The sequence below is a fragment of the Excalfactoria chinensis genome, chromosome 5 (genome assembly GCF_039878825.1).
Source record: "Excalfactoria chinensis isolate bCotChi1 chromosome 5, bCotChi1.hap2, whole genome shotgun sequence".
Classification (NCBI taxonomy): domain Eukaryota; kingdom Metazoa; phylum Chordata; class Aves; order Galliformes; family Phasianidae; genus Excalfactoria; species Excalfactoria chinensis.
The window spans coordinates 54,387,485-54,628,956 of record NC_092829.1 but is presented as its reverse complement, the minus strand read 5'-3'; the positions used below and the strand labels follow the sequence as shown (position 1 = coordinate 54,628,956).

The 241,472-nt window shown below is 55.2% G+C and overlaps 32 protein-coding genes across 59 annotated transcripts; 18 read left to right on the top strand and 14 right to left on the bottom strand.

Annotated features, from left to right (window-relative positions):
- Positions 1–2,569: 2,569 nt before the first annotated feature.
- Positions 2,570–3,559, bottom strand: LOC140252882 (olfactory receptor 5B21-like). The gene has a single exon (XM_072338095.1). It carries the CDS (start codon positions 3,557–3,559, stop codon positions 2,570–2,572), a length of 990 nt encoding a protein of 329 aa, XP_072194196.1.
- A 2,476-nt stretch (positions 3,560–6,035) lies between these two features.
- LOC140253335 (olfactory receptor 5J3-like) lies at positions 6,036–7,043 on the bottom strand. The gene has a single exon (XM_072338851.1). It carries the CDS (start codon positions 7,041–7,043, stop codon positions 6,036–6,038), a length of 1,008 nt encoding a protein of 335 aa, XP_072194952.1.
- A 4,393-nt stretch (positions 7,044–11,436) lies between these two features.
- Positions 11,437–12,396, top strand: LOC140253334 (olfactory receptor 5J3-like). Its single transcript, XM_072338850.1, has one exon. The coding sequence runs from the start codon at positions 11,437–11,439 to the stop codon at positions 12,394–12,396; it is 960 nt and encodes a 319-aa protein (XP_072194951.1).
- Positions 12,397–18,407: 6,011 nt separating this feature from the next.
- On the top strand, positions 18,408–23,736 carry TBX10 (T-box transcription factor 10). Its single transcript, XM_072338849.1, has 6 exons — positions 18,408–18,642; positions 22,737–22,920; positions 22,992–23,093; positions 23,163–23,334; positions 23,415–23,570; positions 23,665–23,736. The coding sequence occupies exons 1-6, from the start codon at positions 18,408–18,410 to the stop codon at positions 23,734–23,736; spliced, it is 921 nt and encodes a 306-aa protein (XP_072194950.1).
- A 383-nt stretch (positions 23,737–24,119) lies between these two features.
- Positions 24,120–30,263, bottom strand: TCIRG1 (T cell immune regulator 1, ATPase H+ transporting V0 subunit a3). Of its 2 annotated transcripts, none has more exons than XM_072338020.1 (20): positions 30,231–30,263; positions 29,377–29,520; positions 28,786–28,864; positions 28,470–28,699; positions 28,283–28,377; positions 27,749–27,875; positions 27,590–27,672; positions 27,384–27,477; positions 27,092–27,304; positions 26,662–26,812; positions 26,445–26,584; positions 26,061–26,218; positions 25,906–25,996; positions 25,707–25,825; positions 25,372–25,585; positions 25,115–25,231; positions 24,918–25,028; positions 24,705–24,825; positions 24,448–24,619; positions 24,120–24,365 (listed from the first exon to the last, which is right to left on the bottom strand). In XM_072338020.1, exons 2-20 carry the CDS (start codon positions 29,491–29,493, stop codon positions 24,284–24,286), a joined length of 2,514 nt encoding a protein of 837 aa, XP_072194121.1. In that variant the 5' UTR covers positions 29,494–29,520; positions 30,231–30,263; the 3' UTR covers positions 24,120–24,283. The 2 variants fall into 2 exon arrangements, with proteins under 2 accessions (XP_072194121.1, XP_072194122.1); XM_072338021.1 differs by lacking the exon at positions 30,231–30,263 and adding an exon at positions 29,896–30,019.
- Positions 30,264–30,483: 220 nt separating this feature from the next.
- Positions 30,484–31,846, bottom strand: NDUFS8 (NADH:ubiquinone oxidoreductase core subunit S8). Of its 2 annotated transcripts, none has more exons than XM_072338119.1 (7): positions 31,790–31,846; positions 31,551–31,601; positions 31,405–31,470; positions 31,215–31,304; positions 30,961–31,133; positions 30,757–30,885; positions 30,484–30,683 (listed from the first exon to the last, which is right to left on the bottom strand). In XM_072338119.1, exons 2-7 carry the CDS (start codon positions 31,588–31,590, stop codon positions 30,552–30,554), a joined length of 630 nt encoding a protein of 209 aa, XP_072194220.1. In that variant the 5' UTR covers positions 31,591–31,601; positions 31,790–31,846; the 3' UTR covers positions 30,484–30,551. The 2 variants fall into 2 exon arrangements, with proteins under 2 accessions (XP_072194220.1, XP_072194221.1); XM_072338120.1 differs by having other exon boundaries at positions 31,551–31,598; positions 31,790–31,843.
- A 455-nt stretch (positions 31,847–32,301) lies between these two features.
- Positions 32,302–39,087, bottom strand: LOC140252867 (aldehyde dehydrogenase family 3 member B1-like). 2 transcript variants are annotated; one of them, XM_072338051.1, is made up of 10 exons: positions 38,787–39,087; positions 38,440–38,602; positions 37,136–37,246; positions 36,913–37,033; positions 36,740–36,825; positions 36,378–36,459; positions 35,817–36,203; positions 35,438–35,604; positions 35,199–35,298; positions 32,302–33,218 (listed from the first exon to the last, which is right to left on the bottom strand). In XM_072338051.1, exons 1-10 carry the CDS (start codon positions 38,843–38,845, stop codon positions 33,025–33,027), a joined length of 1,470 nt encoding a protein of 489 aa, XP_072194152.1. In that variant the 5' UTR covers positions 38,846–39,087; the 3' UTR covers positions 32,302–33,024. The 2 variants fall into 2 exon arrangements, with proteins under 2 accessions (XP_072194152.1, XP_072194153.1); XM_072338052.1 differs by having other exon boundaries at positions 32,317–33,218; positions 38,827–39,087.
- Positions 39,088–39,365: 278 nt separating this feature from the next.
- ALDH3B1 (aldehyde dehydrogenase 3 family member B1) lies at positions 39,366–48,772 on the bottom strand. Of its 3 annotated transcripts, XM_072338040.1 has the most exons (12): positions 48,634–48,772; positions 46,306–46,526; positions 45,495–45,657; positions 45,045–45,207; positions 43,235–43,345; positions 43,020–43,140; positions 42,813–42,898; positions 42,493–42,574; positions 41,937–42,323; positions 41,479–41,645; positions 41,286–41,385; positions 39,366–39,872 (listed from the first exon to the last, which is right to left on the bottom strand). In XM_072338040.1, exons 3-12 carry the CDS (start codon positions 45,641–45,643, stop codon positions 39,679–39,681), a joined length of 1,560 nt encoding a protein of 519 aa, XP_072194141.1. In that variant the 5' UTR covers positions 45,644–45,657; positions 46,306–46,526; positions 48,634–48,772; the 3' UTR covers positions 39,366–39,678. The 3 variants fall into 3 exon arrangements, with proteins under 3 accessions (XP_072194141.1, XP_072194143.1, XP_072194144.1); XM_072338042.1 differs by lacking the exon at positions 46,306–46,526; XM_072338043.1 differs by lacking the exons at positions 43,020–43,140; positions 45,045–45,207; positions 45,495–45,657; positions 46,306–46,526; positions 48,634–48,772 and having other exon boundaries at positions 43,141–43,345.
- UNC93B1 (unc-93 homolog B1, TLR signaling regulator) lies at positions 47,652–51,302 on the top strand. Of its 2 annotated transcripts, none has more exons than XM_072338037.1 (11): positions 47,652–47,700; positions 48,196–48,293; positions 48,371–48,512; positions 48,590–48,905; positions 48,970–49,099; positions 49,176–49,269; positions 49,347–49,471; positions 49,608–49,790; positions 49,868–50,141; positions 50,638–50,756; positions 50,830–51,302. In XM_072338037.1, exons 2-11 carry the CDS (start codon positions 48,219–48,221, stop codon positions 51,088–51,090), a joined length of 1,719 nt encoding a protein of 572 aa, XP_072194138.1. In that variant the 5' UTR covers positions 47,652–47,700; positions 48,196–48,218; the 3' UTR covers positions 51,091–51,302. The 2 variants fall into 2 exon arrangements, with proteins under 2 accessions (XP_072194138.1, XP_072194139.1); XM_072338038.1 differs by having other exon boundaries at positions 47,660–47,693.
- Positions 51,303–51,466: 164 nt separating this feature from the next.
- MAX (MYC associated factor X) lies at positions 51,467–54,649 on the top strand. Its single transcript, XM_072338128.1, has 5 exons — positions 51,467–51,584; positions 51,721–51,747; positions 53,187–53,294; positions 53,543–53,666; positions 53,770–54,649. Exons 1-5 carry the CDS (start codon positions 51,549–51,551, stop codon positions 53,955–53,957), a joined length of 483 nt encoding a protein of 160 aa, XP_072194229.1. The 5' UTR covers positions 51,467–51,548; the 3' UTR covers positions 53,958–54,649.
- Positions 54,650–54,782: 133 nt separating this feature from the next.
- On the bottom strand, positions 54,783–58,979 carry FNTB (farnesyltransferase, CAAX box, subunit beta). 2 transcript variants are annotated; one of them, XM_072338081.1, is made up of 12 exons: positions 58,848–58,979; positions 57,325–57,389; positions 57,178–57,250; positions 56,920–57,011; positions 56,293–56,439; positions 56,121–56,204; positions 55,952–56,038; positions 55,749–55,878; positions 55,523–55,655; positions 55,219–55,330; positions 55,026–55,140; positions 54,783–54,941 (listed from the first exon to the last, which is right to left on the bottom strand). In XM_072338081.1, exons 1-12 carry the CDS (start codon positions 58,926–58,928, stop codon positions 54,840–54,842), a joined length of 1,221 nt encoding a protein of 406 aa, XP_072194182.1. In that variant the 5' UTR covers positions 58,929–58,979; the 3' UTR covers positions 54,783–54,839. The 2 variants fall into 2 exon arrangements, with proteins under 2 accessions (XP_072194182.1, XP_072194181.1); XM_072338080.1 differs by lacking the exon at positions 58,848–58,979 and adding an exon at positions 57,944–58,105.
- RAB15 (RAB15, member RAS oncogene family) lies at positions 58,917–61,196 on the top strand. Of its 2 annotated transcripts, none has more exons than XM_072338116.1 (7): positions 58,917–59,050; positions 59,743–59,803; positions 59,911–59,971; positions 60,072–60,149; positions 60,248–60,337; positions 60,655–60,720; positions 60,785–61,196. In XM_072338116.1, the coding sequence occupies exons 1-7, from the start codon at positions 58,927–58,929 to the stop codon at positions 60,938–60,940; spliced, it is 636 nt and encodes a 211-aa protein (XP_072194217.1). In that variant the 5' UTR covers positions 58,917–58,926; the 3' UTR covers positions 60,941–61,196. The 2 variants fall into 2 exon arrangements, with proteins under 2 accessions (XP_072194217.1, XP_072194219.1); XM_072338118.1 differs by lacking the exon at positions 58,917–59,050 and adding an exon at positions 59,182–59,337 and having other exon boundaries at positions 60,785–61,169.
- An 879-nt stretch (positions 61,197–62,075) lies between these two features.
- Positions 62,076–62,800, top strand: GPX2 (glutathione peroxidase 2). The gene is made up of 2 exons (XM_072338123.1): positions 62,076–62,346; positions 62,418–62,800. The coding sequence occupies exons 1-2, from the start codon at positions 62,122–62,124 to the stop codon at positions 62,766–62,768; spliced, it is 576 nt and encodes a 191-aa protein (XP_072194224.1). The 5' UTR covers positions 62,076–62,121; the 3' UTR covers positions 62,769–62,800.
- Positions 62,801–63,303: 503 nt separating this feature from the next.
- Positions 63,304–65,063, bottom strand: CHURC1 (churchill domain containing 1). Its single transcript, XM_072338137.1, has 4 exons — positions 64,991–65,063; positions 64,759–64,894; positions 64,010–64,080; positions 63,304–63,566 (listed from the first exon to the last, which is right to left on the bottom strand). The coding sequence occupies exons 1-4, from the start codon at positions 65,027–65,029 to the stop codon at positions 63,474–63,476; spliced, it is 339 nt and encodes a 112-aa protein (XP_072194238.1). The 5' UTR covers positions 65,030–65,063; the 3' UTR covers positions 63,304–63,473.
- A 902-nt stretch (positions 65,064–65,965) lies between these two features.
- SPTB (spectrin beta, erythrocytic) lies at positions 65,966–86,309 on the top strand. The gene is made up of 35 exons (XM_072337983.1): positions 65,966–66,146; positions 67,999–68,167; positions 68,248–68,399; positions 69,189–69,362; positions 69,448–69,539; positions 69,624–69,704; positions 69,786–69,901; positions 70,061–70,173; positions 70,254–70,441; positions 70,518–70,635; positions 71,439–71,597; positions 71,672–71,974; positions 72,270–72,420; positions 73,075–73,942; positions 74,768–74,905; positions 74,975–75,734; positions 76,189–76,391; positions 76,469–76,559; positions 76,634–76,780; positions 76,860–77,123; positions 77,201–77,407; positions 77,481–77,570; positions 77,656–77,925; positions 78,799–78,929; positions 79,153–79,357; positions 79,726–80,345; positions 80,870–81,008; positions 81,078–81,162; positions 81,243–81,439; positions 81,516–81,613; positions 81,886–81,964; positions 83,688–83,827; positions 83,894–84,067; positions 84,250–84,292; positions 85,155–86,309. Exons 2-35 carry the CDS (start codon positions 68,032–68,034, stop codon positions 85,308–85,310), a joined length of 6,888 nt encoding a protein of 2,295 aa, XP_072194084.1. The 5' UTR covers positions 65,966–66,146; positions 67,999–68,031; the 3' UTR covers positions 85,311–86,309.
- A 22-nt stretch (positions 86,310–86,331) lies between these two features.
- PLEKHG3 (pleckstrin homology and RhoGEF domain containing G3) lies at positions 86,332–93,878 on the bottom strand. 4 transcript variants are annotated; one of them, XM_072337999.1, is made up of 16 exons: positions 93,814–93,878; positions 92,070–92,297; positions 91,901–92,001; positions 91,744–91,813; positions 91,615–91,661; positions 91,383–91,533; positions 90,453–90,770; positions 89,460–89,552; positions 89,296–89,382; positions 89,152–89,185; positions 88,662–88,757; positions 88,495–88,569; positions 88,372–88,412; positions 88,113–88,289; positions 87,007–88,015; positions 86,332–86,931 (listed from the first exon to the last, which is right to left on the bottom strand). In XM_072337999.1, the coding sequence occupies exons 2-16, from the start codon at positions 92,286–92,288 to the stop codon at positions 86,336–86,338; spliced, it is 3,114 nt and encodes a 1,037-aa protein (XP_072194100.1). In that variant the 5' UTR covers positions 92,289–92,297; positions 93,814–93,878; the 3' UTR covers positions 86,332–86,335. The 4 variants fall into 4 exon arrangements, with proteins under 4 accessions (XP_072194100.1, XP_072194098.1, XP_072194099.1 ...); XM_072337997.1 differs by having other exon boundaries at positions 86,332–88,015; XM_072337998.1 differs by having other exon boundaries at positions 86,332–88,015; positions 93,818–93,874.
- A 149-nt stretch (positions 93,879–94,027) lies between these two features.
- Positions 94,028–114,700, top strand: NUP160 (nucleoporin 160). Its single transcript, XM_072337984.1, has 35 exons — positions 94,028–94,251; positions 94,753–94,963; positions 95,265–95,487; positions 95,696–95,774; positions 96,412–96,526; positions 96,995–97,153; positions 98,039–98,116; positions 98,301–98,398; positions 99,010–99,094; positions 99,564–99,632; positions 99,934–100,017; positions 100,421–100,591; positions 100,700–100,799; positions 102,459–102,624; positions 103,185–103,300; positions 103,401–103,561; positions 104,620–104,753; positions 105,068–105,138; positions 106,512–106,671; positions 107,216–107,285; positions 109,376–109,474; positions 109,736–109,855; positions 110,578–110,673; positions 110,782–110,876; positions 111,578–111,674; positions 111,774–111,879; positions 111,959–112,119; positions 112,619–112,679; positions 112,971–113,081; positions 113,203–113,326; positions 113,405–113,506; positions 113,726–113,867; positions 114,031–114,156; positions 114,249–114,353; positions 114,428–114,700. The coding sequence occupies exons 1-35, from the start codon at positions 94,049–94,051 to the stop codon at positions 114,512–114,514; spliced, it is 4,185 nt and encodes a 1,394-aa protein (XP_072194085.1). The 5' UTR covers positions 94,028–94,048; the 3' UTR covers positions 114,515–114,700.
- A 94-nt stretch (positions 114,701–114,794) lies between these two features.
- On the top strand, positions 114,795–124,398 carry FNBP4 (formin binding protein 4). Of its 4 annotated transcripts, none has more exons than XM_072337993.1 (17): positions 114,795–115,024; positions 115,185–115,265; positions 115,350–115,486; positions 115,575–115,764; positions 115,842–115,995; positions 116,084–116,195; positions 116,298–116,636; positions 116,942–117,152; positions 118,756–118,874; positions 121,001–121,105; positions 121,378–121,511; positions 121,828–121,925; positions 122,477–122,655; positions 122,954–123,181; positions 123,287–123,808; positions 123,897–124,054; positions 124,221–124,398. In XM_072337993.1, exons 1-17 carry the CDS (start codon positions 114,895–114,897, stop codon positions 124,309–124,311), a joined length of 2,988 nt encoding a protein of 995 aa, XP_072194094.1. In that variant the 5' UTR covers positions 114,795–114,894; the 3' UTR covers positions 124,312–124,398. The 4 variants fall into 4 exon arrangements, with proteins under 4 accessions (XP_072194094.1, XP_072194093.1, XP_072194097.1 ...); XM_072337992.1 differs by having other exon boundaries at positions 116,081–116,195; XM_072337996.1 differs by lacking the exon at positions 121,828–121,925 and having other exon boundaries at positions 114,797–115,024; positions 122,871–123,181.
- Positions 124,399–124,532: 134 nt separating this feature from the next.
- Positions 124,533–128,244, top strand: AGBL2 (AGBL carboxypeptidase 2). 2 transcript variants are annotated; one of them, XM_072338019.1, is made up of 13 exons: positions 124,533–124,719; positions 124,807–124,870; positions 124,950–125,054; positions 125,132–125,350; positions 125,437–125,538; positions 125,614–125,764; positions 125,846–126,613; positions 126,680–126,842; positions 126,919–127,045; positions 127,155–127,252; positions 127,326–127,423; positions 127,497–127,919; positions 128,127–128,244. In XM_072338019.1, exons 1-13 carry the CDS (start codon positions 124,690–124,692, stop codon positions 128,134–128,136), a joined length of 2,358 nt encoding a protein of 785 aa, XP_072194120.1. In that variant the 5' UTR covers positions 124,533–124,689; the 3' UTR covers positions 128,137–128,244. The 2 variants fall into 2 exon arrangements, with proteins under 2 accessions (XP_072194120.1, XP_072194119.1); XM_072338018.1 differs by having other exon boundaries at positions 127,497–128,136.
- An 18-nt stretch (positions 128,245–128,262) lies between these two features.
- MTCH2 (mitochondrial carrier 2) lies at positions 128,263–131,006 on the top strand. 3 transcript variants are annotated; one of them, XM_072338085.1, is made up of 13 exons: positions 128,349–128,507; positions 128,603–128,687; positions 128,765–128,871; positions 128,946–128,972; positions 129,042–129,095; positions 129,171–129,228; positions 129,330–129,381; positions 129,465–129,524; positions 130,039–130,132; positions 130,229–130,273; positions 130,348–130,415; positions 130,686–130,761; positions 130,847–131,006. In XM_072338085.1, exons 1-13 carry the CDS (start codon positions 128,421–128,423, stop codon positions 130,931–130,933), a joined length of 900 nt encoding a protein of 299 aa, XP_072194186.1. In that variant the 5' UTR covers positions 128,349–128,420; the 3' UTR covers positions 130,934–131,006. The 3 variants fall into 3 exon arrangements, with proteins under 3 accessions (XP_072194185.1, XP_072194187.1, XP_072194186.1); XM_072338084.1 differs by having other exon boundaries at positions 128,263–128,507; positions 128,946–129,095; XM_072338086.1 differs by lacking the exon at positions 130,348–130,415 and having other exon boundaries at positions 128,272–128,507.
- Positions 131,007–131,503: 497 nt separating this feature from the next.
- Positions 131,504–133,435, top strand: NUDT8 (nudix hydrolase 8). Its single transcript, XM_072338112.1, has 4 exons — positions 131,504–131,724; positions 131,834–131,969; positions 132,896–132,973; positions 133,054–133,435. Exons 1-4 carry the CDS (start codon positions 131,504–131,506, stop codon positions 133,297–133,299), a joined length of 681 nt encoding a protein of 226 aa, XP_072194213.1. The 3' UTR covers positions 133,300–133,435.
- A 7-nt stretch (positions 133,436–133,442) lies between these two features.
- NDUFV1 (NADH:ubiquinone oxidoreductase core subunit V1) lies at positions 133,443–136,198 on the bottom strand. Its single transcript, XM_072338079.1, has 10 exons — positions 136,074–136,198; positions 135,920–136,002; positions 135,672–135,842; positions 134,903–135,086; positions 134,639–134,828; positions 134,347–134,559; positions 134,107–134,273; positions 133,950–134,031; positions 133,712–133,857; positions 133,443–133,626 (listed from the first exon to the last, which is right to left on the bottom strand). Exons 1-10 carry the CDS (start codon positions 136,131–136,133, stop codon positions 133,543–133,545), a joined length of 1,380 nt encoding a protein of 459 aa, XP_072194180.1. The 5' UTR covers positions 136,134–136,198; the 3' UTR covers positions 133,443–133,542.
- Positions 136,199–136,227: 29 nt separating this feature from the next.
- CABP2 (calcium binding protein 2) lies at positions 136,228–139,690 on the top strand. Of its 3 annotated transcripts, XM_072338105.1 has the most exons (8): positions 136,566–136,705; positions 136,954–137,112; positions 137,185–137,340; positions 137,468–137,498; positions 138,806–138,940; positions 139,028–139,137; positions 139,220–139,367; positions 139,515–139,690. In XM_072338105.1, exons 2-8 carry the CDS (start codon positions 137,050–137,052, stop codon positions 139,538–139,540), a joined length of 669 nt encoding a protein of 222 aa, XP_072194206.1. In that variant the 5' UTR covers positions 136,566–136,705; positions 136,954–137,049; the 3' UTR covers positions 139,541–139,690. The 3 variants fall into 3 exon arrangements, with proteins under 3 accessions (XP_072194205.1, XP_072194204.1, XP_072194206.1); XM_072338104.1 differs by lacking the exon at positions 136,954–137,112 and having other exon boundaries at positions 136,228–136,705; positions 139,031–139,137; XM_072338103.1 differs by lacking the exon at positions 136,954–137,112 and having other exon boundaries at positions 136,230–136,705.
- A 251-nt stretch (positions 139,691–139,941) lies between these two features.
- CDK2AP2 (cyclin dependent kinase 2 associated protein 2) lies at positions 139,942–140,909 on the top strand. The gene is made up of 4 exons (XM_072338136.1): positions 139,942–140,117; positions 140,427–140,503; positions 140,600–140,732; positions 140,823–140,909. The coding sequence occupies exons 1-4, from the start codon at positions 140,048–140,050 to the stop codon at positions 140,888–140,890; spliced, it is 348 nt and encodes a 115-aa protein (XP_072194237.1). The 5' UTR covers positions 139,942–140,047; the 3' UTR covers positions 140,891–140,909.
- Positions 140,910–141,174: 265 nt separating this feature from the next.
- Positions 141,175–149,842, top strand: PITPNM1 (phosphatidylinositol transfer protein membrane associated 1). Its single transcript, XM_072337985.1, has 23 exons — positions 141,175–141,509; positions 142,422–142,636; positions 142,707–142,828; positions 143,681–143,902; positions 143,999–144,313; positions 144,516–144,611; positions 144,721–144,828; positions 144,905–144,966; positions 145,051–145,295; positions 145,447–145,636; positions 145,726–145,833; positions 145,913–146,037; positions 146,254–146,432; positions 146,741–146,911; positions 146,983–147,135; positions 147,253–147,401; positions 147,475–147,585; positions 147,745–147,861; positions 148,035–148,183; positions 148,272–148,421; positions 148,645–148,828; positions 148,902–149,030; positions 149,108–149,842. The coding sequence occupies exons 1-23, from the start codon at positions 141,432–141,434 to the stop codon at positions 149,357–149,359; spliced, it is 3,630 nt and encodes a 1,209-aa protein (XP_072194086.1). The 5' UTR covers positions 141,175–141,431; the 3' UTR covers positions 149,360–149,842.
- A 152-nt stretch (positions 149,843–149,994) lies between these two features.
- AIP (AHR interacting HSP90 co-chaperone) lies at positions 149,995–152,186 on the bottom strand. 2 transcript variants are annotated; one of them, XM_072338045.1, is made up of 7 exons: positions 151,972–152,186; positions 151,692–151,871; positions 151,310–151,498; positions 151,065–151,241; positions 150,847–150,988; positions 150,540–150,769; positions 149,995–150,467 (listed from the first exon to the last, which is right to left on the bottom strand). In XM_072338045.1, exons 1-6 carry the CDS (start codon positions 152,059–152,061, stop codon positions 150,564–150,566), a joined length of 984 nt encoding a protein of 327 aa, XP_072194146.1. In that variant the 5' UTR covers positions 152,062–152,186; the 3' UTR covers positions 149,995–150,467; positions 150,540–150,563. The 2 variants fall into 2 exon arrangements, with proteins under 2 accessions (XP_072194146.1, XP_072194145.1); XM_072338044.1 differs by having other exon boundaries at positions 149,995–150,769.
- A 195-nt stretch (positions 152,187–152,381) lies between these two features.
- LOC140252849 (scavenger receptor cysteine-rich type 1 protein M130-like) lies at positions 152,382–156,117 on the top strand. Of its 4 annotated transcripts, none has more exons than XM_072338012.1 (9): positions 152,382–153,213; positions 153,286–153,600; positions 153,674–153,976; positions 154,058–154,672; positions 154,745–155,050; positions 155,125–155,505; positions 155,583–155,702; positions 155,774–155,863; positions 155,938–156,117. In XM_072338012.1, the coding sequence occupies exons 1-9, from the start codon at positions 152,790–152,792 to the stop codon at positions 156,111–156,113; spliced, it is 2,730 nt and encodes a 909-aa protein (XP_072194113.1). In that variant the 5' UTR covers positions 152,382–152,789; the 3' UTR covers positions 156,114–156,117. The 4 variants fall into 4 exon arrangements, with proteins under 4 accessions (XP_072194113.1, XP_072194112.1, XP_072194111.1 ...); XM_072338011.1 differs by having other exon boundaries at positions 155,771–155,863; XM_072338010.1 differs by having other exon boundaries at positions 152,382–153,600.
- Positions 156,118–156,283: 166 nt separating this feature from the next.
- Positions 156,284–180,197, bottom strand: LOC140252848 (NACHT, LRR and PYD domains-containing protein 3-like). Of its 3 annotated transcripts, XM_072338008.1 has the most exons (9): positions 180,064–180,188; positions 175,100–175,290; positions 159,937–160,233; positions 157,831–159,493; positions 157,530–157,619; positions 157,265–157,435; positions 156,956–157,129; positions 156,701–156,868; positions 156,284–156,624 (listed from the first exon to the last, which is right to left on the bottom strand). In XM_072338008.1, the coding sequence occupies exons 3-9, from the start codon at positions 160,211–160,213 to the stop codon at positions 156,390–156,392; spliced, it is 2,778 nt and encodes a 925-aa protein (XP_072194109.1). In that variant the 5' UTR covers positions 160,214–160,233; positions 175,100–175,290; positions 180,064–180,188; the 3' UTR covers positions 156,284–156,389. The 3 variants fall into 3 exon arrangements, with proteins under 3 accessions (XP_072194109.1, XP_072194108.1, XP_072194107.1); XM_072338007.1 differs by lacking the exon at positions 175,100–175,290 and having other exon boundaries at positions 180,064–180,197; XM_072338006.1 differs by lacking the exons at positions 175,100–175,290; positions 180,064–180,188 and adding an exon at positions 163,203–163,394 and having other exon boundaries at positions 156,308–156,624.
- CEND1 (cell cycle exit and neuronal differentiation 1) lies at positions 163,273–174,865 on the top strand. The gene is made up of 2 exons (XM_072338134.1): positions 163,273–163,406; positions 170,913–174,865. The coding sequence occupies exon 2, from the start codon at positions 171,097–171,099 to the stop codon at positions 171,487–171,489; it is 393 nt and encodes a 130-aa protein (XP_072194235.1). The 5' UTR covers positions 163,273–163,406; positions 170,913–171,096; the 3' UTR covers positions 171,490–174,865.
- Positions 179,483–191,259, top strand: GATD1 (glutamine amidotransferase class 1 domain containing 1). Of its 3 annotated transcripts, none has more exons than XM_072338109.1 (8): positions 179,483–180,095; positions 180,382–180,458; positions 183,542–183,647; positions 184,078–184,185; positions 186,063–186,157; positions 187,393–187,486; positions 188,726–188,837; positions 189,343–190,141. In XM_072338109.1, exons 1-8 carry the CDS (start codon positions 179,987–179,989, stop codon positions 189,347–189,349), a joined length of 708 nt encoding a protein of 235 aa, XP_072194210.1. In that variant the 5' UTR covers positions 179,483–179,986; the 3' UTR covers positions 189,350–190,141. The 3 variants fall into 3 exon arrangements, with proteins under 3 accessions (XP_072194210.1, XP_072194208.1, XP_072194211.1); XM_072338107.1 differs by having other exon boundaries at positions 179,485–180,095; positions 189,340–191,259; XM_072338110.1 differs by having other exon boundaries at positions 179,496–180,095; positions 189,266–190,452.
- Positions 191,260–197,461: 6,202 nt separating this feature from the next.
- On the bottom strand, positions 197,462–202,544 carry TALDO1 (transaldolase 1). Its single transcript, XM_072338579.1, has 8 exons — positions 202,310–202,544; positions 201,292–201,415; positions 200,905–201,012; positions 200,501–200,632; positions 199,852–200,027; positions 199,496–199,693; positions 198,369–198,514; positions 197,462–197,699 (listed from the first exon to the last, which is right to left on the bottom strand). The coding sequence occupies exons 1-8, from the start codon at positions 202,404–202,406 to the stop codon at positions 197,667–197,669; spliced, it is 1,014 nt and encodes a 337-aa protein (XP_072194680.1). The 5' UTR covers positions 202,407–202,544; the 3' UTR covers positions 197,462–197,666.
- Positions 202,545–202,817: 273 nt separating this feature from the next.
- On the bottom strand, positions 202,818–240,788 carry EPS8L2 (EPS8 signaling adaptor L2). The gene is made up of 21 exons (XM_072338578.1): positions 240,472–240,788; positions 226,830–226,894; positions 226,114–226,169; positions 218,140–218,204; positions 215,528–215,689; positions 214,569–214,718; positions 214,005–214,084; positions 213,712–213,851; positions 212,583–212,662; positions 212,005–212,131; positions 211,636–211,724; positions 210,617–210,691; positions 209,670–209,818; positions 209,375–209,501; positions 209,148–209,263; positions 206,988–207,099; positions 206,588–206,695; positions 206,163–206,304; positions 204,552–204,735; positions 204,167–204,299; positions 202,818–203,925 (listed from the first exon to the last, which is right to left on the bottom strand). Exons 2-21 carry the CDS (start codon positions 226,871–226,873, stop codon positions 203,854–203,856), a joined length of 2,211 nt encoding a protein of 736 aa, XP_072194679.1. The 5' UTR covers positions 226,874–226,894; positions 240,472–240,788; the 3' UTR covers positions 202,818–203,853.
- Positions 240,789–241,472: the final 684 nt, after the last annotated feature.

Below are 241,472 nucleotides of genomic sequence, written 5' to 3'. Positions count from 1 at the left end.
ATGCTGGTGGACAGGGCTACAGAGAAGCATAGGGCTAATGTCTGTCTGAAAAAGCCAAGAGGGAATAAAAAAGTCAAGTGCAATAAAATACAGAAGGTAAATTAGACTGTCCACAATCTCTACTGACAAGCACAAGCTTGAGTAGAAATAGAGCAAGACTCCCCTAATCTCAAACTCTTGATCATTCCAGACCACTCAGAGCAGGGGATACCCCGGACCATGTCCTGGTGGCCTTTTCAGATCTCCACAGAACAGACCCCACATAGTCTCTGGGCAAACAATTCCATGCAAATGTTTCCAAGCCAAATATTGGAAGTCAAAAGAATGAGATGAGGAAAGAAAAAATCTTGGCAATGTGTGAACTCATGGAGACCTCTGTCATTGCTTTCTATAACTTCCTGAAGGGAGCTTGTAGTGAGCTGGGGGTCAGCTTCTTCTCTCGTGTCATTAGTGATAGGACCAGAGGGAATGGTTTCAAGCTGTGGCAGGGGAGATTCAGGCTGGACATTAAGAAATATTACTTCTTAGAAAGAGTGGTCAGGCACTGGAATGGACGGCCCAGGGAGGTGGTGGAGTCACTGACCCTGAGGGTGTTCAAGGAATGACTGGATGTTGTGTTGAGGGACATGGTTTAGTGGGAGCTGTTGGTAATAGGTAAACAGTTGGACTGGATAATCTTCTAGGTCTTTTCCAACCTTGGTGATTCCATGATTAAACAAGCTGGATAAGATACCATGTTGTTGAACTTCATGAGGTTCACAAGGCCCAACTTTAGAGTTTATCAAGGTCTTGCTGGATGACATCCCTACATTCTGCCATATCAGCCGCACCACTCAGCTTTGTGTCATCCACAAACTTGCTGAGGGTGCACTCTATTCATAATCTATGTCACTGATCAAGATGTTAAAGATTACTGGACCCAAGACAGACCCCTGGGGGACATGGCTCATTATCAGGCACCACCTGGGCATAGAGCCATTTACTTCTACCAACTGGCTGCAGCCTCTCAATCAATTCATTACCCACTGAATAGTTCACTGTTTGAATCCTTATCTCTCCAATTTAGAGATAAGGATGTGGTGGAGGAACTATGCCGAAGATCCCCCAGCTTCCAGGCTGTAGTGACTGCTGGACCTATGCTTTCCTGAGCAGAACCAACTCCAGTTTTCAACATATTGAAGAGTTTGGAAATCAGTACTTTGTTTAGGTGTTCTATTTATTCCATGGGTCAAAAGCAGACAGGAACAAGTTGTCTGAGTAGTGAGAACCAACAGAAGTGTGGTGTTGGCATGACTTACAGGCCTCTTCCAGCAGGCCTGAGCTCCAGGCTCTTGCCATCCAGCTGGTTAAGGCTATTGCCATCACAAGTGATGACGCTCCCCTTCTCAGAGCTGAAAGTGTTCTTTGGAGACCAACCAGCCTTCAAGGAGTCATTGCCTTAACAAGCCCTTCTGGGCCTTACCAAGAAAGTGTCCTCCTCGTCCTGAGAGCTTCTCAGCAGGCCTGGAGTCAACTGAACTCATCCTCCTTAACAAGCCCTGAGAGACTCATTAGTGGGGACTAACAAGAAAGAAACTTTCTTCCTTGTTAACAGCGAGGAGCTCCTCTGCAGCAACTTTGTTTGTCAGAGTTGGTCCAAAGACCAAGAGGGTCACTGTGTTGCTACGTGACACGCTCAGGGCAATCATTTGGGCATGGCTGACAGGAGTGCGATGCTTTCCTGGGTTCCCCCGATTAAAGCACTGACACCCCATCCCTCCGGTTGAATCTCAAGCTCCAGGACAAGGTGTTTTGCAGGACCCTCCCACTCTGCTCTTGACTCTGCTCGGGTCACTTCTCTGTGTTTCTACCCAATGTTACACCCTATTCAAGACACTTTCCTGTCCCACTGCTCGTGTCAGTTAGCTGAATTAGAACTGCCAGAGCTTGCTGGTCACTGTCAGGTATCTCATGACTTCTTTTAGAGGAAAAACCGCACAATTCAACAGCACTGAGATAGAGCAGTAAGTGTGCATGCAACAAAAACAAACTCCAAGTGCTAGGGTGGGAAGAAGGCACGCAGGTTACAGTCCAGGTAAAATGAATTCTTGTTATGTACTGCAGCTAATTGTTACAAAGCTCAGTGTTTATTGCCATGTCAAGGCTGACAGAAGATGGGAAATGGGGATTTGGAGAATGTTCTTGCAGCAGTGTTGCCTTACTCATCAACAGCATCCAAGTTCCTCCTGCAACCCAAGGCAGGAGGTGGGCTGTAGATGCCTCAGTCCCATCACTCAGGGTCAGAAGGGCTTCAGTTCCTGAAATTACACATACCAGGCTGTAAATACACAGAAAAGTAACTGCAGCAATGCTGACTGAGTCAGGTCAGGAAAAGGCCTGATCCCAGGGAAGCCCATGACTCAGCATTCAGGAACACAGTAGAGATTTCCCATTGCTTTTTCCCTCCATTCATTCACAGGGCACTGGAGGGTGTTCTTTCTTTCCATGCCACAGCTCAGCAGCAATGCCGGGGTATAAACATTTCTGAGAAGACCTCTCCATCCCCCAAGTCACTCAGGACAGCTATTTATCAGACACACTTCCTCTCCATCACTTTCCCTAGAGCATCCTTTACCTCCTGGTTCCTCAGGCTGTAAATGAGGGGGTTCAGCATGGGGGTCACCATGGTGTAGAACACAGAGGCCACCTTGTCCAGGTCCTGGGAGTGCCTGGAACTGGGCCGTGAGTACATGGAAGCAGCAGAAGCATAGAAGAGGATGACGGCAGCCAGGTGGGACGCACACGTAGAGAAGGCTTTGCGTTTGCTTGCAGCTGTGTGCATCCTGAGGACAGCGAGCAGGATGTAGGTGTAGGAGATGAGGATGGTCACACAGGTGATGAGCATGTTGAAGCCAACCACAAGAAACATCACAATCTCATTGGTGGTGGGGTCTGTGCACGAGATGGCGTAGAGCGGGGGACCATCACAGTAGAAGTTATTGATGAGGTTGGGACCACAGAAGGACAGCCGCAGTGCAAGCCCTGTGTGGATGGTGGCATTCACAAACCCGGCAAGGTATGAGCCAGCAACCAGCAGGGCACAAACTCTGCTGGACATGGAGGAGGCATAGAGCAGAGGGCTGCAGATGGCCACGTAGCGGTCATACGCCATGGCAGCCAAAAGGTAGCACTCTGTGGTGGCAAAGACGGCGTAGAAATAAAACTGTGCCAGGCATGCAGAGTGGGAAATGACTTTCTGTGATGCTGGGAGGTCTGAGAGCACTCGGGGAGTAATTGAGGAGGAATAGCAGATGTCAAGGAAGGACAAGCTGCACAGGAAAAAGTACATGGGGGTGTGAAGATGGGAGTCCAGCCTGATCAGCATGATCATGCCTGCATTGCCTAGCAGAGTTACCACGTAGATCAACAAGAAGGCCATAAAGAGGACAGCCTGGATGCCCCTCTTCTCAGAGAATCCCAAGAGCACAAATTCAGTGATGGAGCTGCGATTTCCCTCAGCCACCATCACAACACAGTTGCAGCTGGAAGGCAGAGGTGTGGAGAAATACAAAACCAGCATGTTTCCTTTTTGCCCCACAGTCTAAGACCAAAGGAATTGTCTTTTTATCGGGGAACATAAAGCATACAGGCTGCAACCAAAGGAAAACAGATTCAGTGTCTCAAAACATACTCTAAAGTAAGCACTGTGAATGGTGCAATATGCTTGTTTTATTCTGGTCTTATTTTGGTTTGGTAATGTCACTCTGCAAACTGGAAGCTGTGTCCTGCTCGTTAAAGCTGGCCATTCTTTAGATCCAAAGAAATAAGCAAAGCAATTAAATCCGTCTCAGAAGACAAAAAGCACCAGTGAGACAAAGAGACATTTTGAGAGGCTTTCATTTAGGAATGTCAGAAGAAAACTCTCCTTTCTTCCCTTCTTTCCCATGGAGAAGGTGGGAACAACTCCAAAGCTCTTTGAAATGAGAAGTATAGAGTAAAAATTAACACCCTCTCCCCTTTTCTGCCTTGTGTTGATAACATTCCTGTGAAAATACTGAATTGAGAAAGGCGAAGGAAAGGTTTATAAAGACCAGAACCCCTGGAAGCCTCAGCAATGGAATGTGAATGCAGAGAGCAAGCTACTGAGAATGCAGCTTACAAAAAAATATCACAGTACCAAGCCTATGTCTTCCCAAAAGAGAAGTTAGTTAGGTGGTTGCAGGCATTGCTCTCTGAGGAATCCATTGCACACAATGTCAAGCTCTGCCCTAGGAAAGGAGTGTTCTGCATGTGGGAAATTCAGAGCATAAGCCCTTGTCTGACTGATATGTGAGTCTCTTCAGTCCGGATTTAGAGAAACTGGGGCTTCACAGACCTTTGTATTCCCTTCCAGGATTTGAAACTGCCCTTCCCAGACAGTTTTCCTCACATGCAGCAGAGCCTCTGGCCATATGGCCAGGAGTGCTGTAGGTGCTTGCTGCCCTGCAGCCTGCCAAAGTGAAGCTCTGACCACCTGATGCCCACTGTTGGCTCTCTCACACGTCTCTGACATGCGTGGCTCTGGACAGCCAATGCCTCGGCTTCTCCAAGCCTCCTGCCTTTTGCTCACTGTGTGATTACAGCAAAGCCAGGCACTGTAATTAGCTGAGACTGTGGGTTTTTCCTTAGTGCTAGCAGCTGCCTTCAGCTTAGAAAACCTGCTTCTGGATCCCTGGGCTGCATTAGAGAGACCCTGACCTTGGGCAAGTGATTGCTGTGCAAAGAGGCTCCTGCCAAAGTGCTCCCTTCCTGACACCTCTGGCTGCCACTGGGCAATGCTCCCCAACTCACCTGTTGGCTCGTATCTCAGGACTCTTCCCAGTTTATGGAGGCACAAAGCTGAGACTTGTTCTCACCTACACCTACGGGTGAGGTGAGAAATAAGCCTGTGTCTCCCCTCATTAGTGTGAAGGGCAAGAACGGCTTTGTGAGCCATAAAGGGCATCAGTCCTAGACTGAGAGAAGCCGTTGTTTATATGATGTGTTCCTTCAAAAGCGTGGCCGATTCCTCCCCCTGGTTTGATCGTGGAGGAGATTTCTCTGGGGAGCAGATAACTTTGGAGACGGCACCTTAAGGGGGGAGAAGTGTACTGAGAAGTAAACATGATCTAATTCAGCACATTAAGTGAAAGCCTGAGTGTTCTTCCTCCTTTTCAGGTGCGATTTGTGTCATGAGCACAAATGTAATGTAATGTAAATGCGTTGCGGGGAGCCGCGGCTGTCCTTGGTGCTGAAAGCAACCCTTCAGAACTGCCCCAGGGGGTGATGGCTCCGGACAAACTCCACCTTTGCCACGGCTCCACGTCTGCCCATCTGCCCCGGATGCCAAGCAGCAAGTGGAGAACGCTGTAAATACTTTCCAGAAAAATTCTGTTCGCCATGGTGAGGATGTTTGGCATAGGGCAGATGAATCAAAGCCTCCAAACACATGGTTGTCTCCATGAGGGGAACTAGTGGTGACTAACCCAGACAGGAAAGCCTACAATTAGAACTGGTGACTTCTGCTCTGAGGTGACTCAAGCCTCGTTACACGAACATGCAAGCAGAAGTTATTATTTAGCTGCAGCTGGGATGGAAATGACACTCTGCATGGGCTGTTGTTGGACAGGACAGGCAAAATAACACATCAGGTTTATTGAAGAAAAGCATAGCCTTAGTCAACAAATTTAGAACATTTTCAATCAGACCATGAGAATCACCATTTTATCCTGAAATATATATTTAATTAATATAGAGGATCTATCATTATTGTGTTGGTATTTATTATAAGTTCATCCCTCTGTGCAGGTATGTTCAGTATACATAATATCTTTTCCTTTGAAAGATTCACCAGCAATGGAATCGTTTCTATTACTGCTGTTCTTTCTATACTTCAACCTACCAAAAATCAAAATTACAGGTCATTCATTCTTCCATGAACAAAGTCCTTGGAAAAACATCATCCACACAATGCCCAGACCAAGGTGAAATGTCTTCTTCTCAAGGGGTGTACAGGAGCATGCAATGCCCTCATTACATCAGGCATCTAAGGTTCTGCTCCATCTGCTGTGATGTGTGGCACCTGTTAGAATTTGGTTGGCAGAAGAATGCTGACAGTGGCCGCAGGAGGGGACCTTCCTCACAGCTCTGCTCAGGGCACTCCTCACCTCCACATTCCTGAGGCTGTAGATGAAGGGGTTGAGCATGGGGGTCACCATGGTGTAGAAGACAGAGGCTGTTTTCTTTTCCTCTTCCGCATGACTGGAAAGGGGGTGGAGGTACAAGAAAGCTGCAGAGCCACAGAAGAGGGTGACGGCAGTGAGGTGGGAGGTGCAGGTGAAGAAGGCTTTGTTCCGGCCCTCCGCAGAGCGGATGCTGCAGACAGTGAGCAGGATGAAAGTATAGGAGATAAGGATGGCCAAGACTAAGCAGGTGATGATGAAGCCAGCACACAAGAGCATCAAGACCTGGTTGAGCCAGGTGTCAGAGCACGAGAGCTGCAGGAGTGGTGGGATTTCACAGTAAAAATGTTTCAACACATTTGGGCCACAGAAGGACAGTTGCAGGAGAGCTGTGGTGTGCACCAAGGCGTTCAGGCTGCCGGCCACATAGGAGCTCACCACCAGCTGAACACAGACCCTGTGGGACATGACAGCCAAGTAGTGCAGAGGCCAGTGGATGGCCATGCAGCGGTCGTATGCCATGATGATCAAAAAAAGGGCTTCCGTGGTGATGAACAATGAATAGAAGAAGAGCTGCGTGAGGCAACCATGGAAAGAAATTACTTTCTGCCCAGTGAGGAGGCCCAGCAGCAACTTTGGAGTTATGGTTGAGGAGTAGCAGATGTCCAGGAAGGAGAGGTGGCTGAGGAAGAAGTACATGGGTGTGTGAAGATGAGGGTAGGTCCTGATGAGGATGATCATCCCGAGGTTCCCCACCAGAGTGGTGATGTAGATAAGGAAGAAAACCACAAAGAGCAGCTCCTTCATGGTGGTGAAGCCTAGGAGGACAAACTCTGTCACAGCAGAGTGGTTTCCCCCTGCCATGCTCCTGCTTCCGTGCTTACTGGGAAAAAAATCAGAGCTCTTCTCCATGGGGAGAAGTCAATACAATAGTATTGTACCTACTTGTTTGCCACTTGCTTTAAGAGTAGCATTCAACAGAGAAGACACCCTGCCAAAGTGGTTTTCTGACTCTCTAGTGATACAATTGGATACATTAAGGTGAGACAAGCATACTTTGCCCTTCCATGAACTTGCAGTTTCAAAAGAAAACCTCCCCATCTAAGCTGAATTATTAACCACTTTCATAAAGATGGCTATCTGTGAGAAGGTGTGTCTCTCAAAATCTCAGTGAATAGAAATAAATCGCAGCCTTCCCCTGATTCCAGCTTCAGATTATGTAGCCAACGGGGAAAGAGATCCCCTATTGCATATATACACACATGTATTCATAAAATGATCCATAGCTTTTCAAAAGGGTGGAGAATCCTTCCTTTCCCTTGCTTGGCTGACTGCATTCTTGCACGTCCTCTTTTTCCAACCAAAATATATCCATGATTCTATGGTTCCTGTGCCTCTTGGATCTACCCCCAGAAGGAACTTTGATCCAACATTTGGATTCAGAATTAGGATTAGAATTCAGATGCACTGTGATGCAGGCTTGTTCCTTCAAGAGGGACCTTAATTCCCAGTCCTGCTTGGTGGCAGGACTCCTGCTTCTGCAAGGAAATAGACATTCCGTTAAGAAAACCCTTCCCCAGCCCGTTGGCTCATGGATTCCCTTATTTTCTTTGCAACTTCTCTGTCAACACATGCACAGTTCTTCTCCTCACTCCTTCTCAGAGATGCCCTTCAGAGCTCACGTCTGGGTTTCACTGCTCTGCATGAGGAATCAGAGTTTGCCGTTATCTAAATTCCTTCTGTGCTCTGCTCTTTTTGAGCCCAGCCAGATGGCATTCACATAAGGTTACACCAGCACCAGACTTAGACGTGTTCTTGAATGTCCACTGTCCTCTTCCTTCTCTTTTTTCAAATGTGTTACACTCTTTTTATAGCACTGCTTAGCCTCAATGAAGTGGAACTTCTCCACTTCTCCTTCCTACTGCCACGAACCCAGGCATAGACAAAAACTCATTGGCTGGGTGCTGACTGAGGATCCTGCAGGGGATGTGCTCGGCTTTCCCGCTGCCAGCAAAGACATTCAGCCTCACATCATCCAGCACACATCTGCCCCAAACACCCCCAGAAAATCACCCTTTCTGGTCCGTTGCATTCTGCCTCCTTCTCAGAAACTCACTCCCTGCTCCTCGGGCTGAAACTGCTGTAAAGGCTCCGCTGCTCTGTCTGCCACCAGAACAGAATCCTGTTGCGTCCCCTAGTGTGGCAGGCAGATTTAAGTTTTATTCCACACCCACGGCACAAATTACCAAAGGTGCACTGGGGCACCTCAAAAGCCAGCAGCTCTCCCCAAAGACCCTGCTTACCTGAAATTTCCATTTCTTCTTTCATATGTTTTTGCACCATTGCTTCCCAGCCCCTGAGCTGCTCCTTCCAACAGCACTCCTGTGGTCACAGAACTCATGGTGTCGCAGGCTCATCCAAGGGCAGGATGCATCACCACTACACCACATGGTGTTGGGTAGTGGGCATGAACTCAAGTAACTCTGTTGTGAATGTATGCAACAAGGTGCATTAATTCCAGATGGCATATAAGCTTTCCTTCCTTCCTTCCTTCCTTCCTTCCTTCCTTCCTTCCTTCCTTCCTTCCTTCCTTCCTTCCTTCCTTCCTTCCTTCCTTCCTTCCTTCCTTCCTTCCTTCCTTCCTTCCTTCCTTCCTTCCTTCCTTCCTTCCTTCCTTCCTTCCTTCCTTCCTTCCTTCCTTCCTTCCTTCCTTCCTTCCATTTTCCTTCCATTTTCCTTCCATTTTCCTTCCATTTTCCTTCTTTTTCTTTTTTACTGCTGGGCACATAACTTGTGAGTCAGTGTCAATGAAATTTTACCACATGTACCTTATTTCTGCTCTTCTGACAAAAATAAATGAAGAAAATGCTTATAAAAAAAAAAAATCAAACTGAAAAGATGACATCTTCTTGTGTTATCCACTGGAGAAGATCTTCAGATACTCTACTCCATTATGTTCTACTCCATTCATTCCATTCCATGCCACTCCATTCCATTCCAATCAATTTCTTTGTACTCCATTCCATTCAATTTCTTTTTACTCCACTCCATTCCATTCCATTCCATTCCATTCCATTCCATTCCATTCCATTCCATTCCATTCCATTCCATTCCATTCCATTCCATTGCATTTCTTCTTGCTCCATTCAATTTCATTCCATTCTGTTTCACTCCACACCACTCCATTCCACTCCATTCCATTCTATTCCTTTTCTTTCTACTCCGTTCCATTCCTTGCCATGCCTTTACATTTTATTCCATTCCATTTGTTCTCACTCAACTCCATTTCATTCCATTCCAAGCCGTGCCATGCCATGCCATGCCAATTCCATTCCATTCCACTCCATGCCATGCCCTTCCAGTTCCAATCCATTCCACTCCACTCCATTCTATTCCATTCCATGCCATGCTTTGCCAATTCCATTCCATGCCATGCCATGCTATGTCAATTCCATTTGATTCCACTCCACTTCATTCCATTCCATGCCATGCCAATTCCATTCCATTCCATTCCATTCCATTCCATTCCATTCCATTCCATTCCATTCCATTCCATTCCATTTGTTTTCACTCAACTCCATTCTATCCATTCCGCTGCTTTCTACTCCATTCATTCTATTCAGTTCAATTCCATTCCTTTCCATTCTGTTCCATTCTGTGCTGCTCTGTTCTATTCCATTCTATTTCTCTTACTCCATTCATCCCATTCCACTACATTCCATTCTGTTTCATTCCATCCATTCCATTCCATCCCAGCACATTTCACCCCATTTCATTCCAATTAGTTCTATCCCACTCTATTCTATTCTAGGGAAATCCACATGTATTCGAATGAAATCCTTCTGGCCGAGAAACGGATATCAGTATTTCTTCCCTTCTTTCATCCTCTTTTCTACAATTCTCCACCAGACCATCAGTTCTCTCCACTTTAAAACATAATTGTATGATTGTTTCTTGAGGAAGATTCCATCTCTCCCCATCAACCCTCTTGAAGCAGCTTTCCTTATGACCAAGGCTGCAGATGTGGTGTGGAGAGTCCTTCAACCCACTGGCCCTAGTGGCCATCTTTGCCATAAGGACACTGTGATGGCTCATCTTCAGCTGTATGCTCACCACAGCCCTCATGTCCTCTGACAAGCTTCTCTACAGCCCACTCTGGAGTCAGGGAAGTCCCCCATAGTTGCCATGGCCTGGCATTGCCCATTGTAGAGGTTCAGGTATTCCCACCTGCCCATTTGAGTTGCCATCTTGGACAACGAAGAGCAAAACCAGCTGTAATGGTAGAGGAGTTAGGAGGGAAAGTGCCGCCTCAATGTGCTGCTTGTTACCTCCTGCTTTTGTTTCATTGCACTTCGTTTCTCAACATTCCAGATGTCTTCTGAAACCTGAGGAGAACCCAAAGGATAGAGGTCTGACTTATCATTGAGCTGCTTCCCACTCAAAGCTTTGCCTCCAGCAGCAGCAGCTGCATCAGCCAGGCACTGCCAAGTATCTTGAATGTACAAAGAGAAAGATGGAAAGATCTCTAATGCCCTGGAGGATTTTCCTCTCCGAGGAGCTGAGAAAGGTGATGTCAGCCCCAGTAAGAGGGGCCATTGCACACATCCACAGGAGGAGATTAAAACCTGGAGCTCCACCAGCAAGGCTTTGGGTGCCCTGAGAGCAAGCACAGAGATGCTCCGTTGCTGGAGCCCAGATATAGACACAGGAGTGACTGCATTTATCAGGGAGGTCAGAGAAGTCCTGAACAGCGTGACAAGAGGTGGGTGATGACATATTATTAGAAGATAAGGATTTCCCTTTTGTTTTGTGCATCCTGTGGGCTTTCCAGCTAGCTTCTAGGAAACATTTCATTTTTCATAGTAAGGGGCTTCCATGAAAGCACAGAAATGGCAGAAGTGGAACTTCCATCCTAGTATTTATTTCCAGTGGTGCTGATTTTGTACAGGTAGATTCTTTGCAAATGCTGAAAGCTCAGGGTCGTGTCCAAATTTTGGCCGGACTGAGAGTTGATTGGCTGGATGGGGCAGCAGGGAAGAGCAGAAAAGAAGACTTCCTTTCTATTTGCATGTGATATCCAATCTGTGTAGGGGCAACTCTACAACCATTCTCCTAAGAATAATGCAGATGTCCTTATTTGTTACTCAGGAAAGACATCAGCCAATGCAGGTTTCCCACATGCAAGAGGGACCTCCACTACAGCCACACCAGTTTCCAGTATTTCCAGCATTTCCAGCCCTTGTTACCTCCACTGACCATGGTATGGACAAACCACTCCGTGGTGACAGAGTTCACTCTTGCGGGGTTCGGTGATCGCCCTGAGCTGCAGAAAGTGCTCCTTGTGGTGTTCCTCATCATGTACCTCATCAACCTAATGGGAAATGTGGGGATGATCCTCTTAATCAACTGCGAACCCAGGCTGCACACCCCCATGTATTTCTTCCTAAGCCACCTGTCCTTCCTGGACATCAGCTTCTCCTCCAGCATCACCCCAAAGTTCCTCCTCAGCCTCCTGACAGGGAGCAGAACCATTTCCTACAGGGGATGTCTCACTCAGTTTTACTTCTATGTCATGTTTGGCACATCAGAAGCCTTCCTCCTAGCCGCCATGGCATATGACCGTTACATGGCCATCTGCAACCCACTCAGGTACACACTGGTGATGACCCAGGGATTGTGCCTGCGCCTGGTTGCCAGCTGCTATGCTGCAGGAGCCTTCAACTCCACCGTGCATACAGTAGTCATGCTTCACCTCTCCTTCTGTGCCTCCCGCCGCCTGGACCACTTTTACTGTGACGGGGCACTGCTCTTTGCTCTCTCATGCTCTGACACCAGCATCAATGATGTCTTGATGCTTGTCTTTGTCAGCTGCATAGTGGGCACCACCAGCATGGCCACCCTGCTATCCTATGGCTGCATCCTGGCTTCCGTGCTGCAGACCCGCTCCCCCAGGGCCAGGCGTAAGGCTTTCTCCACCTGCACCTCCCACCTCTCGGTCACTCTCCTATTCTACGGGGCAGTTGCCTTCATGTACATGCGGCCTGCAGCCAGGAGGTCAGTTAAGCTGGACAAAGTGGCTTCCATCTTCTACACTGCCGTCACCCCCATGCTCAACCCCATAGTCTACAGCCTGAGGAACAAAGAGGTGAGGGCTGCCCTGAGCAGGGTGAGGAGGAAGGCATTGCTCATGTGCCACAGACATCGGGACAGCTTGTAGCTGGGCATGGACAGGTTGTGCTTTCCATGGAGAAGGCCTGGAGGAAAGGGAAGATGCTTGAGGGGTCTGTTCTAGAGAAGGTGGGATGCAGCCAGTGGTGGGAGAGCCTCACAACAGAGCTATACTAATCGTTTTTAGGGTTACAGGGCAAAGCTGAAGTGACTGGCTGCAGGTTGGAATCAAAGAAGAAAAGAATCTCTATTCCCTCATCTCTCATTGACAAATACCAGCCAATGTGTAGGGAAATTCCTTCTCTTTCTAAGGGATTGTTTTTCTGTTCTGGTAGACAGAAGCAGACCACCAAGAATGGAACCTCTGGGAAGCCTGAGCACTGCCATGTGGAATGCTTAAGAGAAGTTCAGTCTGAAGCTGTCACTATTTGATAACAAGAGCTCATTCCGATGTTACACCTCACACACGCTTGTCAGTTCTGTTGGGGTATCTCCTTGTTATGTTTCTCTGAGTGTCCCTCTGAGAGGTCAGCTTGGAGGACAGCCCAGTGCAGAACTCTGGAACAGCACTGCTCCAAGTGGGGATTTCATTATTAAAGCTCAAAGGAGGAGGATGTCCACCACAAAGGAAGCATGGGCTTTGGGGACTTTGGGATTACCCCCTTTGAATGAGACCCCAAAGAAGCCAGGCAAACTGTAATGCTAAGAGATGAGCACAGCCAGGCACTCAGAGATAAGGCAGAATGAAGTTCTCACCAATTTCAGAGACTTGGACCTTTCACACAACTAAACTGAGAACAGCCAGAGAACTGACCACTCCAGGAGGAGAATTTTAGCACCCTTTATTCCATATAGAATAAATTGGCCATGTGGTGCAATTAGACGCTCTGTGGCTTTTAATAAACATCATATGAGAGGCATTCTGGTGGTCTGTGTGCTCTGCATGGTGTTAATGTCCCTGCTGAACCCCTTCAACTGCAGCCTGAGGAGCTGTGAAGTGAAGGATGAGGGGATGAACTGAGGAGGCTGGGAAATAGATTACATGCTTCTTAAAAGAGGAAAATGGGGGACTGCACATCCCCAAAGGTGTGTCTACAAGAAGAGCACTTATCTTTTCCTGTTCATGTTCATATCTGTTGCTTTTCACAGCCCCTACAGGAGGGTACAACAAAGGAGAATAAGCTCATCAGATCCTGAAATACTTTGCATGTTAGAGGTGTATTGATTTGCTCTTATTTGGACAATGAGTTTTCAGACTCAAGAGACAGGTGAGCACAATCCCACACACATTCTCCAATCCCATATTCTAAATGGGAGAATACATGTTTATGAATCCCAGCCAAGTGTGGAGGATGTGCTCAGGGTACTTCAGTTTGCCACACAGTCTACAAAATACATATGAACACCTATGCTCCTTGGGGAGCAAGGCTGTGGTGATCTCTTGACCTATGCTTTCCTGAGCAGAACCAACTCCAGTTTTCAACATATTGAAGAGAGTTTGGAAATCAGTACGTTGTTTAGGTGTTCTATTTATTCCACGGGTCAAAAGCAGATAGGAACAAGTTGTCTGAGTAGTGAGAACCAACAGAAGTGTGGTGTTGGCATGACTTACAGGCCTCTTCCAGCAGGCCTGAGCTCCAGGCTCTTGCCATCCAGCTGGTTAAGGCTATTGCCATCACAAGTGATGACGCTCCCCTTCTCAGAGCTGAAAGTGTTCTTTGGAGACCAACCAGCCTTCAAGGAGTCATTGCCTTAACAAGCCCTTCTGGGCCTTACCAAGAAAGTGTCCTCCTCGTCCTGAGAGCTTCTCAGCAGGCCTGGAGTCAACTGAACTCATCCTCCCTAACAAGCCCTGAGAGACTCATTAGTGGGGACTAACAAGAAAGAAACTTTCTTCCTTGTTAACAGCGAGGAGCTCCTCTGCAGCAACTTTCTTTGTCAGAGTTGGTCCAAAGACCAAGAGGGTCACTGTGTTGCTACGTGACACGCTCAGGGCAATCATTTGGGCATGGCTGACAGGAGTGCGATGCTTTCCTGGGTTCCCCTGATTAAAGCACTGACACCCCATCCCTCCGGTTGAATCTCAAGCTCCAGGACAAGGTGTTTTGCAGGACCCTCCCACTCTGCTCTTGGCTCTGCTCGGGTCACTTCTCTGTGTTTCTACCCAATGTTTCACCCTATTCAAGACACTTTCCTGTCCCACTGCTCGTGTCAGTTAGCTGAATTAGAACTGCCAGAGCTTGCTGGTCACTGTCAGGTATCTCATGACTTCTTTTAGAGGAAAAACCGCACAATTCAACAGCACTGAGATAGAGCAGTAAGTGTGCATGCAACAAAAACAAACTCCAAGTGCTAGGGTGGGAAGAAGGCACACAGGTTACAGTCCAGGTAAAATGAATTCTTGTTATGTACTGCAGCTAATTGTTACAAAGCTCAGTGTTTATTGCCATGTCAAGGCTGACAGAAGATGGGAAATGGGGATTTGGAGAATGTTCTTGCAGCGGTGTTGCCTAACTCATCAACAGCATCCAAGTTCCTCCTGCAACCCAAGGCAGGAGGTGGGCTGTAGATGCCTTGCTGGCTGGAACACTTCTTGATATTCTTTTAATCCTGCTTTTGGTCGGAAGGGCAACCAGGAAGCAGTTCATGAGATGGTACAATTTCAGACTGAAGCAGTTCTCCACGTGTTACACAGAGTCAGTGAGTCCTGTTCTTTCAGTGGGTGAGAAACAGACTCAAGGGAGACTTTTTTGCTCCTTCAGCTACCTCAGAGTATGTAGTAGCCAGGTTGAGGTTGGTTGTTCCTCACAGGGAACAAGAAAGAAGACAAGAGAACTCTCCTCAAATTGTGCTGCTGTTGATTTTTAACCTCCCAAAACGTGTTCAGGAATACACGAGTTTAGGAGGAGACATTAATCTATGCTTTGCAGGGCACAAGATGTGATTTTTCCCCAAACAAACACCCAAATCTTTCCAATTGCTTCTAATTATAATGAAATTTTTCACTATATTCCTACTTATTACATAAGTCACACCCAGCTATTAGCTTTTCATAGTGTTATCTAAGTATGAGGTATCATATTTGAATCATTTGTCCAATTACACCTCACTACTCACACAATCTCTTTATGTGTAATGGTCTCTTTCTCTGGAACTAGTAATTATTCCTTTGTATGTTGGATTTGGACCCCATTCTGGACCTCGGGACTTTCCCAACGTGTGTCCATCAGTCTCTTAAGGGCCCATTCTATGAGGTGAAGTGCCTTATTGTTAACCTAATAACACTCAATTCAGTGGTCTTGTTGCTTAAAATTCCCCACTGAAATGGATCTTTACTTAACTTTGGTATTTCTAGGCAAGTGGTGGTACTGGTAATATTCTGTAGCTTCCCAAATCCATGCATTCGGTGTAAGACCGGGTTGTTTTCCAACCCACTGACCTATAACATGTAGCACAATGTAATTAAAGCTCTAGCCTCTGCATCATTATCAATAGAAAAGTTAAAACCGCATTAAAGAGAAAAATAATCAGTAAGCCTCAGGATCACTCCTGTTCAGCAGAGACCAATGAGTGGTCCTAGATATACAGTTCACTAAACCTCTCCTGTTAGTTTAAACTTCAAAGAACGCCCCTCAAATCCTTTTATTTTCTACTTATCCTTTGGAGGTTCTTTCTTGATTCAGGCATAATGGACCCAGGGTCCAAATCCTTCCTATTTCACTGCAGTATTTGTGATAAGAAGAGTCTGATAAGATCGTTCCCATCATTCCTTTAAACGTTCATCCTTCCAGGTCGGCGGATAAATCCAGCCTCCTGGTTTAAAAACAAGTACTGAAACATCCAGTTCAGTGATTGATTCATTCTTTCCACCTTACCACTGGACCATGGAAATCAAGAAGTATGCAGGTTCCACATAATTCCTAAAGCTCTAGCTATCACCTCAGCCACAAAGCATGGTCCTCTGTCTGATGACATTCCCAATGGGATCACACAACAAGGGATAATTCCCATTGCTAAAACTTCACTAACTTCTTGTGTTTATTTAGTTCACAAGGGAAATGCTTCCAGCCATCCAGAAAAAGCACCACCCAACACCAATAAATACTGATACCCATTTTGTTTGGATGTTTAGAAAGGTCCACTTGCATACAATCACCCCAATTATCTTCCCTTCTAATTTGCCACAGCATGGGTCCTGATTGTACACAGGGAGTATTCTTTTGACAGATTTCACACTTTGATATATTACTTTTATTTATTTTTCCCATTCTTGTTCCTAGCATGTGGGGTTTATATGCATGTGCTTCTCCTCCCCAGTGAGTGCCCTGGTGCTTTGCATTACACTTTTTCATCACACCTATTTGGTATTACCACTTGACGATTTTCAGTGATCCACCACCAGCTCTCACTCTTCCTTGTCTTCAATTCCCCTGCCGAGTGCCCTTCTTTCTTACTACACCTTTCATGTTTTTCAGGCCATACTCCCATCGTCTGCTGTTCTTTTTGCAGCTTGGTCCACTTGGCAGTTACCTGAAACTTCAGAAGTATCCCCTAAGCAATGGGCTTTATTTTAGCGTTGGTAAATTTATAGTTGGTAACAGTTTCTGTATTAACTCCCTATATTTAATTGGATTCTCTTGGGAGCTTAGGCCTCCTTCTGCATTGCTCCGCTTGTACTTACCATGCTCACTCTGGAATCAGTCCTGGTGTTGGCTGTGTTTCCTTCAGCCATTTCCAAAGCTCTAATGAGAACTCTGGGCTCTGCTTTTTGTGTAGGATTACCTCCAGGGAGTGGCTGGGCTTCTGTCTCTCCCCCATGTGTCACTATTGCATAGGCAGCTTGATGGCTACCACTGAAGGCAATCACTCCATGATTTGGTATCCACAATCTATGGCATCCTGACATCACCTAAGAGAGCTTACAGCTCCCATTTTGACTCCAGCTCTGGTATTTGACATACCGCCTCCTTTCATTCAACCTCCAGACTGTGGTATCCTTGAGTGATGGTAAAACTGGTTCAGATGCTTTGGGTTGCCTTGGGATTTCAGCAGCCACACCAACAGATTCACAGCACCCAATAGTTCAATAGGGGTCTCCAACTTCTGCTCCTCTTCCTGTAGCAGAAAAAAACCCTCGAGCTTCTAAGAACTTATTTTCCATTATCTGTCTCCTTATTATTCCTTTATCAAAAGTTATCTGTGTGTTCCATTTGTTCAGCAAATCTCTTCCTAATAAAGGTCTCAGACATACAGGAAAATACAAGAATTCATGGGTAAACACCCAGTTTCCAATTCCACATTGGACTGGCTAGAAAAAGGCCCTATCTCCTTTTCCCTGTGGCTCCAGATACAGACATTATGTGTTCACTAAGTTTTCCCTTAGGAGCATTTAATACTGTTTAAGTTGCTCCAGTGTCTATCAAAGTTTCACCTTTTCCTTCCCCAAGTCTACTATCTTTATCTTCCTATGTCTCTTCAATCTGCTTACATCTTCCACCCATCCTACGCACTGCATAGCAATGTTGTATCGTATTGTATTGACATCAGCAGGTCACCAAGGATGGACTCAGGGGAATTTTGAACACAACCACCAGGGAGGTGCAGTGATGGGAAATGAGCACAGAGAAAGGGGGAATTAAATTCTCACAAACTTCAGAGATGTGGCACTTTCACATTTCCAGATGATAGAAGTCAGAGAACAGAATACTCTAAATAGGAAATTTTAAAATGGCTTTATCAATATTGGATGAATTGGGAAGGTCATGGAACCCATCTTCCTGAAAGAGATGTTAAGGAACACGAGAGATGAGGAGGTGATCCGGGACAGCCAACAAGGCTTCACCAAGGGCAAATTGTTCCTGACCACTCTGGTGGCCTTCTATGGTGGATTGATGGCATTGGTGGACAAAGGAAAGGCAACTGATGTCACCTACCTGTACTTGTGCAAGACCTTTGACATGGTCCCACACACAGCACATCCTTAACTCTAAGTTGGAGAGATATGGAGTTGAAGGTTGGACTATCAAGTGGACAAGGAATTGTTTGGATGGTCCCAGCCAGATGGTTGTGGCTCAGGTAGAGGCCCCAAGGGTTCCCCTGGGGTCCATCTTTGGACCAGTGCTCTTCAATATCTTTATCAATGGCATGGAAAGTGGGATTGAGTGTAACCGCAGCAAGTTTGCAGGTGACATAGTTGATACAATAGAAGGGAGGGACATCATCCAGTGGGACTTGGACAGGCTTGAAAGGTGGGCAGTCCCAGCCCTGGAGAACTTGATTGAACAAAGACTTTGCTGTGAGTTGCAATACTAAAACACACTACTTTGCTAAAGCAAACAAGTTGGCTTGGTTTCCACCTAGCTCTGAAAGAAAAGGGTTGGTCTCCAGGTTCTTCAGCTCTCCAGGAGTCATCCACTCCCTTTTGTTCAAAAGACAAGTATGTCTTTCTGTGCCTTTGTTTACTCACCAGCACTAGTCAGGTCCTCCAGAATGGGACTCGCTTCTCTGTTTTAGATTCTGCTCACATTAAGAACCACAGCTCAGTGCCTGCTGCTACTTCTTTGTGAGCCAAGTTCTTATAGTTGACATGACTGACCAACCCAGTCCACAGAGCTGAACGAGCTTTTGGCTGATGAACTGTCAGTGTTTAACCCAGGCCCCACCAACACAATGCTCACACATTAGGTGGTATGCATAATAGCCACGGCTGCATGTAGGCTTGGGACACGTTTCAGGGACAGGGAACATGGGAAAAGATGAATAACCACTTGTTCTTTTGGAATTGATACCACCCACAAGTGGTCTGTGAGCTCCAGGTTGTAGCTGGATATGGATCTCAGGATGAGATTTCCCACAGTGAATCTGACACATAGGAAATTCCAGTGATGTCTTCCTTGGTAGAGTGATAGCTGTGCTCATAAGGCAGGAATAGAAGAGCAAACAGGGTGGGAGGGAAACAAACACCCAGTGCAGTCTGAGAGGGTTTGCTCCAATCTGATGAGAAAGACAAACACAAAATTGATTAAATATCAACCAGAGATATGGCAAGAAACTTGGGACACAAAGAGTACTCAGCTCTGCTGCTCTATAGTCTGACCTGGAACGCACAGGTCAGGGCTAGCCTGTCATTTATGTGTCAATAAATCAGCAGATCACCGTCACCCTGATTTGGTTTGATCGAGTTTCTTCCTTGCCTCACCACCAACCCAAATTACTGCATGGCTCTGGGGGTAGCACAGGGGTTCTAGGTTCATTACCATCCTCATGGGCCATAGAATCAATAAGGCTGGGAAACGTCATTTAGCATTTGCCTTTGGGGAGAATCATCACAGCTGCATCTCAGACTGCTTTGCAATGCCTTCATTCACAATAGAGGTTGCCCAACTGCCATCCATAATTTTTATCTGTTAATCATCCGGTATGGGATATTTAATGGTATTTATTGAAAAAACTAAGCACATCACCCACATCTTTATCATTTCGGTGAGTCTCCTCAAAGTCTCCTTCACCTCCTGGTTCCTCCAGCTGAAGATCAAGGGGTTCTGAATGAGGGTCACATGGTGTAGAGCACTGCTGTCCTTTTATCATCCCTGAAGCCGTTCTTTAAGTAGTGATGTACCACGGAGGAAGCTCACAACAATCAGGTGGGAGGCACAAGTGGAGCAGCAGGGACTGTGATGACTGAGTACAGTGGGGGATGGCAAATGGCTGCACATTGGTCTTAAGCCATCGTAGACAGCAGGAAGCCCCAAAAGTCAAAAATGAACACCTGAACACATCCAGTGTAGGCAATGCCCTTCTTCCTGACATACAGTCAACCAACAGCTTGAGGGTGATGATGGTAGAAGAGCAAAGGTTTACAAAAGCCAGATTGCCCAGGAAATAATACATGGAGGTGTGGAGTTGAGGGCTGGTACACAGTCACCACCAGGTTCCCCAGGACGGTGACAATTGAGATGAGCAGAAGCAGAAAGAAAAGGGGAGCCTGACTCATGAGGCCACCTGTGAACCCTGCTAAACCAAATGCAGTTCCCCTGGGTGTAATTGCTCTCTGCCATTGGCTTGGTGCATGCTTTCTACATGAAGCAGGACAGCGAGATCCTTGCAGTTCCTTCTGCTGCAGGCAGGTATCCCCCAGCTGTAAAGCCCTCTCTCCAGCAGGCCATAGAGATGAGATCTAAAGGAAGATTCAGTCACGACCTGATTAGAAACAGCTTGCCAAAAGGTGCAGCTCCACGTGGGTAACCTAAAATGGGATGCTGCAGTGCTTCTTTCCTGGAATTTCTTAACTATAAAACCTTAGGAGACAAAGGTTTCTCTTGGCTTCCTGAGACTCTCTTTCAGCTATAAAGCATTTCTTGGCTCTCTAACCTGTTTCTAGAGCCTTCAGAAGGAGATGGGCATCTCCAAAAGCTGAACAATATCTCCTTGAAAGTATTTTTGAAGGGGAAAAAAACCTTGCTCTCTGTATTAGAACTTGATAACAACTCACTTCCAGCAAATGCCCTGCTATTTCATGCAGTCTGGGGATTTGGGAACTGAGAATCTCTTCAAGCTTCAGGAGAGGAACAAATCCCAGAGCAGGTCATCCTCCTTTCTCTGCATGTCTTGTTTCGGATAAGAAGTGCACCTGAAGGAGACAGCCTCTGCTCAGAAGAACAAAGGGGCTTTGGGCTCCCCTCAGAGACAGTATCTGGCCATACACATCCACTTTGTGAACCCCTCAGCTTCACCAAACGCTTAGATGGGTCACTGGTGGGGCACAATCCCCCATCCACCATGGCTGATGAAACACCTTACTACCCATTTTAAGCCCCTTGTATGCAAACCATACCTCCCAAATTTGACTACAAGGGGACAACTGTATCAAACAGCCACCCACTGCTGCCCTTCTCACCCACATGGCCATCACCCTATATTGCACAATGCCCAAGGTATGATTTCCTGATATATTTTATGCTGGATGCTCTCTGCCACCTCCTTCCCCTTGCTCTGCCCAGAAAGGGCTTCCAAGGCAATTGAGATCTTGATCCCACTGAGGACTGCCCACAGTCCTCCCACACCCCTTGGAGCTTGTGATAACATCTACCTTCACGGAGAGGAGGAACTCTGCAAAGCAAGGTTGGGTTCCCCTTTCCCAAGGCAAGGTTGGGTTGGACAGACTCTTGGAACTCAGGTTTACAGACATGGCACATCTGGAGCATCATCTCTGGCCATCAGACGGTGATGCACTGAGAGGACAAGACCATCGTGCTCTGTCATGCCCCAACACCCCCCTCTTTCAGGTGTTCACTGGTGTGATAAAATGGGCTGATTTACTGCAGACCCAGATTTACCACCCTGAGACCCTCAGTCTGTAGGAACTCTGCTGAGGGACACCAGCAGGTTAGCATCATGGTGCCGGTGCAACCACTGCATTCACTGATTGAAAATGGGAAGTTGGCAGCCTTGGGAAGGAAGAAATGAAACAGCAAGTGATGCTGAGGTCCAGAAGCAGCCGTTTTCACATGGTGTCGTGGTTTTCAAGCCAGCCATCCCATTTGCAAACCTCTCTCCCAAAGAGCACCTGGCCCCAAACTGGGGGTCTCGCTCTCACCCATGTGGGAAAACACTTTGCTGATGGAGACCAGAGAGGGTCACTAATTGCTGGAAAACAGAAGAAAGCAGAAAAACCAACTACAAGGACTGCAGTGCTGAGTCCCACCCTGGCTGTCATATCACCTCACACCTCCTCATATCCTGCTCAATGCTGGCCCTGCAGCTGACAGCAGGAGATGGATGGGGCCATGCTGCTGCCGCAGGGGATGCAGGCAGCGAGGTGATGGATGTGGGGGCTTGAGGAGGTGGCAGCCCCCCTCTTTGTCTGCACACCAGTTCCATTCCCCAAAATCTAGAGCTGACTGCGGGACTTCACTCCCTCCCCCCCTGGTGTCCCCGTCACCCCAGCTGTGCTGCTGGCCCCATTGCTGTTTGGGAATTGCCCCCCATCCCCAGCATCATTTCCCCACCCCACAACACACCCAGACCCACCTAGGAGTCCCAAAGCCACTGCTGCGCCTCCCGTCCATCACTGGGGTGCCAAGGCGTGAAGGCAGAACAGGGAGTGGGGGTTGTGCTCCCATCAAGCTCCATCCCCCTTGTCTCCACCCCTAAGCAGGGAGATAAAACCCCTAACCCCTCAGTGTTCTGCAGGGGCTGCAGCCTGGAGCTGGCAGAGTTACAGTCTCTTCCTACACACCCATGGCAGGTAAAAGGCAATCGAGTGGGGATAACGCCGTGCCACACTGGGGACCCTCACCTGGAGGAGGACACGATGGGTGGCAGAGGGTGCACAGGGTGGCTTCCAAAAGCAGGGTGCAGGAACCTCAGCACCTGTTGCCCCCTCTGCAGCCTTCCTGGCCATTCCCAGTGACAGTTCCCCTGCAGGCAATGCTCCTGGGTGGGCGTGTGAGGGGCCAGGGACCAGTGGCAAGAACCGCCGCGTGTGTCACGCCATGGCACGGCTGGAGATGGGCAACCTCTGGGAGGAGTTCAACCGCCTGGGCACCGAGATGATCGTCACCAAGGCAGGCAGGTAGGCACGGTGGTGGGTGCCGGAGGGTGGTGGGGTGGGGAGCACCCCTGTGGCCTCCCCCCTCCCCGCAGGAGGATGTTCCCCACCTTCCAGGTGAAGCTGTCAGGACTGGACCCGTTGGCTGACTACGTCCTGCTGATGGATTTCGTGCCATTGGATGACAAGAGATACCGGTGGGGATGGAGAGGGACGGGGATGCGATGGGCGCATCTCAACGGTGCTGAGCCCCCTTGGCTCCCCAGGTACGCCTTCCACAGCTCGTCCTGGCTGGTGGCTGGCCGTGCCGACCCAGCAGCTCCTGGCCGCGTCCACTTCCACCCCGACTCACCAGCCAAGGGTGCGCAGTGGATGCGGCAGATCGTCTCCTTTGACAAGCTCAAGCTCACCAACAATCTCCTGGATGACAACGGCCACGTGAGGACACGGTGCTGGGGTAGGGATGGGGAGCATGTGTGGGGTGAGAGTCCCACCACCCACTCTCTGCCTTATCCCAGATCATCCTCAACTCCATGCACCGCTACCAGCCCCGCTTCCACGTGGTGCTGGTGGACCCCAGGCGCGACAGCGAACGCTTCGCCCACCAGAACTTCAAGTCCTTCAGCTTCCCAGAGACCCAGTTCATGGCAGTGACGGCATACCAGAACCACCGGGTGAGCTGGGGAAGGGAAGGGGAGGACAGTGGGGTGCCCCCCAGCCCCCTGATACCGCTTGCTCCCCCTGCAACTGATACTGCTTGCTCTGCAGATCACCCAGTTGAAGATTGCCAGCAACCCCTTCGCCAAAGGGTTTCGGGACGGCGAGCCTGAGACGTGGTAAGACACCTCCCCCACTACTGCCACAATGCCACGGTAGTGGCCACACGCTCAGCACCCCCTTGCCCTCCCTCTTGCAGGTGTGGGGCCACGCTGTCCCTCCCCCAGGCCACCACGCAGGACAAAGGTAGGGGGGCCAGAGGCCGAGCTGCCCCCCCGCTTCTCCCCCACAGCCATGGGGCGCTGGCTGCTGTGCCCCCCCCAGGTTTCTCTGCACCCCACTTCCAGCCCCTCCCCTACCCAGCCCACGGTGTCTACGTGGGGGCCAAGCCCCGTGCCAGCCCCTACCCCCTCCCTGCCCTGCAGCCAGATGGCTTCAGCTATGGGCAGCAGTGAGGGGTCTTCTCCATGCACCCCCCTCAAGGATCCCCACTCAAGCAGACAGGGGACACAGACAGGGAGCCGGGGGGCTTTATTCACTGCAGAAACCTCAAGGCTTAGAAAAGGAGAGGACGGGGCCAGGGAGCGTTCAGCCAACCCTCCCCCCCGCCACATGGCACTGGGGGATCCCAGCAACGTGGAGTCCCCCAGGTCCATGCGGCACAGTTCAGTTACTCCCAGGGATCAGGAGCGAAGGTGAAGGGGCACAACTTGTAGCCAGCACCCACATAAAACTTATTCTGAAACTCCACCCTGACAAGGAAGGAAAAGGGAACGGTGAGGGCTGGGTGGGGGGTGCACGGGGTTCTGTCCCCTCCATATTCACTAGGCTCACCAGTGCAGGCGAAGGGCGTGCAGGAAGGCAGAGAGCCCCTCCATCACCAGCAGGATGGCCACGGTCAGCACAGCGAAGGCAGCGAAGACGGGCACCAGTATGACACCACCAACATAGCTCAGCCCCACAAAGCCATTGTGCATCACCATGGTCCACAGCACCTCAGAGAGCTCTGCCCATGGGGTGGGGGACATAATGGGAACATGAGGCTCAGCCCAGCCACTGGGGTGGGTTTGGGGAGCACAGGGGGCACTCACGCGCGTGGGCAAGGCTGAGTGCCCAGAGCCGCAGGTAGGACGCGGTGTTGGAGATGCAGCCCAGGCAGTACTCAATGGTATGGATGGCTTGGTGCATGAAGACCTCGGAGAAGTCCATGTGCTGCAGGGACAGAGGTGGAATGCTGTGTGTTGGGCTGGTGGGGGCGGGGGATCAAAGACACCGGACCCCCTCACTTGCCCCCAGCCCCTCACCTCGGCGTCAGGGCCATGCCCCCCACTCTCCACATCTTCCTTGGTGGCATTGACAGAGTTGCCGGCCTCCTGCCCTTCCAGCAGTGGCTCCTGCTCCACCGTGGCCGCAGGCTGCATGGGGACATCAGTCCTGGTCAGGCCATGCTGTTGTGCCCTTCAGCTCCAGCCAAGACCCGCAAACTCATCGCCAGCCTCACCGGGATTGAGTTCGCCCTCCGCCTGTGCTGCTGGTTATACAAGTACAGGGGTGTCCCCAGGAGCAGGACGGGCACCGACACCAGTGCCAGCACCACCAGCACCATCTGCACTGGCACCTGCAGCAAACAGCAATTTGGGAACCCTTTCGGCACCGGGGCACCCAAAGCCCCACACATCATGAGCAAATGGAGCTGAGGATGCCCCTGCTCATGACACTGGGACATCCCGGTCTTGGTGGAGGTCCCAGAGGTGCTACCTGCCCCTGGTAGAGCGGGAGGTTGTCAGCGTTGGATGTGAAGAGAAACATGTCGATGAAGTGGATGAGGATGCTGGGAGCCACCTGGGAGTTGGTGGCGCTGAACTTGACCCACTTGTAGAAGATGAGGAAGACGAGGTAGCCAAAGAGCGCCAGCAAGAAGACTACCTCAGGCAGGAGCTCCAGCACCAGCCGGTGCCACTGTCGGAAGTGCCTGAGCAGGAGTCGATGATGAGGCTTGCACTCAGCTCACCTCGGATGCAGGTACAGGACCTCCCTCGCCCACCCCATTCCACCACCACAGCCCCCTTAGCGTGATCCAATGGGGGACTCACACGTGGTTGAAGACACCTAGCAGGACGCCAAAGCCCATGTGCACGATGCCCAGCACCACCGACATCTTCATCTTGAAGGAGTTGAGGAAGTTGAGGTGGTTGGTGGCTAAGCTCCAGATCTGCCAAGGACAACATGAGCGAGATGCCCAGCCGCCCCACCGAGGGTCCCATCCTGCCCTTGCCCCCATGAGATACTGACCGGGTCAATGCCAAAAGGATAGGGCCCTCGGAAGACACCAGTGACATTGGGGTCCAGGGTGAGGGATTGGTGGGTGGCAAGGTAGGCAGAGCTGTGGGCAGAGCGAGGGGTCAGCGTGGGCAGGACCAGGGCTGCACGGAAAAACGGGGACCCACCTCCAGGAGGAGTGGTTGGCCATGGTGGCCACGCTCCAGGCCGAGGGGAAGATGACAGTGGCTTTGCTGAAGCACTCATTGTAGATGAAGCCGGTGTAGATGGAAAAGGCCCCCATGAGCAGGATGAGGTAGCGTCCCTTGAAGAACATCTGCCAGATCTGTGGGGGACAAAACGTGGCTGCCACGTCCCATGCTACCACCCCAGCCCACACTGTTCCCATCCCACACCACCCTGCCCTGAACTTCAATTTGCCCCAAGCTGGCCCTGTGCCACAGCAAACTCCATCTCACGCCTCCAACCTCATCCTCTAACTCCAACCCTGACCAACACTTGCCCTCTACCTCCAACCCAACCAGCCTTGCCCCACGCCATGTCCCACTCACCTCGTTGCTGCCCTGCTGCAGGCTGGGGCTGTTCTCAAACAGCACCATCCAGAGAGCGAAGAGGAACATGAGCAGCCCATGCCCCACATCCCCAAACATGATGGCAAAGATGAAGGGGAACGTGATGATGGCATAGGGGGCTGCAAGGTACGGGGACCATGTCAACACGGGGCCCCCTCAGCACTGCGGTGCAGTAGGGGGACACAACGGTCCTCACCAGGGTTCACCTCCTGGTAGCTGGCCACTCCATAGGCATCCACAATGCTCTGGAAGCCAGCAGTGAACTTGTTGGTGCGGATGAGAGTTGGGGGGCTCTCCAAGGTGGGGATCCTCTGCACGAAGCACTCCACGCTTGAGCCACTCTTGTACTGTGGGGAGGGCAACCAAAGCCTGACACATGGCACCCAACCCACAGCCATTTTGGAGCAGGGTGGATGCAAAGTGGGGGTGGCACAGATGCGGGGCACCAGGGGATAAAAACTCTCCCCACGACATGTACCACCATATGGGGCACGTCATGGAGGTGGCACCTTTGGTGCTGATGAGAGCACACCAAGCAGCTCTTGGCACAAGGACATGGGTCAACCAAAGCAACCACGGCATGAGGACATAGAGCCAAACAAGCAACCCCACAAGAGGACACGCACCGATCCTTGGCGCAGGGCTTCCTGCACCTGGGTAAGGTCCTGCACAGGACACCAGACCTCAGCAATGAGGCACTTCTCTGTGACGTCCAAGCTGCACTGGTTGAGGACGAGGTAGATGGCCTTCATCTTCTGCACCTGCACCCGCCAGGAGGGCAGTGCCAGCACCACCTTGTCCAGCACCTGCGCCAGGTACTGCTCCGTCTCCTCTAGCACCTGAGGGCACCCAAATGGGGCTCAGGGATTTGGAGTCCCAGCATGGCCTCCCTGTCCCCCACCACGGTGCCCAGCTCACCACACTGAGGTCCTGGATCTGGCTGAGCAGCCCGTTCAGTGTGTCTGCCCGGCTGGCCTCGCTCTCTGGGTAGGGGTACACGTGGCAGTGGAAGCTGGGACAGATGGACATGGATGTGTTGAAGGCTGGTGCTCCCTGGTACTGCAGCGGGTCTCACTAAATAAACCTTTTTTGTGTGTCCAAATGATGTGGGGCTGCTCACTCACCAGTCCGAGATCTTGTGGATCTTCTGCCCGATTTGCTCTCCCCAGTAGGAGATGAGGAAGATGACCCAGGTGACACTTTCACCCTGGGGACACGTAAGTCACGTTAGCACTAGCTTGTCCCATCTCCCTTTCCCACCGGGCCCCTGGTGCCCCAGTCACCGTATTTGGGTCCTCCAGGGGCTCAGGCATCTCCACAAAACTGGCCACCAGGTAGCCACGGCAGGCTCGCCACAGCAGCCGTTCAAAGGCACTCACTCTCCACGGGTGGATGACACCAGTCACAAAGCTGTGGGGATGCAGTGTGGGCACTGGGATGGGCACGGCTCTGCTGTCACCCTGACCCATGGCTACGCCCCCACCCCGTGGCCTATTTCCAACCCTTATCCTACAGCTTTGCTTACTGTCCCTGATGCTCACCTCCAGCTCCTGTCCTAGAACCACACCACTGTCCCACGGGCCCATCCCCAACTCATCTCCTACAGTCCCATCACCCTTCTCCAGCCCTCACCCTACAGCCATACCATTGTCCCATCACCCTTCTCCATCCCCATCCTACAGCCCCACCACTGCTCCATGACCCATCCCCAACCCCCATCCTACAGCCATTCCACTGCCCCACGACCCAACTCCAACCCTTACCCTACAACCAGGCCTCTGCCCCACAGTTGCCCCGCACCCCCCAGCCCCACTCACTTGATCTTGCGGTCCAGGTGGTGGTGCACAGAGGGGTCAAGCAGCGGCTCACGCTCAGAGAACGCCCGGCTTGACGGCGGAGATCCAGGAGGACCCTGCAGCGTTGGGGAGCAGAGAGAGGAAGCCGTGGGTGATGGATGGAGTGTGGGACAGATGTCCCCTGGGTCTGGTGTGTCCCGGCACCCACCGGCATGCTTGTGAGGCGCTGGCCTTCACGCAGGACATGCAGGTATTGGCGCAGGTCCTGCAGGCGCCCTCGCAGGGCAGCTCGGTTGCGGCTGACCTCGCGCAGCTCCCTCGCCAGCTGCTCTGATTGCTCCTGCACTCGTAGAGCCTCACGGGCCACCGGTGCCGGAGGGTTTTCAGTGCACGGCCCCAGCACCCGGCCGGCCCCGTGCAGCTCCTGCTGCAGGAAGGCTGCAAGAGGAGAGGTGGGAGAGGGGATGGAGGGGAAGGACCACCCTCTCCCCCCCAACCCAGCTTGCCCCAGGTTCAGCACTCACTGAAGGTCTTCTCCATCTCCTCGCAGCGCCGTACCTCGCCCACAAAGCGCCGCTGGAAGGCGCTCACATGGGGGTTCAGCTGGGGAGGGAGGGGACACAGTCATGGCTGTCAGCATTGGGGTGTGCAGCACCTCCGTCAGCACACACCCATCCCCAGAGGACCCCATGGCTCCACAGCTCCCCAAACCAGCCAAATGTGTGTACCCAGAGTGACCCACCTGCTGCGCCTGCAGCACCCGCAGCACCCACACCCATCCATCCCGATTCCCCTTCACTCAGAACACCCCAAACCACCCCAAACCCCTGTGCCCACTGCACCCTCACCCATCCATCCCAATTCCCCTGCACCCAGAGCACACCAAAGCACTCATGCCCAATATCTATCTATCTATCTATCCCATTCACCCTACACCTACTGCACCCCAAACCACCTATGCCCCATTTCCTGCACCTAAACCCAATTCCCCACACCCAAACCCCACAGTCCCCCCTGCACCCATGCTAGCCAAAGCCCCAGCCCACCCTGCCCATCCCAACATATCCCACCGCCCCAGGGCCATACAGATGGGGGTCCTTGCACCCCCTACGTACATCCCTGAACTCCAGCAGCCCCCGCTCGCCCAGCTCACTGACACAGCTGTACGCCGAAGCCGAGTGCAGGAAGAGCTGCGCCAGGCAGACCTCCTCACTGCGGAACAGGGACCCCATGGCAGCCTGGTTGGGGGCACCCTGTGACTATGGGGGGGAAGGGAAGAAGTCAGCAGGGGACTGAAGTAAGGGTAGGATAGAATGGAGATGGGATGGAGGATGGGTTGGGATGGAGATGGGACGGGTTGGGGTGGTGGGTTGGGGTGGTGGGATGGAGATGGGATGGGTTGGGGTGGTGGGATGGAGATGGGATGGGTTGGGGTGGTGGGCTGGGGTGGTGGGATGGAGATGGGATGGGTTGGGGTGGTGGGATGGAGATGGGATGGGTTGGGGTGGTGGGATGGAGAAAAGGGACGGAGATGGAGATGGGATTGAGGAACGCGATGTAGAAGGATTGAGGTGGTGGGATGGGGATGGGACGGGTTGGGGTAGGGATGGGCTGGGATGGGGAGATCCTGCTGCCTCTCCTCAGCCGCGCTGTCCCCACTGCAGGGCTGCGGCCAGGGGAAGTCACACGGCACTTCCCGGCTGAGTCGGCGGCGGTCACGCTGTTCCCAGCACTTCGCTTGCACAACGCTGTCCCACCCCCAACTCCCTTCCCCCCGCCCCAACTCCTTCCCCCACCCCTCCACGCGGAGCTCAGCTGCATCTGAATCACAGCCGGGGCGCTCCCGGGCCGGGGGAACCGAGACCCCCCCCCCCATCCCCGCCCCTCGGCCCCGGCGCCCGCCCCACTCTGTCCCCTCCCTCCTCCGGGATTCGCAGCCGGGGGGCAGCCCGGCACCTCTCGCTCCTACCCGGTGCTCGGTGGGGAGGGCCGAGCTCCGCACTTCCTCTTCCCCCCAGGAAGAGCCCGGCCCTCCGCTGCCCGCAGGAACAGCCCGGCGCTTCGAGGGCGGCACTCCAGCAACCGAACCCGCCCCCCAAACCTCCCCAGCGCTGGAAACCCGTCCACGCGGTGTCCCCCACCCCAACGGGCTGCAGCCCCCAGGATCAACGCATCCCCCCCACCGGGTACAGAACCGGACAAGGCAGGCACGAGCTTGGGCTTAGGAAAGGGCTGCTGTACCCCCGCTTTATTAATGGGATGTGGAGGGGCAGGTGGTGCGGTCCCACCATCACCGGTACAGGTAATCAGCCTGAATGTTGGCTGCAATCTCAGCCTCCCACTTGTCGCCGTTGTTGAGCAGCTTCTCCTTGTTGTAGAGCAACTCCTCGTGCGTCTCCGTCGAGAACTCAAAGTTGGGGCCCTGCAGGGTGGGAGACGTTCAACGAAGGACCCTCGTGGACCCCGTGTCAGGAGGGGTCCCACCCCCACCTCACCTCCACGATGGCGTCCACAGGACAGGCCTCCTGGCAGAAGCCGCAGTAGATGCACTTGGTCATGTCGATGTCGTAGCGCGTGGTGCGGCGGCTGCCGTCCGCCCTGGGCTCGGCCTCGATGGTGATGGCCTGTCCCCAAAGGCAACGTCAGAGGAAGGGGAGCCCCGGGAACAGAGGATGGGACGTGGGGGGGGGGGTGCTGACCTGTGCAGGGCAGATGGCCTCGCAGAGCTTGCAGGCGATGCAGCGCTCCTCACCCGACGGGTAGCGGCGCAGCGCGTGCTCCCCACGGAAGCGTGGGCTCAGCGGCCCTTTCTCAAAGGGGTAATTGATGGTGGCCGGCTCCCGGAACAGGTAGCTCAGTGTCATGGCCAGCCCTGCGTGGGAGCACAGCGTCAGCCCCCAACCACGTCACCTCCAGGTGCCACCGCAGGGGTGGGATGCTGCGCAGGGCTGACCTCGGAAGAGCTCTGTCCACAGCAGGGTCTGAGCAGCGCGGTCGGTGATGGACTTCATGTCCATGGCTGGCTCCTGGATGTTGACGTACTCTGCGGGGGGCACAATGCCAGCCTCGCCCTGCACGGCGCCATCCCCCCCTTGAGGGGGCAGAGCGGGGTTGGGAAGGGTCGGGCTGGGGGCAGTACTCACTGTAGCACTGCAACGGGGTGGCGGTGCTGAGCGCCCGCAGGTAGCACCAGGGGGGAACAGCTGGACCTGGGAAGGGCAGAGTGGTGGGGAGGATGCAGCACGGAGCTGCCGACAGGGCGCAGGGTGGGCCCGCTTTGGCCACTTACCTGCCCGGGCAGCCCGGTGCAACAAGCGTAGCGCCGCCATGTGCCGTCCTGCTGCAAGGGGAGCTCAGCGCTAAGGGCTGCCGGGCAGCCCCCAGGGGAAGCCCAGTGTCCCCGTCCCCCCCACAGCGCCATCCCAGTAGCTGGGTAAGGGACCCGGGGGGTCATCCCCACACACAGGGGGCTCCTACCGCCCGCCCCCCCCCCCCCGCCCTCACCCCCATTCCGCCCCCAGGCCTCACCTCCCCCAACGACCCAGCCGTCCTGACCCCCCTGGCCCGCCCCCAAAGCGCAGTGCGCAGGCGCGGGGGGTAGCGGCTCATGCGCGCAGCTGCGCCGGCTTCAATGGGCGGGACTACAGCGGTAGAATTCCCGTTTGCAACACCAGGGGGCCCGGGTTCGAATCCCCCCTGTGGAGCAGGGGGTAGAAGTGCCGCTCTGCTACACAGAGGGCTCGAATCCCGGGAGTTGGACTCGATGATCTCTAAGGTCCCTTCCAACTCGCATAATACTATGATACTATGATACTATGACTACAGCGGCGTCTCGGCACGCTATTGGTCTCTGCCAGTTGATTGGCGGCAGGAAGAACCGGGGAGAGGGGGCTGTATGCAGCTCTTGTCCTTCATCCTGGGGCTCCGGAGGTGGGAAGGGGCCGAAGGGACTGAATTGCTCTCAGTGGGAGCAGCCGCAGAGAGCTGCGGATGAGCAAAGTGATGGAGGATAGATAGAAAGGGGCCGACTGGACAAGAATAGCACCAGGCGGGTATATTGGAGTCACGCTCCTTTGCAAGCGCTGAGCAGCCTGCGTACAATGATCAGCACAAAGGTGGCAGGCAGCACTGCACTTATCTCTGCTGCAGTTTAATGCGAGTGCAATGGCACGGCAAGAACAGGAGGCAGCAAGGCGCCTGAGGGCGGTGATAAAGAAAGACGTGTCACCAGCTGCCCTCGGACTTTACCTTCATCCATATCTGCGGCTGCGGGGAGCCCCAGTTGCAGCAAGGAGCTGGAGTGCCTTTCCCTGCAATGGGGAGGGCCTGTGAAGGGCAGCAGCCCATAGGGGAGGGCTCCAGCTTCACGACACGAGGGTCCAGCCGGGCACAGCACAGGGAGACATGAGGGGCAATGGGAGATGTGTGGGATGTACCATGAGACGGGGGGGAAGAGGGAGATGGGGGGCACGAGGGAGATGGGGGGCACCGAGGGCAAAGCGGGGCAGCAAGAACTGGAGAGCACCGTGAGACGTTGGAGATGGGGGGCTGCCATCTATAGTTGGCTCCAGCCCTTCGCCCCAACTCTTTTCTCCTGTCCCACTGGCTACCAGCTCTACCCCATGCTGATAGGTGGGCCATGGGTGGCACCAAGCCGGTGATGGGTATAGCAAGGCACTTGGAGTCCACAGCAGCAGGTGACGTTGACTGGGCCGGAGGACCCCCCTCGGCTGCGGTGGCACCACGGTGGCCCCGGTGGTCCCTCAGAGGAGGCAGCATTCCCCCCGGCGCTTGATTGAGGTGGCCGTGCGGACCAGCCCCATCTTGTGGGCGCTGTAGGGGGGGTAGCGCAGGGTGTTGATGGGCTCCAGGCCGGTGCCGCGCTGCAGGCAGCCCCGGTGGTGGGTGAAGGTGTCAAAGGTGAACTGGCCGTGGTACATCCCCAGACCGCTGGAGCCTGCAATGCACAGCACACAGTCATCTCAGTGCTGGGGTTGGTCAGCTGAAGAGAAAGAAGGGATGGAGAGCAACGGGTGGAGGGCATCCCAACGAGGCTGCTGGGCTGCTGGCTGGAGGAAAGGCTCCCGGCCACCCTCACAGCCTCAGCGTCACCGTCTGAATTCTTTAGCCCCAGTGCAAAGCTCCGGGCACCAAATGAGGCTCAGCAAACGAGGACGGAAAAACACGTTTGCAGGGCATCACCTCCTCGCTAGGAGGAGCTGTGCCCTCGAAAGCTTCCCAGCCAAGGAGAACAGGCTGAAGCCTTTCTCCTCATCCTCATCCTGCTGCCCTCCGGAGAGGACCCCGAGTGCCACCCCCTTGCTGCCTTCCTGCCTCGGTCATGTGGTTCTTCATTACCTAAAGCCTTTGATAAGCAGGTTTCATTTCTTTGTCTTTCTTTCTCCTAGTGCTGCAGCTTCCCCCTTCCCCTCTCAAGTTTCTGTTCTCTTTTCGGCCCTAAATACAGCAGAGGAAGTTCCTGGTCCCAAAACCTCACCTGGTGCCAAAGTGGCTCAGAGCAGGCAGCAGCAAGCAAAAGCTTCCACCAGCCTCACCTCCCCACTGCAGCATCTTCTCTACCATGAGCACAGCCTCCCCCAAACACCTCCTCACTCTACGAGGTGGTGCTGATGTTTTGAAGTCCCTCTCAACCTTCCTGTGCTGTTGTATGGGCGGCAGGTTGTGCTCAGCCCCAAGAGGCAGGAAGGTTACTGAGCCAGCTGAAATCTCTGCTGGAGAGCAGGAGCTGGCAGTAAAGCTCAGCATCAAGCCTGTGTGTCTCCATCAGCTATACTCCTTCCTCTCCAAGGAAAAGCACTTCTTGCTAATATGGGTCAGAAGAATGACAGCCCCAAAGTGCTGTTTCTGTCCCCGAGCTGTGAAACCACACATCACGGGGGTGCTGAGGAGATCAGGAGTTTCCTGGGATTTAAGGAAAAACTGGGTAAGTGCAAAGAGAGCAGCAGAGTTTGCCCAACACGTGGGACCATTCCGGCATAGCAAATCCTCTGGTCTGGAAATAGATGGAGGCTGGGAGACCTTCTGGAGGTCCACACTTGCTCTGCTCCTACTCACACTTCCACATAGGGTTGTGATAGAAAAGGGTGCACAACTGGAGCCAGCTTTGCTCTGAAGCCTGTGCAAGACTTCAGAGGAAGAAAGGATGGGCAGCAAACATCTCTGTAGTGACTCAGAAGTCAGCCAGCACATGGGAGCTATAGAACTTATGGTGGATATTCACTTCCATTGTGTCAGGAGGGATTCCTTGCACAATGAGTTCATCAAATGCAAATCTAATACTGCTTCCTGTTGGCCAGCGTACATACAGAGAGGAGCACACTGTCACAGGAGATGGACCAACAGCCTCTTCACAGCTGCCTTTTCCCAGAGAAAAACCCCAGCAAAAAGGTCAGAAAAAGATTTTAGACCTTTTCGGGGTCTGCCAAAAGTCTCTGCAAAAAGCTTTACGTGAAGCCTCGAGAGGACCAGCAGGAGATGCACGTTCTTGAATGATTTCCCAGCTCTGAGATGGGATGACGGTAAATGCCTGTAATGTGATCTGCATTCAGCGCTGTCTATACCTCAGCTTTATGCAATGTGTGGCTTCAGGTGTTTACCTAAAGGGGACTTTGTAGGTTTAGGAATTCATAGGAAATTGTGCTGTATTCAGACCTGCAGCCCAAAATGAAGATCTGTGAGAAACTGATGGTCCAGAGGTATTCCTCTGCTGGCACTATCTCAGATTCCCTCCTTCTTAAATGAGACATCTCCCCACACACAAGGAATGCTGCTCGGGACAGCAACCACTGAGAGAAGAAAGCTTTCGGTGCTTTGCACGCACTCAGCAGAATCTGGGGCCACATGAGCTAAAAACAAGGGTACTGATGGGACCAGCTGGGGGCTCACATCTGCCTCAAGCTTGGGGGCTTGAACCTACCGACACCACCGAAGGGCAGCGAGGTCAGCGTCACGTGCATCAGGGTGTCGTTGCCACAGAAGCCCCCGCTGCTCGTCCTCTCCAGCACTTGGTTCACCTCCTGGGGAGAGCAGAGAAGGGGACGTGGTGCTGATGCAATGGCCCTGGTTGCCATCCATCCTGCAGAGCCAAGGCCAAAATCCTTCAGCCAAAATCTTTGGTGAGGAGTGCGGGCCGGACACACAGCCAGGGCACTCTACCTTGCTGTCGGAGGAGAAGGCGTACACAACAAGAGGCCGTTCGCGGCTGTTGATGAAGTCAATGGCTTCATCCACATTGGCCACCGTGACGATGAGCAGGATAGGGCCAAAGACCTCCTCCTGCATGGCAGGGTCAGAGGGCTTCACATCCACCAGCACCGTAGGGGCTGCAAAGAAAGAAACCTGAAGCTGTCAGCAATGCCTGGAGGTTGGGGACGACGCCTTGACCTATAGAGTAGACAGTGCCCTTCCATAAGGCTGGATGCCTCACCAAGCTGCCGTGCAAACTAAATGCCCCTTCTCTTCTGCAAGCCACTCTCCAAAACCCACACCACCTTATGCAAGGGTGAGCAGAATGACCTGAAATCCAAGCCCTCACCGATGTAGCGCTCCTCCTCGTCCGTCTGCCCCCCGATGGCCACACGCCCACTGCTCAGCAGCGCCCGCACGCGCTGGAACTGTTCGTCCCCAACGATGCGGGCGAAGTCAGGGGAATTGCGGGGCTCAGGGCCATAGAACTCAGTGATGGCCTCACGCAGAGCAGGCATCAGCTTCTCCTGCATCTCCACGCTGCACAGGACGTAGTCGGGTGCAATGCAGGTCTGCCCCGCGTTGAAGAAGCGTCCCCAGGCCACCCGCCGGGCCACGTTCTGCACATCGCAGGTGTCGGACACGTAGCAGGGGTTCTTGCCCCCCAGCTCCAGCGTCACCGGTGTCAGGTGCTTGGCGGCTGCCGTCATGATGATCTTGCCCACTGAGGGGCTGCCTGCAGGGCACAAAGGGATGTGTCACGGCAGGGACCCCCCAGCGCCGCAGCCCGGCTCGGGGACGTGGTGCTGCAGGGAGACAGGGCTGCAGGGAGCACAGCTGCCCCCATATCCCAGCACGAGGCCCTCAGGACTCAGCATATCCATCCTCAGCTCTGGCCCTCAGGACTCACCGGTGAAGAAGATGTAGTCAAACTTGTTCTCCAGCAGCCTGGTGGTCTCCTCCACGCCAGCAGTCACCACGGCAAAGCAGTCCTGCAGCAGAAGCGGAGGGGAGCCCCCGTGTCTCTCTGTCCCTGTCCCCACTATCAGCACCCCGGATGAAGTGCTGTGGTGGAGTGAGCAGTGGGGCTAGTTCTGGGCAGCACAGCCATTAGGAACCCCACGCTTTGGAGTGTCAGAATGGGTGAGAACAGGTGCAGTTCTGCATATGTCAGAGGACTCAGAGATGGGGAGTATAGAGACAGCTCGGCATACACAAGGGGTGGGAAGAACCTAGCCGTGAGGCAGGGACAAGGAAGAAAGGGCTTCTTACTTTGTCCAAGTATTTGGGCAGCACTTCCTCCATGAGTTTCTCGCTGTTCTTGGTCAGCTCTGAGGGTTTGATGATGGCGCAGTTACCTGGGGGGAGATCCAACCAACAACGTGTTCCCCAGCCCCAGAATGTGCTGCCCACAACCTGTAAGCAGGGGATGGGCTCAGCCTCACCAGCAGCGATGGCTCCGATGAGGGGCACCAGGAGGAGGTAGATGGGGTAGTTCCAGGGCCCAATGATGAGCACTACCCCATAGGGGTCCTTGCGGATGAAGGCCGAGTCCAGCTGCGTTGCCTACAGGAGCGCATTGGTGTGGGTCAGATTCCACCTGAACAGCCCTCTTCATGCTCTGGGCTTTCTCACAGCCCACACTGGCAAAGTCCTTTTCTCCCTTACCAGGTTCTTGTCCACGTGCTTGTCCTTCATCCACCGGGGCAGGTTGTTCAGGGCTTCATTGAGCTCGTTCTTGCACAGAAGGACCTCAGAGAACTCAGCCTCAAAGGGTGGCTGGGGATGCAGAGCACTGTGCCCATCACTGCTACCACCATCTCCTACATCTTTCACACCCACCCCAAGGGACTTTAACACAGCTATGGGTACCCCAATGAGCCTCAAGGGGAGCAGCAACAGTGAAGCAAAAGCTTTGAAATATCCTCAGAGGAGGCTGTGGAGGAGAAGGGCTGTCCAGAAGGAGCAGGGACTTGGAGAACCCCTAGACCCCAAAAGGTGCACAGCCACAGGACTTTCCCAGGACACTAAGTGGGAGGATATTTGCAAGCATCGGGTGGATTTGCCCATTTCTGAGCATTCCTTGGTGAGACAGAGCTGGGCAGATCTGTGGTCACCCTCCACACATCATACCTATGTCCTTATAGCTGTGTCCCTTTACCAAGCTGCTGCCATCAGTGGTGTTTTAGGGACAACCATCAGCAAGTTGCTGCTAACCCAATCTTGGGCTTCTCAGCAGCGCTTCCCCATTTCAAGCACTTCTCTTCTGTGCAAGACCCTCCCAAGTCCCTGGGGTCCCACAGCAGCCACGGGAAAAGGGTGAAATGCAGCTCCACTCTGCGTCTTCTTCCAGCACAAGAGCTGGTGTTTACAAGTGGGGAAAGGCTGCAAGGACGGGCAGTTGTCCAAGGGGAGGTTCTGAACTGAGGTGAAGACTACGAGCCCTACATGGTGCTCACGGTGCAGGTGAATGAGCTGTCCCAAAGTGGGGAGGTTCAGGCTGGGGGGTCTGGAGCACAAGCACTGGGTCTGCTCTGCCCCATTGCTCAGAGATCCTGCTGGAAGCACAAGAGAGGGAGCAGAGGCTGGGGAGGCAATGGTGCCAGCGATACAGTCAGGATGGGCTGGATTTGGGTGTGAGGACTTGGCCAAGCACCAAGCAAGATGGGGACTGGTTTCAGAGGGAGAAAGCAGGGAGCAAGTGATGGGAGCAAGGGATAGATAAATATGTCCAGGTGCTCCCCGTGATCCCACCCATCCTTTGCAGGCACAGGTTCTAGGAACAAGGGTTGGCATTGTCACCTCCATGTTCACTGGGCTCCTGCAGCCCCCATAGGCTGCTCCTGATAGAGATGGGGTACGGGCTTCTCCTTCACTGCCCCTGTGTGCCCCCATGGGCTCCGTGCCGACAGCAGAGCTCCCCAGACCTGCCAACCCCTGGACCCTCCAGTTTCCAACCCTGGGAGCCTCACCTTGCGCATGTCCGAGGCGGTGGCCTCCAGAATGTCCTGCTTCTTCTCCTCCAGGAAGCGGCCCAGGGCCTCCAGCTGTGCCATGCGGTACTCCAAGGGCCGTGTCCTCCCTGAGAGCCAGGCTGCCCGCAGGCGGCTCACCAGCCCCTTGTAAGGGTTCTCGCTGCAGGGATGGGAGCATCAGGGAGACCCCACCGCAGCCCCTTTGGGTGCCGAGTCGCAGGGGCTCCGCATTGCCCCAGCACAACCCAGCATCCCTGCAGCATCAAACTGGGGCAGCCAGGCTGCCTGGGAGCCTCCTGCCTCCCTTCCACCCCATCTGCTCATCATCATCCCTTTGCTCTCACCTCAAACCACCATCACCCCCACTGGCTGTACCAGCCTCACCATCCGTGGGCAGCTCCATGCCGAGCTGCGTTCAGGAGCCGACAGCCTCAGGGAGCAGCGAGGAGGAGCACGGGGCCGCACGGCACGCCTTCCGCAGCGGTTCAGCCTAACGGGAGCCTTAACCCAGAAGGGGCGGCTTTGCGGAGCCTGCTTAGCGCTCCGACACCGTAGCCCCGCTCCCCGCTGAGCGCAGGCTGCCTCTAGCCCTGCTAGTCGGGACACCCGTTGCCAGCTTCCTGCCCTTCCCCTCTGCTCCCTGCGTCACTGCTGGCTGCACTCCAGCCCGAGCAGCTCGAGATGCAGGAGAGCTTTAACCCTAAAGCCGTGCCACGGCAGCGAGCACAACAGCCCCGCTCTGCCTCTCGGCTCCGGCACAGCCCAATGGATCTGTAGCTCCTCTGGCTGCCCCCACGGCTGCGTCGCGAGTGAGGGTCCCCTGCCCGCGGTGGGACGGAATAACGGGGAGCGAGGGTGTCCGGGTGCGGCGCAGGGATGCAGGATTAAGCTGTGGAGGCAGCTGAGGCATGAGGCGAGGCTGCTGAGTTCAGTGCGAGTTCTTTACTGAGGGCAGAGTTATACACAGAGGAAAAAGCAACAGCCAGCAGGGGAGTATGGGAAGGCAGGGATCAGCTAATTGGAGACAAGATCATGAGCAAGCAGGGCACTACTGCTCTACCGGGAGGAGCCTGGGCTAAGAGCAAGAAACTGTTATCACTTGAGACGTGTCACAGCACACAGCCCTGAGCAGGACGGCTCTGTTCCCACTGCCCGGCACGCAGCAGGATGGCCATGTGACACAAGACGTGGCATGGGTTGGGTCCTGGTCAGTCCATAGGTGGCACGGTGCCGTGCTCAGAGCAGGGTGCACATGCCCTTGCGCTTGATCTCGAAGGTGGCGGTCATCAGCCCCAGCTTCTGCTGGGTGTAGGGTGGGTAGCGCGGGGAGTTGATAGCCTCCAGGCCCATGTTGCGGTGCAGGCAGCCTCGGTGATGACTGAAGGTGTCGAAGGTGAACTTGCCGTGGTATCTGCCCAGACCGCTGCTTCCTGCAACAAACAGCACACAACCAGGCTTGCTATGGGATTCCTGCCCAGCACAAGGGAAACAAACACACTCCAGGCTTTTCAGGTGCCAATGCAACAGCCAACATGGTGCAGCACTTCTTCCCCATTCCTCTTCCAGCCCCACCAGGGCTCAGTCACCCAGCACCAGCTGCTCCCTGCAGCTCACCACTGCCTGGTGCCCCAGCTGCATCCTTTAGACCAGTCTGCACCTACCCACATGGTCACATGCTTTTCAGAAAGCTTTGCTGGGTCGCATTTCCCCAGCTCCCCCTTTGATGTGAGGTTCTACCATATCGACCCGTGGTCAGGAGCCACTGATCCGTCTGGAATGAGGAGCTCCAGGAAGAAGCTCCTCGTAAAGATCAGAGGCCCATTGGCCACGTTGGTTCCCAATTCTTGTGGTTGATTTAAGCTCGAGATTTCACGTCACGGTTAATGGCTTTGGCAAATGTCACCTCAGCTCTGGTGACTTCAGGCCCTCCACCTGATCATTTGAGGCAGTTTCTCTGAATCATTCCCATAAGTTACGACACGGGAACCACCACCAATTGTTCCCTCATCTGCAATCAGGCAAGGAGTTAATTCTGCTTTGCTGCTGTGCTGTCTTATTATGGCTGAATCAGCTGGCAGCTCTGAAATGCTGGGCGGCATGTGGAATCTTTTAGCCAGAATAATCTTCAGGTAAGAGAAGTTCCAGGGAAGAGACAGCAGGATCGAGAAAGAACTCCGGGGGAGAAACACGACCATCATCCTGTGCTCAACCCTGGACATCTCACGTTAGTCAGTGCTACAACCACAGCTCAGCAGACCTCCCATCAGCTGAGAAAACAACTGCTGCGTTTATATAAGCCGCCTGAAGGGCAAAAACTCCTTCCCTTGGCTGAAGAGGATCTCCCTGTTACCACAAGCAAAGCTCCCAGACATTTATAGGTGTTTTGCTCCTGATATTGAGCCTTAAAATGCAGAATGAATGCACAAGCTTGTTCCTGAGTGACACCACGAGGTCCAATCCAGCACCACGCTCCCCTGCCCAAGAAGCACAATGCTATGGATCTGCTGCCAGACAATGAGCAGTGATGGGCTGAGCAAATTCAACAGCATTTGAGAAGTGCTCCAGTAAAGCTTATGCTGGGCAAAAGCCCAACCCTGGCACAATATTCACTCACGTTGCCCCACGCTGCTCAGAAATACCAAGGAAATACCCAAGTGGTGCAAACTTCCCTATATTTGATATGAGGCATTTTTGCTGACAACATTGGAGCACGGGGAGAAGAAAACCTGAGGTACTCCCACATACACTCAGCAGAGCTGCATATCCCCAGAGCTCAGCCTAAAGGTACTGATGGGACCAGCTGGGGGCTCACATCTGCCTCAAGCTTGGGGGCTTGGACCTACCGACACCACCGAAGGGCAGCGAGGTCAGCGTCACGTGCATCAGGGTGTCGTTGCCACAGAAGCCCCCGCTGCTCGTCCTCTCCAGCACTTGGTTCACCACCTGTGGGGGGGGAGCAGAGAAGGGGACGTGGTGCTGATGTCCTGCTGCCCCAGTTTCCCTCCTTCCCTTTTCTGCCCCGTTGACCACACGCACCTTGCTGTCGCAGGAGAAGGCATAGATGGCCAATGGCCGGGGCCGTGCATTGATGAAGTCAATGGCTTCGTCCATGTTGGCCACGACAACAATGGGCAGGATGGGCCCGAAGATCTCCTCCTGCATGGCAGGGTCAGAGGGCTGCACATCTGCCAGTACCGTGGGGGCTGTGGAGAAGGAGAATGGCAGCAAATAGGTCACTGCACAGGCACAGGCACTCATATCAGCCCAGGGCTCGCCGGGGACCTGCTGCTTCACAGGTTCCTTTCCCCAAACAACGATCATAGAACCACAGAAACACAGCCACAGAATCATCGAATATCCTGAGCTGGTTTTGAGCCCTCCACAATATCCCTGTGTCTCTGCCTGTGGTCCCTGTGGTCATGGCTCTGCTTCTGCATCTCAGATCCCCCTGCCAAGCACTTCCTTGCTCCCCACACGCCAAACCATCTCCTCACCGATGTAGCGCTCCTCCTCGTCCGTCTGCCCCCCGATGGCCACACGCCCGCTGTTCAGCAGCGCCCGCACGCGCTGGAACTGTTTGTCCCCAACGATGCGGGCGAAGTCAGGGGACTCCCGTGGGTTGGAACCAAAATATTCAGTGATGGCCTCACGCAGAGCAGGCATCAGCTTCTCCTGCATCTCCACGCTGCACAGGACGTAGTCGGGTGCAATGCAGGTCTGCCCCGCGTTGAAGAAGCGTCCCCAGGCCACCCGCCGGGCCACGTTCTGCACATCGCAGGTGTCGGACACGTAGCAGGGGTTCTTGCCCCCCAGCTCCAGCGTCACCGGTGTCAGGTGCTTGGCGGCCGCCGTCATGATGATCTTGCCCACTGAGGGGCTGCCTGCAGGGCACAAAGGGATGTGTCACGGCAGGGACCCCCCGGCGCCGCAGCCCGGCTCGGGGACGTGGTGCTGCAGGGAGACAGGGCTGCAGGGAGTTGCCCCCATATCCCAGCACGAGGCCCTCAGGACTCAGCATATCCATCCTCAGCTCTGGCCCTCAGGACTCACCGGTGAAGAAGATGTAGTCAAACTTGTTCTCCAGCAGCCTGGTGGTCTCCTCCACGCCAGCAGTCACCACGGCGAAGCAGTCCTGCAGTGTAAAAGGAAAGATCCCCGTGTCAGCATCTGCCTGGGCCAATCTGTCCCTATCCACATTAGCAGCACCCTGAGCTGCTCGGATCACAAACACTCGCTGAGCATGGAGCAGGCAGGGCAGCACCCCAGAGCAGGGCAGCCATGACGCTGGTGCGTGCAAAGAGGTGTAAGCAGGGCTTGGAATGTCCTGGCCACAGGCAGAGGTAATGACAGGGACAAGGAGAGCTTCTTACACTGTCCAGGTAGCAGGTCAGTATTTCAGCCACAAGCCTCTCAGTGTTCTTGGATATCTCGGAGGGTTTGATGACCACACAGTTTCCTGGGGGGAGACAAACAGAACATCAGAGCAGTCCAAATTAGGGACACAGACCCCATCCAGGTCCCCTCGCCTGCATCCTCCAGGCAGGGGATGTGCCTGACTCTGTGCAGCCTGGCCTCACCAGCAGCGATAGCACCGATGAGGGGTACAAGGAAGAGGTGGATGGGGTAGTTCCAGGGCGCAATGATGAGCACCACCCCATAGGGGTCCTTGCGGATGAAAGCTGAGTCCAGCTGCGTTACCTGCAAGAAAGGCACCTCAGTGCCGCTCCTGAAGCAGCTCTGCCCCTTCCCAGTTGGCCTCCTGCTTCCAGGGAGCCCGGAGCTTCTGCCCTACCAGGTTCTTGTCCACGTGCTCGTCCTTCATCCAGTGAGCCAGGTTGTTGAGGGTGTGATTGAGCTCATTCTTGCAGAGGAGAATCTCGGTGAAATAGGCCTCAAAGGATGGCTGGGGACAGATATCAGCGTCAGCATCACCCCAACACCTGCACCATCTCCTCCCACCTGCAGATGGCAGATGCCCACAAAGGCAAGAGCAGAAGAAGCTAATAAGGAGAAGCTATTGAGCAGAAAGAGCTATTAGTCCTGCAGCTACTTGGGAGTATCACAGCCACTTGGGAGCTGGAGGCAGAGCCCAGTGCCTCCTTCCACTGCCCCCACACAGCCAATAGGCTCAAAGCTCTGCATTGTTCCAGCTGGAACGTGATGAAGACCAAACACTTTGTGACCGCCCTGCAGGACAGAGCTCAGCTGTGCAGCAGCAGGCAGGAAGATCCCTGCAGCTGTGGGGCTCCTGTAGTGAGCCAGCATATGGCAGGGCCGGGCAGGTTGGGTGAGACACGGGGAAGAAACAAAGCCAGCAGGTTGCTCTCAGATACGCCATCTCAACACGTGGTGACATAAAATCACTGTGAATTGGGAGCGGCGCAATCCTGCCGAGGCATTTCCTGCCCACACAGCTCCTCTCCGTTGATAGAAGCATGGCAGAGTCAGTTTGTGATGGAGAAGCATGAGGACACGAGCAGTCAGCTCAGAAGGACTAACTGCCCTCCATCACTGCTCAGACACCAAGTTGTTTGCAGAGCCTCCACTGTGACAGCCTCCAGACCACAAAGCAGCTCTAGTGGGAGCTTTCCTTCATCACAGCAGGAAAATGGGGGAAAGTTGAGTTTGTGACCCATCTCCTCGGGGGCTCCACCACCAAGCCCAGCCCAGGAGACCTCTCTGGCTCCTCAGCATATCGGCTGCGTGGTGAAGCAACGGGGCTGCTCTCAGCCTAGGCAGCTGGTTGCATCACCAGGAAGATGAGGAAACTTGTGGTGAAGATTGATGGTGGCCATTAAGGGTTTTGATGGGACAGAAGTCTGGTGGATGGGACATTAAGTCTGAGGTCACTATTCGATCATCGGAAGAGAAACCAGCATGGCCACGGGTGAGGCAGCCACCTCAGGTACGTAAGAGCAGATGAATTGTCCATCCAGCTATGAAGACCTGACTGCATAACAAGCACATTAGTGGACAACCGGTTCTCATTATGTACAATTAGGAGAGATGAACAACACATGCTGAGTGTCAATGCTTATCAGCACCTGTCTGAAGCTGAAGTTTCTCACCTCAAACAAACAAGGCAATTAGGAGCCCGGGGAGATTTTGAGATGCTTGAGGCCATTTGTGGGCATGGCCACCACACGGATGCAGTTCCAACCCCTCAGAAGCCATTTCTAACACTCTGTGACCAAATTGTGTGGCTGCAGAGCACACCAGGAGGGGAAAAAGCGAATATAGACTGAATTTGTCCCCACTGGGGAGGCACCCTGCCACCCTGACAGATCACTCAGGAGCTCCTGGGGTCACAGTCCCCAGGGTTCCCGCTTGTACCATGACACCAAGCCAGCAAGATCAATCCCTGCATGGTCTGCACTTGGGAGGAATGAGCAAGATCAGCTTCTTGCACAACACCTGTAATCCCTGCTGTGAGCGGGCATGTGAGGGAGCACCCTCGGCCACGGCCTCTGCGAGCAGGGCACCATAGAAGTGACATGAACCTACCCAGGGATTCAGCACTCCGAGTGCCCCAACAGCAGCACAACGTAGGGATGCAAGACCCCAACACGCAGACCTCAGTGCCCATTCCTGACTCCACTCACCTTGCCCATGTCCGAGGCGGTGGCCTCCAGAATGTCCTGCTTCTTCTCCTCCAGGAAGCGGCCCAGGGCCTCCAGCTGTGCTATGCGGTACTCCAAGGGCCGTGTCTTCCCTGAGAGCCAGGCTGCCCGCAGGTGGCTCACCAGCCCGGCATAGGGGTTCCCACTGTGGGAGTGTGGATGTCAGGGGGATCCCAGCCCTCTCCCAGTCCTCAGTGCTGCAGATGCCAAGGAGAGGAGCTCCACATCCCACACCATCTGCGCCCTCCCTCAGAGTTGGAGCTCCCTGTGCTCACTCCGTCCCCAGCCTTGGCTCCCCGCGGTCCCATTGTGGCCTGGTGCCCGATGGCTCCTCACATTTGTTCCCTGCATCCCAGCACCTTGCAGCACCCACACCCACTTCCCTCCACGCCAGTGCCCCATCCCCTGCTGTCCCCAGCCCCTCTCTCTCACCTCACAGCGCTGCAGACCGCTGACCCTTTCGGGATGGCACCAGCTGCACTGGCACTGCTGCTCAGCAGGCTGCTCTTACCAGAGCCTGGAGGCTGATGCACGGGAAGCTGGAGAGGCTGCTGCACGGGAAGCTGGAGGGGCTGCTGCATGGTCTACAAGGGCCCTGAGGAGAGGCATGGGGATGGTTAATTTACCCAAGGGCTCTTCACTCCCCTAGTGGTGTGGGGTCTGCAGTCACCGCAAGGGAGCCCCAGAGATGCAGAGCAGCCACCCCGCAGCACAGCACCTTGCCCACAGTGGTGGCCCTTTGAAGGCAGCTGGGTGCTTGAGGCCCTCCGGACCGAAGTGTGAGTCACTTCAGTGCAGCTGCCCGAGGCCCCGGAGCACCCAGCTGGAGATGCCTGGAATTCCCATACCCTTCCCCACACCCCGGATGGACTTCAGCCATGGGATTGCCCCACAGATGTGGGGTCGATCTGGAGGATCCCAACACAGGGAGGTATCCCAGGATGCCCTGTCGGGTTCCCCACACACCCCACTACAGAGCAACACTGGTACTGCCCCAACCCACCACTGGGCATAGCATCACTCCCCCTATCAATGAAGATTTGCCCAAATATGGGTCGGGGGGAATGGGGGGTGGAGGGAGAGGGAAGAGAGAGAGAGGGGCAGGGGATACCCACAGCCCCACATCTGCTTCCCCGCCCTTCTCCATACCCAACACATCCACCCTTCCTCGAGGGAACCCACCAATGGCAAAGTCCAATCATGGGGCAGCTAAGTGCCACACTGGGGCCCATAGGTACCTTACCTGTGGGGCTGAGCGGTGGCTGGAGGAGCACAAAGCTGGGCTGATGCTACTGAGGCTCAGGGTGGCCCTCATAAATGCTGTGGGGCAGGTGGCTTGGCCCCATGTCCAGGGGTGGGCGGGATGATGCCCCGCCTCCATGGGGCTGGCAGTGGGGAGAGAGCACCCCGCCTCCATGGGGTTGATGTTGGGATGGGATGGGACCTCCCAATGGGACAGTGGTGCTGGGGAACAACCAAACCATCACTGTGAGCTCTGACCCACAGATACCCCACAGAAACCCCTCACTCTGCTCCCCAGAGCCAACCCTGATTCAGGGGACTCCACAGACCCCGTGGGGACACGATACCATCCTTATGCCCGCTCCCACCCCATCATTACTGGAACAAGCCCCAAGCTCACCCCACACCCACCTCCCCTCCACTCACTCTGGCTCCCTGCACACCCTAATTAATGACGCTGCTTTGTAAACAGGAAGGCAGCAGCCCTGCCCCATGCACTGTGCCAGGACAGTGGGGTGATGTTGCCCCCAGATCCCAAGGAGCACCCTCAAGTCTAGGGCGCATGGATTCACCCCAATGCGCTTCTGCACTTGGGGGTATGGCCATGCCCAGCCCTGAGCAGCCCCTGCCTGTGCATGATCCTCCTGGCCCATATCCATCCTCTGCAGGGGATGATTGGGGTTGATCTGGGTTTTTTGGCTGCTGTGTTGTCCTCTGGATGCTGTATGCCCACTGGGGATACCTGTAAGGGACATTGGATACCCACAGGGCACATGGCCAAGATGCTCCACGCGACCCATGGGGAAAGGGAAAGTGGAGACTGGCACTCCCAGACCCCAAATTAGTCTTTGGGGGCGCAATGTGGGGCTGTGCTCACCGCTCTCACACTGGCTTTAGGGTCACGGAGGGCACGGGAGTCATCCCGCACCCCTCCTGGGGCTGTCCCTGTCCCCATCCCGCTGTGTGACATTCCTTAATACCGGCTCAGCCAGATCTGTCCCTTGGCTGCGGGTGACCGATGACAGGGACGGAGCAAAGCCGCCGGACTCCCTCCTGGCTCCCCTTTCCGGGGTGTCGGGGGAGACACGGGCACACAGAGGGGGTGGGGAAGGGGGGGGGGACAGGGGACACGTGGGTGACAAGGGGACACAAGCAGACAGGTGACAAGGGACAGAGGACAAAAGGACAACGTGCCGCTTTCACGCGGGGATGGGACAGGGGCAGCATAAGTTGGATGCTGGTGGGAGTAAGGGGGGTCCCGGGGGTTCCAGGAGCGGTTCCTTTAAGCCCCCGTCCCGCCCGCCCCGTTCGAAAGAGGAAGCTGCGGCAGCTCCGCCCCGAGCTGGGCAGAGCGCGGCGGCAGGCAGCCCGGGGGTGTCGAGCTCGGGGGTGCGGGGTAGGGGTTGCTGGACTCGGGGGTGCGAGGGTGCCGGGTGCCAGGTTTGGGGCCGAACGGTGCGAGGATGGAGGACGCAGGGTGCAGGGGTGCAGAGCACACGGGTGCGGTGTCTAAGGGGTGCCGGGCAAAAGGTTTCGGGGTGCAGAGCACATGGGTGCAAGGTTTGGGGGTGGAGGAACGATGGGCGCAGAACACGTTGTGAGGGCTCATGAGTACAGGGTTTATGGATGCAGAACACACAGGCGTCAAGGTTTCGGGGTGCCAGGCACATAGTTGCAGAGTATGGGGATGCAGGGGGCTCAAGGGTGCTGAGTGCAGGGTTTGGGGGTGAGAGGGGGTTGGAATGATGGCTATCCAAAGAGGGGGTGTGGGCAGCAAGGGGTGCTGGACAGGGGCACAAAGCACACAGGTGCAAAGCTTGAGGGTGCAGAGCCCAAGGATGTAAGGTTTGGGGCCACAGGACACATTTTTTTCCCCCTCCAACACACTCAGAGCGCCCCTCAGACGCTGCAGCGATGGAGAAGGACCCCGGCTGCTGCCAGGATGTGGCCAAAACAGCAGCGGGTGAGATGCCGGGCCCTGAGACACAGGTGAGGCAGGGAGGTGAGGCAGGGTGGTGATGCAGCAGGGTGGTGGCACCCTGTGGCTGAGCAGGGGGCTCCTGCAGCTGGATGAAATGGTGGGAGCGCACACTGACTACAATGAGGAGGAAGAGGAACGGAAGTATTTCCGTCGCAAGCGCCTTGGTGTGGTGAAGAACGTGCTGGCTGCCAGCTTTGCCGCCATGCTCACCTACAGCGTCTACCTGGGTACGGCCCTGGCCCCAAAATGGGGGACCCCCTGATGTCAGTGGGGCCGTGACATGATGGCAATTGGGACCCCGCAGGCCTGCTGCAGATGCAACTAATCCTGCACTATGATGAGACCTACCGGGAGGTGAAGTACAGCAACATGGAGCTGGAGGACATCGACCGCAAGGTGCTGATGGGCATCAATGTCACCCCCGTGGCGGCACTGCTCTACACTCCTGTCCTCATCCGGTTCTTCGGCACCAAGTGGACCATGTTCCTGGCCGTGGGCATCTATGCCCTCTTTGTCTCCAGCAACTACTGGGAGCGCTACTTCACTCTCGTGCCCTCTGCTGTGGCCATCGGCGTGGCCATCGTGCCGCTCTGGGCCTCCCTGGGCAACTACATTACACGGTAGGTGGCAGGGGGAGAAGGGAGCAGTGGGACAGGGCAGAGGCTGACCCACACTCCACTGCAGGATGGCACAGAAGTACTATGAGTACGCCAACTACAAGGAGGAGCACGTGCAGGAGCAGCGGCAAGCACCACGTGGAGCCTGCAGCGCCTACATTGTCATCTTCCAGACCATCTTCTTCATCTGCTACCACGTGAGGGCCAGTGGGGACAGGGAGGGGATAAATGGGACAGCCCGGTGCTGAATGTCCACCACTCTGCATCCTACAGCTGAGCTTTGTCTGCGCGCAGATGCCCACGCTCTTCTTCCTCAATAATTACATCTGCCATCTCAACCACACACTCTGGGGGGTGAAGCGCTGTGGTGAGCACACAGGGTGGCACCGCGGGGTGTTGGCACGATCCTGGCCGGTGCTGAGCCCACAGTGTGTGCCCCTGCAGGTACCCTGAGCCACGGCACGCTGACAGGCTTCAACAAGACAGTGCTGAACAGTCTGCCCAGCAGCGTCAACCTCATCGTGGTGGAGAGCATCCTGATGGCAACTGCCTTCCTTGCCATGCTGGTGGTGAGCACGGGATTGTAGGACGGTTTGGGTTGGAAGGGACCTTAAAGATCTTCCAACTTCCTGCCATGGGCTGGTTGTAAGGTGGGACGGGATGGGGCAGGTGGCCATCAGTGTGTCACTTGCTACCACAACACAGGTCCTGCTGCTCTGCGGCTCGGCTTATCGGGCCACTGAGGAGATTGACCTGCGCAGCATTGGCTGGGGGAACATATTCCAGCTGCCCTTCAAGCACATGCGGGACTATCGCCTCCGCCACCTCCTTCCTGTCTTCATCTACAGTGGCTTTGAGGTGCTCTTCATCTGCAATGACTTCTCCCTGGTACGGCACTGAGCTGGGATGGGGTGGTGGCATGGGGACGGCACGACTGCACAATGCTGAGCCTGTCCTTGATGCAGAACTACGGCGTGTGCGCACTGGGGCTGGAGAAGCTGGCATACCTCCTCATCGCCTACGGCTTCTCTGCCTCCACCTGCTCCAGCCTTGCCCTCTGCATGCTGCGCCTGCGGCGTCAGTACCCACTGCTGGCCGGAGCCTTGATCCACGCTGCTATCCTGGTGACACTCTTCTGTTGGGCGCCGGAGCCCCGACAAGTGCAACAGGCACCTCTGCTTTACACCATAGCCGCACTCTGGGGAACGGGCAGTGCCCTCAACAAGACTGGCATTAGCAGTGAGTAGTGGGAATGTCCCAGCAGTCCCCAGGAGTGGGCAAGCTGTTTCCAGATCAGGAATCCAGATCCAGGCCTTGTGTTCCTCAGTGGTCCCCAGTTCCACGGGTAGGGCAGGTTGTCCCCAACTCCTCCTGTTCTTGTGTCTCCTGGTGTTCCTAGTTCGGTGGGTAGGGCGGGTTGTCCCCAGCTCATTCTGCACTCATGTCCCGCGATGGTCTCCACCTCCACGAACAGAGCGGGTTATCCCCAGCTCACTCTGTCCTCGTGTCCCCCAGTGGCCTCCAGCCCTTTGAGTAGGGCAGGTTGTTCCCAACTCATCCTGTTCTCACACATCCTGCTGGTCCCCAGCTCCGTGGGTAGGGCTTGTCGTCCCCAGTTCCTCCTGTCTTTGTGTGCCCCAGCGGTCCCCAGCTCTGTACGCTCACTAGCAATTATCAGAGGACAACACCATAGGCTGGGGACGCTGACGGCACGTGCCTGCCTCCTTCCACCCAGTCCTCCTGGGCATGCTGTATGAAGACAAAGGGCGCCAAGACTTTATCTTCACCATCTACCACTGGTGGCAGACGCTGGCCATCTTCGCCGTGTACCTTTGGTCAGGGCTGCCCATGAAGGTGAGCAGGGCTGGGGGGGGGGGCGGGCACAGCGAAGCCCGTCCCCAACGCTGAGCCCCGCCGCCCCCGTTAGGCCAAGCTGTCCCTCATGCTGCTGGCGCTGGGGCTGGCGGCGGGTTCTTACGGCTGGATGGAGCGCCGGCTGGCACAGCGCGTGGCCTTCCGCCTGCCCCGCATGCCGCGGCCGCGCCACAAAGCCAGCGGGTACCGCTACCTGGAGGAGGACGACTCGGACGAGCCCAACTCGGAGTGCGAGGGGACGAGCCGCGATAACAGCCCGCGGCCGGCGGGGCGGGACGAGCCGCCAAGGGACGAAGGGGAGCAGAGGGATTAGGCCGGCGGCCCCGCAGGCCTCGCCGCACGGCCCCGCGGCAGGCCGCGACCCCTCTGGCACCTGAGCCCCCCGGAGCCGGCCCCGAGCCGCGGTGCCGCGATGTGCGGCTCAATAAAGCGTTCGTCCCGCCGCCATCCCCGCCTCCGCTGCCGCCGTTCCGTCGCGCCGCTTTCGACGCCCCTCCGCCATGGCGAGGGCAGCGCCGCTTCCGGCCGCCGGTAGGACTTCCGGCCGCGTGACCGCGGGGGAACTACAGCTCCCGGTAGGCGACGCGCCGCGCGCTGTGCACGCCGGGAGCTGTAGTTCCTTCCGCTCCCCCGACCCGCGCCGCCTCGGCGGTGTCGGACTCGCCGCCCCGAAATGCACCGCGCTGAGGCAGTCGGCCTGGCAGGGCGGGCGCATGCGCGTTGCGCGCTGTTGTTGTGGCGGCGCGGCCCGCTGCTCCCTGGCCGGCAGCGATGAGCGACAACGATGACATCGAGGTGGAGAGCGACGTGAGTCCGCCCGCACCCCCACACACACCGCCCCCCGCCGCTCACATGTGGGCAGCGAGGGGGTAACGCTCCGTTTGTCCCCTCTTCCTCCTCCTCTCCTCCCCTCCATGCTTCCTCCTCCACCCGGGCCCCGCAGGAGGAGCAGCCCCGCTTCCAGTCCGCGGTAGGTGCGGGTAGAGGGGGTTATGGGGCTATGGGGGGCTATGGGGGGTTATGGGGCTATGGGGGGTTATGGGGCTATGGGGGGCTATGGGGGGTTATGGGGCTATGGGGGGCTATGGGGCCATGGGGGGCTATGGGGGGCTATGGGGGGTTATGGGGCTATGGGGGGTTATGGGGCTATGGGGGGCTATGGGGGGCTATGGGGTTACGGGGGGTTATGGGGGGTTGTGATAATCGGGGGGGGGCTGTGGGGTCTGTTCTTGTGGGGAGCACTGGTTGGGGGAGGGCTGTGTCATGAGAGGGTCCTATATGGGGGGGGGGCTTGTGTGGGGTTTTAAGGTGGAGGGGAGACAGCTGTAGGAGAAAGGGCTGTGGAAACCCTATTGGGGGGGGAGAGGGGGATCTGAGGGAGGCTGGTGTGATGATGGGGGCCTATTGGGTCCTTTTTGGGGGAGAGCAGCTGTTGGATTGGATGCATCTTTGGGATTTTAGGGGGGAGGAGGGTTGTGGGGGAGAGCGATAGGGTTTTGTTATGGGGGGGATTTGGAGGGGGCTGCGGCGATGGGAGGGCTCTGTCTGGCATCACGGGGGGGGTCAGCTGTGGGATGTGTAATTGGGAGGGCTGCATGGGGAACAAGGGGGCTCTGGATGGGGGGGATGAGGGATTGTGGTGATGGGAAGGCTATGCTTGGGGGGGAACACCTGTGGGGTTCTGTGCTGGGGGGACGTATCGTGATGGAGGCCCTATGGGATCGAGTTGAGGGGGTTGATACCTGTAGGATGCACTTGGGGGGCTTTCTGTGTAAGGGGGGATATCTGCGAGACTCTTTTAGGGCATGGGATGTGTCTTTGGGGGGTATCTGTGGGGTCTGTTAGGGTGAGCGTCTGTGTTCGGAGGGAAATAGGGGGGTTGTGGTGATGGGACTCTGGCAGGGATGCTTCTTTGGGGCTGAGGTTTTTGGGGGACAGCTGTGGGACTGTGTTTTTTTGGGGGGTGGGGTTGTGTTTGGGATGTGCCTGGGAAGCTGTGCTGATAGGAGGGTACTCTGTGTTGGGGGGGGTTACGGACAGATGGACACAGTTGGGTTTGGTTTGGGAGGTCAGAACAAGCACCTGCGGGGCCATCTTATGGAAGTGGTTTTAATTTGGGGGGTGATGACACTTGTGGTGCTACGTGTAGGGATTATCTGGGGGAGCTTTATCCTGAGAGATACCTTGAGGGGGGGGGGAAATGCACGTGGGACTGTGTCCTTTGAGTAGATGCAGCACTGTGTGCTTCCCCCCCGCCTCTTCTGGGCCCAGCCCCAGTTCAGCTGCAGCAGGAAGCTGTGCCACAGGGGAAACCGAAAGCACTGTGACCCCTTCCCCCCCACGCCCTGTGTGTATATGTGTGTGTGTATATGTGTGTGTGTGTGTGTGTGCACGTGCTCCCCCCTGCAGGCAGACAAGCGAGCCCACCACAACGCACTGGAGCGCAAACGGCGGGACCACATTAAGGACAGCTTCCACAGCCTGCGTGACTCCGTGCCCTCCCTGCAGGGCGAGAAGGTGAGGTTGTGGAGCGCGGCGGCACGCCCCACGGGGACCTTTTTGACTTCCCCCTCCCTCGGCTACGGGGCGAGTGGAGCAGCGCTTCTTCCTCCTCCTGCTAACGTCACCCAGCTTTGAGGTTTTGGTGGTGGAAAGCCGGCGGTGCATTCAGTGAGGGGCTGTGGGTCCCCCAAACGGTGCCACGCACACCCACGGCAGAGCTGAGGTCTTTATCTGGCCCGTGCCTTTTCCCACTATTGCCACAGGCATCCCGGGCCCAAATCCTGGACAAAGCCACAGAGTACATCCAGTACATGCGCCGGAAAAACCACACGCACCAGCAGGACATCGATGACCTCAAGAGGCAGAACGCGCTACTGGAGCAGCAAGGTGAGCTCTTTTCCTCCTCCTCCCCCACCACGAGGAAGGGGGTACAGAGGCCGTGCCCCCCCCCCACCCCAAACCCTGGGCTTTGACACCCCCTGCCTTGCAGTGCGAGCCCTGGAGAAGGCACGCTCGAGTGCCCAGCTGCAGGCCAACTACCCAGCAGCAGACAGCAGCCTCTACACCAACCCCAAGGGCAGCGCCATCTCTGCTTTTGACGGCGGCTCTGACTCCAGCTCCGACTCGGAGCCTGACGAGCCACAGAGCAGGAAGAAGCTGCGCATGGAGGCCAGCTAGGCCCCCCCACACCTGCCCCCTGGTCCCCTAAGGACTCGCCCTTCTCTCCTCAAGGCTCCAGGGCTGAACCCTTGCAGCCCCCTGTGCCGGAATCTGGCAGGAGGAGGAGGAGGGGGAGGCCGGGGGACCCCAACTGCGCAGAGATGCCCCCAACATCCCCCTCCCCCCTCCCCCCCCGCTGCTAGCGAGCCCCTCTCTGCGCCCCTTCCCCCCCTTCAATTTTATATGAGCATTTCTATTTATACCCAGGGACCACTGCAGCCCTGAGCTGAGCACGAGGCTGTGCAGGAGGCGGGCGTCCCCCCCCCCGGCCCCTGTTGTCCACCTGTGGGCACCCCCAGGGGGTGAACACAAGGGGGGTGGGGGAGGGTCTCGCTATTTATTTCCTGCGTGTGCAAGGCACCCCCCTGCCCTCCATAGCACAGAGCTGCAGGGCTCGGGCTGGGTGGTCTGCGTGTGCGTCCTGCCCTATGTCCCACCCCCTCCCCCCAACACAGACACCACAAGCCCCCTCCCCACGTTTGTGGCATTTCCCCACCTCTCCTCTCCCTGTAGTTGACCCCATTTTAACGCCGTTCATTCCATGGATCTAAAAGTATGTTGTACATACTGCTCAGAGTTGTCTTGCAAGTTAAGGCTTCCCTTTACTATAAGACTTATAAATAATAAAAAGGAAAAAAAACCAAAACTTATTTTATCCTTCCCCATGGTAACTGTGTTTTCTTGGGGTTGGGGAGGGGGGAGCAGGGCTGGGAACCTTCCCGTGCTCCTTACTCACCCTGAGGGCAGGTGGCAGCTCTGCTTTATGGCCCCCCGGCTCCTTTTTGGTATGGCTAGCACCCTGAGGGCCTCACACTGCCCAGATGGGTGGAGCGCAGACCCCTACCCTGTTGCCTCCAGGCTGGGCACGGGCTGCTGCAAGAAATGCATCACCGCCTTCACCACTTTTTCCGGCACAATGTTGTAGATGGGATGCGTGGGCCGCTGCCGGAGCGAAGGACAAAGCACTTTGAGCCTGAAGAAGCCCCAGAGTGGGAGTCCTGTATCCCCTTCCCCCCCTCCACCTACCAGGCGGTTTTCGGGGATGCCCAGGACCAACTCGTGGTGCAGATCTCCACTGCCAAAGTGCTGGGCGATGGCCAACCCGCTCAGGCAGTAGCAGGTGTGGTAGAAGTCCCGTGACCTGGGGCAGGGTGGGGGGCACACTAAGCAGGCAGGTCTGAGGGCTCATTACCCCCCAAACAACCTCCTCAGTACTCACTTTCCTGGCTTGTCCAGCAGCCCTCCAGCTGGGCACTGGCAGCAGAGCAGGATGTACTCCTGCAGCGCCGACTGGTCGAACATCCAGCGTGACATGCTGAGCGCCAAGTCACCTACACAGGGGAAGGGGGGGAAAAGAGGGGCTGTTAAAACACCCCACGACCACCCTGGGGCTGCCAGGGTGCAGGTCCTGCTGCACCCTCCAGGGCTATGCCACGCTTTGTTTCCTTGCTCAAGCTCATCCCACAAACAGAAGCTTCTTGGAGGAAGAGGAAGCCCCGGTTTACCCCATTTTGGCCACTCACCCTGTGCGTGAAGGGCGCGGTGCAGCAGGGGCAGCAGCCCTGCCTGCCAGAAGGAATAGCAGCCATCCACCAGCTTGTTGCAGCGGCCCTGGAAGCCACCCTCGAAGTGCATCTGCCGCCCGGTCACCCAGTGCTGTGTGGGACAGCAGGTTTCATCACCGGGACTGGGTTTCACCACCAGGACCGGGACCCCCCCCCAAGCACCGTGGCACCCCGTGACACCCACCAGCAAGCTGCGCAGGTTCAGCAGATGCTCCTTCTTCAGGATGACCAGCGCCGCCAGCCCGCAGAAGGTGTACCCACCGTGAGCCTCCATGCCCGGCACCCCGCCGATACCACCCTCCCAGTTCTGGCACCTGCTTGAGGACCACACTAAGGACGGTGACAGAAGGGCCACCAACCCCGTGTCCCCTCTGGGTCAGCACCCACCTCGCAATCCACTCGGCCGTCCCGGTGAACAGCGCAGGTGTGAGGACGTTGGTCAGCGATGCCACCGCAGCAGCACAGTAGGCGCTCCTGGGGGAGAGGAGGGCAATGTCCCTCTGTCCTCAGCCCCGGGGAGGGCTGCATGGGGTCACAGAGGGGACGGCTCACCTACCTGACATCCACCTCACCACCCACGTGCATCAGGAAGGAGCCATCGGGCTGCTTCAGTGTGTGTAGGTACTCCAGCAGCTTCTGCCTGCAGAAGGATGCGGGTGTGTGGGGCAGCATGCATCCTGAGCCCCCCACATACACCCCAACCACAGCCCCGCACCGCCCTCCCGTACCTATCAATGACGCTGTATGCTTCTTCTGTACCGATGATGCAGAGCGCGTTGACAGCAGCATAGGTGGGGGCGAGATGGGGGTGCTGGCCCGGGCCCCCCCCAAAGCCACCCTGGGGACTCTGGCAACAGCTCAGGAACTGGCAGACGCTGCAGGGATAAGGGGGACAGCTGGTGACAGGGACCAGGGAAGGATACTGGGGAGGGGTGGGCAAGGAGGACGAGGCTCCAAGAGTGGCACCAAGCCTTCCCTTAGCACATCCCATAGCAGCAAAAGGTTCCAGCCCCAGCTCAGCATCCCCAGGTGTTTCCAGGGGGATTCCCACCTCGGTGATGTGTCCCAACCAGCCCGGGGAGCCCCCTGCCCCAGGAGGTAGATACTGACTCCTTTATCTCCCCCACCTCCCTCCGTCACGAGATGCTGGCCGGCAAGAATAGGCAGCATTGAGGGCTCCACAGGACACAAAGCACCGTTGTGTCGGCGCCAGGGACACGGGGACGGCGGGAGGTGGCCCCAGAGGACAGGGCAGCGGGCACCTCTGTGAGCAGGCGCACCCACACTGCGCAGCCCTGACGTGGCTCATGGGGCGCAGACCCCTCAGTGCCCCCCAGGGCTGGGGGAGGACTCACTCAGAGGCGACCGACTGGGGAATGGGCTCCTCCAGCAGCTCCAGGCTGTGCAGGATCCAGTAGCAGAGCCAGGGGCGGCTGGCATCCAGACACTGCGGGGACAGGGGGGGACACGAGGGGCTACAGGCACTCTGGGAAGGGCAAATCACGAATCCACCGCCCTGGGACACCCCATGGCACAGGAGCGGCCTCCAGGGCAGGAAGAGCTTGGTGACAATTGAAGGGTTCACCAGGGAGCCCTGAGGCTGTGCTCAGTACCTCATACGCTTCGCCCAGCTGCCGGAGGCCTCTCTTCAGGTAGTGGAAGTGCTTCTCCCGCTGCAGGACAAACCTGCAAGGCAGCAGGTAGGGCTCAGCAGAGCCCCGGCCCAGAACGTGCTGTGGGAGAGCTGATGGGGGACTTACTGCACAGCGTGGTGGTTGGTCTTGTAGGCGTCGAACACTTCCTGCACGATGTCCTCCACTTTGCTCTGCGGCACAAGAAGGAGAGCAGGCAGTCAGTGCCAGGAGCTGCCACGCCACCTCACGTCCACTCGTTTTAGGTCTAAGGTTAACGCTTTCAGACCCCTCCCTGTCCCACCCCAGCACCCCAGGAGCAGAGGGAGCTTATGCAAGAAGCACAGCTGGGGCTTCCTGCCCAGCCCCACGGCACCCTCAGATCCCAGCCCCACAGCATCGTCCAGCCACCTCCCCTCAGACTCTTTCCCACTTTGGCCCTCTCAGACCCCACTCTCAGCCCCTCTGCCCCCAGCTCCGTGGTTCCCGCACATCCCCACGCTGCAAAGTCTCAATCTTAGGCCCCTTCGTATCTCAGCCCCCTCAGACACCAGCCCCGCAGCCCCCATCCCCCCCCACCCCCCCGCACTATCTCGGTCCCCATGCCCAAGGCCCCGTCCGATCCCACCCCCACACCCCAACCCTTCAGACCCCCGGCCCCCTCACATTACAGCACCTCAGTCCCGGCCGCACGACCTCTCAGCCCCCAGTCCCCCCCACCCCGGTCGCACGGCCCCTCTCCCCGCACCTGCTCGGCGGAGGTGTGTGTCCTCACGCCGTCGTCCCGCAGCCGCCGCCTCCCGCCGGGGCCGTGCGGAGCGGGGCCGTGCGGGCAGGCCCCCGCCATGCTGCTGCCGGCCGGGCCGACGGCGGCCGGGCGGGGACATAAGACCACACCCCTTTCGCTTTTGCCACGCCCCCTTTCTGCCACTGACCACGCCCATTCCACCATAAAGCCCCGCCCACTCCGGGGCAGAGGGCGCTACGCGGTGGCGTTGCGCGGTCACGTGACTCCGTGTCGCAGTGTGGCCGCGGTGTCACCTCGAGGCGCTGCGACGCTCGGCGAACCCCCCGCCATGGGGGTGCTCCCAGCCCATCACCCCCCCGGGGGGGCTTCCTTACCCCGTACCCCCTATGCTGCCTCCCGGTGACACAGGACATCTCCCGGCGGCCCCATCGGTGTCCCCCCGCGCCCCCCCAGCTATCTGCCGCTGTGTCACCCGCGTCCCTTGGGTCCAAACCCGTGCGTGTCCCCCCTCATGCACTGTGTTCCCCCCCCCCCAGCGCCTTGGCTGCATCTCCAGGTGCCCCGCCGTGTATCTCCACCCCGGCGCTGCCTCTCGGTGCCCCCATGACATCCCACATGGTCCCTATTGGTGTCCGTTGGTGTCTGTCCCTTGCTGCACCCCAATCTGTCACCCGCATCCCCTGCTCTAAACTCTTCATTGTCCCATACCCCCCCCTGTGTCCCCACGACGCCTCCCAAAGGCATCTCCGCACAGTCCCCTGCTCTGTCCCCTGCATCCCCCGTTCCAAAACCTCGCACCCCCACGGTGCGTCCCTCATTGCCTCCCCAAACACACACACACACACACACACACACACACACACACACACACATCCCCATCCCTCCCTCCTCTCCCTCCCGGTACCCGGCTCATCCCCGCGCCCCGCCCCGGTGCCATCCCGCAGAGATCCCCGCCTCCGGTCCGGCGGCGGCGCGAGGCCGCCATGGCCAAGCAGTACGACGTGCTGTTCCGTCTGCTGCTGCTCGGAGACTCGGGCGTGGGCAAGACGTGCCTGCTGTGCCGCTTCACCGACAGCGAGTTCCACCCGGCTCACATCTCCACCATCGGTACCCGCACCGGGGATGCGCGGCGCCGGGGGGTGGGAGCTACGGGAGACGGGAAAGCGGGCGGGTAGCGGGAGCTGGGAGCGGGTGGGGAAGCGGGGGGGAGAAGGGGGGGGCTGGGAGCAGAGCAAAAGCGAAGGCAACGGGAGCCGGGAATTGCGGGGAACCTGGGAACGGAGGGTGCCGTGGGCATCACGGAACCGGGGAACGGGGAGCACCGAGAGCCGGGAGTGATGGGAGAACGGGAAACGACGGGCAGTGGGAAAATGGGAAACTGGGAGCACCGGGAGGTGGGAGGACCAGGAAGAGGAGAAATTGGGGGCTGGGAGAACCGGGGAACCTGGAAAGCGGGAGCTGGGAGGATTGGGAAAACGGGGAGATGGAAGCTATGGGGAAACGGGAAACCGGGAGCATCGCGGCACCAGGAAACAGCGGGGAGAGCGGGAGCACCGGGAGCCACCACGCTGGGGATGGGGAGCAGCAGGGAGCTGCGGTGCTGGGAGCATCGGAGGGCAGGGGAAGGAGCTCCGCGGGGGCTCAGTGTGTGGCACAGCACATTGCTGTGGGCCAGGAGGGCTGAAAAGGGCTGCGGGGGGGCATTCCTGGTCCCGGCTGTATGTAGGGAGGGGGCACGGAACAGTCCCACCCCCACAGGAACAAAATAATGGTGATAAAGCTGCCCTCTTCCCATCCAGGGGTGGACTTCAAGATGAAGACGATTGAGGTGGATGGCATCAAGGTGCGCATCCAGATCTGGTGAGTCACTGGGGGGGGGGGGCTGCATCCCATGGTGCCCCCCACCCCGGGGTTCAGCTGAGGCATGGGGTGAGGAATAACCCCCCCACCCCCCTCCGTGCCCTCAGGGACACGGCAGGGCAGGAGCGGTACCAGACCATCACCAAGCAGTACTACCGGCGGGCACAGGTAATAGGAGCACAAGGGGGAGAAACTGAGGCACGGGGAGGTCAAAGTGCTGCCCCATCCCTCCCCCTCCACCCCCACTTCCCTGCTGCCTTTCCTGCAGGGCATCTTCCTGGTGTATGACATCAGCAGTGAGCGCTCCTACCAGCACATCGTCAAGTGGGCCAGCGACGTGGACGAGGTGGGGGCTCGGAGGGGGGGGTCACCCTCGCTTATAGGTGAGGTGAGAGGTGCTGATGTGCTCTTTTCCCCCTTCTCCCCCCCCCCTCTTTTTCTTAGTATGCACCCGATGGCGTCCAAAAGATCCTCATTGGGAACAAAGCGGACGAGGAACACAAGAGGCAAGTGGCCAAAGAGCAAGGGCTGCAGGTGAGCTGGGGGGGTGACACCCCCTGCGTGGCCAGGGTCCCTCCAGGGCACCAGGACCCCCCCCAGAACCTGCTGCACCCCTGTGCTCCCCCCAGCATCACCCAACATCTCCCTCCAAATGCAACCCCACCTCCAGCCTCCCCTAAACGCCCAGTGCCCCCCACCCCAATGCATGACCAGAATTTGCACCCCATGGGACCGTCCGTCTGCCCCAGTGCTGGGAGCAGAAGGGCTGTGGGGGGGGACGATGGTGAGAAATGGGGGCTGACCCCTCGCCCCAAAATCCCACGGGCACCGCCGAGCCCTTTGCCTCACAGCTTGCCCGGGAGTACGGAATGGACTTCTATGAGACCAGTGCCTGCAGCAACCTGAACATAAAGGAGGTGTGTGGGGCCAAAGGGGGGTGCCTCCCACCCCATCCCAAAGGCTGACCCCGTTTCCCCGCAGTCCTTCACTCGGCTGACGGAGCTGGTGCTGCAGGCGCACCGCAAGGAGCTGGAGGGGTTACGCACTGCCACGGCCCCCCCCGAGCTGGCCCAGCTGGAAGAAGATGAACAGCAGATCCCAGGGGGGAATGACAACCCCAAAAACTGCTGGTGTTGAAGCCCGGCCTCCCCCAGCCCTGCTACAGAGGGGGCATGGTGGGGGGACACAAGGAACAGGGACTTACCCCCACTCCGCCGCAGCCCCTTGGTGTTTTGGGGGGGGGGGTCCCAGGCACTGTTTGCACACCCTGCAACCCCTGTTTTGCACACTGTTTCCACAATAAAGGAGATACTGGAGCCCCCTCACCGGGAGCGGTGTCACCCGGCGGTGCCACCGTGGCGTCCCCAACACTGCGGCAACCCGAGCAGTGATGAATAATGGAGGGGACCTGCCAGTGTCCTCTTTCCCAGGGTGGGGACAAGGTTGTGGAGACGCAGCGGGAACAGGGGCCGTGGGCACCAAGCAGTGGGCACTGGGATGGGTGGGCAATGGGATGGTGGTGGGCATCGGGGGAGTGGAGGGCACTGGAAGACGTTGGTATCAGGGTGGCAGTGAGCACACGGTTGGGTGGGCAGTAGGTTGGTGGTGGGCATCAGGATGGTTGGGCATCGGGTTGCTTAATGGGATGGGCGGGTATTAGGATGGTGATAGGCTCTAGCACACGCAGACACTGGAATTGTGGGCACTGAATGACACTAGAAGGGTGGTGGGCAATGGGGCGTATGTGCATCAGAATGGTCATGGGATGGATGTGCAGCAGGATGGCGGCAGGGACCTGGATGGTTGGGCATTAGGATGCAGGTGCTTATTGAAACTGACAGACACCAGAATGGTGATGAGTGCTGAGATATGTGAACAGCGGTGGCCTTGGGCATTAGGATGGTCACGGGCAACGGGACAGCACTGGACATCGGGATGGATGGGTACCGGGATGTAGGCAGCAGGATTATGGCCGGCACCGGGATGGTGCTGGGCACTGGGACACGTGGGCATCAGTATGGCGGTGTGCACTGGGATGGGTGTGCAATAGGACAACGCGGGGGCACACACAGCCAGCACCCGCCACCCACCCACCCACCCACCCACCCTGCTGCTTCCAGCTCCACGCTGCAGCAGCCACATCAATAATTGAGGCTGGCGGCGCTGCCCTGGCCTTCCCCCACCCCATCCCTGGGCAGGTGCCAGCAGGTGGGCCGGCTCTGCTTTCCACCCAGCCGCAGGGTGGACGCCGTCACGTGGGAGCAGGGCAGCCTTTAAGGCGCGCAGGCGGGCGGCAGAGCACACCGTCACCCGCAGCCATGAGCGTCCCCATCGCCAAGTCCTTCTACGACCTCAGCGCCACCACCCTGCAGGGGGAGAAGGTGGACTTCAACGTCTTCCGAGGGCGGGTGGTCCTCATCGAGAACGTGGCGTCGCTCTGAGGCACCACGGTGAGGGATTACACCCAGCTCAACCAGCTGCAGGCACGCTACCCGCGGCGGCTGGTGGTGCTGGGCTTCCCCTGCAACCAGTTCGGCTACCAGGTAAACCCAGGGGAACCAGGGGATGCGGGGTGGAGGACGATGCGGCTCAGCCCCTCGTTACCCTTTGCCAGGAGAACGGCACCAACGAGGAGATCCTCAATTGCCTCAAGCACGTGCGGCCGGGGGGCGGCTTTGAGCCCAACTTCACCCTGTTCCAGAAGTGCCAGGTGAACGGGAAGGACACCCACCCCGTCTTCGCCTACCTGAAAGCCCACCTGCCTGCCCCCGTGGACGAGGCAGACCACCTGATGGCCGAACCCCGCTTCTTGGTGTGGAGCCCCGTGAGGCGCTCCGACATCTCCTGGAACTTTGAGAAGTTCCTGGTGGGGCCCGAGGGGGAACCTTTCCGTCGCTACAGCCCTCGCCTGCCCACCGCCCAGATAGAGCCTGACATCCAGCGCCTCCTCAAGTTGGCCAAGTAGTGCCGTACCCCCCCCCAGATAGCCCCTGCCCTCTGCCGAGTGATGGCCTCCTCCGAAACCCCCGTGGGGAGGGGGTCTGATGGGGTGGAGGGCTGGGACCGCTGGGATGGGGCCGGCAGCAATAAATGAGCTGGAGGCAGCACCCGAGCCCCCCGTTTGTGCCCCCCCCTTCCTGGTTTTTATTTGAGACATGGAGCACATGGGATGCAGGAAGTGGCTGCATGGGATGGAACGGTGCCGAGCACGGTGGCAGCCCCACGATAGGGGGGAGGGGGAGAGGTGGAAGCAATTTGTGCAGTCTCACGGTGTGGGTGTGCCACCCTGCCCTGCCCACAACAGGAATGAGTGCCCCCAAGCAGGGCGCAGCAGGCAGGTGAGGGGACAGCCCTAGAAAGGGGAATGCTTCGGGTGGGGGGGGGGTTGGGAGTGGAACAAGCACCGGGAGGTGGGGCACAGGGAGATGACATCACCCTCAGCCCCTGTTCCCATTGTGGGCGTGGAGGAGGGGGAAACAAACACAGAGTGCCCCCACATGCAGCTCTGAGCTGTACCAGATTCACCTTTATTGCTCACACTCCTCGGGCGCCTGTGCTGCACAGAACCGTTTTGGGGTGCCAACAGGCTGGGCCCCTCCTTTCCTTTCTTCAGTACTAAGGGGTCACAGATCAGGGACGAAGCCCCCTTCCCCAGAGTTACAAACTGCCTTCAGAAGAGCGGGGTCATCTGGCGCGGGTCATCAGGCAGGATGCTGACCGAGTCCTCGGCGCGGCCGCACAGCAGGCACAGCATGGTGTACTCCTGCAGCAGAGCACGGTGCAGGAAGGGGGCTCGGGCCACGCTATCCCCTCCCTCCACCACCGAGGAAACCGGAGCTGGAACCGACACCCGATCCCCGATTGCAATCAGATCCCAACGGATTGTGTTTCACCCCCCTCAGGACCCTGCCCCACTGGCTGCCCGGAGCCCATTTTCCAGCACTTTGCTGCTGAATGGGCAATGTGCCAGGGAAGAGGGATGGGGAGCACGGGGCGGCCGCTTTCATGTGTACCAGGGAGCTTCTGAGCCGCACACCTGTGATACCGGGACCAGAGCCAGCACTGCAGGCGGCCCCAACCTGCTGCTCACCTCCAGCTCCCTCTGGTGGCTGAGGGCAGGTGGGCATGAGCAAGGCTGGGGGCACCCCCGGAGCTGGGGAGAGGCCGTGAGACACGGCAGAACCCCCTGAGCCTTGGAAGATGTACCTGGTAGTCGTCCACCACGCTGAAGGTGTACTCGTGCCGTGCGATCAGGTGGTGGCAGTTCTTGCACAGGTCTGCAGAGGAGATCAGGTAAGGACCTTCAGGGATGGGGATGCACCCAACCCTGGCACGGCGCTCACTGGGGACACCTGGCTTCAGCCCTGAACCCACCTCAGCAGGCAATCACCTCCATAAGGCCCCAACCCCTCCAGGCTCCAGACTGCCCCCAGTTGTCCCCTTAAGGTACCAGACTCCCAGCGCCCCCCCAAGCCCAACACCCCCCGCACAGCCCCTAGCATCCCCCACCCCCAACGCCCCTCCCTCTATAGCACCAAACCCCAACTCCCCCCTGCAGACACCAGAACCGACCCCCACAGCCCCACAGCCCCCCCAGTCGCCTCCCTGCACACAAGGCAAACCCACCCTAAAGGACCAGACCCCCAAACAACCCCGGGACCCTCATTCCCCCCGTATAGACCCTCATTGCCCCTTATAGACCCTCATTGCCCCCGTATAGACCCTCATTGCCCCCGTATAGACCCTCATTGCCCCCGTATAGACCCTCATTCCCCCCGTATAGACCCTCATTGCCCCCGTATAGACCCTCATTCCCCCCGTATAGACCCTCATTCCCCCCGTATAGACCCTCATTCCCCCCGTATAGACCCTCATTGCCCCTTATAGACCCTCATTCCCCCCTTATAGACCCTCACAGCCCCCACACCATCCCATACTCGCCCCCCCCGGCTCACGGTCGTAGGTGATGATCTCATCGTCCCCGTGCAGGCCGGCGGCGCGGTTGCCCAGCAGCACGAAGTCCCGGCGGCCGCATCGCGCGCACCCCACGAAGTTGAGCAGGAAGGAGCCGCCCTCCAGGCAGGTGGTGCCCTACGAGAGGACACCGCACGGCTCGGCACCAGCCTACGAGCCTTACGGTGCCCCCCGGTACCCCCCGGTACCCCCAACCCGGCCCGGCCCACACACCCGCTCGGGGTACTCGGTGCTCACACAGCCCCCGCACATCTCGCCGCTTCTCGCGAGACTTCCGCCGCGCAAGGGGCGGGGCTTGCGGGGGGGGGAGGCGTGGCCAATCGTAACCACGCCCCCCTCGAGCGGGCAGGGCTGAGTGGGGGCAGCACGAGTGGGGGGGCGATGGGGGGCACTAGGAGCTCCGGGCTGCCATTAGGGGCAGCTGGCACTACGGGGCTCCTAGGACGGGTCGGGCTCACCCAGCACCCAACAGGACCAACTGGGGGCACCCAGGAATAATTTATGGAGCACCCGAGGCCATTGAGGGGGCATCCGGCTTTAAGAGTGGGCCCCTAGGGCTAATTAGGGGCCCCTAGGGCTAATTAGGGGCACCCAGCTCTAAATGGGGGCAGCCAGCGCTCACCTGGGGGAACCTAAGTCCAATGTGGGTCACCCAGCGCTAAGTGGGGAGTCCAGACGTGGTTAATTGGGGTCACCCAGGACGAAGTGGGGTCACCCAGCACCATCTGGGGCACCCAGCACTCCCAAGGCTATTGGGGAGCAGCCCTAACTGGGGGGTTCACCTAAGACTAATTAGGGGCACCCGGCACTACTTAGGAGCACCCAGTGCCAAGTGAGGGGGTAGCCAGGGCTATAGGGGGGGCACCCAGCGCCAACTGGGGGGAACCATAGGATTAGCTGGGACTCCCCAGAGATATCGGGCTGTGGGGAAATAGGGCCAACCGGGGGCAGCCAGCACTAACTGGGAGACACACAAAGCTATTGGGGGCTCACCCAGCCCTAACCGGGGTGCCCTAGGATCGGCTGGGGTCACCCATCACTAACTGGGAATGCTCTTCAACCCCCCCCTTCATCCCCTCCCTCCCCGCCCCGCTCCTCCCTCCCGGCGCTCCCGGTACCGGCGGCGCTGGCCGGGGGGGGCCGCTGTGCTGCATTGCGGGGCGGCACCGCGTCCCTGCCCGCCTCCGCCCGGCCCGGGGGGGAGCGGGGCTATCGGGGCGGGCAGCGCTGGGCCCCGGGCAGGAATGTCCCTGCGCGCTCCGATAATGGTATTTATAGCGCGGCGCCCGGCGGCTCCGCTCCCCCCGCCCCGCTCCGCTCCCGCACCCGCCGCCCTTCGCCCTCCCGCAACCGCCGCCGCCCCGCGCAGGTGAGTGCGGCACCGGGGGGCGGGGGGACGACCGAGGGGGCGGTGGGGATGGACGTCCCCGAGCGCCCTGGGGACACCCAACGGGGAGTGGGATCCCGCCCGGTGCCCTTGGGGGAGGATGCAGCCATGGGGTGTCCCGATGTGGGGCGTCCCGATGTGGGGTGCCTCAGTGTAGGGTGTTCCAGCGCGGTGTGCTGCCATTTGGGGTGCCCCTGATCGGGCTTGTCCCGATCCTCTGGGCTCGGTTTCGCTCAAAGTGGGGTGTTTTTCTCCATGCTCGCCACCGCTGCGCTGGGTTCGGTGCCACAGCGAACGGCCCCGCTGTGGGATGCTGCTGCGGAGTTTTGGGGCCCCATATGGCTCTTTTGGGTTGCGGGTGCCCCCCGCTCTAGAGACAGAGCGGGGCTGAGCCCAGGCCTATTTATAGCTGGCAACGCACGCAGCGTGGCAGCACGTGTGTGTGCCACCGGCGGGCGACTGCAGGGACAGCGGGACAGGGACAGACAGCGTGGGGCCCCGGGGAGCTGTGCCGCGCCGTGCCGTGTCGTGCCATCTTGTGCCGTGCCGTGCTGTGCCACCGAGGGACACAGTGCCATCCCTCCGCCCGCGGCAGCGCTCTGAGCCCACTTTGGGCATGGAGAGTTGGGGTAACGCTGAGCGTTGGCACCCCGTGGGCTCGCTCTTTTGGGGTGCGTGGGGATCCCACACGCCGCTCTTCTCCCATACCCATATCCGGGATACCCACGGAGTGGGGCAGGGGCTCGGGGCACGGAGCAGCGGGATCACCGGGCGCGGTACGGGCACTGTGGTGGTAGCTCAATGCCAGCCCCGGGCCGGGAAGTGCTGATTCACCGCACCGAGCGGCAGACGGGGAAGGCAGCAGGGGGCATTTGAGACGCCCCGCACCGCGATCCCACAGGGCTCTGTGTTTTCCTGGTGGCGGCAGAGGCAGATTTGAAGGGTCGGCGCTCCCGACGTTGCCAACGTGCGCTGTCGGCACGCTGGGGGCCCTGCCAGCACTGGGGAGGAGCGGGAGGATGCTGGCTGCCCGCTGGCTTTGCGGGCGCAGAGACACGGCAGGGCTCGGCAGCACGTGCAGGAGGGTTCCCACATTTGGGATTTCCCCGTGGCTGGAGTGTTTTTGGGGGGCCGTCCGGCACGGTGCTGCCATGCTGTGTGCTCTGCTCCTGCGCGCTCTGCCTGTACACCCCTCCCTAGCCCCACTCACACGTGTACCACTAAGATTAGGGCACAGCGCAGCACCCAACCCAGTCCGGCTGGCTCCGATAACCCCCCTTCTGTGCGCAGGAGTCTTCCCCCCAAAACCCTTACTGCCCCTGGGGTCGCTACGTGGGGGACACCTCAGTGTCCCATACATCCCCACAGGTGCTGGGTTCCAACTGGGCAAAGCCCATAATGCAAAGAAGGTATGAGGGTTTTGGTTGCTGGAGGTGGCGGCCCCCAAGCCTGGCTCCCCACACCCTCCAGGGGCCCCAGGGCAGCCGGCAGCTGCTGGCAGCATTTTTAGATACCGGCCGGTCCTATCTGCGGCTCAAATGTCCCCGAGGGCGGACGTCCCCTCCCCATCCCCCCCAAACCAGCAGCTGTTGCCTGCTGTCTGCCTAAAGCTCCTCCGGCGCAGGCGTGGGTCAGTGCCAGTCCCTTTGGGTGCCACCCATGGATGCTGTGGGACCCATATGGGGTGACAGCCGCGAGGAGTGCCCAAACACCTGGGAGAGACACTAAATCCCGCTGAGCCGATTAAGCGGCAGGTCTTAGCTGCAAATCCTACAGCACAGCGGGGTGGTCATGCCCGTGCCCACATTGCCCAATGAGGGTCCTTTGCCCATAGCTGCCAGCCGCACAGCCGCGGGACACCGGGACCATGACCTCTGAGAATGACTATGACCACCTGGAGCTGCAGCAGCCCTACAGCCACTGGGATGCCTCTGATGATGAGCTGGACAATGACAACAGCTCAGCGCGACTCTTCGAGCGCTCCCGCATCAAAGCGCTGGCAGGTGTGGGGCTGGGTTTGGGTCACTGTGGTCCCCGACACTATGGGTTGGAGATGGTGTCACTGTGGTTGCTGCTGTTGCAGATGAGAGGGAGGCGGTGCAGAAGAAGACCTTCACCAAGTGGGTGAACCTGCACTTGGCTTGCGTCACCTGCCGCATCTCCGACCTCTACCTGGACCTCCGGGACGGGCGGATGCTCATCAAGCTGCTGGAGGTGCTGTCCAAAGAGATGCTGGTATGAGTGCCCTCCAGATAGAAACCCTGGGGTCCATCCTGTGCCATCTCATGCCATGCTGTGCTGTGATAAGCCATGCTGTGCCACCGCATACCCGCTCCATGCCCTCTCAACCCATGCTGTTCCATCTCATGCCATCACATGCCATGACATTCCATGCTGTGTGTGTGATCTCATGCTGTTCTATGTCATGCTGTGCCATGCCATCCCATCCCATGCTATTCTATACTACACTGATCTGTTTCCTCCTGTGATATCTCATGCCATTCCACTGCATAACATCCTGTGCCTTCCCGTACCATCCCTTGCCATGCCGTGCTATGCTGTCTCATGCTGTCCCATCCCATGCCATCCCATCCTGTGCCATCTGGTGCCATCTCACTCTATGATGTGCCATTCTATTCCGTGCCAATCAATGTCATGCCATGCTGTCCCATACCCTGTGCTATTGCATGCCCTTCCGTGCCATCCTATGCCATGCCATATTCTTCCATGCTACAGCATGCTGTTCCATGCTGTATAATCCCCTGCCATGCTGTCCCTTGCTATCCCCTCCTATACCATACCATTCCATCCCATGCCATGCCGTCTCATGCCATGTCATTCCATACCACGATGTTTCTTTCCCCGCTGTGCCGCCATCGTGCCATCCTGTGCCACACCATGGCACCATGCCGAGCCATCCCTTGTGCTGCACCATGACTGCTGGGGACAGTGGTGGGGTGTCCCTGGGCAGGGCAGGGGATGCCAGGCAGTGAGGGCAGGACACTGAGTACTATCGTGCCCCAGCCCAAGCCCACCAAGGGCCGGATGCGCATCCACTGCCTGGAGAACGTGGACAAGGCGCTGCAGTTCCTGAAGGAGAAGCAGGTGCACCTGGAGAACATGGGCTCCCATGACATCGTGGATGGCAACCACCGCCTCATCCTTGGCCTCGTCTGGACCATCATCCTCCGCTTCCAGGTACCAAGGGCAGGTGGCACCCACAGACTCCGTGCCCCAGCAGGAGCCATTCTCCACCATCGTGGGTTGTCAATCTGTCCTGCAGGTGCAAGATGTCATCAAGGAGATGAAGGAGGGTCCAGAGACACGCTCACCCAGGGACGCGCTGCTGCTCTGGTGCCAAATGAAGACAGCAGGGTAGGTGGTGGTGGTGGAGTGAGTGGCCTTGGGGCTCAGGGATGCACAGAGGCTGATGGTGACACCGTGTTGTCCTCGCCGTAGCTACCCCCACGTGAATGTCACCAACTTCACCTCCAGCTGGAAGGATGGACTGGCCTTCAATGCCCTCATCCACAAGCACAGGTACATCGCACAGCCGCTGGCATAGGTGTGGTGTCAGTGGTGTCAGCTGTGTCAACGTGTCTCTGTGCTCTCTGTCCCCAGGCCTGAGCTGTTTGACTTCAAAACTCTGACCAAGTCCAATGCCCGGCACAACCTGGAGCATGCCTTCAGCGTGGCCGAGCGGCACCTGGGCATCACCCCACTCCTCGACCCTGAAGGTGAGTCCCCCTGCCTCATTTCCACCCATGGAGGGATAGAGGTGGAAAAACCCCAGAGGTAGCTCTGGGTGGGATGTGAATGTGGGAACCCATCAATACTGTGGGATGGTGGCACCCCACTGTGCTGGTTGGGGCTGACACCTCTCTGCCACTGCACAGATGTGTTCACGGAGAACCCCGATGAGAAGTCCATCATCACCTACGTGGTGGCCTTCTACCACTACTTCTCCGAGATGAAGAAACTGGAGGTGAAGGGCAGGCGTCTGGGCAAGGTCAGAATGGTGATGAGTTGGGATGGCACGGCACTGGTGAGTGCCAGGATGCCCCATGCTCACCACTGGCTGTGCCATAGGTCATTGAGCACGCCAAGGAGACCAAGCGGATGATTGAGGGCTACGGGGGCCTGGCCTCCAACCTGCTCACCTGGATCGAGCAGACCATCATCTCCCTCAACAGCCGCAGCTTCGCCAACTCGCTGGCTGGTGTGCAGCACCAGCTGCAGGCTTTCAGCACTTACCGCACGGTGGAGAAGCCCCCCAAGTAAGCATTTCTTCCCAGACCTCCTGCCCATGGTGAGCACCCATGGATGCCACAGGCTGAGCTCTCGCTGGGTCAGGTTTCAGGAGAAGGGCAACCTGGAGGTGCTGCTCTTCACCATCCAGTCTCGGATGCGAGCCAACAACCAGCGCGTCTACACACCACAAGAGGGACGTCTGGTCTGTGACATCAACCGGGTACGGAGACACACGGCATATTGGGTCCACTAGGGGGGTATTTTGGGTCCGCTGTGGGGTAATCTAGGCCTTTGGGTCAGGTTGTGTCCACCTTGAGGTAGATTGGGTCCATCTTGGCATTTGTGAACTTGGGTTGGTTTGGGTCCATCTGAGGGCATTTCAGATCTTGGGGCAGATTGGGTCTGTGTTGGAGCAGTTCAGGTCTTGGGGCATTTTGGCTTGGTCTTGGGGCATATCAGGTCCATCCTGGGGTGTTTTCAGTCCATCCTGTGCCATTTAGGCTCTTGGACCAGGCGAGGTCCACCTTAGTGCAGGCTGTGTCCATCCTGGGTGTTTGTGCACCTGGTTCAAGTTGGGTCCGTCCTGGGGCAGTTCAGGTCCTGGGGCATTTGGGGTCCATCTTGGGGCAGGTTGGTTCCGTATTGGAGTTGTTCAGGTACTGGGGAATTTGGGCTTCATCTTGAAACAGACTGGGCCCATCTTGGGGCAGGTTAGGTTCATCCTGGAGCAATTAAGAACTTGGATCATTTGGATTTCCTCCTGGAGCAGGTTGAGTTGATCATGGGTTGGGTCTACCTTGGGGCAGTTAAGGTCTTGGGGCATTTGGGCTTCATCCTAAAGTGGACCGGACCCATCTTGGGTTGGATTAAGTTCATCTTGGTGCATTGTGGATCCATCTAGGGGCAGACTGGGTTTCTAAAGTTCCCCCACCCCTGTGGCACAATGGGGCTCACCAGCAGAGCAAGGCATGGCCGGTGGGGTGCAGAATGTGTGTCCCACCACCCAACTCTGCCTTTTCCCAGGCATGGGAGCAGCTGGAGAAAGCGGAGCATGAGCGGGAGCTGGCGCTGCGCAACGAGCTCATCCGGCAGGAGAAGCTGGAGCAGCTGGCACGGCGCTTTGACCGCAAAGCAGCCATGCGGGAGGCCTGGCTGAGTGAGAACCAACGCCTGGTGGCACAGGTGGGGCCAGCAAGCACCACTGTGGGGGCCGGGGCACCCTGACATTGCCTCACTGCTGGCTTTGCTCCCTGCAGGATAACTTTGGCCATGACTTGACAGCAGTGGAGGCGGCCAAGAAGAAACACGAGGCCATTGAGACAGACACAGCTGCCTACAAGGAACGGGTGCAGGCCATCGATGCAGTGGCAAAGGAGCTGGAGAGGGAGGGCTACCATGACATCAAACGCATCAGGGGGCGCAAGGACAACATCCTGAGGCTCTGGGAGCAGCTCCAGGAGCTGCTGCGCAACCGGCGCCAGCGCCTTGAGATGAACCTCACCCTGCAGCACCTTTTCCAGGAGATGCTGCACAGCATCAACTGGATGGATGAGGTCAAGGTGAGCTGCAGGTGGATGCAAGAGATTCGGAGTCAGCATGGGTACGGCACCTTGGCTCCACCATACAGGGGATCAGTGGGGCTTCTTGGAGAGTCACAGGTGGTTATGGGGTGTTTGGGTGCTGGGTAAAGATGTGGTGCTTGGAGCATGCGGCTACCAGCACCATGTTATGCCAGGAAGTGATGGGTGCAGGAGATGCATCCCTCCTTGGGTGCGTGCATCGCACAGATAATGCTGGTGCTGGAGTGCTCACCACCTGCTCATAGCATGCAGGTGACCTCCAGGTCTCTCACAGGTGCAGCTGGCCTCGTCCGAATCTGGTAAGCACCTCCTTGAGGTGGAGGAGCTCCTGGAGACCCACCGGCTGCTGGAAGGTGACATGGCCCTGCAGGCAGAGAAGGTGCGGGCTGTCAGCGCTGCTGCCCTGCGATTTGCTGACGCTGAGGGTAGGTGTGCTTCAAGGGGCTGGGGGTTCCAAGGGTTGGATGCTCCAAGGGTTTGGGGGTTCCAAGGGTTGGGCACTCTGTGGTTGGGTGCTCCAAGGGTCTCCAGCGTCTGGGTACTCTTAAGTGTTGAATTTTCCAAGGGTGGGTGCTCCATGGTTGGGTGTTCCAAGGGCGAGGTTTCTCCCAGGGGTGATTGCTCCAAGTGTCTCCAGTTGTTAAGCACTGCAAGGGTTGGCTGCACCAGTGTTGGATTTTCCAAGGGCGGGTGCTCCAATGATTAGGCACTCCAAGAATCTCCAATTGGATGCTCCAATGGTTTGGCACTCAAAGGTTTGGGAGCTGCGAGGGAGGATACTCAGGAGTTTGGGTCCCCCAAAGGTAGGGTTGCTTCAGGGCTGGGTGCTCCAAGTGTCTCTGCTGACTGAGCACTCCAAGGGTTGGGCAGTCAAAGGGTTGAGTTCTCCAGGGGAGGGTACTCCAGTGTTTGAGTGCTCGGAGGTTCTTCGAGTTTTGAGTGTTCCAATAGTTGCGTCCTCCAAAGGCAGAGTTGCTCCAGAGGTACATGCACAAATGCCTTCAGGGTTGAGTGAACCAGGAAGCTGCAGCGCACCCTAGGAGCCCCACTAATGCATGTTCCTGCTGCTTTCTGGCCAGGCTACCGCCCCTGTGACCCCAGAGTGATTCGAGACCGCGTGAACCACCTGGAGATGTGCCGGCGGGAGCTGCAGGCGCTGGCGGCGAGGCGTAAAGCCCTGCTGGAGCAGTCCCGGGCCGTCTGGCAGTGTCTGCAGGAGCTGGACGAGGCAGAGAGCTGGATCAAGGAACAGGAGCAGATCTACTCAGCTCTGGACTACGGCAAAGACCTGGCAGGTGTGCTGCTGCTGCGACGCCGTCACACTGCGCTGGAGGCTGAACTGGAGGCACGGGGAGCCCGGCTGAAGCAGGCGCTGGTGATGGCTGAGCAGCTGGCGGCAGCGGGGCGTGAGGCTGGGAGGCTGCGGGACCGGGCAGCCGCCGTGCGGGTACTGTGGGACCAGCTGCAGGAGCTGGTGGCTTTCCGCCGCCGTGGGCTGCGGGAGGCCGAGGGCTTCTTCCAGTTCCAGGCAGAGGCTGAAGAGCTGGCGGAGGTGCTGGCGGAGGCTCGGCAGCGAGCGGCCAGCGAGGAGCTGGGTCACGATGAAGTCCACACGCAGGCGCTGCTGCGGGAGCACCAGGAGCTGCTGGAGGAGCTGGCGGCTGCCCGGCGGCTCCTGGAGCGCTTGGGGCAGCAGGCAGAGGGCTTCCCACCTGAGCTGCGGGCTGGCCCCGAGGCGCACAACCGGCTGGCGGCGCTGCAGGAGCTGCACCGCGAAGTGAGCGCGCTGGCCGAGACGCGAGGCCGGCGGCTACGGGATGCCCTCAACCTCTACACTGTTTTTGGAGAGAGTGAAGCCTGCCAGCTCTGGATGGGCGCCAAGGAGAGGTGGCTGGAGAAGCTGGAGGTGCCCAGCACGCTGGAGGACCTGGATGTGGTGAAGCACAGGTAGGGATGTGCTGCCACCTGCTGTCATGAGCTCTGGCCAGTTCTCAGCCTGGTGCCCCGAGTTCTCTCTGCTACTCAGCCCACTGTCAAGAGATGTGGCCAGTTCTCAGCATGATGTCATCCCATGCCATCCCATCCTGTGCCATCTGGTGCCATCTCACTCTATGAAGTGCCATTCTATACCGTGCCAATCAATGCCATGCCATGCTGTCCCATACCCTGTGCTATTGCATGCCCTTCCGTGCCATCTCACCATATACCATGCCATCCTATGCCATGCCATATTCTTCCATGCTACAGCAGCCAGTTCTCATCCCAGTGCCGTGAGCTCTGAATGATCCTTAGCCCAATGTCGTGAGATGTGGCCAGTTCTCAGCCCAGTTCTATGAGTTCTGGATGGTTCTCAGCCTACTGCCATGAGTTCTGCCCAGTTCTTAGCCCAATGTCAATAGATGTGACAAGTTCTCATCCCAGTGCCACGAGATCTAGCCAATTCTCAGCCTGGTGCCATGCATTCTAACTAATTCATAGCCTAGTGTCACAGTATGCGGCCAGTTCTCAGCCTGGTGTTGTGAGTGCTATCAGGTTCTCAGTTTGATGTCACGAGGTCTGACCAGTTCTCAGCCCAGTGCCATGAGCTCTGGCAGGTTCTCAGCCTGGTGCCATGGGATTTAGTCAGTTCATAGCTTGACGTCACAAGCTTTGAGCAGTCCTCAGCGCAGTGTCACAGCCTCCAGCCAGTTCTCAGCCCCATGCAGTGAGCTCTGGCTAGTTCTCAGCGCAGCGTCACAAGATGCAGCCCATTCTCAGCCTGACTTCCCGCAGGCTGGATGAGCTGGAGCAGAAGATGGCTGGCGTGGCTTCTCAAGTCGATGCTGTCAACCGCTCAGCTGACGGTCTGCTGGAGAGCGGCCACCCGCGCAGCCCACAGGTCCGGCAGTGCCAGCAGCAGCTCAATGAGAGGTAGGTGCGGGAGCAGCAAGGGCGCCTCACCCCGTCCTGCCCCCCACCTTGACCCCCTTGGCCGTGCAGGTGGGATCGTTTTCGGGAGCTGGTGTCCCAGCGGCGTGCAGCGGTGGGCTCGGCGCTCAACCTGCTCAGCTTCCAACTGGAGTGCGAGGAGACGCGCGCCTGGCTGCTGAGCAAGACGCGGGTGGTGGAGTCCACGAGGGAGCTCGGCCGTGACCTGGCTGGTGTCCTGGCCACCCAGCGCAAGCTGTATGGCATCGAACGTGAGCTGGCAGCGGCCGAGAGCCGCCTGGATGCCCTGCGTCCACAAGCCGCCCTCCTGGCCCAGGAACACCCTGAGCTGGCCGAGGACACGGCAAGGCGTCTGGGGGGGGCACAGGATGCCATGGATGGGCTGCAGGGTGCCCTGCAGGACCGAGCGGCTGCACTGGGAGAAGTGGGGCAGCTGCAGAGCTTCCTGCAGGACCTGGATGACTTCCAAGCGTGGCTCTTCAGGGCACAGAAAGCCGTGGCGGCCACTGAAGAGGTGCCAACTTCGGTGGGTGAGGCAGAAGAGCTGCTGCGGAAGCATGAGGCTGCCCGTGAGGATGCCGAGGGGCACACAGCTGCCTTCACGGCACTGCTGGAGGCAGGAGAGGTGGTGACAAGCAACCAGGAGGACCCTGAGTATGAGCAGCTGCGGGAGCGGCTGCGGGGTGTGGAGGCAGGCTGGGGTGCCCTGCACAAGATGTGGGATGCCCGGCAGCGCTTCCTGGTCCAGTGCTTGGGCTTCCAGGAGTTCCTGCGCGACGCCAGACAGGCTGAGATTCTCCTTGCCAACCAGGTGGGTGAGGGACGTGGGGATGTGTGGTAGAGAGCACCCAGGGCACAGCTGTGCAGTTAGGTTTGTGTACTTGAGGTTGGATCCACACAGCAGAGAGCACCCAGAGCATGGTTGTGCCATGCGCTTGGGGTTGGGTCCGTGCTTTTGGGTTTGGGTCCACGTGTTGGAGAGCACCAAGGACACAGTTGTGTCATACTCTTGTGTTTGGGCTCATGCCCTTGGGGTTGGGTCCATGCAGCAGAAAGCACCCAGAGCATGGTTGTGCCATGCCTTTGTGGTTGGGTTCATGTGTCAGAAATCCAGGGTGTGATCGTGCCACACTCTTGAGATTGGGTCCATGCTTCTGAGGTCGGGTCCATGCAGTGGAGAGCCCCGATGGGCATGTTGTCCTTCCCTATGACAGGGGAGGGCTGATGGCACCCTGATGGGATGCTGAGCCCCCTGTGCCCTCTAGGAGTACACGCTGGCCCACCTGGAGCTACCCCCCACACTGGAGGGTTCCACAGCTGCCCTGCGCCGCTTTGAGGATTTCCGTGCCTCCATGGAGAACAGCGCTGAGAAAGTCCCTAGCGTGGTGACCACTGGCTCCAAGCTCGTGGCAGAGGGCAACATCTTCTCTGAGAAGATCAGCGAGAAGATCCAGGCCCTGCAGGAGCGGTGAGTGGGCAAGGGGCCGATGGGCAGTGCCCTGGTGTGGCAGTGGGGTGATGTCTGTGCTTGTGTTCCCATGCCAGGCACCAGGTGAATGTGGCCAAGGCGCAGGAGGCAGCAGGCTTGCTTCAGGACAACCACAAGCTGCAGAGCTTCCTGCAGAACTGCCAGGAGGTGGGTGAGCAGCACGGCTGGTGGCACAGTGGGGTGCCAGTGGCCGAGCCATGACACACTCACCCTGCCTGCAGCTCGCTGCTTGGGTGGATGAGAAGATGCTGACAGTGCAGGATGCATCCTATGGAGGTGCACGTGGTCTGCATGGCAAGTGGCAGAAGCACCAAGCCTTTATGGCAGAGCTGGCAGCCAATGAGGCATGGCTGGAGAAGATCAAAGCGGTGAGTCCTGGTGAGGCAGGGTGGCCATGTGAACGGCTTGGGGATGTGGTGCTCACTGAGCTCACCACTGTGCTAATAGGAGGGCATGGAGCTGGCGAGCTGCAAACCGCAGTACGGTGCAGTGGTGGGCCGGAGGCTGGACGAGCTGCAGGCACTGTGGAATGGGCTGCACAGTGCTGCCAAGGAGAAGGGCCAGCAGCTCTTCGAGGCCAACCGCACTGAGCTGTACGCCCAGAGCTACAGTGACCTGGAGCGCTGGCTGGGACAGGCAGAGAGCGAGCTGCGCACCACTGAGCGTGCCAAGGACCTCACCGGGGCCAACCTGCTGCTCAAGAAGCTGACGGTGCGTGGCATGGGGATGGGATGTTCTGGCATGAGGAATGACCTCAGACATGGGATCTGATGGTGTTCCCCTCGCAGCGGCTGGAGGAGCAGGTGGCGGCACGACAGGAGGAACTGATGGAGCTGAAAGCACCGCTTGCTGGGGTCGCACCAGAGCCCGACGGGCAGGAGGAGAAGCTCCAGCAGCGATTCCTTGAGCTGCTGGAGCCACTGGGGAAAAAGAGGAACGAGCTGGAAACCTCCAAGGCAATGTACCAGCTGGGGAGGGACCTGGAGGATGAGATGGTGAGCACCATGGGGGCAGCGGGGGCTGCAGGGCTAGGGACGCAGAGTGCTGAGCAGGTGCTCTTGTCCTCAGTTATGGGTGCAGGAGAGGTTGCCATGGGCCAGGTCAACTGAGCACGGCACCAACCTCCAGAGTGTGCAGCGTTTGGCCAAGAGGAATGAGGTGAGTATGCCACCACGGCACCCACTGCCCTACCCAGGAGTGCGCGGTGGCACAGACAGCTCCTAAGCTCCCGTCCCCACTGCAGACCCTACAGAAGGAGCTGCAGGGCCATGCCCCCCGCCTGGCTGAGGTGCTGGAACGTGGGGAGGCAGCTGCTGAAGGACCCTGCCCGGAGCTGGCAGAGAGAGCACGGGTGCTGCGGGCGCAATGGGAAGTGCTGAGGGAAGAAGTGGCTGCACGGCAGAAGAGGCTGCAGGAGGCCAGTGAGGCCCAACAGTACTACCTGGATGCTGGCGAGGCTGAAGCGTGGGTCAGCGAGCAGGAGCTCTTCATGGGAGATGAGGAGAAGCCGAAGGTGAGAGTGGCTCTGTGTTGTTTGCTGGTGTCTTCTGTGGACACCATCCCATGGCACGTCCTACGTGCCATCCTGTGTTATTATACCCCATCCCACACCATATCATCCCACACTGTGCCAGGATATGCCAACTCATGGCATGTGTAATTGTGTGCCATCTGTCCATCCCATGTCAGTATATGCCATCCCATGCCGTACCATACCATCCACAGCTTGCTGTACCGTCCCACACCATGCCATTACACGCTAACCCCTACCATGAGATGACTCTAGTGTCGTGCCATGCTTTGCTGTGCCATTATTTGCAGTCTTATGGAATATCGTGCTCTGCTACTGCACGCCATCCGTGCTGTCCCATGCACTGCCATTATTGGCACGCTGTGTCATGCCGTTACACATCATCCCATGCCACACCATCACCATGTTATTACAAGGTCATTCTGTGCCATAAAAAGTTGTCCTGTGCCATGCCATGCTTTGCCATGTTGTTGCATCTAGTGCCATTATACGCCACCTCCTGCCATGCCATGGCATCCTATACCATGTAATTATACTATCCAACCCCATGCTGTGGTGTGCCTTTACCCACTAACATGTGTCATGTTATGCCATCCCATCCCAACACACACTACCCTATCGCATGCTTTTATGTGTCACTGCATGCCATAACGTAGCATTCCGTGCTATTATACACCGTTCTGTGCCATCCATTGCATACCACACCATGCCATGCTGAGCCTACAATTGCTCCCTGCTGCACTGGAGGGAGGTGGGACAGGGACAGCCCCACAGGGTGGCACTAGGTTTGAATCCCGATCGCCATCTCTTGGCCATGATATATATTGATTTTTTGTGGTGCCCTTCCTGATGCAGGATGAAGAAAGTGGTTTGGTGATGCTGAAGAGACACGTGAGGCAGCAGCGCTCCATCGAGGATTATGGGCAAACCATCAAGGAGCTGGCAGGGAGGGCTCAGCAGCTGCTCTCTGCTGGCCACCCTGAGGGGTAGGTGTAACCATGCATGTCCCCATCCTGGGGATAGCCCTATGGCTGCAGTGCCCGGGTGAGATGGCACTTCAGTGACAGCCGCTGCCCTGAGTGGTGGTGGTGGAGGGACGCGGGGAGCCCATCTATGGGGGGGGGTCCTCCTGAAAAAAAGCCCTGAGAGGTGGTGAGACCGGCAGGTTTGGGTGCAATCTGAGATGTCTGTGTGCCTGGGGCCACGCAGGGAGCAGATCATCCGGCTGCAGGGCCAGGTGGACAAGTATTACGCGGGGCTGAAGGAGGCGGCAGAGGAGCGCCGGCGGCGCTTGGAGAACATGTGCCACCTCTTCCAGCTGAAGCGCGAGGTGGAGGACCTGGAGCAGTGGATTGCTGAGCGTGATGTGGCAGCCTCCTCCCAGGAGCTGGGGCAGGACCTGGACCATGTCACGGTGAGCCCACTGGCATGTGCATGGTGGTGGAGGTGGTGATGAAGATGAAAATGGTTATGGTTGTGCTGGAGGTAGAGATAGCGATAGTGGTGGTGGTGATGGAGATGGTGGCGGAGGTGGTGATGAAAGTGATGGTGGTAGTGGAGATGGAGACAGCAAAGGAGATGGAGTTGAACACAGTGTTGGATTTGGAGATGGTGGTGGTGGTGGAGATGGTGATGGAGATGTTAGTGGTGATGGGGGTAGTGATGGAGATGATGGTGATGATCGTATTGGAGGCGGTAGTGATGGTGTTGATGTTGATGACGATGATGACAGTGGGTCACTTTTGGGTGGCGAACCCATCTTTTCTTCCCCACCTCACTCAGATGCTGAGGGATAAGTTTCGGGAGTTTGCACGGGAAACAGGCAGCGTAGGGCAGGAACGTGTGGACCAGGTCAACCTGACCATCGAGGACCTCATCGATGCGGGGCATGCCGAGGCTGCCACCATGGCTGAGTGGAAGGATGGACTGAATGAGAGCTGGGCGGACCTCCTGGAGCTGATTGACACACGCATGCAATTGCTGGCCGCCTCCTATGACCTGCACAAGTACTTCTATGATGGCTCTGAGCTGCTGGCTCTCATTGCTGCCCGCCACCAGGAGCTGCCCCAGGACCTGGGCGAAGACTCGGGTTCGGTGGAGACTTTCCACCGCATGCACAGCGCCTTCGAGCGTGGCCTCCAGATGCTGGAGGGGCAGGTGCAGCAGTTTCGAGAGGTGGCAGCTCGCCTGCAAACTGCCTACGCTGGGGAGAAGGCAGTCAGCATCCAGCAGCAGGAGCAGGAGGTGACACGGGCGCTGCAGGCACTGCTGGAAGCATGCAGCGGGCGCCGGGCACAGCTGGTGGACACAGCCGACAAGTTCCGCTTCTTCAGCATGGCCCATGACCTGCTCTCCTGGATGGAGAGCACTGTGCGGCAGATCCAGACGCAGGAGAAACCCAGGTAGGAGCAGATGGGTTTGGGGTCTCACTTCCCTGCTCACCTGTGTGAGCTCAACCTCAACGTCTCCATTTGCCCTGACACCTCCAGCTCTCAACACCATAATTCCCAGCATCTCCATCCTTCGTCTCTTCTCCCAAATCTCTTCCCCCTGCATATCTGTCCTCTGACATCTCCAACCCCCAACATCTCTATCCCTCACCTCCATCCCTTGCCATCTCCATCTCCTGACATCTCCATCCCCCAACATCTTCTTTCCCCACTGTCTCCCTCCAGCCAACTCCAACCTCCTGTACCTCCATCTCCAACATCTCCACTCTTCTTCTCTGTCCCCTCAAATCTTTGACCCACAAAGTCTGTGTTCCCCAATACTGTCACCCCCAACATCTCCATCCTCGACACTTCCATCCCTTTGATGATTCTGTATCCCCAGCATCACCACGCTTCATGTCTTTATGCCCCTGCCACCTCCACATCCCTGACATTTCCATATCCTCAACAACTCAGTTCTCAACCTCTCCCCCCAGGGATGTTTCCTCAGTGGAGCTGCTCATGGAGTACCACCAAGGCATCCGTGCCGAGATAGATGCCCGCGACAAGAGCTTTGCTGCCTGCATTGAACTAGGCAAGAAGCTGCTGCAACGCAAACACCGGGAGTCACCTGAGGTGGGTAGCAGCCCCTTGGGGTGGGGAGACAGTGGGAAAAAACTTCCTCCTGACAGCCACCCCTTGCAGATTAAGGCAAAGCTGATGGAGCTGCTGGACAAGAGGAAGGCCATGATGGAGATGTGGCAGCAGCGCTGGGACCGGCTGCGGCTGCGTGAGTGCGGTGATGGCGTTTGGATGGGCTGTGGGGTTTTTGGGGTTTTTGGGGTGCTGAACGCTGCCCTTTTCCTGCAGTGCTGGAGGTGTGCCAGTTCTCCCGGGATGCCTCAGTGGCCGAGTCGTGGCTGATAGCACAGGAGCCGTACCTGGCCAGCAGCGACTACGGGCAGACGGTGGATGCGGTGGAGAAGTTATTGAAACGGCACGAAGCCTTTGAGAAGTCCACAGCCACGTGGGAGGAGCGCATCGCCGCCCTGAGGAAGCTGACGACGGTGAGCTGGTGGCCCTTTGGGTGGTGAAAGGGTGCAGCTGGGTTCCCACTGATTTCTGTGTCCCCTTCCCTGGCAGCTGGAGCTCATGGGTGGCAGGACGCTGCGGGAGGAGGACGTGGTGCACGACACTGCTCCCGAACATCATCTGGATCTGGACGTGGAGATGGAGGCAGGGTAAGGGGTGTCGGTCCCATATCCCCAAATGGCAGCACCTTCCCTTGAAGCAGGGAATTTTTAGCAATATGCCTTTTCTGAGCCAAATCAATGCGAGCAAAACAGCTGACCCCCAGCCTTGCTCCTTTCTGGGGCTTTTAATTCTCGGAAGAAAACACAAAAGCCCTGCATTCATGCCCTTGACTCCCAAATCCATTGCTCACTGATTTTGGGGGGTCCCTCTATTCCCACCCCCATCCTTCGGGATGCTGAGCACCATCTCCATGTTGCAGGTCTGAGGAGGAGGAGGAGAAGAGGAAGGGGGTGATCCCTCAGGAAGCCTCTCCACCTGCTGTGGATGGACCCCAGCCGGTCAGTTCTGCCTTTTAGCTTTCTCCTTCCCCAGCACCAGGGACCCTATGGCCCCACTGCTCCAACTGCTGCCCCTGGACACGTCCCTGCAGATATCCCCTGGTTCCCATCCCTTTATTCTCTCCCTCCCATCCTGCAGCAGGAACAGACATGACTCACACCTGCAGCCCTTTGGCTGTCGCTTGCATTGAATTGAATAAATTTTGAATGACCCCAAGTCATCGGGCAGGCACAAGGGCAGCACCTTTGCCACAGTGCATCCCCATGGCTGGGAGCCCACGGTGGGGCTCAGGGTGGTGGGCAGAGGCTGGCACCCATGGGTGCACAGGGCAGAGACAGAGCCAAACACTCTGAGGAGCAGGCAGATCCCTGCTGGCATTTGTCTCAGGAAAAACCCACAAGTCACAGGGACTCTGCATGGCCACCACCACATGGCACCCAGCTGTTCAAGCTGGCTCTGTCCTGGCTTGGAAGGGACAGCTGGCTTCTTGGGGACAAGGGCACGTGGTGATGGTGATGGTGGTTGGATGTGCCTGCTGTATGCTCCCTCCTCTGCATCCTTGGAACATGGTCACCCCAAGGGGATATCCCCTCATGGGCATCGTCACCCCAAGGGACATCACTGATCTGCAAGGCATTGACTACCCTGCAAAGCATCGTCACCCTGTGAGGATGTCACCCGATGGGGCATCATCAACCCCTGGAGACATCACCAACCTCTGGGGATGTCACCTTGCAAGATGTCATCATCCTATGCTGCATCGTCACTCCATGGGAATGTCAACCTATGGGACATTGTAACCCCATGGGGACGTCACCCTGGAAGACATCACCCTATGGAACATCGTCACCCTAAGGGGCATCATCACCCCATGGAGACATCACCCTATGGGACATCATCACCCCACAGGCACTGTCACTCTCTGGCATTGTCACCCTCTGTGCTGCCACCTCATGCTCGCTGCCACTCTCTGCTCCTTGCTGCCTGCTTGGGGACAAGACTTGCTTTCTGGTTATTCTGCCTGCTTGGGGACACCAACCTCTTCTGCCTCTTCTGCCCGCCTGGGGACATCTTCTGGCTCTCTGGGGACATCTTCTGGCTCATTGGGAACAAGATCACTTTCCTGGGGACAGGGATCCCCAAGTTCCTGCTGGGGGACAAGATTAGTTCTGCTGCTTGGGGACAACTCCTGACTCCTTGGGAACAGGGTCTGCCTGGTTTGGGACAAGAACGCTTCCTGCAAGCTTGGGGACACCATCTTTCTCTGCCTGCTTCCTTGGGGACACAGTCATCTGGGGACAGCCTCCCGTCTCCTGTCCCTTTTGGTGGGACACGCCACAGGCACTCCACGTGGCTCACTGCTGCCATCTCCAGCAAAGGGCTGAAAACATCACTGTGTGGCGGATACGATGACCATGGCATTGCCATGCTCCGGATCCAACCATGCCTCTTCCCAAAGCCTCACCCTGAGTATTCCATCCACCACATGCCACTGTCCCCAAGCACAGGCATCATATTCAGGGGTCCCATGCCGTGGTGGCTCCCAATGGCTGCCAGCTCCTATGCATCATCAAGCATGGGGTGGCCATCCGCAACATTGGTACCTGTGTTCAGTGTGTCCCCACTGGGGATGGCGCGATGGGGAGGTCCCTGTGGGAGGTGGCTTTCTGGGAGGTGACAGCAGTGGGGATGGGCAGTGACGTGGCTGTTGCTTTGCAACAGCTGACAGTGCCCGAGGAGGAGCCCGTGGCACCGCGGGAGGAGGTGGCCACGTTGCCCGCCCAGCCTGCCCACGTTCAGCTGGAGGGCTACCTGGGCCGCAAGCACGACCTGGAGGCAGCCACCAAGCGTGCGTCCAACAGGTAGGCACAGCACAGTGGCCACCCATGGCCGTGGAGGTGGCCCAGTTGTGACGGGGCTGCCCACAGGTCGTGGAGCACGCGGTACTGCGTGCTGCGGGGTGAGGAGCTTGCCTTCTTCAAGGACGCCAAGAGCCGGGCACTGGGGGTGCCCTGCCAGGGTGAGGAGCCCCTGGGGCTGCGCAACGCACGCTGCCAGGTGGCTGCTGGCTACAAGAAGAAGAAGCACGTCTTTGTGCTCAGGTATGACACGGTGAGGTTATGGCATGGTATGATGTGGTTATGGCACGGTACAGCATGGTTATGGCGATATACAGCATGGTTGGGGCACTATATGGCATGGTTTTGTCGTGGCATGGCATGGCATTGGCGCGGTGTGCCACAGGGTGGCAGATGTCTCACCACCAGCTGTGCTCTGCCCCCAGGCTCAGCAATGGCAGCGAGTGGCTCTTCCATGGCAAGGATGAGGTGAGGGGTGCCCTGGGGACATGGGTGGCCAACAGAATGTTGGGGTGGCCAAGGGGACAAAGAATGGCAGATTGTGCCCAAGGGGTTGTTGGGGTGACCAAGGGGACAAAGAATGGCCAGTGGTGGCCAGGGGACATTGAGGTGGCCAGAAGTGCCCAAGCAAGTAAAGGATCTCCACAGTGGTGCATAGGGGGCTGGAGGGTGGCCAGAGGGACCTTGGCATGACCAGCAGCACCTAAGGGGACATTAGGGTGGCCAAAGGGGTGCGTGGACGTGACCTGTGATGCCCAAGGGGACATTAGGACAGTCATGATGTAGTTGGTGTAGCCAACAGCGCTCAAGGGGACGAAAGATGGTTATTACCATCCAGGGCCTAGTATGTAAGGCAGCCATGGGATGTGAGGGTGATGAGAGGTGTGTAGAGGAATATGCTGGGGCAATGGGTGACACAGGTAGGCCAAGGGACATTGGGGTGGCTGGAGGTGCCCAAAGGAATAAGGGTTAGCCAGTGGTGCCCAGGGGGACATTGGGGTGAGCAGAGGTGCCCAAGTGGGACTTGATGGTGGTCACTGATGCCTAGTGGATCATAAGGTGGCCATGGGACATTGGGGTGATTAGAAATACCCAAGAGGGACACGGTGGTGCCCAGGGGGACACGGCATGGCCATGGGACATTGGGGTGAGCAGAGGTACCCAGTGGGATGTAAGGTGGCCATGGGACACTGGGGTGAGCAAAGGTGCCCAAGAGGGATGCGGTGGTGGCTGGTGGTGCCCAGGGGGACACTGGGTGTCTTGGCACTCCTGGTTGCTGTGGGGCGACCACCAGGACCACAGGGGTGCCAACAGCCCCATGCCCCTCCAGGAGGAGATGCAGACGTGGCTGCAGGGGCTGCACGTGGCCATCACCTCCTGTCAGAACCTGCCGGCCAAGGCGCGCAGCTTGCCCCCGCCCCATGTGCCCCCTGAGCCTCGGCGGGACAAGGAGAAGCGCTTCAGCTTCTTCCCCAAGAAGAAATAACGTGGGGGGGGTGGGGGGGGCAGCCTGGCACGTACGCGAGTGCGCACGTGTATATATATATATATTTATAGATATTTATATTTATATATATACACACACACATCTCCATGCTTCAGGGCATGCACGCGCCTCAGTGGAGGCGCACGCACAGATACGCACACATGTGTGCTCACGTCCCCCACCCCCCCCTCCGGGGAACACACCTGCGTGCGTGTTTGCACTCGCGTGGCCCCGCATGCATGCACGTGCATCCACCCCACGTGGGCACATCCTGGCCCCCCACCCCCTTTTCTAAGCCATAAGCCCCCCCTCCCAGTTCCCCGTCCCCCCCCCCCCACCAGCGTGCCCTCAGCCCCATGGGCACCAACCAAAGAGCACGAAGAGCACGACCTCCCCAAACGCTTGGCCCCTTGCTGTGGGTGGGGGGCACCACTCGTCTCTGGGGGGAGCGCGCGGGCAGGGAGAACTTTGGGTTTGGTTTGGGTTTTCTTTTGTAATAAAGATGTCAAAGCAAGGTGGGCCTGGGGCTGTGCAATGCGGGGGCCCTTCTGGGAAGCAGGGTGGGGGACCACAGGCTCTTTCATGTCTTTGTGGTCTATGGGGCAATTCCTCTTCTGATGATCCATGAGGTCCTCCTTATCCTGGGGAACAAAAAGGTTCATGGAATCCTACTGCTGCTGGTGTTCAGTGGGGTGTCCCAGTTCCTGGTGGTCGAGGAACATCCCAATTCCAGGTGGCCCACAGGGTGTTCTATCTCCTGAGCAAGTTGGGTTCCATTGCATGCCCCTCCATGGGGTCGACTTCTCCCAGGTCAGCTGGGTACCCTTTGGTCTGAGTGAGCTGAGGGGGGGGGTTGTCCATGAGATGTCCCACCTCCTGGTGGTACAAGGGGCTTTCAGTCTCCCGGTGGTGCATGGGATGTCCCATCTTCCAGTGATCTATGGGGTGCTCCATCTCCCAGTGGTCCACAGGCTGTCCCATCTCCCGGTGCTCCATGGGGTGCCCCATTTCCCAACCACCCCCCCCTAGCTGGCAGTGTCGAGGGTCTGAAACTTCTGCCGCAGGTCCCTGACGAGGCCATGCCGGGGGGGCTCAGGGGCCTCAGCCTGCCCGTGGGCACAGCGCTGCCGGTACTCCTCGGAGGCCTGGTAAGCCTTGCAGCGCTCCACCACAGCCTTCAGGCAGATCTTCTCCCGGGTGGTAGGCGAGCGGATCTGCACATAGGCTGGGGGCTCAGCAGCGACAGCGGGGGGCAACCGCTCCAACACCAGCACCCGCTGCCCCCCGGGGCCCAGGGGTGCCTGCGCCGTCACCCACAGCCCTGCAGCGTGCTGATGGTCATCGCCACGCAGAACATTTGGGGTCCCGGTGCCCGCCTCGGCGCTGCGGCTGCGGCCCCCACCCTGCTGCTCCTTGGCTGCTGGTCTCCCCCCACGCTCTGGCCCCTCAGGTGCAGAGCGGCTGCGTGTCACCGGTGGGGGCCGTGGGGCTCCAAAGCGGGCACGCAGCTCCCGGACATCCGGCCAGGAGAAAGCTTCGGCAGTGCCGCTGGGGCTGGGTGGGCTGCGTGGGGCTGGGACGCTGATGCCATCCCTGGGTGACACCGGCAGCTTTGGTACACCTGGGGTGGAAGGAGCAGGGTGAGAGCGGGATGGCGGCAGCGGGATGACGCCTGCGGTCCCCCATCGCATCCCACCTGGTGCTGGGGTGTGACTGGCATTGTCCTCCCCTGGTGCAGCAATGGCACGGCGTCGGCTCTTGATGCGCAGGCTGTATTGGCGTGCCAACTGGTACACCCTGCTGGTGAGACGCCGCGGAGGAGCCCCCAGAGCCAGCACCCCCGGGGGGGGCACCTCCTCCTCCTCCAGGATGAGCAGAGGCTCTGTGGGCTCTGCGGGAGGCTCGGGCAGCCCGTTCTCTCGGCACACAGGAGGTGACACTCCTCCATCCGGCACTGGCGACACTTGGGGGCTCGCTGCTTCCAGTGACGTTTTGGGGCTCACCGTTTCCGGGGAGCTTTTGGGGCTCCCTGGCTCCAGGAGGACTTTGGGGCTCATCGGCTCCGTGGGTGTTTTGGGGCTGCCCGGCTCCAGAGGAGGCCAGCTGTTGATCCTGGACACTGAGTTCCTCACCAGTCCTTTGGGGATGTAGGAGAGGCTCTCACGGCGCCGGATGCTGAAGCTGGCGTCCTGGTGCTCCGCGTGCTCGTAGTAACTGCGGATCTTACGCAGCAGCAGCCGGTCCTGTGTGGAGAGCAGCGAGCGGCGCCGGCAGCTCTGGGGGGAGCCCGGGGAGGGCAGGGGGCTGCAGGACCCCATGCTTTCTTGCGGAGGGGTCACCCCATCGAGGCTGAGGGCGCTACCGCTGCGACCGTCCAGCACCACGCTGCTGCGGCGCGACATGCTGCTTCCAAAGCGCTCAGCGATGACGCTGGCCTGGTCCAGCACGGAGGGGGGCAGGATGCTACCACCCCCATGGCCTTCCTCCTCTTCCTCTTCCTCCTCCTCGCTGCTCAGAGCCCGTGGGTCCTCCCCGGTGCCTGTCTCCAGGTGCTGCTCCTCCTCGTCAGGCAGCCCCGCTGGTGGGAGGGATCCCAATGGAGAGGGGGGAGCGGGGGTCCCCCGCCCCTCATGCTCCCCATGGCTCAGAGGGGACACAGGGGACACGGGGGTGGCAGTGGTCTCGTGGTGCCACTTGCACGTCTCCTGCAAGAGGAAAGGGTGAAGGAGGTGCAGGAGTGAGGATCACTGCACTTGTGGTGTGCCCCTTAAGGAATGTGGGCCATCCCAAGGGTGAGGATACCTGTTCTTCTTCAGGCTTCTCTGCCACGTCCCCATTCTTGTCCCCATCCTCTTGGCTGTCCTTGTGCAAAGCCTCCTCTTCTTCCTCCTCTTCCTCCTCCACGACACCCTCAGCCCAGCTCCTAGGGGGCTGGAGGGGTTCCCCAGCATCCAGGAGGGTCCCCTCACTGCCTGCATGCTGGGAGAGGGGTGGAGCAAGGGATCAGCACCTACTTGGGGTTAAAGATGCCAGAGGGCAGCCCCCCACCACCCAACCTTACCTTCATCCCTCCCAGCTGCTGCAGGATCTGCTTGGCGGGCTCTGTGGGGACACACAAGAGTGTCACAGAGCTGCAATGGTACCGATCCCACATCCCCCACCCATCCCCAGTCCCCATCCGCACCCGACTGCCTGCGCCCCACATGACCCTGCAGCCGGTCCGGCAGCGTCTCGGCACGGTCACGGCACTGGAAGGGCTCTGTTGGGTCAGAGGGTATTTGGGGGTGGGGGGGCACACAGATCAGCGTGGCGCTGTCACCACAAGGGATATGGGGACGTGGGGACACTCACCAGACTGCCGCCGGCCATGGCGCGGTGGCTCCAAGGGTTGGCAGGAGTGGCTCCGTGGCAGGCGCTCAGGGCTGCAGCGGGGCAAGCGTGGGGGGTCTGCGTGAACAGCGGAGTGATGAGGGGGTGTGAGGACAGGGGAGGACAGCAGGTGACATGGGGATAGTGGGGGATGATCGGGAACATCGGGCACACAGGGACAATGAGGGGCAAAGCTACGTGGGGTCAGTGGGATAAGAGGACAACAGGGGATGTGGGGATGGTGGAAGACGTGGGGATGATGGAGATAAGAGGTCAATGGGGATGATAAGGGATATAGAGACAGTGGGGAATGCGGAGATAATGGTAGACAATGGTGACAGTGTGGATGTGCAGCCAGTGGGGAGCATGGGGGGGCAGTAGTGGACAAGGAGGCAGTGGGGACAACGAAGATGACAACAAAGATGACGGGAGACAATGAGGCAAGGGGACAACAGGGGACACAGGCACTCACAGAACAGGTCCATCTCCAGGATGGCCTCCTTGGCCTGGTAAGAAGAAAAGCTGTGGGTCAGTCAGTGGCAGAGGGTGGCACCAGAGGATATATGTCCCCATCACCAAGACAGAAATGGACTGACACGGGGGTGTGTGCCCTCACCTTCTGTGGGACAATGGCATGGTGGTTCTCCAGGATGAGCCGCTTGATGTGATGTGTCCAGACCCGCTTCTCCTCTGCGCTCTTAGCCTGGGGTGGGGGCAATGGCAGCATTAGGTGGGAGGGGGTCTCCATGCCTCCCACCCCATACGCCCCATGTCTCCTACCTGCAGGGTGTACTGCTGCTTGATGTGCTTGTAGTGTGCCACGCTGAAGCACAGTGAGTCCCGTGTGCTCTCAATCAACATCAGAGAGGCGCACTGAGGAGAAAGTGTCATCAGCATTGTGCCCGCCTCCATGCCCTCAATGCCCACCCCTGGGACCCCCATACCCACTCCAGGACTCCTGTGCCCACCTCTTGGACCCCACTGCCCATGTTAAGGACCTCAGCACCTACTCCTTGAACCTACCGCCCACCTCTGTGCCCCCCATACACGCCACCAGGACCTCAGTGTCCACTTCTGGGACCTCACTGCCCACCACTGTGCCTCTTCATGCCTACCACTTGAACCCACTTGCCACTCTGAGACCCCCATACCTGTTCCCATGCCCCCACTGCTCACCCCTTGGAACTCTGTTCCCAACCCAAGAACCCCAATGCCCACCCCTGTGCTCGCAGTATCCACACCTGGGACCCCATTACCAGCCTCCAGGACCCCATAACCCACTACTTGGGATTCCTGTTCCCACCCCCGTGCCCACAGCACTCATCCCTTGCAATCCATTGCTCACCATCAGAGGCCCCCTGCCCACCTCCTGGATGCTCCACACCCACTCCTTGGACCACACTTTCCAACCCTGGGACCCATGGTCACCCCCAGGAACCCCATGCCCATCCTAGACTCCCATAATCCCAATGGGACCCCATTCCGACACCTTGAACTCCTACACCCACCCCCATGACCCCCATGCCTACTACCAGGGTCTGTGCCCACCCTTGGACCCCACCACCCACTTCTGGGACCCCTGCCCCAGCCCTTACGACTCCAGTGCCTATCTCCATGCCACAGGACCTCAGTGCCCTCAACTGAGACCCTCATACCCACCACTATGCTCCCAGTAACCACCCCTCAGTCCCAGTTCCCAAGCCTGGGACCTGTGCCCAAACCTTGTACCCCTTTGCCCACCCCCAGACCCCCACTCTGGCTGCAGACACGCACTGGGATGTGACTCTTGTAGACATAGTGGTCCCCACGGCGCTTGGTGATGAGGAGCAGCTTGTCAAAGAGGAAGACAGCACGCTCACTGCGAACACGCTGCACACGGAAGGAGCCTTCCAGAACCAGCTCTCCATAGGTGGTGAGGTCGGGGCCCTTCCACTGCAGCAGCAAGGACTGGATCTCCTGCTGCCGGATGGCGTGCTCGTGCTTGCGCTTCATGTCGTTGATGTACCAGGCCACGCAGGTCATGGTGTCGATGGCCTCCACCACCACCTCGTAGTCATCGCCCGACTTGTGCTCAAAGTGCTTAGCGATCTCCTGCAGGGATGTGGTGGGTACACGTGCCATGGAAATGCATCCTTGTTGCGTCACGGACACAAGCTATACCAAGTGCCCAGGCCATCAAATGGTGCCTGTCTTGTGTCATGGAGATGTACTGTGCCATCGTGGATGTGTGCCCATGCTGCGTCACGTGCCATGCCAAGTGCCCGTGCCATCCAAATGTGCCCAGACTGTGCCATGGAGATGTGCCACACCAAGTGCCCAGGTCAACAAAATATGACCAGGTTGTGCCATGGACGTGTGCCACATCAAGTTCTAGTGCCACAGACATGTACCATTGGCGTGTACCATGGACATGTGCCCATGGCATCCAAGTGTGCCAAAGTTGTGCCATGGAGACATGCCACAATGAGCGTGCCTCATCCTACACTGTGCCAGATGCCTACGTCATGCCATGAGCTCCCACCATGCAGGTTGCCCATGGAAACGAGCCACGATGGGTGCCCATTCCATGCCAGCTATGGACTGTGCCACAAGGATTTGGCACACCAGGTGCCCCGGCCATGCCCCACACCTCGCCAAACACCACGTGCTCCCAGCACAACACGTTCCTGGGCTATGCCCAGTGCCCGCCCCGTGTGTGCTCACCTGGAGCAGCAGGTGGTACTTGAGGATCCTCTGCACCGGCTTCAGCAGGTAAGCACCCAGTGGGAGCACATGCCGCATCTCCTCCTGGCACTCACGGAAGAACCGTGCCTGCTGTTTGCTCCTCATGCACTCACTTAACGTCGCCACTGAGCTGCGGGGTGCAGAAGGGGCTCAGCCCATGGCACCCGGCCCCCACGGCACCCAACCCCATTGACCTCGAGCACCCACTCACTTGGGGTAGTTGTTGCAGTACTGTGTGTAGATGTCGAACTCTTGGCTCTGCGGGCAGTAGGGATGTGGTGAGAGCTGGGCTCTGCGCCCCCATCCCCACACGTCCCCCTGCATCCCCCCGTCCCCTTACCCGCGTCACGAAGCAGACAGCCACAGCCACTGGGTCGCAGGCACAGCTCTCCAAGCTCTGCAGCAGGTTGCTGGGCACAGAGAACAGCAGGTGACCACGGGGGTGAGCGGAGCACCCCCCTTATGGCAGGCATTGGTGCCACCATGATGCCACTCACCTGCTGAGCTCATAGATGTCTTCAATGTTCCCAAACAGCGCGCTGACCTGCTCCGGCCTCAGCGGCGGTTCTTGGGCATCGATGATCTTCCCCAGGTAGCCCTACAGGGACGCTCAGTCACCAAGGGACCAGACTCAGCATCACGATGCCCACCCTGCAGCTCGCTCACCTCCACGATGCCGCGCAGGTCACGGGCGTAGGTACGTTCCGACTCAACGATCTCCAGCAGCACACGCTGCAGGTAGGAGGGCTCCTCTCCCCGCCGGCACGGCCACCCCGCCGGCGCCGCGTTGTTGTTGCTGTTGCCCAACCACGGCTCCTTGCCATCACCTGATGCCTCTTCCTCCATGCCGGGATCTGGACCCGTGCCGAGGGTGGGCACCGGCATCCCCAGGCTCTGTGGGCGAAGGGTAAGGTCATGGTTGACCTGGTGGCTGGTGCTCACCGTGCCACCTCTATGGGGATCCCTGTTCCATGTCACCGTGCCCCATTGGATGCTACCAAAGCCACCGTAGCACCCAAAACCTAAAATTTAAGGGGGGAGGCTGCCAAAATATTGATGGCATGGGGTGCTCCACGGTTGACCTGATGGCCGATGCTCGCCGTGCCACCGTATGGCACCACTCCATGTCACCAAGTTCATTGCCCTCCAGTGCCAACCAAAACCCAGAAGCTGGGCGGGAAGAGGGCTGAAACAGGGAACAATGGGAACGACGGGGACAACAGCAAGGAAACGCCGGACAAACGCTGGACGGTGACCTTCAGCCACGTCCACGTGCCGCCGGCGGGGTCCTCCCCCCGGGCACCGGAACGGGCGTAAAACGGGACTCGAACCGGTCCGGCCGGTTCCCTCCGACTCCTCCCGTGCCGCATGGCCGCGTTCCACCGCCGCCCTCAGCCCGGTGCCCCACGGTAGGGCACGGCCTTGGGGCGGCCGTCCTCGCAGACGGTTTGAGGCTCTCCGAGCCACGGCTCCGCTCACCCCACGGCCACCATAATCCGCTCAGCTCCGGGATTACGGCGCGGGGCCGACGTCACGGGGCGGGGGGGTGATGCCGTGCCCCCCCCCCCCCCTCCCCTTCCCGGTGCTGCCAAAGGCTCCGTCGGGGGATTTAACCCCGACCTCAGCCCCCAGACCGGCCGGCTGCCCCCACCCCCACCACGCCCGCGGATGGGGAAACTGAGGCAGCGGGGAATTGCCGCGTGGGAAACGAACAGCCAAGGCCGTCGGAGGGACGGAGCCATATAAGGGCAGGCGCTTCACCATTTCCCTGCTTTTTTTCCCAAGATTCCGACGGCCCCGCGGCCGAGGAGCAGCGCTGGGGTGACGCCATGGGGTTGGGGTCCCTCGGCTGTCCCAAACGCACGCTCTCCCTCCTGGATCCTGCCCCCCCCCCCCTTTGGGCACACACGACTTCCTGCCCCATAGTGACCCCCAGGAGCCGTGGCCTGCTGCCCTGCTCGGACACGCAGTCCCCAGCCCCACGGGGACCCACGGCACTGGGAAGCCCGGAACCCGCAGACCTAAGCCCCATCGGGACCCACGGTCCCTAGGCCCCATAGGGATCCCTGGCTCCTACCCCACGGGACCCTAGCCCCATTGTAGCCCTCGGTCCCCAGATCCACAGGCACCCGCAGCGCTGGGAACCCCAGGACCCATAGACCCCAGCCCCACAGGGGCCCGCGACCCCCAGCCCCACAGGGACCCGCGGCACAGGGAACCCCACGACCCACAGGCCGCAGCCCCATAGAAAACCCCGGCTCCCCCCCTCCCACGGGGACCCTCAGCTCCTGCCCCAGCGGTCACACGGCCCCACGAAGCCCAGATCCAGCCACCCACAGCTCTACACACCCCAGCCCCACATCACCCCACGGCTGCCGCCCCACAGAGCCCTCCCCCCTCCCGCACTCACTCACTCTCAGCACTCCGCCGCCGCCCCGTCCCGGCCGTGCCCGCAGGAAGCAGCGGGCGAGCCCGGGGGGCGTGGCCTAAGATTAGGGGGCGTGGCCTCAACCATCCACCACGCCCACTCCCCTAATAGCCCCGCCCATTCTACCCGTCGCCCCGCCCACCCGGCAGGAGGCCCCGCCTCCTCCCCGCCCGCCATTTCCCGTGCTGCCCCGCGCGGGCGGGAAGGTGCTGACAAGATGGCGGCGGGGCTGGCGGAGCGCAGCTACATGGAGCTGGGCCCGGCTCCTCGTGCCCCGCCCCGGCGGATCCGTGAGGTGTCCTTCAGCCCGCCCGGTACCGCCCCCGTCCCCACCGGGCGTTACGGGGACAGCGCTGGGGGGTTCTGTTACCGGGAGTGCGCTCAGCTGGGGGCGGCCACGCGGAACCGCTGCGTGAGGTGGTGAGTGAGGGCGGGCGGGGCTGTGAGGGGACGGGGGCGGGGTTGGGGGTGGGGGAGCAGGAACGGGGGGCTGGGAAGGCCTGGAGGGGGGGGTTGGGGCATGGAGGGGATGTTTGGGGGGGGGGGGTTGGGTTTTGGGGTAGGAATGGACTGATGAAGGGAAGGGGGGGGGATGGGTTTGGGGCTGGATCAAGGGGTTGTGGGTGATGGGGGTGGGTGTGGAGTCAGGTAGGGATGGAAGGTGGGGTTGTGGGGGGTGAGGATGGGTTTGGGGGTAGATTGGGATGTGAGGGGTGGGGGTCGAATTGGAGAAGGCAGGGAGGGAAGGAAGGGGTTTTGTTATAGACGTGATGAATTTTGGGGCAGGTGGGGATAGAGAATGCTGAGGGGATGGGGGTGGGGCAGGCAGGGATGGGTTTGCCTTCTCCCAGCCCCTCCTGTCTGTCCTCTTGTGCCTCGGTTTCTTGTCCCCTGTGTCCCACGCTTCCTTTTTCCTCTCAGGACAACATCTGGGGACACCCTTGAGCTGGTGGAGGAATCACTGGACACGGAGCTGCTGAACAATGCTGTGCGCTTATGCATTCAGGGCTGCCCGCTGCTGCCGGGTGGTGTACACCTGTGTGAGGTGCAGAACCATCTGGTGCTGCTGCTGGTCACTGTGCAGAGTGTGCACCGCATCCTGCTGCCTCATCCAGCCCGTGCCTATCGCGGGGTGAGTGGTGTAGAGGAGTTTATGAGGGGCTTAAAGTCCGTCCCTGTGGTCAGTGGCTCCTGTGGAGGCATTACCGCGTGTGAGGAGGGAGAGAATGCTGCTGGAAAATGAGATTTTAAAACCTACGTCTCTTGGAGAGCAACGATCATGGGTTGAAAAAGTGACTGTCAGAGCGAGAGCTTTTACTGAAAGGAAGAATCCTTTCCATCACTTAGCAGTGTTGCTCCGTAGGTGGTGGGTCATTTCCTCCATGGTTTGTGTATGTGCTTGAGACTTGTTCTCTTCCCTTTGCCTCTTCCAGGATCTGATAACAGAGAGTCAAATGCAGTCCGTCTTTACAGACATTGGCAAAATCAACTTCAGAGATCCATCCAGCTACTACCTGATTCCCAGCGTGCCGGGCTTGGCAGCCAACTCACTGGCCTCAGCAGCCTGGCTGAGCAGCGATGGGGAGGCCCTTTTTGCTCTGCCCTCTGCAGCAGGAGGCATCTTTGTTATTAAGCTGCCTCCTCACGACATACCTGGTAAGGCTGCATCCTCACACCTGCTTCTGTGGAGCACAGTATCCCCTCTTCCAGCTTTGGACCTCGATGGGTTTTGGTTTTGTCACTTGCATCTTACGGCCTTGCTACACACACAGACTCTCTTTTGCATCAGCCTTCCTTCTGGCAGCACGTGTTTTGTTAACCGAGTGCTCAGCGTGTTTTCCCCGTGTTGCTTTTATTTTGCAAGGAGTTGTTTCGGTTGTGGAGTTGAAACAGAGCTCGGTGGTGCAGCGCTTTCTCACCGGTTGGATGCCAACGGCCATCAGGTTGGTGTTTGGGGACAAACACAGGGAGCTCGCTTTGTTTTATGATTCCCTCGCGTAGGAGGAGGTGGTGTTTCTAGTTGAAGTCCAGCGTGGGCAAATCAGCACCTGCAGATGTGTTCTGAAATGTTAACTGGGTCACAGGCCCCGTCACAGTGAGACTGGAGGGATGGATTAGTTCATCTTAATGGGGTCCTGCTGATTCTGTGCGTTGGTGTCCGTGAGTGTGTTACGTCCAGTAATTGGCCTCTGAGGATTTGCCCAGGATGTGGCTCGCAGCCAGGGTAGATTAAGGATTACAGCAGTCGTACGTTCTTGTCCTTGTTCCAAAATGTCAGGCTCCTTTCTGACCAGCAGAGGTTACGTGTAGATGACACAGGCAGAGGCAGCTCGTTTGGGGACTGTAGACTTATGGCAGCTTAAGCTCATGATCAAACCCTGTTAAACCCTTCCTGAGAAATGTGAGCAAGCCTGCAGCACCCTGAGTGAGCTGGATCACAAGGGGTGCGTTGCTTGGGGCCAGGTGCCTTTCTTTTCCTACCTCAGTCCTTCATCGTTGTTAATGGGTAAAATATCACAATCCAGTATCTTGGACCTGTGTGCCAACCTTGGCTTCCTTTTAACCCACCTGTGCTTTCAGAGGTGACGGTGGCCCATCAGACGTGCCCATCAGCCTCGCAGTTCACTGCCTGGACCACGATGCCTTTCTCTTTGCGCTCTGCCAGGACCACAAGCTTAGGATGTGGTCCTACAAGGTGAGGCTTGCGTTCAGGGCAGCAGCATGGATGCAGGTGTAGTTTAACAGGTGGCATTGGGTTCTTTCCAAACTAACTCTGGCAGGCAAGTGGGAGTACCCCAAGGGGTGAGGCAGCACCCAAAATGGGTGTTCTGCTGCTTGAATGGTAACGTAACGTGACTCTTTGTCAACAAAAAGTTGTTAAAAGCCTCTGCTTGCTGTGTTGCACTTGCTCCAGAGCTAATCAGCCAGCACAGGCACTTTCACGGCTCGGCTGTGCTGGAATGCGTGTCTGCTACTGGAGGGAGGGGAAGCTTTGTGTGCTGGCTGGGAGAGCACAGATGAGCTGGGGGAGCGAAACTGCAACCAGAATGCTTATGGTGTACATACAGATGCTTTGCTGGCATCCTGGAGGGAAACTGCTGCTGGGGAAGACTCGAAGGCAGCTTTGCAGTCCTTTCTATTTCTCATCCTGTGCTTCCTGCAGGATCAAATGTGCCTGATGGTTGCAGACCTCCTGGAGTTCATGCCGGTCAGCAGGGACCTGCGGCTCGCAGCTGGCACCTGTCACCGCCTGCGCCTGGCCTTCTCCCAGTCCCTGGGGCTCTACCTCGGCGTGTACATGCATGCACCCAAGCGAGGGCAGGTATGGAGCAGCAGGGCTGCCTTGCTATAAGCTCGTTTTTCTTGGCCCATGCAGAAAGTACGTAATTTCTCCTTGGAGCTGAGTATGCATAAGGAGAAAGTAAAGTCTGCCCTTACAGGGAGAGAAGGCAGCGCTCTGAGTAAACATTTTTGTCCTCAGCACTGCAGGATGTGTGTCCTTGCTTTGGGAAGAGAGTTCTGTGTGATTAAGCCAAGTGCTGATCCACTCATTCACCTTCTGTTCTTGTAGTACGTACATGCCATGGGAAAGGTCTGAAAGGAGCCATAGACGTGGAAGCACTGAGTGTGTTTATGTTGGGCTCTTGGGAACGTGCAAGTGCATCACAGAGCGCTGCCAAATGTTAGCTTCTGTACAACTCCATGTCGTGTGGTAAATAATGAATCCAGCAGGAGGGGGCTGACAGCACAGGGCAGCCTCATCTCTTGCACGGCTTCTTGCAGTTCTCCAGGGGATTGAAGCTCTGAGTAGAAGCACACACTGTGGCTTCTGCTGTCTCTCCAGTGCTAGCTCACTTGTGTAAGAACATGCAGAGCTTTGTTTGCCGTAGCTTGCCTGAGGATTCCAGTCTTTTCCATCTCTGTTTGTCTGCATCGTGTTGTCACTAGCAGGAACCAGCAGTGTTGTTGTTTTTCTGGTTCAGTCTTTCAGAAGAAACCCTTCGAGTCCAGGCAGGGATCAGGCTGTCCTGCTGACAAGGCTGGCTGGAGTCTGGAATGCTGGTTTGGTCCAGTCTCTGCTGCCCTTGGCCAGGCAGCTGCCACACCAGGGACCTGTGGATGGGTGGCAGGGAGCAAGGAGATGCTTCCTCACAGCACACAGGTTGGTGTTCCTCTTTAGCAAATGACTTACAGTATGTGTTGGTAGTTTTGTGTCTTCCAGCTGGTGAGCACCGAGAGCAACCGCTACAGCCTTGACCACATATCCTCGCTGTTCTCCTCCCAGGTGAGTGCTGGGGCAGGCCTTTCCAAAATAAGAAGGGAGCGTTCCCTGCTGGATTTAACTGTTTGTCGGGAATTCTGTCCAGAATATGGGTAAACAGTATGAGGGAGAGTTTGGCTGTTTTTAACCACGTGAGTCTCTGCTGTGCTTGCATTTCTGCTAAAGTCAATCTGTGCCCTTCCTCCAGGAGACTCTCATCGACTTTGCCTTAACTTCGGCTGAGATCTGGGCACTGTGGCATAATGAAGAGAACCAGACCATTGTGAAATACATCAACTTTGAGCAGTGAGTTTCTGCCCTTACTTACTGGTGGGGGGGTACTGTCAGATGCTGCTCTGTTAGTTGAAAGCTCTTAACCCAGAACCTCTTGATATCGCAGTGTTCGTGTCATGTGCACAGCTGTGTCTTCCTGCAGTGCAGGTCATGTGGATATTTTTTTTCCGTTCTGCTGTATAATGCTACAGCTCAGCTGCAAGAATGTGAAAAATGTAAGAAGCCAGGCAGTAGGCTTGCAGTGAGGGAGGGCTGCACTTCACCAGCAGTTCCTCCAAATCAGGTCTGGCTGCTCTTTTCCAAGTATGATCATGTTTTGAGGTGAGCAGTGACATGAAAGCTTTGCTCTTATTTCTGTAAAGCCAGGAGGGTTCTTTTGGCATGAAACCAGGCGGGGAGTTGAAAACTGAATAAAAAATGCTGAGCATTTAGGTTAGCTCGGGGTTGGGGATAACAGTGTGAAGCTCTGCTGGCTCAATCTGTTGTTTATCACCACTCAAAGCCCTGTCACCAGTTCCAAGGAGCTGTCAGTGTGACAGGTTGGGTTCAGGTGACAGCTTCTGGGAGCGTTGCAATGCAAAACTGATTGTTTTTCTTCTTGTCTGTTTGTTTAATTATTCCAGAAACGTGGCGGGACAGTGGAACCAGGTCTTCATGCAGCCACTGCCTGAAGAGGAGGTGACAGTGCGACATGATCAGGACCCCAGGGTGAGCTGACTAGAAAAGCAACAAGAACTAATGAAGCTTCTCTGCCCCAAGGAAGATGTTAAGGTTGCTGAAGTGTACAATTTATCTTGTAACACTTCTTGAAATTGTTCCAAATTAAAGGAGATGAGCCTGGGGCTCTTATCACAGCATTAAAGTGCTAAGCCTAGTTACAAAGCCTGAATTTGAGGGAAGGGGAGAATTTCAAGTCAGTCCAGAGCAAGCCTTGAGACGAGCTGTACGAATAAAGAAGGTCTGGAGTGTGTGGAGAGCCATATTCAGCTGTGGGAGCTGCAAAGGGTGGGGAAGAAGAGAGGCTGGAGCAGAGTGTGAGTGTAAACTGAAGCTGGAAAGAAATACAGATCAAGAGGGAGGACTTTGAGAATGGGAGCTAACACCAGCAGCAGTATCTTCAACGTTGTTCTCCCAGTACACATCATTTCTGTAAATTGCCATCTTGTTCTCTTCACAGGAAACCTACTTGGAGTATCTCTTCATGCCTGGCCGCTTCTCAAATGCAGCCATCCAGAAAGCTTTGCAGGTTTGTTGGAGAGCATTTGGTGCCCTCTCTGTTCAGCTTCTTCCTCACAGTTCAGATACGAGGCAGCAGGATTCCTTGGCTGGCATCAATTTGCTCTTGACAGCTTACAGGCCTGTCAGGGGTCATTGGAGCAAGCTAGGAAGAGTAAAGCTGGCTCAAGCACTTAGCTCCCAGCCCTGTTTTTTCACACTTTCACCCCATAGACCAACGGATAATGCATTGTGATTGTTGTATGTTGCTGAATGCCTCTCCAAGACAGCTCTCTTGGTTTAAGGACGGGTTTGCTGTGTTGATTTTTCAGATCTTTTCTCAAGGAACAGAGAGGCACATGGACCTGACGTGGGATGAGTTAAAAAAAGAGGTTACCTTAGCTGTGGAAAATGAGGTAGGGTTTCTTTTTCCCTGTGATGTTTTGTTCTCACATCCATTTTTATGTAATGTTGGTTCAGTGAAGTTGGTTAAATGCAACATGACCCTGAGCCGTGTTTTATCCTTTGTCTCTCTGGAGGAGTTATGTAAACTGTGTTTTTGGTTCTGAAGAAAGAAAATCTTCACCCTTCCTGCCTGTTTTTTTCATTCCCCATTCTTTCTTTGTGTCTTTTGTGGGGAGATGTTAGAAACAAATAAGTTTTGCCTGTAGGGTGGTAGGGAAGGGAACTGCAAGTGGTCTTCATAAATCCATAACTGTGTAATTATGTGATGCTGATCACAAGGGACACAAGATCAGTTCAAATGCTAGTTTTTCATTCCCTTCCTGTTCCCATCTGAAGCTGTTTTGTTCCTGCTAGTTCCAGGGCAGCGTGACAGAGTATGAGTGCTCTCCAGAGGAGTTTTGTCAGCTGCAGGTGGATTTCTGGTCCAAGTTCTGTGCCTGCTGCCTTCAGTACCAGGAAGCGCTCTCGCGGCCCCTGGCCCTGCTCTTGAACCCCTACACCAACATGATGTGCGTGCTGAAGAAGGTGAGGCTGAGCAGTGGTGCTCTGGCAATTGACCTTCATGTTTCCATGCCCTTCTTACAGAGGAGTGATTGAAGGAACTGAAATAATTGCTTCGCCTTGCCTTTCTAGGGGTCCGTGTCCTTCCTTGTGCCCTGCTCCTTGGTGGACCATCTCTATCTCCTCTCTAATGAGCATCTGCTGACTGAGGACGATGCTGCCATCTTTGATGGTAAGTGAGGAGATGCGGAGCTCTTCCGTTATTGGAGGCTGAAAAGCTGCCTTGTGTGAGAGACTGCAGCAGAGGGGAAGGCAGGAGTTGCTGTAGTTGCCCTCTGAAGTGCTCCTGACTGTAATTTTCTACACATAGTTTTCTTGTTTTGCTGTCTGTAGGGAACTGTGTATTGGGAAATCTATCCCGAGCACTAGGCTGGGAATTAAAAATTGGTGTCAGGGCTGTGAATGTGCCAAAAATCAGTTTGGAAAACTTGAAAAAGGGATAGTCCTAGATTTCAGGCTTAGAGACCGGCATCCGCAGTGGTGCGATCCTTTGCCTCGTGGCATTCTGAACTCTGAGTACACACACTGGTGCCTTCTTCACACCCACTCTATGGGTTAGATCTGCCAGACTGGAGCTTGATAGTGTGCTACTGGAGCTCAGAAGCTTGTGTTTCTGCCCCCCGCTTTGTTTAATCAGTCTTTAACAGCTGCCAGGTGAATGCAAACTCAAGCCAGGAGGGCGGTTCCCTAAGAAATACATTATAATTTCGTATCATGCCAGCTGGTGACCCCTTATATAAGGATCTTATGGGCGACACCCTGGTGTGAACCCCTTTTGGCTTTGCAGTTCTCACCAAGAGCTGTAGGACCTGCTCTGACTCATGGCAAACCATTTTGTTTCATAAAATTCCCCAATCTGTGATGTGCCGGTGGAGTAAACTCCTTGAAGAAGTGACAGATGAGAAAGAAACCTGAAGTTCTCCAAGCACTTCAGCATCTGAGACCATTAACTTAGTTTTTAGTGGAGTATTTTTATGTAGGCTACGGAGAGGGACTGGGCAGCTTGTCTCCAGAAGTGGTAGAGAGAGCAAAACTTGTCTTTAATATCATCAACACAGTGCCCTCTATGCTTTGCTGCTGATGGAACAAGAAAAAGGCAATGGAAAATATTATTTAAGTCCTACTTCCGTGCTTGAGTAATTTTTTTTTATTTTTATTTCTATTTTTTTGGGGTTATTTTTAATCATCCTCCACTTGGTTGAGCTATTTCTGGCTCCTGTAGAAGGAAAGCTGGAGGCCTGGGCTGGTTTGGAGAAGCTGACGTTGCCTGCTCCATCTGGCTTGAGCTTCTCAAAGTGACTTGATCTTTGAGAAATACAAACCCGAGGGACTGTGTTGGAAAACAGGGATTTGTTCTATAAACTCTTGGCCCTTAGGTCAATTCTCAGATCATTTCTAAGAATGTGAGAATCTCCTTTTTGCGAGAGAGGGCTGCAAAGGGGGAACTGCTGCAGCAGGATTGGCAGCTCCTTGGCAGATCCAGTGGAGCTCAGCTGTATGAGCCCCTGGCTTTGGGTTTCTTTGCTCTTTGCTATGTGTTTCCTTTCAACCTGTAGCTGGAGGAGATGCCTTAGGGGGAATTTGATGGTTAATTGTTGTTTGTTTGTTTGTTTTTTTCCAAGTCCAAATCTTTCCTTTGTCAACTGCCACGTTTTGATTTGGTCACATTTGCAGGAGAGGGTCAGTTTGACATGCAGGTGACATGCAGGACTGAGACCAATCTGCTGCTAGTGCTTTGCTGATGGTGATCTGGACTAATCTGTTTAGAATGGTCCTCCCGCTTTGCTGTTGAAATCTCTTGTAAATATACAGTTAGATTCTTTCATTGCAGATTTGGAGATGTCTCGTGATGTTGTCTGTCTTGTCCAGTGCCTTCGACTGATCGGAGAATCAATTTCCATGGAAATAGCATTCATTATGGAAATGGCTTGCTCCCGCCTCCAGCCTCCAGAAAAGGCTGCAGAGCAGATCCTGGAGGACTTGATAGCTAATGACACGTAAGGAGAAGCATTTCTGCAGGCAGGGATGGCTGAGCAAGGATTGCCTGGAGCAGTCCTCTCGCTGGGGATGGGTGGGAATCTCCCTGTGCTGTCAGAGGGAGACGGTGGGTGTGGGTATTGGTCCCGTTAGCAGGCATTTCCATCCCAGGCCCCCTTTGCTGTTGCCTTGGGCTCTCCTGAGCAGAAATTTATGCAAAATATATGCAGTTCTGAGATGAGGCAGGGTGGAAGAGGAACAAGTTCTCATTAGCCGATTGTGCAGGCATGCTTATTAGAGGTCAGAGCCATGGTCAAGCCGTGTGGTTACATGCTAACCTCCTCCAGTCACTCCCTGTGGAATGCCAGCTATCTGACTGCTATTTCCTAGTGCCCTGGGGGAGCAGAATAAATAGCCCAGTCTCTGCAGGCGCTGTAATAAAACTGGGAGCCAGAAGAGGATTCCCTTCAAGAACATCCAGACTAATTGGATGCTTTCCCTTCTAGAGAGGATCAGTAAGGGCGAAGAGGGAGCCCTCTTTGGTTTAAACCTCATCTTTTTTCTGTTTTTTTTTAAACAGGGAAAACGTGATGGAGGATATACACAGCAAACTGCAGGAGATCAGAAACCCTATCCATGCCATCGGAGTGCTCATCCGAGAAATGGACTATGAGACTGACGCTGACATGGAAAGAGGTGAAGGCCCTACAGCAGTACTTTGGGCTGGGAAAGCGGCCACTCGGCCAACGTTCCTGTTGGGCTGGTTCCTCCCCTTATCTCCGTGATTTTCTTTCAGCTCACCCTCTAAATATGCGTCTGAACCTCACCCAGCTCTATGGCAGCAACACAGCCATCAGTGTGGTGTGCTGGGGGGTATGTAAGATTGCCACGATCCGTTTCCAGATCTGTCGGGACCTGTTGATCCTCCAACAGCTATTGCTGCGGCTGGGCGATCCTGTGAGTACAGCCCTTCAAGCTATCCAGCACACCCTTTGAACTTTTGGATCTGGGTTACTTGGTGCCAAGACTGCAAGCTGTCTCTCTTCCCACAAAACACTGGCAACTGTTGGAACTAGCCTGAGGCTTGGGCAAGCCCTGTTCTCTCCTCCTGTGCCTTTTGTCATCCTGAGCAAAGCAGCCCAGCCGTGCGCCACTCACACCCAAATTCCCTGTTTCCATGCTGCACATCCAGGAAGCAAAACTCTGAGGGAGGGAGGAGGGCACCGTTTCCAGCCCTCCATCCAAGCCAGAGCTGCCTGAGCACACACAGCTCTCCCATCCAGTCCCCGTCCCTCCCACAGCACAGCTGACAATCGCAGCCTTGTTATTCAGCAACGCAGCACACAGCTCTTCTGCCTCACAGCAGCAGCATTTACCCAGAGGCCGTGGTTTTGCTTTCCGTGCGAGGCTGTTCCAGCCAGTGCCAGCAGCTGCCACGATGGCAGCTGTGTTTATAGGGTAACCCAGGCAGGGTTGATTCTGATGGCTGGGGGGGCTGAGCAAGCAGTGATGCTGGTGATTTGAGGGGAGAAGCCCCCACAGCAAAGGGGGGCAGTTATTTATACCACTGTCATTTACTTGGAGACGCTGCTGCAGTCGTTCAGGGAAAAGAAATCCCCTTCTTCTTGGATAAGCTTGTCCTGCTGATATTTAAAGCATGTTGCAAGGTGCCCTTCTGGAGCCAGGCACGTGGCAGGGTTGGAAGCTGATGTTTTGCCACCTTGAAATGCTTGCCCTTCACAAGCAGGGATCGCTGTTCTTCCTGTATCAGCTGTCTGTGTCGTCCTTGGCTAAAGCAGAAGGGATGCAGTTTCTGGATGTGGCCGCAGCAAAGCTGTGATCTCACTCTGTTTCACTGCAGCAGTGCCAAGCACCTTGATTCACACGTCACTTTGCTTGTCAAATTTTCCCCATGGCATCTGGGCCCTCAGAATCCTTACCTCACCCCTTGGCACTGAGGGGCACGGGTTGTTGCTGAGCCTCTCGATATGTCAACCCCTGTCCTTTGTTTGCAGATGGTTCTGGGAGGGGGACAGCTGTTCCAGTCTCAGCAGGACCTGCTGCACCGCACCTCCCCTCTGCTGCTCTCCTACTACTTGATCAGGTGGGCCAGCCAGTGCCTGGCGTCGGACATCCCCATCGACACACTGTGAGTCCCTGCCTTGCCCTTTCTCTCTTTGATTGTAGGCTGCTGCAAAATCGACCTGAAATCCCCTTTCCAGCAGTACGTGGTGGTGGTTGCTGTGGGAGTATCGCTCTCGGAGTTAGTTTGTGCTAGGGTGGTTTTTATCTTCTGTGTTTTGAGCTGACTCCTTGCCTTGTGCTAAATCTGCCCTGCGAGGTCTCCCTGTTCTGTGCACTGTTGCCTTCTTCAGCAGTAGGAGTGATTTGAGTTGAACAATGAGTACAATTAAAGCAGGAGGCGTTTTGTTGTTTCTTTGCTGATGGCTTTTTCATCTCCAGGGAATCGAATCTGCAGCATCTCTCCGTGTTGGAGTTAGCAGACACCACTGTTCTAACACCCCATAGGCTAGGTAAGATGTTTATGGTTCGCAAGCTCTCAGTTTCTTGTTAAATAGATTCCTTAAACTTTTTTTTTTCTTCCTGCCACCCAAGGGAAATGCTTAAGGCAGAGAGCCAACGGATGGTGTGTTTGAGCAGCCCTGCTTTGCTGTTCGTGCTGTCCACTATAAAAACAACAAAGTATCTTGCAACATTGGAGTCAGTGTAGTCAGTCATGTTAGGCTTGTTCTGCTCGCTAGCCTTTATCAAGCAGGAGCAGCAGCTTCGGGAAGGGATAGAATATGGAAAATGCTTCCCCAGAATATGCTTTGGCTTCCAAGAATTTGCATCTCAGGTGTGAGTGCTGCTCACAGCCAGTAGCTTAAGTGGGAAACTGCAGCTGACATTTTATGCTCACGTTTTATGTCTTGCTACAATCCCCAGACAAAGTCATTATGCTTTCAGCTACCAGCTCTGGGGAAGAATCATAACGGGGGAGAACACAAAGCAACTTAATTAAGGGGGTAGGTACCTTGAAATGGCTTCAGAGAGAGGTGATGAGCAGGATAGGGAGGAGAATGCACAGTCGGAGCCTGTGACTAATTTGTGTGTTACTTCAAGGCTGAAAAGCTTCAGAGAGAGCTGTAAAAAGAAGTGAGGAGGCAGCAGGCTGCGGGGAGTTTAGGAGTTCTCTCTATTTGCTGACAGCCTTGCAGGGTTTGTGTTCTCTGTAACCGGGCTGCAATCTTCAGCGTTCGAACTCTCCATCGGTGTCTCAGTTTGGGAGCAGTTGCCTTTGACGTAAATGTCAGTGCCTGAAAGCAAAATTGAAAACATCCTTTGTGCGCTCGCCAGCGTTGTGGGTTATTGCTTGGCCTATTCATGAGGAAAGTCCTGTTTGGCCACTGTGCTTCAGGAAAAATATGTGAGACGTGGGGCAGATAGAAGGGAGGTGGCAGCTTGGGAAGAGGCGTTGAAAACAGTTAGCTCATGAGAGATCGTGCTGCTTAGGGGACTGGAATGAGGAGGGAGGCATTTGGAGAGCGGCAGATAGCAAAATCAGCACTGCCTCAGCCCTGCCCTGCTAAACACTGGGAAGGCTGCAGATGGATTGCGAATAGCACAGCTGGGGAGAGAGCACAGCCCTCTATTTGTGTTGTAATGGAGCTGCAGTTAATAAATGCTGCACCGTGTGGCTCTCTGCTCTCCTGCTGCTCCCTCTGATTTAACTAGAAGTTGAGAGAAATCCTATACCCACAAGTCTGAGCTCTGAACGTCCTTGCTGTTTTGCTCTGGCTCAACCTGTGGTACTTGAGCTGATGAGCCCAGCGTAGCAGCTCGGTGTAGAAACCTGGGACATCTGCTGCATGCCCCATTTTCCATGCTTCCTTACCTTGCATTTCAGTATCCAGCCCTCAGACAATCGTGGAGCTCTTCTTTCGGGACGTAGCCAGAAAGCACATCGTCTCCCGACTCTTCCTGCAACCAAACGCCTCTTTGGTTGAAACGAGTTTGAATTGGCCCCATCTCATTACTGCAATAGTGGCTGACTTCCTGCCCCTCCTGTATCCTTGGCTGTGAGCTGTGCTTTCTGTTGGGGCAGTAACGAAGGGGGTTTGGGGGGGTTCTGTGTTGTGACCCTGTCCTGAGGCTGTCTCAGGAGAACAGCTGGGGCAGCGTGTTGGCCGTCTCATTCCAAAAGCTTCCCTCACCCAAATTTCAGAGTCAAGTCTGCTAAACAAGTGGCTGTTGTAAGCATTAATGGGATTTGTGGGTATTTTAAGATTTTGTGGGATCCATTCTATTGAGGTACACAGTGAAGGATTTGAGTTCTGTGACTTTAAGCCCCTGAGCTCTGTCTGGCAGGTTTACTTGGCAAGGTGAGACGCTGGGAGATTTGGAAGGATAACGAGATTTGGGCAGTCGTGGATTAGATGTGCTAACGGTTTGGGTCTAATGGATCAATCTTATTACAGAATAATGATTTCTAGAAAGAGCAGGTTAATCTTCTCTCCTTTCCCCCCCACAAATGGAAGAAAAGCACATGCAGAGTTGTAGCTCAGTGCTCTGAGCTCTCTGGACCAGACCTGTTCCTTAATTCCTGCTCAGATGGCCCAGCAATCCTGGATTCCTCTTCCCAGAGTGCCTGATAGGGAGCTGCCAGTACACCCAGCTGCAGGTGAGTGCCTTGGTGTTTTGTTACTTTAATACCTACAGTCCCTTCAGGAGAACTATCTGCACACCTTGAGCTTCTGCTTTCCTGTAGCTGCCGCCCTCTGAAGTCAGAGCCAAACAGTCTTCCTACGTGCTCTGTTCCCATGTCTCCAGTTTGGAGGTGGTGGGCTGGAAGATTGTCCTGGGAAGGAAGTGAACTGCAAGGAACAAGTTTTTGGGGGAGAACCAACACAAATCTGCCTCTGCAATTAACTTCCATCTCGTATCTATCATCATCCTCTTAGTGACCACCTCAGCCTCTGCTAAGATAAGGGCTTCTTAGCTGAGTATGTTGTATGTGAAAAATGCAGCATGGTTCAGCAGTGGGTTTGTTTAAGACAGTCTTCTTACTCATTTCCTCTTGCATCTTTGCAAGAAAATTTAAGCACAAGTGCTCAGGGTCCTGACATGCCCCGCTGAAGGAGGAGCACAGCTCTGAGAGCAGGATGCTGTGGAGCTGGTTTGGCTGTCAGAGCAAGCCCCTAACCTCATCAGCTGTTACCTGCACACAGGCAGCTGTGGTTCCATGGCAAGCACCTTGCCCACCAGATAAGAGATGCAGCAGACAAGCATTTTCAGGAAGCCTCACTCATTTCTTCAGTGTCCTTGTTGGTGAAGAGCAGTGGTGTAAGAAACCTCCATCTGTCTTCCCATCACCAGCTGTGCTCTCCCATGTCCTGTTAGTGTTCTTTTTTTTGGGGGGTGTCTCCTCAGCTGTGTTTCAGAGATACTTTCTCGTGCTGTCTCCTCTTGTTTGCTGTAGGGCTCTGGTGGTTGCAGCTGCGTGTGCTCTACTGAAGAGCATGATTTCTTGTCTGCAATGCCATGTGATGCTTTTCGTTCCCCTACTGACAGTAGTCCTTGAGGCATTCAGGACTAGGCAGGCTGCTGTTAATGAGGTGTTTAGCAGAACTCTCTCGGTTCTCACAGTCCCCTCTACCTGTGGGCTGAATTACTTTCTTTTGTGCTCATTGTGCTGTTAAGAATGTCAAATCTGCAGCTCTTCTGAGCCAGGAAATGCCAGGATGGTTCAGGCTGCATTGCTCTGCTCCTGGCACACATGCACGTGTGCTGTGAGCACGCTTTGAATTTCCTCACGTCGCTTTTGCCTCGCTCGTGTCCTGCCTCGAGGAGATAGAAGAGGCTCCCACTCTGCAGGAGTGGGCACTTCTCCTCGCTGCCTTCTGTCGGGCTCGCTGATCCCAGCCAGTCACGTAAACTTGGATTAAGCACGCTGACCTCAGAGAGCTAACGACAGCTTTGACTGAGCGTGCATGCAGTGACCCAAATAGAGGTGGAGATGCAGGAAGTGCCCTGCAAGTACCAGGCGGGCACAGAGAAAGTCTAGTGGCCAAAGTGCTGCCCTGGAATGGGTGCCAAAGCTCTCCTTGGTGCCTATTGTACGTGAACAAGTATGGGGTGGGATTTATCTGTTGTAGATGGCTAATCTGAGTGGAGAATCCAGGCTCAGAGCATGTTTGGCATTTTACAGAGCTGTGCTTGCAGAGATTGGGGTGGGACAGCAAAAACTGGGCTTTGCTGCAAGCTTCTGGCTCCCTTGTGCCTTTCCCTGTTGCACCCCAGCAAACTTAGCACAGCTCTGCTTCTCTGAGTGCAAAGAACAGCCGGTGCTCTCGCAGCTACTGAGTCTTCATCGTGTCTTCTAGCTCCCTCCCGATCGACGATGATGACATTTTTCAGTCTTTATGTTATCTTGATGAAGCAGGCACAGGGCCGGGGTGAGTTATATTGCCCTGTGCTATGGCTTTGAGTTGTGTGTGCCTGCTGCCATCTGCCCTCTACCCAGCACCTGGCAGTTTGTAATCAGTACTCTGGCTGCTGTCCTTCTGCCCTGCTCCTACAGCAAGTTTGTAGCGGGCATTCTGTACGATCTGTGGGATGCTGGGTGCAGTTTGGTGTGTTTCTGATGCTGGAGATATTTCAAGCAAGCTATAGGGAATGTCCGTCTCTCTCTGCACACCAAGGGGATGTTGAGGTTGGGAAATGATCCTGCCAGGGGTGGTGATGAAAGCTCCATTTCTTTCTCTCCTGTAGGAATACATTCGCCTGTTGCAGCCATGGTGCCATGTGAACATGGGCTCCTGCTGCTTCATGATGGGCAGATGCTACCTCGTCATGGGTGAGGGCCATAAGGTAAGGCACCATGTTGTATTTGCTGTTGGGGACTTGTTTCTGCTGTGTAGCTCAGGGAACATCAATCTGAACTCTGCCTCTGGGCAGGGAGCTGGACGGGGGGGCACAGTGGGACCTGCTGTCAGGGCAGTTCTTGTTGCAGCTTGGGGCCAGCAGGACCTGTAGGATGAAGCTGAAATGGGCCGCAGTGTCCTCTCCAGTTCAGCAGGCTGGGGCAGTCCCCAAAGGCACACGCTCAGCTGCTCTTTGCTGTGCTTCCAGGCTTTGGACTGCTTCTGCCAAGCTGCTTCTGAGGTGGGAAAAGAGGAGTTCTTGGACAGGCTGATCCAGCCTGAGGAGGGCGAGATGGTCTCCACCCCACGTCTGCAGTACTACAGCAAGGTACGACTCAGCCCATCCAGCACGTGTGGTCCCCGCCAGTACAGAGCTGTTCCACAGCAGCACTGCCTGTGGAGAGGCTCCCAGCTTTTGGGGAAGTGACTTCAACCTTGAGAAACACAGTTTTTGTGGGGGAAACAACAGCTTTGTTTTGGGGATGACTGTGAGGATACTGACTAGAGTGCAAAAGCTGGGTACCTTCCACCTTCTGGCTTCCTAACAGCAGGGGACTGTGAGATCCAGCTGCTGGAAAGGGGTCCAGGCTAGAAGTAAGGTGCTGCTTTAAGGAAGATTATTCAGCTTTGAGGCAATTTCAAATTAACATCTTTAAATTGAGATGGGATTTTCTCACATAACACTATAGTTCAGGCAGGCTGCAAGCTTGGACGCAGGCTCCTTGTAAGGGATTCTCTGCTGTTAAAGCCCAGGAAGCACAAGGATTGTCTGGTGCCTCCAGAAAGGGAACTTTTCTATCAAGCAGAGCGTTTGCTCAGGGACAGCATCGTTCACCTCTGTGTTGCAAGGGCTTCCCGGAGCCGTTGAGTGTTCAGGAAACTCACGCTTGTGCAGAGGTTGTTCATCCAGTAGGGCCTGGACCTGCTGTGCTGGATTTGGTTCACACCTCTGCAACTTGACAAAATGCTTCTCTTTTATTTTGCTCCAGCCACTCGGATGCAGTGGCCAAGTATCTTGATTGCTCATATGGCTGGAGTTGTCACTTACAGGTTCTGCGCTTGTTGGACATGGTTGGCTTACCAGAGCTGGTCATCCAGCTGGCTTCTCTGGCCATCATGGAATCAGCAGATGACTGGAGAACCCAGGTACAGGTTCCTTCTGCACAGAGATGCTTCTTCAGGGAGCTACCGTGGGAATTGTTTCTTGGTTGCATAACTTGAAATGTGCTCTTTTGTGCTGTGTGATGTTTTCAGGCTACCTTAAGGACTTGCATCTTCAAACACCACTTGGATTTAGGACACAACAGTGAGGCATATGTCGCCTTAACGCAAAACCCAGATCCAAGCAGGTAGGTGACAGCTTTGTCCCTTAGATGCTCTCTTGTCTTGGAGCTCCTGCCTTCCCCAATTTTTGTGTTGTAGCAGAAGGAAGCTGGCACTGCAGGGTGGGACGTGACTGCTGCATTAAGAGGTTCTGTGTGAAAATGCCTTTAAAGAGGCATACTTAATTTTTCTAAGAGCAGTAACAACTGGCAATATGTCCAAAGTGGAAACTGAAAGAAAACATAGGGCCTTATTCAGGGAAAAACCAGAAACAAAATGGCTGGAGAACTGCATGCAGCGTTACGTTTGGAAGGGCTCCAGCAGTCTGATTAACCTGGTTTACCACAGCAAAGAGACTCGGGATGGAATTTTGACTTGTGTACCTCCTTAAAGTGAGGTGTGCAGAGGAAGCTTTGAGAGTGCAGTGGGCAGGAGGGGCTAAAAGCTGGAGCTGGGGTTTTCAGGGAAGTAGAGATGTGGTTTAGTATGGAGGCCACAGAAAGCTTCACCATACAGAGCTAGGGATGGGAGGCTGCCCTCCTGAGCAACACAGGCATTGCGGAGGGATGTTCTGCTAATCTTTGTTGGCAACACAGGAGAAACCTGAAGGGACCTCTTGGTTTGAAGCCAGTAAAACCTTTGGCTCTGATCCCAAGGCAGCACGTTGGTGGCTCAAAGCCTGCATCCCTGTGGTGGGTCAGCTCAGCGCTGTGCTTTCCCTCCGCAGGCAGCTGGACTGTCTGCGCCAACTAGTGGTTGTGCTCTGCGAGCGCTCCCAGCTCCAGGACCTGGTAGAGTTCCCCTACGTCAATCTCCATAATGAGGTAATTAATTAACTTATGCTAGGAGGAGGATGGGCGGCGGGGGGAGCACAACTCCTTCAAAGAGGATTTTTGACCTCTTTGAGCCTCTTTGCATCGCAGGTTGTGGGGATCATAGAGTCCCACGCTCGAGCGGTGGACCTGATGACCCACAATTACTACGAGCTGCTCTACGCTTTCCACATCTACCGCCACAACTACCGCAAGGGTGAGGCGTGGGACGCAGCCCTGTCCCATTCATCTTGCTCCAACAACAGCACAGCTGATGCATCCCCTCCTCTCCTCAGCTGGCACGGTGATGTTCGAGTACGGCATGCGCCTGGGCCGCGAGGTGCGGACGCTCCGAGGGCTGCAGAAGCAGGGCAACTGTTTCCTTGCAGCCATTAACTGCTTACGGCTGATCCGACCCGAGTACGCCTGGATAGTGCAGCCAGCGTCTGGAGCTGTGGTAGGGGATCTGTGGGCTTGTCAGCAGCCCTCTGCCCTTGAGCTTTTGGCTGTAGGGATGTTCAGGGCTATGCTGGGCGAGGTTGCTTCTGAAATCCTTCCCAGTGAAGCTCGATGAGAAACATGGCTGTGATATACAGAGTATTTGTAACCTCCTGCAAGTTGCACAGGGAGGAATGTAGCGCTTCTTGTTAAAGATAAGTCAGATCCTGAGGAGACCAAACAGCTGAAATTCCAGTCCAGGGAAGAATTACAGAAACGTGGTTTGTATTTCCAGCCTCTTTGTGGAGGGGAGCTGGCTGAAGCCTGACCAGCCAATGCTGCACTGTATTTGATAGCCAGAGATAAGGAAACGTAACCTGACCCGATAAGCAGTTGCATGGCTCCTCATTCAAATCAAGGCTTGAGAGGAAAGCTGAGGGCTGGAGAGCGTTGTGCTGATTTGTCCTTCAGAAACCACCTCACCATCAACCTTTTATTTCCTACTTCTTTCCTGCAAGTACGAGCGGCCTGGAGCATCCCCAAAGAGAAGCCACGATGGAGAATGCACTGCAGTCCCCAGTAAGTGCCTGCTACTGACTTCTTCCCATCTCCTGCATCCCCACAGCTTGTCCCCTTGCCTCCTGGGGGTTCCCAAACACCAGGTAACTCAGAAACGTGTGTCCCTGAGAGATGAGGAGTGGGAGGTTTGTGACAAGGAGACGTGCAGGGCTTAGGGCAGCAAAACCCTGCTTGGGTACTTTGGTGTGAGCACTGAGGATGGCAGAGCGGTGTAGATGCCATCTTGCCAAAGGAGATTTTTTTTTGTCCTTTTTTTAACTGCTGAGGTCCCTTTGCATCCATCTGTTACAGCAACGCGCCAAATTGAGATCCTGGAACTGGAGGATTTGGAAAGGGAGTGTGTGCTGGCCCGGATCCGTCTGACTCTGGTGCAGCACGACCTGTCTACAGCCGCAGTGGCAGGTGAGAGGGTTGCAGAGGAGCCTCCTTGTGTCACCCACACGGTACTGCTGGAGCTCTGCCCGATGGAGCTGCATGGGGCTGAGCCCAGCGGCTGTGGTTCACCTGGTTCTGCCTCCTACAGGCAATTCCACGCCTGAGGAGACGGTTGCCCTCCTGATCCGGGCTGGCCTCTTTGACACCGCCATCACCCTGTGCCAGACGTTCAAGCTGCCGCTGACACCCGTCTTTGAGGGGCTCACGTTCAAGTACGTAGCCAGCTCCTGCCTCGGGCTCTGCTTCTGGCTCCAAGAGATGCACTGTCTGCACCGCTCCCTGTCTTTCAGGTGCATCAAGCTGCAGCTGGGAGGGGAGGCAGCACAGGCAGAGGCGTGGGAGTGGCTGGCATCAAACCAGCTCTCGGCACTGGTTACCACCAAGGAGTCCAGGTAGATCCTCAGCTGTTGGGGAGAGGAACAGACGAGAGGCTTCTTTACCCCAGAGGCTGGAGTCTAAAGTCTTGTGGAAGGCCTAAATATCCTGTGTGGTGACTGCCTGGAGGGCCTGAGGTGGCTGTAGAAGACGATGAGCAGCGGGGCGGGTTCATGGCACCGCAGGCACCTCCCAGAGAATGCTGGCGTGGTGCTGAGGGGGATATTGCCTTGCAGTGCCACAGATGAAGCCTGGCGGCTGCTCTCATCTTATTTGGAGCGCTACCCGTCCCAGAACAGCCTGTACCATCGCTGCGTCATCAACAAGCTCTTGGCACATGGGATCCCGCTGCCCAACTGGCTCATTAACAGCTACAAGGTGAGAACAGGCACAGCCTCGCTGCACAGTGTGTGTACAAAAGGCAGCCAGAGAGAAACCTCCTGAAGAAGACACGAGCTTTGTGTCACCTCCCAGCCCTGTGAATGCCGGGGCTGTGTGGCTGTTCAGGAGGCTCAGAAAGGGCTTCCTGGGCTCTTTGCAGAAGGTGGATGCTGCCGAGCTGCTGCGTCTCTACCTGAACTACGACCTGCTGGAGGAGGCGGTGGATTTGGTGCTGGAGTACGTGGACGCGGTGCTGGGCAAAGGGCACCAGTACTTTGGGATTGAGGTGAGCTGAGCTGAATAGCGGCCATCGCCACCCACCTCCTGGTGAGGAGCAGCAGAACAGAGGTGCCACACAAAGGTACTTCCTCCCTGCAGTTCCCGCTGTCAGCCACGGCCCCCATGGTGTGGCTGCCCTATACAGCCATCGACCAGCTGCTGCAGGCACTGCGCGAGGGCTCTGCCAACCACAACAACGTCCTGGTAGGTGCAGTGGGGCAGGTGGGAGCAAACAGGGGGGGCTCTCATAGAGCAGCGTTGCTCTCCTTCCTGCCCAGCTCTACCAGAAGCTGCACGACAAGATGGAGGACTACCAGCACAAGGTCGGCGTGGCCACCCGGGATCGCCTGTACCGCCGCCATTAGCTCGTCGCAGCGCTGTCTGTTCTCTTTCCACCCCGGGGCCATTTCGGTGCGGGACGGCCGTGCAGAGCGGCAGGGTGCGGTGATGCCGCCCCGGTCTTGCTCTCGGCACGAAGCTGTCCGCGTTTCTTTTATTTATTGCTGTGTTTGAGATGAAGTTGAATAAAAGCCGAGCGTTGGTAACGGCGCCGTCGGAGCGGCCGCTTCTTGGGGCGCCGTCGGAGCTGACGCCGCGGGGCGGGGGAGGCACGCCGCCGCCGCCGGGGACGCGCCGCGACGTCATGACGCGAGGCGCCGGGGTGACGTCACACGTCGCCGTGACGTACGGCGCGGCCGCCGCTCCCCTCCGCGCGGTCATTTCCCTCCGCGCCGCCGCCGCCGCCATGGGGAAGAAGTCCCGCAGCGCGCCGGGCCGCCGGCCCATCCTGCAGCTGTCCCCGCCGGGACCGCGCCGGGAGGACGCGGGGCCATCGGGACAGGCGGCGGAAGGGACGGAGTCGGGTTCGGAGCCGGGTAAAGGAGGAGCCGCTTTGTTGGCGGGGCGAGGCCTAGCGCGGCCCGCGGCGCGGCCTCCGACGGGGCCGTGGCCGCGTGTCGGGGCGGCTCCCCCCGCCCTGCCCCGTTCCGATCTCTGCTCCCCCCGTTGGACTCGTTCCCTCTTTTCCTCCCGCAGACGAAGCCGAGGCAGTGCCGGAGCCCCCCCGCAGCGCTCCCAACCCGCCGCCCCCCGCGCCCGCCGCCGTCAAACCCACAGGTAGGGAGCGGCCCGTCCCTCCGACGGCGCCGGGAGGGCTCGGCTGGTCCCCCCCCGCCCGACTGAGGGTCCCCCCCGCTGCAGGTGGGCTGTGCCTGCTGGGCGCCTACGCCGACAGCGACGATGAAGAAGGGGAAGGCGGCGAGAAGCCGGCACGCCCCGCCGGTACCAACGGCAACAATCCGAGCGACATCGACAGCACGCTGGCCAACTTCCTGGCGGTAAGAGCCGAGCTTCCCTCCTTCCTTTCGGCCCCCCCCGCGCCCTCCGGCTCTCCCTCACGTCCCTTCGTTGTATCGCGTTTTCAAGGAGATCGACGCCATCACGGCCCCCCCGCAGCCAGCCGAGCCCACCCCCGCCGCCGCCGCCCCGCCTCCCACCCCGCCCCGCCCGGAGCCCAAGGAGCCGGGCACGGCCACCGGCATCGCCGCCGCCAATGGCACGGATGCAGCCGTGGCCCCGGAGTGGCAGTACGACACGCAGTGCTCGCTGGCAGGAGGTGAGCGCCGCGTGGGGTGGTTGCTGTACACGTAGGGGGTGTCTGTCCCACGAGTGACCTGTTTCGTTCCATGACAGTGGGAGAGCTGGAGATGGGAGACTGGCAGGAGGTGTGGGACGAGAACACCGGCTGCTACTACTATTGGAACACGCAGAGCAACGAGGTGACCTGGGAGCTGCCGCAGTATTTAGCAGCCCAGGTGCAGGGCCTGCAGCACTACCAGCAGCCAAGGTGAGAGTGCACCCAGGCTGAGGGGCAAGGAGGGAGGAAGGGGGCTGCATCCCTGTGCCGACTGTTGGCTCGTTTTCCTCCTCAGCAGCACGGCAGCGGGCAGCAATGGGAGCTTCACAGCAGCCGCTGAGCCCTTAGCACAGGAGAAAACGGGTCCAGTAAGTGCTGCCAGACCCGGGGCGAAGCGGGAGGTGAAGAAGGTGAGTCGGGCAGCCAAGGAGCGATCATTCTGCTCTGCTCCCGAACCCCCACGTGAGTCTGGGGCTGTATGCAGCCACTGATGCAGCACTCAAACCCTGCAGGAAGTAAATGAAGGAGTGCAGGCGCTCTCCAACAGCGAAGAGGAGAAGAAAGGGGTGGCTGCGGCCCTGCTGGCACCGCTCGTGCCAGATGTGGTGAAGGAGGAAGAAGAGCGCTGGAGGAGAAAGGTGATCTGCAAAGAGGAAGTTGAGCCACCCCCAGAAGAGGAGGTGAAAACAGAGGAGGTGCCAGCTGCGTGTGAAGAGCCCAAGCTGAGCAAGGATCCCCTGGAAGACACGCTGCAGGAGGAGCTGTGCAGTGTAGTGCAGTCGGGGGAGAGTGGGGAGGAAGAAGAAGAACAAGACACCCTTGAGCTGGAGATGGTGCTGGAAAGAAAGAAGGTGATTTGGTATAGAAAAAATAATGAAAAATGGCTAGCAGTAAATGAGCCCGGCATCAGTAGTAGCTGCTCCCATCCCTTCTTGAGTCCTTTGGGAGAGGTGCTCTTTGTGTCCTGTACTGTTCATGAAGCTGGGAGCTGATAGTACAGCTTCACGTGGATGCTCTGCTGGTGGTTCCAGAGCTGTTGCTTCCTGTTCGCTTCCCTTAACTCCACATTCTAATTAGAGTAGTTCTTATATGTGCGACACGTATTTGGGGCACTCGGGACCCCTGATGTGCTGCTCACTGTCTTGTGTCTCTGCAGGCAGAGCTGCGTGCTTTGGAGGAAGGAGATGGCAGCGTTTCAGGCTCCAGCCCGCTCTCTGATGGGAGCCAGTCAGCCTCACAGGATGCAACCCGCAGGCTGGCCTCAAAGCGGGGGAAATGGAAACTGTTTGCGGGAGCGGCCAGCCCTGATTCTGCTAGTCGAGGCTCCAGCAAAACGGGCCGGGAGAGCCCAGAGGCAGCAGAAGCAGGTAATTGGAAAGGCTCCCTTCGGAGGGAGGAGCGGGTGTTCGGAAATGCTGCAGCCCTCACCTGCTGGGGCTTCTCCTCCCCGAAGGCACGTGGAGCCAGGAGGTGAGGTAGGTGACAGGGCACAGGGCTGACCGGCAGTGGTGATACTCAGCTCAGCTGCCAGTGGGAGTTGCAGGGATGACTCCCACTCTGCCAAATCCTCTCCTTTATCCTTCAAATAAAGTAGTTAGGAGATTGCTAGCACTTAATGTGTCAGCTGAAAAGAGAACGCAAAGGTATAACTGCAGCTTCGTGCCGTGCAGCTTCTCTTACAACGCTGTAAACCCTAGCAGGGATATGCCAGGTTCTGCTGCCTCACTTGTTAAGGTCTGTTTCTTCATCCCTGGCCAAGAGCAGCCACATTTCATGCAGCTCAGTTGTCCCCAAGAGCCATCTGGCTCTGCATTTAGTGCGTAGGAAACGTAAGACTGAGCCTTGCTGCGAGAAGCACTTCCTTCCTGCAAGAACTGTGCTGTGCAAGGTTGAGCTCAATGCCTGAGCAGTAGCGGTGCTGCTCACACTCCCTTTAGCTCCCTGCGCAGCAGCAAGATGCTGAGCCATGGTCATTCAGAGACCTGTATCAGCCGGATGTTGCAGAGTGTCATGTAAACTTGTAGCCAGGTGGAGATGATGTGCTCGTGGCTGTTAATGCTCCGCTACAGCTTGCACTCTGCTGGAGGCTCCCCAGCTAGCCCAGCCCCTCCAAAGCAGCTCTTCCCAAAATGTACCGATTCTGTTGCTATGTTTGAGGGGGAACAGTACAGAAACAGATGTAGAAGCACCCCAGGCCTGTATAGCAGGCTGTGTTCTGCTGAGGCAGGAATCAGCACGAGCCCAGCCAGGGGCTGCCATGACCCTGAGGTGTGCTGGTTGGTGATGCTGTTTGCCCTTGGAGCGAGGGTTTGCTTGGAGGGCCTTTTCTTCTGCCTCACAGGCTCAGAGGAGACAGTGCCCGGAGCCAGCTCTCCTGCAGCACTGAAGTTTTCCCAGTTGGCATCTGGGGAACCCGAAGCTGTTAAGCTTTATCCTGCAGCCTGCTGCTGGGGGGTAGCAAAGGGAGCTGAACACCAGGATGCACCAGGAGGGTGGTTTTTGTAACACAATGGATCTGGTTCCTTGCAAAACTTCTCCTTGGCACGTGGGCAGGTACTGAGTTGCTGCTGTCCTGCAACGTAGCCCAAATGAAACCTTCCCCTACTGACAGCTTCTGGGAGCTCTGTGATCTCCTTTGAAGGTGGTCTCAACCTTTTACTACCTGATGCTTCTTTGTAACAAACAATTAACCTGCAGGAGTTCAACGATTGGTCGCTTGGCTGCTGGCGCTCAGCACTTCCTCTCTGTTCCTTATCCTTGTGTTGTGGCAGCTGCCATTCACTGAGTCCCGTGTCTTTTTTCTAGAAGGATACCGACCATCTGCCATACAGGGGCTGCAACCCTCTCTGCTTTTTAATTTCAGGCTTTTCTCATAGGAAAGAGGCCCCTGGCTTTGGCTCCCCATTGTGATCTGAGGCGTGTGGGCAGCACTGTGGCTGACAGGCTCACCTCTTGTTTTTTCTCCTGCAGCTGTGAGCACAGAAGCAGCTGATGGGCCTTCAGACAAAGAGGCAGAGTCTGAGGAGCCCCAGGAGAAAGTCAAAGCACAAGTGGCACCAAAAATAGAAGAGGAGGAGCAGGACCTAAAGGTATGGAACTATACGGACGTGTAATGTGTTCCATTGTGCGGCAGGGAAGGCAGCAGGTCTTGGGGTCCTGAAGGGGACAGTGGGGCCAGCTCACCCTGTGGCAGAGCAGCTGTGCAGGATCAGGCCAGTGTCTCTGTAGCCTCATGCCCCGTCTCCATCAGGAGCCAGCAGCAAAAGCTTCGAAGGAGCTTTTTCAAAAGAGAAAAGGGGGCTGGAGGCAGAAAGAATGACTCTCGCTTTTGCCACAAGAGGGAACAAAGACTTTTGCCTTAAGTTCTTGCTGTAATGGTCTCGCAGTGTTCTCTCTCACACGCCCTGTCAGTTTCCAGGCCCAAGACTCCTCGTCCATAAGCAATCTGTGTCCAGAGGCTGCTAGTGCTGGTCCTCCTGCCCCATGCTTAGCTTTATTTTATGAAGTGGCAAATGGACTGCTGGATGCAAACTGAGGATTCCCACACCATTGCTCTGGTACTTTCTTTTCTGAGGCTCAGTCCATTTTTCTAAGCAGACAATTTCCAGCACCCCTTGCTGGACGTGTTTAAGAAACGTGGGCTTGTGGCACTGAGGGACGTGGCTAATGGGCTCCGTGGGGACGGGTTGACATTGGACTCAGTGAGCTTTTAGAGGTCTTATCCAACCTTAGTGATTCTTTCTTCTTTTGATTCCTGAGCCGTAATGCACACAGAGCTTCAGGCTCTGCTGATGGCTATGCAGGAGGACAGGGGCCATCTCCCTATTTGTCCTTTGCAACCTGTCCCCTTCATTCCTCAGTCGCTTCTTACTGAGATCTGCTTCGTAAGCAGGTTACATCCCTCCCTTTGCCAGACAGTTTGTGGACGAGGAGTTGCTGGCTTGCAATAGAACCCCCCAGGAAATGTTCTGCTGAGAAAACTCACGTCTAACCTTGCCCTTATTTCCCCTAATTTAATCACTTTTACAGCGTGAAAGGGCTTTATCATCCTCATGCCACATTTAACCTCTGTCAAAAAAAAAACTCCTAGCAGGGTTTTGAGGTGTGATGTGACGTTCTGCGCACAAAACCTCCTCCAGCGTGTAGCACAGATGGACACAAGGCTTTTGTGGGTCTCTAATTTATGATTAAAAAAAAAGACAACAAAGCCTGTGGCGAGGATTGTTCTCGTTGGCTGCTGCATCCCAGCCAGCTGCTGGAAGCCTGTTAAAGTGTCATTTGCTGTCACCTTTTCTTCTGGTACTGGAGGTGCTCTGTGTGATGGACTGTGTGCCGTAGCGTGGTGATTTCACGTGCAGGATCCCTTTAGCGCTGTTGGAGGAATGCCGACTCCTTGGGTAACTTGCTCCGTTCGCTTCGTCGGTTCGGGGTCATCCTCTTCAGCCTGGTTTGTAGGATATCCTGCGCTGCGGAGCCGTCCCCTCATTTGAGACCTTCCTGCCTTCTTCATAGGGACTGCAGTGCGGGAATTTGTTTCCCTGCCTCAGGCTCTTCTAGCATGGCTCATCAGCCCGGTCCTGTTGTTGGCTTTGGGAACTTTCCGAGGTCTCTTCTGCAGAACCATGGAAAATGGAATGCTTTCAGAGTCCTCCTCCATGCAATTGTGATGTCCCCTGCAGGCATCTCTGCTGCTCTCTGTTGCTTCCCAGCTCACCCCTTGCCTTCAGATTGCTCCCCCGGGGCACATCTCCTCATAGAGCTCCCATGGGGTGCTGGGGTTGAGCTGTGCTCACTGTGGGCTGGATTGTAACGCAGATGCTGCCTCAGCTCAGGAGTAAATCTGGAGCTGGTGCCTTTCTCGGCACTGTCTGGAAAGCAGCGATTTGCAAAGGCTGAAAAATGGATCCTGTCCCATTTCCTTTGGGAAGCACTTGAAGCATTTGATGATGTAGCGATCTGCGTTTGCTGTGACGCCAGGCCCTTTGGCTGATTTGGAGCCAGGAGCCGCAGCTAGGAGTAGGGAATGGTCCCCAGGAAGCAGCAGAGGCTGCGGGAGGGAGCGGGCTGGGCAGAGGGAGCAACCAGCACAGGAGCAGGGCATGCTTCCTCACCGCGGGACAGCAGTGGGACCCCAGGGACGTTCCGGAGTGGGCACGGCAGCCCGGCGACAGTGCCTGAGCGCAGCTGCTGACTCTTCCCCCTTTCTCCCCGGCAGTTTCAGATCGGAGAGCTGGCAAACACTCTGACTAGTAAACTGGAGTTCCTGGGCATCAACAGACAATCTGTCTCCAACTTCCACATGTTGCTGTTGCAGACAGAGGTAACCGAGCCTTCGCCCCTCGCTCCGGCCTTCCGTCTCCAAGCGGATCCCGCTGTGCGCCGCTCGAGCACTGCGCGAAGCTCGTGGCTCCGGTGCCGCAGGGCCCATCCTCAGCGGGGCGCGAGCATGGCTTTGCGCAGAGGCGGGCTCCTCCTCCCGGCCCCTCGAGCCCTGTGCCATAAGGGAGCCTCTCCCAGACCTCGAGTCCTGTCCCCGGGGCTGCCGGCAGCTCCCCCCCTCAACGGCTTCCCCCCGGTTCTTGCCCCCTCTAGACCCGCATTGCAGACTGGCGAGAAGGTGCTCTCAATGGAAACTACCTCAAACGCAAACTCCAAGATGCAGCCGAACAGCTAAAACAATACGAAATAAACGCCACCCCTAAAGGCTGGTCCTGCCACTGGGACAGGTACGACCTCTCCTACCTTTCTCACCTTTCATCTCTGACATCTCAGACATGATTTGTGACCATCACCACCTGACGACGCGGCGCCGTCCCTCTCGGAGACTCCATTAGCAGTGCTGGGCAGGCAGAGCGACTTGCGGCACTTACAGAGTTTGAGCCGGCTGCCAAATGGGAGAAATGCAGAGCGAGCGCTCAGTGCTTTGAGACGGAGCCGATCCACTGTTTGGACAGAGCTGGTGGCACTCGCACGAGTGTAAAGCGCTGCTGCGTTGGGCGGGCCTGGGGGGTCGCGCATGCGAGAGCTCTGTGAACTTTGCAGGATCTCTGGATCACCTCTTCTGACCAACAGCTCTGACAAAGGACAAACTTCAACTCATCGCCGGAATGAAGAACAAGATTTCTGTCTCCTGCCAGCAGGTCAGACCCAAACATTTCTTTGTCTATTTGGCTTTCTCAATTAATTTTCCTTTATTTGAAATCTTTGCTCTTTTGTTTTTCAGCTCCCAGATCCGCTCCCTCTCTCTAGCATTCACTGTATGTTTGACACCAAGAGTATCATAAAAGCGACCTCCACGCACCGCGGGGTTGGGGGGCAGCCGCTTCTCACTGGGCTGTTCCCTGGTGCCCCTTCTTGGAGGGGCAACTTTAAGCCGAGGTGGCGGCTCAAAGTCCCGGTGCTAGTGCGACGTGGCTCTGCTGCACGCTGGCCCGCTCTCAGCCCTCCCCTCCCTCGGAGCAGGGGGCTCGGGGCAGTGCTCACGGAGCCAGCGGGGCCGCTAGCTTGGAGCAAGCTGGCCTGGGCCTCTCCTGCCTCTATCCTCAAAGTTGTTTGTCGCATTTGGGAGCGGCAGCCCAGCTGCAGAGGGTCTTTCCTGCGAGAGCACACTGCTGTCGTGGGCGGGGCCCGCCTTGGAGTGTAGCTGTGCGGGAAGGGAATTTAAAGCTTTGTTTTCTTTCTTGTGATTTAGGGAGCATAGGCGCTATTTCTATGTTAACGAGCACTCAGGAGAGTCGCAGTGGGAGTTCCCCGATGGAGAGGACGAAGATGAAGGACAGCAGAGTGCCGACAGAAAAGCCGACGGTCCTCCCAAACCACCTCCCAAAGAGAAAGGAGAGCATCCCAGCGACACCACTGAGAGTTCAACAGGTACGGTGCGGGGGTAGGAAGTGGAGGGGGGGAGCTTGGTGTGGCACTCCCGGCCCTGGGAGCGGGTCCCTGTCCGTGCGGCGGTAGCTTTAGGTGAGCCTCCCTGTTCAGCAGCAGGGCCTTGGAAGGAGGCAGCACGCGCCCATGCTGGCAGCGGAGCGGCAGCGCGGTCAGTAGCCTGGGTTTTCAAGCCTGTGTCACTATGTATTCTTCAGGCTCCCTTTGTAAAGAATCCTTCTCAGGCCAAGTCCCTGCTACGTCTCTCATGCCGCTCACTCCATTTTGGACTCTGCTTCAGTCCTCTGTCCCGGTCCTCCAACCTCCCTTGCCTTTGGAAATGCCTCCGCCACCTCCGCCTCCACCTGACTCGCCGCCGCCGCCGCCGCCCCCACCACCTCCTGGAGAAGATGGCGAGATCCAGGAAGTGGAGATGGAAGACGAAGGGGGTGAGGAGCCACCTGCCCCGGGGACGGAGGAAGACGCTCTGCTCAAGCCTCTCCTGCGCCCGGCTGTCAGCAGGAGCCAGGTGAGCACAGCTGGGCCTCGGCTGGTGTCTCCAACTAGCGAGCCACGTTCCCATCAGGTTGTATACCTGCTGTCCGAGTTCTCAGCCCAGTGCTTTCCATTGCAGGGTGCCGCGGAACCCAGCCCTGCCCTGCTGCTCTCTGCCAAGCCCCAGAAGCGGAAAGCCGCCGAGATGAACCCGGAGCTGATGCAGCGAACGGCCACCATCGGCAGCTGCCCCGTCATCTACAGCCAGCCCCTGATGGCCGCTGGCAAGTACCAGCCTTCGCCTGTGCCCCTCACCTCCCTGAGGCCACGCCAGCGCCTGCAGGGCGAGATGCAGAGCCGTGCCAGCCTCCGCCTGCCGCCGGGACATGCTGTCCCCCAGCCATCCAGCATGGCCATGCAGCCCGGCTACTTGGGTGTGACGGCACCCGCTGCGCCATCCGTCATGAGCTACTCTGAGTGCGCCATGCCCGCCAGCCTTGCTGCTGTGCCACCAGCCCCAGCACGAGGGTCCCTGCCTGCCACCAGCACTGCTGAGCATCCACCTCCCCCACCTCCACCCCAGACACCCCCACCTCCTACACCCAAAGCACCGCCGCCGCCAGATAAACCCGAAAAGCCAAGGAAAGGGAGGAAGGAGAAGGTAGGAGGATGCTCCTGGGCTCTTCCTTTGCCTGTGTGCCTGCTGCTTGGTGCTGCGCCTAACTGCAGCCCGTTTCATTCCTTTGCAGAGCAAGAAGGGCAAAACAAAGATGCCGTCACTGGTGAAGAAGTGGCAGAGCATCCAGCGGGAGCTCGATGAGGAGGAGAACTCCAGCTCCAGTGAGGAGGACCGGGAGACAACAGCGCAGAGGCGCATCGAGGAGTGGAAGCAGCAACAGCTGCTCAGGTATGGACACGGGAGCTTTGTCACGGGGCGCTGCTGTCAAGAGCCATCTCCTCATCCCCTTTAGATGCAGGGAATGTGATCTGGAGTCTGTGTCGTGGGGAAAGAGTGGTGGGGAGAGTGTCCCTTTGCACCACGTGGGTGCTGACACCCTGCTTTGTCCCTGCAGTGGCATGGCAGAGAGGAACGCCAACTTCGAAGCACTGCCAGAGGACTGGAGAGCACGGCTGAAGCGGAGGAAAACTGCATCCAGCACATGAAGCGTTCATGGAGCGCTGTTTTTTACAGTTGTACAGTTTGGAGCCCTTTATGACTCAACTGTTGTCCAATAAATTGTAGCAGTTTGGGATGTGCCTTCTGCTTGAATGGCAAGAGGGATATTCGGGGCTCACGTGTTTGGAATGACACCGTGGGCTGGGGATGGAGTGTCACCTGCAGTATGGGCACTGAGAGGGCCCTGCCGTGGCAGTGCTCCCCTTGGTGGCCACCAGGGCACGGCAAACAACTCAGTTCCTCTGGCTCCTTTCCCAGCTCCACTCTGGGACCGCCCCATCCTTCACCACTGCCAGTGGTCGCTGAGCGACCGCGTCTGGAAACAGGAGAAGGGGACAGGAGAGGGTTGAGCTCCTCTGGAAGCCATGTGGCTCCTGAGGCGCCCTGCTGCACAGGTTGGGGGCTGCCGGGGGGGTTGAGAGGCGGACTGGTGGCTGCCAGCCCTGGGAGTGAGCAGGGCCTGATGGCACCGTTCTGCCCAGGCTGTCCCTGAGCCCTACGACAGCTTCATGCGTGGCCACCTGTGCTACTACGGCTACTTCCAAGGTGAGCTGCGTGTCACCTTCTCGTCCCCTGGGCTGTGGGACCCCCCCCCCGGTTGGGCTCCAGCAGTGCTCTCCTGAAGGCCAAAAGACAGCCAGCCAGCAGAGCTCCGTGTCTCCATGGGGACACACCGAATGCCACTGCGCTGACTCTGGCACCCAGCAGGGCATGGGGAAGGACCCAAGCTGTGAGTAGAACCCCCAGCGCTGGGCTGCAGCACTCCTGGCGAGGTGACACCAGGAGCGTTGTCTCCAACCCTTCCAGCCCGTGCTGTCTGTTCTCTGCTGAAACCGCACCATGGGGCTGGGAGCTCCCCGGGCCGTTCTGCAGCCCCCAGGGCCCCGCAGATGGTCCCCTTGCAGGGTTATGAGTCACCCAGGGAGCCACGGGCTCTCTTTGCCCTTCCCTCGGCACAAGGACCCCTTCCTGCTCCCCGTTGGCCCATTGAGTGTGAGGTCATCAAGGAGACCATCGAGCACATTGGTGAGGTAGCACTCTGCCTTTTCCTATCCTTGTCCCCGTGGCCAGCCCCTGTGACGATAATGGGGTGTGTCTCTATCCCTCCCCAGAGTGGATCCCCCCTGAACCAGAACCCTTCTGCCAACTCACAGACCACCCGTGTCTACCAACGGGCGAGGAGCAGGGCACCGTCGTCTACCAGCTCAACCCAGGTAGTGCCCAAGGGTGCTGCTCCCCCCCTCCTCACCCTTGTGCTACCCCTGGGGTGCTGAGCCCAGCTGTTCCAGTGCCCTCAGGGTCCTGCTTCACCCGTGCTCGGGCTGGGGGAGCCCCAGGCCCCCTTTCCTCACCGGCAGCCGCCCTAGAGGGCTCCCAGGACAACACGCTGCTGTTTGAGTCGCGCTTCGAGGGTGGCAACCTCCAGAAAGCAGTCAAGGTGTAAGGGTGGCGGTGATGGGAACGGGCAGCGGGACACAGTGGATGCCGAGGTGCCAAAGATCGGCCCTTTCTGCCCACCAGGGGCCCCTATGAGTATGTGCTGACGCTGCGGCCGGACCTGTACACCGCCAAGCACACCCAGTGGTTCTATTTCCGCGTGCAAAACACACGGAAAGACACCGCCTACTGCTTCACCATTGCCAACCTGGCCAAGCCTAAGAGCCTCTACGGCAAGGGCATGTGCCCACTGTTCTACTCGCAGAAGGACGCCCAGAGCCACGGCATCGGCTGGCGCCGCATCGGCACCGACATCCGCTATTCCCGGGGGAGCAGCGGGGAGGAGCCGGCTGCCTTCCGCCTGTCCTGGAGCGCCCGCTTTCCCCACGACAGCGACACGTGCTACTTCGCCCACTGCTACCCCTACACCTACTCGGACCTGCAGCGGTACCTGCGGGCGGTGGCGGCTGACCCGGCGCGCTCACGATACTGCGCGGTGCGGGTGCTGTGCCGCAGCCTGGCCGGTAACATGGTCTACGTGCTCACCATCACCGCTCCATCAGGCGGTGCAGCCAAGCGGGCGGTGGTGCTGAGCGCCCGGGCGCACCCTGGAGAAAGCGGTGGCTCCTGGGCCATGCAAGGTTTCCTCGACTTCATCCTCAGCGCCGCTCCTGACGCTCAGCTCCTGCGCCAGCTCTTTGTCTTCAAGGTGGTGCCCATGCTCAACCCCGACGGGGTGGTGGTGGGCAACTCCCGCTGCTCTCTGGCTGGCCGTGACCCCAACCGCGCCTACAGGACGGGGTCTCGGGGCTCCTTCCCAGCCGTCTGGCACCTGCGGGCCATGGTGGAGAGGTGAGGCCGGTGGAGCGAGGGCAGCCGGCGGGGTGCGGGCTGCTGTATCCCGACTGGTACCTGCAGGCTGTTGGCGGAGCGGGAGGTGGCGCTGTACTGCGATTTCCACGGGCACAGCCGCAAGAACAACGTCTTCATGTACGGCTGCGACGGCGGGCGGGATGGCTCCGAGACACGGCTGTGGGAGCGCGTTTTCCCACTGATGCTAAGCAAAAACGCACCTGACAAGGTGAGCTCGGCACCTGGTAACCCGCAGCGGGCAGCAGCGCGGTGACATCGGTTGCTGTCATGGTGTGGGGCCACAGTTCTCCTTCTCCAGCTGCAAGTTCAAGGTGCAGAAGAGCAAGGAGGGGACGGGCAGGGTGGTCATGTGGCGGATGGGCATTGCCAACAGTTACACCTTAGAGGCAGCCTTCGGCGGCTCCACGCTGGGTGAGGGGCAGCGCTGGCCATGGCGTCACACTCAGAAGCCCAAGTCCGGCCCTAAGGACAGGCTCTGGGGGCTGGTGAGGGATGCGGCCCTTCTTTTGTTTTCCCACAGGTGGGAGGAACTCACACTTCACTGTGGAGGACCTCAAATCATTGGGCTACCACCTGTGTGACACGCTGCTGGACTTCTGCGACCCCAATCCAGCCAAGGTGGGTGGGTGGGTGACTGCAGGCAGCAGCAGCCCCACACCGCAGTGACAGCCACACCGGCTCCATCATACAGTTCCAGCGGTGCCTGGAGGAGGTGGGCGCATTGCTGCGGCAGCGGCTGGGCTCTGGGCAGAGCTGGAGTGACGTCTCCACCTCAGAGCTGGAGTCCAGGTGTGTCCCGGTGGTGCCATCCGTGGGAACAGTGACAGTGGCACTGGCTGCAGTTGTCCTCTCCCTCACGCAGCACCAGCGGCTCCGACAGCTCCGTGTCTGATGTGTCTCCGGAGAGGAGGGAGAGCCCCTGGGGACAGAAGGGACGAGGTGCCAGCGTGGCACAGAGCCAGTTGCAGCTGAGGAGGAGGAAGCGGTTACGGAGCCGCAGAGTGAGGAATGCCACGCGCAGGCCCAGTGCCACCCAATGGAGTCACGGTGGAGACCCGGTGAGCGTGGCTCAGCCGACCTCTGCCTGCCACGGTGGGACTCGGGGTGCCTTCAGCCCCACTGTTGTGCCCCGGCAGCCACAGCCGTGCTCCCCCACGTCGCCGTCTGTCCTGGTCCCCACACCAAGAGGCCGTGAGGAAGCGGAGGAGCTGCACAGAGCCGTTCCCGGTGCGCACACAGCACTACGCCACCACCGCACCGCCGCCACGGCCACACGGATGGAGGGGTACGTGACAACGGCAGGGCGCCGCTGGGCACCACGGGGTGCCATCGCTGCCACCACCGCCATCTCCACCAGCACCGGCACCGCTTCCTCACAGGCAGGCACAGTGAGGCCTTCCGCACGGGGCGCCAGAGCGGGGCTGTCCCTGCGCGTGGCCGCTGCTGCCGGGAGGCGGCCCGGCCTCACAGCGCTGCGCTGCTCTGCTTGCAGCCGCCATTAAAGGCAGCTTTGTCGTGGCTGCGCCGTGTTTGTGTCTCATCGTGTCCCGCGGGGATAGACGGGCTCCCGAGGGCCGGCTGTCACGCTGTCAACTCAGGCTCCGTCGCCATGGCGACAGCTCGGGCCTGCGGGCCTCGACGCCGCACCTCAGGCTGCAGGGGTTACGCAGGCCGCGTCGCCATGGCGACCAGACCGGAAGTGGGCAGAGAGCGCGCCGGAAGTCGCGGCGAGGCGGAAGCGGAAGCGGTGGAGGTGTCCTTTGGGCCGTGGCGCCGGGGCGGCAGCATGGCGGACGAGGCGTCGCAAGTGCTTCTGGGCTCGGGGCTGACCGTGCTCTCGCAGCCTCTCATGTACGTGAAGGTGCTGGTGCAGGTAAGGGGGTGCCGGGGGCGGCGGAGCTCGGCTGTGGCGTAGCGTTGGCGGTTCGGGGGGCGGCCGTGGGGACCGTCCGCGCTCTCGCACCGCAGGTGGGATACGAACCGCTGCCGCCCACCCTGGGCAGGAACATCTTCGGCCGCCAGGTCTACCAGCTGCCGGGGCTCTTCGCCTACGGTGAGTGCCGCGGCCGGGTGCGGTGGGCGCGGGGTGGGCACGGGGTGGGTCCGTGACGCCGCCCGTCTGTCCTCCAGCCAAGCACATCGTGAAGGTGGATGGCAGAGCGGGGCTTTTCAAGGGCCTCGCTCCCCGTCTCTGCTCCAGCGCCATTGGCACCGTGGTGCACGGCAAAGTGCTGCAGGTACTGTGCCCCCCCGCCTGCCTTCGTTCGCAGCCGCCGGTGGGTCGCTCCTGACCGTGTGCTTCTCTCCACAGCGGTACCAGGAGGCTGCGAAGGCTGAGGTACGTGGGGGGCTTTTAGGCTGGGGGGTGTATTTCGAGGGGTCGCCTCATGCTTTTGTCTCTCTCCAGCCAGGAGCCAGCAAGAAGGAGCCCGTGTCCTCACTGGAGCAGGTGCTGAAGGAGGTGAGAGGAAGGAGGGTGCTGCGGGGTTCCCCTCTAACCTCTCTCCCTGCCTCTGACAGCCCTTCTCTCCTCCAGACCTCCCGAGAGATGGTCGCTCGCTCCGCTGCCACCCTCATCACCCACCCCTTCCACGGTACGTACCCCTGCAGTTGCCTGTAAGCACCGCTCTGGCTCTGTGGACATCATGATGATGGCCTCAGAGCTGTGCCACGCTGAGCTCTGCTCCGCCCGCAGTGATCACCCTGCGATGCATGGTGCAGTTCATCGGCAGGGAGACCAAATACAGGTACGGGGGGCAGCCACAGGGTGCCATGTCCCCATGCCTCTGTTTGGTGTGACCGATGCCCTCTCCTCTTCTTCCCGGCACAGTGGAACACTAAGCGCCTTCGCCACGATTTACCGAGAAGAAGGCATCCTGGGGTTCTTCGCGTGAGTGCTCTGGGTTGTGGGGTTTTGGGGGGCAGTGAGGTCTTCCCGCTGAACCCACAGACCTTGGGTGTTGCTTCTCGCTTTGTTTTCCTGTTTTCTTGCTCACCGTTCTTCATAGTGCTCTGCTTTCATTTTGGTACTTGATACCGAAAGGATGTACTTGTTGGACAAGCTAATGGCTTGTAATCGCAGCACCTGCCCCACGTTCATAGAATCACAGAATGGTTGGGTTGGAAAGGACCACAAACTCCCCCCCCAGCAGATCATGCAGCACAGGGACCCGTGCAGCCTGGCCTTGGGCACCTGTAGGGATGGGGCACCCACATCTTCCTTGTGTGATCCGTTGTGTGGTTGTTGTTTGGTGCCTGGGGAAGCATAAAACCATGCCTGGGCACCCCGTGATTTCCTGAGGATCCACGTTCCTGAGGCTGTGAGCTCTTCTATTGAGTGAAGATCTGCTGCCTCTTGCTCCTAAACTTTAAACCCCTCCTAAATCCTGTTTCTTCCCTTCCAGGGGCCTTGTTCCCCGGCTCCTTGGAGACATCCTCTCACTCTGGCTCTGCAACATGCTGGCCTACCTCATCAACACATACGCGCTGGAGAACGGGGTATGTGCTCTGTGCCAGGCTGGGGGTGATCACAGTCTCAAGGGATGCTCAGGTCTCCACTTCGGGTGGGCTTCACGGTGCCTTCCTCCCCCCCAGGTCTCTATGACGGAGATGAAGAGCTACTCGCAGGCAGTCACCGGGGTGAGTAGAACCCACGGGGACGTGTTGGCACGCTCATGGTGTTCCCCACTGAGCAGCCCTGCTCTGCCTTGCAGTTCTTCGCCAGCATGCTGACGTACCCCTTCGTGCTGGTCTCCAACCTGATGGCTGTCAATAACTGCGGGTGAGCGCACTGCCACCACCACCACCTCCCTCGTCTCCCACCCTCACCATGTGTGCGTGCCATCCACGTCAGATGTTCCCAAAGGAAGCTCCCAAAGGGCAAGAATGGTTTCCAACCCCCAAGGCTGAGCAGGCGTGGCCATGGGGAGGTGCGGGGTGGGAGCTGGAGCCTCAGCAGTGTTACAGATGGAGCTCAGCCCTGCTCAGGGCTGTGGAATGATGGGTCCGGCCTTGCCCCTGGATGGAAATAACGCTGTGCTCTCCTTACCAGGCTGGCTGGGGGCCTGCTCCCCTACGCACCCACTTACTCCTCCTGGCTGGACTGCTGGAGCCAGCTGCACAAGGAAGTAAGTGCCACGATGGGCTGCCGCTATGGGGCTGTTTTAGGGCATCCCTGAATTGACTCCTATGCTGATCCTCATTCTGTTCCAGGGCAACATGAGCAGAGGAAACAGCCTGTTTTTCCGCAAGGTGCCCGCAGGGAAGCGATACGTGTGGGATGAGAGGAGGTTCCGCTGAAGGGGAGAGCGGAGCCATAAACCTACACTGGTCTCTACTGAGAAATAATTATGAGAGAGTGGTGATTTCTATACTTTTGGTTGCGTTTTTTGTTTTGTTTTTCTAATCATTTAATTTTGAGCGATGAAAAAACGTCCGTGTGAACGTGTCTGTGGTGGGGCTGAGGGCCTTTTTGGGTAGGGGGGATCCTGCCCTGCCTGGCTGATCTCCAGTGCTCCAAAGAGGCTTGAAACATCAAAAAGAGGCTTGAAACACCATCGAGGTGGTGGGGCAGGAGGGGAAGGTTTAGGCTGGCCTTAGGGTTGCTGCAGTCCTCGTGTCCCAGCTGTGCAGCGTTGCGCACCTGCTCAGGGCGTTGCATACCCTGCGGGGGAGGTGCAGGCCCATTGATCAAGCTGTACACCCGGTGCCAGGCTCGCACGCTGCACACGCAGGCAGTAAGGCTGCACGCTTCGGCTCGCCCAGCCGGGGCACCGCGCGTCCCATCACTGCGCCGTACAGCCGCTGGGAGCGCTGCAGCCCCGGGGTGGGGGGGGGCGGTCCTTCCCTCCGGCCCGGGGCGGTGCGGCCATGCGGGTGGGCAGCTGGGCGAGGGGGGTTCCGCACCGGGTGACTCTGTGCGGGGCCACGGAGCGGCGCTGCCGGCGGCTGCTGGCGGAGGGGGCGGTGGGGGGAGGCGCGGAGGCCGGGGCGGCCGTGCTGGTGCCGCTGTGCTCCGTGCGGGGCCGCCCCGCTCTGCTCTACACGCTGCGCTGCAGCCGTCTGCGCGGGCCCTACGGCGGCGATGTGAGGTAGTGCGGGGGGAGCAGGGGGGGGTTATGGGGCGGGGACCCCCCTCCCCAAACGGCCCTGCCGCAGCGCCGCCCCTTCCCCTCCCCCCCCCCATCAACCCCGTTGCAGCTTCCCCGGGGGGAAACGGGAGGCGGCGGACGGCGGAGCGGAGGGCACCGCGCTGCGAGAGGCGCGGGAGGAGCTGGGGCTGAACCTGCGGGAGGACAGAGTCTGGGGGCGGCTGCGAGGGCTGCCCGAGAGGAGGGTACGGAGCGGGGAAACGCACAGGGACATTGGGGATAGCGCGGGGACATGGGGACACGAGGGGGACCTGGGGACGTGGAGACGGCACAGGGACGTGGGGGCTTGGACAGAGCGATGGGAGGGGACAGTGCATGGGGCAGAATGAGGACAGGGACAGTATGGGGACACTGCGAACAGAATGGGGATTTGGGGGTAACTGCAGCGGGACATGGGGACATTGGGGACAGAATGGTGGCGTAATGGACAGGGGGACACTGGGGACAGAGTGGAGACGGTGTGGGGGATATTGGGAACAATATAGAGACGTCAAAGGGACACTGGGACGGAACGGGTACACGGGACGTGTCTGTGCTAGAGAGTGTTTTGATGTTGTTGAGCTCCGGGCTGGCGATAAGTTGAGAACAGCAGCTGTCCCCATAGCTGACCCTTTCAAAAGGGTGACGTCGGGAACAGCGCAGGGACACAGGTGGTGTGGCGGGGTTACAAGGACTAATGGGGATGTGACAGGGACGCGGGGGGTCGGGCTGGGTGGTTGGGAACAAAGTGTAACTGGGTGCGCTGGGGACACCGTGTGGCTGGGAATTGGAACAGAGATGAGCGGGGCCAAGGTGACGGGGACACTGGGGACACAGCGGAGATGGGGCGAGATTGGTAACGTTGGTGGGGATACGGGGATGGAGTGTCTGGGGACGGGGACATTGGGGTTCAGGGAGGATGGGGCTGGGAGGTGGGACTGTGGGGTCTGAGAACAGCGTGACAGGATGGGGAGCGGGGCAGTGCAGCCACATGGGTGGGCATGGGGTGGCTGGGGATGAGGTGGCAGGAATGTGGTGGGTTTGGGATGGGACACGTGGGGACAGGGAAGTGGGGTGGCTGCAGCACAGTGCCGTTTATCGCTCTGTCCCTCTGCCATGTGCTCCCTGCCAGAACGGGATGCTCGTCGTCCCCGTGGTGGCCAACCTGGGACCCCTGGAGGACCTGACGCTGTCCCCAAACCCTGACGAGGTGGGTGACCCCCCTACCCTTCGTCCCCATCTCTGATGCCACCCACGTGTGTCCCCCCAACCCTCTTCCTGCCTCTGCAGGTGGCAGAGGTCTTCACTCTGCCCCTGGAGCACCTCCTGCTGGAAGAGAACCAGGGCTACACCCATTTCCGCACTGCGGGTCGCTACGGCTACACTCTGCCCGTCTTCCTCAACGGCCCCCACCGCATCTGGGGGCTGACAGCCATCATCACTGAGCTAACGCTGGAGCTGCTGGCACCCGACCTGTACTGCAGAAAGACCCACGTGCCTGCCTACGGCATCACTGCTCCCCAAAAAAGGGCTTGAGCTGCATTTTGGAAGGAGCCGAGGCTCTGGGGGGTGAGGGGTTTGGGGCTGGAAGGTGTTGGGGTGGAGGGTGGTTTCACCCACTGTGCCCTTGGTTGATGTTTCTCGCTGTGACTTTAGTAAAAAGCCATGTTTCAAACCACTTCAGTTGCAGCAGTGTTTATTAAGGAGCCCCAAGAGTGGGCAAGAACCCACTGGGAGCAGCGAAAGCATGTTGCCACTGCTGCCACCACTCCGACCTCCTCATGCTGAGGCCGCTCGTGCTTTGGCCTCTCCAAAGCGCCGCATCCTGTCCTCCAGCTCTGGCCGAAAGTGGCGGATGAGACCCTGGGTTGAGCAAACAAAGTGGAGTCGGTGAGGCTGAGATCCGAGCCCCTCAGGTCCCACTGCCATCCCAAAGCCCTGCGCTCACCTGCACAGGCCAAGCGGCACCGTCACCCAGCGCACAGATGGTGTGGCCTTCAATCTGCTTGCTGATCTCCCACAGTGCGTCGATCTCAGCTGCCTGTGCGTCACCCCGCACGAAGCGGGCCATCACCTTGTTCATCCAGTCAACACCTGTGGGGACAGGGACACGGTGACGGGCTCTGTGACACAGTGACGGGCCCTGTGACACAGTGATGGACCCCGTGGCACAGCCCCACGCTCACCTTCCCGGCAGGGGGTGCACTGCCCACAGCTCTCGTGCTTGTAGAACTCGATGAGACGAGCGATTGCTTTGACAATGTCAGTCTGAGGAGGAAGGAGACACACTCAGGGGACACCCATTCAGGGGAGGGGGCAGCCTGGGGAGGGCTCACCCTGTACCGATTTATCCATGACAATGACGGCAGCTGTTCCGAGCCCACTCTGCGCCTGCACCAGGGAATCGAAGTCCATCAGCACAGTCTCACACACCGACTTTGGGAGCAGTGGGGTGGAGGAGCCCCCCGGGATGACAGCCAGCAGGTTGTCCCAGCCACCACGGACGCCCCCTGCCAGGAAAGAGGGGACACGCTGAGCCGGGCCCAACAGGACCGTCCCGTTGGGTCTGAGCGTGGTGCTTACCAGCATGCTTCTCTATGAGCTCCTTCAGCGGCACTGACATCTCCTCCTCCACTGTGCAGGGGTGGTTGACGTGGCCGGAGATGTTGAAAAGCTTTGTCCCGGAGTTGCGCTCGCGCCCAAAGCCAGCAAACCAGGCACCACCACGTCGGCAGATGGTGGGGGCCACAGCCACCGTCTCCACATTGGCCACCGTGGTGGGACAGCCAAAGACTCCTGTCGGGAACCAAGAGCTGTGAGTGGTACCAGAGGGAATTAGGGGAGTGGAGATGGGCAGAAAGGCTCCAGGACGTACCCACGTCCGCAGGAAAGGGTGGCTTGAGGCGTGGTTTGCCCTGCTTGCCCTCGATGGACTCAATGAGTGCTGTCTCCTCGCCACAGATGTATGCCCCAGCACCCCTCACCACGAAGACATCAAAGGCGTAGTCAGAACCGCAGGCATTCTTCCCCAGAAACCCAGCCTCGTATGCTTCCCTGATGGCCACCTGAGGAGGGGACAAGGGGAAGATAGCAGCAGGGGATGTCCCCACACGCATCACGCTGCATCCACGGCACCCACCTGCAGGTTGGAGGCCTCATTGTAGAACTCGCCACGGATGTAGATGTAGGCGGCACGGGCACCCATGGCACGGCCGGCCACCAGGCAGCCCTCCACCAGCTTGTGTGGGTCGTGCCTCATGATCTCACGGTCCTTGCAGGTTCCTGGTTCCCCCTCATCGGCGTTCACCACCAGGTACTTGGGTCTGACGGGACGTGGTGTCAGTGTCAGCACCCCGTCCCATCTCCCAGCTCCACATCCCCATGTCCCCCATAATCACAGAATCGCCAAGGTTGGAAAAGACCTACGAGATCATCCCTCCGCTCCATCTCCCCACTACCCCCCCCCCGTCCCCACCGTGTTCCCAGTGTCCCTAAGTGATCCCATCCCCTCTCAGCCCCCTCCCACTCTCCTCAGTGCTCCAATTACTTTGTCCCCAATCGCTCCCTTCCCCACCCTGTGCCTGCACACCCTGTACCCCAATGTCACTTTGTTCCCCATCTCCCAGTCACATGATGTCCCCTGTCCTTGTGTCCCCAGACCTCTCTGTCCCCACTGCCTGCATTCACTACAGTCCCATCTCCCAACCCTGTGTCCCCCAATGTCCCTTTATCACTCCTTTTCCCTCTCCCCAAGTAGGGGACAGTAGGTGTCCCCTACTCCCCACGTCCCTGTTCCCAAGCCCCCTCCTGGCCCTCCAGCATCACAGCGCCCCCAACCAGCCCAGCCCCTCTGCCCCCTCCTCTCTGCATCCTCCACGTCCCCGCCCCCCCCCCGTCCCAACGCCCACCTGCCATCGGGCGGTTTGTTCATGAAGCTCCACTTGAGGCCGGTAGGGAAGCCGGCCCCCCCGCGGCCCCGCAGCCCCGAGGCCTTGATCTCACCCAGGATCCAGTCGACGCCCTTCAGCAGGATCTCCTTGGTCTTGTACCAGTCTCCCCGCCGCAGCGCTCCCTGCAGCCTAAAGGCGCGGCACGGCGGCTGTGAGCACCCGCCCCCCCCGCAGCCCCCGTTCCTCTCCCGGTTCCCGCTGCCCACCTCCACTCGTGCCGCCCATAGAGATTGGTGAAGATGCGGTCCTCGTCCTTCAGAGAGCCGAACTGCGTCTTCTTCGGCGCCGTCTGAGGAGAAGGGAGGAGCTCAGCGCGGCCCCGAGCCCGGAACCGAGCCGAGCGATGGCCGCGGCGCTCACCGAGAAGCCGGCGGTGGCGGCGGGGAGGCGGCGCAGGGCCCTGAGCTGCCGGGCGGCCATGACGCTCCGCCGCCACCTTCAGGCGCCCCCCGGTGCGTCGCGCGGGTGTGGCGTCATCGGAGAGCGCCGCGCTTTGATGACGTCACCGAAGCCGGCCGGGGGTCAGGGGGCGCGGGGCGGGCGGTGGGCTTCGCCCCGCGGTGTGAGGATGCCGCGGCCTTCCCGCAGCCGACCCCGCGCTCGGGGATCCCCGCGGCCCCATCCCGGCTCTCGGGTCCCGGTTCTCCCATCCCCGGGCCCCGCTGCGCTCCCACCCAGGGCCCCCCGCGGTCTCGTTGTCCGGTGTCGATGTCTCGGCTCGTGTATCCCGGCCGCCGGATCCGGTTTCCCCGCCGCAATCTCACCCCGGCACTGGGGGATCGGATTCGGAGCCCGGAGGTTGGGGAGCGAGCGCTGAGCACCGGGCGGGAGCCGGCATGTTCCTGTTCATCCGCGGCCCCCAGCGCCCAGCCCCCGGCAGCCCCCTGCCCTCCCCCTGCCGAGCAACCCCCGCGGTAAAACGGGGCCACCGGAGAGCTGGGGGGGGGCGGCGGAGCGGCGAGGAGCCCCGGCTGCCCCCCGCTAACGGGCAGGTAATGGGGGGGTACGAGAAGGACGCGGGGAGGGGGGGGCGACAGGGGTCGGGCGGTAACGCCGTCCCCCCTGGAGGGGAACAGCTGGGCGGCTCCTCCACATCTGGAGCGGCGTGGCCGAGCAGGGCATAATCCGGGGGATTATGTGTGTGTGTGCGGGCAGCGTGCGGCCCCCCCGCCCCCCCCCGCCCCCCGCCTTGCCCTGCATATCCCGAGATATTCCATAAAAACCGTAAATCCCCACGCAGCCTCTGTTACTATAAAAAAACCCCGTCCTGGCGCGGCCGGGCCACAGCGGCGGCCCCCCAGGACTGCGCCAGGCGGCCCCCCGGGGGGGACCGGTTATGCCTGGGCACCCCCCGGCCATGGGCAACTGCACCAAGACCCCCGAGCGGAGGCTCTCCAAGGTAAGGCCGAAGTGCAGGGGGGTGCTCGGGGGCTGCGCCGGGCTTCCTACTGCCCTTCTGCTCTGCCTGCAGGATGGGAAGCAGCGCTCCGGCCCCCCCGGTCCCCAGGACGGTGAGGAGCTGGCGGAGGCTGCGCAATCACCGCCGTTGCAGAGCTACTCGGTGCTGCATGGGCTTGTGGGGCCGGCGTGCATCTTCATCCGGCAGAGCATTGCCATCACACAGCTGGTATGCGAATGTCGTACCCCCCTGGGACGCATCCTTTGGGGTCACTGCCCTCACAGCTGCCCACTGGTGCGGATCTGGGGTGGCCGTGGGGAGGGAGCCATCCTCCAGCCTCTGTTCTTTTTGCCAGGACCGGGAGCTGCGGCCGGAGGAGATTGAAGGTGAAGCGTGGGGATGTGCCCCCAGGCTGGGTCCTTGTGCTGCCAGGGGTGCTGCTCTGGCGTGGGGTCTCACCCATACCCATTCCCCTTGGTCCCCATCCCAGTTCCCATCTTGCCACCCGTCCTGTTTGATCCCTGTTTCTCCACACGTTCCCCTCACTTTCTGTCCCGGTCCCCATCTCAGCACCTGTTTCCCTCCCTTCCCATCCCTGTTCCTGTTTATCTCGGTCCCCATCACAGCACTTGTTCCTTGCAGTCCCCATCCTAGTACCCGTCTCACCACCCGTTCCTGTTCATTGCCATCCCAGCCCCCGTTTCACCACCCGTTCCCCTTGGTCCTCATCCCAGTCCCCATCTCAGCACCTATTCCACTGGGTTCCCGTCCCAGTCCCCATTGTGCCATCTATCCTGCTTGGTCCCTCTCTTGATATCCATTCCCCTTAATTCCTGTCCCAGTCCACATCTTGCCACGCGTTCTCCTTTGTCCCCACCTCACCACCTGTTCCTCTCAGTCCCCATCCCAGTCCCCATCTTGGCACCTCTTCTTCTGTGTCCCCCGCCCTTGTCCCTACCGTGCCTCTTATTCTGCTCTGTCCCCATCTTGCACCCTGTCTCACTCAATCTTCATCTCACTGCCCGTTCCCCTTGTTCCCCGTCCTGGTCCCCATCTCAGCACCTTTTCCACTGGATCCCCATCTCAGTCCCCATTGTGTCACCCATCCCACTCAGTCCTCATCTCAACGCCTGTTTCCTTGGGTCCCCATCTCAGTCTCCATCTCAGCACCCATTCCCCCTTAGTTTTCATCCTGGTACCCGTCTCTCTGCCCATTGCCATTAATCCCCATTGCAACCTCTGCCCCGTTCCATTGGGTCCCCATCCCAGTCACCACTGTGCCGTCCATCCCACTTGGTTGCCTTTTTTCCTTGAGTGCATCCCAGTCTCCATCTCATCGTGTTTTCTCCTGGCTCCCTACCCCAGTTCCCATGTTCTCAACGTGCCACCTTTCCTGCTTTGTCCCCATCTTGGCACCCGTTCTCTTCAGTCCCCATCCTGGTCCCCATCTCAGCACCTGTTCCACTGGCTCCCTATCCCAGTTCCCATTGTGCCACCTTTCCCATTCAGTCCCCGTCTTCACACCCATTCTCTTCAGCTCCCACGCTGGTCCCCATCTCAGCATCTATCCCTCACAGTCCCTGTCTGAGTGCCTGCTCCCTTCATCCTCACCTTGCCGCTTGTCCTGCCCCCACCTGTGGGGTGCCCTCAGGGCTGTCCCTGGGTGTCACCGTTCTCCCTGTGCCGTCCCCAGAGTTGAAGCAAGCCTTCAAGGAGTTTGACAAGGACCGTGACGGCTACATCAGCTACAAGGACCTGGGCGAATGCATGCGCACCATGGGCTACATGCCCACCGAGATGGAGCTCATTGAGCTGTCCCAGCAGATCAGTAGGTGCTAGGACAGGGGGGAGGAACCCCATACTCCCATGGTGGTACCACCCCCACTGACCTGTAATCCCCCTTCGGTTCCCCCAGCAGGTGGCAAAGTGGATTTTGATGACTTTGTGGAGCTGATGGGCCCGAAGATGCTGGCGGAGACGGCGGACATGATTGGGATCAAGGAACTGCGCGATGCCTTCCGCGAGGTGAGGGCTGTGAGCAGCAGGGCAGGGCTGGGGGGTGCAGTGCTGGGAGCGCACCGGTGATGCTGGGTCCCCTCTGGGGCAGTTCGACACCAATGGGGACGGGCAGATCAGCATGGCAGAGCTGCGGGAGGCCATGAGGAAGCTGCTGGGGCAGCAGCTCAACTACCGCGAGGTGGACGAGATCCTCAAGGACGTGGATCTCAACGGGGACGGCCTGGTGGACTTTGAAGGTAACGGGGGTGAGGGTGAAGGAGGGGGAGACCCTACTGATCCCGGCTTTAACTGGGGGACGATGGAGCCAACATTGAGAGGGGAGGGCGGGATGCGAGCCCCTATAGCCAGCTTTATTCGGGGTTTAATGCTGTGGTTCTTTGCAGAGTTTGTGCGGATGATGTCGCGCTGAAGGGCCGGGAGCCGCCGCCGTGCCTTACCGGGAGGAGGAGCCTTCCCGGGCCTGCGCTGCCCCTCCGGGGAGGGGGGAGCTCCGGTCGCGGACCCCTGGGGTCGTGGGTTGGCAGCTCTGCCGGTTCCCAATGAAGCTGTGTGCCGCCGGGTGCCGTGTGCCCGTCCGTTGAGTGCCGGGGGAGGCCTGGGGCCCTCGCGGTGGAGGGGTGTGGGGGGGGGGGGGGTGCGGGACGCCGCGCGTCTCCATGGCGACGAGAGAACGGCGCGCCGTGTTTGCGTATTGGCGGCGTGCGGATCGTGACGTCATCGCCGCGCCCCGCCGAGAGCGCAGGCCGGCTCCGATCGTGCCGTCGACCAATCGGCGCCGCCGGGCCGAGCCGCCTGACCAATCAGCTGTTAGGAGGCGGGAGGGAGGGGGGGGGCTCGCCCCGCTCGGCCGCTCGCTTCCGTCTTCTCCGCACGGCGGCCGCCGCTCGGGACGGAGACCGCTCGGAGCGGTGCGGGGATGTCCTACAAACCCATCGCGCCCGCCCCCAGCGCCAGCCCCGCCCCGGGGCCCGCCGCCACGGCCGCCGGTGAGAGGAGCCCCCGGGGGGCGGCGAACCGTGGGTAGAGCGGGGGTGGGGGAAGAAGAGGGTTAAGGAGGGGCACGAGGCCTGAAGGGGGCGGCGGGGCGTAAGGGAGAGGGACGGAAAGTGAGGAGGGGACGCGGGCAGTCACGGGCTGAGGGAGGGAGCGGACGGCGCCGGGGCGGCCCGAGCGGGGCGCAGGGCCTGAGGAGAGCCGGGCTTGAGGGGGTGACGGGGCCTGAGGAGGAGGACGGGACCCGGAGGAGGGCCGGACCCGGTCAGAAGGAGGGCCGGACCCGGTGTCGCTCCCCGCAGCTCCCAGCGTCCCTTCGCCGTCCGCCTTCCGCCCGCTCTTCAACGACTTCGGGCCGCCCTCCATGGGCTACGTGCAGGTGAGGCCGCGGGGCAGGGGCAGGCGAGGGGAGGGCGGCGTGGGCCGACGCTGAGCCCCCCCCTCCTATCCCTCCCCCCCGCGCCTCCCCTGTCAGAGCATGAAGCCGCCCGGCGCGCCGGGCTCGCAGAGCACCTACAGCGACCTTCTCTCTGTCATCGAGGAGATGGGCAGGGAGATCCGGCCCACCTACGCCGGCAGCAAGAGCGCCATGGAGCGGCTCAAGCGGGGTACCGAGCCGGGGGGTGGCCCTCTGTCTACCTTTCCCCCCCCCGTGCCCGGCCCTCAGTGCCTTAACTTGTGTCCCCCGCCCCACTCAGGGATCATCCACGCGCGGGCGCTGGTTCGGGAGTGCCTGGCCGAGACAGAGCGCAACGCCCGCACGTGACAGCAGCCCCCCGCCCCCCCACCCCCGTCCCCCCGAGCCCCGCCGGTGGCTCCCCCCGAGCGGGGCCACCCCCGGGGCTCCCCCCCGCCCCAACCCTCCGGCTTTTATAAATAAAGGACGTGCTGCATCCCTCCCGTTCAAGGAAATTCTCCTTCCAACCCCCGATTTCCCCACCTATAGCGCTCCGTTTTAATTTCCCGGTCCGCCGCCCCCCCGCCTCTGACGTCCCCTCTGATGTCACCCCCCCCCCCCGCTGTACCACCTCCTGACGTCAGCGGGCGCCCCCCACACCGTGACGTCACAAAGCGCGGGGCCGGCTCAGAGCGGCGCAGGTTCGGAAGGGGCTGAGCGCAGCCGAAGGGAACCGAAAGGAACCGAAGGGTTACGGAAAGAGCCGAAGGGAGACGAGCGCGCGGCCGAGCGGGCGGGGGGCGCGTTGCTATGGCAGCGGGGAGGGCCCGGCCGAAGCGGGCCGGGCCGGGGCCGGGTTAACGGCGGAGGGCCGCGGAGCCCCCAAGCCCCTTCCCCCAAGCCCGGCGCCATGCTGATCAAGGAGTACCACATCCTGCTGCCCATGAGCCTGGAGGAGTACCAGGTAGCGCAGCTCTACATGATCCAGGTGCGGCTGGGGCCTGGGCTGCGGCCCGGGGGGGGGGGGGGGGGGTCGGGTGGGGGATTGTGTGGGGCCCGGGATCGTGTGGAGCCTTGGGGGTGTGTGGGGGGGGGGGTGCAGGAATGTGGGGCTTAGGGTGGAGGTCAGGGGGTTCGAGGCTGAGGGATATGGGGTCAGTACGGAGCTTGGGGGTTGAGGGTGGTCTGGGAGATTGTCTGGGGTCTGGAGGTGTCTTACGGAGTCTGGGGGAGTGCAGGAGGATGAGGCAGAAAGTGAGGGTTAGGGCTGAGCTGGGGGTTGTGGGTTGTGGGCGTCTGGGAAGCTGTGGAATTATGGGGCTGAGAGAGAGGGGGTCAGGGTGATTCAGAGCTGGAGGGGCTGCTTCTGGGTAGTATGGAGCTCGGGGGTTGTATGGGGTCCTGGGAGTCATATGGGGTCTGGGAGAGTGTGGGAGCCTAGGGCTGAGGGTGGAGACTGGGGGGGGTTTGGGGCTGAGGGGTATGGGGGAGAACAGGGCTGTGGGGTTGAGGGTGGGTCAGCGTGTTGTGGGATCAGAGATCTGAAGTGGTGGGGGTTAAGAGTATAGGGATACGAGGGCAGTGTGGAGCCTGAGGGGTATAGGAACGCAGGGCTGGGGATTGGGGGCTGAGGAGGGTGCGGGGTTGGGGGCTTGGGGAATGGAGTTGTTGTGGAAATAGAATGTGGAGGCATGGGGTTGAGCCTGTTTTTCAGAGCGCAGAGTGAAGTGGGGGTCTTGGGAATAGCTGGGGGTCTTGGGAATAGCTATGGGGCTGAGGTGGGGGTGCAGGGTGAGGAATGGGCTGGGGGGAGGGGGCACGGAGGGGGGGGGGTTAGACCTGGAGCTGGGAAGATGCCAGGATTTGGGGTGCTGGGGCTCAGCCCACCCTCACCCTGCAGAAGAAAAGCCGTGAGGAATCAAGCGGCGAGGGCAGCGGGGTGGAGATCCTGGCTAACCGCCCCTACAGCGACGGTCCCGGCGGCAGCGGACAGTATACCCATAAGGTCTACCATGTGGGCTCCCACATCCCCAGCTGGTTTCGGGCCCTGCTGCCCAAAGCTGCTCTGCAGGTGGAGGAGGAGTCCTGGAATGCGTACCCCTACACCCGCACCAGGTGGGACCCCGTAGGAATGTAGGCTCGGGGCTGCCCGCTGGGCTCAGCCTCATCCCCGTGCTTCCTGTAGGTACACCTGTCCCTTTGTGGAGAAGTTTTCCATCGAGATTGAGACGTACTACCGGCCAGATGCCGGCCAGCAGACCAATATTTTCAACCTGAGTGCTGCTGAGAAGAGGCAGAGGATCTTAGGTGTGTGCAGTGGGGGCATGAGGCAGGATCTGGGGCTTTCTCTGCTAACCTTGTGCTTTAGGGACAGGTTAAGTTATCCTTGTAGGGGAAAGTGCCCATACCCAGAGCTCCCTGCCCAGTCCTGTGGATCAGCTGGAGGCAGGGAGCTGGGGAATCGTGTCCCCATTTTGTCTTCTGCTTCTCCTGCCCCCCAGGGCTCTGCACAGTGTCGTTCCCTGTTCCCAGCCCCCCCTGTGCTGGGTACCTGGGGCAGGCTGTTCCCCCTGGGGACACGTTTGTCCCCCCATTGCTGCCTGTTCCCATTCCTGGCAGTGTCAACACGGTTGTTTTGGGCGCTGGAGCGCAGCGCGTCATGCTCTACTCCTAAAATGGAGACCTAAAATAGGCACTCGGAGGAAATGATTCATCTGACCTATTTCTCTCATTGGCTCTCACAGCATTGGGGATGTCCGGCTGGGACGCTGGTGGCACGGCCAAGGCGGGAGACAAATTTTGTCCCTGCCGCCATGACCAGCAGGCAGTGAGCAGAGCTCTGAGCTGCCTTGTTTGGCCTTGTCCTCTGCACACCCCCCCTCCCGTGCCCCTGGGGTCACTGCTGTCGTACTCCAGCTGCCAAATCCCCATGCTAATGCGCCTATGTGTGTCAGCCCAGCTCTTAGCCTGACCACCCCCCCGCCTCCACCTCTTGCTGCTGCTCCTTGAGGCAGCAGCTCTGACCCCCGTGTAAGCACAGTCCCCAGAGGCTCAAGGAGACATAGAGGTGTGTCCCATCTTGAGCGCACGGTGTGTGGAAATGATTCGCAGGGTGCCGCCAGCCTTTTTCCTCACCCTTTTTTTTTCCTTCTACCCCAGACACCATTGATATTGTGCGTGACCCCATCTCTCCTGGGGAGTATAAACCTGAGGAGGACCCCAAACTCTACCGCTCCGCCAAGACAGGCCGGGGCCCTCTGGGGGATAACTGGCTGGAGGCAGCCAGCAGTGGGCCGCTGATGTGTGCCTACAAGCTGTGCAAGGTGGAGTTCCGCTACTGGGGGATGCAGTCCAAGATTGAGCAGTTCATCCACGATGTTGGTGAGCGTGGGGCGATGGTGGTGAGCCCAAGCCCTGTGGGGATGGTGGGTTTTTTGGTAGGTGGGGGCCATGTCTTGCTCACTCCCCCTGCTTCAGGCTTGCGCAAAGTCATGCTGCGTGCCCACCGCCAGGCTTGGTGCTGGCAGGACGAGTGGACTGACCTGACCATGGAGGACATCCGGCAGCTGGAGGAGGAGACAGCGCGGATGCTGGCACAGAAAATGTCCAAGTGTGGTGAGGCTGAGGAGCCCTCCACTGCTGGGCCCTGCCCTGAGGGGCGGCCAGAGCCAGGAGGTGCCAGCAGGCAGGAGGGCGCCGAGGCTCAGGGGACTGCCGACATCTCCCCCGATGATAGCTTTGCCAAGCAGTGGTCCACATCTTCACGTTCTTCCTACTCTTCTCAGCACGGAGGTGAGAATGGGAGGAATGTGGGACCCCTGGGTCCTGTGGCTGCTGCTTGTCTCTGACAGAGATGCATCAGGACCCTTCTTTCCTGCCCCAGTGGGTGGCTTTGAATGTCCCAAAGCTCTGGGTGGCTCTGGGTGCATGAGCAGTACTGTTGGGCAGGAGTAGGGGCTTGCTGCCTTCAGTGCTGACCCTGTGCTGCTGGCAGGTGGAGTGTCTCCTCAGAGCCTGTCTGAGTGGCGAATGCAGAACATTGCCCGTGACTCTGAGAACAGCTCCGAGGAGGAGTTCTTTGATGCCCACGGTATGGCAGAGCAGCCCTGCAGCACAGCAATGTGCTACATCTGCCCTGTTGGGTTTTGGTGGGTCACAGGGGCATGGGCTCACCCATAGCTCTCTCCCTGCCACCACAGAGGATCTGTCTGACAGCGATGAGGTCTTTGCCAAAGAGATGACCAAGTGGAGCTCTAACGACTTCTTGGACACGCTGGAGCGGCCAGCAGAGCTGGACGAGAATCTGGGTGAGCAGGATGCGTGCGGTCTACCCGAACCCTGCGTGGACACCCCAGCTTGCTCACCACTGATGTGTGCTCGCAGGGGAGGGACCTAGCACCTCCAGAACAGATGGCAAAGAACAGCCAGCATCCAGCTTCTCTGAGGTGTGTGAGATGTTCACCCCATCCCTTGTAGCCCCTGGCCGGGTCCCCGGCATGGGAGCAGACAGGAGTGCTCTCCTCCTGCAGGGCAGCTCAGCTGAGAGCACGGCGCAGGCGTGCCGGATCCACGTGCTCTTCCTCATCCTCCACAGTGGCAACATCCTGGATCAGGGAGGGGGAGAACTGGGCTCCAAGCAGGCAGATGTGCAGACGTTGGCTGCCACCTTTGATGCTGTCACCCGTGTCCACTTCCCCGAGGCACTGGGACATGTGGCATTGCGCCTGGTGCCCTGCCCGCCCATCTGTGCCGCTGCCTATGCACTGGTCTCCAAGTGAGGATGGAGAGAGAGGGCTGTCCCCACGCAAGGCACCCCCAGGAGGGAGGTGGTGGGCTCAGGGAGGGGTTTCCCAGAGAAGTGAGCATTGCGGGACGGATTGGGGACATGGGGCAGCCCCGCTGACCCATCCTCATGTCTCCCCCAGGCTCAGCCCTTACAGCCATGACCGGGACAGCCTATCCAGCAGTCAGGACCACATCCCACTGGCGGCCCTCCCGCTGCTGGCCACCTCCTCAGGGAGCTACCAGCATGCTGTGGGCAACGTCATCACCCGTGCCAACCAGGCCTATGCCGCCTTCCTGCACTCTGCTGAGGGCACCGGCTTCTGTGGCCAGGTGAGAGGGGTAGGGGATTGGGGGAGGCTTTGCCCTGGATTCTGGCTGGGCCTTGGCTCCCACTGGGATGGTTTTTGTGCTGTCTGCAGGTAGTGCTGCTTGGAGACTGTGTGGGAGGCATCCTAGGCTTCGATGCGCTGTGCCAAAGCCGGACAGGTGCTGGGGGCAGCCGGAGCAGCAGCCGCCGTGGCAGCCTGGTGGGTGCCTCTTTTTTTAAAACTACCAACCAGATTGACAGCATCTGGCTGCTCGCTGATTCTTCTTGTCCACCTGCAGAGCACAGAGCCCATCTCCCCTGAACTGTGTGGCACACGGGACCCACTGGCCGACGGGGTGGACACAGCAGTGGGCCAGGCCAGCCCTGAGCCAGGGGACAGCCAGCATCAAGGTTCCGCGTGCAGGTGAGAGCAAGGGACCCGTGGGAGAGCCAGCACCCCCCATGCAATCTTTGTGCTTTATGTGAACAACGAATTCCCCATCAGTGCCTGGAGGAAGCATTGCACAGGTGCAGCAGTGCCGTGCTTGGGCTCCCCTGCTCCCAGCAGCTCCTCTGGGCTAAGTGGGCTGTAGTGGGCACAGCAGTGCCATTCCTGTGCCCACTGGCTCTGCTGTTGTAGCCCACAGCCTGGCGATACCCCACTGGAGGCAGAGGCACCACGGAACAGTGCTGCAGCACAGGATGGGGCAGAGAGCACCAGCACCCGCCTTGACTTTAAGGTATCCGGCTTCTTCCTCTTCGGCTCCCCGCTGGGGCTGGTGCTCGCGCTGCGCAAGACCGTCATGCCTGCTCTGGATGGTGAGGAGCCCCGTCGGCTGTGGCACAAGCCCCCACGCCTCCCTGTGGGGCTCAAGCCCTTGTCCTCAATCATGCTCCCTTCTGCTTGAGCCCCCTTGGACCTTCCCACATGGCTCTGCTTTCGTTTTTCGCATTGTGGCTGTATGCATCTCAGTACTGGCGCATGCCTTGAGCATCCCCTCTGTGCCACTGGTATCCTGGCTTTGTCTCTTTGTCCTCTCCTCCCGCTGGGTCCTGCTTTCAACTCCCTGTGCCCTCAGTCCTCCTGACTGTATGTCACCCTGCCAACACCCCTATCTCTCCCCCAGTGGCCCAGCTGCGTCCTGCCTGCGAGCAGATCTACAACCTCTTCCATGCTGCCGACCCCTGCGCCTCCCGCCTGGAGCCCCTCCTGGCCAAAGCCTTCCATGCTGTGCCACCGCTCAGCGTGCCCCGCTACCAGAAGTACCCTCTGGGTGACGGCACCTCCTCACTGCTGGGTGAGTGGCCTTGGGGGCTAGCATCCCCATAGTGGGGGGCTATGGGTGGCCTGACTCAGCGCTGTCTGCAGCGGAGGCCCTGCAGATGCACTCTGCCCTCTTCCTGCCTGAGGTGGACCTGGCTGCTCCCCCCACTCCCACCGGCAGCTTTGGGGGGGGTTTCTGGAGGGGAAGCGAGCCGGGAGACCCCCCTACGCCTGCCAGCACCAGCGAAGTCGTCAAGAGTGAGTGCCATCACCACCATCCGTAGGCACAAGGGACTGGAGTGGCTTGAGCCCCTGAAATGGGGCCAGGCTGTGGGGTGAGGCCCGGGGATGGACTGATCAGAGCTCTCTGTGCAGTCCTGGAGCGCTGGTGGGGCCTGAAGCGCATCGACTACTCGCTGTACTGCCCTGACGCGCTGACTGCCTTCCCTACCATCACCCTGCCTCACCTCTTCCACGCCAGCTACTGGGAGTCCTCCGATGTGGTGGCCTTCATCCTGCGCCAGGTAGGGCACACGTGGCAGGGCGGGCAGCGTGCTCAGCCAGCTCGGGCTGAACTGTGCAGCATCCCCTGGCCAGGTGATGGAGAAGGAGGGCCCGCAGCCGGCTGAGAGTGAGGAGAGCTCCATCTACAGCCCCGCGTTCCCCCGGGAGAAGTGGCAGCGCAAACGCACCCAAGTGAAGATCCGGGTATGGGCACCCTAGGGCTGCGTCGGGCTCAAGCTGTCCCCAGGTGCTGGGGGGTGATGCAGCCAGGAGGGTTTGCTCCCATCCTGGCGGACTCCACATGCCGCTTCTGGGGGGCTTTTCTGGTTGCCACGTGCTGCTGAGCCCTGTGTGTTCCTGCAGAACGTGACGGCCAACCACCGGGCCAGCGACGTCATCGTCTGTGAGGGCAAAGCACAGGTCCTCAGCGGGCGCTTCATGTATGGCCCCCTGGATGTGGTGACATTGACAGGAGAGAAGGTACTGCCGGGACATCCCCGGGGCCCTGGTGAATGGCAGGGAACAGTGCTGGTGCTAACTGCACCTAAATGGAAGGGCAGTAGGGACCAGGACTCCATAGGACCTCATGGGATGGTGGGAGAGGATAGTGATGGCTTACAGACTGGGACCGTGGTCTTTTTGCCCTTACTCAGGTGGACATCTACATCATGACGCAGCCACTGTCGGGGAAATGGCTGTACTATGGCACGGAGGTGACGAGTGGCAGTGGACGCCTAACCTTCACCATCCCTCAGGACAAGGCCCTGGCCATCGGCATCTACCCTGTGCGCATGGTGGTCAGGTGAGATGTTGGCCTCATGCTTCTAGTGGGGTCACCTCCCCTCCAGTGGGCTGAGCCAGTACTGAGCCTCGCTGCTGTCCCATCCCAGGGGGGACCACAGCTACGCAGAGGCATTCTTGACAGTGGTGGCCCGGGGCACTGAGTCGGTGGTGTTCAGCATCGATGGTTCCTTCACTGCCAGTGTCTCCATCATGGGCAGTGACCCCAAAGTGCGGGCAGGAGCCGTTGATGTCGTACGGTAAGTGCTTTTCATACAAGGACAGCCAGCTTTGTGCAGTGACAACCCCGTGGGAGCACCAGATCCATCCCAGGGTGTCCTGCTGTGACGTGACACAGCTTGGCCTGCAGACCAAAGTTTTGCAACCTGCTCAGTTAAGTTGGGAGGTTCTTGGTGGCTTCCGGCCCGCTTTTCAGGTGGGCCCCAGGTGACAATGTGTATCATATGTGCCCTGGTGTACCAGGCACTGGCAGGACTCGGGTTACATGATCATCTATGTGACGGGGCGCCCCGACATGCAGAAGCACCGCGTGGTGGCCTGGCTCTCCCAGCACAACTTCCCCCACGGTGCCGTCTCCTTCTGCGATGGGCTCACCCACGACCCCCTCCGCCAGAAAGCAGCCTTCCTGCAGAGCCTGCGCTCCGAGGTGAGGCTGGGATGCCAACCCCAGGCTGGTGGGGAGGCTCTGTCCCCATCTTCATGCTCCTCTCCTTGTGCAGGCAGAGATCACCATCGTTGCTGGCTACGGCTCCACCAAGGACGTCTCAGTCTACAGCTCCCTGGGGCTGGCACCAGCACACATCTACATCGTGGGCCGTGCTGTCAAGAAGTTCCACAACCAGTGCCAGGTAGGGCAACGGGGCTGGGGCTGCTAGAGCGGTGCTATGCCCTCACTGGGGTCTCACGCTGTCCCCGTGTCTCACAGTTCCTGTCTGAGGGCTACGTGGCCCACCTGGCCCAGCTGGAGGCCGCTGCCCTGGTGCACTCCCCCAAAGGACCCCCTCGGCCTGTGCTGGGCAAAGGCACCTACGGCTGCCCGGCGCCCGTCGATTTCCTCCGCAAGCAGAGCCAGCTCCTGCGCTCGCGGGGCTCCAGCCAGGCAGAGCGGGACGGGGGCCCCCTGCCTGCCCGTGTCAAGCCCCGCAGTGTCAGCCTCAAGCTGGAGGGTGAGGAGTGAGCCCCTGCCATTTTGCCCCCTCCCAGACACAGTCTTCGTTTCCCATCGCGGAGTTGGAGCTGACAGTGTGGAAGGTGCTGCACTCTGATACTGCGGGGCACGGCCACACTGCTCTGAGCCACCCCGGGGGCTGGAATGACCCCCTCTGGGCTGAGCCCCCCTGGGTCCCACCTGCTGCCCCCAAGCTCTGCCTCTACCCAGCTGCCCCGATCCCTGCTGGCAGTGCCCTGCAGGGTTTGCTGCCCAGCCAGCTCTGAGGTTTGGGGTGCTGCCCCCAGGTCCCATTCACTTTTCTCTGCCCTAGGTGTGAATGGTGGTGGGGTAGGCACAGAGCCCCCTCCCTGCACCCTTGTATTTATTTCTGTTCAGTGTTGTGGGGGGCGAGGGAAGGGCTGAGATTAAAACAAACAACAACAACAAAACAAAAGAAACTGTTCCTCTGTTCTGTTTGTTTCATTGTGAAATAAAGCGATGTAACGCAGAGCTGCTGGGGCTGCCTGTCTGCTCTGTACCCCCACAGCCTCAGGGTGATGCTGGCCCAGGTGCCCCACGGAGAGTGGTGGCACCCAACTGCTCTTATTTGCCTTTTGGTTTTAGCTGGTTATCTCCAACAGCACTTGTTCTACACGACCAGGTGTCTTTCTTTGACGAGTTTTACTTGTGTTTATCTCAGTATAGCATGATCACGGCTTTATATACGCAGTGGAAACAAAGCAGTTCAGATAAAAAGTTTACGGCTCTGCTGCGATGCAGTACAAAGGAAATGCAGCTGCAAGCCTTGCGAAGTGGCAATGCAGGATGTGGCACAGAGGGCAGGAGATGGGGCACAGCCTCGGCATTGGAGCTCTCGCAGCCATTAATGGGCTCACCTAGACCCACACAGCACGGCTCAGCCCAACAGAAAGGATAAAAACCAAACAAGGAATACAAAGCAGCGTGGAAGAGCGTCGGCTTGGCCTCGTTTCCTCCACTGGATTTCCCACCGTTGTGCCACTGGGTGCAGTCTGGGGCTCACTGAGGAGATCCACGCTTCTATTGCCATCCAATGGTCCAGCACTTAACCCTGCGCCTTCAGCGCCACGCCGAACTCCCCCGCGCCTTCCGCTGACTTCCAATAAACGTTGTATTAAACATTAATAAACACGGATAACCATTCCACATGTGGAATATCTAACAGAACCTGGCCCGGAGAGCGTGGTGGTCTCTACTGCGAGAAGATGCCCTTGAAGCGGATCTTGTCCTCTGCATCCTTCTGGCGCAGGCGTGCCTCCAGGCTGCGTAGCTCCTTGCTGACCACGGGGCGCAGTGACGGGTCCAGTGCCAGCACCTTGGCGAAGTCAGCCTGCGCCTCGGCCACGTTCCACACGGCCGCGTGAGCCTTGCCCCGCTTGAAGTAGGCTTTGACGTTGTCTGCGGGGAAGGAAACGTCAGCTGGGGAGCACGCGGGCCTCCCTGGTGCAGCGCGTGCAGCCGGCACGGCTCCTTACCCTCGTACTTGTTGAGGATGGAGGAGCAGTGGTCCAGCACCTCGTAGTACTCCTCATTCTGCAGCTTGCACTGGCAGTAATTCAGCAGCAGTGGGGTGATCTTCTGGTCCAGCTCGATCCAGTCCGGAGAGCCGGGTTGCTCCTGCGGGACGGGAGGGCAGAGTGAGCCCCGACGCTGGCAGAAGGATGGCAGGATCCCGAGGGACGGGGGAGCCCACCTTCATCTGCAGGTTCTTGAGGCAGGCGATGGCATCGTAGTACTTGGTGGCTGCCTCCTGCACCTTGCCCTGCCGGTACAGCTCGTTGCCCTCCTGGTGGATCAGGGGCACGGCCTGCAGCTTCTCCTCATCCGTCATGGCCCAGGGGTCCTGCTGGTAGGAGCCAGGCTCCTCCACCTGCACGCACACGGTCAAAAGGCTGCCGTGGGGCAGAGCCCGTCAGCGACCCCAGGGTTCCCGCTCACCTTGAGCACCTCGATGTCGAAGATGAGGGGCTGGGGGTTCTTTTGCAGCTCGTCCAGGTCGGGGTACCCCAGCGAGTAGTGCTCGTGCAGCTGGGCGACGCTGCAGCAGTGCCGCTGCCCCTCCAGGGGGTCCTTCCCCGCCGCGATGTTGCGCAGGCTCTTGGCCACCAGGGGGTACAGCACCACGTGCTGGAGGCGAGGGGGGCTCAGTGGCCACGCCCACAACGCATCAAGCCACGCCCCCCGTGAGACAACCACGTTCCCAACGGCACCGAAGCCACGCCCACAAACAGTCAAGCCACGCCCCCATCCGGACAAGGCCCCGCCCCCGCCCACCAAGCCCCGCCCCCGCCCACCAAGCCCCGCCCCCTTCCGGCCGCACCTTGGGCTCGCAGCGGAAGCGGGCGCGCTCCCCGGGCCGCATGGTGCGCAGTATGGCCTCCCACACGGGCAGCTTGAACTTCTTGCCGACGATCAGCTCCATGGGCTTGCCCCGCGCCCTGCTGTCATCCAGCACCTCCTCCTCGGCTCCGCACCGCAGCGTCCGGTAGTGGAAGGTGGCCTGAGCGTGTAGGCCGCGCGTCACCGTGGCGACCGGCTCCGCTGCGGCGCATGCGCGTTCCCCCCCTCCCCCCCCCCCCTCCCCGCGGCCCGGCGCTGACCTTGGTGCCGTCGCGGAAGTCAGGCGTGGGCCCGGTGCCGTCCCGCAGCACCTCCTTGTACACACCGTCCGCCCGCAGCTGCTCCGCCATCGTCCGCCGCCTCCGCCCGCCCGCCGGCCGCTTCCGGAGCACGAAGGCCGCCCCGCGGCGCCCCCTGCCGGCGGGAGGTGCGAGCGGCTCCTCCCAGCGGGAAGGTCCGGCCGCGCGTCGTGCCCGGCGGCGGGCGGTGCCGGTACCGACACGCGGACACTCGGCCGGACACTGGGCTCCGTGCCCGTTGTGCAGCCGGGATGCTCCGCGTCCGGCTCCTTGTCCTCCGTGACCCCCCGCTCGTCGTGCTGCTCTCACTGAGCCCCCTTCTCTCACAGCCCGTTGTGGCACTGCGGGAATCCCGCTCGGTACCGACACCGGGGGAAGAACCGCCCCATCCCTGCACTGCAGGGGGACGGCCCTGCGCTGCGCTGCGTGCCCCGGGCACGGGGACCTCGAACGGGCCTGTGTGTGCAGAGCGAGGCCCCGGCTGGGGACGCTTCTCTCCCCAGAGCGCAGCCCCGGCGCTGGGCTCCCCGATGCCTCCCCCTTGGGGACCGCGGGCGCTGAGCCCCCCCCACGGTGGTGCTGTGTGAGGGCAGGAGCGAAGCTCAGCCTCATATTTGGGCACAGCGCAGGTTATTGGCGGCCGGGCCCCAACAGGAGGCAGATAACCCCGCTGATAACGGCCGTGCGGGGCCTCCGCTGCACCCATTGGCTCCTGGCAGCGGGGGCTGCCTATATCTCCCCTCCCGGCCCCGGGCCGCTCGCTGGGGCTGCGGGGCGGGATGGAGCCCGGCTGGGTGCTGGGGCTGCTGCTCTGCGTGCGGCTGTGCGGGCCGAGTGCCGGACCTGCGGCCGTAACGCGGCCCGCCCCGGCGATGGGCAACGCGTCCGTCCAGCTGCGGCTGGTCGGGGGCGGCCATCGCTGCGCCGGGAGGGTGGAAGTGAAGCACGAGGGCGAGTGGGGCTCCGTCTGCACTTACGACTTCGACTGGGACGCCCGCGGGGCCGGCGTGGTGTGCAGGCAGCTGGGCTGCGGGGCCGCCGTGAGGGCATCCCCGTACGCCCCGTTCGGGCAGGGCGAGGGACGCATCTGGCTGCATCCCTTCAACTGCCGGGGAACGGAGTTGGCCCTGCAGGACTGCTACAGCTTCGGCTGGGGACGGCATTTCTGCGGCCACGAGTGGGACGTGGGGGTGACCTGCTCGGGTGAGGCCCCGCCGAGGATATGGGGCGGGGGGGGGGGATGCGCGGCCGCGGCTGATGCTTTACGCGGTGCAGAGGCGCTGGAGCTGCGGCTGGCGGCCGGCAGGGGACCCTGCGAGGGGAGAGTGGAGGTGAAGCTGCGGGGCCGCTGGGGCGCGGTGGCGGACGGCGCCTGGACCATGGAGGACGCCGAGGTGGTGTGTCAGCAGCTGGGCTGCGGCTCGGCAGCCGGCGCCTATCACGGCTCCAAATTCGGCCCGGCGGAAGGTCCCATCAGCGTGGCCGTAGTTAACTGCAGAGGGAACGAGAGCGTGCTTTGGGACTGCGACATCCGGGGCTGGGGGCCCTACGACGGCCACCACGACCACGACACCGCCGTCGTGTGCCAAGGTTTGAGGGCGCGGCCGGGCGACCCCGAGGGGAGCCCAGCGCCCAGCTCCGAACCCACCGGCGGCTCCCGCAGGGTTCTCCCGGCTGGTCGGAGGGGACGGCGCCTGCCAGGGCCGGCTGGAGGTGCGGCGGGGCCGGGCCTGGCTGGGCGTCTGTCACGGCCGAGTGAACGCGGAGAGCGCCCGGGTGCTCTGCAGGGAGTTGGGCTGCGGCGCGGTGCTGGCCCTGCCCGAGCCCGGCCGCTTCGGGGCGGCGTCGGGGCCGCTCTGGGACGGCGCCTTCGAGTGCGGCGGCTCCGAGCCCCTTCTGGCCGCCTGCGCGGCGCGACCGGCCCCCGAGCAGCGCTGCACCGACGCCGCCGCCGTCGTCTGCTCCCGTAAGCGCGGGGCCGGGGGCCGGCGGTCCGCAGCCCGTGCCCGCATCCCGCCGCCCTCCCTCTGTTCTCTCCTCCTCGCAGCCTACACCGGGTTCCGACTGGCGGACGGCGGCTCGCCCTGCGCCGGGCGGGTGGAGGCGGAACAGCGGGGAACGTGGGGAGCGCTGTGCGCCGCGTCCTGGGAGCTGCCCGACGCTCACGTCCTCTGCCGACACCTGGGCTGCGGCCCGGCCGCCTCCGTTCAGCCGGGGGGCCGTTTCGGGGCGGGGAAGGGGCCGCTGCGGCGCGACCGCCTCGGCTGCGCGGGGAACGAGCGGCATCCCGGCGAGTGCCCGGCCGCGGTGCTCGGGGAGCCCGACTGCGTCCCCGGCCGGGCGGCCGCCGTCATCTGCTCGGGAGCCGCGGAAACCCTGCGGCTGCGGGGCGGGGAGAGCCGGTGCGACGGGCGCCTGGAGCTGAACTCGAGCCCCGACGTCTGGACCGGCGTGTCCGCCGCATCCCGCGACGGCGACGACGGCACCGCGGCCGTGGCGTGCCGGCAGCTGGGCTGCGGGGCGCTCGAAAAGGCGTACGCCGCGCCGGGAGGCGGCTCCGGTCTCTCGGAGGTGCGGTGCGAGGGCGGCGAGGAGCTCCTGGAGCGGTGCTACGCTGCGGGGCTGAGCCGCGGCCCCTCGGCGCTGGCCGTGATCTGCTCAGGTGGGCGTCCCGGGAAGGGCCCGCGGGGCGTCGCGCCTCCGTTCCCGGCCCCAGCCCGGCCCTCCCGTGCAGGCAGCCGGCGGCTGAGGCTGGCGGGCGGCCCCGGGCGGTGCGCCGGCAGGGTGGAGGCGTACGTCGACGGCGCCTGGAGCTCCGTGTGCCGGGACGCCTGGAGCCTGCGGGACGCCGCCGTCGTCTGCCGCCAGCTGCGCTGCGGAACGGCCTTGGAGGCGCCCGGCCCCGAGCGCTTCGGCTCCGGTACCGGGACGCCGTGGGCGGGCAACGGGGGCTGCGCGGGGACGGAGGCGGCGCTCTGGGACTGCCCGGCGCGGGGCGGCGGCTGCGGCGGCGGCGGCGGAGCGGGAGCGGTGTGCGCAGGTGAGCGCGGGGCGAGCGCCGCCGTCGCGATGCGGCCGGCGACGCGGAGCAGTGAGCGGCCCGACCCGCCGCAGCGCTGCGGTCCCTGCGCTTGGAGGGCGGCGGCTGCGGCGGGATCCTGGAGCTGCTGCACGACGGCGCGTGGGGCCGCGTCTGCGCCGACGGCACCGTCGAGGACGGCTCCGCCGCGGCGGCCGCCGTGTGCCGCCATCTGGGCTGCGGAGCCGCGGGGACGCTGCACGCCGTCCCGGATCGGAGCTCGGGCCCCGCCTGGCTGGGACGGCTGCGCTGCGAGGACGGGAGCCGCTCGATCTGGCGCTGCTCCTCCACGCCCTGGAGCCCGCGGTCCTGCGGGCCCGCCGGCGTCACGCACGTGGCCTGCGACGAGGACGGAAGCGACGCGGCCGGCAGCCCGGCCCCGGGGAGCGGCCGTCGGGACGGGGACGTCCGCGCAGGTGGCTCCGCCGCGCCCCGCGTCCCCGCTGCCGGGTGGTCCCCGAGAGGCCTCACGCCGCCCCCGCTGTCCCCACAGCCGTCCCGCCGGGAGACGTGCCGCTGCCCACCGTGCTGTGCGCGCTGCTGGGGGCGATGCTGAGCCTGGCCCTGGCCGCCCTGGCCGTGCAGGCGCACCGCGCTCGGGCTCGGCGTGCAGGTGGGCGTCGCTCTGGGGCCTCTCCCCGTTGGGGACGCTCGGAGACCCGGTGACGCGTGTACCGTTAGCAGGCCCCGGCCGAGACGCCGGTTCCGAGGCCGTGTACGAGGAGCTGGACTACAGCCAGGTGCTCGAGTGCCGGGAGGGGCTCAGCTGTGCAGGTGGGAGCGGGTTCATCCCCTGAGCCGGGGCCGCTCCATCCCCTCCGTGCCCCCAGCGCCCGTCCTCCCCCCAGGCTCTCTGCTGCAGGGCTCGGGGCTGCCGCTGTCGCATCGCACCGGGGACGAGGCGGAGGGGGGCGGCGCCGCGGGGATGCTGCGTGCGGATTATGATGATGCCGCCGCTGTGCCCGAGGAGAGCCCCGGGGAAACGGGATACGATGATGTCGGCTCCCCAGGGACGCCGCCGTGAGGATGTTGGCCGGGGACGCGGCTCTGCCCTCTCGGAGCGGTGGCCCCGGCGTGGGGTGTCACCCGGCCCCGCAGAAGCGCAGAGGAATGGCTCCACGGCTGCTCCTCCTGCTGCCCCCACGCATCTCGTTAGGGTGCGTGTTTGTTAAGCAGTAAAATAGGCTTTCGGTGTGAACGCCCCTTCTTTATTCAACCCTTAAACTGCTTGGAAACTCGCCGGCCGCCTTTTGGCACCAGGGGGGAATGTTAGCAGCAGGAAGAGCAGGGCACGGCTCAGCTAGCACAGGCTCCTGCTGTGGGGAGGGGCTGCCAGAGAGGGGGGGAGCCCCTTTCGCCCCCGAACAGCTGCCCCCCTGCCTGCCCTGACGCTGCGCTGGAAGGTGAGCCGTTCCATGGCCCCCGTCTCTGGGGCTTCATGTTCCAGTAGGTCTGCGATCTTCAAGCTGGGCTTCATTTCCCGCAGAGCAGCCAGCTCCTGCAGGGCATCCTTGCTCAGCGTGGATGTACTCAGCCTTAAGGGAATGCAGAGAAACAGCCTTAGCACCAGCTAGACCCACCTGCTCCCCGGGTCCACGTGGCCACGCTCACCCCAGCGTCTGCAGCGTGGAGCTGTGATGGTGGAGTTGCCGCAGCAGCAGCGCGGCCCCGGCTCCCAGCTCGGTGTCACTCAGGTCCAGGCACTTCAGGCTGTGGTTGTGCCCAAGCCACGCCACCAGGGCCTGGCAGCAGGCGCCGGTCAGGCTGCAGCTCCCCAGCCTGCAGAACAAAGGGGAGACGGCAGCACTGGGAACACAGTGGTGGCATTGAAGCCTCTTAGGTGTGCGGGTGCTGCGTGGCCCTTACCGCAGTGTCTGCAGCTGGCAGCCGCTGTGCTGCAGCCCCTCACACAGCAGCTTCACACCATCATCCCGCAGCCCGGCACTGAAGGACAGGTCCAGCTCCTCCAGGCACGTGCTGGTGCCCAGTGCCACGGCGAGGTCCTGGCAGCAGGCACTGGTGAGGTGGGTGTACCGCAGCCTGTGGGAGAGAGCCTCAGCAGTGCTGCTTCCCCCTTTGCCTCCCAGGGGCAGAGGGACACGGCTGCCCTGGAGGATGCTTTGGGGACACAAAAGGAGGACTCGCAGGGAAGGCGGCCGTCCTGGCACTGCTTACCTCAGGACACGCAGGTGGCAGCCAGGTTGGCGCAGCCCGGTGCAGAGCATCCTCACACCATCATCAGCCAGCGCTCCGTCACCCAGCTCCAAGTGGACCAGGCTGGGGAGTGTGGCCAGCAGTGTCCCCAGTGCCTCAGCGTCACCTTCTGTCAGCCCGCACCACCGCAGCCTGCAGGATTGAGGCACTCCTCACCCCACTGCCCTGCGGCACGTGGGGACTGCAGCCACCCACCCTCTGGAGGTGCTCCAGGGCAGGGCCGTACCTGAGGCTCTGCAGTGAGCTGCCTGGGTACCCCAGTGCCTGGCACAGCGGGCGCAGAGGTGAGTGCAGCTCCTCCTGCTGCCAGCTCTGCCTAGGAAGGAGGGGATGAGAGTGACCACGTTGTCCCACAGTTGTCCCACAGTTCTCACCAAGAATAGGTAAAATCTTCCACTGAGGGACTAAACCGGGAGGTGGTGTTTGGATGGAAAGAGGCATTTGCAATTCTAGAACGTTCCAGAACTTTGCTTTGCAAGGGAAAAGGGGAATCCTCTGTGGATACAGAGCATGGAGTCAGTACTTACCAGGCCAAGCCCTTGGCCGGCTCCTGCCTGCGATGCTGCTGGTGGAAGGAGCAGCTCCGGAGGGTGACACTGAGCAGCCCAACCCACTGCTTGATGCAGAAGCAAAGAGCCACCTGGTCATACAGCGTCAGCTTGGCACCCTGCAAGGCCATCCCTGTGAAACAGCCCAGCACGCTCTGCACAAAGCTTTTCTCATTTATCTCGAATAAAAAGTGGAAAGTATCCAAATCCTCAACCATCATCGCTTCGTGGCGATGGCAAAGGTCTCTGTGCCTTGTCTGAAGCCACCTCAGCAGATCTCCCCGAGGTCGCGATGAAATTCTGCACCCAATCCCTTTATCTGCATACTCTACTGACGTGGGGCTCACCAGACCAAACAGGAGCTGCACTGTCACGTTCAAATCCATCCGAGATGTGTGGTAGGTTTCTAACAACGCATTCACATCCTTTGCAAGGATCCGTGAGTCATCGACCATCTCCTCCCGATCCTCCAGGACATAAAACATGGCTGCAAAGAACTCCTGGAGGTGCAGGTGGCTGAAGCTGTAGACGTTCCCATGGTCCGTGCCTTTCTCCAAACCTTTCTCATTGAGGAAGAGGGAGAGAAGCTCTGGCTGATTCAAGCCTCGGTCCTCAATTTCCTTCTCCTCAAAGAGGACCTTGTGCTTCCAGATGCCGTCAGCAGCCAAGATGCAAAGCTTGTGCAGGAACTGCTGCAGGTTCTGCCAGGCATTGCTGTCCCTGTGCTTCATTAACCAGGAGAGGTAGAACACGATCATCTGTGTGGTGGTCTTAGAGCACGCAAGAAGCTGATTCTTCTTGTACAGCTCTTGCTCAAGGATGGTGCAGACAGTCCAGCTCATGGCAGGGATGACACACAAGCTGTAGAGGACGGCGTTTCCCCTGGTAAACCTGAAGGCCAAATCTGCTTTACTGTCATTCCCAAAATACCTGTGGAAATACTCCTCCCTTGCAGCCGGTGAAAACCCCTGAATTTCCACATAACGTTCCCCCTCCAGGCATTGCCCCAGGCTCTGGAGAGCTGTGGGTCTCATGGCAATGAACACAGAGGACTCGGGGAGGATGGTTCTCTTGAGCAAGCTCAGCAGGGTGGTTTCCAGTGGTTTGGCTTCTGTGGGGTCAGTGCTCAGCTGGTCCTTGGGCCGAGCCAAGGGCAATCCCAGGGCCTCAAAGCTATCAAAGATGAACAGGATCTTCTCCGGGTCACTCAAAATCCTTCCAGCCGGCGTTCGCTGTTGAGGGCAGCATTTTGAAATCAGGTCCACCACGCTCACAGCTTTGGAAAAGGAAAGCTCCTTGCAGTCTATGCAGAAGATAAAGTCAAACTGCGTGCAGAGAGTCCCTTCCAGCCACTCCATCATCACCTTCCTGATCGTCATCGTCTTCCCCATGCCAGTGGCACCCACCAGCACCGTGACCCGCGGCACCTGGCTGTCTTTGCTGGGTTCAAAGAGTGTTTGTGTGGTGACAGAGTCAGAGCTGACATCTCCAGGCTCATCTCCATGCTGATTCCAAGACCCCCTGGCTATGGTCAGGTTGGTGTAGCGGTCGCTCACAGACAGGTTCTCCCCTAGGCAGGAGTTCAGCTCTTCGTACCGCAGGAACTCTCTGGCCACGTGCTCTCTGTATTTCTGCTTGTATTCTGCACCAGACAGAAGCACAGTCAGTTCCAAAGCACAGCCATGTTCCTGACACAGCGACAGCACAGGGCATCTGTTTCAGAGCCTCAGTATAACATGCAGTTATGCACTTCCAACGTGCCATTCATTGAGCCCTTTTTTCTTCTTCTGGGCCCTCCCAGGAGTGTCCCCAAGGTGTCCCTTGTGTCCTTCAGCTCAGCAAACGTCTGCCAGCTTGGACCTTGTGGCTGCAGTAATGCCTGTATAGGCACACTGCTGCCCCTTCCAGGCATCCTGGCCTTGTCCCCACAGGCCTCACTGCATTATGGGGCAAGGGAAAGAGGAACCCTGATAGGATCAGGGGGACACCCTCACCGTTCCAGCCTCACCATGAATGAAGCTGAAACCTGCTCTTTTACTGGCCTCTCTCTGTCCCAAGCACTCAAAAGACGAAATCAAAACTTACCTTTCACCTTCTCATCAAGGATTTTTTCAGCAAGGTCCCTCTGGTTGATCTCCTCAAACAGTCTGATGGCAATGTCCATAGCAGCGCCTTCCCCATAGCTGTTGCCCATATAACTGATGAGTGTGGAAGGATGGGTGACCTTCTCCAGCTCATCCCTGCGGATGTTCTGGCCTCCTTTGATATCATCCTGTGGCAGCTTCTTCTTGAACGCTTGGAAGTCTTCGAGTGTGAGACTCTCCAGTGCTTCTAAGAGGGTGGTGCTTTCTTTTCCTTCCATCGTGGGATATGGAAAATCACCTGAAAAAAGCAAGCATTAGAAATCAGTACTCTTTCAGTGTTATGAGACATCCCTGAGAACACGTAAGCACCAAAAGCAGCCAGAGTGGTATTTGAGGCTTGGTCTCACACCCATTCAGAAAGGGCAGGTATTGGTGTGAACTTCACAGGGATAGAGATTGAGATCCTGCTCAGATGGGGGTTTGCTGCTGGCTCAGAGATTGAGGAGGAAGAACACCGACACAGAAGGGCAGCAAATCCTTGAGGGAAGAAGGACGGGGTGTCACTCAAAGCTAGGGATTGGGAGAAGACTTTATGAGCCAATGCATCGTTATAAATCTTGCCGGTGGGATATAACATCAGGTCCCATCCACCCGCCGTTGGTGAGGCACAGGTGACTCTGGCAATGAAGCACCAAAAGGTTCTGCCCATAACATGGGGAACGTTAACATCTCCCCCTGGCAGAGATCACATAGGGTTGGTAGTAATTATGAGCTAGGTTCAGGAGAAAAGGGTGACGTTTAACATGGGACGTGTGGATTTTAGAAAGGAGGGAGGTGGATAACAGCAGAGAGAGGATGGATGGAAATGGTGACTATAGGGGTAGAGCACCAGAAGTACAAGTAATACAGAAAACATTACAAGGCCATTGTAATGTGCCCGAGGACAGATACAAGCAGTAAGAGATTCACAGTACTCTGACAGCCACTAAAGGGATGGAGCAAAGATTGGCCCTGAGGAAGATCCAGTGCCCAGGCTGCAGTCAGGTACCTTCCAGTCACATCCTGAAGGAGCCAAAACCGAATCTTTGAGGATTGTTTTAAACAACATTTCTTGAGAAATTCTAAACCCGTCTAATCTGTCGCTGTGTGCCATTAGCAAGGCTGAGGGGAAATCAAATGACAATGGAGTATTGCCAATTCAATGTGTTCACCATGAGAACGGCTCCTATTTTAGCAAGGCAGTGATTATTGCTAAGCTACCAGCAGGCAACAAGTGGTTTTCAATTATAGCTCCAACCATTTCTTTGCCACCCTGATTACTGAAGAATCATTTTTCAGAGTTGGTTTTTATTTGAAGAGAAGAGATAAAACTCTTCACTGGCAACCAGGGCCATTCCTAATGCACCTGTAGGACACGGGCTCACTTCAGCAACTTGTTCAAATTATTATCTCCTGAGAATAATGAAAAATAGTCATCTTAATGGATGCTATGCTAGCAACCAGAGCAGCAGAATCTTATCATAGAACCACAGAATGGTTGGGTTGGAAGGGTCCTTAAAGATCACAGAACCACGGAATGGTTGGGTTGGAAGGGACCTTAGAGATCACAGAACCACGGAATGGTTGGGTTGGAAGGGTCCTTAAAGATCACAGAACCATGGAATGGTTGGGTTGGAAGGGTCCTTAAAGATCATGGAACCATGGAATGGTTGGGTTGGAAGGGACCTTAAAGATCACAGAACCATGGAATGGTTGGGTTGGAAGGGTCCTTAGAGATCACAGAACCATGGAATGGTTGGGTTGGAAGGGTCCTTAGAAATCACTCATTTCCAAGCCCTGCTGTGGACAAAGTTACCAACCACTAGATCAGGCTGCCCAGGGGTGTGCCCAGTGAGTAGCAGTGGGCATTCATATTAATAGACAGAAGAATTACCATGCAGACCTTACAACAGCCAGATCTTCTCACTCCTGCTCTGGCTGAACAGGGTGCACATCACGCTGTTGAGACAGAAACCAGTTGTAATCATTGGGCATGGATGCAGCGTTCTAATAGTAAACCAAAGGCAAGCTTGATGAGAGAGCTAGACATGACCAAGGACAAGCAGAATAAATAATGTGAAAACTACTATAATAAAAGAACCCTCTCACTAGGTGTATAGGGTACTACAAACATTATTAGGAGAAGAAATATCTAGGCAGAATCCTTTCCATCTCTGTGGGCAGTGATTTTTCCAATACAGGAATAAAATAGGGGAGGTGTGGTTGGAGAAGGGAGGATAGAAAACACGTAACAGGAGATGGAAATGGGATTTCTTATAAGCTGTGACAGCTCTTGAGGGAGCCCAGAGGATTCTGACATTGAAAAGCTGCATCCACCCGGGCTGGGGACTCAGCACTGGAAAAATATACTAAAATGATAACAACCTGGTGATGCTGACAGGTCTGTTCATGTACAGGATCAGTCTCGGTGGACAACAAGTTGCAGAGGAGCAGGTGGAGCAGCATCAGAGATGCAGAATTACGATAACCGTAACATACTGAAGGGGTAAAATGGTTATAAGTAAATATGATGACTGCTATAGCCTGCTATGACGTTATTCATTGTAGTTATTGCACGAAACCGATGCAAATGTCCAAGGTCCATACAAGAGACAAGGTCTCCCTTTGACCTTGAAGGAGCTGCTTTCACCTTGCTGCATCTTGAGCTGAAGCACTGCGTGCTGTGCTGGCACTTGGCTCCCTCCTGAGCTCTCCTGCTATGGGTTTTCTGTGGTTTGCTTTAAACACGGACAAGCATCATAGCCCTTATTTGCTGATCAAACCCGGCTAAAAGACCCACAAGTAGTCCCAGAACCTGGCCATGGGGAAATGGGAGGTTTGGCCCCAGAGGTGGTTTTAACCTGGGAGGATTCAGGGAGAACAGAGATGCCACAACGTCCCCTCTATGCAGCATTCAAGCTTCCTCCCCTGTGCTGTGCAGAGCATCTCTCGCGTGGCAGCGTTTCTAACAACATCCTCAGAAATCCTGAGCGCCGTGAGCCCACAAATCCCTTTTTTTTTCTGTTGTTCTTGTTTTCTTTTCCCTTTTCTCTACGCGCAGAAGCATCTCAGATTGCCAGGCTGCCCCCCTCCCATTCTCTCCCCCCTGCTCCAAGCTGGTGGCTGTAATTGCTGCATGCTCAGCGCTGTGTGGACAGCCCCAAATCACCCAGCCCCGAGACTGAGGTGTCAGACTATCCCCCCCCTCCCTCCCCCACCATCCCCCACCTTGGCATCCAGTTCCCCTACGCGGTCCCAGCCCTCCCCTCCGGATTGGAGCACTCTCTGCCCTCCTCCCCTGCTCTCCATCTTCCTGCGGTCTGCAGAGGCGCATTGTGGGAAACTCCCAAGTTTTTTCCACTCCCCCACCCTCCCTCCTTCCTCTGCCTCCATCCCTCCTCTCTGCGCAAGAACCAGCTCTGGAGGACAGAGGTAAGGCTGCTGCTTTTCCCCACGCATACCAATAACTGGGATGGGGGCGGGTAGGTTGGAGAGAGGGGAGGGAGATTTTAATTCCCCGTTAATAAATAACAATATGTCTTAACTCAAAATAGCAAGCATCTCTGCACGTGTCCTTCAAGGTCAGGCAGCCCTGGAATAGAGATGGGAGCTGGGATGGAGGCTGGGAGAGGGGATGAAGGCAGGGAGCTGGGATGGAGGCTACAGACCTGGAATGGAGGCAGGGAGCTGGGATGGAGCTGGGATGGAGGCTGCAGTCCTGGAAGGCTCTTGCCAGGTTCCCAGCTGTGTTCCTGCACTGTGCCATGTTAAATGTCTAATTGCTATCAGTCCACAGGCAGGAGGCTACGCAGAGCAAACAGTGCTGGTAATTGATAGCCCCAGCTGTTGAATGTTTCCTTTCTCCATGTTAGGAGCTGGGGGTTGTTCTGCTGGGGTGGGCCATATCTCTGATACCAAACGGATAGCACTTGATACTGTGCCCTGCTTTGTGCTGAAAAGTTGCTTACAAAGAGAAACGGACAAAAACAAAACCAAGCCCCTCGTGGAGAGCTGAGAGAAATGAGTGCCTATGTTCAGCTAGTGTACCAAGTGGGAGGGGGACACCGGATGGGAATGAAATGCATGAGGGGTCTCTGGAGCATTTTGTGAGCCTCTGTGTGTAGCTCTTTTTGCGTCTATGTGTGCAGAGACCTGTTTGCTTGGTCCCTGCGTGAGGTCTTGGTGACCACTGAGGAGGGGGGAGAGGTGTTTTATACCATATCCGAGGTCAGCCAGCCCAGGAGAACTTTGGTGCCGGGGCCATAGGAAGGTGATGGCAGCCTCTTCTCCTGGGTGGGGCTTGGGCAGGATGCTGTCAGGAATGGGAGGAGGCAGCTGGACGGAGCTCCCTGCTCCAAACGGGGACCAACCTCCACACTCTGACCTTCACAGCCACGACCTTCAGCAGTTCCCATCTTTCCAGCCCCTCACCCATGCAATTGCAGCAGGAGGAACAATCTAGAATTCCCCCTAATGCACATATTCATCCCTTGGCTGGCGGGTGGCCACAATTGCAGGCACGGCCTGGTGCAGCAGTTCCACCCGCGGTGGGATGCAGGGAGGAAGGATAGATAATAGATAATAGAGCAGCCTTCCTGCATTGAGAGACATCCCGGATCCCCAGAAGGTCACTGCTGAATTATTCCCCATCCACCTGCAGGGGCTCCTCACATTTCAGCTGCAAAGCAACAGTTTTCAGATGTTGCAGAATGGAACCTGCAGTCTTTGTGACCACAGCTGAGATGCAGGCTGGGGGGGTGATGCCACCAGAGGCTTCCATCGGACGGGTCTATCAGGATGCCCATAAGATGAAGAGAGGCTGCCAAATCCAACTCCTGCTTGCTGCAGTCCCTGGGGCTACTGTACTGTCAGAGATGGCCTTTTTTTCCTCTCTCTTTTTTCTTTTTCTTTTCCTTTTTTTTCTTTTTCTTCTTTTTTTTTCTTTCCTTTTTATTTATTTTTTTTTGCTCGTCTATTTTGCACTTCAGAGAGAAATGGGACCAATGACTGCCAAGATGGGGCTCTAAAAGCAGCATTAGGAGGGTGAACCCTCTCCCCATCTCCCCTCTTGGCACAGCATAGAGGAAATAGAACTGCAAAGCTTGGAGGAACCAAAAGCACTTCTGCATTTGGGTTACTGCTGAGGTCCCAGCTCGGTGTTTGGATGGATGGAACAGGGAATTGCTCTTCCGTTCCTTGGGCAGACCCTGAGGCTTTTGGGGGAGGTAGTGGCCTCCATCCTGGAGCAGGCAGCCCTCGGGGTGGATGGCTGAGCAAAGCTGTTGCAGGGAAAGGCTCGGGATCTAATGCCTTGCAATTTTGCATGGTAAGGGCTACAGCCTTGTTCTATTAATGGAGATACAGAGTGACTTCTCATGCAGTCTCATGGCCTCATGCAGCGCCACCATGGAGGCAAAATTCTGTGTCCTGGGGCTGTTTTGGTGCTGCTTTCCTTGTTCTTGCTGGGTTCCAGGGCAGCTGCAAGGCATGTGAAGAAGGGTTTGTCCGCACCAGGCAGCGAGCAGGTTTATAGTTCTTCTCAGGGCTCTTGGAGTTATTTTCAGATAGGGTAAGAGAAGGTAACAAAGCAGAAATGTGACATTAGTTTACACAGACCCCGTGACGTTCAATGGACCACGGATGTGATGGCTGAGATTCCAGGTCTTGATGCAGCCGCAGGGCTGATGCAGACACTCTGCCAGCAGTGATCTGGGGCTGCTGCTGCCTGCTAAAAGCCTCTCAGCTCCTTGATGCTCCAAATTCAAAGGGCTCGTTGGGCGGGAAGCATTTAATCTGGGATGCAAGAAGCAGAGAAGAGCACGTTGGGAAAAGGATCCATCAATATTTCATCCTAGGGAAGTGGGTCAGCAGCATGTGCTGCAGCTCAGTGCTGCTGCCTCCAGGCTGTGCTTTAGGAGGGCTGCACAGCCCAGCCCTGGCGCACTGAGCCTGCTAAAGAGCTTCTACAGAAAGCGATTCCCACTCTGAATGCATTCATGCTGTTTTATCTCATTTGCCGGGCGTTGCGTCAATCCAAAGTAGAGTGGAGGTGGCTGAAAAGCTCCCAGCTACATGACACAAACTCCTTACGTAAAGCTGCTCTGAGATTTATGGCAATACTGAGATGTACCGCATTACCTCATCCACCACCACAGCACCTCCTGGAGATGGGAAATGGCTTAGTCACAGTACGCTGCCGTCACACTGCCTGGCTGCTGGCATGGCATCTTGCTGCCTTTCATGTGCCTGTTGCCTCAGCAGCACAGAAAGGGGCAGAAGGGCTGTTTGCCCTATTAGGACTGCAGAGTTGGAGCACTGGGAAACCAAATGAGCTCCCTGCTTAATGCATTTCCAAGCCACCTTGGTGCGTGGGGGCATTTGCCTGTGGGTTATTCCTGGGAGAAGAAACAGTGATAAGAATGGGCTTCACAACCCAACCATCCCCTGGCACGACCTGAAGCCATCACCTCTCGTTCTCGCGGCTCCATCTGGCCACCTAAGCCAAGACCTCTTGGTGATGGCAATAATCAACATCACGGTGCTTTCTTCCATTTGAAGATCTAGCATCAGTCAGCTCAGCCTCCACTATGACATAAATCCCATTTCCACAAGCTTGTGACATGCAGAGGTCAGGTAGGAAGCCAGTAGCAGCACCGATACCCCAGTAGCACCCCGTTTCTAACAGCCTGCTCCCTCAGCTGCCCTATTTTTGATGCTCAGAACCATGCTGCCTTTGGTGCCATTTCCTCCTTTTGGGGAAGTCATACAGTTGTCAGTTTTCAGGTGCCTTTTTGAAGTGGCTAAATTCTCGTTTCCTTGTTTACGTGCAGTCTGCCATAATGGAACAAAATCTGCAGACTTCAGGCTAAAATTACCTGCTCGTGATCTACCAGCTGGTGCCAACGGATGAATCCGTGATGGCAATTGAGTCCTGTGAGCTGGTGTCAGCAGGTGCAAATTTCACGCAGTAAAGGGAAGCCTTCTTTGAGAAAAGAGCCGCTTTCTGTTCCTTAGAGAGTCGGTTTGGTCGTAAATGATCCAATACAGGTTGGGCAGCTGAGACCTACCCAACCCGGCAGAGGGACCCGGGAAGCTCTTGAACCCAACTGGTGTTCTGCATCTGTCTTGTACACTGAACATTGTTCCCTGTGTTGTTGGATAGTGAGGATGGGCAGGGAGAAGCGTTCATGCTTGCCTACTCCAAAGGACCCGTTTAATTCCTCGCCCAAAAGCCAAGACAGCTAACTCACAGGAGAACAGGACTTTGGAATGCTGGTATTTATCACCCTCTTATTTATTCTGAAAGAGCGAACTTTTGGGCAATTGCTTTGCCAGGCAGGTGAGAAAGACAAAGATCTGAAGGGGAGGCTAAGGAAGGAGATCTGAGGATTGTTAAGGTCTTTTCTGCCAACTCAGGCTCTTTTGGCATGGCCTTGATAGAAGCCAGTAGTTGTCCCTGAGACTGGACTCAACAATCCTTGTGGGTCCTTTCTATCTATTCTATGATTCCATGTTTTCAGCTGGAGGACACCTGGGGGTTGTGGATGGACCTTTTTGGCTGCAAGCATGAATTCTGAGGCATAACCCCACTGCGTAAGCTGAACTGTTTCTTGCTGATATGGAAACAAGTCTGTCAGTGTGATGTTTGAGGACCCCCTACAGCTGTGGGGTGCAGCTTCATGCTGCACCCTGCACTCAGCTCTTCTTCAGTAGGGCATGGAAATGAGGCAGGGAATAGGACCTTCTAAGAGTGATACCTTACAGCAAAGCCAGCAGTGACTCATCTGCTCCAATTGGTGCAGAATTGATGCAGCTTTCATCTGCACAGACAGCAGACAGATGAATAGATGCGCTTGCTAATGTGGTGGGCAGGGAGGGGGGGCTGAAGCAGAAAAGGTGCCCTACAAGGAGCCAGGGAAAGCTGCTCCTTCCCTGTTGCTTTGGTTAGGGCTTGCTGTAACGGGTCTGACTGCACTGACCTTGAGCTGCAGCAAGCAGAACCAGCCAAGGACTTTGTTGAGCAGGAATTCAGAGCACTTTCATTTTCCTTTTTTCTCCTTAATTGCTTAATTGGTGTCACGATCTCTGCTTCCCCTCCCCAGCCTGGGGAGGAGCTGGTGGAAAGTGGAAAACTCCCTGCAAGGGGCAAAGACTGTTAAATAAAAGCATAGAAGCAGGGAGACAGAGGGAATGAAGTCTGTTTCTCACAAAACCTCGTTCTACAGTGCTGCTGTCTGTATGGGAGGCAGATGGGAGCTGGAAGGGGGAGGAATGGGTAGACTTGGAGACAGGAGCTGAAGAGGAATAAATAGATGTGATGAGCCTTGGAGAAGAAAGTAAAGGTGGAGAGATGGGCAATGAGAAGGAAAACCTTATGGGATGAAATGGGAACTTTATGGGAAGGAGAAGAAAAACCCTTCAAAAATGAGCCTGATGAGGGCTGCAGAGGTGCTTAGAAATGAGCAGCTCCTATGCCTTTGAAAGCACAGGGCTAGAAAGAGGAGAGAAAAAATTAGGGAGTCTGATGGATATCGACAGCTTTGGGATCAGTTCTGCAGAATGCATGTAATGCTCTTCCTGCCTGACTTGACAGGAAGAAATAAGTGCAAAGCCTGTGTTCTGCACATTCACACAGTCCAGCAAGGAGTGCAGGCAAAGCTTCCCAGCAGTGGGAAACTAGTGGCAGAAAGCCTTTCACATGCACACTTACAAACAGCTGATAGTGAATTTTGGTTTAGCTTGGTTTCCAAATCTTTTGAAACCTTTGGAATCTGCATAAGGGGAAAACAGCAAATATTTAGAGATAGCAGAATACAGTATAATTGCACAGTGCTAGGGAGCGTGAGCAGCCCAGCTAATTGCCATTGAAGTCTCTATGTAGGTAATTGAATATTTATGATATGATGAATCTGACTCTCCCTGCCTGAACCTCAAACCCTGCTCCTGTTGTGAGCCTCACTTTCTCTTTGTGGCCTGTGTCATCACTGCACCAGATGTAAAGTGAGAATTAATGCTCCCTCAAACCAGAAGAGTAGAGCCTTGCAAATGACTGGAGCTGTAGGACACAGGAACATGCCTCTGGATGCATTTGGCATTTCTACTAAGAAATCACAGTATCATTCAGGTTGGAGAAGACCTCCAAGGTTATCAAGTTCAACCGTTATCCCAGCAGTGCAAAGCCTACCGTGAAACCATGTCCTTAAGCATCACATCTACACACCTTTAAATGCCTCTGGGCTTGGATGTTCTTTGGAGGCAATAGGAAGGAAAAGATGAGGCAGGTGTCATTTAGAGAGATATTGCATACTGAGCAAGGAAGGGAAAACACCACTCCTGGCCAAGTGCATGTGCTCAGCTACAAACACCCAGGCCACCAGGAAAGCCTTAATCTCTGCGAGCATCTGCAATTAGGTTTGTGTGGTACAAGATGCCCAAGTATCACGACCATAAGCACGGTGTACCATGAGTGATATGGACTCCAATGATTTCGGTGTTGCAGTTCCCTGAATTAACTCCATTTCACTGATGCTGGAGGAAATACTGTCCATAGAACAAGAAATGGTTCTATGGAGAGGAGGAGAGAGGGCAGTTTCTTGCACCAAGCAGGAAACTGTTGCCTGGTTTTGCTCTGAACCCAAATCTACCATTTCTGAGCAGGTCTCCTCCAGGCCAGCATTTCTGCATAGGCAGAAATTGAAAACCCAGCATCTGTTAGCCTGGTTTCCAGAAGAGGCAACAGTGTAAAGCACTGCTGCAACCCTGGCACCTTCTTTTTGTCCACCGTTAAAGGAGAGATCTGTCCTCTGAGCTGTTATTGAAAGCAGTGTCTATCTGGAGAGGTTTTTGATGAGCTTCTCTGTTTCTAAACCCAGACAGTTATTGAGCTCATATTTCACTTAGCAGGTAGAAAGCCCTCGGCAGCGCCAGAGGTCAGCTGGGAGGTAATGAAACAGGTGACTCAGATCTGATGGCTTTCTCTTGTTTATTCATCATTTTCCAAGCTCCAACCTGATGTGCTGCTGATGGCAGACCTCTCCTTGTTCTCTGCACACACACTGAGGTAGCTGTGGGAGCTCCACCTCCCACCTCACCCTGCCCAGATGGCTGCCCAGCGAGGCTGGCTTAGGTGAACTTACTGAATTATCTGTATGCAGACATGCTTCTTTTATCAGCTTCTTGGAGAAAATGATTCCAGCTCATCTCTGCCAGCAGCATGGGTGATGTTTGTAGACAGACCTAGCTAACCACTGCGAGGAGACAGGAGCCTGCCACTGAGATGTGGTGGATACCTTGTCCCTGGAAACATTCAAGGTCAGGCTGGATGGGGCTCTGAGCACCCCGATGAAGCTGTAGGTGTCCCTGTTCACTGCAAGGGAGTTGGGCTAGATAACCTTTACAGGTCCCTTCCAACACAAACGATTCACTGGAGCCCATACACCATGCTGCTGCAGCTGAGGTTCTGGCCTTGCCTTACAGCAGCTTTGATAACTGAGAACCTAATCCATTTATTAGTCTCTGTGTGGATGGAGATATCAGGTAATATCACAGTAACCACTTCCTAAACTTCAGTTGGGATAGTTCTACAAAACAAAAAGGGCAGAGGCTGAGTTATGGTCAGGGATGAGCTGCTGATCTCCTTTCCCATGGAACAACATGTTCTCTCCTTACCCAGGAGGAAGGCATCAAGGAATTAACATCTGGCAGGACATGAGTACATCCTGTCACAAATAAGGACATTGCATACACAGCTAGGGATGTATCTTGTAGATGCAGCAGACCTCAGTGACGGTCGGTGTGATGTTCCGTGTTTCCTCAAGTGCAGGCACTAGAGTAGATACTTTGACTACAGCTCACAGTTCTCCCGTTTTGTTCTCCTCTCCAGGTGGGATGGCAGTAGCTTGTTTCACCCAGCTCTCATTGCTTTCCTTTCTCTTCCAGGTGCTGTATCATGTCCAGGTAGGACACCACCAGTGTGAACATCATCCCAAGGTGATCACTCCAAGGCACTGAGCTGTCCTGCTCTTGTGGCTCCTGTTTTACCCAGCAGCAAGGCAAAGGCGAAGAAGACCTAGGACTGTCTCCCTTGTGTGTGGCATCCAGACCACCTGCAGCACTCGTGGGGATGGAGTCCAAAGGTAACGTGCGAAGTGGAAACAAACCTGATGCCAAGGCCACCAGCTCTGGAAAGCCAGAAAAGCCCAGCCCTGGGCCTGCCACAAATGCAGACAAGAAGGAGACACCCAAAGAGCAGCCTAATCCTGCCACTGCCCCCAAGAAGGCGGGCAGTGACGCTGCTGTCGCAAACAACCACAGCAACCTGAAACCCAGCGCGGCTGCCACGGAGACACAAGAGGCCACTGGCCAGTCCCCTGACTCTGACCACAAGGGAAATGGCTCCGAGGAGTCTCCGGGCAGCATCTTCGATAACATGAAGCCCTTGATCATCGTTGGAGGAGTGGCGGTGGCGGCGCTGGCGGTGATTGTGGGAGTGGCGTTCCTAGCCCGGAAAAAATGAAGACCGAGATGGGGTGGGCTGAGAAACCCAACCTGGCTGTACAGCTCCTTTTGAGACAAATGCATGCAGAAAAATTCTATACATATCTATATAGAGAGAGCGAGCTAGATAGGTCAATGTCAAACACCAACCGCAACTCCAAGAGTCTTGTTCAAGACAACTGTGCCAGTTTGACCCGATGTGGGTAACTCCATGCACTCAGTGTGTTCTTTTCATGTAATATATCTTGGCTTATACCACTGTGTATAGATTTCAGCTTCTCCTGATCAGTGTAAATGACGGTGTCCCCTCCCCTCCCCTGCTGTCCTCTCTGGGAGCCACCCCCACTTCTCTTGCCGTCCCCTGTTTTCAAGTCCAAAGTGTTCTTCGTCCCATCCAGAGTCCCTGCTTTGTGTTTTGGTTTTTCCATTCAGTTTGTTTTGAGGGAAGAGATGGAGCCTAGTGAGAAGACCCAGTTCACCTGTCCCTGTGTGTGGGGCAAAGCGTGGTTTCTTTGTGTTAATTCCCTGGGGCTGTTCAGCTGGTATTTTCCCACTGGAATCTATGGCCTTTCAGTACATGAGAAGGTAGGAAAAAAGGGAAACACGAGCTGGTTTTAGGGGTGGACAGGAGCTGGGACCTCATGAAAAATAACACTGACCTGCATCATGCCAGGGAAACCCTGATCAAGGTCACTGGAAAGTTCCATCTGTCCTAGAGTGATTCCTCGCCTGTGACAGTAGCAGGGATTTGTGACTCCTCCAACAGCTTGGAAATGGAAACAAATTCCCAGCACTGGGGAGCAGCCTGGTTTCACTGGTGAGTACCTCAGGTCTAAAGCCAGACCTTCTAAGAAGAAAAAGGAAGGCAGGCAGTGAGAGGATTCAGTGCCTTGGCAGATGCCCTTCCCCTGACACCAAGAAGTGGGTCACTTTATCTTGCACTGTCTTTTTAACTCGGGTCAGCGCTCAGATGATATCAGAGATTAGATGAGGTCAGAGCCACAGGCTCCCTGGAGCTCAACAGAAGTTGCAGCCAGTGGGATTTTTGAGTGATGCTTAGAAAAAGGCCATGAGATGGTGGGGTAAGTTCAGCAGAAATCAGTTAAAGAGCCAATGTGACTTGTCTTTGAGCCCAGATGTCCTCTAGATGTCCCTCTGTACAAGGCCAGAGAAAGGCATGTGTTCCTTGGGCGCTGTCTTTGCAGTACCAGCTTCTGGCAAAATTACTAGATAGGGCAGCAGATGTGTATAACCCAATCTGGTAATTCTCTTGGCTCACATCCTCTTTATTTACCTCCGAATCTGTTTGGCTGAATGCATACAGCTTCCCCAGACAAAAAGCCTCTTCAACACGGCCACTCCTATGGTCACCCTCTTTTCCCCAAGGCTCATAAAATATTCCCAAAGGCACACAACCTCTGGGAGTATCAGATGCCGTCTTCTGACGAACGACAGGCTGCTTGCAGCATGAGTTTAATGTCTACCTCTACCTTCACCACTACAGTGGAGAATTTGCTGGAGTTGAACAGAAGGGTCCTCCATGGCTGGGTGCCTCCATAACATCACTTCTGTCTAAAGAGTGGATTTCCCCTCATCCTGCTTTGCAGTTCAGTCGTTCATTTTTGGGTGGGGGGGGTGAAGTGAGGGTAAACAACAGCAGAGGACAATGAGAGGAATTGGGAAAGTAGAGGTGTGAGGCACAAAGTAGCTGAGAAGCAGTCCTAGCACAGAACCTTTGCAGCAATTGCAGCAGGGCTTTGCAAGAGGATGCAATGGGGCTGCTGCACCTCCCTGCCTGCACCTCATCCAAGAGTCTGGAGGTGATGTAGAGCACCCAGGCTCTGGCAGTGCCCTTGGCATGTCCTCATGCACAAGCCAGAAACAAAAGGCAGCACAGCCCATCCAGGAACTTCATCGATGTTACTGCCCACTGGGTACAGAGTAACATATCCAAACCTATGGTGTTTGCATACAGAGATGGATATTCCTGGGCTCTGCTTCCTTTTGAGCACAAAGCTTTTGGCTGTAGGGACTCTTCTTGTGCTGCTTACGAGGGAGGGAAGTTGGCCACCCCTGTTCTGATTCATGTTTTACCAAAGCAGGGTTGGTGATTTTCAGCCTCTATTTTCAACTCCCGCCTTTAAGAGATGTTTCCACCTGTCCTGTCTTCTCCTGGTATTGGATATTTTTAGCAGTGTGCGACACTACAGATGCAGCATTTATCTACTCTGTACTGATCAGCATAGATAGATGCAGGGGGAAGAAAAAAAAAAGCCTGCCTCATTTGAGTATCTTAATATTATTTCTGAAGCGTTTTCATTTGCTTTGCTTAAAGTTTGGCAACAGAAGAGGGAAAAACAATTCTCAGCCAACGTGGGCCTTAACCATTTCTGTCCATATCAGACCCCTCCTTGCCCTTAGGGCATGTGGCTGCAAGGCCTACCTACTACCAGAAACACCCCACAGAGGCAGTGCTGGGATGGCAGCTCATGATCTGGGTACATAACCACATGCAGCCCTCTCCAGGCTGGGACTGTGATTTGTCTTGTCCATAAGGGATCTTCTGCTTACTGCCGTAACCTAACACTGTCTGCTGTCCAGATCTATCATCTGGAGCCCACCTCTTGGGTTTGGTTTGAGAAACACCTCTGTTTATGTGTGCATGTGAGTGTGCCTGTACCACCACCCTGCCCTGAAGAATATTCTGTGTATGTCTGTATATTTACATATCTATATTACCGCAGTCTGAGTAAAGTCATGTTCCTTGTAGGGAAAACCAAAACAAAACCTGGAGGTGACACTTCGTTTGTTCCCCTGCATTCTCACAAGGTGTTCACGATGTCTTTGTTGTGCCACGCATCACACCACGCAGCACCCACGTTTCTTTATTTGGTCCTGGTTTCTGCTCAGTGCAAAGAATGTATGGCAAGTGAACTGCTGAATGTATCATGTGCCCATTATGCTAAAAGCCTAAAAGCTCAAAACTGCTATTCCTCTCCCTGGATAGTCATGTGGGCTACTCGCTTGAAATTAAGGTACTTTTAGACTATATTGAACTGTATGGACTGTGTAGCACTTGTCAAAGTGCGGGTCTAGCATTGGCTTGAGTCAGGCAGATGAAGCGTAGATGCCACATGAGCTCCCAGGCACGCTGCTCAGACCACGCACTTGCAAGTGACCTCCTCTTAGCAAACACCTCCTGTTCTGCCTTAACGTGCCAGGCTGTGCGGTGGTTTCGTTCCAAGTACAAATGTCCAGTGAAAAGTAGGCTGAGAAGAGCAAATTCTTCTCTCTCAGCATCGAAGCGAGATTGAACTCAAAGCTGTCAAGAAGCCGAAGGCTTAAATGACTGAACTCGCTGTGCTAAATAAATAGTTGTCTTTTCTCGTACTGAGCACATGCTGTTATTTGCTTGATGTTATTCTTTGTGTGGTGTTTGTGATATGAAGTCCTTCTAGTGATATCTCCGTGGGGAGGATGAGCTAATTGTTAAAACTAATGAGATTCTGCGCTTGGGTTTTGAAGAGATCTAGATTGCTAGTTTACTCTTTGGATACAGTCTGAAATCAGAAATTTGACCTCACAGACATTGCAGCTTATCACTGAAGCTATAGATTCAATAACCGTACCTGACCCGTAAGTTTCGGTCGGATTCAAAGATGTTGTATGCTCCCTTGGGCAACTCTGTAGAAAGTTTTTGATGCTTCTAGCTCTCAGAAAGATGGAAGAGATTACAGGTCTGCTTCCACTGTCCTCTGGTTTAATAGGCTGTGGTAAGTCCTGTTACTCCCAACAGCTTTGCAGCAGGATGCAAACAAACCTAGGAGGAAAAGGATAACATAGCAGCACTTTCAGGATGGCAAGCACTGGGTAGCTGCTTGCCCTGGAGCACTTCCCAGCCCCGCTGGGTTTAGTGGGAAAATCTTTATCTGCACAACCGTGCCTATATGGACAGTAATATATGTGAATAACCATCAGGATAACTTTAAAAACCATCAACCAAAAAACTCACTGGTGAGAGATGATTCCTGCTTAAAATTCCCTTCCTTTCTTGGAACTGCCACGAGGGTTGAGAAATCTGCCTTGTTCTAACGATTCTTAGAACTGGTTGAAAATAACAATCCTGAAGGTTTGTGAGAAAGAAAATGTTCTTCAAGAAACAAACCAAGCAATGGAGGCAATGGGAAGAGGACCTGAAGAGTGAAATTCCAAGGATTTCAGTCAGTTCTGCAGAGAGCTTTGGGTCAGTGTTGCTAAGGAGGTGAGAGAAGCAGGTGCAGAGCAAAAAGCACGGCATCATTATCTTAACACCTTTGAATTTTTTCCATCCTATCCATTTCTTTTGGGCCCGGGTACGCTGTACCACCCGCATACATCAGGATTTACGCTGTGTGCTATAAAGAAGTCAGAAGAGGGCAATGTGAGCAGAGTCTGCCTCGCACAGTGGATTCAATATTGCTGCTCTTTTCGGCCCATAATCTATCCCAAAGTGCTTCTTGTCCTACAATAATCATTTTTGGCCTTTTCGTCTCCTGTTTCCAATTCAACTGGAAACGAGCTTTTCAGTAAGAGAAGCAGCAGTACTGTCTTCCCAGGCAGCTCTGCAGATGTGACCTCTCCATAGCGAGGCAGAAACCCCTCCCCAGTGCAGAGGCAGATTTTGGGCAGCCTCACCTACCAGACACAGCCAAAGTTCAGCCTCTCAGCACCTAAAGGGAATGCGGAAACTGTGTGGTGCAGCAGGGAAATACCAAGTGGTCATTTACCCTGGTTGCTAAAGCTTCGGGGTTTGAGGTGCAAGATGCTGAGCGCTTGCCTGTCACAGGAGCTCAGTAGAGAAGAAAACCATTGCTGGAAGGTCATGTTCTTGCCCTTACCCAGTGACACACTGCATGACTGCAAGTTCTTCCTGGGATTGGAGACCCAGGAGCCGCCTGCCAGTTGGATGTGGGGGTATTCAGGCTATCCGAGAGATGCTAACGCAGTGTATGCAAACAGTATGCCTGGCTGAAGCTAGGAACACTTTGGTACTCTACATATTGGAGCACCAGAAGTACAGGCAGAGAATAGAGCCAGCTCTCAGCTGAAGTCAACCTGCATTTTTGCTGGCCTTCCAGAATCAGATCATACATAGGGAACGCACTGCAGCCCTCATCCTCCACCAGCTGCAGGGCTGAGGACACAGAGGACTGCAGAAATGTTTCTGTTTGCGACTGCTCAAGTTTTACAAAGTTACACAAGACAGCGGGGACTGGAGAATTCATATCTCATTCAACAAAACCATACTAAAAAGCGAGCGCTCGGTGCATGCAGAAAACATCACAGTAATCGGTTTTCAAACGCGTGAGTTTGGCTCTGCCCTGCACTCTCATTCTGCCGGCTGCTCTGTAAAGGACTCGATCTCTTCTGACCAAAATGATTCCAAGTGTTTGTTCTCTTTGGACGGTGACAAGCAGTGTGTAGGGAGACACATTCTCTGCTCTTGGAGGCTGTGCTCTTCTGATTAAATAGGTCTTTTTTGCTGAGAAACACAACTTGGATTAGATGGGATTTGGACCGGCAGCATTTGGCTATGTTACTCTTGCTCTCATTCTCTTTCCTTTTTCCAGTTGTTACCAGCTTGAAATTCCCAGCCTACTCCATTCTAGTTTTTAATTCCTCATTAATGCAAAGCAGCAGTGCAAGATCCCAAGAATAGTTACTGTTTCCCTCTGCTTGTGCATGATGATGCTCCAGTACCAAAACTCCCAGCTGGAAGAGAGGACTCTTTAACCAACCCTGCAACAGTAAAGACCTGCATTGTATCCCTGGTTTTGCCTCATCAGCTTCAAGCAGTCAAGCTTCTGGGACAATCTGCTAAGAACAAGGGTGCCATACAGTTCCTTTCAACAACAACAACAAATGAATCATTTGGCTTTGTCCAGTTTTGAGCAGCCCTCCTTAAGCCTGATGCCTTTTATTCTGAGTCACTGGTTACGACCCTTTCAGTCCAAGTCTTTAAAAGGTATAACCTCAATTCTCCAGTACAAACCAGCTCCCTTCTAGTGGTAGGTGCAGGTTAGTTATAAACTCGTGGAGAAACTAAGATTGTAGAAAGCGAACTCAAAGGTCCGATTACAGGGGATTTCTTTACTTCTTTTTTGGCTCTTATTGTGTTACTTTGCCAGGGACTGACTCAAAGCCCCTGGAAGTCAAATGGAAAGCTCAACCACTAGCAGCAGGGAAATGCCTGCTGTGACACCAGTGGGTTCTCCATCAGCCCCTGTTATCCAGTTGATAATAACTTCCAGAGTGACATCTTCTTTTCTTCCCAGTACAAACAGGCCTGCTTGTCACTTACACATATTTACCTGTGTTCAACATACAGGTTTGGGTTGGTTTTTGTTTTTTGTTAATTTCAGAAACAATATGCTGCTAGATTCATTTCCTGGAGGGAAATGGACACCTACCTACACACAAAGCTATCGAGCTAATTTATACCTTGTTGAATTTATAACCTTGTCTATGCTTCTATGGACACTTTGTATGGGCTGCAGCTCAAATCCTAAAATAGTCAAGAATTTTTCCTTTCCCATATAGTATTCTATTTACTTTGACTTACAAAAAAAAAAAAAGCGTATAAATGCAATAATGCAGGTAGACTAGAAATACTAGATTGAAAATTAAAGTAGTTTAGCTTGTCCCGTTGTGACTGACAGTGTTGTATGACACCCAACGCTGTTCCCTAACATTTTCCAGGCTTTCCACGTAGCTGAATCTAGTATTAGCTTTGAAAACCCATTGTATGAGTGGTGGGTGGATGGGCTGGAAACGTGTGCTCTCTACACACTGTATGTTACTCACATTAGAAGCTGTATGGCCACTCCATATGCTGTGAAACTGTAAATGATTCCCAGTACACCTGTAACTCTTACCAGGATTGTGAAAAAATAAACTATATATAGAGATATATATACAGATATAGATATATTGTATAATTCCTCCTGTGAGCATCTTTGCGTATGCGGGTATGCGAGTGAAAATGATTCACTTCCTCTCACTCCTCAGCCATGGTCATGTTTCCTGAAGGCTGAACATTGGTTAGGATCAGAGATCCCATTAAGAACCACAACAAAATGAAACCCCTGCCCAGAATAAACTCCAATCTACCTGACAGAGACAGGCAAACGAAGATTATTATCATTATTATCATTCCCAGATAGGGGCTGAGCTCTAGAATAGCTGAATGACTTATCCAGAGTCACCCAGGCTCAGCTGTAAGGCTGAACATGGGTTGTACCACGCTAGACTCAAAGAGGAAGCACTCAGCTAACTCAACACAACTGCAACACCCAGGCTTTACCAAAGCAAACTGCACCAAGTAGCAAATACTTTTCATCATCCTTGTGATTCTACAGCAGTGCTAGCTGCTTGCTAACCTCCCAAATTAAGCTAATTGGAAGAGAAGTGAACAGAAGAGCCTTTACAAAACCTCTCTGTGTGTGCTCAGGGAAAGCTGAGATGCTGGCGCTGGAAGATTGAGAGTTGAAGAAGGACCATAAATCCAAAGCTCAGTACCAGAAGGGCTGAGGCTGCTGGAGGAGCACCACATCCCCTGCGAGGCGGATACAGTGAATAAGGCATTTTGTTTGGGTTTTAATCATCTCCTGGGAGCTCCCCACGTGTAACACGGCTGTGAGCTTGGAACACTGGAGGAAAATAAAGAGGTTGTCAGACAGATGGCATGAGCTAACTTTCCTATAGGAAATCAGGCTGGAAATCAGGTCCCTTCCAATAAACACGCAGAAATAGCAGCAGAATTGTCTTCTTCTCATTTTATAACCTCTCGTTTTGTGAGGGTTTCACGAAACCATCAAGAGGCAAACCAACGAAATTAACACAGAGATGAAAAACACAAACTTGGGCTTCATAGAAATCACACCACCGTATGACCAAGAGCAGCAAGGCCTGCAATAAAGGTTGCCCTTGACGAAGAGTGTTACTAAAATCCAAGCCTGAACACAAAGAAGATGAGACACGTGAAGGATGGGAAAGACACTCTGGGGGAGGTTTGGATGAGTTTATTCATCTCGTGTATTAGGAACACACCACGGGGCTCCACTGAGAGGCTGTGGCGTTCAGATGGATTAGAAGGTCGAAAACCCAGCATCTCAGCCACCACTGGGCACTGAGAATCAGGCGATACATCGACATTACATTCTATTTCTTCGTTTGCAACAAGCAATCGCTGCCACAGGGAGGTCAGCGTTGAGCGTGCAGCCCTTCAGCTCAACAAATTTGAAGAGGGAGGGATATAAAACCGGCATAAAAAGCCAAACGTCAACGCAAAATCCAATGAGGAAAGACAGAGCCTACGGCGGGGAAGCTGAGCACGGCGACCACTGCGCATTACAGTGCAAGCGGATGGGCCGACACCGAGCGTATTAAAGGCACCGCGGGGCAGCGTCCATCATGGCGGCTCCCCTCAGCGTTCCCGCCCAACGAGCAACGCGGAGCTCCGTCTGTCCCGAGTGCGCATGCGCGGCTGCATGAGGAGACGGCTCCGCACGCCGCCGCCCGTCCCTGCCATGTCGGAGCGGCTCGGCAAACCCACCTGTCTCCTTGTCGCCAGCGCCGCCGCCGCCGGTGAGCCGCTCCGGGGGCAGCCCCGAGTCGTCCGACACCCTCCTGCCTCCCTCCCGGCCTGGCTGTGCGCGGTGCTCCGGCCCCTTTTCCTGTCAACCGGGCTCCTCCCCTCCCCGGTGCGCGGCCCTATGGTGTTCGTGTGGTACCGCTTCCCGCGCCGGGCCTTGAATTGAATTGAATTCTGACCATCTCCTGAGCTTTTAAATGACCTAAAGCGGATCCGCGGGCCTTGGTAGGTAAAATCACGGCTGGCGGTACAATGAGGCTGTTGGGTTCTGTTTTGCAGGGGTGTCAGCCCAGTCCTTCCTGCAGTGCTTCACGCTGAGCAGCTCTGCCTTCAACCTGCAAGTCGCCACTCCTGGGGTGAGTAAGAACGGTAATGGTTGTGATTTCAGGCTCCATCCCTCGGTACCGAGCGGCTGTGTGTGCCGGCTCACTGCCTGCATGTGCCCTGTGAGAGCTGCCGGTGCAATTTGGGCAGTATGGGGCTGCCCATCAGGTTGCATCAGCATGGATGCTGCCACTATGACTTGCAAGGGATGAGGTAAGGAGAAGCAGGGCCCAAGGAGCCTGTCACACTGTTATACGAGGTGCCGGGGAAGGTCCTGCTGAGGTGGGCCAGTTGTAAAGCTGGGTATTATTTAAGGTGCAGGAGCAGGAGTGGTACCTGAAGCCTGTCTGCTGATTGGTGGCGGTGGGGAGGGGGGCAGAGGCTGGCACTGCTCTCTGCTGCTTCAGCAGTCTAGCTGGGTTGATGTAGTGGGTAGTGGCTTTCTTAGGATGTGGTGGGGGACCCATGGGTCTCTGGACCTTTGTTTTCTGCTACCAGCAAGCTCCTCTCTTATCCAGCAGCTGCTCTCCACATGAGCTGTGCACCTGTACTGCTTCTCGGGTAGTTCATGTTCAGATCTCTCCCTGCAGAGCAGGGGCAGCCATAGAATCATAGAATGGCCTGGGTTGCAAAGGCCCACAGTGCTCATCCAGTTCCAACCCCCTGCTGTGTGCAGGTCACCAACCAGCAGCCCAGGCTGCCCAGAGCCACATCCAGCCTGAGCTTGAATGCCTGCAGGGATGGGGCATCCACAGCCTCCTTGGGCAACCTGTTCCAGTGTGTAAATGTCCATGTCTCATCTCTTCAGGCCAACTCTTCACTTGAAGTGTTCAAGCTTTTGTGGATAATCTCTTTGGAAACAATTTGAAAAATTGTTGGAGACAAACGTGGTTATTAAATAAGTCAGATTAGTCTTACAGTTTAGGCTGACTAATACAAGTCATGTTGAAAATACTATTAAAATCAATAGAGTCAGCATATCCTGCTTTACTTTTCTTTCTATTCCACAGGTTCAAACTTGGATAGAACCCAAATCTATTTTATCCATATTTATACTACTCAGCAATACCACCTCTAAAATACCTTGAAGTAGACAGAGAAAGAATGAGTTGAGCAACTGATGTATCTTTCTAGGAGCTTCTTCCTCTTCTAGAAATCAGTTTCCCAAGCAATATTAACAAAAGTAAATAGCAGTCTTTTCTTAGTTTGTCACCATTTTTTTTTTGCAGATGCTCCTTGACTTCAGTAGCACAGCTTCTGCAAGGGAGTAGCTGTGTACACAAGTGATGCTCAGCAGTCTCCCAGCAACTGCTTTGTAGGTCCAACCAGAAAAAGACACTACATCCATTTTGCTGACGGCATTAACAGGAGATGCTTATGTTTCCTGTGTTTTTACTTGATGTTTTAGGAAGCAGGCTAACAAAACCAGCTATGTTCTTCAAGCCTTTTAAATCACATCCTTCTCTATAGGATCATGTGCCTAATCTGTAAAGGAAAGGTTTGATCTAGAGATGGTATCTTGATGCAGGATTTGAGCGTATGCAAAGTTTGAGGGTATCGCTAAATTGGAGAGGCTTTTGACTCAAGGGTAGAGAGGCCTTGCAGAGGGATCTCTGACAAATGTGAGGGCTGGGCAGTCACTGAGTGCGTCAAGTTATTGAACAAGAGCAAATGCCAGATTCCCCACCTGGACTGCACATGTAGAGTCCTGGTGACAAGAGGTAGCAGCCCTGTAGAAAGGGATCTGGGGGTTCTGGCTGATGGCAAGTTGAAGCTGAGTCAGCAGTGTGCCCTGGCAGCCCAAGGGGCCGAACCATACCCTGGGGTGATGCATCAGGCCTAGTGCTGCCAGCCAGGCAAGGAAAGAGATTATCCTGCTCTGCTGTTTGCTGGTGTGGTCTCACCTCCGGCCCTGTGAAATTTTGGGCACCATAATGTAAGAAGGACATAAAACTATCAGACAGCATCTAAAGAAGTACTGTGAAGAGGATGAAGGGTGTAGAGGACAAGATGTATGAGGAGTAGCTGAGGTCCCTTGGTCACCCTCTTTGGCAGCCTTACAGCTTTCTCATGGGGGAGCAGAAGGGCAGGTGGTGATCTCTCTGCTGACAGTGGTAGAACCCAAGGGAACAGCATGGAGCTGCATGGGGGGGTCAGGCTGGGGGTTAGGGAAAGGGTCTTCACTAGAGGGTGACCAGGCAGTGACTGGAACAGGCTCCCCAGGGCAGTGGTCATGGCCCTGTGCTGCTGGAGTTCAAGAAGCATTTGGACAATGCTCTCAGACATAGGGTTTGGATTTTGGGTGATCCTGTGTAGAGCCAGGAGTCGGACTCAATTATTCTAGGTCCCTTCCACCTTGGGATATTTTGGTTTTTCCTTCTTTTTTTTTTTTTTTTTTTCCCTTTGGTACTGAGTGATGTCCCCCAGGGGTGTTCATCAACATCCTTATCAGTGATATAGACAGTGGGATGGAGTGTACTTTCAGCACTTTGCTGGTGGCACTGAGCTGTGTGGTGCAGCTGATACAATGAAAGGAAGCAGTGCCATCCAGAGGGACAGGCTTGTATCCCGGGCTGTGTCAACAGAGGAGTGACCAACAGGGCAAGAGAGTCCCTCTCTGCTTTGCCCTTGTGAGGCCCTATCTGGATTATTGTGTGCAGACCCGGGGCCCCCAGCATGAGGAAGGTGTGGAATTGTAGCAGATCCAGAAGAGGCTATGAGCATGCTCAGAGGTCTGGAGCACCTCTCCAGTGAGGAAAGTCTGAGGGGGAGCTGAGCTTGTTCAGCCTGGAGAAGGGAAGGCTATGGGGAGATGTTATTGCAGCCTTTCAGTAGTTAAAGGGAGTTTACAAACAAGGGGGAGACTGACTTTTTGCACAGGTAGGTAATAATAGGACAAGGGGGAAGATTTTAAAGTAAAAGGGGAGGTTTAGGTTAGATGTGGGGGAGAAATTCTTCGCTCAGAAGGTGGTGAGGCACTGGCACAGGCTGCCAGAAGAAGCCAGGTGTCCTATTGCTGAAGTATCTCAAAATCCCCCGTGTCTGTCCTTCAGGAAACGTAGTAGAAATCTGTGTGCTGATGGCAACTATAGTCTGCAAACCTTTTTTCTACTAGGGGAAGTCGATTGATTTTGTGGATGTGAATGAGAGCAATGTGCGCTGGATACAGGACTTCCGCATGAAGTCATATGCAAACCCTGCCAAGCTGGAGTCAATTGATGGTAAGGTCTTCGCTATTGGCTTGTGTGTTACTTCCATTTATCGAGGAAGCAGTTTCTTCTTCACATTATGTTTCTAGAGAAGAAGGGTACAGAAAAGGCATGGAAGATTTTGTTTTAAGAGGGAGTCATAGCGACTACATTTATCTTCCTTCTTACTTCCTAGTTTACTTGGGAAAAGGCTTATTAAAAAAATAGAAGCTAGCAGGCAGAGCTTTTAGGCTCTGTCTATGTAAGAAATACCTTGTTAAAAATGTCTCCTGGAACAAAGAACTCCTACCTTCTGTTCTTCTATTCCATATAGATCATTTAGTTTCCTTAGTCCTTTCACTCTATGAAACTTATATACTGTTGTTTGAAGTTTGTCAAATCTGACATGAATTTATGGTCAGGTAGTTTTTTAGTTATGTTAGTTTTTGTTCCTCTTTACTAGGTGCTAGATACCATGCACTCCTGATTCCAAACTGCCCAGGGGCTATGACTGACCTTGCAAACAGTGGGTACCTGGCAAAGATATTGCAGCACTTCTGCACAGAGAACAGTAAGTGAACATCATCTTATAGGGAACTCCAAATTCTCTGGTACGTACTGGAAATGTAATACAGCACAGAAGAAGCAGTCTAGAAGGTCTCTAGAGTGTGTGGAAGATAATTTCATGATGTGGTTGATTAGAGAGCCTACCAGGGGAGGTGCGTCACTAGATGTGATGTTCACAAACAGAAAAGGACTAGTGGGAGATGTGGCGGTCAGGAACTGACTTGATCAGTGCAACCATGAAATGTTAGATTTTGTTATTCTTGGTGAAGTCAGGATGGGGGTCAGCAAAACTGCTGCCTTGGACTTCTGGAGGGGTGGACTTGGAACTGTTCAGAACACTGGTGGGGGGTTCCCTTGGGATTCAGTCCTGAAAGGTAAAAGGGATTCAGGAAGGTTTGTCGCTCTTCACAAAGGAAGTCTTAAAGGCATAGAAGCAGGCTGTCCCTCTATGCCTCAAGATGAGCTGGTAGGGAGGAAGACTGGCATGGATGAAAAGGGAACTTGTGCTGAGGCTCCAGGAGAAAAAGTCTAACCTCCTGTGGAAGAAGGGGTGGGCAACTTGGGGAGAGTACAAAGAAGTTGCTAGGATATGCAGGGAGAAAATTAGAAAGGCAGAAGCCCAGCTTGAACTCAACCAGGTCACTGTAGTAAAAGGCAACAAAAACTTTAACGAACATATTAACAATAAGAGGAGGGCTAACAAGAATCTCTGTCCTTTGCTGGATGCAGCGGGGAATGTGACCAGTGAAGAAAATGGTGAGGTTCTCAGTGCTTTCTTTACATCTGTTTTTAAAAGTCAGACCATGGGTCCAGATGGGATCCAGCCAAGGGTGCTGAGGGAGCTGGTGGAGTTGATTGCCAAGCTGCTTTCCACCATCTGTCAGCATTCATGGAGCGGTCTCAGAGGTCTGAATGCTTGCCAACATGACTCCCAGCTACAGGAAGGGTTGTAAGGAGGATCTGGGAAACTACAGGCCCGTCAGCCTGACCTTGGTGTCTGGGGAGGTTGTGGAGCAGATCATCTTGAGTGAGATCCCACAGCATGCATGGGACATCCAGGAGATTAGGCCTGTTCAGCATGAGTGTGTGAAAGGCAGGTCCTGTTTGACCAACCTGATCTCCTGTGAGTGGGTGACCTGCCTCGTTGATGTGGTCTGCCTAGAATTTGGCAATGCCTTTGACTGTCTCCCACAGTGTTCTCCTGGAAAAAGCTGACAGTCTGTGGCTTGGGCAGGTACACTCTTTGCTGGGTAAAGAACTGTCTGGATGGCCAGTGCCAGAGGGCGGATGTTATGGAGTTAAGTCCTGCTGGCAACCAGTCTTGAGTGGTGTTCTCCAGGGGTCAGTACAGGGACCCATCCTGTTTAATATTTATTGACAATCTGGATGAGGGTATGAGGTACACTGTCAGTAAGTTCAAAGATTACACGAAACTGGGAGGAAATGTCGATTTCCTTGGGAGTAGGAGGGCCCTTCAGAGGGATTTGGACAGGCTGGATCGCTGGGCTGAGGATGATGGGATGGAATTCAACAAGACCAAGACCAAGTGCCAGGTCATGCACTTCGGTCACAACATTTGCAGGCAGTGCTACAGGTATGGGGCAGAGTGGCTGGAAGACTCTGCGGAAGAAACTGACCAACACCACCAGGTCTGTGCTTGGCTGAACATGAGCCACCAGTGTGCCCAAGAAGGCCACTGGCATCTGGGCTTGTGACAGAAATAGTGCAGCCAGCAGGAGCAGGGAAGTAATCATATCTCTGTACTCAGCTCTGATAAGGCTACTTCTGTAGAGGGGTGGCTTTCTGGGGAGGGAAAAATTAAGATTTCTGGCAGTTTGAAGATGCTTACAGTTTCTTAAATGTGTCTTAATCTTTCTCTAGAGCCTATCTGTGCAGTTGGACATGGCGTTGCAGCTTTGTGTTGTGCCACCAATGAGGATAAAACCTGGATATTTCAGGGATACAGCTTGACAGGGGTAGGTTGAGCTTTCATCTCACTTCCTGGGACTTTTTTTTGTTATCCTATTACAAGAATATTTTCCTGTCCAGGCTCTGAGGCTTGAGATGCCAGTGTTTATGGTCTTATTCTAGAACTTACTCTACACAAATCCATCAGCTTGGTGTGCTTAATTTATGTTCAAGGGGCTGTTATTGGAAAGGGGCTCAATGCAATTGTTTCACTTCACACACTGAGAGTGTTTTCTTGCTTGCTGTTCCATAAACTTCAGACTGAGTCTGTAGGATGCAGGAAATGACTTCTGCAGCTCTTTGAGTTCATAGCTGAGGGCTTTTAAAAGTCTTTTTTCTGTTTCATGAATGCAAGAGCTAAGTTTTACTGCTTACGGTGTCTTTTTTATTTTGAAGGCTAGAGGAAGTTTTGGGGGGAAAAAGCTGGTTTTTGAGTTACAAGTCAGTTTATACAAAGCCTTGTATATAGCAGTTATAGCTGTGTGCCAAACCTATGTAGTATAACTTCTAGAGTTGAAAATTTATATGCCATGTTCATGAGACTCTGGAGCCATTGCAGTGTCCTGCTGTACTTGTCTTTGGTATTAGAATCTACGATCAATTCCTTTAAATAAAGAGACATGATGTGGACTAGCTATTGCTGCTCTGGAAGCCATGCAATTCACGTTTCTTCTGTTTGTATCACAAGAGCTCAACTAAATACTCCTATTTCTCTTTATTTAAACTGGCTTCTTATATTCAGTAATCTTAGACTCCACAAATGACTCAGCATTTACCTCCAAGTGTACGTTTCAGTGTCCAACACTTGAACAAGTCTTATGCCTATGTAAATTTAATTCCACTGTTTGGTGTCCAGGCCTGCACGTTCTGCTTAGTCACTTAAAAATATGTATACATGCAAGACATGACATTGTGTTGGTCCTTAGAAAGTGTCACAACTGCAGGCGGGGAGAACTGCAGGTCTGACATCTGTTCCAGATGCTGCTTACCTGTTCTAGTTAAATAAGAAGTGTGTGAATATCTGCACAGGGCAGATATTCCTGTGGTGTCATTCTTTCCTTCTTTGTTATATGAGGATTTCCAGTTTGCTCCCTAAGGAGACTCCATAGGAGTGGTCTGTGGTCACTTAGCTTTTTGCTTTGTTTGTTTCATTTTCATGGTAGTGTGAACAGTAAAGATAAATTACGGAGTTTGGCCTCTTTTATTTGTACAAAAGCAATACAATTATGTTTTTCTTTTTCAGCCCTCTGTGTATGAACTAATAAGGCAGCCTAATTTTGCCAGTTTGCCCATTATTGTGGAAGACTTTGTGAAAGATTCTGGAGCCACGTTTAGCGGTACGTCACTCTTGTTGACCAGCACTTTGTTTTGTGACTGTGTTGAAAAATAAATGTTTGCATGCCCGTTTGACACAGGAGAGTTTCCACTGCTGTGCAGCTTTGCAGTCCATGCCTACAGGGGAATCAGAGGATCATTGAAAAGGACCACAATGGTCACCCAGTTTCAAACCCCCCTGCTGTGTGCAGGGTTGCCAACCACCAGGCCAGGCTGCCCAGAGCCACATCCAGCCTGACCTTGAATGCCTCCTGTGATGGGGCATCCACAGCCTCCTTGGGCAACCTGTTCCAGTGCGTCACCACCCTCTGAGTGAAAAACTTCATCCTCATATCCAACGTAAACCTCCCCTGTCTCAGTTTAAAACCATTCCCATTTGTCCTATTACTGTCCACCCTTGTAAACAGTCATTCCCCCTCCTGTATATATTCTCCCTTCAAGTGCTGGAAGGCCACAATAAGGTCTCCCTGGAGCCTTCTCCAAGCTAAACAAGCCCAGTTCCCTCAACCTTTCCTCATAGGAGAGCTGCTCCAGCCCTCTGATCATCTCAGTGACCTCCTCTGGATCCACACCAAGAGCTCCATGTCCTTCCTGTGCTGGGGGCCCCAGGCCTCGACACAGCACTGCAGATGGAGCCTCACAAGAGCTGAGTAGAGGGGTACAATCACCTCCCTCTCCCTGCTGGCCACCCCTTTTTTAATGCAGCCCAGAACAAGCAAGAGGGAGAAGCAAGAGAAGAAGCATATATTTGAAGGCACTTAGCCTGTGCTTAAGACAGAAACAGGAAGAGGGCAAAGATTATGGGAATTGCTCATTATTGATAAAATAACAGTTCTATATTGGATGAAGTGACTTAAGAGAAGTACCACTTAGAGTAATGAGCAGTTAACGCATCAGGGTTACTATAGCTGAACATAAAATAAGTGTTCTTCTGGAAGTTCTCTGAAGCCTCATGATTACAACTCTGTAAGGGTTGTGGTAGGAAAATCTCTTGATACATGCACTTTACCCATCTGTTGTTGATTGAATTAAAGGACTAGTCCTGCTGTTCTTTTATAGAAGGGCTTTCTAGTGAAGTTGTTGCAGGACTGGGTGCTTGAGATTGTCCCTGTCTGTTGGATTTGTAGATTCACTGAGCACTGAGTTACCTTCTGCATTCTTTTTATGAGGTGGAACACTGAAACTGAAGCAGTGCCTACTTATACACCTGTTGTGCTTTTTTTTCTTCCTCCTGTGTGCAGCCAGCAAACCAGATGCTGTACACGTTGTGCTGGACAGGCACTTGGTGACAGGACAGAATGAAAACTCCACCCTTCCAGCAGTCCAGAATCTTCTTATTCTTTGCAATGTCAGGTAAGGCAATATGGGAGATGAGAACTAGGAACAGGTAATGTCGAAGAACTTAAGCTCCAGGAGTCTTGTCTCCCAGACCCGTTCTTTCTCATTTAGTTGCTGAAGTGCATGTTGTCTATGCTTGACCTATCTGTTCCATATCATAAATCTTTTGTTAAAAAAGCATTTGCGTTGGGTTGGAAAGTGTAAAGTTATCCATCGAGACTGGTGGAGTGAAACATCAGGCTTTTCTAAATAGTTCTGCTAAGCAAAATTTCTCTTGTATGGTTTTTATTTGTGCTTTCCCAAGTTAATACTTAACTATATGTTGGGATTCTGGAAATGAACTAGTTTAATTTCTTTGGTAATAGCTTGGCCATTTGGTTGTCTTTCATCTTATCAGATAGAAGAATGCTTTTAAGTAACCACAAAAATCTTCTTTTGTTCAGGTGAATGTGTGTTAGAAGTCCTTTCCTGGATGTGGACTAACAGATGCTGTCATGTTTGGATGTGTTTCATTCAGCAGGAAATAAAGGAGAAGGTCTCTTTGCAAATAGGATGGATGAAGAACCAGCAGGCTGGGGACTCTCTTGTCTTTTAACTGGATAAAATGTGTTTAAATTTCTATCCTGGACTATGAAGTGACTGTGATGTTGAAGTGACAGTATTAGGTTGTCCGTATACAGAATGGAGGAAGGTTGTAAGTAAGAGAATTTGGAGGTGCGTCATGCTTCAGAAGCAATTATGAAACGTCCTTGTGTTTGTTACTACATCTTCATTGCTTCTCTCTAGACCCTTAACTGACAGTGGTGAGGAACTCTCCTGTTTAAAACAAACAACAACAACAAGAAAATCAGTGGCTATGAATGTTGTTTATTGAGGATGAAGACTGTTCTTGGATAACATTATACCAACCATCATTTGTGGTTCAAATATAAGGATCTCCGCATTGATGCGCCCCTTCCAGAGATGTTGTTACCTTTCTTTGGTAGATCACAAAGTTACTGTCTGAATTCAGAATGTATCTGTGACACTTAAATATACTTGGAACAGGATGGAAAATGCTTAGCTGTGTGAAATAAAGCAGAGTCAGTTGTCTGAAGTTGTTTCTCTGTGCTCTGCTGATGGCGTGGCGTGCCGTTGTTTTCATCTTGCATGTTCATCTTAATGGACTTCAGTTTAAAACTATTTTTGATTGGTTAGCTCTTCTGCTTTGTGGTGTGTGTGTGTGTTACCATTATTGTTTCTCTGTGGCAATATGTTGCAGTTCTATTGCTGAAATCTCATGGACAGAAGAAAAGATGTAGCAGATAGCATGGATCAGTCTTGCGTTGGACTGTAAGGTGAAATCTGACTTGGTCTTTCTGAGTGTCAGATGGAACTGGGTTTGTTTGTTTGATTTTAACCTTTTTAGCTTTGGTTTAAATCCTCATTTCTGAGAAGCTTGCTCAGAGATTTGTTAGCAGACTTTCCAACAGGATTTGTAGCAGACTATCTGCTGAAATGATGTAGAAGGCTTTTTGTTCTTGTGCTGCGGTAGTGTTTGCAGTTAGGGTCATTTTGTTTTGGACATTGTGCAGCTACAGAAAGGATGTTCTGTTCTTAAAAGCTTTGAATACAAAAGATGAATCTTCCCACCCCTGGATCCATTGACTCTCTAGGCTTCTATGTAGGCAACTTGGGCTGTAGTTGGGTATTTCACCTCTTGGAGGAGATTGGTGGTGGTGAAACACTGCTGGATTTAACCCCTGACTGCAGGTGCAAAGCAAAATCTTTCTGAAAGAACCTGAGAGGCTACAAGCCTGTCATATCTTTCAATATCCGCTTCCAAGCAACTTTGTCAAAATCATTAGGCCTTCCATTTCCTGTCTGTGCATCAAAATAAGTGTTTAGCCTGTATCCCCTTTTCATTCAGGTGCTGTGAAGTTCTGTATAGTCTCATCGAGGAGCTGCCAGGTGAGCAAAGAATATTCAGACCTCTCCAGGCTTTAATCAGTTCCTTACTGTACACTTTTCCTTCTTTTTCCTGGCAGTCTGCTGGAACTGCTTTGTTTGTGTCTCTATCAGGAAGTACGCTGATATACAAAAGTACATTGCCTTTAATTTTTTTTGTAACGCTTCCTTTTTGCTTTATAGAAGCAGATGTTACTATGTGTATTTTCATTCATACACCTGTCCATGCTTTGCTTGTGGTCACAGTGAAAAGCAAGCTTGCAAAGTACACCCCAGGCAGCCAGGAGAGGATTTTTCCCTGAGTTTTCTTCTGCCATCAACTTACTAGAATTGCTCCGTGCATTAAAATGACACACGTTTTCATCTCCTGAGCTGTAAGAACACGGTATAATAACACAGTTCAGTAGCCAAGTTTTAAGTACCCAAGAGCGCACAGCAGATATTTCTTGTTTGGGAAGGTTCATTTGCATATACAAGAGATGTTCCTGCCTATTTCCTTGTGATTCTTGACCTTTATCAGTGTCTTACTTGTGATAGAGTTAGCATGTGCTCTGCTACACCCCAGGGATGCTAATCTTTAGCTTAAAGTGAATTAGAATGTAAAGATTGTGATTCACCTGGTGATGTGAGTCAGATACTACGCATACCTGATTTGACCTGGTTAGAAATCAGCTAGAGGCAATATCAGATGTCTTGACATATTTGCTTATCATGTCTGCTGCAGTGTGTTGGCTTTCCCTTCAGAGCTGAAGCACACTAGATGGAGCTACTTGAATATAGGTTAGAGAGCCTGCAGTTCCCTAGTCAAGAGGAAGAATGAGAACTCCGCTTTAGAGAGGAGGAGCAGCACCTCTCCCAAAGCATGATAATGTAACTGCAGGCAGTTTAGATCCCCTGGAGCTAGAGAAGGTGTCTGGCAGCCTAAGCTTTTGGTATGAGGGAACATCCTCTCTTCAGAATGCTTTCAGAGCATTTCCCTTATTGGAAGTTTGAACTCGGCCCTTGTTGCTGTCTGATGACTGTGTTAGTTACACTAGTATTCTGTTATTAAGTTACACTACTGTTCTGTTAGTGTATGAATATGTTCATAGAAGATGTTTTTTCCTAGAGCTTCCAATGTATTATCTTGTGGAGGGAAAGCAGGAAGAACACTTTCTGAGTGTTGCAAACAGCTTCCTCGTAGGGTCTCACAGCCACAGCAGGGGCTGGAAACTAGGAATTGAGGTTATTCTAGTCTATCTCAATGGCTCAGCAACTGCAGTTCTGTCTTGGAAGGCTGAAAATACATGATGGTGTCAAATCTGTAGACTCTTTTCCTAAGGGCTATATTCTCTTGCACCCTCATTTGAAGAACATGGGAGATACTGAGAGCAATTGTTGGGAGCAGCAGCTTAGGTTGTGCGATGCAAGAGGATGTTCAAAGAGGGAGGAAAAGCTTTCCTATCCGCCAAGCTCTGTGTGTCTGCGTAGTGTGTAGAAGCACCTGCAAACACACAGGAAAGCTGATTTTGCATGTCTGCTCATTGGTTAGTTGCAGCAATATGGACTATGGAAAGTAGCTGTCTGTACTGTTGCAGCTTCCCACAAGGTGGTGATACTGCTCCACACCGGCACCCTCATTCCTCCTCAGCAACCAGCAAACTCCACATCAGAACAGTAAGTGCAAAAAGATCACTTTCCTCCTGTCAGTTCCCAAGGATGGGCCTGTCATGTTGGTGTCCCTGTGCTGGGCAGGTGGCAGGCAACTAAGAGAGAGGCAGAAACCTGTGTCATCACTCAGAGCTACAATAGCACAAAACGCGTGTTAAGGCTGGACTATATATGTTAGGCTATGCAGCAAACTGTACCTTGGGACTTCCCAGTAATCTATGGCCATAGGATGTGCTGTCCCCTGTGTAGGGCAGTCGCTAGAAGGAGTTTATGAGCCGTCTTCAGACGTGACTGTAGGAGAGATGAATGAAGATGAAAAAGTAGTTGTGTAAGGAAGCTCTGTGTGGATAAACAGATGCATAGGCTGAAGGTTTATGTAATTGCTGGGGTCTTGCTCTGTTTCAGAATGGATGTGGACTTTGAGGTTCAGCTATGTGCATCAGTCACTGCAAAACCTGCTCTGAAGGCAGAAAGCCCCAGTATTGAAACAGGGAGCTTGTAGCTGCTACCAGTGCAGGTAAGGGATCCTGTGCCCTCAGCTCTTGTCTGTGTCTGTAGTCAAGTGGAGTTAGGTTTGGCTGTTACTGCGGCACCTCTTTCCTGTCTCCCCTTCCTCTGTAGCTGCAGGATCTTACTGTCTCCTGAGCGACTTTTTGAATGCCTCAGAGTTACCTTTGAACCTTGCTGCTGACCCTGGCCAGCTGCTTCCCTGATATGTGAGCTTACAGGTTCTGCATCTCTGCTGGTGGCATGAGGGTGCAGGGTCTGAGAGGATGAGGCAGTTGTTTGGTGTTTCAACAGAGAACTCCCTCCCTGTTACTGAGGGGCAACAGGGTTCTAATGTACAGCTTGTACTGCTGCTGAAGCCTTTTTGGGTATTACCAAGAGATCTGTAAATGCTTATTGGTTTATTTTGCATCTGAGGGAACTTCAGGTTTGTTAAAGAAGGAGAAAGAAATGTAACTTGAGGTGTTGTTCTGGTGGAGGACAGCAGCCCTCTGTGGGAGCTGAGGGCCCAGCAGCTTACAGTTGAGCTGCTCAATGCTATGCAGCTCCTTGCCCCAGCTTATCACAGCCCTAAATCTGCTTCCTTGCACAGGGATGGTGCTCTGGGCTTACAAGTATTCATGGTAGCAGCTTGAGCCATCCTCTCTCCCAGCTGCCAGGAAGTGCCTGGGGCTGTATACTAGTAATTAATGCTCAATTTGATTTCAAGCCTATGAGAGGGAATATATGTTTATGGGAGGAATGTTGTGTGTGCCTTGGTGAGGTACTTTCTGTAGTCAATTACCTGAAGTCTGCTGGTGATACTGCCTTATTATCTGACTGATAAATAATGACTAAGTATTTTCTAGAGGTACCTTTAGGTGAGCAGCACAGTATTGGCATTTATTGGGTTGCTGTCACTGAGAACAGCTGTAAGCTATGCCTTTCCTTATGTAAAGGTTAGTTCCCACTGAGACCAGCAGAGGAGAGCAGTGATCAAGGTGCTGTTTTCAGCTTTAAGTTGCTTCAGAGTTGTTTCAGAAGCAACAGAGGAAAAGCAGCCTCTTTCTTGCCTTAAATCAAATATTGGGCAACAGTGCTGAAGGCCTTGCCCTACATCAACTTGAAGGTTGTGGAAGAGCTTGGGGAGAAGTTGGCTTTTCCTTTCTGCTCCTGATTCTGCCCATATTGTTTTCCAAGACATAGTTTGAAGATGTGAGGTACAGCCTACGTGTCCGTGAGGATACTTTGGCTCTTCAGAGACCAAATGCCAATGTTGGTGGGCAATTTGTAGGATCCTGTGATGAGCCACTGGGAAAGTTGCTCTTTGCTTTCCCAGCTTTCTTCTTGTATAAGCACCCTCTCTCCTCTCAGCTGTTTCCTGGCTGCTTGTAGCAGCATGCAAACCTCAAGTAGCTGGAGAGCAGCTGGAACCTTTGTGAAAGCCAAGATGACAAATGTGAGTGGTGTGTTATACATTCATGTGTATTTCTTACTGACAGTCCATCCCTGTGGAAACGTGGCTGTGTCTGTCAGGGGTCTGGAACACCTTTTAGCATTCTGTGCCTGACCATTAGGACTTGCTAGCTGCTGCAGGCTTTTACTGGGACCGGTGGAGCTGTTCATCTCATGCTGGACCAGATCCTCACCTAGTGAACCTCACCACCTGGAATGCTCATCATTTCAAGTTTCCACTTTCCTAGAATAAATGGACCTCAATGTGTTGCAGCACAGGAAGTTTCAAAATAAGGTAAAGCAGAAAGATCTACAGAAATTGGCACAGCTCTGATGAAGATGCTTTGTCCATCTCTGCTTTCTAGCTTGTTACTGCTGGTGTCCCATAACAGGTGTACTGTCAATCTCCAGTGATGTGCCCCTTGGGAAAGGAGGCCAGTGAGCAGGTGAGTACCCTCTCCTAAGACTTCACTTGCATTCTCTTCCCTTATGAGTTCATCCCTGTGTTGTGTTCTCTCAGGAGAACTGCAGGCTAAAAGATGATCCCTGGGATGAGAGGCAGACAGTGAGCGCACTCTCCAGGGGCAGCAGGATTAACCACAAAGACCAGGCAGCTTCCAGACATATCCTGAGCTGTTTGGCTGCAGAGAGCAAGGACCCAGCTTCCAGAGGGAATGATTTGATTGCTGAGTAAAGTGCAGGGTGGGAAGGATACAGCACATGAGCTTATGTTGATGGCACCACTTCATGGACCAGAATTGCTGCTTCCTCACCTCTGGGCTCCTTAAGGACTTGGAGTCACCCTTTACGCAGGTATTTAAGCTTCAGTGGGCACAGCTCACAGAAGTCTGGTGGTTTGGCCAGCTTGCAATCTCAGATTGTAAATGTGCTTTGGTTGTGTGAAATGCAGACCTGTTGGTAATGGGCTGGGAGTGGAGGAAGAGGAAGCATTTTTCAGGCAGTGTGAAAGGCCAGCAGCAGTCCCCCTACTGAGTACAATTCAGAAGGACAATCTTAGATGCTTCTGATTGTTCTCTAATTCCTAGTTCTATCTGAAAGAACAGCAGCATTTTCACAAAATGGGGATTTCTCGCTGGATCTTCAGACACCGCCAGCACTTCTGGATCTGAAGAGCCATACGCAGGCCTGTAGGGCATTTAAACTGATGCCACTTATTTTGGCAGAGACCACCAGCTAGGGGCACAGCAAGTCTGCCCAAGGGGATCTAATACAAGAGAAGAGGTACTCTGAAAACTAAGTGGGAAGGAGGGGTCTGGATTGCCAAGGATTTCTGAAGCAGGTGTTACAGCCCACTGTCTGGGCCTTGACAACCAGGTGGTGTTCCTAGAAGTCTGTCTCGGTTGAGATCAAATGGATTGGTTTTGGTTGTGAGAGAACCTTCCATAACAAAGGAGCTGCTTCGGATCTGACCCTCTGCCAAACTTCAGTTTTGCAATTAAAACCAAGGACAGATGCAGAAAAGTCATTGTCCGTTAGATGCAGATGTATAACTGAACTGTTGCAAGAGACTGGCTTGTAGCTCTTCATGTTCTTCTGCAAAAAATACATGTTGGTGCCTCAGGGCTATCTGATAGCTTTACGTTGCCTTGGAGGGGGGTGTGTGTGGGTATGCCAAATAATTATGACTCTCAGGAGAATGTCTCTGCTAAAGGAATCAGCAAAAATATTCCTTTTGATACCAATGGGCTGGTAAATGCAGAATTTGGACAGGTAGTCCCTTGTGTATTTCACCTGAGCTGGTTATAAGGTCTGACCAGCCAAGATAGGTGCTGTTTCTGCAGTGTAGTCATGTCTGAACCCTTCCACCTGTAAGATTGCAGTGGTGCCCTAAAACACCTGCTAACTCTTTTGCTAAGAAGTAAGGCATTAGCACATGCTCGCCTTGATACACAAGCTGTGGCAGGCTGAACTTCCTCCTGCCATCCAGGTTAATGAGCTAATAGCCTGTACAGAGGTTATCACCTGCCGGTGAATGTCCAGTGGCAACTGCACAGACTTCTCTAGACAGCATTTTGTGTCTGTGTGCTTCCACAGCCCCCAATCATGGGGATAGTCCAGCTCTTCACCTTGGCTGAAACAACAGCTCTCAGTTTGCTGTTCTGACAGCACTACCACTGGGTCCAACTGAACTTTACTCATCAGTCACTTTCTTGGTGTGTTTTTCTTGTGTTATTCAAACAGGACATAGCTTGTTTATAAACACTGTAGTCTTAATGCTGTTAAGTCTAGAAGTTCAGGCTCCTTTATAAGGAAATAGTTAAATATTGCCTGCATGCAAACAGGAACATTTTGTCTGCTCTTGATGGAACAGGACCCGTGCAAGCCAAGAAGATACTTAATTAGTCTTAACAAAATACACCATGAAATGTAATCAGATGCATCCCTCCTCACTAGAGAGCCCTGTAACTGGAAAGCAATGCATTTAGGGTTAGGTCACGCCTCGGAGAAAGCTGCCTTATTCTTTCACAAAAGAAGCTTATGGACAAAGAGGAAGGGAGGAATGATAACAGAGGGCTTTTCTTGTTTGTGTTAAGTCAATTTTGTGGCAGGGCTGGCAGCAGTTCGGGGCTGGTAGAAAGAAATGCAGTAACTTGCCCTGAAGACAATACACAAAGCTATAACCACCAATCCTGTGTTGTATCCAGATGTTCATTCTGTCAGCTCAGATTAAACAGTTCTGAAGATAACAAGTAACTGCTTGACTTAGTTACCTAATTGTGAAATAGCGTAACTCACGCTGGTGTTGTAACAGCAGTACCACGTGCAGCTTCAACACAGCAATGAATTCTACTGGGTAAGTTGCTGCTGCTACAGCCTTGGCCGCAAAGAAAAGGCAAGAAAGGACTGCAGGCCGGGTCTTGTGGTTTCTGAAACACAGATGGTTCCTGCTCTGTTCTTTTTTCAGGTCACAGTAAGACAGAATGAGAGATTGTTTTCTTAATGTGTGAGGAGTCCAGGACTGACAATTAGTATGTTCTAATATGAACCACAATATTATGTTCTAGTAGGAATTGGACTGTTACGTCAGCTGAATCACTCAGTTCCCCTACAGCAAGGAAGTAAGCACATTACAAGGAAAAGATGTGTTAATTTGCATGTATTAACAAAGTGCCACCAAAACAATGAAGTTTTGTCCCTTTGCAAATTGGTTTTTTAAAAAAGCATAATACAGAAATCTATGCATACGCAGCATAAGACTTTTACAGGTAGGACATTTGTACATCCATTTAATTTCAGGTGATCCACTCATTCAGCCTTAAGCAGTGAGGAGAACTCTGACTTTTTTTACTTCCCATTCTCAGCGCTGAACATTCGCTCCTAGAAAGAGAGATGTGAACAAATCAGTGACAGTTTGGGAACTGAATTTTGCTTCAGTAACGTAAGTTCTATCACTGCTGTATAGCTGTCAGTCTACGAGTGCCATGAACTCATGATTAGCTTACATATTCTCCCCCAAAAAACCCAAAGAAGTCAGTAAATCCCCTCTAAAAGACTTGCCCTGTACTGGTAGAAAACTTGTACAGGGCTTGGCTATGCTCAGCATCTGTTCTCGGAGCATCCAAGAACAGATAAGTGTACCTGATTTCCAGCTTTTTGAAGGTGATTATTGATGTGTCTCAAATCACTGCTGACAGTTAACAAGCAACTAGAATTAGACTTTTCACTTTGAGGCTCTTCATTCAAGATAGGAGTGCTATCTTGTTTAGCTGTGAGTCTAGACACTGCCTTGGGGCTCAAAAACCAGATGTCTGTCCATACATGGCATGAATTCCTTCATGAAATGCACTGGAGTTTATCACATTAACTCCATTCAGGTGGCCAGTTTGCAGGCTGCCTGTCCTACATAACACACACCACCTGTACAACACCTGATCCAACTTGCTGACAGGCTCCTAATCCTTTGCTGTACCATAAGCAACCGAGGGTTAGCTGCAGTATTTAAAGGAACATGTGAGGTAGAGATTGGCAGCACCATAGAGTATCTACCTTTAACATCCTCTCCAATTTTATGGCATCTGCAGCGAATTTTCTGATCCCATCAGATAGTTTCTCCACAGCCATTTGGTCTTCATTGTGGTGCCAGCGGAATGCCTTCTCATCCAGGTGGATCTTCTCAAGGTCACAGGCCTGAGCTGCACCAGGACAGTTGAAAAATAAACAGAACTCTATTATCAGATTATTATCAGGGGCTTTCTAAACACAGTCTCAAGCTTCTGGCCATCTCCAAGTGAAAAGCTGGGAAGTTTCTAACATGGTTTTCAGCGTGACTTGCTCTGTGAGCACGCTTTGGGATGCAGGACTCAAAATGCTCCTCATCCACGATCTGAAGATAGTTACCTAGATCATCAGTTTCCTTCAAAGTACAAGTTCATGGGTGTGCTGTTATCTTGTATCTGTTTCTAATCGGTCTGGTGCTTTCAGCAGTACTACCAAGAACACTGCAGTGAGATATTCTAAGCAAACAGGCTGAACAATTAGGTCTTTGATCCTTAGGTACTTGCCAAACAAAAGCTCAATTGATAGACTCCTACAAGCCAGCTAGCACCCTGTGAGCACCAACCACAGCTGTACACAAACCCCAACATCTGAGCTGAGAAGGAGCGTTTTAATAAGGCTACAAAAGCACGAGATGAATGCAAAGAGAATATGTGCTCAAAACCATCGAGGCAGGGTATCACTAGATCAAATAAGTCTTGCGTGTGACTTTGTCTCTAATATTTCTGGAGGGAAAACAACTTTTGGCACGCCCAGAGGTAACGGCAGTATTAGCACAATGACTGAACTCTGCTAACAGAGAGAGAAATTTCATCCTGTGTATATGAAGCATGAAGTTCCTCCTCCTTTCCCCGTCTTCAGGGGAAGAGACAAAGTATTTAAGCATGCTCAAAACCCAATTCCAACTAATGCACTCAGTGGGAAATGAGACCCTAAGGAAATAACCAATAAGCTGCTGTAGTGGTACAGCTGTGACGTGACTATTTCCTCCAGCAAAGGGTCAAGGTTTAGCCTTAAAGCAGAATAGAAGCACCACGGAGCTGGATGGAACCATATATCTTAATGTTCAAGAAGAAAGGGAGTCTGAGCAAGTCTGTAATACCAAGAACTGAACTTACCCTCCTTAACGCTGAGCGTGGGAGTTAGCTTGACATGCTCTTTGCTGAGCTCTGCCAAGAGCTTGGGTGAAATAGTGAGATAGTCGCAGCCTGTGAGCGCTTTGATTTCTCCCGTGTTTCGAAACGAAGCACCCATCACAATGGTTTTGTAGCCAAACTTTTTGTAGTAGTTATAGATCTTAGTGACGCTCTTCACCCCTAGAGAGGAGAAATGGGTGACTTTCGGAACGCGTCAACTGAATTCTAAGCGGTTATTTAGAACGTACTAAAAAACCCAGCTGTTTCACAGGGGGATTTTAAAAGTTAATTAACATTGGAACATACAACTATTGCATTCAAAAGCAAGAAAAGCTAACCTGGATCTTCTGAAGGTTCATAGGTTTTCTTGTCTCCATTAGCAATATGCCAATCCAGGATGCGTCCTACAAATGGGGAGATCAGAGTAACCCCAGCTTCAGCACAGGCAACTGCCTGAGCAAAGGAGAACAGCAAGGTCATGTTGCAATGAATCCCGTACTCTGCTTCCAGAACCCTGCAGACATAGGCTGGCTTAACATGGCAGTTTGCTCACCTACTGTACGTTCTAGCAGTAAGTTAATAGCTTAAGCTACTCGTTTCTTGACTTAGAGATTAAGTCAAGAATCTCTTAGTTAAAGATGCGGTTCAGTTTACAAGCTTTAAAGTTCAAAGGCAGCAGAACAAAGCTTTGTACTGGCAGGCCCCCAGTGATCTACTTCATGTTTTTCATTCAACCAAGTGCAGATGGCTGAACGTGACACTCCAGGAAACTCTTTATGAATGGCTTGGCCCTGGTATGAACAAACTTTTCCTAATGAGCAGAAATCTCCAGGATGCCACCATGCTTACTGCACTCCTAGCAACAGACTTCCCGGTGCTGTGCTTTCAAAACAGTTCTTTATTTTAAGTGTAGAACGTGTTTGTCAAGTGCCTGTGAATAGCCAGAAGCACGCTATGAATCAGCACACCGGCTATAGAAGTACTTACTTGCCAGCCTGGATTCCTTCCCATGTTGAAGAAAGCTTTATGAGAATCCGATCTTTACCAATTCCTGCTTCCTTATAAAGGTCAATCAGACGCCTGGCCCGCTGAATCATTCCTTCTTTATCGAAAGACAACCTTTGGAACAAGAAGAGGGCTTCTTCAAAGCTGTGCAGGAACAGCACGAGTACGGCAAAGATCAGACCCACGTTACTGCTTCTCAGGAGGTTTTGTCACCAAGTTAACACAAGTAAATGAACTGTAGCTCATTCTCTTAAATATTAACAATACAAACCCCTGCTAGCTTTGTAACACTGAGCTGTCCAGACAAAGACGGGTTTCTTCAACTCTATTGTGTCTCTCTTTGTATGTACCAAGACATAGGGTAACGCAGAGGAAAAGGAGCCAACCTTGCATCTACTTCTGTGGACACACGGCCTGGTATCCTCTTCAGTATCTCAGCTCCAAAGAGTACAAAAAGTTTGTCACAGGCATTTTGGATTTGCTCATCTTCTGACCTAAAAACCACGGGAGGGGAAAAAAAACCAACAACAAATAAATAAAAGAAGTGCATTCAAGCCTTGCTATTGATTTAAAGATCAAATTTCACAGCCCATTTAGCATTAAATTCCTGTGCTCAGATACGCATTGCACAACTGGTTACGTCCTGCCTTTGGACAACCCACTATGCTTCTAGGAGTGTGAAACACTGTTTGCATTAAAGAAGCATCTTAAATATACACCCACGGAGAAGAAGTGAAAAGAAACCCCAGCAAACAGCTCAACTCTTGACTTACCCCCCAAGTTTTCTTCCATACGCAACCGCATCATCCACAAGTTTCTGGTAAGCGGGCATCTGAGCAGCAGCCAGTATCAGAGATGGGTTCGTGGTGGCATCCAGGGGTTTGTACTCATCGATTGCTAAGGAAATCAAGATGGCTTGTTGGAAAGAACCGGTTGGCCTGAATGATTCAAAGCGTTTTGCTCAGGTGTGTAAAAACAGAAACCCTCTGCCATCATCAGCTTTGCCAGCATAGCTGAGTTGCAGGAATCGCAGGGGGAAGGCAAGGCAAGGCAATCTCTCTTCCCCTCTGTGGCCAGGCAGCTGGATTTCTGTTTGCCCACAGCTGTTAAGAGCCAGAACAAACGTAAAACCCATCTCTTAGAAAAGCCGTTAGAGCCTTATTGCACGTCAGAACTTCAAGTAGTTGAAGACGACTTTCTTGGTATCGGCTCCGGTGACTTTCTTGCACTGCCGGCTTCCTTCCAAATATCCTATGGGCTATCTGACTCCTGGGCTCACCTTAAGCCCCGACTACACCTATTTCGCTGCTGTTTACGAAGCAGGCTGTGGCCGTGCACTGTCAGGCCCTAATCTCGGCTGAGCCGCCTGGCACGCAGGGCTGACTCAGCACTGGGGACGGCCTCTGCAAGCCCCGCAGCGGCTCCTGCTTGCAAACACGGCTGAACGTCCAGAATAACGAGCTCGTTATTGCCAGCCCTTCTTCCCCAGCGTTTCTCCATAGCTGGAAACACGGGCTAACACAAACTGACTTCGCTTTTGCAGCATCCAAAGCTGCTTCGTTCCGTGCAAACGGGACGCGCTTCAACTCACGGCGACCGCTTACAGCAGCGCGTTGATATCAGCGGATTCTCAATCAGATACGCAACTTTACAGACGTATTCCGGTGCGCGGCAAGGAGATACCGGCAGGGAGATACCGGCAGGGATCCGGCCATAGACACGGTTAAAAAACAACACCAGCAACTGCGTTAGCCACAAGGGCAACTTCCCCGCCCCCCCCCTCCCCCTCACCGTTGAAATCCCCGGTGTCGGCCACCACCGTGGTGTGATGCTTCAGCTGCTCCAGCGCCGACTCCATCTTCTGCCTCTTCACTGGGGACACCGACATCGCTCCGCAGGGCGGGGGGGGGCTGCGGCCGCCTTAAAGGAACGCTGCGTGCCCGGAGGGGAGCTCGCCTTCCTGCCCGCCCGCCAGCCTGCGCGCGCACCCGCCGCTCGCTCCCGACACCCTCGGCCCGGGGGAGGGCGAGCCGCCCGCTCCGCCCAATCCCGTCTCGGAGCCGGCAGGTGACGCTGAGGAAGAAGGAAGGTCGTCATTGGGTGGTTTGGCCGCTCCTATGGGTGCCATCCCACTATGGGTGTCATTGATGGAGGTGGTACCGAGCACCCACCCCCGAGCGTTGTCACCGCTCTCCGCTGAGCCGTGTACCCCAGACCCACGGCCACAAGCTCTTATCGGCGCTCCCTTGTGTCCCGTTGGCTCGCTTTGCTATCCAAAAGCAAGAGGCGGAGATGGAGTTGGACGTATAACTTAACTATTTTAATAAATCTAACAGTGCACGGTTATATTATTTTCTCCTCGGTTCAATTACATCAATGTACAGTGCACGATAGCTTCACCTGCAGGCAGTACAGAGCAGACGCACAGCTCAGTCACATGGGAAGGTGTAGCCTCCTGTTCTTGCACCACCGATGGCTGCCAGTGTTCCCTCCTGCTTCTCACCTTTAAAACCCGGAGTCAAATAGTGATGCACAACCGCTTGATGATGCCTCCAGCCCGTTGATTATACCTCTAACCTCTACCTCTGGCCCAGGATCAGCACCAATGTGAAGGGCTGAGAGCCCCCAGCCTCTGGGTAAGCAGGGATGATCAGGCTGAGCTCACCTATTTGCAGATTCAAATCGCTTCAAAGCCCATTTCCACTGTTGGAAGGCAGCGCTCACAGCACGGGGTATTTAAGGAAGCAGCCCAGTCTTAGGTAAGGCGTGTTGCAATTCTAACCTGATCCAACCAGGGGGCACGTGAGGACAGAAGGGCAGTGAGCTGACACCCTTGCTGGTGGGCTGCAGGGGGTAGGGTGGGGGAAAGGATCTGTTTCTGTGGCCCAGACTCCTCTAAGCATTCAGGCTGGCTTGTTCTGTGCTGGGTGCCGTGCCCTCTGCTCCCAAGGGGCTGGGAGCACAGACAACCTTGCTTTAAAAGCTCTGTATTGGTTTGGTTTGGTTTCTTGAATCCAGCCATTGTCATACGTTCATACCCGCGTGAACCCTCATCTGATCACATGCACATACAATTTCAGTATAAAATATATAGATATCATATATATATATATATATGTATAAAACTTCATGCAATATTAAAACACCTTTCCCAGCGGGATCTGGTCTTAGTGTCTATCCTTATCAACAGCGTTTGAGGACTTGTCCCTTCGATGGCAATTACACTGCTAACTGTGGAGCACTGCTGTCTCTTGTCTAGACTGGGGGTCATTGCTTTAATTCCCTTTATTTTTCTGCACTACTATGACTAATAGCTGAAAGAAAGCGGATAGGTTTTAATTAGCAGAATCAATCCTCTCCTGGCGACGCTTCATGATTTCTTGGAGCTCCGTCTCCCCTCTGTTTTTCTAGAATGGAAACAAGCAAAAAAAGAGGCAGTTTGAATTCTATCTTCGAGCCGCGGCTTCCAATTATTAACATCTAACTCATTCCAGAAGAGCAAGTATCGAATGGAACAGCAAGAAGGCAGACTCTTCAGTGGAGACAGAGTGATCTGCCTCACAGAGTCGGGATCCTGCTGCTTAAAAGCATCGTCACCATCTTTAGTGCTGCTTTTATTGGTTGCTTGCTTCAGATTCAGCCGCTTACCTCCAGCTGGTTTTTTTCCACTGTGATTTTACTGTACACTCGGTTCCCTTCATCACCACACACTTTCTTCAGCTCCTCTCTGTTCAGGGAGAAAAGCTGAGCTCCAGTGAGGATGCCGAGGTGCTCCACCGTCCTGGGAAGACACAAAACCAGTAGATAAAACCAGTGCCATAAGTGGCCTCTGCCAGAGAAGGATGTGCATTTGGCTGTGAGTTGTGAGGATCAACGAGAGAGAGCATGGCTTCATTTGCAGCTGCTGGTAGATCTACTGGCTGTACCGTAAGATGGTACTGATAGCACAGAAAAAAGAGAGCCAGTGTGGGCTCCAAATGTACTTCCTTAAACGAAGAACCAACCTTTCAGCTGGCAATAGTGCTGATCTTACCCTTTGCTGAATGACTTTGCCTCCAGCCAAGCTTTGACTTCTTCAGCACTGGATTCGAAGGTGAGGGGCACATAAACTTCCTGAGGCTTCTCCACTCTGAAATTCCTCTGGGGAGGCTGAATTTTACTGTTGGTGATCTTTTTTAGCAACTCGTCGTTCACCTCATCCATCTGATGCAGAAGTTCTGGGGAAACAAGGCACACTTATTGGAGCACCTTCAAACTGTGATCAAGAACGGGCGTGTAGAGGGGAGATCATCGTGGTTTTGCATGGTGGCAAAGGGATGGAGCAGGATTTCCTTGCCTTTCCTCCCAAGCCTTTCAGCTCCTTTTGGCTTTTGAAACCTCACTTTTTCTTTGGAAGAACACTAGAATTCTCCAGTTCTCCTCCAGGACGATGGAGAAGAGGTACCACAAAGCAACAGCCAAATGCCCATCATCTGCGCAGCGGTCCCTGCACCTAACAAGCTGCTTCAGCTGGGTGCCAGTAAGCACATACTACCTAATACCTATACAAATACATTGTGATTGACCTCTTGTGTCTCATGTCGCTACCCTCTCCTGTCCATCACAAGCCTGGCAGAATGTTGCTCAGCAATGCAAAGCACCTGATCTGGCAGTGACTTTGCTGCCATCAGTGCTGTCAGGTGGTTGACAAGGGACTCCCCAGTGCCTTGTGGTGCTGTTGTGTTTTTGCTTTAGATGATCATCTTCCTGTTTTGGGTTTCTTAGTTCCCTTCAGGCTACTGAGATAAGGAAATTGCCCTGCAAGCTTAGTGGCAGAGAGGGGAAAAGAAAAGCCAGAGCACACGAGACAGCAGAAGTCAGAGAGGCCTAGCTGTGTTTTCGAAAGCAGGTTCCCATTTTCCTGTGTCCCTGTGTTGCCGTCTATTTTCTTCCCATCACCTCTTTGCCATTAGCTGACATGACCTACAACTAGAGCCTTCTTTTTAAGCTGTGCTCCTGCTCCCTGCACTCTTCAGTCCTCACCGTGACTTCTGCTAATATGCAGACCCCAAATCTTCAGACCTTCAGCTTTTGCTTTGCAACTAAATGGAAGTGGGAGGAAGCCTGAACTGGGTGTGACTAATTCAGCTCCGACACATCGCCCGGTATCACTTTTTCCACATAACTCCTGGAGACCGAGGAGAATAACTCAGTGTTATTAATAGATATGTGACTACAGTGTTTGTATTGTGGGGCTTTCCACTGTCCCAGAAGAGCTTCTGCTTCCAGGAGATTACAGGAGGTGAAGAGGGGATGAGCACTGGCTATGACTTTCAGCAGCCAGTATGCTAGAAGTGTGTTCAGGGTGAGGCAAGGGGGTGAGGTGAGCAAGGCTCCCGGTCCTTCTCATGCTCCATGCCTCTGTGTGGCTCGTGCAGAGGGAGGGTGCGACATATATCTCATATGTGACAGATCTGGTGGCTGGGATTTCCCTGGAACCATTGGAAGGAACAGGGCAGCTGGGCACTGCGTGTGTGACAGGAGACAAGAGCAAAGGAAGTGAGTGGGGATGGCAGAAGCACACGTCCACAAGAAGGTCCTGAGACTCAGAGCTGCCTGAGAGCAGCATGTGTGGCGGCAAAGAGGCACGATGGGAGGCACGTACGTTCTTTGGCATCCTGGGGAGAGTTGCGTGACAACATTTCACTTCCCCATTTATCCCCAGCGTAGCTGGCAGGCAGCTTGTGAGTTGGGCTGGATGGCCCATATCCTCTGGGACTCGGGTCTCCTTTGTACCTCTGGTTAGCCTGGGTGATCAAGAAAAGAAACGTGTAAGGATATTTCTTCGTGTCATTTCCTGCCTTTTCTTTATTCCTTGTTTTAAGACATTTTGTCTCCCTGTCATGTTAACAAATAGAGGGACAAATTGCTGTGTCCTCCCTGTTTATCACAGACCCCAGACCCTAGACCCCAGCTCATGTGCTTGTGAGCATTCCTGCTGTCCTGCACGTGGTATCCTAAGAAATCCAGGCTATTCCCAGTGGCTGATTATGCCCTTCTGCAGGCAATTAACATCACCTGGCTACACACCTGTTCGAGCTCCTCCAGTTTCACCACATCCAGGATGTTATAAGGGACGTAACCCGCCTGCCCACTCCTGTTGAGCAACTTCCACCACTGCTTGTTGTCTTCCAGCACCTGACAGAGGGAGGGAAAAAGAGATTGCTGGTGAGACCATTGCATTTCTGGCCTGTGTCAGTGGGACACAGTGGAAAGAACCGGCACGCTGAAGTGGTCGGAATAACATTGCTGAGACAAACAGATCTGCTGCACTGGTGTGCAGTTCAGGAGCGAAGCCCTCCCTGAAAAGCATCGCAGCTTATCCTAACGATGGATAGGAGAGCTCTGCCGGGGTTCGTTTCTCCAGGGTTGAGATCTCTGTGCTGTTGCTACAAGGGGAGCAGGGCACAGCTCTGAGCACATTGCTCACCTCCAGAATTTCATCCTTCAGCACTGAGAGTTCATTGGCATTTCGTGCTGTGAAATCGTAGCGGATTTTGGCATATCTCTTCGGCTGGGCCATTCCCTGCGCCTCAAAGTTCCTGCAGCAGAGAGAAAGAGGATTTTTAAAGGAGGCCTATTGAAGAGCTGAGGCCGCACAGAGGTGATGGCTGTGCAAGTGCAGGTCGAACCAGTTGTGTTTGTGTCAGGAGGGGAAGTGGCCCCTCTGCTCCTATTCTAAGATGCACTCGGTGGGAGGGGAAAAGCCTACAAGTATTTTGCTTGGAGGTTTGTGGCAGAAGAATGCCTGGCTTTCTATGCTAAACCAGCCTTCACTTTGGAGAGGAGAAATAAACACAGTAGGTTGTCCAAGGTGGAAATGTGAAATGAAAGGTTTTGTTTGGCCCAGGCTGAAATGTGGTTGTTGTTTTTTCTTGCTCTTTTTTCCTGGCTTAGGAAAAAATGTGCCCATCTCACCTCATTTCTCCCCCCCCCCTCTGGTTGGGATGACCATAGTGTTCTACTTTAAACCCAAATGTGCCTAAAGCTTCACTGCCTGGTTCTGTCAGCGTAGGCAGGAAATACTTTAATGCAGCTTTCATGGATCTTTCTGCCTCGCAAGCAGGTACGCAATGCAAGGGAGTTCCAGCTGCTTATATTCACAGCAAACATGGCAACAGAGCGTGAGCTTCTCCTCTAGCGGAACTACACCATTTTATATCAAGGTCCATATGTAACTCAACGAAGCCCGTTACACAGCTGCAGGTGGGCTGGAGAAGGTGCAACCCATTGGCTCAGCGACTCGGTGTCACGCTTAATTCTGCAGCATAACCTTCAGTTCACTTGATTTAGGATGGCTCCAGTTACAGAAGTTTGGTGCAGTCTTTCAGACAGATCAGTCAGGAAAGGGAGTGGTGGTGGCCTTACCCTGCAGTGCCCTGAGGGCAGGGAGAGGGGTGGAAAGCCTGAGTTACACAGGAATGACTTATTTTGTACCATTCCAGAATGTAAATGGGTCACGAGGAAAGGGGGCAGCTGGAGGAGTGTGAGGGTAATGTGTGCTTTGCATGCATCTAGATTTTACATGAGCATGGCTGTTTATTATAATACTGCCTAGGGCTTCCAATGACACTTCTCTGCAGTCCAGAGCCCTGCTATAAATAATAATACATGCATGAGTGCTCTTGTTAATACAGAGTCTCTTGCTTAGAAAACTATAGCAGGAAATACTCGGTCCCAGGGCTGTGATGTTGGCAATCGTCTGGGCAGACCTGGTTGAAGCTTGCTCTGGACTGAAGAGTCATGGAAACATTCTGAATTAGAGCACCAGCTTCAGTGCCATTAACTTGGATGTCGTATTTGCTTTTCCTGACATTATAACACAAGGCGAAGTTGCTGCTGACAGTCTGAAAGGTAGTAAAAAGGAGAAAGGCATCCTCATCCCCCTTCCCACTCAGCGCAGTTTCTGCATCTTTTAATGTTCTCACCAGGACATTTGGGGAGGCAAACGGGAAGAATAACTTCTTTTGCTGTTGCAATTGGATTGAAGGTTTGACTGTGTATCTGAACACTTTGGAGCAGCAATAGAGCTCGTGAATCTTTTGGGTTAGAACATTAAAACATGAAACAAACAGTGTGTCCTTAAGCTTTTTTTCCAGCCCAATGCTGGCTTTGGAAAAGCTGGTGGTTAATTGCTCTGCTGTGTCTGGACTTCCAGCCTTTAGCATTTCACGGCTCATTGGTGTAACCCAGGCCTGTGCTCGAGAAAGGGGAACTTCATGTCAAATCATTGCAAAGCAAAGCGTGGCAAAGAATTCATCTGTAATTTGGGAAGAGCTTGTTGGAGCTCGGAGGTCTTGAGAGACATTACAAGGCACATAATGCTTAGCATCACCTTGGTGGGTTGATGTTATGGAATGACCTTCTGACAGACTAATGAGGCCAGCCAGGAGCTCTGACTCTTCTGGTGGAAAGCACGTGCAACTCATTTCCCTACAGACCCGATTAAAAAGTTCTCTCTACCTTGTCCACAGGTCCATCCGTCAGGCTGCCAAAGCATGCTGTTATCATGATGTGGTGCAGTGGGTGCTGCTGAGGTTACCTGGGGGAGGCCTAGGCCCTGTTTTGCAGGGTGGTGTTGGTACGTTACCTATTTACATGCTGAGTTACGTTCTGCTTGAAGGCGTCCACAGCTTGTGTCTGATCAGCTGTCTGGCCACGCTTGAGAGAGGAGTTACGGTAGGGATATCCATTGGCTGATGATAGCTGGAAGGGGAAAAATAGAGTCAGTGGTGCCAGGAAAGGGGGAAGCTGCAACAGAGGGAAAGGAGGGCAATGATGAAAGGAAGGGGGGATGGTCCTGAGCACAAAACTCACCTCTTCTTGCAAGTGCCCGATGTCTATTTCCCAGGGAGCTCCACGGAAGATTTCTATGGGTGGTTCCCAACCATTGCGGAATTTAGGGATGTAGGTGGGAATGTTTGCTTCTCGGGGCCATTCAGCCCTAGGACGTGAAGCAGGGAAGAAATACGTGGTGAGAAAGTAACATTTGTCACAAAGCATCCAGTATCGTGTGCCAGGGAGAGAGCCAGGGCTGACGTGGCTGTAAAAATCAAGCATCCCCTGCCTTAAGAGCCTGGGGATGCTGGTGAGACAGCAGCTCTGTCCTCACCTGGATCTGGTCCATGCCTCTCCCAGGGAGTCCCAGAGGCTTATCTCTTTGGGTGTCAGGTGTCCTCTGAGGAAGTCTGTGGCATCTTTAGAAAGAAGTGGGCTGATGACAGACCTGGCAAGCTCAGGGCCACCGCAGCTATTGACGATCTGAATTACACACAGACACAGAGGAGCGTGAGAGATTTTGCAGGAGAGGTTCATAATACCATGAAAGAAACAGAAACCAAAGAGAGAAAAATCAGTCACTCTGAGCATTTGGACTCTCTGTGCCTGCCCACTTCAAAGGGAGAGGGTGTACCTTCTAGATTGTATACAGAAAGAACAGACAACCAAGGCAAATAATTCCTGACTCAATTCCCCAAAGGATCCAATGAAAGCCTGCATAGCCTTCATGCCACGGGATGGCCTGACAGCCTGGCAGCAGCTCCTGTTTACATCAGCTGTCTCAAGAAACATCAACCTAAATCTCTGCAGAAGTCTGAACGGTTCAAAGGAATGCAACAGGTTTTTCCTGTTGCAGTCAAAGAAACCTTAAAATCAGCCACTGCTGGAGAAAGGACACAAACTGCCACGTTGAAGATTGGAAAATCTCTTGGTATTTCTGCATCACTTCTGGTTTCTTCTCTAGGTCGGATTCCTGCTTCTTCCTTACAGCGCAAATATTGAGCCATGTTTACCCATAGGTGAGATCAGGCACATTCCCAACAAGAACCAGAGCTGGCTCTTGCTCTTCACAGTAAGTCTTTGTGAACGTGGTGGAAAGATTTGTATTTGCTTGGCTTTGTGCATTTAATTCAGGCTGGAAATCAGATCAGAAAGCAGGAATAGCTGGTGCTGTTGTTTACTAAGAAAGCTTTGGGAGCTTCTGAGCAGCACAATTTAGCTGCAAAAGTGATATTAGAAATAAAAAGCAATTTCATAGCAAAACCCGTGAATTAGATTTACCAGTTCCAGTGGCCCAAATAGGAAATGCACCAACTCTGAAGCGCTCGGGTTCTGAATGTGCTTTCTCAGTTTGGCCTGAAAAGATAAAAAGAAAAACCCACTTGAATCCTAACCTGATTTGGGTTAGGAATCTTATCACATGAGGGCTCACGATCCCTGATGATCACCGACTCCCCACTCGCCCTCTGATTTACCCCCAGTCTCTCTGTGCAGGCTTCTGGATATACAGATAGCCAAGTCCAAGACCTGCATGTGGGGAGGGCTGTGGGTGTATGGCCGTGCAGGGTGCCTGATCAATTCTCATCCCAAGCAGGCAAAACTGTATGAATATCTGCTTCTAAAGGAAAAGATTGCATCTCTGTGTCCTGCCTCAGGCTTCTTTCCAGTCCCTGTGGTTTCCTTACTGATAACGTTTCAGGAAGGACCTTGTTCACCAAGCAAGTTCAGAGCTGATGAAATTTCCTTCTGGCTCATCACCCTCCTGGTCTCACATCCTTGTCTAAGCAGTGCTGGCAGCACTGGGAACATCTTTGTGCTCCAGCTCTTCGTCTCCTTCTTTACATCACCTGGTACAGCTCTTCAAGAGCAGAAACAGAGTGGGAGCTGGGAATCTGGGGGCAATGAGGGACACCCAATGAGCAGGGGCACAAATGCTTGCTATGGCATAGAGAGAAGGAAGGCACAGGCAGAGGAGCAGGTGGCTCCCTTCAGCTCAGAGTGTTGGTGAAATAGGGCCAGGCGCACGCTGTGTGCATCATGGCTCTGGCACATACACAGGCAGTGGAAGGCACATGCCTTTCCCAAGGGTGGACTTTAGGCTTCTAGTTTCAGTTTAACTGCTTGGCTAAAGGAACCGACACAAACCTCACGCAATGTTTGTTTTGTGGTTGCTTCTGGCAGAAGAATCTGAACTTCACACCTCTGTCCCTTGATAGTGCTTTCAGGTCGCGTTTCACTGCAAATGCTTACTACTGCACTGAATGTGGCTGCCCAAGATGAAAACATCCCCAGTGTCTTACCAAGAGGTTAAAAGCCAGTTTGGTTTTCTGGAAGCAGTCGATGAACTCAGCCTCGCTTGGGGGTCTTGCTCGAAGCGTCAGCATTCCCTCTTTAATGAGAATGTGGAGAGGAAGTTTAATTAGTGTGTCCCTTTCTGGGATAGATCTGCCTTGCTGGCATGCAAAAGTCACAGCAATAACAGGTGCTGACAAATCTATGGATTGAGATGAGCCAAATCTCTGCATTAAGTCCTCAGAGACCAGCAGGACTTTCCAGATGGTGTATTGCAAACTGATGCAGTGCTGTGCTGACCTAGCCTGGTGAGCTGAGGCTTCCCAGCCTTATCTGCGCCCTCGCGTTCCCCATCTGTTCTAGCTGCTGCACCGTACCTGCTGGGCCTTTCTTCTTGCTCTTCTTCCCTTTCTTCCTTTGGTTGAGCTGTTTGAATGCCTCTGCAGCCTTCTGAAGCCTGGCAACGAAGACTTCAATGTCATCCAGGGTGCAGTTCAGGATTTGCTGTGAGAACAGAAACGCAACGAACACAGGTGAGAAAGAGCCCAAACCGCACGCAGATGGGAAACAAGAATCCTAAGGTCTTTCCCTACTTCATTTCCTGGAAGAGGGAAGAGTGCAGGTAAAAAATTAGGCTGGGTTCATCCCTTTCCAAACACAAAGCTGTGCCTTGCTTTGCATTCTGTACCTGCCAGTGTGATAACTGGCTCCTGGCTAATGGGCCTTTGGAAAACAACCCCAAGAGAGGACTGTGCACTGGGGAGAACCCCTCTGAAACCAGCAGAGGAGATGGCAGCTAACCCAGCGATGCAGTTTTGCTTTTGCTCTCCCTTCTAAGCAGGAGATATCAGTTTAAAAACGACTGGACTGTGCATAAAACACCAGCTGACGGAGGAACCCCTTCCTTCCTTCCTGTCCTCCCCTTTCCCTTCTGCCTGCTGTTCTCGTTACCAACCGTTTCTTTTTCAATCTTCTGTGCTAAGATGGCTCGGGACTCTTCGTGGTCCTGGGAGGCAGAGCCTCGGCGTTCATAGTCTGCAGACAAGGAAGGGGAGAGAGAAAGTGTTTCTTAGCATGGAAGGTTGAAGATGGGCTCCATCAAACACAGTGACCCAGGAGCAGTAACACCTGGCTGCCTTTGTTCTTGCCTTCCTTCAGAGAGCACCTCAGAAGCTCACAAAGGGCAGGAGGTGATCAAAGGTGCTGATTGAATCTGCCACGGATTGCAGCGCCTGTGTCTGTACGCTGCTTGTTTTCACTGGATGAATCATGGAGAGCAGCCAGCTACCAGCTACAGGCAGAGACCTGCAAGCCCCAGCTGCTGGGAGGCTCCCACTTGTTTGCCCTCAATGCATCTATACTAACTTTGGGACACTGAGGAGCTGAAGGGCTGCCCCAGTATTGCTGAGCATCCCACATATATATAAGTGCGGTCAGAGCAACTCTGAGCCTGTCCTCTAGCCATGAGCTCTCCAAGAAAGAAGAAATAAGAGCTGGAAATGAATGCAAGTAGAAAGCAGCCTGCCAGGAATTCTGCATGCTTGGTATTGAGGCAAGTCCCTGCAAAAATCAGCTTTTTGGTGCCAACTCGTGTGCAGTCTTTCAAATGTTTTTAGCTGACATTAAAGAGAACAAAACACAGGTGTTGAGAGATGGTCCAGCTCTGGATTATAGATCTGAAGTTAAAATAGGCTCTCCATCCAGCAGGCTGCATCAGCTGCTTGGCTTTGGAGTTTAACCAGGGAAATGAGTGTTTACTCACATCAACTTGAACTTCCTTACTCTATTCTGCCTACATCCTTTCCTTGAAGTTCACCCCAACACAAGCTGGTGCAACAGGCTGTTTGCTGCTCACTTTAGTCAACTTCACACCTTTCTTGCTTTCTTTGTGTTTTCTTTCCCCAGTGAAAGAACTTATTTCTGTTACTGGGATTGTTTTTTTTTCCTCTCTGACTGCAAGTTTTCTCAGGGCAGCTAAAGATGAAATCAGGATGACTTTGGAATAAGGCTGCTTCAGGAAGGTTGTCTGCCCAGGCTGATGAGTCCCCACCCTCAGGGACAGACTCACTGAGCTCTCCCAGTACCTGGTTCATACTGGGCAGGCGGTGCCACCCGGTTCCTGTTCATGCCTTGGCCTCGCATGTCGTGCTGGAATGGGATGGGGGCTGGCCCTTGTGGTGGTGGGAGGATAGACTGTCTCTGCTTGATCTTCTCTTGGTTTGCCCTGCAAGGCAACAACACGGATTGACCCCGTCAGAAGATGCTGATCCTATTTCCAGGAGACCAATGTGAATGCTGGAGCAGGGATGCAGTCCAGGCAGTGATACTGAGTACGCTGCCTGCCTTGCCCCTTTGTCCTGAGTCCTGAAATACTTACTTGAGCGTCTGTGGTCGTATTTTCTTGCCATGCTTGTGGTCTGCCAGGGCACTTTCTATGTCTTCGTGAACCATCTCCGCCTCAAAGGTAAAACAGGAGCGTTTTTACTACAGGGCTGTGCTTTGCAAAGCTTGAATTGAAGGCTCCAAGTGAGCGAGGGGAAAAGTGGCTGGCAGAGAGCTGGGAACATATCTTGTTCTGTTTACAAGATTGCTTGGCCCTGGGGTCGTCTGCAGCCAGACATCACTGACTGCAACATAGGGGAGCCTTTAAAGGGTGGTGCCAAGGCACCAACATCTGGGCAAGCCTTTAGGGTGGCTCACAGCTCTCATTGACCACCATCAGTGCCTGCCCAAACCACACCTTTGTTTGAACAAGGGAGTACAAAGCCATACTGCACACTGATAAACCCGTGCAGGTGGCACTCCTTCCCCCAACCCCACCCTGGGCTTTGCAGGTTACATAGTGCAGGTTCCTCTGTCTCTCGTGGGCCAGAAAGGTTTTGGGGGGTCACAGCAGCTCCATTTCCCATCACATCCCAGTGGCAAGAAAGGCTCTGCTTACCTCCACCTCATCGCAGTTGAAGAAGTGGATGTCAGGTTTGTGCTGCTCTGAGTCCTGGCACACCAAGAGGAGGATGGAGGAATAGCGCATCTGGTTGAGCACCGTCTGGCAGTGCTGGACAGTCGGCAGTGGGAAGTCCTCCAGCTCCTCCTGGGAAAGAAGAAGGAATGGGTTGGGCAGCAGGGATCTGTACGTGAACTCTTGGGATGCCTGATTGAAGACAGAGAGCTGGCAGAGCTGGAGCTCTGGGATTTCCTCGACCCATCAAACATACTTGTCACCACCTGCAGAGGGCTGGGAGAGGGGTGGATGCCAAACATCTCCAGAGACTCAAACAACTTGAGTTCTCCTGCTCACCGTGAACCATGGTGCGCTCTGCCTGCACCAGCCACTTGCTGTGCATCCCAGCAGAGCACTGGGAAAGAAGATATTTTCTGGGTGGTGGCAGTGAGAAGCTTGCCCTCCTGCTGACTCTTTGGATGAACTTGGGCAATCACTTTTAAGTTTTTCACTGCTAAATCCAGAGCAGCACCATCCTTCTTTTGCTGCCTGGATGCTCTTTCCCATCAGATCAGGTGTCCTATGTGCATCTATATGTACTGCTGTCAACACTGGGGCACAGTTTTCAGGCAGGGGATCCTGTTGTTATAATATCAGCAATAAGTTCTTCCCTCTCTGCTCATATGTTATATGCAGACCTTGGTGGACCTGCAAGTCTGCATCACTCCCACAGAAAACAGTCATACTGTTTGCTTGGAGCACAGCTCAAGGTACCTTCTATCTGGACTATCCCTGCTCCGGAGCCACGAATAAATCAATCCACACCTGCCTACCCTTCCAATTAAGAGTCAGCCAGCCCCTGCAAAGCCCGGAGTGGATTTTGGTAGTGATTCACCCTTGTTTGGTTTCCTTACAAATGGTTTCCTTAAGCAGAGCCCCCTGTGTTAACCTCTGCCTACCTGCGACTCGCAGTCCAGCAGGCGGATGGACTTGTCGTTCACTTGCAGCAGCATTTCCTGTGTCCAGATTTTCTCCTTGGAGTTGAGCAGCAGCAGTTTTCGGATGGCGTCATCCACTGTCACGATGGACTCACTCTTGTCCATGATGAAGGTGGCCAAGTGCTGAAGTTGAGGGGAGAAGAGGGAGAAAACAGGTCAAAAAGCTGCGGCGATGGATGTGTTGCCAGTCAGTGGTAAGACCGTCTCTGGATGTTTGGACAGTAATTTGTTCTTTATTGCACAGGCTCAATGGAGTCACTGTGCAAAGTGTGCATTCTGGTTGTTAGCACCAGACATGACTACACTCGCATGCTTTCCCAGACCCATTCTGTGTCCTGAAGCAATGATCCAAGCTTTACACTTGGCACTGAATTTATACAGACTTGTGTAATCGAGTGTCACCTGCAGGCTTTTTTTGACTGCTGGCAGGGCTCCATGCGAGGGGAATCTCAGCAGGGTAGGGCAGGGGGGAGCTACAGGAAGGAGGAGCATCTGTTCTTTGCTGTCTTCAGTACAGGAGTGAGTTTTGCCTGGCTTTTCTCCCTCTGACCTCTTGTTTTCATGCCTTCTCCCAGTGATCAGTCATAACCATTTCAGAGATCAGGTAGCAGCTCTTTGCTACAGTGATAACAGAGGCTCCCAGAGTGTAGATGGGCCCAGAGTATCCCCGGGACCAAAGCCTTGAGTGGCCTTGCTGAAGCATGGGTGAGAACTATCACTGCAATTGGTTCCATACAAGATGTGTATGCAAGGGGGAACAGCTCAGATGGAAAGCACTGGCAGCTCTAAGAATACGAAGGGGTTGAGTCTTTAATCAACATTAAGGGCAGAGGGCATTTGTGGTGGCCAATTCATTGCTAAGGTGATTGCTGGATAGTTCACAAAGACTGGATAGACCGCAGAAGAGGACAAACACTGCAGAACTTAAGTGATGGCCCAGTTCTGTGCTCATAAAGCAAAGGTATGGGGTGAGGCACTATCTAAATAAAACTGCGGGCAGGTATGTGAGCAGCTAGAGCTGAGATTAGCCGTGCCATCAGATATGAAGAAGGTGCTTGGGTATGTGTTACCGTAATTGTAAAACGCTGCACGAAAAGCTATTTGCAAAGTCAATATTACCCATGCAAAGATGCCAAACCCTCTGCCTTCTGAGCAGTGAGGAGAACTGGTTTATACCCGCTGACAGGCATTCTTATCTGCCCTATTATGATAACTGCTAGGTTTACAATCTTCATAAATTCCTCAGTTATTTACTGTTAAATAAGTTAATTTTCAGGGAGCCAAAGCTACTTCTCCATCTCAGACTCATTAAGATATTTTTCCTTTCCCTTTTCTTTACATAATGGCGGAGGGGGGGAATAGAGGCTTGTTCTTATCTTTATCTGATTAAACCCCTCCTGTCCAGAGGAAGAATCAAATATGCCAACTTTCCTAAGAACGGGTAACGACTGCTTCCACTTTTCAACTCTGATCAACTTAGAGATTACTTGCGGGTATAAAATGCCTCTTCCTGCCTCACTGCCTGCCACCGAAGCCCTGTTTGCTTTGGTCAAAGTTCAAGGCAGGAATCACAAATGAGTGGCACATGGCATTAAGGAATGAAGAATTCATGTACACGTCACTGTTTAAAGTCCCTTCTCTGGGTCCGTGAGTGATTCTATTTGGAAGGGCTCACGATGGGGATGGTTGGCTGAGGCCTTAAACCAGAGAAAAGAGGATCCTTCCCACCACCTGTGAACCTCACGAGCCTCCTCTCTTGCCTTGCCAGCTTTCAGTGCCAAGTGAGCCAGCTGTCCCCAGCCAGGTGGAGCTCCTGCTGGTTGGCAGTGGCACAGGCTGGCTTCTCCCCTTGTGCCTGTGACACTGGAAGCTGAATTTGGCTGAATGCCTGTCATGGCTGAAGGGTTTTGAATTACTTGAGAGGACACAGTAGCTGAGGGAGAGCTGAAAAATGATAGTTGAAATGTTCTCTGCGTGGTTTGGGCAGGTGAGTTCCTGTAACCACCATGGTCAGCAGGAAGGGTTCGAAGCAAGGAGTGATAAGAGGCTCCCAGTGCTCTCCTTCAATCCTAGAGGAGGATGAGGACAACAGTTTCTCAGTTGCCTCTTTCTTCATGCTGAATATCCTTTTGTTTTACAGCTTTTTTTCCCCTCCGTTCTCCATTCCCTCATTATTCAACAATGGAACCTGCTGGATCTCAATCGCTCATATTTCTGGGCAGCCTGGTTTGCTGATAGGCGACCCTGCACGTGGCAGGGGGGTTGAAACTGGAGGATCATTGTGGTCCTTTTCAACCCAGGCCATCCTATGATTCTCTGACATTTCCGATAAAGGCTGGCTCTGTGTGACATTTAATGACAGGAATGGCAAGTCCCATCTCCTTGAAGGATGCATGGAGGATTCTCAAGCAGCTTTGCTGTTTGCCTCTCTCAGGATGAGGAAAGCAATGCTTGCATATTGTTCAGTAGGTTACCAGCTGCTCTTTGACCTAATAAAGCTCTGGGAAAAGGGAAATATTTCATTATCAGCATCTCCCACCTTGCAGTCCCATACAATTTCATTGCGTACTCACCTGTACGTGGTACTGTGAAGTCTCATGCATAATGATATTGGAATTGGAGTATTTTTTCCTTTGTTCTGAAAAAATAAAAGAGAAAAAGAGAAAGAGAATGCCTTTAGTTTAATGGCTGTTTATCGATGGATTTGGGTCAGAGAATTACAGCTCTCACAATGGGCTGCTGCTGTCCGAGCTTCAAGCTTCCAGTTTCAGAGTGCTGAGAATCAAAGACAGCCGCTTCTGCCACCAAGTGCAGACTCGGTGTGTTGGATGCACATTCAAGGTGTGTTCCAGAATGCCACTCATCATTCCATTCCTGCACCGCTTAAGGAGGAAACGAAACCACGTGTAAAGCAAAGCCTCAGCCAGCCAATGGCCAGGGAAGGTCTCAGAAGAGCAGCTTGCAATGGGCTGCATCCCATCAACCTGGACATAACAGCCCTTTTAATTGGCCTCTGAAAGAAACCCTCTGCAGCACTGTGACACTGCTAGTTTGCTTTATTGCATTTCCTGGCAATGGGAAGGGCTGCAGAGATCAAGGCCAGCCAGCCAGAACCTGCCTGGAACAATATTTTTTACGAGGCAACAAACCTTTATTGCTTCCCGCATTTCTCATTGGAAAACAGCAGCAAGGAGCAACTGGGAAAAAATACCGCTTGCATCTGCAAGAGGCCATGGAATATAACCCCAGGAAAATCGACCCTGTATGGTATGTGTCCAGGGATTCTGTGTGCATGCTTTGTGTGCCTGGCAGAGGAGTGACTACCTGGGCTCAGAGTGAGCTGAAATGAAAACACCTTCCTCAGCAGCAGAGGACATCCTGTAACCTCTCCTTCACTTAGACAGTGTAACTGTAGCTCTGTGTGTTGTCACACGTCCTCACCATCTGTTTACACATTTGTCCCCATCCTAAGCTGGAAATGGTTGGACTGGATGATCTCGTGGGTCTTTTCCAACCTTGGTGATTCTGGGGTTCTGTGAAACAACCTGTGTTAGAATATCCTGTCCTCTGCAGCAGCCGTCACAACCAGGAGGATCTCATGATATCTCATGATGGAAAAACACCCCCCAGAGACTTAGATGAAATACTGGCAGTATTTGTGTCAGCTTCCTGGTTGCTTCCAAGCCACGGAGTCATTTGCTCTAAGATCTACCAAGCCTGTCCTTGGCATCTGGTGTGGTCTGGAGCCAGCACACCCACGCTTGCTCACCTACTGGCTGAACAAGCTCACGTCCCTCAAGAATTTGAGACTGCTGGTGATCCGCTTAGAGCTCTCAGCCCATGCCCTGCCATGCTTGGGCCAAGGTCCACAGCTCCGTTGCTTTGGGTTCCACCTCTTTAGACTCCCCGGTGTCTCAGAGAGATGTTTATTCCTGCTTGGCTCCTATCGAGTGCCTCTCCAGCCAGCAGATGTCTCTCCAGAACAAGCACTGCCCTGAAGGGTTGTTTTCCTTGAGACTTAACTCGGGATTTTCACCTTTGCTAGACCAGGAGAGCTTTCAGATCGAGCCCCTCTTTGTGCTTCTCCAAAGACACAGGGCAGCAAAGCTGCCTGCAGATGCAGGAGCACCCTAAACATACAAACTGAGGCCCAGAGAGGTGGAAAAGAAAAGGGATGCTGGTGATTTCAGTTGAAGCCTGGTCAGGGTTGACAAATACAGCTTTCTAATGCATTTTATTTTGAAGCCTATGAAACATCTCATCAGCGTGGCTGGACGACTGTGTACTTTGCACGTTGCACCTGAATGCCTGTCACTGAAAACACAACAGCGTGCTTTGCTTCCACAGCTAATTCCTGGTAGCACCAAAGTCGCTGCTGTGCACAGGTAGGAACTACATTCTACTGGGCACATTGGTAGGGGTGTTGGCTGAGGCTCTGCCTTGCACACCAGGAGGACCTTTGAACACCATGCACAGCTCCCAGCTCAGCCACGAGCTCCTGAGATGACCCCGAGTACAGGAATTAATCTTCCAGCATGGCCCTTTGGCTTACACTGAGGGGGTCAATGCCATTTTCAGTCTGCTGGGTGTTTTAATTGCAGGCTGCCCTACTTCGGATGTGGGGCAAAATCTGGATCTGGGATAGGGCACACAGCAACACATGTCTGCGGGGAGTTGTGTCTGATGTGAGGTACTTTTTTTTCCCTCTGAGTAACCTCAATTTCCTCACCGAGCACTTCTCATGTAAATAGATGACACCGATGGAAATGAGAACAGCGCGTCTTGTGTGGGATGGAGACAAAGCTCGATTTTGAGACATCCCGTCCCCTCCTTTTTAAAAGGGAGTGGAAAAGGCTGAAGTGGTCAGGCTGCAAACCAAGCTTCTTTACAGTGGGGCAGGCAGGCGGCTCCAGCTCTGAAAGGTGGGGTCGCAATCTCATCTTAATGCAGGAAGAAGCAAAGATTCAGGCTGTAAATTGCAAAATAAGCAATTTTAGGCCACCTCAGCCTGAGAGGTTGTATGAAAGAACACTGGCACATCTCCTCCTGGTTCATCTGACACCACTCATGCTGGAAATACTTTGCATTTCTACAGCATCTTGCAATGGAGAAGGCCCGAGCGTGGCGAGGTGTCACCCAATCCATACTGAGCCCTCAGCAGGCAGGGAATTTGCATCATCGCCAACGATGAATAACAGTGACTGCAACTTAAAGATGGTTTTCAGCTGGCAGCCGCTGTCAGACCTTATGGTGGAGGATTGCTGGGTGCAGCACAGGCTGGATTGCAAAGAGCAGGATTGCTCCAGGACTGTGGCACGAGTACAGCAAACATCTGAAGGTGATAAAAGCTGGCGTGAGCCCCACAGTGACCACTGCTGTACTTTTCCCCTCCTGCTTGCCAAGGAGAGCCAAAGAGATGAGGAAACAACAGAGCTTTGTCTCTTGCTTTTTGGTGTCAGGCAAGAAAAATCTCTCATAGCACGAAGATCATTGCCCATTCCTAAGCAGCTGGCTTTACTGTTGCCTCATACCTACAGGCGTGGGAGAAGCTGCAAAGCTGTTCTCTGAAGAATGTTATCTGCCACCAATATCTTGCGGGCACACAGCACTACAGAAAATGGTGTTTCCACCAGCACCCGTGGGCAGATAAGGAAATGGGAAGTGCTGAGACCACCACAGTGTGGATTTTACCCATTCAAAATGGCCTGAAAACTGGGGGCTGGGCTGAGCAACAGGCCAGTGACAACAGGCCAAAATGCTGCTTGGAAGGGAGATCATCCTGCTTGGCTTTATGATCATGAGTGAGGGGACAGGATGGAGAAAAAGAAGTAGGATCAATACGCATCCTGGAAGAATGGTGTTATGGGAAGCCAAAGCACACCCTACATGCCGGGTTCCCTCCCCATTTCCATGCAAAGCCCTTTTCCCCATGGAGCTGGGCCACGCTTCCCTCGACTGGGTGCTTCATGCGCACAGCAGATCAGTGGGATAAGCAAACACAAACCATTCCTGGGGATCTGAGCGCTCCTTTCCCCCAACTGGCTGATCTGCACGAGGTCGCTCACACCAGAATCCCAAAGCTCAGGCCCAAGATGCGATCTCATCCCATCCATTACATTCTCATTGCTGCTATAGACAAAATTCACCCCTGCTCTTGGTGCACATTGGAGCCAAAGCTGCTTGTGGTGCCAACAGGAGCCTCTGTGACAGATTTCCGTCTCAGCAGGGCTGGGGAGGCTCCAACCTCTCCTCTGTGCACATCCTTCTCTGCTTAATTAGGGAGCTGTTATCACACCGGATCCTCCCTCATCCTCCCCGTATCTCCTTCTATTTGTTTTCTGCTGTTGCTGGGCAGAAGGCCCTGCAGAAAATGTGGGGGATGAGCAACTCATCAATGAAACAGTTAGGAGGGAACCAAAGCATAACAAGCCCAGCTTTGGGAGATGGCTGGCAAGGCAGGAAAGAGCATGGCTGTTACTGAGCATCTGGTCGCTACAGGAGCGGTCAGCACAGGACAACAGGGACCACGAGCTGAGTCCTGCAAGGACTTAGAAGGGAGCCAGGAGTCAGAGCTGCTGCTTTGCTTCAGAGCTCTTGGAAAGGGCGCACATGAAGCAGGGGATTTCCAGCCTCTGTATCCTTTACAGCAGCTTAAGGAAAGCCCTGGCCGTTGCCTTCTGGAGTTTGCCAGTTCTTTATATTACCTATATATTATCTAGCAGCACGCATGCTTTTTATAGTAACCTTCCCATGTAGCATGAACTGGTCCTTCTGCCAAACTAACAGGTCAAGACACAGCTCTTTGGAGGAGAAATGAAACAGCAAATGCCTTGGAATGCTAATAGCAGTTATGCAGACTTGCTGGGCCTGCATTATAAAGCAGCCTTACGAAACAGCACCCCAGGATCCCAGCAGGAGGCCAGATCTGATCGGGCAGCACCATCATGCATCTGCAGTGTGCAGCTCTGCCCATCCCACAGGATCCTGCTTAGCTGTAAGAGGGAGATTGGTCTGCACAGACACAGAAGTGTGTGGCATTGCGAGGCCTCCTGCTAAGCGGGGAAAGCAGGATCCTTTTGGGATGTGAAACTCATGTGGTGAATGAAAAGGCTCTCATTGATACTGGGGGCTGACAGGGGTATGAATGGACCCGGGCAGCACTGATAGAGTGCTGGCAGCCAGCTGCCGTCCAGAGGCTGAATTCCTCTTTAGCATGCCTAATATTTGCCACAAGCTCAAGCCCAATTGCTCACATTCCTCATTTACCAGCTGAAGACACACTGCACTCCAGAAGAGCAAATAAAAGCCTGACACAGCCTGTGGGTTGTGCAAGGCCTGCGTGCACCAAGTAACACTGCCTGCTTGTGGCTGGCATGCCCAAGGGCTGCTCAGCAGAAGATAATTGGGCTATTGAGAAGCTGGTGGGGAGAGGTATTCCCTTTTCCTTTACAATCAAGACTGGGTGGGATATGCCAGAGGTGGAAATGCCTCTTTGTCGACCCCCCAGCCATGCAGTTTTCCAGCCAATAGCGCTGCTCTTGCACTGAGCCACGGGTGGGTTTTGATGCAGGAGCCAACAGGAATGTTGGTTTCCTTCCTTTCTTCCAGCCCCGTTTCCAGCTGAAGTATTACATTTCCAGGCTTTAAGTGAAAAGGGTCACCCCACGAGGGTGGAGAGGAACCACGTCAGCTGAAGCTGGAAGCTGGGGTGGGAAAGGGGACGTGAAGAAAGGCTGCTGAAGTGGCACACGGAGGCAGACAAGGGAGCTATTCAAGGCTGTAAGTGGGGGAGAGGGGGAACCACAGCTGCAGGAGCAGATCAGCAGATCGGTGTGGCCAGCTAGATTGGCACAGCTGTGGTATACAATGACCAATACTAATGACCCTGTTGTTGGTCACTGTGCCCAGCCATCAGCTGTAAACACACATTTACAGTGCAGCTTTAGGAAATGGGCTGTATCGAGTCTGTGTTTCTGTCTTTCTGCCTTTGAGACTGTTCCTGAGCTGGCACAACTCCTGCGTGTCTCCATGCACAAGATAAGAGAGCTCTGTGGAGTCCAGGATCTGTTTTGTGACCATTAAGCACAACTCACTCCTTCACCACCATCTTGTTGGTGCAGCCCCTCTCCCCATAGCTCCCCAGGCAGATGATACCCATCCCAGGGCCACACTGTCCTGGTGTGAGCAGCTCCTGTCTTTGTGTTAGCATCCCGTGTCCTGTTACAGCCCAGGAGCCTTTCTTGGGTTACAGGAGGTGTGCAGTGTCAAGTGATCACGCCTCACAGACTGAAGCTTTTCAAGTCTGTGTTTCTGTAGCCTAACACACGCTGCTTGGCCATTTCCCAGCCCTGTATGCACCACGTTTGGGTCTTTCCCAGCAACGTGTGTCAGGAAGAAGATGTGCAGCTCAGAGGGCTCTTGGCAGGGTGCTGGGAAGCAGCCGAGCATCACACAGACACAGCATAGAAGTGAGCCCCACGTGAAACCTGCTGTCATCTTTAATCTCCTCATCTCCTCATGGTGACCACCCCAGCAAGGGGTGGCAAGCTATAGCAAACACCGTGCTTCCTTCCCAGCCCTTCCCTCGGCTCCTCCTGTCACACTCATTTCCCCCCGTTGCCTTCCAGCGAGGTTCAGGGCACATACTGGTAAGCAGAGAAGCAGCTTAATTTATTTATGGTATGCATTAACATTTATTCTGCTGCTTGCTGTGCGTTGGGTAAGGTGGCAACCTGATAGGTGCCAGCCATTCCCCCTGCTCTCTCTCTGTATGGGCAGTCATGGACTCTTCCAGAATATGGAGCTGAGCAAATGTGATTCCCTTTAGGGGAAGGATGAGCATCTGCTGTCATGGCAGCCAGGCAGCTCTATAGCTGAATGCCCTAGGATTCTGGTAGGGCTGGGGATGGGGGAAGCCGTCTCAGGGCTTTAAGCCATTTCTGTGCAGAGTTCCCTGACAATTTGGATCCTTCTACATCCCTCTGTGCTCCCCGCAGTGAAAAAGACACCAGCTGTGGCACAAGGGCAGCCATTCTGGGCCACCACTGTCACCTCTGTGGACCAGCATGGGTAGAATCACTGAGGTTAGAAAAGACCTTCCAGGTTATCAAGTCCAGCCACCATCCTAACACTACAAGCCCTCTGCTAGCTCACATCCCTAAGCACCACATCCATGCATCTCATAAATATCCCCAGGGATGGGGACTCCACCACCTCCCTGTGCATCCTGTTCCAATGTCTGACAGCTCACTCCACGAAGGAATTCTCCCTCATATCCAATCTAAACCTCTCCAGGCACAACCTGAGGCCTTTAAAGTGCTGTGGATTTGGGGCTTGTTGTGCTCATTCTTGGGATGCCCAGCAGTGTGCACAGGCTGAGGGTCCTGCCTGACTGCAAAGGAGAAAAATGGAAATATAAGCTCCAAAACGTCCCTTAGCAGCACCACAATCACATAATCAAGGCCAGCTCAGCTTGATGTGATTTGTTTCATTATGAAACATAATTCTCCCTGGAATTTTAGTTCTCGCCTGCCTTCCACCCCCAGCTCCCAGCAGAAATTACTGCTTGGGGGAGGACGATGCAAGCAGAAAGGAGACCCAAACATCTGAATGCTGCTTTCACACATGCTGAGTGCCCTTTGGAGAAGGAATGTTGAATGAGTGGGGCGGGTCCCACGTTCTGCAGGCAAGAAACCCCACAGACAGACGTGCTTGTGCATAGGGGCAGAGCCAACAGCAGCTGCCGGTGAAGGGCTGCCAAGGTGAGGGAGGAATCAAGGGAGGTGATTTATTCCTCTCAAGGGTTTGGCCTCTGGCCTTACAGTCCTCGGTTCAGGTTTGCTGGAATTTGGTGGGAGAGGTGTCCTGCTCTTGATCTGAGATTTGCTTTTGAGGTGTGTCCATGTAAAAAAGAAATGAATCTTGGCAGCTGCTCGTCATGCAGCACTGAGGTGACAGATACCTCTGGTCAGTAACACCAAATTCCTCATCTACCTTTATTCCCACAGTTCACTTCCTGCAGCTGCCCTCACTTCACAGCAGCAAAAGGAGCTTTCTGATCAAAGACAAACTCTCTGACAAGGGGCTGCCACAGCCAATGACAGTCCCAGCCAAGTGCACTGACAGCCAGAGGGTGGGAGATTGGGTTGAGCACAAGCACCCATCCCACCAATCCTCTCTGTTTCCAAAGAGCCAAAGGGCAGTGGAGTTGTCACGGTTCACTGAGTAGTTAAAGGAGTATAATCATTAACCTGCTGGGGACAGTCTTTCTTTTGTTAGGTTCTTTATCAAATTATCTTGCTAACATAACTGGAGAGGATCTAGGTGAGAGAAAAGCAATGCCCTGCATAGATTTGTCTGTTCTCATGGAACCACAGCCATGCCCAGCGTGGGACATGGTGGCATAAAGTCCATGCTCCATACATAGGTGCAGACACACATGATGGACTGCTGGCCTCAAACTCCCCAGCAACGGTGTCCAGACCTCCAGAGGTGCCCTTGCTGTAGGAAACCTGAGACAAACCAGCATGTTTATGGGCACCACTTACCATACAGGTCCTTTGCGCTCAGCTTGGAGGCTCCATCTGCTTTGCCCATGCTGCCACTGCAAAAGAAGGAAGGCACAAATCAACATCAACAGTGCAACTCCACAGCAACCTAGAGGGAAACCAGCCCTGCACTCATCGTCACACCCATTGGAGGTGCTGCCAGGCAAACAGTTCTGCAGCTCCCTCTGCAACCCTAGCTGTTATCCACACCACGGGCCCATGTCACCAAAACCAACAGCCAGAAAGAGGAGCAGGGCAGCCCATCGCTGTGTCCCTGGGAGCACATCACTGCTGGAAGGGCTGTGTTAAGAACAGTACTCCCAATGAATTGCTATGGGGAGGAGGCCAGGGAAAAGGAGGCAGCTCCTTGGAACTGAGTCTGTCTGAACCCAAGCAGTGGGGCTCAGGGCTCTTGTTTGTGGACATGTTTTAAACCTACTCCTTTAAAGCAAGCCCTTAGGTACAGCCCACGTCCCATGCACAATTGTGGGAGGATGTAATTCTGTATGAAACAGTTGAGTTTTGGGGATGTCAAGCCTCCAGGCATGGGTTACATCCCCTGTAAGGCCCATCTCCGCATCTCACGTGGTGTTCACTTGTGAGGAACCCAGGAAAGGTGAAGCAAACCCTGTGCACTTAGGGGGAAAGATAGGACCACAAGGAGCATCCCCCTGGGCACTGGGAAGGAGTGCTGCCCGCAGAGTGGAGATCCTTACTTTGTTGAGCCAGGGCTGCTGCTGAGGGATCCCTTGAGACTCATGTTGCTTCACAGGACGGGCAGCTTCAACAGAAGCAGAGGAGACAAGGTTAGAAAACAGCCTTCACACCTTCAGGTGATTTATTGGTTCATGTGATGCCTTGACTCTGATCTGGGGTTCCCAAGCAGGTGAGAGCAGCATAGTGGGGTTTTCTGGCCATTCACTGCCCCATGGCTCTGACCTGGGCTTAGATGAAGACGATATAACCTTCCTGAAACCTATTTCCACCTCTCCTCTCTTGCCCATCCCCTCCAAGCACTCCCAAACTTGGTGGTGTTCCAGCACATCCATTGTCTACCAAAGCAGTCCTGCCTATGGCTCTGCACAGACTCGAGGAAGCCTTATTACTGTGCTGGCTGGCTGCTTGGGAAGAGGCAGGCAAGCTTAGTTCGGAGAGAATTTTTCCTCTTTTGCAATAAGAATTATCAATAAAAGTGCTTGAGAGAGATGCAGGCACTGCTCTGAGGGCAGAACTACAAGAGGAAATAGGCAAGAAAAACAAGGTTTAAGAAAAACTCAGGACGTTTCACATTGGGATCCAAGTTATCGACCTTAGCTCCATTGCACAGTTTGAAGGAAAAGCAAGAAGAAGTCTTCAATAATTAAATTAAGAACTTAGGAGGCACTTGCATAAAGGATGGGCACTCAGGCCCTCTTTTTTCATTCACCTGGATCAGACCCCACTCACCTCTTTCTAGGGTTGTTAGAACACACGGAGTTATAGAATCACAGAATAGTAGAATGGCTGGGGTTGGAATGGGCCTTAAAGATCACAGAAACACAGAGTGGTTGGGTTTGAAGGGTCCTTAAAGATCACACATAACCATGGTCAGGTTGGAAGACACCTAAAGATCACAGAACCGCAGCATGGTTGGGTTGGAAGGGTCCTTAAAGATCACAAAACCGCAGCATGGTTGGGTTGGAAGAGTCCTTGAAGATCACAGAACCGCAGCATGGTTGGGTTGGAAGGGACTTTAAAGCCTTCCCAGCCCCAACAATTGTCACGGGCTGGTTGTCACCCAAAAGCCCCATCCAGCCAGGCCTTGGGCGCCTCCAGAGACGACGCATCCACAATTTCCCTGAACAACTAGTTTGAATGGCTTAAAAACACTCATTGTCTATCTAAAGGAAGGTCTCTGTGTCTTCAGTGAGAGCTCCTGCAATGGGACCTTTGAAGGAGGGTGGCGTGTTCCGTGAGGCTGCTGTGAGTTACCCTGTTAGTTTTTTCTCAGCTGAACTAAGGCCAGGGTGTATGCAATTCCTGGGGAATACTTCAGAGTCATCCCTGACGTCTGGGATTTCCCCACTGGAGGCTGACTGTGTGCTGCAGGGCTTGTTGTATCATCGGTAGGGCTGCCCTGGCTTCCTCACGTATCCGGTTTTATTCCTCATGTTGGAAGCACTCACTTTGCTCTGTGCATTTTACCCCTGAGGTCAGGGCAGATATGCAGCTTTCTCACTGAGTGTGTGCCAGCGAGATGTGTTTGTGGCAAGACAGACTCTCTCTGGGGGGTCCCTGGCATGTTTTGGGCTCAGCCTTACAGCTTGCAGCCTGCCTTGTATCGCAGCGATGCTCCTCAGTGCAAAGGCACCGGCAGGAATTGCTTCCAAGCACATTAAATTCCCTATTTCCATTTCTTTTGGTGGACAGCAAAGCCCCCCGCCCCCACCCCCGTGCATGTCAATATTAATTCATACAGATGTTAGAATCGATACTTGGTGTTCTGCCAGCCTCTCTGTAAGTAATGAAACCCGTCCCTGCACCCAGGCTTGGGTACCTGTGAATTTTTCCTCTGTTAATAGCTGTCTGCTGGTTTCCTCTTACAGTCCTCAAATGGTTCCTATCTCTCAAATCTCCCTGTACATTAGCATGAGATACCTAGAAAAGGGAACGTGCTCTAATAAAGTCAGCCTTCTTCTGTTTACTTGTCTGAGCACTTTAGTCCCGTGGCTGATGATGAGAGCTGGGAGTGTTTCTGCTTATTAATGTAATACTTCTGGCCCCCTTTCACTTACTGCCCCAAGGCTGCGTCCTTAATGGACTGAAATCCAGGTTACTCCAGGTTGCTGAATTTGGCTGGTGGAGTTCAGAGCTTGCTGCCAGGCCCCAGACAAGAAACAACAGGAAGCACAAAGGATGTCAGGCAGAAGCTGAAATGCATCAGCACCGCTGATTTCAGCAAGCAGCTGATTGCATATTGCTCCTTTGGACACACAAAGTGATTCCTGCTTCATCTCCGTGGTCATAACACAGCAAACTCCAATGAAACCTTCCCTTTGCCATCACTGTTGAAAGGCTGCCCTCACTTCCACGGTGTCTGCATCCCAGCTGGGGCACAAAACCAAGACAGCAAGTCCTTAAGCTCCCTGCTTTTTATTTATTAGTGCTATTCTCAGTATTTAACCTTTGCCTGTTTCTTGCTGCTGCTGCGAGGACCACGTTCAAACTTGCTTTAATTGCAAAGAGGGCGTGGTGTGAGGATGGCCAAGTCAAACTGGGACACAACCTCACGCCACATCTTTTAATTCCATTTAAATTGTCAGATATTAATTGAATCCTGGCTGGCAGACTGGGGGAGGACACTCTTCTGAGGGGTTGGAGCCTTTATAATTACTTTGCGAAACTGAGAGACAGCCAGACTTGAGTAAGAGGAAGAAAGAGCTGAGAGAGCTTCACCTTCTGAAGAAGGCAGTCTGCAACTTCACGCGTGCCCATCCAACCTGGCTTTGATGATGTCCCTCCCTTCTATTGTATCAACTATGCCACTCTGCTTGGTGTCACCTGCAGACTCGCTGAGGTTACACTCAGTTCCACTGTCCATGTCACTGATAAAGATACTGAAGAGTACCGGTCCAAGGATGGAGCCCTGGGGAGCACCTCTTTGTGACTGACCCCCACCTGGACACAGAGCTGTTGATAACAACCCTCCTGCTACAGCCAACCAACCAATTATTTACCCACTGAACAGCCTAGCCTTCAAATCCATATCTCTCCAACTTAGAGATAAGGATGTGGTGTGGGACCATGTCTAAGGTCTTGCACAAGAACAGGTAGGTGACACCACTTGTCCTTTTTTTTGTCCATCGCTCCATCATAGAAGGCCACCAGATTGATCAGGCACGACCAGCTCTCGGTGAAGCCATGCTGGCTGTTGTGGATCACCTCCTCATCTTTCATGTGCCTTAACATCTCTTCCAGGATGATCCACTTCATGACTTTCCCAGGCACAGAGGTGAGGCTCACCGGCCTGCAGTTCCCCAGGTCTTCTTTTCTCCCTTTCTTGAAAATGGGAGTGATTTTTCCCCTTTTTCCACTCACTGGGGACTCTGACACCTATGACTTTTCAGATATGATGGAAAGTGGCTCAGCAACCACATCTGCCAGCTCCTTCAGGACCCTGGGATGCATCAACCATCCACCCATCTTTACCATGCCCACAAAACCATGTCCCTAAATAGGGAATCATAGAGTCTTTAAGGTTGGAAAAGATCTCTAAGATCATCAAGTCCAACCATCAGCACATCACCGCCATGCCCGCTAAGCCAGGTCCCTCAGTGCCACTCTTCATGTTTCCTGAGCACCTCCAGGAACGGCGACTCCACCTCTTCCCTGACACCGAGGTGGGTGAAGTGCCATGCTTTAAAGCAAAGGAAGTCTCCCTCCCTGACTTTCCGGACATCAAATATCCTCCCAAAGACGCACACAGAGTCATGACAGGAGCCTGTCATTGTTGTCTGTGCTACACTTCTGTATGTTCCCGGTAAATGGAAGAGAGCCATGCATTGTTTTGGCTTTCTCTGAGTCTTTGAAGAGGGAGTTGTAGCCCTGCAAGAGTGGAAAAGCTGTAAGGGAAAGAATAACGACTCTCTTCTGTGTGGGCTGATTGCTTTGATTGCCATTCATCCTTTTTATCAGCAATGCTTTCCATCCATCTGCTGTGATCACATATTATTTTTGCTCTCAAGCCAGTGGAAAGGAGTCGTGAGAAATTCTGAACTCTGGGTGAAGACTGGATGACTCCAAAATTGGAAATACTCACGTCTCATTAGGGCCGTAATTACCCTCATCCCAATCGCTGTTCAAGCCAATACCAACAGCAGCATCCAGTGCTTGGGAGTGTTTCTCCTCATGGGTCTTGTCTTTGATTCCATCAGCTGTCCCACTGAAATCTGCCACGATGCCCACAGACTAGAACTGAAATGTCTTTTCCCACCTGGACCCATCCTGCTGGTTTAACCAGTGTGTAACCAAAAAGGAGTCACATAAGGTTTGATATCCATAGCCTAAAGCCTAAATCACTAATGGTCCTCTCACACCCCACCAAGCCAACATAAAGGTGGTGGTGGTGAGAACTGCTTTGTTCAGGCAGCAGTGAAATGTGTGTGACGGAGAGGCTGCCCCAGGGTTCTGCCTGGGCCTGGAGCACAGATCTATGGAGCCAACTGGATACGCCAGGCAGAAATGCTAGATTAGCAAAAGCCTCAGCAAGTAACATAAAGCCCGGCTTCGAAACATTAGCTGTGCGCCCACATGATGTTATCTTTTAAACTTCCCAGGACAACAAAGCACCATCTGTTAGGGCTGCTGGGTGCTCTTCTTGCAAGGGAACGTCACACTGACAAAAGCTGTTTGATGGACTGTCCTGCAAAGCTCAGCCTTCTTGTACGAACCAGATCAGGGGGAGGACAGGCACCACCATACACGTATCCTGCCCTGCTTGTATTGTCCACAAAACAGGCCGGCCCTGAGGGCATCCTTCCAGCTCCCTGCATGCCAACAGAAGACTGAAGGATACTAACAGATAGAAAGGGCTGCACCCCGCGTGCAAATCAAGCCCTGCAAGTCATAGTGGTTCAGTGAACTCCATGGTCTTAACCTGGTGCTGGTGATTTCTGTGTTGAAAAGGGGAAAACATCCAATTGGTACTGGATAGCCTGGTGGGGTTCACCTCCGGGGGTTTTCCATTTCCATCTGTGCTCTTTGAGATGCTTTGAAAAGCATCCCTGCCACCTTTCAATTTATCTTCGCAGCAGTGGAGGTACTTGGGATCACAGGTTGCTTTGGGAAGATGCCAGCTCCAGATGAAGAGGTGAGCCTGAATGGGTGTGTAGGGTTGAGTTGTGCACAGCACGTGGTGTTCTCCGGTTGGTAGGGTGACAGGCAGTGGGTACAACCTGTGGGGTGTTGGGATGGAACACCCGCTGCTCTGCACAGGGGATATTTCCCATTGCAGAGATCCTCCAGAACAACTCTTACAGACTGAGGCACCTCAGATCTACAGCCACCCCTCTGCCAGCTTGGATGGGCCCCAAGTTTAATAGCTTCTCCCCCATCCTGTGCCGTGCCCTCCTGTGCTCTGCAAAGCACCAGGATGAGATTTATACCCATCACACCCAAGGCCTTGTTCCCTAACCTCCTCAGGAACAACGATTTGTGCTTAAAATGTATTTCCTGAGAAAACAGGCTCGATTCCAGCAGCAAGAAGGGAACACCCATGTGCCTGTCAGGCAGCTGGGCTTGGCACCAGTGGTCCCTGGGGTCATGCAGTGCCTACTATAGAGCCAGCAAAGAGCAGTGCGGGAGGCTCTTTGCTCAGGCTGAGCCAAACTTGCAGTTCTTCTGCTCTTGCCAGCAGGTAGATCACCCCAAAAGCAAGTCTAGACGGTGCCTTGCTCTATAAATATCCAGTGAAAATGCAAAACTAGCCGCAATCTCCAAGATCTTTGGGAAAAAGAACTGGAAACTGACTCCAGTGCCCCTCTGAAAGCGGTGTAGGCAGATTCTATGCTGAGTCACTGCTCCTGAATTGATGCTTTTCCTCCCTGTTGAAGGAGCCCCTCGGAAGCCAAGGGAAAACATGGAGCAGGTCAGGGCTTGCAGCGTCTGCACAGCCTCCCTCTGTCTGGAGGCACCATGCAGAGCGTGCACCATGCCTGGGCTGCGGCTTAGTGAGCATGGGAATCCGGCCCAGAAACAGCCTGCCAAATATTTACTGATGCCTTCAGAAATGCAGAAGGCAGATGAGCTCCTGTTGTATGAAAGCTCTTTATAATGGCACGAACGAAAAGATCTTGGCTCAAAACGATCCAAACAGGAGAAAGCATGATGTGAGTCCCAGGGAGGGGATGGTTGCTCTAGCACTCAGAAAGCTCACTGCAGGGCAAGAACAACTCTCTGTTGGATTGTCCAGGCATTAGAGGGAAGGGTGGGAAGCTCAGCAGATCCAGCCCCAGTGGGGCAGCAAACAGGGCGACAATGCTTCTTCTTTCCTGTTCCATGGTCCAGTCATCAGTAGTGCTGGGTGGATGGGTAGGGCATTACTCACTGCAGTGGTGGTTGCTTTCAGCTGATCACCCAAGTGCACTGAGAGCTCATTAATCACTTGCTGTAACGTGTAGGTGTGCTGTGACCCCACCTCACGCTGCTACGCATGATTCTTACACGCTCACCTCCACAGCTACTGCTTTTACAGGTGACCTGCAAAGCTTGTCAGATCCAATGGGCAAACAAAAGCATTTTCCACATCACTTCCCAGCAAAAGCCTCAGCCCCAGCACCGTGATGCTCAAACCTGAACACCACCTGCTTGCTTGCCACCAGCAAGGCTACAGCCTGACTTCAGCGTGCTCATCCTGACGTCTCTGTGGCTGCAGCAATATGTAGAGCACAACGGTTAGGTTTACCTAACCCAGCAGATCCTTATTTCCCTGCTTGGGAAGGTCATGCTGCCGTATCTTTCCCCAAAGAAAGTGAGTGGACAGTGAGGAGCAGTCCCACGGCACTCCCCATCCCTATCCCAAACGTCTGTGCTTTGGGCTCGGGGATGCTAATGCACCACTAATTTTCATTTCCTGCCATAAAACTCACCCCCTGACTCTTGCCAGGAGGGTGAGGAAGAAGATTTGAGGGAGGAGATTCGTCCCATGAAAAAACACACGCGATGTTTAAGGCTTTTCCAGCCTTCACAGCTGCATCACAGCAGCGCTCGGTGCCACCTCTTCCCACCCCATTCTGTGCTCCCTACTCATATCCTGTCCGTGTATTTTTGGCCACTTACTAACAGTTCACTGCAGCTCAGACTTGGCACGTGGGAGCTCTGCTGCCACTGCAAGAAGGTGAGCTGACTTGGGTTTAACCAGCTCAGTGCTACAATGGTCACCACGATTCCCGGGATGTAGAATCACACAATCGCAAGGTTGGAAAGGACGTACAAAATGATCTAGTCCAACCGTCCTCCCATTACCCTTGGACAGGGCTTGGGTCAAATTCTGGGCTGTTTGGGGTGTGTGGTATTCATACTGAGTGCCCCTTCCCCAATGCTTCCATAAGGCAGAAAGAGGAGGTCACCAAAATGCACTTTGGCTGTCAGTCATCTAATTGTTCAACCCGCCAAGGGTGGGCCTCCCCCTGCATGCATGTTTAACCCTACAGGCTTTCACAGCGTGACGGCTGCCAGCTGTGCTCAGGGATTGGTTTCTGTCACTTGGGCTTTCCATAAAGCCAGGAGGAGCTGGTTTTCGAGGCAGGAAGAGCCGGTCGCACGGTTACCAGAACAGTCCCATGGGAGGCGGTTCCAAAACCAAAACAACAAGAAAAAAATACATCCATTCCTTTCGCCCTTTTGTTTCACTGAGAATAGAAGGATGTGTGCAGTTGGGTTTATCGAGGGAACTGAAATGGCAGTTTCTAATCTGACCACGCAGAAATGTTTTAACAATAAAATAAACCTTGCAATGGCAAAGAGGAAAAAATAGATGTGGTCCCTGCAGCAGAGGGCTGGGCTGGGAGCATGGGAGGGCAGTCTGTAAGCTGGGCTATGAGAAACAACGGCGATCACAGAGCTGGAAGAGTGTAGGAGGGCTTTCCTGAGGTGCCTCGAGGAAGAAAGGATTCACTGAGTGATGAATGGTCAGGTTGGATATTAGGAAAAACCTCATCTCGGAAAGAGTGGTGAGGCACCGGGATGTGGGAGGGAGGTGCTGGAGTCACCATCCCTGGAGGTGTCCAAGGAAGGTGGAGATGTGGCACTGAGGGACGTGGTCAGTGGGCACGGTAGGGTGGGTTGGGGTTGGACTTGATGATCTTAGAGGTCTTTTCCAACCTTCATGATTCTAGGAGTGCCTGCATGTCTGCAGTCCCACTGGCATTTCCAGTCCCAGAAGACTAAAGCTCTGCAGGTAGATTCACAGTTTCTGCTGTGAAACCACAGCGCTCTGCAGGAGGCTGCCCACAGAGGTACCATTGGGTAAAGCCCTGAGCAACCTGCTCTGGTTTCAGAGCTGGCCTTGAGGTCCCTTTGGACCTGAATTACCCTGTGATCCTCCAAGACGAGAGGCAGAATGAGCAAGAAAGCCCTTTTATGCCAGGTGGGCGATCTCAGTGTGCAAGGGTTGGTGTCAGAGGCCAGCACAGCCATATGCCAAAGGCTGTGTGCATTCTCCTACAGCTAAAAGAGGAAGCAGGGGAGGTGTCCGCTGCAGACTTAGGTTTAAGGCAGAATCCAGCACGGAAAGCACAGGAATACATTTTGAGAGGGAAAGGGAGCCTCTGACTACATAGAGGAACCAAAGTCACTTAGCAAATACCAGCTTGGTCCTAATGCTAAGCTGGGAGTTTTGAGCTAAGGTTGAATTTAGTTTGAGGTGTTGGGGAAGGAGATGCTGAGACAAGAGGAGCTGAGCATCAGTCACCCATGCAGTGCTGGAGAAGAGAACAGCTTTGCATGCAGCACCTTGGCAGCTATCTGCACTTGTCTGGCCAAAGACAGATCATCTTGGGGTCAGCATCACACGCGGTGCTCTGTGGAACACACAAGGGACTGCTGAGAGCAGTGACAGCCCAGATCTCTCCTGCTGTGTGCTCCAGTGCTGTGGATGGCTCCCCTAACCTTTGACCATTTGCTAGCAAGATGTTGGAAACAGGGAGCAGAGCAGGAGTGTCTCTGGGCTCCTGCCAGGCATGGAGCAGATGTTCTGGGGACCTGTCTGGTCTAGTTTGCATGTGACTGTGGCACTCAGCCTTGGTCCTCGCTTCCTAGGCTGTGATTAAACTTGCATTACATTTCTTCCATCGAGCAGCCCCTGGGGCTGGAGCTCTCCTCCCTGCTGGGGGTGGGCACCTCTCAGGTGTCAGGTTTTGGGCACAACCCGGCCATACCACATCAGCACCATGTAGGTGTCTGGAGCAGAGAACAAGAAGAGGATGGGCACATGGGGGACCCTCTCCTCAAAGTCTCCCAGCCTCCAGCAAAGACTCCTCGCTATGCTTTTTCATCCCAATGTGTGTCCCGCTGCACTTTGTCCTACCCATGTAAACATCCAAACCACCCGTGGCACGACGCTCCATGGTCTGTACCTGCACGGTGTGCTCAGCCATCTCCTTCTGTTGGCTCTGCACTCGCCAGCTGCCAGCATCACGGGATGCCCCCCAGCTCTATCATCACTCAACAGCTGCTCCCTTATTCACTGTCTCCATGCCGCAGGCAGCACCGCCAGGTCTGGAGGACATCAGCCCCTCATCCGTGTCTCTTCCAAGCTGAGGGGCACTGGGAGCCTTGTGACCCAGCTCACACATACGGGGGCCTTTCCTTCTTTATTTTGAAGCAGAGCAGCTGCAGCAGTGTGGAGGAGCAGTGGGTGCTGCCCCTTAGGAGAGGATTGCTCAGGGAGCTGTTGGCCTGGCCACACCTTGGGTGTTACCTGCTCTGAGACCAGTGGTGAGCACAGCTCTGCTCCATTTGCTCTCCATTTATCCAGTTCAACCTGCTCTTGCTTAGCTCAGTGCAGCAGCTCTTCTCGCTAAGATAAAGCTTTTCTGTCCTCTTTTTAATTCGATTTCCTGCTTAGACTGAGCTGATGGGATGCAGGATCAGACCTTCCTGTGCTCTCTGCTACCGAAATACTGCAGGGCCGGCTGGAAGAAGCTGGCTTACACCATTTGAGCATCAGCCCTTTGACCTCTGTGGGGCAAACCACTGTTCCCATATTGCAGAGGTACCACTGCCTGCCTTCAGCTTGCATTCTGGGGAGCTGGAAAAGGCAGAGTGCATCAGCAGCTCACCTCCCTGTGTGGTAACATAGCAGCCCTCTGTGGGTCTGGGCACGGATCTGCCCCACTAAAGCCATCTATTCCAGTCAGGAGAACGACAATACCAAGAAGCCATTCCTTATGATGGAGCCTTACACCTGGCAAGCAGCACCCATGCCTGCACAGGCTGCCTGGGTGCTTGCTATTCCACTTTCCTTTTCAGAGAGTGTTGAAAGTCCCGTATCTCAGCCCAGAAGCAATGCTGAGAGCATCAGGCACTGCCAACAAGCAGAACTGCCTTGCTGTGTGAAAGCTGTCTTTAGAGGTTCTCCTGCAGGAACGGCCAGGAATGAGTCCATAACCCCAGAGGAAAGCATGAATATCTTTCTAGGGAACAGAGAGGTTTTAATTAGCGCTCCCTTCTGCATAAAGCCTGGCTCTCCTCCTCTGACTCCTCAGATGAATGCAGCTATAATTAAGAGGCAGTGGTGTCAGGAAGGAGAGCAGGCTCCAGCCTGTGATTTATTATGGGCTGTCATGAGCGCAATTAGTTTTCTCTCTTCCCCTCTTCTCAGTGTTTCCACAAAGTGAATTTGGTGATGAAAGGAGCATCTCAGGCTCGGGCAAATGGGCGCCTCTGTGTTTATCTCCATTGCAGACAGAGCAAGGGCACGGTCGCTGCTTTATTCTTCCCATAGGGTTACCAATGGAAGCTTCCCACCTGGTGGGGAGGATTTCATATCTAGAAGTCTCAGTTCTGGCCTAAGCCCGTTACGTGTGAGCAGTCTGGGGGAGGCTGGCGTTGGCTCAGCCCAGTGTGCCTGCTGGCTTGATCCTAATCACTGCCCTGCCTGCTGCAGCTCTCCAAATTCCCTGGCGATGGCTGGCAGTGCTGCAGGCTGCCTGAACTTTGGTTTATTGCCATTCAAAAGGCCTGCAGTTTACCTTTGCAGGATATAAATCTGTACAGGCTCAGACTGATAAAACAGCAGGGAGGGAAAAAAAAAAAAAAAAGACAGAAAGGAAGCAGGAAGAACAAAATTGAAACCAATTCCCATTACGGGGAGGTTTAGGGGGGCAGTGGCTCAACTGAAAACCAAACAAGGAAAGGATTGGCTGGCTCTGCCCAAGGCGGTGCTGAAGACCCCACTAAAAGCAGAGTGTTTCTCCTGCAATGGCCACTCAGGGAGCTGCCTTACCTACAGCAAGGCTGGGCAGGGGGGCTGTGGGCCATGAGGGCCCAGTTGTGCCACACCTGCTCATCATGACAGCCAGGCCTGTTGTGAAATCCTACCTGCCATCCCTTCCTGCCCTGTTTCTTAGTGCCCGTGGTGCAGGCAAGTAACCACAGTCAGTGGGAGGAAGAGAGCGTGCCTGGCCACAGCAGTGATGGGAAGTTTCTGGTCTGCTTCCTCAGTGGCATCACTGCAATGAAACCCTTGGGAGCATTCAGGGCACGGAACAAGGGCTGAGCACTCCTGGGAAACTGCGGGCGGATGGGAAAGGTCTCCAAACCGGTCCAGCTCTCAGGGACGAACCCTTCCCTCCCTTCCTAATTGCCATTCCTCCCGATGGAGCCGAGCTGCTACCAGGAAATAAAACCACCAGGGCTTTTTTGCTTAACCCCCCTGGCATGGCACATTTGCAGGTGGTGCCTTCCCAGCCCTGGAGAAAGGAAGCAAGCACAGCGGATGCCTCATCCATGTGCACAGGAGCAGCTCTCTCCAGCATCTCCTCCTGCTTGGATCACCTCTCTGCTGTGCACTGAGCTTTATACAGAGTGGGAAGCCGGCTCTGTCACTCCAGGAAGTCAACAGACTTGCCTTGGCACTCCTGCTGGGGAAGGCTGGTGAGGCTTGAGTATTTTTAGAGGGTGATTAATTTTATTGGCAATGATGACATCAAACTCATGGGCCAAAGGGCGAGCGCTGACACCTGCCCCAGAAGTGGAAGCAGTCCTGCTGTTATGTGAAACAGACGTGGGGCTGGACTTCAGTCCCACGCAAAGGGAAAATGGCTGAGTTGTCATCAACCCCACAAACCTGCCCTGGCTGAGCACACAGAGGGGGACAACGGTGTGTAGAAGAGAGAGAAGCTGGGGGTGCCCCGTGCCTGGAGGTGCCCAAATCCAGGCTGGATGAGACCTGAGCAGCCTGATGGGGTGGGAGCAACCAGCCCGTGGCAGGGCCTTGGTACTACGTGGGCTTTAAGGTCGCTTCCAACCACACCATCCCATGGTTCTATGATTCTGTGATCCAGCCCTCGGGGTGTAACACCCCACGGCTCCCCCCACGCGCTCAGCCTTGTACCGGGACTTATTTCATATGGATGTTTCTCAAGCCCACACAAGCCAACTCATACATTTCCTGTTTCACTTCTTTCTTTGTCTATCAGTAACTGAAACCTCCTCAGTCCTTCAGCCCATCGGAGTCGCTGATGGATCTCTGTCCCTATGAACTTACACGCTCACCCTGCATTATCCCAAACACCAATTTAAACCTTGCTTTCCTCCAGGGCAAAGCAAGGACCTTTGCCACTTTAAAGACGCGTTCCCATGGTGGATGCCAACCCCCCCCTCCCCACCTGTGTTTTAAAGGGATTTGATACTGCTCTCTGCCCCGTATGTGTTCTAAGGGCTGATTTTTCCCCTGAGAACTGAGAAATCGATTGCTTGATAGAACAGAGCCGGGAATGCTCAGCTGTGAGTGGCACTCGCAAGTACCATGTGGGTCTCTCCGTGGGCTGTCAGATACAGTCTGAGCCTCCACTGCCATTCCTTCAACACACAGAAGCCCTTTTTTTAGGGCTGGATGCCACAGAAGCAGCTCAGAGGGGCTCTTGGACAAGCAGCTGCTGACAGACCGGTGCCTCATGCAGCATTTCAGAGCAGCCCAGCAATACAAGCGTTACTCCCCGTTGCCCTAATTACAGTAGGGCGATCACCGTGTTTTACTACTGTGTTGTCTCACAGTTATTTTCTGTATTCAGAACTAACACGGGTCACACCGTTGCCCCCGAGCCTTGTTCTCAGTGGAGTTTGCACCAGCGTTCCCCAAGCAAATAAGTGAAAGGGGAACGAGGGCTGCACTCGAACTTGGTGATAGAAGGCAAAGCTGTCGTGCACAGGGATGGCTCAGCACCGAGGCAATGAATTTGCCAAGGTCACCAAAGGCAGCAGCTCGCAGAGGAGCCTGGTGCCGAGCAGCAGAAATTCCTGATCTTTGCAAGCAAGCAGCTGCTTGATCCCACACTGCCCGTACTTTGCTAGGAACAAGAAATAAAGACCCTGTTCTACGCAGGACGGACATTTTGCTGCCAAGAAAGTGCCACCTACTGGAGCTGGCCCGGCAGGAACATACAAGAACGGCAAACAAACCCAAAAGAAACGCTGGAAAAGATTACATTTTCCCCCCACTCTTAAAAACAACCCAAAGAGATATAAAACTCCACACTTACAGTGCTCCCAGCAGCAGCCCGCTCTGATCACAGCCCCCTGTGGCTCAATCCCCCGCGGAGGACCGGGTTAGGGGTTGGGGGGGATATTTGGTTTCAGGGTTCAAAAGGAGAGACTCACCGATGCTGAGCAGCCCCTGGTGCCCGCAGTGGTCCCCTCGGCTCCTCTCGCTCCTGTCCCAGATAGCCGTGCCCTCCTAGCGCAATCCTGCTGCCATTCTCCGGCAGCCCGGCTCCTCTGCTTCACTTCGTGCCCCAGGGATGGAGGAGAGAGACCACCTGGAGCCCCGACCTGGGGGTCCCGCTGCCTCCACCTCCTCGCTGCCCTTTCGTCCCCGTGCCACTCGCCCCAGTTGTCTGTGAGCAGGTGACAGAGGTTTCTTGGCAGAGGAGAGAGGAGGGGAGGGATGTGGAGGCAGCGAGAGGTGGAGCTGGGACCCGGAGCAACAGGTTACTGAATAACTAGGAGCCGGTGGCCCCAGGGAGCTGGGCAGTGGGCCTTTGCCGAGCGAAAACTGAGGGGTGGGGGGGTGGGAAACGTGTCAAACGTCAGGTTTTTCTCGCCCGAGAACATTTCGTACCCCAGGGGGAGGTAGAGGAAGGCGGGGGTGATGAAGGAGAGCGTTGAGCCGGGTTTTCCATCGCCGGTGAGGGAGGGGAGGTGCTGCCCGGTGGGGGGAACAAGGCAGCTTTTGTGCAGCCCTGCCGCTCGAGGGCTGTTTGCTGCCAGCTTCGCTCCTGCCTGCTCTCACCGCCCCAGTGTCTGCTGAAAGGTCTGGGACAGATGCCTCGGCATGGACAGAGGGCTAAACGTCCTCCCCAAGGGCCCCAGAGCAGAGCAGGGTGAGGAGAGGAGCCCCACTGGGGTACCTTGCTGTGGAGGGGGCTGTGAGTCATAAACCTCCCTTTGGGAGGATGGAGGCCAATCGATTGCCATAGCTCAGGAGGGGAATGAAACGTTTGCTGGCATCAGGCGAAGTTTGGAGGCAGTGTGGTGTCACCACTGTGCCCATCCATCCTTTGTGTTGCCACCACACGGCAAGGATGGCAAAGCTGTGCTTCGGGGTCTGATGGTGTGGTTTGGAGCTCAGAGTTCTCCTGTGTGGGCTGACTGCCGCTTGC

What these genes read in the sequence shown, in the direction of transcription:
- LOC140252867 (XM_072338051.1), bottom strand. Translation starts at nt 38,845, where the DNA reads ATGGAGCTGCCCACGGATGGTGAGGCTGGTACAGCCAGTGGGGGTGAT. An exon ending in CCGCCTCGGACATGCGCAAG is followed by an intron (nt 37,247 to 38,439) that starts GTGAGGCTCCCA and finishes CTGCATCCCCAG; the next exon opens with CCACCCTTTGAGGCTGAGTT. An exon ending in AGCACGTGGACAAGAACCTG is followed by an intron (nt 37,034 to 37,135) that starts GTAAGGGAGAAA and finishes GCGCTCCTGTAG; the next exon opens with GCAACGCAGCTGGACTCGGC.
- FNTB (XM_072338080.1), bottom strand. Translation starts at nt 58,042, where the DNA reads ATGGCGGGGGCCTGCCCGCACGGCCCCGCTCCGCACGGCCCCGGCGGG. An exon ending in GGTGGTGAGGTGGATGTCAG is followed by an intron (nt 56,039 to 56,120) that starts GTAGGTGAGCCG and finishes CCTCTCCCCCAG; the next exon opens with GAGCGCCTACTGTGCTGCTG. An exon ending in CTGCTGGACAAGCCAGGAAA is followed by an intron (nt 55,141 to 55,218) that starts GTGAGTACTGAG and finishes ACCCTGCCCCAG; the next exon opens with GTCACGGGACTTCTACCACA.
- CDK2AP2 (XM_072338136.1), top strand. Translation starts at nt 140,048, where the DNA reads ATGTCCTACAAACCCATCGCGCCCGCCCCCAGCGCCAGCCCCGCCCCG. An exon ending in GCCCGCCGCCACGGCCGCCG is followed by an intron (nt 140,118 to 140,426) that starts GTGAGAGGAGCC and finishes CGCTCCCCGCAG; the next exon opens with CTCCCAGCGTCCCTTCGCCG. An exon ending in CCTCCATGGGCTACGTGCAG is followed by an intron (nt 140,504 to 140,599) that starts GTGAGGCCGCGG and finishes CTCCCCTGTCAG; the next exon opens with AGCATGAAGCCGCCCGGCGC.
- CEND1 (XM_072338134.1), top strand. Translation starts at nt 171,097, where the DNA reads ATGGAGTCCAAAGGTAACGTGCGAAGTGGAAACAAACCTGATGCCAAG.
- LOC140252849 (XM_072338009.1), top strand. Translation starts at nt 152,790, where the DNA reads ATGGAGCCCGGCTGGGTGCTGGGGCTGCTGCTCTGCGTGCGGCTGTGC. An exon ending in GCTGGCCGTGATCTGCTCAG is followed by an intron (nt 154,673 to 154,744) that starts GTGGGCGTCCCG and finishes CCTCCCGTGCAG; the next exon opens with GCAGCCGGCGGCTGAGGCTG. An exon ending in AGCGGGAGCGGTGTGCGCAG is followed by an intron (nt 155,051 to 155,124) that starts GTGAGCGCGGGG and finishes GACCCGCCGCAG; the next exon opens with CGCTGCGGTCCCTGCGCTTG.
- NDUFV1 (XM_072338079.1), bottom strand. Translation starts at nt 136,133, where the DNA reads ATGGCCGCCCGGCAGCTCAGGGCCCTGCGCCGCCTCCCCGCCGCCACC. An exon ending in ATGAGGCCTCCAACCTGCAG is followed by an intron (nt 134,829 to 134,902) that starts GTGGGTGCCGTG and finishes TCCCCTCCTCAG; the next exon opens with GTGGCCATCAGGGAAGCATA. An exon ending in GTGCCGCTTGGCCTGTGCAG is followed by an intron (nt 133,627 to 133,711) that starts GTGAGCGCAGGG and finishes TGCTCAACCCAG; the next exon opens with GGTCTCATCCGCCACTTTCG.
- CHURC1 (XM_072338137.1), bottom strand. Translation starts at nt 65,029, where the DNA reads ATGTGCGGGGGCTGTGTGAGCACCGAGTACCCCGAGCGG. An exon ending in GCACCGAGTACCCCGAGCGG is followed by an intron (nt 64,895 to 64,990) that starts GTGTGTGGGCCG and finishes GTCCTCTCGTAG; the next exon opens with GGCACCACCTGCCTGGAGGG. An exon ending in GCGTGGTGGACGACTACCAG is followed by an intron (nt 63,567 to 64,009) that starts GTACATCTTCCA and finishes GCTCTGCTGCAG; the next exon opens with GAGTACACCATGCTGTGCCT.
- EPS8L2 (XM_072338578.1), bottom strand. Translation starts at nt 226,873, where the DNA reads ATGAGTCTCAAGGGATCCCTCAGCAGCAGCCCTGGCTCAACAAA. An exon ending in GCCTGCCCAGTATGAACCAG is followed by an intron (nt 212,663 to 213,711) that starts GTACTGGGAGAG and finishes CCTTGTCTGCAG; the next exon opens with ACTATGAACGCCGAGGCTCT. An exon ending in AACTGGCTTTTAACCTCTTG is followed by an intron (nt 210,692 to 211,635) that starts GTAAGACACTGG and finishes TTATCTTTTCAG; the next exon opens with GCCAAACTGAGAAAGCACAT.
- CABP2 (XM_072338103.1), top strand. Translation starts at nt 136,550, where the DNA reads ATGTTCCTGTTCATCCGCGGCCCCCAGCGCCCAGCCCCCGGCAGCCCC. An exon ending in GCATTGCCATCACACAGCTG is followed by an intron (nt 137,341 to 137,467) that starts GTATGCGAATGT and finishes TCTTTTTGCCAG; the next exon opens with GACCGGGAGCTGCGGCCGGA. An exon ending in GCGGCCGGAGGAGATTGAAG is followed by an intron (nt 137,499 to 138,805) that starts GTGAAGCGTGGG and finishes TGCCGTCCCCAG; the next exon opens with AGTTGAAGCAAGCCTTCAAG.
- MAX (XM_072338128.1), top strand. Translation starts at nt 51,549, where the DNA reads ATGAGCGACAACGATGACATCGAGGTGGAGAGCGAC. An exon ending in AGCCCCGCTTCCAGTCCGCG is followed by an intron (nt 51,748 to 53,186) that starts GTAGGTGCGGGT and finishes TCCCCCCTGCAG; the next exon opens with GCAGACAAGCGAGCCCACCA. An exon ending in CGCGCTACTGGAGCAGCAAG is followed by an intron (nt 53,667 to 53,769) that starts GTGAGCTCTTTT and finishes CCTGCCTTGCAG; the next exon opens with TGCGAGCCCTGGAGAAGGCA.
- SPTB (XM_072337983.1), top strand. Translation starts at nt 68,032, where the DNA reads ATGACCTCTGAGAATGACTATGACCACCTGGAGCTGCAGCAGCCCTAC. An exon ending in AGGGCAGGCGTCTGGGCAAG is followed by an intron (nt 70,174 to 70,253) that starts GTCAGAATGGTG and finishes GCTGTGCCATAG; the next exon opens with GTCATTGAGCACGCCAAGGA. An exon ending in AGATTCTCCTTGCCAACCAG is followed by an intron (nt 75,735 to 76,188) that starts GTGGGTGAGGGA and finishes TGTGCCCTCTAG; the next exon opens with GAGTACACGCTGGCCCACCT.
- ALDH3B1 (XM_072338040.1), bottom strand. Translation starts at nt 45,643, where the DNA reads ATGCAGCAGCCCCTCCAGCTTCCCGTGCAGCAGCCTCTCCAGCTTCCC. An exon ending in TGACCTGCTACCTGGACAGT is followed by an intron (nt 42,575 to 42,812) that starts GTAAGAAGCTCT and finishes TTTACACTGCAG; the next exon opens with GACTGCTTCGCCGTGGTGAC. An exon ending in TGACTACATCTTCTTCACCG is followed by an intron (nt 42,324 to 42,492) that starts GTGAGTCCTGAG and finishes TGTGCCCTGCAG; the next exon opens with GCAGCCCCTCAGTGGGCAAG.
- LOC140252882 (XM_072338095.1), bottom strand. Translation starts at nt 3,559, where the DNA reads ATGCTGGTTTTGTATTTCTCCACACCTCTGCCTTCCAGCTGCAACTGT.
- MTCH2 (XM_072338084.1), top strand. Translation starts at nt 128,316, where the DNA reads ATGGCGACCAGACCGGAAGTGGGCAGAGAGCGCGCCGGAAGTCGCGGC. An exon ending in ACGTGAAGGTGCTGGTGCAG is followed by an intron (nt 128,508 to 128,602) that starts GTAAGGGGGTGC and finishes CTCGCACCGCAG; the next exon opens with GTGGGATACGAACCGCTGCC. An exon ending in ACTCGCAGGCAGTCACCGGG is followed by an intron (nt 130,274 to 130,347) that starts GTGAGTAGAACC and finishes TCTGCCTTGCAG; the next exon opens with TTCTTCGCCAGCATGCTGAC.
- UNC93B1 (XM_072338037.1), top strand. Translation starts at nt 48,219, where the DNA reads ATGGAGAAGGACCCCGGCTGCTGCCAGGATGTGGCCAAAACAGCAGCG. An exon ending in TCTGCAATGACTTCTCCCTG is followed by an intron (nt 49,791 to 49,867) that starts GTACGGCACTGA and finishes TCCTTGATGCAG; the next exon opens with AACTACGGCGTGTGCGCACT. An exon ending in GGTCAGGGCTGCCCATGAAG is followed by an intron (nt 50,757 to 50,829) that starts GTGAGCAGGGCT and finishes CGCCCCCGTTAG; the next exon opens with GCCAAGCTGTCCCTCATGCT.
- NUDT8 (XM_072338112.1), top strand. Translation starts at nt 131,504, where the DNA reads ATGCGGGTGGGCAGCTGGGCGAGGGGGGTTCCGCACCGGGTGACTCTG. An exon ending in CCCTACGGCGGCGATGTGAG is followed by an intron (nt 131,725 to 131,833) that starts GTAGTGCGGGGG and finishes ACCCCGTTGCAG; the next exon opens with CTTCCCCGGGGGGAAACGGG. An exon ending in TGTCCCCAAACCCTGACGAG is followed by an intron (nt 132,974 to 133,053) that starts GTGGGTGACCCC and finishes CTGCCTCTGCAG; the next exon opens with GTGGCAGAGGTCTTCACTCT.
- PITPNM1 (XM_072337985.1), top strand. Translation starts at nt 141,432, where the DNA reads ATGCTGATCAAGGAGTACCACATCCTGCTGCCCATGAGCCTGGAGGAG. An exon ending in CAGCATCCAGCTTCTCTGAG is followed by an intron (nt 144,967 to 145,050) that starts GTGTGTGAGATG and finishes CTCCTCCTGCAG; the next exon opens with GGCAGCTCAGCTGAGAGCAC. An exon ending in CATCAAGGTTCCGCGTGCAG is followed by an intron (nt 146,038 to 146,253) that starts GTGAGAGCAAGG and finishes CTGCTGTTGTAG; the next exon opens with CCCACAGCCTGGCGATACCC.
- GATD1 (XM_072338107.1), top strand. Translation starts at nt 179,987, where the DNA reads ATGCGCGGCTGCATGAGGAGACGGCTCCGCACGCCGCCGCCCGTCCCT. An exon ending in CAAGCTGGAGTCAATTGATG is followed by an intron (nt 183,648 to 184,077) that starts GTAAGGTCTTCG and finishes CCTCTTTACTAG; the next exon opens with GTGCTAGATACCATGCACTC. An exon ending in GCACTTCTGCACAGAGAACA is followed by an intron (nt 184,186 to 186,062) that starts GTAAGTGAACAT and finishes ATCTTTCTCTAG; the next exon opens with AGCCTATCTGTGCAGTTGGA.
- AIP (XM_072338044.1), bottom strand. Translation starts at nt 152,061, where the DNA reads ATGGCGGAGCAGCTGCGGGCGGACGGTGTGTACAAGGAGGTGCTGCGG. An exon ending in ACTTCCGCGACGGCACCAAG is followed by an intron (nt 151,872 to 151,971) that starts GTCAGCGCCGGG and finishes CTACACGCTCAG; the next exon opens with GCCACCTTCCACTACCGGAC. An exon ending in TCAAGAACCTGCAGATGAAG is followed by an intron (nt 150,989 to 151,064) that starts GTGGGCTCCCCC and finishes CCCGTCCCGCAG; the next exon opens with GAGCAACCCGGCTCTCCGGA.
- PLEKHG3 (XM_072337997.1), bottom strand. Translation starts at nt 92,288, where the DNA reads ATGCCGGTGCCCACCCTCGGCACGGGTCCAGATCCCGGCATGGAGGAA. An exon ending in AGTACCACCTGCTGCTCCAG is followed by an intron (nt 90,771 to 91,382) that starts GTGAGCACACAC and finishes ACATCCCTGCAG; the next exon opens with GAGATCGCTAAGCACTTTGA. An exon ending in CCTGGAGATGGACCTGTTCT is followed by an intron (nt 88,758 to 89,151) that starts GTGAGTGCCTGT and finishes CTGTTCACGCAG; the next exon opens with ACCCCCCACGCTTGCCCCGC.
- RAB15 (XM_072338116.1), top strand. Translation starts at nt 58,927, where the DNA reads ATGGCCAAGCAGTACGACGTGCTGTTCCGTCTGCTGCTGCTCGGAGAC. An exon ending in AAGGTGCGCATCCAGATCTG is followed by an intron (nt 59,804 to 59,910) that starts GTGAGTCACTGG and finishes CCGTGCCCTCAG; the next exon opens with GGACACGGCAGGGCAGGAGC. An exon ending in CCAAAGAGCAAGGGCTGCAG is followed by an intron (nt 60,338 to 60,654) that starts GTGAGCTGGGGG and finishes TTTGCCTCACAG; the next exon opens with CTTGCCCGGGAGTACGGAAT.
- LOC140253335 (XM_072338851.1), bottom strand. Translation starts at nt 7,043, where the DNA reads ATGGCAGGGGGAAACCACTCTGCTGTGACAGAGTTTGTCCTCCTAGGC.
- FNBP4 (XM_072337992.1), top strand. Translation starts at nt 114,895, where the DNA reads ATGGGGAAGAAGTCCCGCAGCGCGCCGGGCCGCCGGCCCATCCTGCAG. An exon ending in CCCAGAGGCAGCAGAAGCAG is followed by an intron (nt 117,153 to 118,755) that starts GTAATTGGAAAG and finishes TTTCTCCTGCAG; the next exon opens with CTGTGAGCACAGAAGCAGCT. An exon ending in CGGCTGTCAGCAGGAGCCAG is followed by an intron (nt 123,182 to 123,286) that starts GTGAGCACAGCT and finishes TTTCCATTGCAG; the next exon opens with GGTGCCGCGGAACCCAGCCC.
- NDUFS8 (XM_072338119.1), bottom strand. Translation starts at nt 31,590, where the DNA reads ATGGCGGCGCTACGCTTGTTGCACCGGGCTGCCCGGGCAG. An exon ending in GCACCGGGCTGCCCGGGCAG is followed by an intron (nt 31,471 to 31,550) that starts GTAAGTGGCCAA and finishes TGCCCTTCCCAG; the next exon opens with GTCCAGCTGTTCCCCCCTGG. An exon ending in CTGTGGACGCCATCGTGGAG is followed by an intron (nt 30,684 to 30,756) that starts GTGAGGTGGGGG and finishes CCCACCCTGCAG; the next exon opens with GGCCCCAACTTTGAGTTCTC.
- LOC140252848 (XM_072338006.1), bottom strand. Translation starts at nt 163,308, where the DNA reads ATGCGCCTCTGCAGACCGCAGGAAGATGGAGAGCAGGGGAGGAGGGCA. An exon ending in CCGGCCAAGGGCTTGGCCTG is followed by an intron (nt 157,620 to 157,830) that starts GTAAGTACTGAC and finishes CCTCCTTCCTAG; the next exon opens with GCAGAGCTGGCAGCAGGAGG. An exon ending in TGCCACCTGCGTGTCCTGAG is followed by an intron (nt 157,130 to 157,264) that starts GTAAGCAGTGCC and finishes TCTCTCCCACAG; the next exon opens with GCTGCGGTACACCCACCTCA.
- LOC140253334 (XM_072338850.1), top strand. Translation starts at nt 11,437, where the DNA reads ATGGTATGGACAAACCACTCCGTGGTGACAGAGTTCACTCTTGCGGGG.
- AGBL2 (XM_072338018.1), top strand. Translation starts at nt 124,690, where the DNA reads ATGTGGCTCCTGAGGCGCCCTGCTGCACAG. An exon ending in GGAGACCATCGAGCACATTG is followed by an intron (nt 125,351 to 125,436) that starts GTGAGGTAGCAC and finishes ATCCCTCCCCAG; the next exon opens with AGTGGATCCCCCCTGAACCA. An exon ending in CTCCAGAAAGCAGTCAAGGT is followed by an intron (nt 125,765 to 125,845) that starts GTAAGGGTGGCG and finishes TCTGCCCACCAG; the next exon opens with GGGCCCCTATGAGTATGTGC.
- TCIRG1 (XM_072338020.1), bottom strand. Translation starts at nt 29,493, where the DNA reads ATGGGGTCCCTGTTCCGCAGTGAGGAGGTCTGCCTGGCGCAGCTCTTC. An exon ending in AGCGCCTCACAAGCATGCCG is followed by an intron (nt 28,378 to 28,469) that starts GTGGGTGCCGGG and finishes CCAACGCTGCAG; the next exon opens with GGTCCTCCTGGATCTCCGCC. An exon ending in TCCCGCTCTACCAGGGGCAG is followed by an intron (nt 25,232 to 25,371) that starts GTAGCACCTCTG and finishes TGTTTGCTGCAG; the next exon opens with GTGCCAGTGCAGATGGTGCT.
- NUP160 (XM_072337984.1), top strand. Translation starts at nt 94,049, where the DNA reads ATGGCGGCGGGGCTGGCGGAGCGCAGCTACATGGAGCTGGGCCCGGCT. An exon ending in AAATACATCAACTTTGAGCA is followed by an intron (nt 98,399 to 99,009) that starts GTGAGTTTCTGC and finishes TAATTATTCCAG; the next exon opens with AAACGTGGCGGGACAGTGGA. An exon ending in GTCTGCAGTACTACAGCAAG is followed by an intron (nt 109,856 to 110,577) that starts GTACGACTCAGC and finishes TGTCACTTACAG; the next exon opens with GTTCTGCGCTTGTTGGACAT.
- TBX10 (XM_072338849.1), top strand. Translation starts at nt 18,408, where the DNA reads ATGGTTGTGGCTCAGGTAGAGGCCCCAAGGGTTCCCCTGGGGTCCATC. An exon ending in ATCGTCACCAAGGCAGGCAG is followed by an intron (nt 22,921 to 22,991) that starts GTAGGCACGGTG and finishes CCCTCCCCGCAG; the next exon opens with GAGGATGTTCCCCACCTTCC. An exon ending in CGGCATACCAGAACCACCGG is followed by an intron (nt 23,571 to 23,664) that starts GTGAGCTGGGGA and finishes CTTGCTCTGCAG; the next exon opens with ATCACCCAGTTGAAGATTGC.
- TALDO1 (XM_072338579.1), bottom strand. Translation starts at nt 202,406, where the DNA reads ATGTCGGTGTCCCCAGTGAAGAGGCAGAAGATGGAGTCGGCGCTGGAG. An exon ending in GAAGGAATCCAGGCTGGCAA is followed by an intron (nt 200,028 to 200,500) that starts GTAAGTACTTCT and finishes CTATGTCTGCAG; the next exon opens with GGTTCTGGAAGCAGAGTACG. An exon ending in CACGCTCAGCGTTAAGGAGG is followed by an intron (nt 198,515 to 199,495) that starts GTAAGTTCAGTT and finishes GTCCTGGTGCAG; the next exon opens with CTCAGGCCTGTGACCTTGAG.